Genomic DNA, 288358 nt, shown 5'->3' with positions numbered 1-288358 from the left:
AGAGAGAGACAGAACCTAGGCACAGAACCTACACAGAACGTTCTCTAGGGACAGAAGAACTTCGCTGGAGAGAACATGGCAAAAGATCCTGGACAGCCGAAACCGGTTTGGCTCAGTAGATAGAGCGTCGGCCTGCGGACTGAAAGGTCCCAGGTTCGATTCTGGTCAAGGGCATGTACCTGGGTTGCGGGCATATCCCCAGTAGGAGATGTGCAGGAGGCAGCTGATCGATGTTTCTCTCTCATCGATGTTTCTAACTCTCTATCTCTCTCCTTTCCTCTCTGTAAAAAATCAATAAAATATATATTTAAAAAAAAAAAAAAAAGATCCTGGACAGAAACTGGCCTCAGAACCTAGAGACAGAACCTAGCGAGAGAACATGGCAAAAGATCCTGGACTGAACCTGACTACAGAAATTGGCAAGAGGACCTGACTAGCACCTGGTGACTGAACCTGGCTGGAGAACCTGGACAGAACCTGGCTGGAGAACCTAGCGAGGGAACATGGCTACAGAACCTGGCTGGAGAACCTGGAGAACCTGGCTGGAGAACCTAGCAAGAGACCATGGACACAGAACCTCTCTGGAGATCCTGACCAGAACTTGGCTGGAGATCCTGGCTAGGCTGCTGATCAACTGAACGCTGTCTCCATGTCATTCCTTCTTCGCCGACTCCGTCTACGCCTTTGGGAACCCCTGGACCTGCTGGGGTTGGACCCCGGCACGGTCCTACTAAATTAGAATCAGCATTTTAACAAAGTTCCCCTGGAATTCATATGTACATTTAAACCATTTAAAATTGAGAAACCCTTCTCTACAAAACACCATACAAGATCATCTCAAATAATAATAGACATTTCTGCTAACATTTATATGGTCCTTACTATATGTCAGATTTTGTTTAGTCCTCACAACTCCAGTAGCGTTGACAGATAGTCAGCCTACAGAATTTAAATAACTCCAAGGTCACAAAGTTACTAAGTGGCTGAATTTAGATTTGAACTCAGATTGGTCTGATTCTAGAGCCTGGACCCATTACCCCATGTACCTCACTTCAAACATTGAGTCCAAACATTTTATTTACTCTAAATGATGCAAATTAGCTGTCTAGATCACTCAATTTTTCATTAATATTGTTTAATCTAGTACTTAGGTCTGATAGTGTGGACAGGGTCTCAAATGTCACATTCAATATAATAGTGCTGCTATTTAAAACACATTTCAAAACCATGAGATCATATAGCCAATATACTTCTTAGACGGGAGCCAGTGTATCCAAATATACATGGTGAAAATTCTAGTAGGTTTTCTGGCTATTCCGCATTTAACAAAGGGTGAAGTGAAATATAAGATGAGCTTGACTCCTCAAAACAACCCTGGGATTTACTGAGGAAGGATTAGAAAGGATGCTCTGCTTTTCTATTTCATTTTTACATTCCAAGGCAACTCTAACTTTTTGTTTCCTAGTAGTAAAATGTTTAAGATTATTAGAATCTACTCAAACACCTTCAAATAAACAACTCTTTTATTTTATATGGTGTAAAACAACTGATTCGTTTTGCTTATAATAAATTTCCCACTGGGCAACTCTTTTGTACTCTTTCCCATGTGAAGAAAAAAACAAAACATAATGTTTTTGTTGGTGCAGAATACAGTAGTTCATAATTTCCTGCAGTTCATAATTCTAGGCTTACTTTTAGTAAAAGCGGTAAGAAACTATAATTAACTCTAGACTAACAGTAGATTGAATTATTATAAATATGAAATCACCTGCAGCTACAAAAGAAAGCACATTTCTAAAAATACCAGGGAAGTTCATATTTTTTCTACTTTGCCTCATATAGGGCTGCCAAAGCAGAAAAACTGGATGACTTTTATGACCGAGTATTGGCATATCTCAATTTATAAAATCAATTATTAGATATTTTCTCCTTTAGGAAGTAAGGAGGTTGGCAGAGTATAACACTGGAAATCTAAGAAGTAAGCTGCATTAAAGTCACAGTTTTTTTTTTTAAAGGTAATGGATTTGAACTTCAGAGTATTTGATTACAAGGAAATGAGATCCTCCAAAAATACATACCCAGCTAACAATTCATTAATCAGCGAACCTTTATCTTTCTTCTTTTTAGTGGTAAAGAACAGATTAAAACAATGACACCAAGTATTCTAAAAATCCTATCTATTCTGTATTTTAAAATGTATAAGTAGATATTTAAAACACACTGATGAAGAATAAATATTCTTCTAGCCTATAAAATAGTCTCTTTGTTTTCCCTGTGCATTTTACTGGTTGTCTATTCAAGCTTCTGTGAATGTAAATTGATTTATAGGTTGTTATCCTTCCAATCATCACTTATTTCCTAGGAATGAATTATTTATAGTATGGTGGTAGGTTCAGCCTGAAATAAAAAGACAATTCAAAGTATTACTTTATCTAGAAAGTTAAAAAATATTCAGGGTGTATTTTTCAATGATGTATATTTAAGCAAATACAAATATTTTTCTTTGTAAAATGTAATCCTAAAGTATGCTTGCACACAAACACACACATATGCATACACAGGTATTGATTTTTTAAGAAGGAGGTGGGGGGTGAATTTCATCTTAGACCTACAAATAGAGGAGATTATCTTTTTAGGGTTTTCTATGAAGGGAAAACACTCCTTGGTTATGTCCTTTTCTTTTGGTTTTGGCTTGTCAGCTGGCATTTATATCCACTGTGATTGCCAGCATTTGGCACAGTGGGTGAAGCAAATCTTATCTGAAAATCTGCTGGAGGCAGCCTGTGGGAGCTGGTACAACAGGAAGCAGCTCGAGGGGTGGCTGCCTTGTCCTAGTTCTCAAACACAGAAGGAAACATCCCCAGTGGGAAGAGGAAGTGGTCTCTACCCCCATTTCACCCCTCCAGAAAGTTCCCCTCCCACGCCAGTTTTCTACAGAGCTCTGTGCCTGTCAAATGATCCCTTTTCTTGAGATAAAGAAATGGCTAAGTGTGGCCTTCAGGAAGCTGATGGGTAAGATGGGGATGATGGGGGGGGGGGGGGAGGGGGAGAGAGAGAGAGAGAGAGAGAGAGAGAGAGAGAGAGAGAGAGAGGTAACTCTCAGCAGATAGAAAGCTGCAGAGAGGAGGAGCTGTCTCTTTTCTGGCTAGCATTCCATGTCCCACTTCCAGGCCCTGAGGCTCAGCTAAATCAGACACAAAACTGAAAAAGACATCTGGGGTACACCGCTGGGCATCTCAGCAGGATCTAAGCACTTCTTTATGAAAGCAAGATACTATTATTAATTAACCTAAGGAAACCCAGAGCCTCCATTAAAAAAATCTGTGTTCATATCACCTGTTAACGTATCAAGAGAATGTATATTTTAGAAGGATTTATATTAAAAAATAGTTAAAATATTGTAAATGAGAGCTTTCAGGTGTTGGAGTGAAGAATTTTTTTGTACCCACTTTTAAAACACACACACACACACACACACACACACACACACACACAGAAGCACATGCATCATAATCATCATACTCATCATTATCATTATGAAATTTTAGAACCCTGCTGACAAGGAGTAAGTCTGTTCATTCATTCATTCATACCTTCGACAAAACATTACTAAATGCCTGCTTTTGTTCCAGGAACAAAGCGCTTGGGGTATATTAATGAAGCCCTCACAGAGCTTAAATTCTAATAAACAAGTAAATTCTATACCATGTTAGAAGGCAATAAATGTTATGGAAAACAAAAAGGCAAGATACGAAAAATCTGTAATTCCAGGGATAAAGGTTCAAGTTGGAGTGTTAAATAGAGTGGTCAGGTTAGACCTCATCAAGAAGCTGAGAATTGAGCAAAAACATTGCAGGAGGAGAGGGAGTTAGCTAAACAGATTTTCAGGTAAGACTTGCTTCACCAAATGCTGGCGATCGCAGTTTATATAAATGCCAACTGAAAAGCCAAAACCAAAAGAAAAGGAAATAAACTAGTGTTTCCCTTCATAGAAAATACTAGAAAGAAAATCTCTATTTGTATGTTTAAAGAACAACAGCGGGGCCAATATGGCTGGATAGGAGAAATTGAGGGAGAAAGTGGAGCAGAAAAATTCAGAGAGCCATTGGGTCCAGATCCTGTACAGCCTATGGGGCACTTTAGCTTTTATTCTGATTAAAATGAGGAGCCACTGTAGGTTCTGGATAGAGGAGTTACATGATCTGGATTATATTTTTAAAGATTCCTCTAGCTGCCATGTTGAAGAGCCTTTTACAGTAATATAGGCAAGAAATGATAGCTCAGACCAGGGTGGTATCAGTGGATGAATGATAAAAAATTGGACTGTGGGTATATTTTGAAGGTAGAGACTATAGGATTCCAAATGGATTCTATGTGGGAGGTGAGAGACATGCTCAGGCAACAAAGGGTTGCTACCTAGTGGGAAAGGCAGTGGGTAAAGGAGCTTTTGCGGGGATAAAAAGAAGTTCAGTTCGGAGCATGCCGAGTTTGAGACACTAATAGACATCCAAGTGGAGATGTGGAATAAGCAGCTGGATGTATTAATCTGGAGTTCCAGATGGAGCTCTGGGCTGGAGAGATAAATTTGGGAGTTTTGACGGAGACTTGACTTGGGGTGGTGAACATCCAATACAGTGTACAGATGATGTGTTGTAGAACTGTGCACATGAAATCTTATAGTTTTGTTAACTAGTGTCACCCCTATAAATTTAATAAAAAATAAAATAAATTTGGGAGTTTTATCACAGAGATGAAATTTAAAGTAATAAGACTAGATGAGCCCTAATCGGTTTGGCTCAGTGGATAGAGCATCGGCCTTCGGACTAAAGGGTCCCGGGTTCGATTCCGGTCAAGGGCATGTACCTTGGTTGCGGGCACATCCCCAGTGGGGGTTGTGCAGGAGGTAGCTGATCGATGTTTCTAACTCTCTATCCCTCTCCCTTCCTCTCTGTAAAAAAAAAAAAAAAATCAATAAAATATATTTTTAAAAAAAGACTAGATGAGGTCACCGAAGGATTAAATGTAGATACAGAAGAGGAACAAAGGCTGAGTGAGCCCTGGAGTCCTTTAACTTTAATTGATCAGGAAAATGAGGAAATGGTGAAGGAGACTGGGAAGGAGCAGCTAGTGAGGCAGGAAGAGAACTTCAAGAGAATATGGTGACCTGGAAGCCAAGTGAAGAAGGATACTCAGAAGGGGTGATCAACAGTATCTTGTGCTGCTGAGAGGCCAAGGAAGACAAGGATGGAGAATTTACCATTAGATTTAGCAACAAGGAGGTCACTGACAACAAGAATAAGGGCAGTTTCTGTGGCATCATAGGGTAAAAGTCTGATTGAAGAGGGTGATAAGGGCAAGGGGGGAGAAAATTGAAGATAGTCAATAAAGACAACTATTTTAAAAAGTTTTGCTGTTAAAGGGAGTGGGGAAAATGTAGCAGTAACTAGTCAAGGAGTAGGGTTAAGAGAAAAAAATTTTTTTAAGATGGGAGAATTAATAGCATATTTGTATGCTAATGGAAATGAGCCAGTGGAGATCAATAAATGATTATATAGAGAAAGAAGGGGAAGAATTGTTGGAGCAATGTCCTTGAGTTGAGGACAGAAGATGGAATTTAGTGCAAAAATGGAGGGATTGCTTTCAGTGTAAGAGTATGGATTATTCTTTTATTTATTATTATTTTGATTGATTTCAGAGAGGAAGAGAGAGAGAGAGAGAGAGAGAGAGAGAGAGAGAGAGAGAGAAACATCAATGATGAGAGAGAATCATTGATCAGCTGCTTCCTGCACGCCCCACACTGGGGATCGAGCCCATAACCCCGGTCATGTACCCGGGAATTGAACTGTGACCTCCTGGTTCATAGGTTGATGCTCAACCACTGAACCACGCTGGCTGGGCTCTTGCCAGCTATCTTAATGGAATAATGCTGGATAGGGATATTATAAAACCACAAGGAATACAACTTTGACCTCAATATAAGTAGGTAGCTGGGCATCTAGAAGTCATGGGGCATTAGCGGCCTGACACTGTTATAAAATTAATACTTCCCAGAATAAGTAAATATGATATGGAACTGACAACTCTGTATGTAAACAAAATTGAGGGGGAAATGGTTAGGAAAAAAGATGACTGAGGGAATAAAGTATACACAGTGCATGGACTCTGAGGGGCCAAGTGCAGTACACAGTTCTTTACAACAGTGACTTCAAGTCCCAGCTCCCCCCCCCCTGGGAGTCCCCATCCTGCTCGTCACCATAGAAAGCCTGGGATTCCAAGACAGGGTTCTGGTTCCTCTCCTAATCATACAAACAAACAAACAAACACACAAAAAATGAAGAGTTTTAGCTGCAGGAGTTCATTGGGCCCTTCAGTTCCAGGGTTTGGTCAGATATTACTGGTTTGAAAGGTAAACATCAGTTATTAATCATAAACATGTATTGAGCACTTAAAATGTGTCAGTCACTGGTCTGAGCCATTTTACCGGAATCATCTTCATCTTCCTAACAATTCTAGGTCCTTCTTATCCCCATCGTACAGCTAAGGAAACCGAGACTCAGCGAGGTTAAGGGACGTGTCTAAGGTTACATGGCCAGTAACTGACTGAGCTAAGACCGAACTCTGATTTGCCAGCTTCCAAAGCCTTTCAGGCTAACCGCAACGTTAATGTACAGCAAGCAGCCTCTAGCTGTGGATTTTCTCACTAGCCTAACGGAACTGATGAGGTCATATATTACCAGGTGATCTTCAAATGCAAGTTGACGGTGAAAATGCACAAAGGCCAGATTATTTTAAGCAACTGCTCTGACAAGGTGTCCTAGAATAGAGCCTTTGACCGACAACTCTTTCTGGACATGGGGCTCGACATTCAAATATTTTTAACCAGTAAAGTTTCGATCGAAAGGGGGTTATTTTACAGCTGTTTTAGGTTACTTTTTTTTTTTTTCCATCTGTGTATTCCCGGTACCAACTGCGCCTGCCATTGTTAAGTGTTGAATAAAACGTCTGTTGACTGGATGGATGGATGAATAACTCACCTAGTGGATCTTTTCGAATCTCATCAGGAGCGTCTCCTGCAAAAATCCTGGCCATTAAAACAAGTCTCGCCAACGCACTTTTTTTTTTTTTTTTTTTGTCATGCAGCTGCTTAGGAGCTGGGGGAATCTGCTCCTGATGGGGGAACAAAGGTTTGAGGAACACGTTGCCACCTGAGAAGGCGGAGAGCCCAGAAACCGGGGGCCAAAACAACACTGCAAACCCCGGGCTACACCACGGCGGCCTCTTTTGCAGCGGAGCGGCCCATTTCCCGGTAGGCGCCGGTGAAGCCCTGGTGTAGGCTGGGAACCAGGCGCTGAGCCTGAACGGTGGAACGGCAATGGCAGCGCAGGAATCCCACGCCGGCTGCGGGGTTGGTGGACCCAACTGAAGAATGGGAGGGAGCACTGTTCACCTGACACACCCCACTCCGCCCTGATGCAGCCCTGGGCTGCGAGCGGGGAGGCGCGAAGCAGTTCAACATGCTGAGTTCAGCGGAGCAGGGCTGCAGCACCGATCGGGCTCCTCGGCCGTACGCGGCGCACGCGCACGCGCGCACGCGCACGCACACCCCCCTCTGCGCCCGCCAGCCTGTGGCGCACGCGCAGTCCGTGCTCGCACCCTCCCTTCAGTCCCTGCAGAGCCCGGACTCCGCCCCCACAGGCCACGCCCCGCTCCCGTGCGCCGAACGCTCCATATCCGGGTTCCCGCCGCCGCTGCCGCCGCCGCGGCCGCCTCGCTCATTCAGCTTTGCCGGGAGTGGTGTGATTCCCGACCAAAATGGCGGCTGTGGGGCGAGTCAGCTCCTTCGGCTCTTCTCCACCGGGATTAGCCTCGACTTACACGGGCGGCTCCTTGGCCAACGAGCTAACCTCGGGCAACGGCGGCGCTGCAGCAGGCGACGACGAGGACGGGCAGAACCTTTGGTAACGACCCCACCCCTCCCGGGGTCCCCGCTAGCACTCCCGGCCCTGCGGGCGCCTGGGGATCCGTGCCCGCCCGAGCTCGGCGCCGGGCCCAGGCCACTGCGTCCTCCGCAGCCCCCGCCCAGGCGCGCCGAGGCCGTGTCCATCCCTCCCTCCCGGGCGGTGGCCTCAGCCCCCGGCCTCAGCGTGCGCCTTGCTCCCCGTTAGGTCCTGCATCCTCAGCGAGGTCTCCACCCGCTCGCGATCCAAGCTCCCCGCGGGGAAGAACGTCCTGCTGCTGGGTAAGTGTCCCCCTCCTGCACCTCCTCGCCTCGCTCCACCCCGCCCCACCGGCCCCCATCCCGCCGGGTCCGGTCCGCCCGCCGCCCGCCGCCCGCCAGCTCGCTTTGTGCGGACTGTGGACCCGGGCCCCGCCCCGCCCCGCCGCCGACCTGTGGCTGACAGCTGGGGGGGGAGCGAAGAACCCGGACCCCTGCCCCGGGACCTGCGGGGACCCGCCCTTCCCGAGCTCTTCCACCTCCCCTGCCTGTGGGAGGCCCGAGCAGCCACCTCTGGCAAGGACAGAAGCCGGCAGCCTATCGGAGCGGTTCCAGTGGCTTGGGGTTTATCTAGAAAATAAGGACCTTTTCCCTCTCGTCACAAAAATCGGTAGCAGGAGGCTCGTTCTGGAGAGAGCTCCAGTGCAAATGGCATGCATGCCATTAATCTTTAATAGCCGCCTCTTTGTATAATTGACAGAGAAGCTAGAAATGGGACCTGGGAGTCGGGATAAAATGTTCTCCTTCAGCTTTTTTCACGGACAATGTGGGCTCATGTTGCAGCCGCCTCTCTAACCGTCACAATTGTGAAATTTATAAACGGCAGTAGAGCACCTTTAGAGCGCAGCCCCTGGGGCCAAAGGGATGGACCGAGGAGCCTGGTCTCATGGCTCAATTCTCCTGCCTGTTCTGTGATCTCTTGTTTGTTCTCTGGAAGTTATGTATTTTGTTTCTTGATTGATTCTGGGGGTGGGGTAGAGGGCAGCGAGGGACAACAATTCACAGCTTCATGTTTTCACAGGCGTGGCTCCTGAGTCATTTACACATGCGGTATTTCTACCCTATTTTCACATGTGAGGTTCTGGCTTAGAAGATGATGGTTAAATTTTAAAAGTTTGGTTATTGATGTCTCCAGACATTTTTTTGCTGTGTACATCTAAAAATAGGAAACAGGTCAAACCTATTTGACAGGGTCTGCTTTTAATAGGTGTGTTTCGATAGAAGCAGATTACTTCTTTCGCATGAACTGCTGCCACGCTAGAATGTGCTTAGTGAAGTTCTGTTCTTTTAGAGGTTCCACGTAGCTAGTTGGAAAATGAGTTTTCACCTTACTAGCTGAGTGATCTTAAGCATGATTTTACATCTATAAACCTCAGTTTCTTCATCTTTAAAATGGATGTTGTAGAATTAAAAATGCCTACCTCCTAGGGTCAGGTCAAGTTATAACAGCACAGTGACTTTTTATGGTGGATTTGTTTTAACTGGATTAGAAAATATTTTCTCAGAACTCTTTTTTTAAAAAATTGAATTAGTGCCTGCATCAGTGATATTTATATGGCAAGGATAGATTAGGATCCAAAAGCAAAAATAAATAAAAAATCCAGAAAATATTTTGAAATTTACTAATTTAAATTACTGTTGATTAGTATATTAGAGTGGACTTAAGACAATGACTTCATTGAAGTGAATTATATTTAATTAAAGTTAAATAAGACTTCTTTTCAAATATTGCCATTGTAAAGATAAGATTCCTGAATTTTGTTTTTATTTTATAAGTTCCTCCCAGTTATTCCTGTGCATTAGATATTACTTGGATGGTTCTGTTTGTCATGAAACAAAAGTGACAGTTTCGTTCATTTCTTGATGTTTCTGATTTGCACTGAAGTTGCACCATTTTTTTTTTTTTTTTTTTTTAGCATGCTTTAAATAAAAACACCCTGCTTTTGACTCTGGGTCAGTGCATGGGACTGAGTGTATTTAGAGGCCCCAGACTCTTCCATTCCTCCATACTTAGGATAGATTAAATTTCCTTTTTTATGAGCTTACTAGTTTATAAAGCTCCATTTAATATCAAGTTATACGAGCTTGAAATGCAAAATTTTTATTTGAGTGCTATTGGGATTTTCATCAAAGTCTTTTTAGCTTTGGAAGAAGCTAATAGATTTTTATACTGATTGTAGAAATAGGATTAATTTCCTAAAATACCCCTAAAGATTTCTTAAAGACATTTTACTATGGCAGCATTCCGTCTGTGCTGGTTGAGGGAAAAAAGGATATCAATAGGGATTGTGGTTTTCTTTGTTAGGAGTTTGAAGCTGCTAGGCAGGAGGATGATTGACCCTAATATGCCTTTCATGAATTATGGGGATATCTGGAGTCCCACATTTAAAAAACAAATCTGAGACTATAACAAGGTTTTACATTTCCAGAAACAACCTAGAATAGGAATGATGATCAAAGCTTAATGTATCCTAGACACAAATTGCAGTTTAACCTTAGCTTGCTACTTGTCCTCCTCTCTCATTCATTGCCTATGGGAGAAAAGGGTCAGGATTGGCAATGTGTGAGCTGTTCTCGAAGCATTTTCATATAAATCTTAGTTTACCTCCTCATTCTCCTTGTTCCCCCTACATCCACTCCCCTCACCCCAAACCTGGAAGATAGATGTTAGCGCCAGTTTTTGGATGAGGTAATGAATTTTAGAGACCTTTTAAGTGAGTGTTCCCAGGTCACATAGCTATAGAGATCCTGTGTTCTGTGACTCTGGCATGACTTTCCAACTTGATAGAAGTTCCTGCAAGGGAGAGTGCTATGTACTCTTCCTACTGCATTAACTTTAAAAGGCTGTCTTCGGCTCTGGCTCAGTGATTAGAGCATTGTCCCTCGAACCAAAGGGTGTCGGGTTCGATTCTGGTCAAGGGTAGTACCTGGGTTACAGGTTTGATCCCAGGCCCCCAGTCAGGGTGTGTACGGAGACAACCAACTGATGTATCTCTCTAACATCGATGTTTCTCTCCCCCGCTTTCTCCCTCCCTTCCACTTTCTCTAAAAATCAGTGGAAAAAATATCCTCAGGTGAAGATTTAAAAAAAGGGCTATCTTTGAGTGAAATTGAAATTCAAATATTTGTGGAATTCTAGGATGTAGCTTAGTAAGAGACATCACTCTGGCTGTTGCACTTGTGGTTAAGCAGTCATTTAACTACCGAGGCCTGACCCCTATCGAAACCCCCAAACACTGTGACATTAGTGTTTAACCATTGAGAAAGAGCTTCAGCAAAGTTTGTTTTTTAACATCAAAGGCAAAACTTCTTCTGCATGTTTTGTGTGTGTTTGTGCATGTTTATTAAGTAGGATTTGACTCATAAATTGTCCTTTTAGGGACTATTTTTTCAATTTTACCCTTCATGTTTAATCAATATTTTACTACAGTGATCGTAATTACATATTAATAGCTGCTTTTAAGAGTACTTTCTTCATATCTTGGTTACTTTCCCATGTTTTGATAAGAAAACTCCCTAAGGGAAATAATAATTATAATAATAATGACTAATATTAATAGAATACTTACATGTACTACCCATGTAGGATTGTTTACATACTCTGATTATTCCTTTAAACATCAAGAAGTAGACACAGAGCTGTTAAGTAAATTGCCATAGGGTTACACAGCCAGAAAGAGGCAACGTAAGAATTCTAAATTGTGCAGCCTGGACCCAGAGTCAGCATTCTTTTTTTTTTTTTTTAATATATTTTATTGATTTTTTTACAGAAAGGAAGGGAGAGGGATAGAGAGTTAGAAACATAGATGAGAGAGAAACATCGATCAGCTGCCTCCTGCTCATCTCCTACTGGGGATGTGCCCGCAACCCAGGTACATGCCCTTGACCGGAATCGAACCTGGGACCCTTCAGTCCGCAGGCCGACGCTCTATCCACTGAGCCAAACCTGTTTCGGCAAGAGTCAGCATTCTTAACCTATATGCTGGACTAGCTCCCTAGAGGAAAAGAGAGCTTTCTTCGTAGGAAACGTAAGAAGGTGTTTAGCAGTTATTAAGGAATTTAATCTGATTCTTCTGTTGTATCAGTTTCATTGCAAAAAATCTCCTTGCTTTAGATTAATTGAATTCATTGTCTACTAAGATAACTTATGGAGACCTGGACCCCTGGCTTATAGATAGATCATCAATATCACTTTCTGATTTGAGGTAGCATGGATTAATGAAAACTAGCTGGCCCTTTGGTAAATCATGTGTGTTTTATCTTTATCATCTGTAAATTAAGATATTTGGATTTAGCCCTAACCAGTTTGGCTCAGTGGCTAGAGCGTCAGACTGCAGACTGAAGGGTACCAGGTTCGATTCCAGTCAAGGGCATGTACCTTGGTTGCAGGCACATCCCCAATAGGGAGTGTGCAGGAGGCAGCTGATCGATGTTTCTCGCATCGATGTTTCTAACTCTCTATCCCTCTTCCTTCCTCTCTGTAAAAAAAAAAAAATCAATAAAATATTAAAAAAAAAAGATATTTGGATTTAAATCTGTAAAACTTTCAACAATAAAGACTTTAAAAAGATATTTGGATTTAGTGATCGCTAATGTCTGATCTGACAGTCAAATATTTTTAAATTCTAAAGCTTTTGAGTTATTAAATATATTTAAAGAAACATTTTGAAGAATTAACATATTAATTAATAAAGTATGTCCTTGTAGTTGTGGGCTGTTTGATTCCACACCGGGAAGAAATCTAGAGTCTCTAGATTTTTCCCTGAAGGCACTAGTTCAGGATAGTGTGCAGCCAAAAAAACCCACATAATGCTGAACATCATCAGGAAGTATGTTTGTTTGGTGTTTTTTTTTAAATATGTTTTATTGACTTTTTACAGAGAGGAAGGGAGAGGGATAGAGAGTTAGAAACATCGATGAGAGAGAGAAACATCCATCAGCTGCCTCCTGGACACTCCCCACTGGGCATGTGCCCGCAACCAAGGTACATGCCCCTGGCCGGAATCGAACCCGGGACCCTTGAGTCCGCAGGCTGACGCTCTATCCACTGAGCCAAACCGGCCAGGGCAGGAAGTATGTTTGAAACTGTCTTCTTTCTTATTCAGGAATAAAACTAGCTTCTATTATGCTTGAAGTATTGCAAGTAGGAAACCTCAACATGTACATACATGGTGGAACTAGAGATCTGTTTCGAGAAGTGACTTGTGGAGAAGTGGATGTTTTTCTTTTTTTTTAATATATATTTTTTATTGATTTTAGAGAGTAAGGGAGAGGGAGAAATAGAAACAATGATGAGAGAGAAGCATTGATTGGCTGCCTCCTGCACGCCCACTACTGGGGACTGAGCCCACAACCCAGGCATATGCCCTTGACCATAATTGAACCCAGAACCCTTCAGTCCCAAGGCCCATGCTCTATCCACTGAGCCAGACAAGCTTGGAGAAGAAGTGGATGGTTTTCTATGTGAGGCCTGACTCTAAAGATGAGATTGTTCAGTCTGAAACTGTTAATCTTCTGAGAAGCTGGGATTAAAGACCATCAGGCTAGAGTGGTAATTCAGCTGGTGTGAAATCCACATGAGAAAATGTCAGCAAAAGAACTTTGAAAACGCAAAACTGAGAAGAGCTTTGAGTTAGGAAAAAGAAAGGACCCAAATTCAGCATGGGACTCTATCTTTTATTAATTAGTGAGTGACCATGAACTAACCTTTTTGGGCTTTATTTTATTTGTAAAACCAGAACAGTGGCTGTTAGACCTCACAGGTTACCTCTTTATTCATTTATTCATCAAACATTCATCAGAACGTGCTGTGCATAAAATACTTTGCTGAGTCATATGGGGAAAAGTAGGGCTAGGACTTGGTCCCTACCCTCCAGGAGCTTATAAACTCCTGTGGGAAAAGGTTCAAAATAGTAAAAATCAAATATATCAGCATGAAATAATTGGTAAAAGGGTCACATATTATTTTGATGAAATGGTGGTATCTGAATAAAATTTTGCTAAGTAGAGTAGGGAGGAGAAAACACTGGCGGCTGTGGACAAAGGAAGGTGATGCAGTAAAAACTTGGTGAAAAGGACCATGGCAGCTCAGGTTTGGTGGAGTCCTTACCTAGACTTACCAGGTCTGGTAGTCAGCCTTCCTACCATTTGAAGCTGGGGGATTGTGGGCAAATAATAACCTCTTTACATGCTCATTGAGGTTCTTCCAGACTTCGTGGGGTTAAAAGAAGGAAAAGAAAGTATGTCTAAAACATCTTCATCTCAAAATTAGGACTCATTATTTTAAATCATATAAGTGTTACATATTTTTTGCTAGAGAGAGAAAAATTTGACAAAGAAATCAAAATGTATGATCCCATCATCTAGAGATAATCACTTCATTTTTTCTATGTGTGTATTTAACCAAAACAGGCTCATTGATACCTTATATACTGTTTTGAAATCAGATTTTTAAAATTTGTTTTATGAATCAGGGTTGTTTTTAAATGGCAGTAGATATGGATTTCTCCCTTCCAGTGACTGAATAACATCTATGGCTATACCATAATAATAATTGATTGGTAGATTATTTATGGTTATACTTTATTTTCTATTTGCTCAGTATTCTTTGGGATAAATTCCTGTAAGTTGAATTGCTAGGTCAAAAGTATATATCTTTTAAGCCGTTATACTAGTATATATTACCAAACAGTCTTCTGGGAATATTGTACCATTTACATTCCCACCATCAGTATTTGAGAGTATTTGTTTGTCTAGCATAATTGGCAATGCTGAGCATTATTCATTTTAATCTTTGCCTATCTGGTCGGTAGGTTAAAAATTGCCAACTTAATTTAAAGTCAATTTAATTGTAGAATATGTATCAAATTTGTTGATAAAGCATTATTGCTTAAGTGTGACTTTGACCTTTGGGAGCATAGGAACTGTTAATAACCATTGGGATTAGCATTTATTGGCCTTTGTAAATGTTTGTTGAATTAAACAGTAGTTTCCAGTTCATGTCTAGTCAGTCTGTGAGCGTGAGGGAAATGAGAAAGTACAAGTTCTTATTTTTTTATGTAATGTGGCTTGCTGAATGATAGTATTCAAAGGTAGGGCCTTGGCCAGCCAATGGGATGGAAACATGTATTACTGGTATTCCTGTTACTTGGGTGTTCTGATAAGTGTTTTATTATATAGCATGTTCACTGTTTTACAGAAGACGATTTTGAGCCCTAGCTGAGCTAGGATTCAAAATTGGGTTTGTCTAACTCAGTGGTCAGCAAACTGTGGCTCGCGAGCCACATGCGGCTCTTTGGCCCCTTGAGTGTGGCTCTTCCACAAAATACTGACTTCTGCGCATGGGCCACGAAATTTCAATCGCACTGTACTTGCGCACCCGCACGTGGTATTTTGTGGAAGAGCCACACTCAAGTGGCCAAAGAGGCGCATGTGGCTCGCGAGCCGCGTTTTGCCAACCACTGGTCTAACTTTCCATTATATAGGCACTCCTTAACGTATTGGAAGGATGTAGTCTTGAACAGCCATGCATAAATGTTTATCTGCAACCACCGGGTACAGATGCTGCAGCTAGTTAACAACAGCCTCTCCCAGTCTTGCTGACTGAGACAAGGGAGGGGACACTCTGTGAAATGGGGAGCAGACCAAAGCCCCCATGTTGCCTGGGTCATCCAGATAACCTATGGGAGGCCATGTAGAAGGTCTGAGCTCAAAAGTAGTTCCAGTGAAGACCCCTCATAGCTTTTGTCATCAGAGCTTTCAGATAAAATAGGATAATTTACTTTACATCATGCAAGGCCAAATCAAAAATGTCAACTTTACAATGTTGATATCTCACTTGGATAAAGAAGGAATATGGCCGGCTAGAATTCTCTCTGTTCTGATTAAGATTGTCAAGATGCTATGAATCATAATGTGTCCAACAGAGGTAAGGAAATGTGAATCAAAGCTCTGTGTAGAATGCAGGCATCAGGCACACAAACCTGTGCAGAGCAAGAAGAGTATAGTACTTTAGCCTTCAGGACAACAGGGGAGGAAACGGAGAAAAGGAAGGCAGAGTACTGCTTAATTTTACCTTTTGTCATCCCTGCTAATCTTTTTTTTTTTTTTAATATATATTTTATTGATTTTTAACAGAGAGGAAGGGAGAGAGATAGAGAGTTAGAAACATCGATGAGAGAGAAACATCGATCAGCCGCCTCCTGCACATCTCCTACTGGGGATGTGCCCGCAACCCAGGTACATGCCCTTGACCGGAATCGAACCTGGGACCTTTCAGTCCGCAGGCCGACGCTCTATCCACTGAGCCAAACCCGTTTCGGCATCCCTGCTAATCTTGAGCTGGTCAAGACTAGAAGCTGCTCTAGGAACAATGGTAGTGTCATAGGGTTTAGGAGCATTACTGGATTCAGATCATAACCTTTCTTTAGCAAGTTGCTTAATCTTTCAGACTATAATATTTACCTTTTAGGATTATCATGAGGATTATATGAGATGTTTGTAAAACACTTCAAACAGTGGCATACATTGAAGTGTTCAAGATAACTATTATTAATGTATTGTATACTGAAGTGTTTTTGCTTTGACTGCTCATTTTTACATGGCTAATGTTTTTACGTCTTTTTAAAACACCATTGACTTATAAAGGAATTTTCTTTCTAATGTATCATTGATCAAGAAGTAATGAATAGTAATAGTTACATAGCTTTAAAGCCATCACCATAGTGCCTGGTCTTACCACCTCTATTTAGAAGAGGGGTGGGGGGAACAAATGGAAATACCTGACTTGTCCAGGTTCTTCAAATAATGGTACAATGCTGCAGTTAGAAATTATATCTTCTTAATCTTCTTGTTTTTAATCTGTTTGATAACTATCATTGTAAAGTTTATGGACATTACATCTTGTTGTTGAATTAGAGATCTGTTGGGGAGATAAAACAGTATTATGAGCACACCTTTACTCCTACACTGTTTTGGTGACTGTTTAAGGAGATTTTCTTTTGTAATCAATTTGGCTTTCAAATTTGAGCGAAGAAGTGAGACTTGATGGCTGTTATTGCTTTATGGTAAAACTGAAGTACTTGGATCTTATACTTGGCTCACAGAGAGTGACTAATTTGGACTTGGTTCAGACAGATAATTTGGAATACAGGTTTATTTGCTATGGAGAATTTCACTGTAATCTGATTAACAAGCCTTTCCTCCTTTGGTCTATCTACTGGGACAGGCTTTGGCCTGTATGCTATTTTTATGTGGCCAGCAAGCTAAGAATGGGGTTTGTTTATTCACATTTTTAAGAGTTGCGGGGGGGGGGGGGCGGGGGGAGGAAGAACACAAAGATGAATATGTGACAGAGACCTTATGTAACCTGCAAAGACTAAGATATTTGCTACCTAGTTCTTTATAGGAAGTTTCCCAATACTGGGATGAGGGCGTGAAAATGGCTTTATTAGAAAAGAATTTGATCTAATGAAATGTTTTGATTTTTTTTAAAGATATCCTTCTTTAAGAAAATTTAATATAAGTAAATTTAGATAAAAATATTTAGAGAATAATTTTAACATCATTACTAAAGGGTTATTTGCTTTATAGAAGTACTTTTGTATTAGCTTGTTTAAGTAGGAACTCTATTTGTGGAAGTGTATGTTTACAGATCATTAACTATTTGGCTGGCACATGCAAAGCTGGTATGTCTGTTTCACTGCCAGCTGAAGGCCAAGGAACTGAAGATAAAGCTTTCTTACAGTTGATTGACAATCGGCTGATGAATTCTTTCATCAGTGTTTGAAATCACTCAGGCTCCATTGCCCTACTTGCTACTTGAAAGGTATATTAATTGCATACAATGAAATACATATGTAGTTTTTGGTTTTTTTTAACTCCTCAAACTATTAGGCACTATGTGCTGTTTTATAAATAACTTGGAATTCAGTGATTTTTTTCTTAAATGGTTTGGCCACTAAAGCTGATTTAGTCACAGGCACTCTCTGGGCACTGGGGCTGCAGCAGCAAAGAAAACACAAAATACCTGTTCCTCTGGAGCTTTTGGGGGTAGGGGAAATACATAAGTAAAATATGTATTATGTTCGTAAGCTCAATGGAAAAAAAGTAAAACATATAGGAAGGCATATAGGAATGTTGGGCAGTTGTGATTTTAAATCAGGTGGTTAGGGACAGCCTGCCTGAGGAAATGATGGTTGGGGGAAGGTAGGAAAAAGGTTAAGCAACATATGGATTTCTGAAGAGAGCATGTTCTAGGTAGAGGAAACAGTGGCTATAAAGGCCTTGAGGTTGGAGTCTTATGTTAATAATTGTATAAGTGAGTGTGTTGGGGAAAGGTGACAAGATAATGATACTGCTTTTGTGCATGTTGAGATTTGAGGTATTTATGGGACACCCAAGTAGTTACATCTAGCAAGCAGTTCAGAAGAGGCTGGGCCTGGAAGGAAATCTGTGGGTCACTAGGTTATAGGTGGTATTGAAATCATGCATGGAGATCCTCCTGGAGTTCCATGTGCAGCGAGAAGAGTAGAGGACTGAAGAAGGAATGCTGGGGAACACAAATGTGGGGTGGGGATAAAAGAGCAATGTGCAGGGAAGAGTTAGGTCCGACCTCATCAGTGTAAGTGGTAGAATAGGAGAGGGCAGTGTTACTGAAGTTGTAACAATGGAGAGTCTTGTCTGACTTCTATGCCTTTCTCATCTCTGCTAACTCCCAATCAAGTCAGCCTTCCAGGGCAGCTGTCCCCACTCCCAGGCTAATACCTTAGTTCAGTCCTACCTCATTTTGTGGAGGACTCCAATAATAGTCTCTTATCTAGTCTCCTTACTACTAAACCTACCGTTGTCAGTTAGTTTTTCACACTTTTGCCATAGTGGTCTTTCCAAAATACCGAAACACTGCCAGTGGCTTCCCATTATCTTCAGGATAAAGTTTAACCATCTCAGCTTGGCATAACATGCCCTTCATGATCTGCATCCCCTATTTGTTCTCACTTTCTGGCTTCTTTTCCCCTTACATTTTAAATTTCGTGCATGCAAATTATTTGTCCTTTCTAGAAGGACACTTGTTTGCCTCCAGCCTCTGTATATGCTTTCCTTACTTTGACTAACTCTTCCATGGCTCATTAACACTTCAGTACAAGATTTGGCTAAAGTGTTACCTTCTCTTCAAAACCCTTTCTGAGTTCCAAGCAAAACCAGAATACTCCCTTAGGGCTGGCTTCCTAGTTTGTCACTAATCTCTAGTGTGGTCCTAATGACAGTATCTTGAAATCATATCCTGTTTGTTTTCTCTCTCAAATTTATGAGCTCCTAGAGGACAGTGACTTTGACATAAGGATATTTGTATTCCTATTGCTTGGCTTAGTGTAGTAAGTCTATTGCACTGGTTCTCGACACTGGGAAGTTGTTAGAAATGGAGATTCTCAGGCCGCACCCCTGGCTTACTGAATCAGAACCTCAGGAGGTGAGGTCCAGCAGTGTGTGTGCTTTAACCAGCCCCCCGGGTGAGTCTGATAGATTTTTGAGAACCATAAGTCCAGTAAAATGAATGATGAAAAATAAGCACTGTGGTCTCAAGAGTATCTTATATATTCAGTCCTTAGAAAAAGGAAATATCTATGCTCTAGTGCTGGTTGCAAGAACTTAAAATAGTGAGCATATGTGGTTAAGATTGACAATATTTTTGATGTCATGAATTTGGGCTCAGAATCTGTTCTGAGCCTATTAAACCTTTAAAATTGGAATTAGATCAACTAAAAGGAAGATGCAAACTTGTTATTTAAAGAATCACTCATGGTATCACCAATAGAGATAACCAAATTATCAGTGATTATTTCTAGCTGATATTATGGTTTTTATTCTTGTGTCAAATTAAATGAAGTTTCATGTAATTACTGCCTATTTTTACGGATCTATATATACTTTAGAAAATTCTTTTTGAACATTGTATTGTTGTAAGCTTCTATCATAAGTCTGGGCACTAAATTTTTGCTTACAGTACATAATATTATTTCTGTGGGATAATCATTTTTTCAGTTGGTGTCATTTTAACTCAGAGGATTCCTTTCAGGAAAGTAACCTGCCATAAGAAAAATCTTGATTCTTCTTTTTTTCTAGGACAGGCTCAGGTACTTTTTTAAGTTAATAAACTTTATTTTTTAGAGCAGGTTTAGGTTCACAGCAAAATTGAGTGGGAAGCACAGAGAGTTTCTGAATATTCCCTGTCCCCACATTTGCAAAACTTCCCCCATTATCGACATCCCACACAGTGTCACATTTATCACAATCAATGAACTGACATTGACTTGTTATTGTTAGACAGACCCTATCCAGTTTAACCTTTCAGTTATCACCTGCAGTCCATAGTTTACAAGAGGGTTCTCTCATGGTGGTGTACATTATATGGGTTTTCACAAATGTATAATGACATGTAGTTACCATTATAGTTTATACCAGTGATGGCGAACCTATGACACGCGTGTCAGAGGTGACACGCGAACTCATTTTTTTGGTTGATTTTTCTTTGTTAAATGGCATTTAAGTATATAAAATAAATATCAAAAATGAAAGTCTTTATTTTACTATGGTTGCAAATATCAAAAAATTTCTATATGTGACACGGCACCAGAGTTAAGTTAGGGTTTTTCAAAATGTTGACACGCCGAGCTCAAAAGGATCACCATCACTGGTTTATACAGAATAGTTTCACTGCCATAAGGAGCCTCTTCTCTGCCTAGTCAGACTCCCTGTAAAAGGTTTTCATAGACCTCCTTACCCAGTGACTTAAATTATTTTTGTCTAATTTTCATGCTATTGAGGTGAATAGGTATAAATTCTTTAAATTCTTTTTGTTTATAGTTCTTGAACAATTATAAAACTAAAATGAATTATAAATTAAATGCCATTAAAACTATAGAACTGTCCTGGCCGGTTTTGCAAAGTGGTTAGAGCGTCATCCTGCACACTGGATGGTCACAGGTTTGATTCTCAGTCAAGGGCATGTACCTGGGTTGCAGGTTCTATCTCTGCCCCTAGACCAGGAAGCAACCAATCCCATATCAATGTTTCTCTCTTGCCCTCCCTGTTCTCTTCCACTCTCTAAAAATCGACGGAAAAAATATCCTCACTTCTTGGGTGAGGATTAAAAAAAAGAAGAAATATATATATGTTTACTGAAATTAAATGCCATTTGGGTTTAATAGTAGACATAAATACTTACGTATTTTACTTTATTATTTTCATTTTTAAGTATTATGGATCATCATAGGAATCATTGTCATTATCATGCATATTACTGTTTTCCACCCAATCTGTTATTTTGATGGGCTGTTTTAATAGTACACTACAATAATAGTACTAAAAAAATAAGTACTCATCTAATGAAAAGTTCTTTATTGTCTATTTAAAGCTATTTATTGCTATGAAGTGTTGGAAAATGGTTCATAAAAAGAACCAGTCTGGCCAGTACAACTGAATATAGAACTGACAGCTCTATGACACTTTTTTTTAGTTTGGCATGCTTGTTCTGTCTCAGCTTGGCACAGTAGGGTTATAAATACCAATGCAGAGGTGGGTACTGCAGTCTTGTTGCAGCATTTAAATATAAAGATGGTCATTCAGAAGATCTAAGATATATATAATTTTTAAAAAACTTAACATGAACATGAAAACAATTTTTAAATTCTCAGAGAACTCATGAATCTCCAGGAATAAGTCCTTAGATCCAAGGAACTACTATTAACATAATATTGCTAATAGCTATATAAGTTTATGAAACAGTAACATGTAGTATTTAAATAAAGTCACAATTTTTAAAAAATCCTCACCAAAACATTGGATAGCTAGCCTAGTTTTAAACTTTTAAAACTTGTGCCAAGTTTAAATCATATGAGTGTTTTGTTATTAATATTTTTAATAGAAATGAGTATTTTTAAAAATATATTTTACTGATTTTTTTACAGAGAGGAAGGGAGAAGGATAGAGAGTTAGAAACATCGATGAGAGAGAAACTTCAATCAGCTGCCTCCTGCACCCCCCCTACTGGGGATGTGCCCGCAACCAACGTACATGTACATGCCCTTGACCTGAATTGAACCTGGGACCCTTCAGTCCACAGGCTGATGCTCTATCCTCTGAGCCAAACCGGTTAGGGCTGTTATTAATATTTTTAAGAGTGTTTACCTGATATTCTTCAAACTGAAAACTGAGAGTATTTTATTCCTTGTAGATTAAACTGTGATGACATGAGTTGAGCTTCCTGAAAAATACCCACAGAGGAAGCCATTTATAATAGGATAGAACCAGAGACTTAAAAAGAGGAACAGAGACACCGGGAGGGAAAATCCTGGAGGCAATGTCTGCCTCTTCAACTCTATGGTTTCCTGATTATTTTCCATCAAATTACCCTTTTGATTGAAGCTAGTTCCAATTAGGTTTTTCACTTTACACTAGAAAGCATATGTGTGTGTGTTCCATATTATAATTTAAAAGATTTGTTCTTTTTTTACAGGTGAAGATGGAGCTGGGAAAACAAGCTTAATAAGAAAAATTCAGGGAATAGAGGAGTACAAGAAAGGAAGAGGATTGGAATATTTGTACTTAAATGTTCATGATGAAGACAGGGATGGTGAATATCATCTATTTGTAACCTAAGTTTTCTGAAGTCTTTCCAAGGTGCACTGCTGCTCATATTAGTCTTGAGTGTGCCGTTTTTCACTAAGAGTCCTACTATGTCATGCCAATCGGTAAATAGTTATGTTTAGGCATATGTTTATTGGTTTGGGATTGGGATTCATATAGTGATACTTTTAAACATCCTAATGTATTCTGCTGTGCAGACCAGCTTTCTTGCTCTCATTGAAGGATATCAATTTTCAGTTCATTTTCTCTCAGATGATGAAATAATAGTATCCCATGATTGTTTGCTGACTCCCCTTTATCTCCTTTTCATTTTTTGACATAAAAATGTCATCTCCCCAGCTTTTCTTATCTGATCAACCATTTTTTTCTTCTATAGATCACTTGCCTTCTCATTTTTATATATAATATCTTGAATATGCATGGCTCTATCTGCTGCTGGTAAGAATAGCAACATGTTATTCAGTCTGTGGTTTGGGATTAAGAAATATGAAGTAGAGGATGCTGGTGTTCCATGTTGGCAGTTAAATCATTTCCCTGAATATTTGATAGGCCTTTACTAAATTGGTAGATATGACCTAAGTAGTTGAACTTTGTCAAAAGAGGCATCTCCTGTGGAGATGATCTGAACTACCAAGTATTGTTAGTTGGATGATGAAATAACTTAATCCTGTTGCCTTGGTAACTTTCCTGTGTCTGTTGTAGATCAAACAAGATGTAATGTGTGGATCTTAGATGGAGATCTGTATCACAAGGGCCTCCTGAAATTTTCACTGGATGCCATTTCTCTGAAGGACACTCTAATTATGCTGGTTGTTGATATGTCAAAGCCTTGGACTGCTTTGGATTCTTTACAGAAATGGGCAAGTGTTGTTAGAGAACATATTGACAAATTGAAAATTCCTCCTGAAGAAATGAAAGAAATGGAACAAAAGTGTGAGTAGTCTAGAAATATTAATATAGATTTCAAAAACAAATTTCCTAACTGGCAATCATAATTGTTGGGAATTTTTTACTTTGAATAAAGTTTAATGAAAGAAATACAATGTGAGTTCTGTTTTTGAAATTCAGTTTAAATGCTATGCTAGATTTTAATATAGTTTTAAATTGGAAACATCTACATAATGGCAGACTCTTTCATAGAGGTGCCTTAGCTCCTTTGCCAAAAGGCCATATGTGTTCATTTTTAAAAGTTGTTTTCAAGATTTAAAAAATTTGAATCTTCAGCTGCTCATTTTCAGCAGTTCACTTGTTGATAAGCAGAACAATCTTATCAACCTTGTCAAAATGAAATATGTCCAAAAAGATGTTAACCTAAATATAGGATGTCCCCCAAAAAGTATATACACAGTATCTGTAGATTCTATTACATCTTGAAAATGAAATGTATTTTAATAAACACTGCCTTTACAATTATTCAAAGTGAATATATATCTTTTTGGGGGGATACCCTGTATAAAGATATTAAGCTGGTTTTATTCACAAAGTACATAATATATTTTGTACATGCCGATGTAAATTGGAACTTTTCATGGAAATTATGAAAATGATGTGGGTCACTTCCAACTGTAAACCAGTTGCCACAGTTCTGAATTTCACCAATAGTGCTTCACTTGTCAGTGTTGTACTTTGCTTAAGAAAATATACAGATGGAATACTGCTTTTCTTTGTTATTGTTAGTTCATAATAACTTTTTGGGGAGAATTGACACTTACTGTAATTTATATGCAAGGAAACAGAAAACTCAAGAGAATATATGTCCTAAATCATTGAAAAAGATGTCTAGCTGTTCTTAATCTATACCTTTCTTTCCTGTTGGCCATTGCCTTGGGTTTTGGTCCCCCTCTCCAAATTTATACTACATCAGTGGTCCCAGGACTACCAGCATCAGTATCAGTACAGCCGGGAGCTAGTCAGAAAATACACATTCTTAGGCCCCACCCCAGACTACTAAATCAGAAACTCGAGTGCATGCTAAAAACTTGAGAAGCACTGTTAGATTTCAGCCTTTGATTTGAAGGGTAGTAGCTACCAAAGTTGCTAAGGGTAAATGCAATGTCCCTTTGTTCTTGGAGGAACTGCACTCAAGTGTTTAGGATTCCCTCTTCCTTGACACCATGTAAGTTTAAGATACTTTCTTCCTTTATATCTCTGTATAATATTCCCTCATATACTGTTTTAATCCTATGCTGTGGATAATTTGTTTCCAGATATTTAAACATGAGAAGCAGTCTTATATGGGAATCCCAGTCTTATATAGGAATCACTGGTTGTTTCTTTGAGAATTCCTCAAAGAATAATTACTGAGTCAAAGTATATATTGTTTAGGCTCTTGATACATTCACCTTGTTTTAAGTGAAGATTTTGACAACCTTGCAAATGAGTTGTAAAAATTTATCAGTGGTGATAATACCACATTAATTCTCACCAGGGTTAAAGAATGAATGTGGCCCAAGATTGCACCTATGTAAAAAGAAGATCTGAATAAGGGGTTTAGAGAAGGAAGCTAATATTTAGAAAATCATCTAGGATTGTCATTTAAATTGTGGAATTCCCCCTTCCTCACACATATATTTTTCTTTTATCCTTTTTCAGTACTCGTGAATTAGAGAAGATAGGCAAAGCTAGATTGTGACTTTCCTAAAGTAATTTGCACAAACTAAACCATGCCTATGTTGAATCCCACTCTTTGGAGCCATTCAGTCTTGTACTCTGCCTCCTAATAATTAACGTGGGATCAGTGTTTCTGTACTGTCCTTGAAATAGTTTCCACAAACCCTTTTTGTTTCTTTTACACAAGACCAAGTATAAACTCTAGTAAAATATATATTTAGATTATGGTAGAAAAAGCTACCTGCTGAAATAAAGCAATTTCTAAACTATGTATTAAATTATTTACTTTGATTTTCAGTGATTAGAGACTTTCAAGAATACGTAGAGCCAGGAGAAGATTTCCCAGCTTCTCCTCAGAGAAGAAATACCATGTCACAGGAAGACAAAGACGACAGTGTGGTTTTACCCCTGGGTGCGGATACACTTACACACAACTTGGGCATTCCAGTACTAGTAGTTTGCACAAAGGTTAGTTTGCTTCCTAGAGATTCTGTTACTGATATTAACCCAGGATGAACAACTGTTCTGTTTCCCAGACCCCTTTTGGAGTTGACACATTATTTTTCCTAGATAATTTTTCTTAAATATAAATAATAGTTTAAAATAATTGAATGATATTTACATGCTGGTTTTATGATCTTGATCATAGTTTCTTTGAAAGAAAACATTACTTTGGATATTCTCTTTGTGATTGAATATCATTTCCCAAATTCCAATTAGACTTTATTACACAATCAGTTTAAAGAAATAAACACAGGTAAGATGATAAGTTAATTATTAATTTTTATAAATTTGCACATTAAATATTGGAATACTAATATCCTAATATCAGAAGATTATATACTTAAAATAGACTTTTAAACATCTACTTTTAACACCTAAAATAAAATAGGCTTTTAAGCACTCATTATGTAAAGTTAATATGCAGTTATCAGGGGTTTTTTACTTATTTATTAAAGAGGTTCTGAGAGGATTGCTAAAATCAAAATTCTGTTCATTTAATCTGTCATTATATACACTTTATAATAAAGTCAAATTTCCTTTAAAAATTATTTATATATAAAGTTTATCTTCTTACCATTTGGTCCTAAGTAGTATGCCATTATTGTCTGTAAGTCATGGAATAGTTAAGAAAATGACAGAACAAATAAACCCTTTCGAGATCTAAAATTATTAATATTTTTTGTAATACATAAAATTTGCAAATATAATTGAAGGAGGGTATGAAATTTATTCATCTTTGGGATAAAAATGATAAAAAAAATTTTAATCTACCTTAAATTTTACTTTAAAAACTACAAAATTTATCAATAACAATTGGGGAAGGGTAGCATTTAAATCAAGTCTGTTATCTGCTTTTCAAATGATGATCCTGCTTTAGTTAATTGTTACTTATACCTTTTCTTTAAAACTATTTTTAAACTGTCACACTAGGATCCTCTTGTGTGTGGTTTGTTTTTGTTTTGTTTGGCAAAGAGTTGTTTATTGGCAGATATTTTCCTGCCAATTACACAACAACTTGCTTCATAAATTTCCAAAGGAGAAAACTGTTAAGCTTAAAGGAACCTAAATCATTAAATAATGTCATAGATGCATAGAACTTTCAAGCCAGAAGAGATCATCTACTATATTTCACAGAATCTAAAGCACCATCAGATGTTCTTCAGTTTAAGAGCTTTTAAAATATGTAGGGGGATGGGAGAATGTGTGTGCTGGAGTGGATGAAGAATGGTAGTTCCACTGGGCTTAAAAACTAGACATTGAGATTCAGAGAGACTAAGCTTCTTGCCTTAGGTCCAGATCCTCCTATTTCATTTAAAGATTTCTTTACATGTCAAATTTGACTCCAAACTAATATTAGGTATAATGAGCATTATTGAGTGTTTATTTTTAGATTTTATACCTTCAATTCAGAAAGGTTTTGGTGAAATATTTGAACATGCCTTTTTTTTCTGTAACATTTTTCTGTAGCAAGTAGAATTTAGAATTTGTTTCATTGATTGTACAGGTAACATTTAAAAAATAGCCTGTAATCCCCCTTTTTTTGCTATTGGTGAAATTGTAGTGAGAGTGAAAAGGCACCAGAGGAGAAATGAAGGTCAACAGAGTTATCAGATAAACAGAGGAACAAAGAGGAAATAGTGAGAGATGCAGACTCCCTGGGAACATAGTGTTTTATAGAACTAGAATAGATTTTAGATCTTAAAAACTTTGTTCTAGGACATAAGTAGTTGAATTAACAAGTATTATAAACTTGTCTTGTTCTGTACTAAAACTTTCTCTATAGTGTTTTCGCCACATTCAGTATAGCTTTGAATTCAGTGCTTTTTTTTCCCCCAGTGCTTTTTTTTAAAGGAATAAAATTATTTATTAGTCTTAAGATTCCAACTAAATGTCTCTAGACAAATAGGAGTAATTGCTATTCTAGGTCCTACTGTGCAAAGTGGTAGTTTTGTGATATTCCCCCACCCAAAATTGAACTGTTTAAATCATTATATTTAAACTTGATTATTTAAAGTTAATGTATTGTTTTTTTAAATTATTTTAACCCAACAGTGTGATGCCATTAGTGTATTGGAGAAAGAACATGACTACAAAGATGAACATTTTGATTTTATTCAGTCACATATCCGGAAGTTTTGTTTACAGTGTATCCTTTTAATACATTGATTAGTGCAATGTACCTTAATGTACCTTACCTGTTTGTTTGTTTGTTTTTAAGGAAAGGAATTAAATTGATGGGACTTTAGAAATTCCATAAGCTTTGTTCCTTCTGCCTCTGGCTGGAAATATCATTTTAGTTCTCAAATCATTTATATCTGGGTATTTTGAGATATAAAAGCAAATATTAAAGTATATAAATTTGATTTGCTGTGTTTAAAGTACTAAAGAAAAATAAATATTAGTCTTATTTGGAAAGTTTTAATGAGTATGCATTGTAATCATTCTGATTAAAAACTTGTATTTATACCACCAATGTGTTTATATCCTAAAATGCTGAGATGAAACTGTTATGAAACCTAGTATGTATTATTATCTTTTTTTAAAGTTCAATTCCCAGTTATAAATAGAATAATTCAATACTTTTAGTATAATTAATAATATTGACATTCGGTTTTAGAGTCTGAATAAATGAAACCAGTTGCTCTCCCCCCCCCCCCCCAAAGTGGTATTCATTTATTGGGTGGGTGGTGGGGCAAGATCAACATTTAGGTTCGTTTGTTCTTATTTTTAATATGTTTGGTATGTTATCTCCACATATAATCTAAAGTAGTGGTTTCAAAATCTGGCTGTGCCATCTAAGACTTACTAATTGGGAACATTACAAGGTCAGCTAGAGAATCTATACTTTTTTTTTTTTTTAAATATATTTTATTGATTTTTTACAGAGAGGAAGAGAGAGGGATAGAGAATTAGAAACATCGATGAGAGAGAAACATCGACCAGCTGCCTCCTGCACACCTCCTACTGGGGATGTGCCTGCAACCAAGGTACATGCCCTTGACCGGAATCGAACCTGGGACCCTTCAGTCCGTAGGCCAGCGCTCTGTCCACTGAGCCAAACCGGTTAGGGCGAGAATCTATACTTTTGAAAAGCTTTCTGGGTGATTTTGATGATCACAAGGTTAGAAAACCTATCATAAGGAATCTTGTCTAGTCTAGGTTACAAGGATTAGATGAGCCAATTAATAACATGTACAACTAAACGGAGGATAAAGTGAGGGTTAGTAGTGAATGTTTTTAAGAGAATTTACTGTCAAAAACTTCACCACAGCTTGAGTGCACCAAATGGAGAGAGTTGTGCACCAGATAGTTTGTGGTTTCATTCCGCAACCAAAGCTTTTGGGTCTGAAAAGTGAAGAAATGATATTAGGAGTAGGTAAGAATAATAAATAATATACATGTATGTATAGTATCAGTAGTTTTTCATTTTCATTAATGGACATTTAATTTAAGGACCACTTAATAGAAAGCCTAGCTGAATAATGAATAAGATCACTCAACACTGGTAGTTTCCCTTTCCTTTTTCCTTCAGTACTTTGTTCTCTCCGTGGCCCTTTCTCATGTCACATAAAGGCTGAGTCAGGTTGAATTAAAGGGCATTAGTCTATATAAAGAGTCTTCAAAAAGAGAACAAAAAGTGAAAGTAATTAAAGTAGGAATATAAAGCCCTTTTTATCTTTGAAGATTACAAAATTTGAGAACAGTCTCTTTTAAGATGTATTAATGCTCTATTTGAAAATGTACATACAGAAATGTAATCAGGAAGTAAGCTGTCCACCGAGATAATTACAGACCTTTTAGTAGATAGAGCTAGTTGACTTTAATAGTGAGGTGTGTGTGTGTGTGTCTGTGAGTGAGGGCAACAGTTCAAAATCATCTTTATTTTTAAAATTTTAATTGCAATGCAAAATTTTCAGCTGTAGACATCTTTCAAATTATAAATGGGTTCACATGAGGAAGATCATTAATGAAAAATTTACACAATTAAGCTTTTACTTAAGACTATGATATTTATTTCTACCAAGATTTATGTTAAGTAGTATTTAGCAATACCACTTTCAAGTTCATGTCCTAGCAAATATGAATGTCTCAGATCAGAAGTCAGCCCATTCCCAGCATTTCCTCAGGCATAAGTTACCATCTCTTTCAGGACATCATGGCCAGTGGTCATAGAATTTCTGATAGCCTCGCTGACCACATTGTCAGTAGTCACACTGACCCTTTTTTTCACAGGTCTCTTTTGATTTATGTTGTTTGGGTAAAAGTTATGATCTGCTTTTATTAATATATCATGTGAGATTATCTTAGCTCAAGTTTTAGCCATGAAATCTACTTTACCTTGGATCATTTCTGAAAGCTTCCTGGTAATACCTATTGGTTCATCTTCTCTTTTTTGTGGGTCTCTGGAGCTTTGTCCCCAAAGTCCTCATTCCTTGGAACTAGTAAAAATCGTAAGAGGTACTTCTGCAAACCATTTTTGTTGAAAAGGCAAACAAAACTGTTGTTGATAAATAATACCCCTCCATGAAGTTTTAAAAAGAAATTGCCTCTTCATGTGCTTTAAATATAGGTAGTAGTAGTGTCAGTATTACTAAATTTACCTTTTCTTTTTTGGCTTAATGAGACTTTTGGTTTTATTTTATTATAGCTTATTATAAAATGTTTTGTTTGCCTTTTAGCCTGCATTTAAGTATTTTATACTTTTGAAATCTTCGATGACCATATATAATACACCTTTAGAAATTATTTTTGAAACGAATAAATCATGTAGCTGTGAATGTTAGGCTGAGAACAAGAACTTTATGACCTGTTTGTGGAATTTGTCCAGAAATTTCTTTAATGGTTCTATTCAGATGGTGCAGCACTTATTTACACTTCAGTAAAAGAAAACAAAAATACAGATTTAGTATATAAATACATCGTTCAGAAACTATATGGATTTCCGTATAAGATTCCTGCTGTTGTGGTGGAAAAAGATGCAGTATTTATGTAAGTATGCTCTTAAATATATTATTTTATCACTTATTGTTGCTACAGTTTGATGGTGAGTCATCATTTTCAGTTTTGAGGTGAGACCAGTAGAGACCTTTCCATGATGAGTAGGTGAGAATCTGTCCCTAGACTGTTTTATTTATAACCTGCCCTGACCTATTTATCATTGTCTTTTAGATTTACTGCTGGCCTGAGCCCTCTTCGAAAGGCCATGTTATTGCTATCTATTGAGTGTATATATCAGTATATCTACTTACTCTTTAATTGGTTATGATATAACATAAAGCATCCAATATATAATTGAGACCTGATTTTAAAAAGTTATCTGAATAAAATTGGGAGGTGATTTAGTAAACTATAACTTGAGCTCTATAATTTAAAACCTGATTGGTTTTCCATAATTGGTCAAATTTATTTTCATAAAATGTTCCTTTTAATCTGATCATGGCTTAAATGAAAAGAATAACTATATAAATGCTTGAAAATTTCTCATGTGTGTTTCTTTCCAGTCCAGCGGGGTGGGATAATGATAAGAAAATAGGAATATTACACGAAAATTTTCAAACATTAAAAGCAGAAGATAATTTTGAAGACATTATAACTAAACCACCTGTTCGAAAGGTAACAGTTTTAGTATATACACACATAATCTCAATACTTTTGCATTTAAACTGAGGGGGAAGTTCATAATTTTAAGATTGTAAGGTAGAAAGATAAAAGTGTAATTTGGGTTTCCAAGTGTAATTTGGGTGTTGGTAATGTATCATTCAAAATAAAGGTCTGTTTTATCAGAACATAAATCAGCTATTCAGTTACTGAGTCATGACTTAGCCTTTGGCATGTTTATATTAGAAAATATTAGTTCAGAGTTCATATTTTAATGGAAATCACAGATTGGTATGAGTGAGTATGTAGATCTTGAATAGTTTGAATAGGTAGAAGCTGTGAACTTTCTAACCTAGAGCTCAGATTTAGTCTTGACTATTACATACCACTCTTATGACCGTTAAATTGGATTCCAGAAGGTACTTTTTCTTCATATATCTTAATTTCATGTTAAGCAGTTCATGGTGTTCTGTAGTTAGGTATTATAGACATTTCTGAAAAGTTGTATATAGTACTTCTCACTGGCTTTGAATTTGTATGTTTCAAGAAAAGTAATTTTGATCTAACATACATTAAGAGTCTTAAGAATCCATTTACATTCGGCAGCTGTCTTCTGTTTGTGGGTAATCAAAAAAAAGAAAAGTAATGTCAAATGAAAAATCAGTTGATGTGGTATTTGGTTTGGCTGTCTATTAAAGAAATGCACACATCAGAAAGCAATGGTTTTCCCCAGTTTTTCTTTTACCAACAAATTGGGCTTTGTTTTAGTTGTTTTTATCAAGCCATTGTTTAGGCACTAGGTGTTAACTAGGAGGGTGTGATGTAACAGTAAATCAATACATGGGCCATCTCTCAAGTGGTCAGAAGTGCTATGCAAGTTAAGCAGAGGGGAGAAACAGAGGACAGGGACCAGAGGCATGCTGTTGTTAAATGGTTAGGGAATGTCCATGATAAGAGGGGAGAGTGGTGAGGCAAAGGGAACTGAAAGTGCACATGCCTGAGGCAGGAATGCCCAAGGGGTTAGGAGATGAAAGGCAGAGTTAAGGTCTTTGGGGCCTCACTGGGGCTGCAGAAAGGACTTTGGATTTCATTCTTAGTGGGATGGAAAGTGCTTGGAGGGGGTGTTTGAGTAGAGGAGTGATGTAATCTGATCTAACCTTTTAAAAGGATCACTCTGGCAACTGGTGGAAAATAGACCATGTGTGCATGAAAAGCAACTTGCTCCTGGTTTCCCTGAAATAAGAATGTGATGGCTCTTCTGTCTGCTGTATAATTAGGAAAAATAAGTTGCAAATATCCCTGCTTCTACTGCTTCTAGACTTGCTCATTTATGCATTGCTCATTGCTCATTTCAGTTTGTGCATGAGAAGGAAATTATGGCAGAAGATGACCAAGTATTTCTTATGAAGCTACAGGTATGAAATTACATCATAAACAGACTGAGTGGGGTTACTGGGTAAACTGTTTTTTATGTAGTTTCTTTAAAAATACAATACAGCCCTAGCCGGTTTGGCTCAGTGGATTAGCGTTGGCCTGCAGACTGAAGGGTCCCGGGTTCGATTCTGGTCAAGGGCACGTACCTGGGTTGCAGGCTCCTCCCCAGCCCGGGCCCTGGTCAGGGGGTGTGCAGGAGGCAACCAATAGATGTGCTTCTCTCACATCAATGCTTCTCTGTCTTTCCCTCTCTCTTCCACTCTCTCTAAAATCAATGAAAAAATATCCTCGGGTGAGAATTAAAAAAAGAAGTAGAAGAAAATACAATCATAGTAGTACATGTTATATGAGTATCTAACCTAGAATTCTTTTGTGTTTTTCAGACCCTTTTAGCAAAGCAACCACCAACTGCAGCTGGGCGGCCTGTGGTCAGTATTACAGATTTTGACAAAACTATTAAAATGCAGTGCATACTGCTTTAGTTCTTTATTTTTTAAAGCAAATACATGTCTCATATGGGTGTGCTTTAATATAAACATGAATTAAGAATTCTTCTGGAATTTGTGAGATTTTTTAAAGATAAATTTGCTCCCTTTTAGATGACTTAAATGGTAAAGATCTATTTTGCAGTGTTTATCATGCATCAGTTTTGAACCATTTATATGTGTTATTTTATAAATCCTCACAACAGCCCTATGAGGCAGGAACTATTATTAGCCCCATTTTGTACTGGGGGAAATGGAAGCTTTGAAGGACATTGGCTTCCCTAACATTATGCAGCTGGTAGGATGTAAGTCTACATTGGAACCCAGATCTGACTCTCAAACTTATGCCAGTAACCACCCTTTAGTACTCAATACGTTTTCTTTTTCCATTGAAGGGAAAATTAGTATTCTAAAATGTGATGGGTCTCTGGTATTTTCTAATAATGAAGATGTTAGGGTTTGGCCAGTGAAGGAATTTACAACCAAAAGAAGAGATGAAGAGAGGAAATTTATTTTACTTTCCCAGAAGGGAAAGGCCTGGTGCATTGCTAATCAATACAGGGCAAGAAACAAAAAGCACCTTCCCCTTTTAAAGAGTAATGGCTGCTGTTGCTAGGTGTCAAGAAAGGGAGGAGGATTTTGGGTTGAAGTTGAGCAGACATCAAGGAGGTTGTCTTGAAAATATAGTTTGTTTTTTAGGAGATGGGGACAGATGTTTTAGGGAGGTGTCTTATCAGATTTTTCCCCAAAGCCTGTAAAACGGTGGTTCTCAACCTTTTTTTTTTTTTTTTGGCCATGCCCCACCTAAGCATCTCTAAACTCCTGCTGCCCCCCCCCCACTCCCGTGACATATAATTCTTATTATTCAAAAAGTGAACTCCTGTTCACGTGGAGGAAGCCTAAAAGGCCGTTAACTTGGTCTAAACAAGCTTCCAAAGAACATGGCACCCATGAAAGAAAAAAATAAAAGAATGAAAGGACAGTTGAAGTATTGAGGAAGAAATCACTAAGAAATTGTTTAAAAAAAAATAATATGAAGTGATATGAAAAAATAGCAAATAAAGTTTCAAAACAGAGAACTGAAATGCATAAATATGTCACAATATATATTTATATACTGTATATGAGGCCCCTAGAACCATAAGATATGCAAAAATTCACTGTTAATAATTCATTCTCAAATTGCCCCCCTTAACAATCAAATTGTCCCCCTGTAGAGCATGTGCCCCACGTTGGGAAATACTGTTGTAAAGCATGCTTAGAGCAAAAGTTATGAAGAGTTCAAAAGAGGCTTGTTTGAAGGGGAGGAGAGCGAGGGAACTCTCTACTAACTAGAAACTCCTTGATGTGAATTATACCTGAATTGTAAAAACAGCATGGAGAAGGGGGAATGCAAGAATGTAGCCTTGAGAGTAGCTTATCTTGTTTTGCAGTTTGAACAGAGGGGCTGTTTGAATCAGAGGAGCTAAAAACATTGGGATTTAATTACCAGGTGCTTTTATAAATTGTGGGAGGCCACAGCAAAGAAAAAGACAGGCCTTTTTTCTGTCCTTAACAGAGGACACGATTGCTAAACGTTTTTGTCAGTGGTTTGCAGTGTAAAAGAACAGATGGGGTACAGTTGCAAAATAATTTCTATCTTCTGTAATAATAAAAGCGTAATTTGCTAATTAGACCAGACGTCTTTCTGGATGTTCTTCCTTCTGGACAAAGCCACAGTGGGCAGGAGCCACGGGAGAGGCCCCCGGCTGCGGCAGCAGCGGTGGTGGGCGGGGACCGGGGCCAAGGCCCTTGCACGAATTTTGTGCATCGGGCCCCTAGTTTATAATAAGAACTTTTGTGAAGTTAAAAGTTTCTAGTTTTTATAATTATGGCTTTCCTATTACATAGGATGCTTCACCAAGAGTCCCAGGAGGCTCCCCTCGAACACCAAACAGATCAGTGTCATCCAATGTTGCCAGCGTGTCACCCATCCCTGCTGGGTCAAAAAAAATTGATCCAAACATGAAAGGTACATTTCTTTTTTTCTTGGAGAAAACAACACAGTATGTTTTCAGTAGAAAGAAATCTACTTAAAATCCCCTTTTACCATAGTGGTTTTTGTGCAATAGCTTCTAATCTTTGTCTCTATAGATATAATCTCATAGTTAGACTGAAAACCATTTTACAGTATAGTCTTAATATGTTATTTCTATGATGGAAGCTTTATGATAGCTTTGTGTTTATTTAATCATTCTCCTATGGTAGGTCATTGAAGAAATTCATATTTTTATAATAATAGGTTACTTGCAATTAACATGAAAAACTATATGGATAATCATATAGGAGAATTAGATAACTTTTTATAGTACTTGAGGCAGATATTTTTCAACATTATATTTTTAAAGAACCCCTTTCAAAGCAGAGATATATAGCAACTAATATCTGTTTAATATGCCTTTGGCCTTTTTAAAATAACATTCTAATTTTAAAATAATTATCTTGCATTTTTAAAGGTTATTTATATTTTGTTCTATATGAATAGATCAGAGAAGTTACCCAGCCTCTAATATCAAACTAGACTTGAATTTGGAACATACAGCTCTTAAATTTCAAGTCTATTATTCATTTTCTATGTGTGATTACTAAAATAATAATTTACAGAAAAACCTGATGTTTTGATTGAAAGTTTTTGTGTTTTGTTTTATAGCTGGAGCTACAAGTGAAGGTGTCCTGGCAAATTTCTTCAATAGTTTGCTGAGTAAAAAGACTGGTTCTCCGGGAGGCCCCAGTGTTGGTGGTGGCAGCCCTGGAACTGGGGCTGGAGGTGGAAGCAGTGGTTTACCACCATCTGCCAAAAAGTCAGGTATAGTTACCGGAGCTTTTTTTTTTTTTTATAAAACAGTCTTATGGAGATATAATTTACATACTGTGAAGTGAAGTTCACTCATTTAAAGTGTTCATATAGTTACAGAGTTATGCAAACCATCACTATAATCTGATTTTAGAATATTTTCATCTCCCCAGAAAGAAACCTCCAACCTATTAGCAGTTACTCTTTCCCTCCCCTGGAGCCCCAATTCCTAGGTAATACTAATCTGATTTCTGTTTCTGTGACTTGCTGATCAGGAGATTTCATATGAATATGGCTTCTTTAACATAATGTTTTCAAGGTTCTTTAATGTTTCAATATTTCAATTTTTTATTTCTTTTTTACTGCTGAATAAAATTCTATTGTATTGATATGTCACACTTTATCCATTCATCAGTTGATGGACATTTATATTATTTCCACTTTGGGGCTATCCTATCTAATAAAAGAGAAACATGGTAATTAGCCGTACCTCCGCTACCCTGGCTAATCAGGGTGATATGCAAATTAACTGCCAGCCAGGATGGCGGCCAGCAGCCAGGCAGCTTGAAGCAAACATGAGGCTTGCTTACTCCAGTGATGGAGGAAGCCAACGTTCCCCGCCTGCCGCTGCCGGCCTCTGAGCTTGCAGTTTGAAACATTGTTACAAATATAGAAGCTAAACAAAACCCCAGAAACCTGCTTTCAGCCAGCCGGGATCTCAGAGCTGGAGTTGAAACAGTGTTTCGATTATAGAACCCAAACAAACCAGATACCTGCTTTCAGCAGCCGAGGCCTCAGAGCTGGAGCCAAGCCTCAGAGCTAAAGCTGGCCCAGAATAAAAGAGAAAAAGAAAAAAAGGAGCAGTTGGGAGCTTCAGTCACCCGCCAGCCTGAAAACAGTCCTCAGCCCCTCACCCAGACTGGCCAGGCACCCCAGTGGGGACCCCCACCCTGAAGGGGGTGTGACCAGCTGCAAACAGCCATCAGCCCCTCACCCAGGCTGGCCAGGCACCCAAGCGAGACCCCCACCCTGATCCAGGACACCCTTCACGGCAAACCAGCTGGCACCCACCTGTGCACCAGGCCTCTACCCTATATAGTAAAAGGGTAATATGCCTCCCAGCACCAGGATCAGTGTGACAGGGGCAGCGCCCAAACCCCCTGATCAGCCCTGCTCTGTGCCTGATGGGGGGAGCTCCCCAACCCCCTGATCGCCCTGCGGCTCTGTGTGTGACAGGGCACGGTGCCCCGACCCCCTGATCGGCCCTGCTCTGTGTGTGACAGGGTGTGGCGCCCCAACCCCGCCCCCCTCCCCCCACCATGGGCCCTGCTCTGTGTGTGACGGGGTAGAGCCATAACCTCCCCATTGGCCCTTCCCTGAGTGTGAGAGTGGCGGCGCCCCAACCCCCTGATGGGCCCTGCTCTGAGGGTGATAGAGGGCGGTGCCCGAACCTCCCCCCCCCCCCCGCCACAGGCCCTGCTCTGTGTGTGATGGGGTAGAGCCATAACCTCCCCATCGGCCCTGCCTTGAGTGTGACGGGGTGCAGCACCCCAACCCCCTGATCCGCCCTGCTCTGTGTGTGACAGGGGGCGGTGCCCCAACTCCCCTATCGGCCCTACTCTGTGAGTGACGGGGGGAGCTCTTCAATCCCCTGATCGGCCCTGCTCTGTGCGTGACAGGGGGGAGCTCCCCAATCCCCTGATCGACCCTGCTCTGTGCGTGACAGGGTATGGAGCCCCAACCCCCCTGATGGGCCCTGCTCTGTGAGTGACAGGGGGCAGCGCCCCAACCCCCTGATTGGCCCTGCTCTGTGCGTGACAGGGGGTGGCGCTGCAACCTGCCCATGGACCCTGCCTTGAGTGTGACGGGGGCGGTGCCCAACCCCCCAATCGTCCCTACCCTGAGCGTGACTGAGGGTGGCATCGCAACCTCCCGATCCGCCCTGCTCTGTGCATGACGGGGCAGCGCCCCAACTCCCCAATCAGCCCTGCTCTGAGTCCGACCAGGGGCTGCACCTAGGGATTGGGCCTGCCCTCTGCCACCCGGGAGCAGGCCTAAGCCAGCAGGTCGTTATCTCCCGAGGGGTACCAGACTGCGAGAGGGCACAGGCCGAGCTGAGTGCACAAATTTTTGTGCACCTCCCCCCGGAGTGCACAAATTTTGTGCACCGGGCCTCTAGTCTATATAATAAAAGCCTAATATGCAAATCAACCAAACAGTGGAACGACCCGTCCCTATGACGCACACTGACCACCAGGGGGCAGACGCTCAACATAGGAGCTGTTCCCAGCCTGTAGGCCCCAGGGCAGCCAAGGCAGGTGCCAGTGCCCCCCCCCCCCCCAGCACCCTGCTGATCCCCCCACAAATCCGCCCTGATCATGACCAGGCCTAGGCACCCTACCCATGCATTAATTTTGTGCATTGGGCCTCTAGTTATGAATAATACTGCTATGAACATACATTCCCCAAAGCAAGGTATGAGGGTCCCAATTTCTCCACATTCTCTTCAATATTTGTTATTGTCCATCTTTTTTATTAGAACAGTCCCAGTGTTTCTGAAGATTCCAGGGTCTAGGATAGTGATGGTGAACCTTTTGAGCTCAGCGTGTCAGCATTTTGAAAAATCCTAACTTAACTCTGGTGCCATGTCACATATAGAAATTTTTTGATATTTGCAACCATAGTAAAACGAAGATTTATATTTTTGATATTTATTTTATATATTTAAATGCCATTTAACAAAGAAAAATCAACCAAAAATATGAGTGTGCGTGTCACCTCTGACACGCGTGTCATAGGTTCGCCATCACTGGTCTAGGAAGTCCTGTCTCCTTGTGATTTTGGTTTGCATTTCCTTGATAGCTAATGATGTTGAGAATCTTTTAATGTGTTTACTGACCATTTGTATACCTTCTTTGGAGAAATTTCTGTTTAAATCTTTTGCCCATTTTTAAATTGGGTTATGTGTCGTTTTACTGTTGAATTTTAAGTGTTCTTCAAATATCTGTGTACTAGACCCTTATCAGATAAAGGATATGCAAATGTTTTCCCTCACTGAATTGGTTGTCCTTTTACTTTCTTTTTTTTTTTTTAAATATATTTTATTGATTTTTTTACAGAGAGGAAGGGAGAGGGATAGAGAGTTAGAAACATCGATGAGAGAGAAACATCGATCAGCTGCCTTCTACACACCCCCTACTGGGGATGTGCCTGCAACCAAGGTACATGTCCTTGACCGGAATCAAACCTGGGACTCTTGAGTCCGCAGGCCGATGCTTTATCCACTGAGCCAAACCAGTCAGGGCCCTTTTACTTTCTTAGTAGTGTCCTTTGTAGCACAAAAGTTTTTAATTTTGATGAAGTTTAGTTTCTTTTTATTTTGTTGCTCTTTAAACAGACTTTTTAACCCATTCTCCTTTTTTAATCCCACCTCCTGTCACCCTTATCACAAATGCCTGCAACTACCATGTTTTTTAACCTTTTACAGGTTTCTGGGTACAAATTGAATTACTGTTTGGCTTTTCTTATGGACAGTGTAGTAGATTAAGTTTCTCAGTACTGCTAATTTAGTTACCATTAATCTATCTTCTTTCTGGATTCCAAAATTTTGTTATTTTCTTTTTTACTGTCCTTATTGTTCTATGCCTTTTTTGAAAATACCTTTATGAGATTAACTGATGGGTGCTAGTTTTTATTTCCATTCAGACTCTACAATTTAAAATGAGGGAATTTGCCCTAACCAGTTTGGCTCAGTGGATAGAGCATAGGCCTGCGGACTGAAGGGTCCCAGGTTCGATTCCAGTCAAGGGCATGTACCTTGGTTGCGGGCACATCCCCAGTGGGGAGTGTGCAGGAGGCAGCTGATAGATGTTTCTAACTCTTTATCCCTCTCCCCTCCTCTCTGTAAAAAATCAATAAAATAATTTAAAAAAATAAAATGAGGGAATTTATTTTTAAATTAGGATGTTTATGCCACTTAATGTTAACCTAAAAATAAAAGACCAAATGAGAGACAATAGCATTTATTTGAGGTCCAAAAGAATAGCTATTCAGGAAGCACTAATTCAGGCAGGAACCTAAATAATTTTAGGAGACAAAGACCAGGGGGATCAGGAATATTTATGAGAAAGGGAAGGGGAACAATTCCATCAACTGCTCAATTATGTCAGCTTCTAGAAGAAGGCAATTCTATAAGTACAGATAAGCTAACATAGGGATGCTAATTCTAAAGAATGTTTTTAATTTTCAGTCTGTGGCTATAACAATCTGATTTCTTGTTGTCTTTGCACACAGTTGTTTGGGATACAGTGCTGCTTTAGGCCCAGTCAAAGGTTATTTTGCCCTACTTTAACATTTCAAAGGTTGGAGGCATCCTCTGGGACCACAGCTCTGACTCCATTTTAAAGTGGCTTCGTTTATATATATTTTTTTTACTTTAGTATGCTAGATAAAATTAATGAAACCTTTGGCAGTTTCTTGAATGAAGAGACATTGCTATAAAAGATACTATTACTTATATCTAAATCTCATTTCTTTTTCTTCAATGTAGGCCAGAAGCCTGTCCTATCAGATGTTCATGCGGAACTGGACAGAATTACACGAAAACCAGTCACAGTTTCTCCTACATCACCAACATCTCCTACGGAAGGAGAAGCTTCTTGAAGATACCAAATAAAGCCATTTATTCAGTTTTCTGGGATAATGTAAACTTGCCTCTGCCTTTTCCTTCAAGAGTGGAATTAGGGAGCTGCAGTGCTTTGTCAGATGGACTAAACTTACCTTTTTTTTTTTTGTGGTTGCCCATTTTTATAAAAGGAAGCTATACAGAAGAAAATGATTCTTCACTATGTAGGATTGCTATTTGCATTGCCACTTTGCATAAGGAAGTCAGTTTGGATTTTGAAAACCTCAAAATTTATAGATCTGAAATTAAACCATGTGATCATATTCTAAAGGCTACTTAAAACATACAGGAAGGTCTAGGGAAGGGCAGAAAACAATATGCTTTGGGCATTTGACTGACGTGGAAGTCCAAGCTTATTTTAGTTAAGACTATCCAAAATCATTTTTTAAAATTATGTGTTAGTTTTACTGGAAAAAAGATGATTATCAAATTTTCCACACCAACATAAATATACCACCACAAATGGAATATGCTGAGAAAACTATCAGATAGCATTTGATACACTAGTCATTGTCTAAATCAATGATCCTATAAGTTGTTATCAAAATACAATTTAAAATATTGGTCAAGATTCATTTCTGTGAGAAGAAAAGAAAGCACACTGCCTAAATGTGTAAAAGAAAAATGCAGAGGTTATTAATGTAAAGCGGTAACAGTCTTTGGATTTGTCTATATATATATGTCATATATATGTATGTCATATATATATGTATATATATATGGCTCTGCCTTAATACACCCCTTTTTTGTTTGTGACTTTCAATTGTAATCAGTTAATAAAGTATTTATTCTCTGCATTCAGGTTCAAATACCTTGTTGCATTCTCTTATATTTAAATTTGTTTTTTAAAGTGTTTGACTAAATAGGATTATTAAGCATTCTGATTTTTCTACCTGTTTCTAAGAGACTTGAATACATGAGATTCAGTATCCTGGTAAGTTTGCTTAAATTGGGAGTTTACTTTGATCAACACATCTTCCCCACATGTCTTGATCTGCAGAACCCTGTGTCAGCATTCCTAGTAGATAAAAATACAGCCTTTTATCATTAATTAATGCACAGAAGCTGTTTTTAAAAGCTTGGCAAATGCACTGACACATAGCTACTCTCTTCGAGGTCAGAACACCTGTTAGTAGTTCTATTCAATATTTAGTTTTCAGTGCTTATTTTAGAACCTTCCTAAGAACAATTTCATTTTATTGTTCACCTAAAGAACACTTGTACATTAGACCTATTGAGTCATTTCAGATCATTGGAAAATGTGGTTACTATACTTTAAATTGGGCTTTGTTAATACTTTAAAATACATATTCCAAAGATTTTTTTTCCCAACAAAATGTTGAAAGATAAAACGTCTACCGGCTTACATAATACTTTTCATTAGAACCTTAAAATCTTTTTAGTTTTATAATAGTATTTGGCTCCTAATAGTTGAGTATAAATGCTAAAAATATATGAGGGTAATAATTTGTTTCAATGTGGAAAAAATTTAGTTTGTTCAGGACATGGGAAAACATATGCATGATAAGCATGAGATGAAAAATGCTATTGATAAAATCTTTAGTCCAGAAAGGGTTGTACAATCATGGTGTTGTAAAGACCAATATTTCTAAACTAGTACTTGATTAAGTGAAACTAATGAAGGAAAGAAAATTGTAGACTGTGTATCGAGCTCTGCTTTGCTATGGCTGCTGTGTTTGCATGTTTAGACCAACTCATTTTTTCTGTATGACATTGGAGTTGTATTAGAAAATCCTTGAAATTAATAATTGAGTTGTTACTTGAAATAACTGTAATTGTTCCTTATATGAGATTCCATTTTAACTAATGTAAAACCTTGTGTTTACCATATTTAAGCCTAAAACCTATGTCCCAATTTTGCAAGGAAATTTAAGCTTTTTTTTGAAGTATACATTGCAGAGAAGTAGAAGTTACAGGAGTATAGCTTGAAATACCACACAGTGATCACATATAACCAACACCATGATCAAGAAAAACAACATTACTGGCACCCCCGTTGTTCCCTGTGTGCCTCATCAGAACGCTCACCCCCCAACCAACCACTGTCCAAAGCCGTAGGTAAGGTAAGTTTTCTTTGTGTGTACCTCTTTGTATGTTTTTTCACTTTTGGAACCTTTGGCAATGTTTCACATTTCAAAAAATAATATTTAATCAACTGAGGGAAAATTGAAGACTGTTTTCTATATATAGAAGTGACAAGGCTTTGTGTTAGGGTTGCCTGGTGACAGGATTCCCTGTCATCCAGATACCAAACTGGGCCCCACCCTCACTTCCCCAAAAAATCAGAAGAGCCCACCTTTCTTCATTACATCTCTCACACATAATGAGACTGGACTAAAGGACAACTAACATAGAAGTAAGGAGACTAAGTGATTCATAGTCTTTCCCTACTCCCAACTACTACTCAGGAATGAACGCGCATCGAGTGCAGAAACCCTAGAACAAAAGGCGTTATGAACATTCCTTTGCCATTGTCGCCCTCTGGTGGTATAAATGAAATGAGAGTGATTAATTTTGTTTGCTTATCCTCAAGGCTAATTTAGTTAGGAGAGGAGCTTTGGTAAACTGTAACCCCTGGAAAAATTCTGAGCCAAAGTTCTCTTTGTTTCTCTGGCGCCCTTGTCCACTCTGAGTTGTTTGGAAATGTTGGTAAAGAAACCAAGACTTTTTCTTTGCCTTACATCACACATCCTGTGTTCTCCTTCAGCCCTCAAAGTTATAAGTGAACATAAATGAGATGGAGGATGTGGGGTGCTTTCTAAGCTGAAAAGTGTTACAAAATGTGTTTATTGCCTCCAGGGGAGGAATTTTAATTTACATACAGGTAATTTCAATACCAGTATTTAAATACTAGTCTCATGAGTAAATTATTGAGGCAGGCATACTGTCGATGTAAAAAATGTCCAAACCTGCCCTGGCTGGTGTGGCTCAGTTGTCAGTGGTTTGGTGTAGTCCCATGCACTTGAAAGATTGCTGGTTTGATTCCTGGTCAGGGCACATGCACAGGTTTTGGGCTTAATTCTCCCTGCCCCCATAAGGGGGCCTGTAAGAGGCAGCCCATTGATGTTTCTCTCCCTCTCCCTTCCTCTCTCTCAAAAATCAATTTTTAAAAAATCTTTAAAAAACAAAAAACAACATCCAAACCAGTGTGGAGAAAATGAGTTTATTTGGGCCAAATAGGCAGGAGCAAGATCTCAAATGCTTTGGAGAATAACAACTTTGCAGCTTCTGTTATGCATTTGAAATTGAGGGGACAACGAAGATGACATGAAAGTGGGAGAAAGTAAGGTGGGGATTGGATTACAGGTTAGTTAAGATGATATGCTCTCTTGAGGGTGATTGTTTCAAAGATGTGTTAACCCAGGTGCACAGATACAATGGGCATGGTTTGGGTAAGACAAAGATAAACCTTTTACTAAAAGGTTATATGCCTGTGGCATGACTACCCACCATGACCTGTCCAGTTAGGAATTCATGATCAGATCGATCTGTGAGATTACTTTCCATGGAACCCTCCCCCTGCCCCCGCCCCCCCCCCCTACTCTAAATGTATTAGTGTAATTACTGGTAGACTACTGAAAAGCCTACTACCTTGTGTGCTTCTTCTCCAGCCCTCGAAACACTCTTATTTCTCTGTCCCCTCTTCACCTTCTGTCACACACCCACAAAGTTCTAGCCTAAATCCTCTGTCTGTAAATTCATCCCTTTCACGTTTGTATGACCCACATGCTTCATCTCCTCCAATGCTCCGAGTGCATACTTGAAATTATTTACCGAGGACTCCCCTTGAAGCCCTCTGGCACTGCAACCTCAGTGAGTCCTAATCTTAGTTCTGCATCTTCCTTTTATTAAGACATATGATTCAAACCTGGGATTAAGGTGAAGGATTACTGAGTGCTGTTTCGATGTCCTATGTCATAGCAGAGCAGTGGTTCTCAAACCCAGCAGCACTTGGGAACTTGTTAGAAATGCAATTTTCCAGGTTCCATCAGAGATCTATTGAGTCAGAAACTCGGGGGGTGAGGTCCAGAAATCTATGGTTTCACAGGCCTGCCATGTGATTCAGATAAAACAAACTAGTCTAATCTCACTAATTTTATCACCCACAGCTTTTCTTGGAACCATCCCCTCTGTTTCCATGACTAAAGCCTGAATTTAAACCCCTATGCCCCCTTTCCTGAATATTTACAACCCTACCTGGCTCTTTGTAATCAGTCTACACAAGTCTGCTGGAAAATATCCCCAAGGAAGATCTTGGGCCATTTCACTTTCCTACGCAAAACCCTCCCTGTTCAACTGCAAAGGAAAGCCTTCCGAAGTTTGACTCTAAGCAGATCTTCCCTACTTGTCCTTAATAATAATCTCCATAATCTGTGCCTATATGCACTTTCAGTACCTTCCTTCATGTTGTCCCTCTGCCTGTAATACCCCTTCCTGTTTCTGCATGTCCAAACCATTCCTTAACTCCCAGTTTGAAGCTCTTCCCCCCTCATGCTGATCCTCTTATCCTAAGTCATTTCTCTCTGCAGTGAATTCCCAACACGTTTACTTGGTATCTCTCTTCGGTACATATCACTTTCTATTTTGAGACATAGTCCCTTATGGAAGTTTCTATGGTCTCATTGTATGACAGTCTTTAGGACCCAGTTTTGTATCCACATTGTTACCTATCTGTGCTGATATTGCTAAGAACCAGTGAAATTTTTGAGTATGAGCCATTGAAAAATTAAAATCTCAACTGAAAAAGTAGTACCAAATTATTTTTTGAATGTATAAAATCTCATTATATTTTCCTAAGCTTTTTGTGACATTTCTTTCTTGCATTTAGCAATATTAGTTATTTAATATTAAAGGAGAAAAATGAATGTTCTTCAAAATTTAAGTGAATCTTTCTTCTATTTGATACACCTTTTCTCCATAAACAAGATTTCTGATTTCACTGTGGCAAGTCCCAGCATTTAATTATTCATTGTTGCTTATTCATTAGTGAAGATGATAGTTTTCTGCATGGACACATCCATCAAAAGGGCTCCTTGATACAAGTGTTTGTTCATGAAGTCCTACATTCTTTATTTGGCCTTTTATTTTATTAAAAAAAATAAGTGATGCATACTTATTTTTTTTTTAACTGGGAGGGGTATTAGTGTCTAAATTTTGGGTACCCCAAATCAATCAAGGCAAAGGGAGTTATGGCACATCTGCTGTCTCCTACCTACTGGTTTTATTCTGATCACATTAAAATAGAGTGTTCCTCCATATGAATGGATTTCTCACGAATATCATCTGGAGAGCTTGTTACAAGAGTTTCAAGCCCTACCCAAATTCAGACCCTTTGGAATTGGGTTTCTTTCTATCTTTTTAAAAATATATTTTTACTGATTTCAGAGAGGGAGGAAGAGGGAGAGAGAGAGAGAGAGAAATGGATTGGCTGTCTCCTTTGCATCTCACACTGGGGAACGAGCCAGCAACCTGGGCATGTGCCCTGACCGGGTATCGAACTGTGACCTCCTGGTTCATAGGTCAACGCTCAACCACTGAACCACAATGGCCAGGCTGGATTTCTAAGAATCTTTTTAGTTAAACTCCCAGGTGATTCAAACAAAAGCAGAGACCCCTATAAGAATTGCCCTAGTGTACCTTAAACAAACCAAGAGGGTTGAGAGACTTTGCTTATCTTCTCTTCTGTCTCAAAGTGTTCTTTTTTTTATAACTTTCTTTCGATGTTTTATTTTGACAATGTTCAAACACACAGAAAAGCTATTGCTTTACCACAAGTCTATCCTTTTATCTATCTCTATTCATCAACCCATCTGATTTTGTTTTTTATAAATTTCAAAGTAAATTTCAGATATCAGTAGTGTTTCATTTGGGATGGTGATGACTTGAAGAACAACAGGACAGTGAATCCTTGTAGCCTTGGCGAAAACACAGTGGCCTCATTTTATTAGACAGAATCAGTGACTGCTTGGCCTCACAGCACATTCAGAATGCATATAATCAAAGACAGAAGGATAGTTTTGGCTGGCTGTAAACAATCCCTGCAAAGTAATGTCTACTTGTCTCTATTCCTTTGAGAGCTTTTTTGTTTTGTTTCTGGAAGAAGAAAGGGAGGTTTGGGAGAGAAGATAAATGTGGAGGCAGGTGGCAACAGTTACCCCTCCCCTCTTCCATGGATTTTGAGTCCCTAATGGAAGGATGGGTTAGAAGTTGAGGTTTGGTGGCTTAATTGTTAACCAAAGATTCCAAGTACCTAGGCTTTCATCCCCACTGCCCCTGGATGTTTGATCTGGGATGTGATCCTCAGACTTTTGGCTTCACTTTTTTCATCTGTAAAATGGAAGTAATGATAGTACCTACATTATATTAACGTGGAGAAAGTATGTGTGCCTCTCATGTAATTTAATCAGTTTCAGGTGCTAAAATATAATTACATTCCTTGATGAGTTTCCATAAGTTCACAAAAAATTAACATGTGACTGCAGCAGCTGAACAAGAAAAATTAAACTAAATGATGTTGATGAATAAACCTAAAATAAATTAAGAGATGCAGAAGGTAACATGCCTCAAAGTCCTTCCAGACAACCCATTTCACTTAAATTAAAATTCAATTTCTTCACTTGCCCTTTAGGGTCCCCGATAGGCCCCTACATTACCTGGCCTTTGCCCACATCTCCAATTTCATCTCCTCTCCTTCTCCCTGGCTTAGTCTTTGGTTTCAGAATGAGCCAAGCTCATTTGGTTCTTAGGACCTGTGTACCTGCTATTCCTGCGACAGCCTCCCAAGATCTTTTTATTTCTCTCCCCCGATCTTTTGTTTATTTGTATTTTTAAATTGATTTTAGAGAGAGACAGAAACATTGATTTGTTCCACTTATTTACGCAGTCATTGGTTGATTCTTGTACATTCCCAGCTGGTGATCGAACCCACAACCTTGGCCTGTGGAGCCGATGCTCTCAGCTGAGCAACCCAGCCGGGGATCCCCAGATCTTTACCGGGCGCTTGATGAGGTGGGAAAGGCCTAGCGGCGACAGAGGCGGGGCTCGGGAAAGGGGGCGGGGCCAGGGCGGGCGGGGCGGAGCCCGCCGGATGTGCGGAGGCCCAGGAAGTGACGGCTCCGCCCGGGGACGCCTGGAGTCGGTGAAGTCCGCACCGCCACCGCTGTGGTCGCTGTGTTCCCCGGCTTGGGCGATGGAGAACGGAGCCGTGTACCGCCCCACCACCGAGGAGGACCCGGGCCCGGCCAGGGGCGCCCGGAGCGGCCTCGCCGCCTGCTGCAACCTGGGCCGGCTCCGGCTGCCGCGGCGCGTGCTCAAGGGCTTGCAGCTGGTAAGTCCCGGCCGGGGCGGGCGAGCCGGGCGGGGAGGGGCTCGGTCCGGGGCCCTCGGCCTGTGGGCTGGGGAGGCCCGGCCGCCTCTCATCCTGGTGGTTCAGGAAGCGGCCGTTTCCACACCCGGGTTCCTTCGGCCGCCACTCCCCCTCCCCCGCTGGGCGGCCCCTGGTCCCTAGGTGGGCCCCGACGGCGATGCAGGGCCGCTGAACGAGTTAGGTGGGTCCGGGAAAGAATTAATATTAATCGGAAGCGTTCTTACTGCTTACAAGGCGTCATCGATATTCATCTGCTGCCCATTAAATCTATTTTCAGTTGCCTTTATTTTTTTTCTTCCTAATCAGAAATAGCACAGTTCAAGTAAAAATTTTCGTTACCTTGCTTATAGTTTAACAAACTATAGTTGTGTATGTTCAGAATAGAATAGAGCTAGAAATTTTGGTGATAGACGTAACTTGGACGTATCTCATTTACTCTGTAGCCACCTTCGTCTCTCCTCCCCGCTGTTGTGCCTCTGCGCTATCTCCCAAAGGACCTGTATTTAGACTACGAAGTTCTTTTTTTATCTTCCCCTGGTGCTTGCGGTTTTCCTGGGGCGAGCCCATGGGGTCAGTTTAATGTGGTGGCCACGCACTGGCGTTGAGTTGTGTGTGTTCCGTAAGCTGCCTGCCAAAAGTTTGGTATTGATTGGGAAAGAACGACTTCTGCATGGGCGACATGTGTGAACGAAGTACAAAGTCAAGGGGACAGCTTTTTGTGTTTGAGGGCGGCTAGCAGGACTAGGGCACGGTGTTTTCCATTTCATCGCATTTTAGTTTACTGTAGGCAGCGAAGGTACCTTAAACCTATTAGCGAAAATATCAAAACACCTTTGCGATTTAAATTTTAATTCCGCTTACATACTTTGAGCTCCTGTGTCTTGTTTTAACCAACGATGAGCAACATTTTCTGCAAGACAGAAAATCAGGCTGCTTAGAATGTTTACAGGTTGGTTTGTGTGTGGTTGTTTTTCCTAAAACCATCCCAAGTAAAAATAGCCATTAGTTTCTTTGGGAGGAACTTAAATTCTTAGAACGCAGATAACCAGAGCTTATGTTCTTAGAAGTCAGGTGACCTATTTTTATTGAATAGAATAGCAGGAAATGGGCACTACAGTAATTGGGAAGTCACTTAGACTTAGGCAAGTGGTAGCTTGGCCTGTGGATCCCTAGAGGTTCTGGGCTGTCTCTACAGCCTCCTTCGTAGGCCTTTTAGGTTCTTCAAGCCACAGGGCTCCCTATTTCTTGCATCAGCTATTCAGTCCTTCTACCCAGAAGTGCTTCCTTCTGCTTTCCTCTTGTCAGCTCTCACATGACTTTCAGATTTCAGCTGTTTCTGTGCAGTAGAGCTACTTGAGTAGAACTCTTTAGAGCAGAAAAGAATTAATATTAATCTGAAGCATTCTTCCTGGTTAAAAGACATCATTGATACTCATCTGTTGCCCATTATTAAATCTGTTTTCAGTTGCCTTTATTTTTTTTTCCTTCCTAATCAGAAATAATAAAGCTCAAGTAAAGTTTTTCATTACCGTATTTATAGTGTAACAAACTATAGTTGTGTATCTTCGGAATTGAATACAGCTAGAAATTTTGGTGATAGATTTAATCTGGATTTAACAGAAGAGGGGAAGATGAATTTGCCTTGCCAGGCTGTTAGACGATTCCTGCGTGTTCTCCATCATCCATAAGGAGAAAGAGGAAAAGAATAAAAACTAAGGTCTCTTTAGAACTCTATTTGTTTATGGGGAACTTGTAATATTGTAAAAATGCTTTCTTTAATATACATTTTAAATAATATTTCTTAATTTCATTCATTTTTTTAAAAATATATTTTATTGATTTTTCACAGAGAGGAAGGGAGAGAGATAGAGAGCCAGAAACATCGATGAGAGAGAAACATCGATCAGCTGCCTCCTGCACACCTCCCACTGGGGATGCACCCGCAACCAAGGTATATGCCCTTGACCGGAATCGAACCTGGGACCTTTCAGTCTGCAGGCCGACACTCTATCCACTGAGCCAAACCGGTTAGGGCTTAATTTCATTCTTATGGTTGTCTTTTTGTTCCTGCTTGTTTGTTTTAATAATGTCTTATCTCTTCCCAACAGTATATTATAGGAGTCACACAGAAAGTCCCAAGTAAATTAAAACTGTCATCCAGCCTGGGGCAGCAGGCAGAGTCTTATTTGCCTTAACTCAAATTCTGTGTTTAGATTGTTTTATTTTAGACTAGAGGTCCAGTGCATGGAATTCTTGCACAGGTAGGGTCCCTAGGCCTGGCCGGCAATCGGGGCCAATCTGTGGGACGACTGGCGGGGCGATCAGGGCCCCTGCTTGCACCTGCCTTGGCCTGGCGCTGCCCGCTCACCTGCTCCACCATCCCACTGTGGTCCTGCTCTCGTCGGTGCCCATCGGGGCTGGCAGCGCCTCCACTGCCACCCGCTGCCAAGGCTGCACCAACGCCCACCATGTTCCGTGCCGCCCCTGGTGGTCTAACTCCCAGTCGGTGGAACACCCGCCCGTGGGGACAATTTGCATATGAGCCTTTTATTATATAGGATGATTTACTTTAAAAAATTAAATAGAATTTCATGCCCTAGCCAGTTTGGCTCAGTGGATAGAGCATCCGCCTGCGGACCCAAGGGTCCCAGGTTCGATTCCAGTCAAGGGCATGTACCTCAGTTGCAGGCTCTTTCCCTGCTGGGGGTGGGGGTGGGGGGGGCACGTGCAGGAGGCAACCAATCTATGTGTTTCTCTCACATAGATGTTTCTCTCTGTCTCCCTCTCTCTTCCACTCTCTCTAAAAGTTAATGGAAAAATATCCTTGGGTGAGGATTAAAAAAAAAAAAAAATTGAAATAGAATTTCAGAGTTCCAATAACCAAACACTGTAATGGAGAAATTCATAATCAGAAGAGGAGGTACTTTCACAAGGGCCCTGCATGCCCTATGACTTTTTAGTTAAAATGTAGTGCATTTTTGTGTTTGGGCATGTGATTCTGAACCCATACTTCTTATCAGATTCTCAAAGACCTCAAAGAGAAAGGAACCTTGCTTAAAACTTAAAAGCCAGAGCCTGTTTACTTAGGAATCCTAGATTAGAGTCCTAGGAGATTGAAATGGATTTCCTTTGAGATTCTTTCCACTCCTTCAGATGTTTTTTACAAATTTCTGAGGCTCTGTGGGGCATGCTGGTACAGAACTGAACCCCAAAGGGGTAGAGAGTGGAGCCTGCAAACACAAAAGGGGAGTTTAGAGACAGAAGAGTGTGACCAGCTCTTGAGTTATATGCATGTAACTCTGAGTTGGAGTTGTACAGCTTTGTCTATCATTCAGGTATGACCTTAATTTTTTCAAAGCCTTGTTCAAAACATAAGCATCCTCCAGAGCTGAAGAAAGAATAAAGGTTCAGCTAGGAATTCAATATAAGGAGTCATTGCAGACATAAATTTATGCATTCAGTTTATTACCAGTTTATTCTACCCTTAGATTGATCCTTATGCCCATGTACTAGTATTTTTTGTGTGAGGTTTTGGTTGTTACTTTTGAAGGAGTTTGTTTTTGTTTTAAGGGGTGAATTGGCCTTTGACAACCTAATTCCTGTCTAGCTAGCTGGTGCAGTGATCTAAATATGTGTAATATTCTCTCTGCAACAAGCTGACATTGTGTTTATGGTACCAGTTGAATGTCCTGAGGGCTGCACAGTACTGTGATTATAATGACTCTTCAAGCAAGCAGTTTGATTGGGAATTCACCAGTGATTTAAATTTATTAAATAGAAGCAATTGATCTTATATTGGTGCTCTTTTCATTATTTAAATGTGAAAATGGTATGTACTCAATTAAAATGCTCCATTTTTACCTGAGGAAGATCCATAATGTCAACAAATTTTATCTTTGAACCTTTGTCAGAGTAAAAGTTTGCGTAAGGCAGGGGAGGGGAACCTTTTTTCTGCCAAGGGCCATTTGGATATTTCTTTTCTTTTTTTTTTTTTTAATATATTTTATTGATTTTTTACAGAGAGGAAGGGAGAGGGATAGAGAGTTAGAAACATTGATGAGAGAGAAACACCAATTCAGCTGCCTCCTGCACACTCCCTACTGGGGATGTGCCCGCAACCAAGGTATATGCCCTTGACCGGAATCGAACCTGGGACCTTGCAGTCTGCAGGCTGACGCTCTATCCACGGAGCCAAACCAGTTGGGACCCATTTGGATATTTCTAACATCATTCACTTAATATAATTCACGTAATATAAATTTATGTTGCTATGCATAAAACTCCTAGATTTATTGAATTTCGAGTCCCACTGTCGGTTGCCTTGGCAGGGCCAGACCTAATGATTTCAGAGCCTTATGTGGCCCTGGGCTGGGTGTCCCCCACCTGGCCGAAGGTGAGGGAAGCCTCGCTTACCTTCAGGCTGACAGATTTGTTTACTTGAACCTTGCATGTGACTACAAGTTCATTAATTCACAAATTAACATAATTTTGTACATGGAGTTTTATAATTAGTGGCAAACATTAAAAAGCTCTTTTTATAAGAAATTTTTTCGTAACCCACTTTAAACAAAGTGATGGAGAATTAATACTTAATGCAATGACTGTTAATTTTAAGGAAGACTTGAAGTTTCAGGAAAGGTAGTGAAATTGAAATGGAGAGAGGCACAGGGTAGTAATTATCTGAATGTTTAAATCACTAGACCTGTAAGGCCATATTTTAGTCACCAAGACTTCCCAGATGTGCTGACCTTGGGAAATTGGTTTTAATGTGTGATTCAACAGCAAAAGGGGAAATGCACAAGACTATGTAACCTCAAAAGCCCAACCTTACAGGGAAAACCCACACAAACATACTTAGTCGTTAAATGAACTTAATAGCGTTTTATGGGGGGAACAAGTACAGAGTAGGAGTCAGGAGACCTGGGTTCTCGTCTGTGCCTGGCCAACTTGGGACTTAACCTGTCAGAGATTAATTCCATCATTTGTAAACATGAGGGTGGGAAACTGCATGCTCTGCAAAGGCCTTCCCAACTCCCAAAGCTTGATAATTCCCTTAAATATATTTGGGTAAAATTTTATGTCATTAGAAGGAGCAGCATTAGTGTCCTGTCGTTAGGGGGTTAGCTTCCTATTTAGTAAGCAATACTTTGTTCAGAGCAAAACTATTCACCAGACGATACTAATTGAGCCTTTTAACTTATGGGTTGCATTCACCACTATTTCCTTGTCTAATTCAGTGACCTTATTTCTTTTTACTGTCCTTAACCACTTTGGTATTTAGTGTTGGTGATGACCCACTTTTAGAAATTCTTCCTTCCCTTCACTCTCACTTTTTAAAAAAAATTAAAATAATTGTCTGCTTACAAAAAACACCAACTAAAAATATGACTAAAATAAAACAAGCCACACTACACCCCTCACACTCTCACAACACCCGGCATCACGGCTTTTCAAAGGAGTTTTCCTAAGAAGTGCAAAATGTCCTGTTGACTTGCTTGTCTGGTGTTCCTTGCTTTCCCTCGGACTCTGGGACTGTGCTGTTCCTTCAGGCCCCCGCCCAGTCTCTGTTCCTTTTGTTTTCTATCCAGCTAAACCAGGCAGGCAGCTCCCTTTGTCTTTATCTAGAAGTCCATGCTCCCTGGTATGATTTTCACATAACCACACCCAACACCTTACCTTTTTTCTCAACACTCCCCATCCAGTTAGGTCAGTTGCCTTATTATCCTTTGGGGCTTGCCATGATAATTCTTTTTTTTTTTTTAATATATTTTTATTGATATCAGAGAGGAAGGGAGAGGGAGAGAGACACAGAAACATCCATGATGAGAGAGAATCATTGATTGACTGGCTGCCTCCTGCACTGCCCCTACTGGGAATGGAGCCCACAACCCAGGCATGTGCCCTGACTGGGAATCAGCCGTGACCTCCTGGTTCCTAGGTCGATGCTCAAGCACTGAGCCACACAGGCTGGGCAAATTCTTGCTTTCCTGAATCTGTTCTTGTTTATCCCCCTCCTGGACCCTGTGTGTCTCTTGGCTCTGGTCTGAGTCTTGCTTTTCTACCCATCCTTCTTGAACTACTCTTAGTCCAGGTGAACATTTTCCTGATATTTCCTGAACTTAGATATAATGAACACTCAGTTGTGAGATACAAAATATATCGTGTTCTTATTGTCTTGTACATTGGTCTGATTGCTCTGTCATCACATGTTCCTGTGCATATTATAGTGCTGCATACATAATACTCAAATATACTTTATTTTTTATATTTTTATTGAGCTATAATTGAAATGTAACATATTTGCTTCAGGTGTCCAACATAATGATTCATTATTTGTACATATTGTGAAATGATCATTTTATTTTGTACTACAGACTATATAGTGCTGTGGGGGATATCAAGGAAGCTTAATAGCATTAGAGATGGGGAGTCAGGAGTAAATTTCAAACTGAGTATAGCTCATAGTGCTAATTCCTTGGCCTTCACATGGGAACCGGCACTAGTCAACGCCCAAACTTGATGTTGTACCCCTTCAGTCTCTTAGGACACCCATGCAGAACCCGCCTCTTAATACTGCTCTGAGGCTTAAGGTTAGTAAGAAAGACTTCTGATGATAAGTTTGGAACAGGACTTGTAATTACTTGACACTGATTGCTTCTGGCCAAGCTGGATCCTGCCCTTTCCTTCCTAAGACTTAGATCAGCAGTCTGCATTGATACTACAGAAAAGATTTCTTTTTTGGTCAGCCTGCACAGATGAGTGTTCCTGATAATCTAGTTATTGTAATAAACATGCTTCAGCTAGTCTAAAACCCCAATTAGAGTTTTAGGCTATCTTCTCATAATTAATTGGCTTTTATACAACTGAGGTGTATTTTGCAAACTCCTCATAGAGAAACTCCTAAAACTCCTAAGATAGAGGCAAGAGTAGGGCATACGGAATATTAGTATTTTATTATACTCCAGACATGTAAAGACTCATCCTGTAACTAATTACAGGAGACTAAGGAAGTACCTTTACACAATGACCTTCTGGTGTTTGTCTTGGTGTGGCCTTTATATCCTGTGGTTTAGTGATTGGAAATACCTCACCTAACATTTGTGTGAAGGAAGTTGTTTGGGATATACTGGGTGGTTTTATGCTTCACAACAGGAAATACAGCAGTAGGATCTATTTTTGTCTTTCTATTGATCCTTTGAAGTTGTGGGGATAGATGAATTTTGTATTGCTCAGTAGAAGGGGGAAATCCCTTAGCCCAGTGGTTCTCAACCTTCTGGCCCTTTAATACAGTTCCTCATATTGTGACCCAACCATAAAATTATTTTTGTTGCTACTTCATAACTGTAATGTTGCTACTGTTATGAATCGTAATGTAAATATCTGATATGCAGGATGGTCTTAGGCGACCCCTGTGAAAGGGTCATTCGACTGCCAAAGGGGTCGCGACCCACAGGTTGAGAACCGCTGCCTTAGACGCTTAGATACCAATTTAGATTTGACCTTTTTAAAAAACCTTTTATTTTGAAGTAACTATAGATTCACAGGAACTTGCAAAAACTGTACAGGGAGTTCCTGTATGTGTGTGTGTGTGTGTGTGCGTGCGCGTTACTCTCATGCAGTTTTATCTTGTGTGTAGCTTCCTGTAAGCACTGCTGCAATCAAGATCCAGAACTGCCCATCACCACGGGGTTCCCTCATGCTTCTGCTTTAGCCACACCACCCTTCTCTCCCCTGGGCACCACTAATTTGTTCTCCATTTCTATAATCTTTGTTTTTTGAGGAATGCTATAAACAGAATCATGCAGTCTATAACCTTTTGAAATTGGATTTTTTTCACTTTGCATAATTCTCTGGAGATTCATCTAGGTCCATGGTCGGCAGACTGCGGCTCTTTGGCCCCTTGAGTGTGGCTCTTCCTAAACCTTAGGAGTACCCTAAATAAGTTAATAACAATGTACCTACCTATATAGTTTAATTTTAAAATATTTGGCTCTCAAAAGAAATTTCAATTGTTGTACTATTGATATTTGGCTCTGTTGATTAATGAGTTTACCGACCACTGATCTAGGTTGTGGCATATGTCAAACTTGTTCCTTTTTGTTGCTAAGTAGTATTCTGTAGTGTGGATGTACCTACCACAGTTTGCTTAACCATTGAAGAACATCTGGATTGTTTCCAGTTTGGGGCTATTGTGAATAAAATTGTTATGAACCTTAATGCATCAATTTTTGCACGAACATAAGTTTTCATTTCTCTTGGTTGGATGCAGAATGCAGAAATACAATTGGTGGGTTCATGGCAGTTGCATGCTTCGTTTTTTAAAGAAACTGCTAAACTGTTTTCCACAGTAGCTGTACCATTGACTTCTTTTGTGTAGAAATGTTTTATAGGGTAAAAGTTTTATTATACACTATGAAATGTGTCTGTTGACTTTGGTAGCAGTTTTGTTCCCTTAATACATCTGGTTGCTTCTATTGGCCTGACTTGGGTGAGATGGCATTTCCCGATAGGCATCTACTTGGGTCATCAGTTATTTTGATAGTTTTAAAGCTCAGGAGGAAACTCCCTCAGCTTCCTCAAAACCCACACAAACAGCCCAAGTAAAACTCCCTTCACTTTCTTCCCTCTTATTTCTGGAGAGGAGCTAGCTAGTCCCACACCTGAGCTCTGAATCCTACCTTTGAAGAACCTCTTTTCTTCTTGTCTTTAGACACACCAATCTTACTGATTTCTTCTGAAGAAGCATTTAAACACACCCCGTTCTTTCCCATCTTGTAATTCCCTTCCCTTTGACCTCATCTACTACTGCCCTATCTGGCCACTCTTGAAACCACGCATCTTGCCTGTGCTGTCTGTATTCCACTGCCTTGACTGTCCCTTACCTCCCACTATGCAGCACTGCAGTCTGAGCTTCCCGGTATGACTGCGCTGAAGTTGTCTTGCTGATGTCATCAGCAACCTTCTTGCAGCTCAGTCTAATGTAAGTGTTTTAGTTTTGTTCTTACCTGACTCCTAAGTAGCATTCAGCCCTCTGGATTCCTTTCTCTCCAAAGAAAGACTTTTTTCTTGGTCTATTACCTCTTGGACTCCTCCTCCTCTGTTGGTGTCTCCCCCTCTGCATAGCCCTTAAATCTTTGGGTTCTTCAGAGTTCTCCTAATTCTAGGTGATCTCACTGGCTGACTCCCACATCTTACTTTTTTTTTTGAGAGTGAGAAAAAGAGAGAGAGATCAATTTGTCGTTTCCCTTATTTATGTATTATTGGTTGCTTCTTGTGTGTACCCTGACCAGGGATGGAGCCCTTAGCATTGGCATATTGGGACGATACTCTAACCAACTCAGCTACCTGGCCAAGGCCCCACATCTTTATCTCCACCTCACACCTCTCCTCTGAGCTATATATCCTAGCTCTTGTACAGAGCCCTCATACACAGCATAATTAAAATGGAATTTATTCTCTTCCCAACAGCCTTGCCTCTTAAAAAGAAAAACAAAACTCTTCTTCCTGCAGTGAAAGCATCAGTATGTTAATACTAATGTACAACAGTGGGAGCACTGTTAAAACCCACTGCCATTTAATTGAGTTGCCAAATCAACCAGAGTTAACCATTCGTCATTCAGTGCAGGAAATCATTCTGACCCATGCCTGTCTATCCTGGGCAGCCATGGCCAGTAAGCCCATCTGGATCACTCTTCATTCTGTGTTGTTATTTTTTAAAAATTTTGTTTAGGGAGACGAAGAGAGAGGGAGAGAGAAACATTGATCACCTGCCTCCTGTATGCGCCCCAACTGAGTATGGAGCCCGCAACCCCGGCATGCGCCCTGATGGAATCAAACTGGCAACCTTTCAGTGCACGGACGATGCCCAACCAGCTGAGCCATGTTGGCTGGGGCTCTCTTTACTCTTAACCTCTGCCATCAGTTGACTTAATGCTATTCCCATAATGGTTCGTACTGCTTATGATTTTTATGGTCAGACTGAAGTGTCCTGGGTTCAATTCTGGTCAGGGGCACATGCCCAGGTTGCGGTCTCGATCCCCAGTAGGAGACAGCTGGTCAATGATTCTCTCTCATCATTGATGTTTCTATCTCTCTCTCTCTCTCCCTTTCTCTCTGAAATCAATAAAAGTATATTTTAAAGTATGCGTTGGAAAGACAAAAATAAGTTACTAAAATATTTGCTGTGGAATTAAGAGCAAGACGACTGTGAAAGGCTGGTCCAACTCTGGAAAGATTCTGTGCTCTGATTGTCAATGTCCAAGATCCTGCTCCACTTCAAATACCATCAGTCTGGGAGTGGTAGTCATAAATGATGAAAGGGATTAATGCAAAGAACATGATGTGGAATTCCAATTTTGTAGGCTCATGCTCAGAGAAGTTCAAATGTTTCAGTACATATGTTTCAGTATTATCTTGTTTCCTACTCTCTTGTTATTCATCCTGTTTAAAAAGGGCTTCTTACTGCATTTTTCAGCGATTAGCCATTCTTCTTCTCCATTACTACCGCTAGCTACCCTGGGTGCTCTCTTTTCCTGAATGTCACACATGAGTTTCCTGACTAGATGTCTGCCCAAGTTTTGTTGTGTCTCCAGTCCCATCTCCATATTGCAGCTAGTGAGAACTACTAAAAGCAAGAACCTGATCATGTTATTCGTTGCTTTAAATCCCTTAAACTAAAGAGGACATTTAGATCTGGCCTCTGCTTACCTCTTGTCTCATTTAATCATTTTTGTGCTGCTATCTTCTTCCTTCAAACTGGACACTTTAGTCATGGTGACTCAACTCACTTTCACAGTGGAGTTGTGGTTGAATATATGTGTGAGCATTGGGGAAGGAGGGTGCCATGCTCTCTCACCTCTTAAGTCTTTGTATGTCTTGCTTCTCTGCTATCTTTAACCCCTCAAATGAACTCTACTGCCCTTCAGGTCTCAGCTTTCCTTCAGGAAGCCTTTGCTGGCCTCCCAAGTTTAATGGCTCGTCTGTGTGTTTTAATTTTTTTTTTAAATCCTCACTGGAGGACATGGAAGGGAGAGAGAAACATCCATGTGAGAAAGAAAACATCGATCCATTGTCTTGCATAGGTGCCCTGACTAGGGATCCATCCCAGGTATGTGCCCTGATCTTCCCTTCAAAGCAACCAGATTAAGTTCTGTGTAGATCAGCCATTCAGTAAGCTTGTTTGCCATGGTCTCCACTTGATAAATATTTGAATGAACAGATGGTGTTTTCTGAACACTGAAGGTTTCTCTGAAAACACTAGCAGCGGTTCTCAACCTGTGGGTCGCGAACAATGAAAATACATCCTGCATATCAGATATTTACATGATGATTCATAACAGTAGCAAAATTACAGTTATGAAGTAGCAACGAAAATAATTTTATGGTTGGGGGTCACCACAACATGAAGAACTGTATTAAAGGGTCGCGGCATTAGGAAGGTTGAGAACCACTGCCTAAAGTGAAATGTTTCTTTTGCAGTTGCTGTCTTTGCTGGCCTTCATCTGTGAAGAAGTCGTATCACAGTGCACTTTGTGCGGAGGACTTTACTTTTTTGAATTTGTAAGCAGCAGTGCCTTTCTCCTTTGTCTCCTTATGCTGATAGTGTACTGCACTCCGGTTTATGACAGAGTCGATGCTGGAAAAGTCAAGTCCTCGGTAAGCATGAAATATATAATCTCTATACTAACAACATAGCTGTTTTGGAATCTTTGTATAGTTTTATTTTACAAAGTAGTAACGCTTCCAAAACTCAGTAACATGAGAACTCAGTTTTCCCTGCCAAATGGGATGATAGGAGGGGAAAGTGAAATTAGAATGAAAGTGACAAACACTACCCATAGTTTACAATGACTGGTGGTTTAACCTAATTCACATTATGTATATATATATATATATATATAATATTAATATTTTTATTGATTTCAGAGAGAGAGAAAGAGAAAGAGAAAGAGAAAAAGAAAGAGAAAGAAATAATAATGATGAAAGAGAATTGGAGAATTGATCAGCTGCCTCTTGCACGCTCCTTACTGGGGATCGAGCCTACAACCTGGGCATGTGCCTTGATTGAGAATCAAACTGTGACCTCCTGGTTCATGGGTCAACGCTCAACCACTGAGCCACACTCGCCAGGCTCTTTTGATTTTATTATGGGGAAAAGTCTATAAGTGAATTAAGAAGGTTTTTATTAGAGATGCAGAACTTTATCTAAAGACTTACTCTGCTGACCCTGTGTTTATTTTTGGTATAATATAAGGATTTGTGAGATGACAGATGAGCTAATTCTCATAGGTACTGCATTAAAGAAAGAAAGAATTGAGTAATTTACTTCTGCAATAGCATTTGAATCATCAGTAGTGGTTCATTAAGAATTAATTGTACATATGAAAGAATTCACATCTCTGAGAGAAATAAAAATTAGGATAAATTTGTAACTATTAAAGGTAAGAGATAACAGAATAAATACAAAGCAGTATGATTATGTTTTTGGTTAAATTAATGAGAAGCAAGCATTGGGTCTTACGTTGATTCTACACCTAAGATATTTATTTTTTTCTATATACCTTTTTGTATCTCATATTTTGTGCCGTAGGAGTCTATTACCTTCTTTTCAAATAATTATTTTAGATTTAATTTTTTTTAGAAAGTTGTACCAAACAGTTAAAAAATAACTTTGAAAAACTACAGGTAGAGTCTGAGTCAAATCCAGCAAGTCTTTGATGAGCTCCTACACACAGTTCTTGGTATGGCCAGTCTATGATTGTTTTGTCATCTTACCTGATAGTAGCTGCTGTCAGTGCCAGGCACTTTCTATGCTACGTGGTTTAGAGTCCTCACACCTTAATGCTCCATTTTACTTTGAGGAAACTTACTAATAGGTGCAGGTGGTTTAGCAACTTGACCAAAATTACATAGCTACAGTAGAAATAAATTGAGATTTGACCCCAGTAAGCTCTCACACTCTGCATTCCATTATGTAGCCTAAGCAGAATCTTACTAGAACCAAGGCCCTACCTAGCATAGCAACTTTTTTTTTTAATGAGACTTTTCTTTTGACTTTTTTTTTTTTTTTGAGAGAGAGAGAGAAATGTTGATTTGTTGCTCCACTTATTTATGAATTCATTGGTTAATTCTTGTATGTACTCTGACTAGGGATAGAACCCACACCTTGGTGGATTGGGAAGGTGCTTTAACCAACTGAACTATCCGTCCAGGGTGGCTGTAGGAACTTTAGATGCTTTCAGGGCAGATAACACCACAGGAGTTTCTATATAACAATGACAACGGCACCACTCATTTCATGAAATACATATTAAAAAGAGGATGCAGAGAATACCGTAGAATTTTTGTTTATGATATGTTTAGTGCAGATATGAGAGTTGGACAAGAGAAAAGTTCACTGATATCTGAGCTGATTGATTTGCTCTTTGTATAAATCTATATTTTAAACATTAAAGGTTAAAAACATCACCCGACCAGTGTAGCCCAGTGGTTGAGTGTCAACCTATGAACCAGGAGGTCACTGTTCAATTCTTGGTCAAGTGCCCTGACCCATTGCAAGCTCGATCGCCAGTAGGGGGCATGCAGGAGGCAGCTGATCAATGATTTTCTCATCATTGACTTTTCTATCTCTCTCCCTCTCCCTTTCTCTCTATAATCAATAAAAACATAAACATACCCCCCACATCTTTTTCATTTCTTATCTCTCAACAGCAAAACAGTATCACTATCCATAAGAATCTTTTTAGAAATGTCAGTTTTTACTTTAGTGCTGTATCAGTAGTATTTAAGAACATTAATCTTTTTGACAAGAAACAATAGTATGTTTTCCATTTAGTGTAATGATCTAAGTTAACGAAATGTAAACTATTTATTACATCAAACGTGATTATAAAAGTTATTTTCTAGTAAATACTGACTTAAAAATACTAGGGAATAAAAAATTCAATTGTTTTATCTTAAAACAGCTTTTGTAAATATTTTACTATCTCTTGGGTCTTTTGTTTCTTTTAATAGGTGATTTTTAAAATTTAAAATACGTTATTACAGAAAGTTTAAGTGGCTAAAAAACCTACTCTTGACATGATTATTTAGTTAATGATGGGTAGTTCTTTTGATTCTCTCTTTTCCAAAATTTAATAGGTAATCATTGAGTTATATACATTCTGATTTTTACCTAACTATGTAAGGATTTCATGTTTGCGTCAATGGTTTAAAAGTCACTTTTACTGTATGCATATTAATGTACTTAAATTTTAAATATATATTTTTTATTTTTAAAAATATGTTTTATTGATTTTTTTACAGAGAGGAAGGGAGAGGGATAGAGAGTTAGAAACATCCATGAAAGAGAAACATCCATCAGCTGTCCCCTGCACACCCCCCACTGGGGACATGCCCGCAACCAAGGCACATGCCCCCGACCGGAATCGAACCTGGGACCCTTCAGTCCACAGGCCGACGCTCTAGCCACTGAGCCAAACCGGTCAGGGCTTTAAATATATTTTTATGTAAGGGAGGTTTTCTGTTCTAGAGAAAACGTTTTGAGTGGGTGGTGGTGGTGTCTAGGGTGGAAGGGTAATCTTTTACAAGAAAGAATTTTTTGTATCCCATGCTATTGTGGGTCAGATTCTATGGAGAATAACAATAGCCAGCTTCTATGGGACATTCATTATGTGCCTGGCACTGATCTAAGCACTTCCAGTGAATTAAAACTAATCTTTAGAATCATCTACTGATGAAGATACTGTAACTTCCTCCATTTGCAGATGAAAAAACAAAGGCACACAGATGTTAAGTAACTAATTCAAAGCCATATAGCTGGGAAGCAGTATAACTGGGATTTGACCTTAGATAGTCTGGCTCTAGAACCCATGCTTATTGAATAGTTCATTATTCTGTCTCAAAATGACTGTCTTGTTTAAATACCTCCTTGAATGTAATCCAAATATTAGTGAATAGGGTTTTATATATGTTTGTAGATTTGAAATAATATTCAAGGGGATAGAAGTAACAAAGAACTGCAGAAAAACACCTCTTATTTTTAAAAGTATTTTAAAAGTACTTTATTGTTTAAAGTATTACATATGTCCCCCTTTTTCTCCCATTGACCCCTTAGTTCCCACCTCTACCCCCTGCCCCAGAAAAACACCTCTTTTAGAAGCAAAGAGAAAACCTCTTTAATTTTTTATAAATGTTAAGTGAACAAATTGACAGTGGTATCGGAATTCTCTGTTGGATAGTTTTATCGATATTAGGTTTAGTGGAGATTGCCCTTCCGAAAACTCAAAAGTATCAGACTTAAGCACTTTGGAGTGGTTATCATTTACGTTTCTCCTCTGAATCAAGTATGTATGTCAAGCAGTTTTCAGTTGGCATATGAGAGAGAGAGCGCCTTATGAGGTGATGCTGAGAGAGCACTTGGAAATCCCTGAAGAACCCATTGTTGTAAGCTTCATTGTGGTGAGATATGGAAGCTCTTATGGTAGTGGATAGTCCATCATACAAGCTCCTTTTGGATTGCCTACCCACTTGGAATAATGGAAAACAGTATGTTATTACAGAAAGTTTAAGTGGCTAAAAAACCTACGATTGACATGATTTTAGTTAACGATGGGTAGTTCTTTTGATTCTCTTTTTTCCAAAGTGCTTTCAAAGCACCAAAGTCCTCTCAGGCTGTCCTAGCACATAATACGTTGAAAGGAAAGAAAAATGCTTTCTTTTGCTGGAAGTAAGATATAGGATTTAATAAGTCCTTTGGCTTTGACAAATTTTTAAAATTGATTTTAAAGAGAGAGGAAGGGAAGGAAGAGAGAGAGAGAACCATGGATGAGAGAGAAACATCCATTGGCTGCCTCCTGCACGATCCCTACGAGGGGGTCAAGGTAAAACTCAGGGACACACGCACACACACACACCCCTCCATTGGGGAACTGTTTCATAAAAAGATTATTTTGTAACGTATTCTCTGAATACGCCCTGTCTAAAGCATTCATGATGTTCCTTTACAGGGTGTTTATTGAAAAGTTAGAAATCTCAAAGTATGTAAATTTGGGTTGTGTGAAAGAAAATAAATCTCTAAATTTTTTTGAGAGTAAAAAACTAAAATATTTGTTTCTCTCAACCTAACCTTACTGTATTCCTTATGTGTTTTATATATATGTATAGGATTTTTACATTACTTTGGGGATAGGATGTGTGTTTTTGTTGGCATCCATCATTTTCGTTTCCACGCATGACCAAACCTCAGCTGAAGTTGCTGCAATTGTAAGTACTTTGTATTTTTATCTTTGCTTATTTTCATTTCATTAGAAATATGGAATCTGGAAAGTACTTGACAGGTTATACAATATGGTAGAGTAGTTTGTCTTTTAACTTATTTTTTATTGTAATTTTGAATAGGAGACCTAACAGTAAATAATGATAGCTTTAAATATGACAGCCTGAAGAGCCTAGAACCTGTCTTTAGAACTTGAGTTTTGTTAATAAAAAACCCATTTACTCCACATATGAATGTTACTGCTAATGCAAGTGGTAGAATCAACTTTATTATCTTATTCTCCACTTTTTGGTTCAACAAAAACATCTGCATGCCACGTGTAGAGACTGCACAGGAGAAATCCAAAAGTTGAGTCTAATAAAAGAGATGAGATTTTTATATGAAATCCTTGGCAAAGGGAAGCAGATTATTTTTAGAATTCAGAATATTTTAGACTTTAGAAAGGGATTGCTGTACATAAAGTTTATTCCACAATACCTTCAGAGGGCCTGAGACATATCCTGTAATCCAGCATATTAGTATTTCTGAAGCATGTGAATATTCACAGTAAAAGGAACAGGTAAAGATTGTAAATAGTTCTACCCCATGTTAATCTTGAGCTGAGCAAATCATGAAAACGTTGAGCTTTGTTTTTGAATTTCAGAATTGCAGCTCAAGGATCATGGACCTGAATTGGTACCAGAGCTCTGAATGAGAACAGTTTCCAATTAATACTTTGTTCATGACAAAACTGAAATTGTAATTAAGTAGTCAGCTAATAGATAATTAAAACTACTTTTATGCTAGAACTTAAAAGGAGTTCAGGAATTGCGTGGCTATATCTACCTATTCACGGTTTCTTAGCACTTTACATGGGTAAAAACAAAACAAAATTATTGCAGCACTGTGACTCATTCTAGCAGTAATAATATTTATCCATGCCCTGACCGGTTTGGCTCAGTGGATGGAGCGTCGGCCTACAGACTCAAGGGTCCCAGTTTCGATTCCGGTCAAGGGCATGTATCTTGATTGTGGGCACATCCCCAGTAGGGGGTGTGCAGGAGGCAGCTGAATCGATGTTTCTCTCTCATCGATGTTTCTAACTCTCTATTCCTCTCCCTTCCTCTCTGTAAAAAATCAACAAAATATATTTTTAAAAAAATATTTATCCATGAAGACATGAGCCAACTAAAGAGAAAACCAAATGTTTTAATAGAGCCTTATGGCCAGTTTCAGTTTATATACATATTTTTGTAGTGGAGGAAGATGATAGGATGGTCAAGAAAATATTTTCAAGTATAGAAATATGTTACTATAAGTCCTGTGGAGGAAGTGAAATGGAAGTTGAGGAAAAGTTGAGTTTAGGGGGGGAAAAGCATGGCATAAAATTCCCAGCTATTAAAAATGAGCCTATTTATTTAAATTAGATGATATGTCAGATTGTTACATTATTTAGACTTCATTGGATAAAGAGTGACTGGCAGTTTAAAAACTCATTATTTATGATGTGCTGAAAATTACCTTTTGCACTATTTAAATTCTGAAACATTTTGTAGAATTAAATGAATGAGGGAATCCATTAAAAATTTTGTGCGTGTGAATTATGTCAGCAAAAGAGCTGGAAGGTCACCTACCTGGATGCTACGGCATAGAGGGCCCTGCATGGACGGGAGCTCTCCCGGATCAGGGATGGCCTCACAGACAAAGTGACATCTGTCTACCTTTAGTCCTGAATCAGCCAGTCCAGTGAGGGGGCAGATGCCATCAGGCGAGAAGAGCACGTGAAGATGGGGTGCTGGGGTTGGAAGGGACGTTAGCCATTACCTGTGCCAGTTTCCTCGTTCTTGTAGAGCACTCGGCTCCCCTTTTCCCTCGTGCTTTTGCTAGTAAAGAGCTAAATTTGAATTTTGTCTCTTGACAGAATTCTCGGAATGTTGCTCCGAGAAGTACAATAATGAGGAAGTGTTTTAAGGAAGAGGAAGTAAATAGTGGCATCATGTTGCTGTGTCATTGGAGTGTGACAAATAACTGGAAAATATATTTTTTAGATAATTCTATTTCTTCAAAATAGAATTTCTGGGTTTTTTTTTTTTTGTCATTAATAACTTTTTCCATTTTTACCTAGTCTCAGCTGCCTACTCACATATGTCCTTTATCTCATCTGTGGGTCCATTTAACTATTACTGATAATCCCGTGTTTTTATCATTTTATAGGATTTTTTTTCATCTATTACCCTTAGTTTCATAGATTGGCACCCCACAAGTGAACATGTACTTTGTAAGACAGGGCATTTGTGATTTTTTGACTAATAGCTATCATTCTGGAATTTTATTTTATTTTTTTGGTAACTTCTTTCCATTTTTTGGTGACCTTCAACATTTCTTTACCACTGAAGTTAAGATAAAATTGATGAAATCATCTTGCTCGTATGAAACTCTCTCAAAGCCAAGTAGGAAATGTGAGAGTATATTATAAAATTCCTCATCTAATTTTTGCCACTTTTTCCTCCTCAGGTGTTTGGATTTCTAGCAAGTTTTATGTTCCTGGCTGACTTTGCCATTATGGCGTATGAGAAACGACAGGAGTCCCAGAAGAGAAAACCTGAGACTACTGTTAAGACAGAGGCCCTCACCGAACCACTTAATGCTTAAAGACTCTAGGGAGCAGGCGTTACGGAAGGCAGCGACTGCGTGGTACCTGAGCCCAGAAGCACGTGTGCTATCTGTGTAATTACTAAACCACTTTTGAAGAGCAAGGGGAAGCGTCAGAAGGCAATGTTGTCAATATTGGACAGTATGTTAGTCACCACAAGTTAGGCCAGGGTTGTTGTTTTTTTTATATAACATTTAAAACCTGTATTATGCAGTCTATTATTTTTGGGGGGTGGGGTGGGGAGGGCAGTTTCTTTAAATCACAGCTCACTGATAAATTATTCTGTCATTGTTACTAGGCTTAGCTTTCAAATGATTCTTTATAGCTATATAAACAGCATGATTAAGTTAATCCATTTAGATATTATTTCATTTTTAAGTTAATTTGCTTCACTATGAGGTTGTTTTTTGATGATTAGATAAAATTTAATGTATATTTAAATTTTAAATATTGGTCTAGGTTTTTTCCTTCAAATATAATACTTAGGCTTTACTGTATCTTCCTTGGCCTTAAAATTATATTGTAACATTTTAAGACAATTGTTATAAGTTCTTTTGTTGCCTAATAGAAAGCGTATGGGAGATGTTGGTATTTTATATGTATAACCCAATATTTATACTGCACTTTGGTGGTTATTGGTATCAAGCGGGGAAAAAAAAGATTTTTATGTAACACATAGAAAAATGGAAGAAACTGATATCACACCTAAGGACCAAAGATGATAAAGGCATGCTTTTTGTGCAATACAGTGAAATTATAAGAGCAGGCTTCAGCCACTCACCAAGTGTCTGCAGAGGTGAGTTCATCCTGTGAGTGAGAGAGGGTTCGTTCTCCTGTTGGCACATGATTATTTCTACTGAGATCGAAGCGGCTCTGCGGATCCTCCGCGGTGTGTTCTGTGGAGCCAGATTCCGTTTTAAAACCCCAGCCTGTGATTTTCCATCTGTTTGAGATGCTCGCGTTTCTGTCTCTGGACCGGAATGGTCTGCACACCGCTTCCCCGTCAAGCAGAGGTGGGCCTCTGGCTCTTCCTTGTTGGCAGTGCCTTTCGGGGGCCCAGGACCTTGGGCTCTTCTATTGCCTAGCGTGTTAACACGGTCCTTAGGGTTTTGTTCCCACAGAGGCACTGCTCTAGTTTCCCTTTGGAGGAGACCTTAAAGTGAACATCTGGAGCAGGGGTGGGCAAACTTTTTGACTCGAGGGCCACAATGGGTTCTTAAACTGGACTCAGAAGAAGGAGCTGCGGCCGTGTTTCCCGACGTTGCCATGTTAACACTGCTGCTGGTGAAGGAGCGGAGGGGAGAGCAAGAGAACCCTCCGCTCTTTCGGCTCCGCGGGCCGGATAGAACAGCCGAACGGGCCGTAGTTTGCGCACGGCTGATCTAGAGAATCTTGCCCAGGTTAATACTGTTGATGGTGTAGGGAGTAGTCTTACTATTCTCAAGAGACACTTCATAACCAGTTCTGATCATCAGGAAGAATTGTCGGCTGTTGGGTCCCAGACTAGATCTTTCTTGTCCTCCTCTTAGATTTTTGACTCAAGACTTTGGTGTTAAGGTGCTGAGCTGTGCGTCAGGTCCTGAAGGACTTTGGTGGAGGTCCCCCCGGCTAGGCATCCTAGGTTTTCTGTCTGAAAAAGTGGAATCGTGTTTCCAATGAGGCAGTTTAATGATCCCATCCTTTCTTCTCATCTGCCTGTTGTAGACAGGTTTTAGCTACATAAACGTGGCTAATGTGGTTCTCAAAAATTAGTCCTGACGGCCAGGCACAGCTTCTGCTCTGGCTTAGTGACTCAGGACTTACCTATTTGAATCAGAGTTTGGATGCTAGTGCTAGTGGCGATGTCACCAATACCTGCTTGGGAGATAAGGAAACCAGTCATGGATGCTGATGTTACTGGGCGTGCCATCTAAGGGAGGAGAAATAGCCGGGGCTTGGGCTCAAGAATAAAGACTGGTTCAAAAATAGCCAGCTTATGGTAGGCAGGTTCTGGAATTTCACATCAAACTACTGTACCATTGCCATTGTAAATATCACCTCAATCCAGCTAGAGTTGACAGCAAACCATCTGCACTACCTCGGGGTCCCCACCCCTGCATTGGGTTTGGTGGCCTTGTCCTCAGCTGGCTTCACGCATAGAGCTGGCATGAGCTTAAGCCCTGGTTGTTCTGACGGTTCACTTCTCTATTTGTTTTCTTGGCATGGGACCACTTAATCTTTGCCTTTTCAGAAGGATAATATATTCGCTGGCATTTTTGGTCTCTCTGGAACCTTTCCTCACATTGATTTTTATGGGACTTATGACTGGTTAGCCTCCCTCTTCTATTGTAGAAGAAATTAGGAGTAAAAAGACCATTGTGGTAAATAAAAAAGTTCAAGGAGAACTTGAGACCAAAACCACGCTTACGTACAGGAAAAGGCAGACTCAGTAAACTCAAGGTTAAAATAATTAACACCTATGATAAAATTGTTATATTTTATACAAATAAACTGTTTAGAATGGTTTTTAAAAATCATAAGGGAAATGCTTACAACATAACAATTTTATAATTGCTGTACTTATATTCTGTTTTGGGACTGGGAAATGTATTTTTACATTGTTTATAGCCAATCATTTTTGTATTTATCAATTGAAATTCTGTCGGTCTTTTTTATCTCTCTTCATGTCAAATTTTGTAGTCTTCTTTTTAAATAAATCCATCTTATTGTCCCTAACTTTGTACTTGTTTAATTATTACAGAAGGGTGGCATTTAGAAGAAAGCTTTCTCCAGAGTTGTAGGAGTTGACACCTGTATACTCACTCATGGTACAAGTGAGTGGGTCTGCACAGGGGTGGGGCACAAGTAGAAAAGAAACACACCCAGTTCCTACCATGGGCTTGGCCTCTTTGTTGGAAAGTTGGAAAACACATTCACATTCAAAGAAGAGTTTTAGGGAGCTAAGGGTGAAGAGTTATAAAGGAATGTTACAGCCTTTAAATCCTACCAAAGAAGCAAATGCGGACTCATCACATTTCTCAGCATGGCTACCAATGCAAAAAAGCAAATCGGCACATTCTCTTTCGGACCGTTCGATGGTTAGGAAAGCGTGAAGCAGAACTAGGGTGCGCCCGTACAGCTACAACTATTTGTGTGGTTTGCAAAATCTCTGCCTCCAGTTTGAGAATAACAAGGTCTTTATAGTCATCAAGAACTCACTGGAATTTGTGCATTCTTCAGAGTTTTGTGTTTTGTTTTTTTAAAGAGCAATTAAATGGGTCTTAAACAGTAAGAAAAACAGATTTCACAAGAAGTCGGGGCAGGACAATTCTGAGACTGGTGAATTCGGCAGCTCAGCGGTGTGCACAGGGACCCAGGTTCGTTCTTTCCATGTTTTTCTGCCCACCCATCTGCTGCGAATTTTGGTCCTCAGGATGGACTTTTTTTTAAAATTTAAATTCTTTATTGTTTAAAGTGTTACATGTCCGCCCCCCCCTCCCCATTGACCTCTCCCCAGCCATTCCCACCCTCCAAGGATGGACCCTTTTTGGTGTAGCAAGGCTGTGGCAACATTTCCAGGCATCTATGTGCACAACAATGTCCAAAGACCAGAAGAGGAGAGATTGTGTATTATTCTGTGTCTCTCTAAGGTGTTCCTTATTTTTTTTTTTTTTTTAATTTTTAAAAAATACAGAGAGGGATAGAGAGTTAGAAACATCGATGAGAGAGAAACATCAATCAGCTGCCTCCTGCACACCCCCTACTGGGGATGTGCCCGCAACCAAGGTACATGCCCTTGACCAGAATCGAACCTGGGACCCTTCAGTCCACAGGCTGATGCTCTGTCCACTGAGCCAAACCGGGTAGGGCAAGGTGTTCCTTTTTCACAGAGGCACCTGGGTGCACTTTACCTACTTGCTTACTACAAGACATTAAATGCCCATTTCTAAATCACTTCTTGACACAGAAAATGGAATTCCTGCCCTGGCCGTTGTGGTTTGGTTGAGGGTTGTCCCATGCACAGAGAGAATGGAATTACTATAATTGCCTTAAAAGAATCAAGATTCCTCCCCTTAGGTTGTGGAAACCCTTTGAACCTGGACAAAATTGGTTCTGGAGGCAAGAGAAAGGGCCATTGGATTGGGGATCAAGAGTGTCTGTCATAGGGTATGTAAGGATTGTGCCCCAGCTAGGAGAAATAAAATTCCCAATTTAAGTCATTTTTTGTGGGCCTGACTATCCCCAAACATTTTAAAATAGAAAAACTCAGTTTTATTTTTTAAATATATTTTTATTGATTTCAGAGATGATTTCAGCGATGAAGGGAGAGAGAGAAAAAAATCAATGAGAGAGAATCATTGATTGGCTGCCTCCTGCATACCCCACACTGGGGATTGAGCCCACAACGCAGGCCCTGACCGGGAATCAAACCTCCTGGTTCATAGGCTGATGATCAACCACTGAACCACTCTGGGCCCAAGTTTTTTTTTTTTACTGAATTATAATTCTACAAATAATGTGTATCATAAAAAGTTGGTTTACTAAAAGGTGGGAAGCATTGTTTCCCCTCTGATATCTTTGCATTTGGCTACCTTTATTTTTATTATTTTATTTAAAAATATATTTTATTGATTTTTTACAGAGAGGAAGGAAGAGAGATAGAGAGTTAGAAACATCTATGAGAGAGAAACATCGATCAGCTGCCTCCTGCACATCCCCCACCGGGGAAGGGCCTGCAACCCAGGTACATGCCCTTGACCGGAATCGAACCTGGGACCTTTTCAGTCCGCAGGCCGACGCTCTATCCACTGAGCCAAACTGGCTTTGGCAACCTTTATTTTTAATTTTTAAAATAGGTCAGGCACTGCCCTGGCTGGTTTCTCAGTGGGTAGAGCGTTGGCCCACACACCAAAGGGTCTTGGGTTTGATTCCTGGACAAGGTCATGTACCTGAGTTACAGGTTTGATCCCTGGCCCTGCTGGGGGCATGTGCAGGAGGCAACCAATTGATGTGTCTCTTTCACATCAATGTGTCTCTCTCTCCTCCCACACCCCTCCCTGCATTCTCTCTCTAAACAGCTATGAAGAAAATACCCTCTGGTGAGGATTAACAAAAAATAGGTCAGGCACTGCAAGTACCTCAGAGGATAATTTCTGTTGTAAATACACCCAACTTTACTTTTTTAATTTAAAAAATACATACATATATATATATTTATTGATTTCATAGAGGAAGGGAGAGGAGAGAGAGAGAAACGTAATGAGAATCATTGATCAGCTGCTGCCTGTATGCCCCCTACTGGGGATCGAGCCCACAACCCAGGCATGTGCCCTGAACAGGAATCGAACCGTGACTCGACCACTGAGCCATGCCAGCTGGGCAACACCACCAGCTTCAGTAAATCATAACATTTGCTATATTTGCTTTAAGGTTCATGTACAGGTGTGTCTGTAAACAAATTACGTGGTAGTTGTGCTGTCTGTATCCTTTTACAGCTTGCTTTTTCCCTATTTTGAAATGTATCTGATGCATGTACATCTAATTCATTCCTTTTAAGTGCTGTTTGGTCTTCCGTTGTACGAATATGCCACAATTCTTGTTGCCCTGTCGACAGGAAAATTTTAATGTGGTTTTCTTTTTGACCATTTCAACCGACGTTACAGTGAACAAACATTTCAACATCTCGTGCTCATGTGCAAGGGTTTATGTGTTGAGTGTGTACTCAGAAATAAAGTTAGTGGGTCGGAGGGTATGTGCAATTTCAGCGTACCTCAATATTTCCAAACGGGTCTCCAAAGCGGTAGAACCAGTTCATCTTCTCATCAGCGGTGTAGCCGAGTGCCTGTTCCCCCACACTTCTCTTGTACTTAATATTCGTTCAGCTTTTGCCAATGTGAACTGGAGTGGTCTTTCCTTTTATTTTATATTTCCAGTGAGCCTGATCGCCTTTTCATTTGTATGTTGACCTTTTAGGCTTCCACACATCTGTGAGTTGTTTGTTTATATCCTTTGTCTTTTTTTTTTTTTTTTGGTATTGAGGTCTTCTGCATTTGAGAGTCCTCAACATATTATGGATATTATCCTTTGTTAGTAATATGCCTTGGGAATACTTCCTCGCAGTCTTGTGATTAATATTTTAACTTTGCTTCACTGGTTACCTCAAGGTCAGAGATGTTCTCTGTTTTCTAAAATGTTGAAAGATTTGCATCTTATATCTAAGTACTTGATTCTACCTTAAATTTTTCTGGGTAAGTTCCTCATACCACCTCATTTATTGCTTTAGCAAGTGACTCCTTGCTCTCCTGATAGACAGGGTTGCCTCTATCTTTTACCAAGTTTTTGTATGCATGGGTCTGGTGCTGGCTTTCTTGGGCTATTTTTCTATACTTGATTTTTAAAAATATCTATCTACTCGGGCAAGTTCAAAATTGCTTGTTCTATTCCTGGATTTTTTTTATTTTTTTTTACTTTAAATACTGTTTTTTAAGGCAGTTTTACATTTACAATGAAATCAAGAGGAAGCTGTACATTTTTAAGGTGGGGTTGGCAAGTTCCATAAAATGCCCTTACTGATTTTTTTTCTTCAAGTTGCATTGAATTTATAGATTAATTTGAGAAAACATGACTTATGACTGAACTTTACAGTCATTAACATAGGATCTCCACTGATTTAAGTCTTTATTGTTTTTCGGTAAAGTTTTATGGCTTTCTTTATAAAAATCCTGTACATCTTTTTGTCATATGTATCCCAGATACTTTATTTTTATAGCTACCCGGAATGGGATCCTTATTAAACATTTTCATCTTCTGATTAGAATAATCAAATGTGATAGATTTTTACTGATCTTGGATTCAGCAGTGTTGCTGGTATCTTTTGTTTACTGTTAACAGTTTGTCTATGGATTCCTGTAAGCCATCTCACGGGGTTTATCTGTTGTGTCCTCGTGTTATTTAACTTGTTCCTCTAGTGAAGTCCCATTATTCCCTCTAAAGCTCTAAAAGGCTTGATTAAATTCAGGTTCGTCTTTTTCTTCTTCTTAATATATTTCATTGATCGTTTACAGAGAGGAAGGGAATGGGATAGGGAGTTAGAAACATCGATGAGAGAGAAACATCTATCAGCTGCCTCCTGCACACTCCCCACTGGGGATGTGCCTGCAACCAAGGTACATGCCCTTGACCGGAATGGAACCTGGGACCCTTCAGTCTGCAGGCTGACGCTCTATCCACTGAGCCAAACCAGTTAGGGCTTGTCTTTTTTTTTTTTTCTTGAAGGTTTTCTTGCCGGTGATGCTGTGTACTTTATCAAGCCGTTCGTCCTCTTGAGAAGAACCACACTTCATGCGCACTTAGTCAGTAAGTTCAGGTCCTGCAGCCTGATCCCTCCTGCTGTAAAGTTTCCCATGAATGGTTTAGCAAAAAGGTCCCACTCATTGATTTTTGTCTAAATCTGTTATTTGATCAGAGGTCACAAAATGGTGACTTTATAATTCTGTAATCCCTGACACCTTTATTAGCTAAAATTCTTCAGTGATACTTGTTACATTTTTAGCATGCATACTCGACTTTATAAAAACTTATAAAGTTCTAAGATTTGGAAACAGCCCAGGTGCCCCTCAGCAGGTGAATGGATAAGAAAGCTGTGGGGCATTTACACTATGGAATACTATGCAACTGCAAAAAAGAGGGATCGCTTAGCCTTTGGGACACCATGGCTGGATCTGGGAAATAGTATGCTAAGTGAAATAAGCCAAACTGAGAAAGACGAATATCACATGATCTCACTTATTTGTGGAATCTAATGAACAAAATGAATTGACCAACAAAGTAAGACCCGAGGCATGGAACAGACTGACATACCTTGATGTGGGTTTGGGGGATGAGAAGAGATAAACCAAAGAACCTGTATACTTATATGCATAGCCTATGGATATGGGCGATAGGGTAGTGAAGACCTAGGGAGGAGGTAGGGGCTGGGAGGAGGGTAGGGAAGCAAGGGGGGGGGGAGTGGGAGAGACAGCTGTAATATTATCAACAATAAAAAAATATTTAAAAAATAGAAAAAAAAAAACAAAGTTAATCAGTACTCCTAACCCTTTACTGTGTTGTTATTGCCTAGTGATTTAAATTTATCTTGTGTTAACACCTCCCTCAAGTTAGCTATTATTGTTTGTGCAGTCATTGCTTTTTTAGATTTGCCAATATATTTTTTCTTCGCTTCCTTGCATTCTACTTATTTTTTCACTCCATTTTCTTCTGACTCAAGTATTAGTTGCCATTAGCCAGATGTAGAATTCTAGATCGGCAGTTATTTTTCTCTGTTACTTCAAAGATACTATTCCATTGTCATCTGGCCTCTGCCATTGCAAAAAGTCTCCATTCATAGTACATCATTTTGGGTTCTTTGAAGATTTTATTTTTGCATTTGATACTGAGATTTACTGGAAGATATGTAGGCGGATTTCTATTCATTTAACTTGCTGTGGAGGAAAGACTGATCCATACTCATACAACTCTTGAGTCTATAATTTAGTTCTACGTTTCCATGAGGGGTGTACCCAATCCTAGTATATGGTGTGTCTTTACTAGTTCAGTCCTGGGTGGCCCAAAGAGTATTGGGGTGTACTGCTTCCAACAGCCAATATATAAAGCAGCCGATTTTGGCGTGGGGTCACCTTTTGCAGTTGGTGGCGACTACCTTATTTGTCCTGACCATTACTACAGATAGGCCATTAGTGACAGCATGTAAGCCTCTGTACAGATATTATTCAGTAAATCTCGGGGTGGTGCACTCTGGCTAGAAGCCCCACGTGTTCAGTCCATTGCATGGAGTGGACCACTGCTGTGGGCCACCGGCCGTTGCCGTCACTGGATGGTGGTAGCTTGCAGGGGACCTGCTCACCTTGGAAGTGTGTGGGCTCTTTCATCGGTGATTCTTGTCAGCTGGTCTCCTGCAGGTGAGACCTTCATTAGACCAGCAGTTCATGAGGGAAGACACACCGTTTCTGTCTAATGCGCGGGCAGCCAGCAGTTGGTGAAGACGATTAAAGGCTGGTTCTGGTCCTTCATTTGAAGACTCATCTTCTCATGATCGGAGCTTGTCCCAGCCGTGGCGTTCAGTTCAGGCTTGCCCCGTGAGAATGGCAACCTGGAGACAGTTCCGAGTGGAGCTCTAGTTGCCTCTCACAGCCTGAGGAAGTCCTCAAACCAAAACACTCCGAGTCCCAGGAGAAGTGGAGGAGCTTTGGTTGGGAAAGGCCCCAGTCAGCTGTGCCATCAGTCATGGTCGCTTGCGGTTCCGGGAGACCTGAAGGAGACAGCTGTAGGGTAAGGCCTCTTCTACTGCCTGAACCGCTTCCAAGATGGTCACTGGGGTGCTCACTCAAGCGTGGCCACGTGACTGGGGTGGAGGCTGCAGGAACAGTCCCAGGCTTGGGGTGTACTGCCTCCAACAGCCAATATATAAAGCAGCCGATTTTGGCGCGGGGCCACTTTTTGCAGCTGGTGGCGACTACCATGTTTGTCCTTCATGGATGGTGAAATCTTTCTTTGAGCTGTGACATAGCTCCCAAGGTGGTTCCTGGGGAGGCAAGTCACTTGGATTTTGACCTCAGTCAGGGCCCATCTGTCTTGCCTCAGCGGCGCCTGGGGGCATGTCATGGGGCCACTGTAGAAATACCTGCATTTCACATTCTACCAGGTGTGTCTAAACCACTGATGCTCTATCACTAGAGACTTCAGGGCCATGAATGTGTACTGTATCCTGTGTCAGGTGAAGGCCGGCTGATCTCCTCCCCACCTCTCCTCACCGCCTCCCCCCCGGCCCCCCCAAGAGATCTCAAAAATAAAGTGTGAGCAATCCCCTACCTAGGCTGCAAACCAAGAACCAGGTATGATGGTGGCAGCACATTTGTGGAAACCCCCAAGGGTGGCCATGCTCTTTGCTTAAGCTTAATCGTCCACAGCAAAGCCCCCAGCTTCCCCTGGCCCAACAGCTGTGTTCAACGTACAGGAAGTTTTGGAGCTTTGCCTAGCACACCCCGCTGCCTGGCTACAGGAAATGCTGTGTGAGGAGAACGTGCACTTTTTCTTTCTCTCCCAGGAAGAGGAATTGTTTCAACTGTTACGCTTGGCAAGCTTTATGGGTAAATGCCCGTTCTTGTTTCTGCCTGTGGCTGACCCTTATGTGAGCTACCAACAGGGGTCGCAATGAATGTTGAGTAGGTTCTTGAAAAAGCAGTAAACACAGCCCAGGACAAAAATCCCCCAAACAAGCAAAAACAGGCCCCCCCCCCCCCCGCCCGCGACACACACACCACACACAAAACCACAGCCAGTATCTAGTAAGTGTAGGAAAATTTGGGGCTTTCTGGGGGACCAGGGGGTGAATCTGTAGACCCAGTCCCATCCCTAATTCTTTTTTTTAAATCATTTTTTAAATATATTTTATTGATTTTTTACAGAGAGGAAGGGAGAGAGATAGAAAGCTAGAAACATCAATGAGAGAGAAACATCAATCAGGTGCCTCCTGCACACCCTCTACTGGGGATGTGCCCGCAACCCAGGCACATGCCCTTGACCGGAATCGAACCTGGGACCTTTCAGTCTGCAGGCCGACGCTCTATCCACTGAGCCAAACCGGTTTTGGCCCATTCCTGATTCTTGTTCCTGCTGGTCCCATTGCTGGAATTTGTCCAGCCGAGTGGTATCATCTCAGACTTAGGTCTTTGCCTCTAGGGAGAGGTGACAAGTACTCCAGATTTTTGCTTCTGCTGTTCTGTGCACCCTCAGCCCCCAGCTAGTCCTTTAATTCTATCAGTCCCCTGGCTTTCAGTTGCAAATATCTGCATCTGGGCAGGGTTTTTTTCTGGGGTACATTTATTTATTTATTAAATATATTTTACTGATTTCAGAGAGGAAGGGAGAGGGACAAGAGATAGAAACATTAATGATGAGAGAGGATCATTGATCGCCCGCCTCTTGCATGCCCCCCCGCTGGGGATCGATTCCGCAACTTGGGCATGTGCCCTTGACCGGAATTGAACCTAGGACCCCCTCAGTCCTCAGGCTGACGTTCTATCCACTGAGACAAACCAGCCAGGGCATGGGGTACCTTAAAAAAAATTATATATATATTTCAGAGAGGAAGAAAAAAGGGAGAGAGATAGAAATATCAATAATGAAAGAGCATCACTGATGGCTGCCCCATGCATGCCCCACACTGGGGATTGAGCCTGCAACCTGGGCCTGTTCCCTGACCAGGAATCAAACCATGGCCTCCTATGGTTCATAGGTCAACACTCAACCACTGGGCCACAGTGGCCAGGTCTGGGGTACTTTTTTACCAGCATCCAGTGGTCTCGTTACCCAGGATTTTTATTTTGTAGGAAACGCACTTTTTTTTTCAAGTCACTTGCTCATTTGAGGACTTCGGTGGCTTTCTGCCCCAGCTACCCCAGGGAACCTACAGGTCTTTCTCTTTTCAGCCTCTGTCCATGCACCACTCCCCCAAGACTGTGCTTTTGCCCACTGGGGACATTTTCTTTCATTGCAGTCTTTTGAGGTCACCCAAGTGAGTGAGGCCATTCAGGCAGCTGCACATGTTTTTGGCATGTCCCTACAGCTATAGCTGGGAAGAAGAGAGAGCAGGGATGCAAGGATGACTCACTGAGAGATCATTTGCCTGGGCCCACAAGGCTGTCCTTGGAGAAGCTGTATGAAATCAGCCTTGGGACAGTCCTGGGAATGAAGGAGTACAAGTGAATCCACTGATTGCTGTGTCCCCTTGGCCAATATTACCCTGCAGGGCAGACACTGCAGGTGGCACATGTGTGGGTGCTGAGTGGGTTCCCTGGCAGTGTCCATAGGAAAGCTCCAGCATCAAGAGATAGGCCAAGGGCAAGAGGATGTAAAGTGTTGCATAAAGGGGGTGGGGGTGTCTGTTACAGCAGCGATTTTCAACAGCTGTGCAGCAATAAATTTTTAAGACACACAATACCTGACACAGTGCCCTCAGTGGTCCTGCAGCAGCTTTTCCATATGAATGGCCTGTCCTGGCTCAGCCTTCCGGCATTGCTAAAATCTCCCAAACAAGCAGCAACTGGTGTCAGCATGCCCCAAACCTATCAGTAAAAGGCCCAAGACCTGGCACTAGCACCAGCCTGCCTTGCTTCACAGCTGGGCTTCACCTGAGCACTCCCAAGCCCAATACAAGTAGCAGCTGCAGACCTCTCTGCAGCTCCTGTCGAGTGGCCCCAGGCAGTGGCTGACTTTGCCCCTCCTGGGAGGCCCCAGAGCCAGTGCACCCGGTGGACAGATTCAGACCATTCCAGATTACAACTCTGCACATCCATAGTGACACACTCATCGAGAGCCAAAGCCCCACCAAAGCAAGGCCTGCTCCACAGGGATGTCTCCTGCACCGCAGCTCTTCCACTGTACTTGCAGCTGGTCCTCACAGCCAACTGGCCTGGAAGTCAACTCCTCCCAGTGATGCCAACAACAATCAAGGCTTAACTACAAAAAGACTGTGCTCTCAGCCCACACAGGGATGCAACTAGAGTGCCCAGCTCAGGTGACTGGGGTGGTTGAGCCACTAGCACCCAAAGGGCCAAAAAGAGGAACCCAAAGAGGTCCACACCAAGACACATCATAATTAAAATGCCAAGTGTTAAAGACAAAGAGAGTATCTTAAAAGCAGCAAGAGAAAAGCAGTTAGTTACCTACAAGGAAGCACCCATTTGACTGTCAGCTGATTTCTCATCAGCAACTTTGCAGGCCAGAAGGGCGTGGCAAGAAATATTCAAAGTGATGAATCGTAAGGACCTACAACAAAGATTACTCTACCCAGCAAAGCTATCATTTAAATTGAAGGTTAGATAAAGAGCTTCACAGACAAGAAAAAGCTAGAGTTCATCACCACCAAACCAGTATTACATGAAATGTTAAAGGGAATTCTTTAAAAAGAGGAGGAAGAAGAGATAAAATATCTGAACAATAAAATGGCAACAAATACATATTAACAATTGAATCTAAAAACCAAAATAAACGAAAAAGAAATACAATGAACAAAATAGACTGCTGAATAAAACACAATCAGAGGCATGGAAGCATGGAGCAGACTGATGAATCTCAGAGGGAAGGGGGTGGGGTGGGAAGAAATTAACCAAAGACCTTACCTGTGGGCACAGACAATAGGGTGGTGAAGGCCTGGGGTGGGCGGGGAACCAGGTGGAGGGGGGCAATGGGAGAAAAAAAGGGGGACATCTGTAATACTCAACAATAAAGATTTAAAAAAGAAAAAAAAAACCACACAAAACAGTGTTTGGATAGAACAGACCCAGGACACCCCTTCTTCCAGCCTCTGACCGCTCTTCAGCGTCTTAGCCAGCCACCACCTTCGGAACCACCGCCGAGACCCACCAACACGCCGTTTTTCCTACCTTAACTCATTGCCCAACAACCATGAGCTCCCCAAATCGTCAGAATTTACTCCGCTGAGGTGGAGCTGCCGTCAACCGCCTGGCCAACCTGCATCTGCGGGCCTCCACACCTACCTCTCTCTGGGCTTCTAGTTCCACCGCTGGGATGTGCCTCTGGAGGGCGTGGGCCACTTCTGAGAGTTGGGGCGCTGAGCGTCTCTTAAAGTTGCAAAACCAGCGCGGGGGCCGCATTCTCTTCCAGGACGTGCTGAAGTCTCCCAAGAGGAGTGGGCAAAACTCAGGATGCCATGGAAGCCGCCCTGGCCTGGAGAGGAACTGAACCAGGCCCTTTGGGAGCTGCAGGCCCTGGGTCCTACCCGCGCAGACCCCCAACTCCGTGACTTCCTGGAGAACCACTTCCTGGGTGAGGAGGTGAAACTCATCAAAGAGATGGGCTACAGCTGACTCACCTCCGCAGGCTGGCCGGCCCCCACGCTGGGCTGGGCGAGTATCTCTTCAAGAGACTCACCCTCAATCACAACTAAGAGCCTTTGGAGCCCAGAGGCCTTTGAGAGGCCCCTCTGCATTCCCCTGGTGTCTGTCTGGCTTTTGCCTGAGCCTCTCCCGCAAACACTAGCCATTCTTTTAACCACCCTGAAGCCCTCTCCCAAGTATTGGGACCAAATGGAAACAATAAAGCTTTTTGCACCAAAGCAGCCAACAATAGCCGTCTGGTGTGAATAAATCAAAATTACACCTATTTTTTGTTGTCAGGCCAGCAAAAAAGTAATATTTTTTTTTTGGTGTGCCACAGAATTTTTTTAAAAAAATATATTTTATTGATTTTTTACAGAGAGGAAGGGAGAGGGATAGAGAGTTAGAAACATCGATGAGAGAGAAACATCGATCAGCTGCCTCTTGCACACCTCCTACTGGGGATGTGCCCGCAACCAAGGTACATGCCCTTGACCAGAATTGAACCTGGGACCCCACAGTCCACAGGCTGACGCTCTATCCACTGAGCCAAACCAGTTAGGGCGGTGTGCCACAGAATTGTAGGAATTAGTGTATGTGTGCCATGAGATGAAAAATGTTGGACATAGCTGTGTTACAGCAATATAATGCTAAGCAAAGTCCCAAAAGATTGCCTATAGGCGTGGCATCCTTTTCAATCAACTACAATTATCATCTGCCCTTTTTAGGCAGCACATGTCCCTACAATAGAACTATATAAAAAGAGGCAAAGAGGTGGCGATTCTGGAAGTTCCTTCTGGAGAGGAGAAATGGGCAGAGGGGACGGGGAAGCTTGTGGTTACAGTTAAATGGAGGTTACATCATGATAGGCTTCAAGGCGGCTGCATTATTAAAAACAGGAAGGGAGGAAGGAGGCCTTGCGTGGACCAACGATCACAGTGTGAGAGCGTCATGAACCGAGGATGATGACTCATCTGTGCACTTCAGGTCAAAGAGGATGCACAAGTTGGTGCATCAATTTTGAACCCCGGTTTTGGAAAAACACTTTTCCAAATCCTGCTCCTGCGCGGGGACCAAGGGCGGCGCTGCACCCCGCTGGCCACAAGAGGGCGCGCGCCGCTAGGGGAGGGCGCGGACGCCGGCACCGGCCGTGGCCACCTGTGCCTTAGGGTTTTGTTTTTGCAAAAGGAAAGCTGAGCCCAGCTGGGAGCCGTGGCAGCGCCCAAACAGGCGTGGCTGCTGGCAGGAGATCCCGGGGGCTCCCCAGGGAGGGCCCCCGGCCCTCGCGTCGCCCTGGGGTTTCGGGAGGAAGCAGCTGCCCGCCCAGCGAAGCCTCTGCGCGCTCCTGGCCTTGACCCCGACTTCCTGCTGCGCGACCCCACCTCCCCCGAGGCCGGCAGAGTTGCAAACGGAGGGCCCTCTGGCTGCATGTACTCCCCCTACAGGCTTGGTCTGGCCTGGAGGGAGTGTACCTTAAAAAGGTGTATTTGACCCCGCCGGGTGGCTCAGTGGTTGAGCGTGGACCTATGAACCAGGAGGTCTCGGTTCGTGTGCCCGAGTTGCAGGCTCAGTCCCCAGCGTGGGGCGTGCAGGAGGCAGCCAATGATTCTCTATCATCATTGATATTTCTATCACCCGCTCTGAAATAAATAAAAATATATTTTAAAAAAGTTTATTTGGCAGCATTTAAAAATCAGGAAATGTTTACCCTAAAAATCCAATTTTCCCTTCTCTCGGCAACAGTGCGCTGCCGTCCCCTCCCGGTGCACCCCTGCGTGGGAGCGAGGTTTCTTCATCGCGTTGGTCTGGCCAATATCCAGCGTGGCCCTATTCTGGCTGTCATCGCTGCCTAGACGTGAGCCACATGGCACACTTCATACCACAACATCCCTTTTCTGCACAACTCTACCTGGGGTTAATCGTGGTCTTTTTAAAAATGTGCATGAGTTTCTATGTACACTGAAAATTGTAATAAAACCCAAACGATACAAGTGGCTTCAACCTCCTTGCAAGGTGCGGAGGCACCAGGTATGCTCAGGGCAGTCGTCCTGAGGGTGCCCCTCCGTCCCGCCTGCTCTAACCTGGGCGGTGCCCTGGCCATGCCCCTGCCCAGCAGCCGCCTGCAGCTCCTTCCATCGAGTCAGGGGCTTCCTAGTGTGTGTCTTTCCCAAGCAGAGAAACCCCCCTTTTTAATCTGAATCATATGTGAAACTCCATGATATCAAACAGGAAATAGGATATCAATACAACTATCAATTTGCAACATTTACTTATTATAAACCCAGTTCATAAGAACAGTGGGTTAGTTGGAAAAGCCCAGTTTGGAGTAAGGAGCTAGTGGGGCTGTAGCTTCTTTGGATTCATCCTGCTGCTTTTTCTTAAAAAATATTTTCTTGATTTTTTACAGAGAGGAAGGGAGAGGCATAGAGAGTTAGAAACATCGATCAGCTGCCTCCTGTGCACCTCCTACTGTGGATGTTGCCGCAACCAAGGTACATGCCCTTGACCGAAATCAAACCTGGGACCCTTCAGTCCGCAGGCCGACGCTCTATCCACTGAGCCAAACCAGTTAGCCGCTGCTTTTTCTTAATTGTGTAGGACAGAGAGGTCCCGGCTGGCCTGGGAGGGGTTTTAGCAGCTGACAGGCCACAAGCAGGGTTCCCCCAGGGCTGCCCGAGGTGAGGACGCCTGTGCGGCTCCCAGTGTCAGCGTTTGCTGCTGATGACAGCAGTGCCCGCGTTTTAGGTGTTGCCGGATGTTGTGCACATAAGACCAGGTATCTGTGAGCCCCCCGAAGCACAAAGCACCGCGTTCACAGGATGCAGGTCAGAAACCACCACACAGAGGGAAGTGGCGGTTGCTGAGGGCCCCAAACCAGCTGCGTTTCCTTGGCGACACGAGTTTGCTTTTCATGCTGGGAAGAGGCTGGGCGGCTGCGCCCAGGGCATGGGCCACTCTGGGTCACTGAGCATCCTGGTCCCGGCTGGAGGCCCAGCCAGGGGTGCGTCAGGCCAGGGCCAACTGCCCACGGAGGAAGCCAGGCAGCGCCAGCCCTGCCCTAACATCCCAGTGGCCCCAGGTGGGGTGGGCACAGGCTGGGCCCAGGAGGCACCTGACCTGGACTCGCATTCCCGCTCTGTCACTTTCCTCATGCCCACTCGGCTTTCTCCTCGAGTCTCCAACTCCATTGCCGGTTCGCTCAGGGTGCAGGTGCTTTCCCCTCAGGCCCTCAAAGACAGGGCAGGCAGCCCTGGACAGCGTGCTCAGTGGTTAGTGTGTCAGCTTGTGCTAAGGGTTGCAGGTTCAATTCCTGATCAAGGGCATGTACCTGGGTTGCAGGTTGGATCCCACCCCAGTTGGGGTGCATGGGGGAGGCAACCAATCGATTTGTCTCTCTCACATCAGTGTTTCTACCTTCCCCTCTAAAAATCACTGGAGTCCAATGGTGTGGCTCAGTGGTTGAGCATCGATCTATGAACCAGGAGGTCACGGTTCGATTCCCGGTCAGGGCACATGCCCAGGTTGCGGGCTCTATCCCCAGCGTGGGGCATGCTGGAGGTAGCCGATCAATGATTCTCTCTCATCACTGATGTTTCTCTCTCTCTCTCCCCCATCCTCTTTGAAATCAATAAAAATATATATACACAACAGATTTACCATTTTAACATTTTTTAGCTATACAGTGCAGTAGCATTAATGACATTTACGTTATGGTGCCCCATCACACTGTCCATCTCCAGAATGTTTTCAGCTTCCCGAATGGAAACGGTACCATTAAACACTAAATCTCTATTCCCCTTGCCTCAGGCCTGGCAACCACCATCCTACGTTCTGTCTCTGAATCTTGACTATGCTAGGTCCCTCATGGGAGGGAATCAGACAGCATTTGTTGCTTTGTGTCTGAGCTATTTCACTTAGAGTGTCTCCTAGGATCATCCCGGGGTAATGTGTGTCAGAATGTCCTTTTTTTTTTTTTTTTGGTGCCGAAACCCGGGAACGAGAATGTCCTTTTTTAAGGCTGCCCGTGTTGCTTTGAGTCCTGCTTTATGTCTTTCGTGAACAGTACTGACTTTCACCCTTGAAATCAATTTACTTTGAAAATATGCAAATCTTGAGAGGCCACTGTGCACTGCATCCTTTACTGGTCCCACCCCCCTGCCCCACCCTGACCTGCGTGGTCCCTGGGGAGCATCTCTCCCTGAGCTTCGCGGGCCCCTTCACTTCACTCCTGGTTTTACAACTTTTCACATCGACGGATCCTACACTGTGTGGTCTTTAGAGACTGGTGGCCATCCTGATAGCGTATTCTTCTGGTTTAATAAGAATCCTTCTGCAATTGGTCAAGTCAATATTTTATTTTAAAAAAAACAACCCAGCCCTGACCGGTTTGGCTCAGTGGATAGAGCGTCGGCCTGCGGACTCAAGGGTCCTGGGTTCGATTCCGGTCAAGGGCATGTACCCTGGTTGCGGGCACATCCCCAGTGGGGGATGTGCAGGAGGCAGCTGATCGATCTCTCTCATCCATGTTTCTAACTCTCTATCCCTCTCCCTTCTTCTCTGTAAAAAATCAATAAAATATATTAAAAAAAAACACAAACTTACACACACACACACACACACACTTCTGGTTTAATAAGAATCCTGCAATTGGTCAAGTCAATATTTTATTTAAAAAAAAAACACCTACACACACACACACACACACACACACACACACACACATCCACACACACGCGCCTGCGCGCACGCACGCGCACACACACACACACACACAGCTCACGAAGGCAGAGCCGGGAAAGGAGACTGAGATCTCGCCTTTGGCGCCAGGCTGACCACAGAGTGCTTCTCTTCCACAGCCGGCCGCACGTGAAGAAAGAGAGCAGAAGCCCACGCTGATAAATTAGGAGAGGGCTTGGTTTTTACGGGGAGACTTAAGGCAGCGCCACTCCCGCGAGGAGTGGGATTTGTGCAGGAGCATCCAGAGACCTCTCCGTTGTGTCAGGTGCAGGCACCAGCCCCGGAGGCCGTTTGAAGAGCAGGAGGCAGAGACCAGATTTCCCTGGAGGCTGCTTTTCTTTCCCGGACGAGGAGAATGTTCTCCGAGGTGAATAGGCCGGAGAGAGAGAGGTCCGGGGCAGCCCGGGAGCCCAGGAGGGAGGAGAAGGCCCTCCGTGCCCGCCAGCCGGGCAGGGCTTTGGCACAGGAACACAGGTTCGGAAGTCTCTCCTGAGGTCACAGGCCGGCGGGTCCTTCTGCGGGCCTGGAGGCCGCGGTGTCCTCAGACGGCTGCATCTTGGGGAGGAAAAGGCAATGTGAGGCCGGCCGGCCAGGGCGGGGCCCGCCCAGAAGTCACACGCCAGCGGGGTGACCCACGTTCCGCTCGGTGCACTGCCTTCCTCCACCCCGCACCACCTTTCATTGGGATTATTTTATTGTTTAAATGCATCTCTAAAAAAAAAAAAATTTAAATAGTGCAGAGGGGATGCCCATCCCTATTCCTCCCACCCCAGGCCGCAACATTTTCTACGGTGTTTTCATCATTCATGTTTGCCCTTCCACAGCTTTATGGAGATATCATCCGTATCCCACAGAATTCACCATGGTCTGCACTGTAGCCGCAGAACTGCACGACCATTTTAGAACATTTTCATCACTTCAACAAGAAACCCCATGCCCGTTGGCGGGCAGCCCTGTGTCCCACCTCCCCCGAGCCGTGAGCAACCGCGGAGCTACTTTCTGTCTCTGGATTTGTCTATTCCGGCCGTGTCGCCTCAATGGCACCGTACACTGTGTGGTCTTTGGAGACTGGCACCCTTCCTGTGAGCTTTTTGCCAGTGGCCCTGGGAGGAAAGGGAAGCTCTTTCTGCAGGAAATGTAATGTAAATGCTGCCACGTTTTTCATGCATTTTTTAAAAAAAGAACAAAGAAAGGAAGTGCTAGATCAAAGAAAGAAGAGGATTAAATTAGTGTGTTCAAGCTTTCAGCGATTCTTAAGATAAAAAATATTAGGTATGGTATGGGGATATATTTATAAGGATGTTCATTACAGCGTTTTTTATTAGCAAAGAATTATATAACAACAACAAAAGATAATGCCCCTCACAGGAGACAAATAAACTGTAGCACAGACATGCAATAGGGTCAGTTTGACCCCATGGAGCCATTAAGGACAGAAGCTCTGGCCAGTGTTGTTCAGTGGGTAGAGTGTTGGCCCACTCACCAAAAGGTCCAGGGTTCGATTCCCATTCAAGGCATGTCCCTGGGTTGTAGGTTTGATCCCCAGCCCCAGTTGGGGCACATGCAGGAGGCAACCAATTGATGTGTCTCTCTCACATTGATGTTTCTCTCTCTTTCTCCCCCTCCTCTTCCCTCCCTCCCTTCCACTCTCTCTAAAAATCAATGGAAAAAAAAATATACTCAGGTGAGGATTAACAACAACAACAACAACAACAACAAAAAAGATGACAGAAAAGAGCACCTACCAACATGGGGAAAGTGTGTGGTAGATGGTCAAGTAGGAGATTAAGGTCAGGTTACAAAATAACCCACACCGTTCTGATCCTTTTAATCAAAGCGACATGTATACATATGTATCTCCAGCGCTCTCTCTCTCTCTCTCTCTCTCTCTCTCTCTCTCTCTCCATCATCTCCATCTCCATCATCTCCATCTCCATCTCCGTATATTACTCAGAGAGAGGGAATCCTGGAAGGAAGGACACCCACCACGTGCTATTTCGGGATAGTGTGAGGACAGATGGTTTTTATTAAAAACATTTTGTTCTTATTTGCATTTTCTAAATGTCCCATATTTTCTCTCTGTCATTAGGAAACATGTAAAGAAAATGCTTCTCCATCAGAGGCTGGCACGTCGGGGCATTCCTGGGCGCGGCGGGCACGGGGCCGAGCAGAGGTCCCGGGCGCCTGTGCCTCGCGGCCTCCTCTACAGCGGCCTGTGATCTGTTGTGAGGCCCGGAACAGGCTGTGCTCCGGCCCCTGAGCTCACGGAGATCACCTGTGTTCGGACAACCAGCACTCACCTGTGGACTGGGTCACACAAGAGATCTTGTAGGACAGCCACACGCTTGCCAGGCAGAGGAAGGTGGCCAGGAAGCCAAAGATCTGCACAGGAGAGAAGGGAGAGGAAGCTCAAGGGCCAGCCACCCATCCCGTGCCTGTCCCTGCACTGACTGTGGCGGGGAGGGAGCCTGGGGAATCACCTGACCCAAACACTGCGTCCTGGCTCAGGTGCAGAGACGAGGCCCAGTCCCCAGGGCTCCCGGCTGGGACCCAGGTCTCCACCCCTCCGTCCTCCTCACTCGGGGCAACTTCACGCCCATGTTCAGGTTTGTTTCAACCGAGCTGGGCCAAGCCACTGTACTTGAGTTATCCTGGGCTAATGAGAAAGAAAAGGGTGGAATCGTGCATTTTAACTTGGGTTTTAAAATGTATAATGTTCAAATGGATTCTATTGGGGTGATAGCACTGTTTGCATTTCATTCACGATGGTTTCTGTCTGGCTTCATAGCTGGGTGAGAGCCAGGAGCTGAGGCTTTGCTATCTAGCCTTACGTTTGCACATCCTATATAATAAAAGGCTAATATGCAAATTGTCCCCTCAACTGGGAGTTTGACCAGGGGGTGGGGCCGGCCAGCCAACTGCCCATGGCCCCTCCCCTCCACCAGCCTAGCCTGATGGCCCCCATAGCGCAAGCCGATCGGACCCCACCTGTGCACGAATTCATGCACTGGGGCCTCTAGTATGTAAATAACATTGGACTAAAATACGTTCAGGCAGTGAGCGCTCCTTTAGTTTCTGAGGGTCCACCCAGTGCTCAACTGTGGGGCCCTCACCCCGTCCAACCTCCTCATCTGTGGATGGCGGATGGGGCGCCCAGACAGGAACAGGGCCTCACCTGGGGCTCATCAAAGGGGCAAGTGAGAAGCAGGCACACACTCTGGTGTCTGGCATGGAACTGCGAAGCCTGAAGCTATTTTCCTTACTTGTGAACAAATCTGGCAGCTGCAGCTAGTTTATGGGGCACGTACTCTGCGCCCACCAGTCTTCTAACTCTGCCAGGTGGGTCCTGGAGTGACCCTCTCAGCCCCTCACTTTGCAGCTGAAGAAATGGAGGGTCAGGGGTTCAGTGAATTGCCCAGGGCCACAGAGACAGCAAGGGCCAGACCTGGGATGGGAGCCCAGGGAGCCTGGCTCCAGAGTCCACACTCTACTCTACCTGTGGCCCAGCTGACCTCAGGCTGGCAAAGAGCCCCGGGCTCACTATGTTGCCACCAGGTGCCCTCGGAAACCACTGCTGCCGTCCAGGAGGAGGGGCCCAGGGCGAAGGGCAGGATCTCAAGGCTGGGCTTTCTCTTCAAGCTTGGCTGCTGGTTTGCATAAGGGGCTGCCCGCCCCCCTCCTCCCCAAGCCTACACACCCTCTCCCCTCCCCCCAGCTCCGTTCCCTTGGCTCCTTTTGTACTGACTGTCTGCACCACATAATCAGCCTGTTCGAGCCTGTTCCGGCCTCTCATTGTCTGTTCTGCACAATTAGCACATTATACACCGTCCTGGTCTCCAACTGTCTGCGCTGCATAATGGAACAGCTTCTTCATTATGGCCACATAATGCCCTTCCGGATGGCAATGCCTGGTTTGTGAAATGTACCACGCGCCTTGGCCCTGACTCCTGAGCTGGATCACCACTCTCCCTAAGCAAGGACTCTATCTTTTTATTTCTTCCGGCTCCTCCACGGAACCAGGCCTGGTCCCAGGCACAGAGACGGTGTATGATAAATGGGATTCCAGGGCTCACACCGTTCTGTGCCACCTGAATCATAAAACCCAGTGGGCTTCTCCCCATGTGGGCCTGGAGCACAGTGGGCACAACTTTTCTTCGTGCCCCCTCCACCGGCCTGTCTGCAGGTGGAACCCTGTGGGTGGCAACCACACCTCTCCTGGGAGCCTGCAGGGAGGGGGTCCTCAGGGGTGCAAGGTGGTGGAGGGAGGGAGGGCTGTTGGTGGCATGAGTGTTTGGAGGAGTGACCTTCTGCCCCATGCCGACCTTTAGAGGGCAGGCTCCACCCTCGCTGGAATTCCAGGTGCGAACCCACTCTTGGCCCAAAGCCTCAGGGATTTTAGTAAAGCTTGCACATGAAAGAGTGGCGTCACACAGACAGCTTTGCCTAAAACTCATTTTAAAAGTCTTGCTCCTTAGTGAGGCAAATCGGTACTGGCCCACAGGCCACCAAATGGAAAAGAATTCGCTAAATCAGAAATCATACGACAGGCGTCTATAAATCTTTAAGATAATGGCATACACATATGTATCTATGCGTGTGTATTTGTGTGGTAGGTATAAATGGATCCCACAGCACTGCAGTTTTGTACATTTCCATGCTACCTCTGTTCAGGCTATCAGAGGGGCCAATTTCATCTTTGAAAGGAATAGGAGGATTCCTTCCTGGCCTGAATGTGGCTAAAAGTTAGGACTGATAAAGCTGGGACGGATGGCCGACGTCACCAGCAGATCACAGCGCTGTTCCCTTGGGGCCAAGAGGCTCCAGAATATTGGCCAAGGCAGCCACGAGCCAATGACCACAACGGACACGTGATTTCAAATCCACTTGCCGCCCGATGTAAGTGGCGGCTGCAAGAGAGAGGCCCGGGCTGCTGGGGCGATTTGTTTGCCAACAGCCCTGATGATTTACCTCCTGAGACCCTCCCTTTAAGCCTCTTTGGGGACCGGGCTGGCTGGATCAAGGTGGGTACCGATTCTGAGAAAGAAAGGCCCCAGAAAGCAATCCCTCCGCTGTCCCGTCAAGAAGAAAACGAGCCCGGAAAGCATGAACTCATTGCGAAGGCGCCCCGAGGAGATCCTCACCGAGGCGGCTACCAGCTCGCTCTGGCTGTAACTCTTGGAGGCGGCCACGATGGAGGCGATGAGGAGGAGCAGGGTGCCGATTAAATAGTGCAGAAGTTCCTGGGGGCAAAAACAAAGCAGAGCCGTGGGTCGGAGGTCCGCTCCTGGCGCCGAGAGGCAACCGGGGGTCAGGAGAGATGAACAGAAGAGGAGGGAGTGTAGCACCCCGACAGGAACAGCGCAGATCACAGCAAACAGAAGCGTAAGGTGGCCGGGATGATGCGTGAGGCTGGCCAGGATGGGGCCGAGCAAGAGAGAAAAGATGCCAGGCAGGCAGGGAGGAAGGAAGGGGACAGGAAGAAAGGATACTTCCCATGTGAGGACAGAAATCCACCAAAAGCTGCTCCACTCCTGAGATCAACCTGTAGACAGTACCTTGACCTCCGGCCCCCGAGCTTCTCCCAGCACCCAGGCTGGAGAGTTTAAGCAAAGCTCCAGCCCCGAGAAGCGAGACCCCTTAAAGAGATGGGTGCTCTGGCCTGGCCGGTGTTGCTCAGTGGATAGAGCACTGGCCTGCAGACTGAGGGGTCGGTTCCGGTCAGGGGCACATGCCCAGGTTGTGGGCTCGATCCCCAGTGGGGGGCGTGCAGGAGGCAACCGATCAATGGTTCTCTCTCATCATTGATGTTTCTATCTCTCCCTCTCCCTTCCTCTCTGAGATCAATGGGAATATATTTTTATTTTTATTTTTATTTTTTTTTAAAAATATATTTTATTGATTTTTTACAGAGAGGAAGGGAGAGAGATAGAGAGTTAGAAACATCGATGAGAGAGAAACATCGATCAGCTGCCTCCTGCACATCTCCTACTGGGGATGTGCCCGCAACCCAGGTACATGCCCTTGACCGGAATCGAACCTGGGACCTTTCAGTCCGCAAGCCGACGCTCTGTCCACTGAGCCAAACCGGTTTCGGCGGAATATATTTTTAAAAAAAGAGAGATGGGTGCCTTTCGCTTCTGCCTCAGAGAATTTTCTGGGCTCACTGAGCTGGCTCTGGTGGCTGCCTGCCCTGTGAGCTGTTTTTTAGTTGTGGACTTGACAGGTGCTCGGCCCCCTCCGGCCCGGAGTGAGAGCCTGGAGTATGGTCCCGGCCCTTCTGCCAAGTGCCTGGGCGTGTGGTGGGCGCGGGCATTCTCATTCCTCAGCCCGCCTGGTTTCGTCTGCATTTTGTCTTCCCTCCTCTCTTCTCTCCAGAAGTGCACCCGAGGCCAAACTCTGCGGGTAAGTCTCCTGATGGGACTGACTCCGCCTTTGCTCCGCCCCCTGGTGGGTCTGACTCCGCCTTTGCTCCGCCCCCTGGTGGGTCTGACTCCGCCTTTGCTCCACCCCCTGGTGGGTCTGGCTCTGCCTTTGCTCCGCCCCCGGGTGGGTCCGCAGGGCTGTCCGTTGCCGTCCACTCACTCTTCAGGATTAGGGTGTCATTCAGCAGCATGGACGCACTTCCACCTCCTCCTTCTTCCTCCCCAGTAAATACCAGGTCAGAGCAGGACTGGGGTTCAAGGCCATTCGTAATGCTCACTCTGAACCCAGAGCGTATGCATGTGCAGTCTCCATCAAGAGTTTGGAGATGATTCCTTTGTGAAGTTCTGGCCATCAGGGCAGGCGGCTGTTCAATGTTGGGCAAGCATCCCACTTTCAGGCTGCAACTCCTGTCAAAGCCGTGCAAAATCGAAGACCCTGACTTCTCCCCGAGCGACAAGAAAGGAGTATCGCAAGGTGGACCACAGAGATTTTGACCAAGAGCAGATCAGTAACTGGAGGTTCCCTACGCCAAGATTCTCTGGGGAAAATGACTTGAGAGAGAGAGTCTTAAGGGAAGGTGCCAACATGTTCTGGGCTAAAAAACTGTGTGGCTGAATGAATCCTTCCAACATTCAGTACCCTTTCAGCCCTCCCTCATTACCCCCCCCCTTTATTCTCTCCTTTGCTTGTTCCTTGTGAGTATCAGGGAAGCCCAGAGGAGCTTGCCCTCAAAAGCAGCAAAAAGGTGCCACAACTTTGAAAGGGGCCTTACAACTTAGCAACATAAAAGGAATTTCTCTTAAAATGTGAATGATTAAACAATTCAACCAAGAAGCAGAGGTTGTCAGACTAGATTTAAAAAAAAAATCCAACTACAATACATGCTTTCTATAGGAGACACACTTTATATTCAAAGACACAAATAAGTTGAAAGGAGAAGGATGGAAAAGACGTGTCATTCAAATAGCAACCAAAAGAAAGCTAGAGTGGCTGTAGTTGTATCAGACAAAGTAGATTTTAAAACAAAAAACGTTACCAGAGATTAAAAGGGACATTTTATAACGATGGACATGTCAATTCGTCAGGAGAATATAACAATTATAAACATGCATGCACCTAATAACAGAGCAACAAAATACATGAAACAAAAACTCAAATAAATGAAGGGAGAAATAGATAATTCAAAAATAATAGCTGGAGGCTCCAATACCACATAATGTTTAGAATAACTAGGGAGAAAATCAACAAGGAAACAGAAGGCTCAAACAATACTATCAAACAACTAGACGTAACAGGCACCTATGAAACACTCTACCCAACAACAATAGAACATACGTTCTTCTCAAACGCACATAAAACACTCTTCAGCACAGACCGTAGGCCAGCGGTTCTCAACCAGTGGGTCGCGATCCCTTTGGGGGTCGAACGACCCTTTCACAGGGGTCGCCTAAGACCATCGGAAAACACATATATAATTACACATTGTTTTTGTGATTAATCACTATGCTTTAATTATGTTCAATTTGTAACAATGAAATTGGGCGTCACCACAACATGAGGAACTGTATCAAAGGGTCGCGGCATTAGGAAGGTTGAGAACCACTACCGTAGACCATATGCCAAACCATAAAAACAACCCCAATAGATATAAAAGGACTGAAATAATGTGAGGTGTGTTCTCCAACTACTACAGAATAAAATTAGAAATCAATAGCAGATAGAAATTTGGAAAACTCACAAATTTGTAGAAATTAACACATTCCCTAACTAATTAATGGGTCAAAGAAGAAATCACAAGGGAAATTAGAAAAATAGTTGGAGATGAATGAAAATGAACACCCAATACACCCAAATTATTGGAAGCAATGAAAGCGGTGCTCAGAGAGGTGTCTAAAGCTGTAAATGAAAAAAGAAGAAAGGTTTCATATTCATAACCTAACCTTCACCTTAAGACACTGGAAAAGATGAGCACAGTAAACCTAAAGCAAGAAGAAAGTTGGAAAATAGCCAGTGCTGACAGGATGTAGAGAAACCTGGAACCCGAATACATTGCTGATGGGAATGTAAACCGATGTGCCACTTTGGAAAAACAGTCTGGCAGGTCCTCAGACAATTAAACATAGTGACCAGGTGACCCAGCAATTCCACTCTGAGTTATAGTCCCAAGTGAGTGAAATCATGTCCATACAAAAAACTTGCACAGGAATGCTCATAGCAGCAGTATTTGTAATAGCCACATGCCCATCAGGGATGAACAGATGTGGTATATCTGTTCAATGGAACACTACTTGGCTATTATGAAAAGGAAAAAAAGTACTGACACACAATACAACTTAGATAAACCACGAAGGCACTCTGCTAAGTGAAAGAAGCCAGTCACAGAAGACCATATATATGATTCCATTTACTTGAAATATCCAGAATAGGAAAATTTAGAGAGACAGAAAGTACATTAGTGGCTGGTCAGGGCTGGAGGGGATGAGGGGTTGATGATGACAGTGAAAGGGCATGGAGTTCCTTTCTGAGGTGAGGAAATGTTCTAAAATGGATTGTGGAGATGGTTGCACAGCTCTGGGAATATACTAAAACCCACTGAATTATACACTTTAAATGGGTAACTGTATGGCATGTGAACTATCTATCAATAAAGCTGTTTTAAAAAATAATACAGTGGGAAGAGAAAACCCTGGCCACTTTGAACTCTTTCCTCGGACTCTGCCGGTCCATTTTAGCTGACAAATGTTATCATCCAATACTCACCACGGTACAAATACCCATCACCTTTGTCAGCTTCTTCCTTCCATGTTCCTCCTCCCAACTCCCCCACACAGCCCATTATCTGTCGCTTGAGAGGATAAACATTGGGGTGAGAGGCAGAATTTTCCCGTGGCTGGAAGGTGAGTGTCAGAAGCAGCGGGACATCAGACAAGCAGAGATGTCCACCAAACAGTGGGAAATTCAGGGCTGAAGCAGCGAAGGACGGTGCAAGAGGTGGGGTGGGCAGACGAGAGGGCCCCAGGGGGTCTCAGTGCCCAGCTAACATCCTGACTTCTGGGCCGAGGGCAGGGCCAGGCCAACCTTACCGACAGGGGCCAGCTGATGCAGGTGAGCACGCGGTAGAGGCGGAAGAGGTGGACCAGGTAGAAGGCGAGGATCATGATCAAGTTGCAGATGGTGACCACTTCGAAGTATCTGTAGGCGCTCTGGCTGATCCACGGAGAGCTCCTCACGCAGATGAAGGCGATCAGCAGGCTGACCTGAGACATAAGCACGGACACCTCAGAGAAATGCCACCAGGACGGGCGCCCGGGACCAAACGGCAACAATGGAACAGAAACACGAACCACCGCCGAAAATCGAGGAACTGCTGCAATTCAGGATGTTTCCCTACAAATAGGCGGGATGGGTACAATTTCCTGCAGAGCAAGCCTTTAAACTCCCTTTTTGTTGTTGATGCTCACCGGAAGATATTTTTCCTTTTTTTTTTTTTTACTGAGAGTGGGAGAGGGAGAGACAGAGAGAGAAACATCGATGCGAGACACATTGATGTATTGCCTCCCGCATGTGCCCCAACCAGGACCGGGGATTGAGCCTGCAGCAGAGGTACATGCCCTTGACCGGAATCAAACCCGGGACCCTTCAGTCCGCAGGCTCCATCCACTGAGCCAAACCGGCTAGGGCAGGATCTGTTCTAAAAGGACAACTAATTTAGGACAAAACTTATTTTATGTTGCCCCTTCCCTACAGAAGGGTGATTCTCAGAGGGTGTGTGCATAGTGGGGAGCGGGGTGTGTCCTTTGGCGATGTCTGGAGACATTTTTGGCCGTCCCAGCCGTGGTGGGGGGTGCTATCGGCATCGCGTGGTACAGGCATGGGTGCTGCCAACCAGCCCACAATGCACAGCATGGTCCCCGGTCTCCTTTGTGGCCCAGACGGGTGTGCTGCTATGGAGAACTGGCTGGAGGACATGGGAGCCTGTAGAGAGAATCAAACCACAAAAACGGATCTAACGCCGGTAAAGCGGTCAAGGCTAAAAACGCTTGCTTCCAGAAGCCCCTCATTCTAGCACGCTCCCCAGGCTCTAGGGACAGGCACAGCGGCCAGAAGGGCCCCCTGGGCTTGCAGCCTACAGTGCACACGAAGAAGGCTCTGCTCAACAGATCAATGCAGAAGAGCGTGACCGACGAGAAGGGACCCTCCACACTGGCCTGGTCCCCTTTGCTAATGAGCAACGTATTTTCATGTTCTCAGTTCCTCTCCGGCCGGCCAGCCAGCCGTGGTAACACAATGATTCACGCCTTGAGGTTGTTCCACGGCCGAGGGGAGGCTTGCCTGCCTCAGGAGCGTGCGTGCTGGCCCGTGCTCGGCTGCGTGGGTCCCCACACCCAGATCTCCTCTACCTCTCAGTCTGACACCGACCCCCTTGGGGCCGGGGCAGTTTAGTTCAAGGCCCACCTTACATAATGCACACAACCCAGGAGGCAGGCAGTGCGTTCCCGGTGAAGAAGCAGTTCTGCACCGAATTTAACGCGAGGATTAGAATAATTCTTACAACCTTTCATCCGTGACAGTAGCTCTTCCTTGTGATCACACAGAGATGTGTGGGGTTTCCCAGTGACCAAAAGGGGCCCGGGCAGGTCTCCCCCGAGCTCCCAGGCTGAGAGCACATCGCTGCTCCACCACAGCCCCTCAACCCTCCCTGGGCAACTCGCCGTGAAACGAGACTTCCTGAACTCTGTCCACCCACTGGGCCTGAGTCCACCTACCACAACCTCTGCTTTAGGCAAGCCCAATGCTGGAAAGTCTCATTTAGACAGCAGAGGCTGTGCACGCAGGCAAGCTGCTGGAAGCTTCCTTTTTGCCCAAGGGTTCTCCCATTCCTAGTTTAGAGAGCCAACATCTCAGCTAGTGCACTTGACCAAAAAAAAAAAAAAAAAAAAAAAAAAAAAGAAGAGCTGATTGATAGCGATCTTTTCAGGAATTCTTCTAAGGCCAGTGGGTGGCCTCTGCAGAGGCTGGAGGCCCAGAATCGGTCAGATCCATGCCCAGGCGGCCACCAGGAAGGAGAAGCATAAGAAGCGACAAAGCAATGGCAGAGAAAAAGGCCCTGGGGTGTTGGTCCCCGACCCCCGGCTGACCCTCTCAGGACCTCCTCTTGTTCCCTGTTGGAAAAGCAAGTCCACAAACACATCCGAATTCAGGGATGAGTAGGAGTTCTGACCTCAGGATGGAGTGAAGGAGTGCCCCCGGCTCCTTTCGTACAGGTTTTGTTGGTAATCCTCACCCAAGAATATTTTTTCCATTGATTTTTTTTTTAAGAGAGAGTGGAAGGGAGGGGAGAGAGACAGAAACACCAAGGTGAGGGAGACACACAGATTGGTTGCCTCCCATACATGCCTGGCCGGGCAGGGGAACGAACGTGCAACCTGGTACATGCCCTTGACGGGGTATTGAACCCCAGACCCTGAGGTGCTCGGGCTGACACTCTAACCACTGAGCCACACAAGCCAGGGCTCATCAAGGTTTGTTCTTCTATGTTGAACTGTCATGGGCACTGGAAATAAAGTAACATAAATGTCCATTAAAAGCAATGTTGCAAGGACCCTCAGCTGAGGGTCTCACAAACCAGCCCAATCGCCTCAGATTAGAAACCAGCCCTTTTGCTCCAAACTGTGTCCCTTCTGACTCCACATGGTTGGAATTCTTACTGGAAAGAGATCATTTTTGTGAAAGTAGCCGTGGGTTTCAATTTCACAGGAGATGAAGCCGGCCGACACACCTGAGAGAGACAACTGTCCCCTGAGAACTGGGAACTCAGACAAGCTGGTCCTAACTCCGCAGCCAGGCGCCAGACAGCTTGGCCAGGTTCTCGGCCGGGTGGTGTCCCCAAAATACCCCGCAACGCCATACTGAAGACTTTGAATGAAGGTTACTTGACAGGCAGCCGGTGCCAGAGGGCACCTCGACCCTCCCTCGTGTCCCTGAGTGCAGGAACTACATCTTCCCCGTGACAGGTGCCTCCTGCCCCAGCGGGGCTGAGAGAGACCACCTTGGGACTGGAGCTGAGAGATCCTGAGCCAAAGCCTCACAGAACATTTCAGTTTTTGTTTTTTTTTTAAAACATATATTTTATTGATTTTTTACAGAGAGGAAGGGAGAGGGATAGAGAGTTAGAAACATCGATGAGAGAGAAGCATTGATCAGCTGCCTCCTGCACACCCCCCACTGGGGACATGCCCGCAACCAAGGTACATGCCCTTGACCGGAATCGAACCCGGGACCCTTCAGTCCGCAGGCCGACGCTCTATCCACTGAGCCAAACCGGTCAGGGCAGAACACTTCAGTTTTATAAAAAGGTTCCATCACTGAGCCTCAGTTCGCGATCCGCGCATCCTATTGTGATTCTCCCGTGTGCACGTTCTAAACTGGCGTTTCTCCTGTTAGTCTAATCTTGTGACAATTTTACTATTTTGTGACTGGCCCATCCATAAGGTCTAAATGAGGGCAGAGGGGGGTTCTCCCCCTCCCTGACAGCCTGAGGAAGAAATGGAATTTTGAAGGCTGGCCGGACAACTTTTGGAGGAGACTCAAGAGGTACGTTCTGGAGATGCCTTCTTCTGAGCTGGACAGCAGAGGCCTGGGGTGGGCTCGGGGCCCCTGCCGCCTGCAGCCTGAGCCTTCAGCAGGCCCGACCCCTCCATGCCCCTGCCTGGTATGGCCCACTGAGCATGCCTGTGTCTGGCTGAAGCTGGCACCAGACACCTTTTGTTTTAAGAGCTCTGGGCTGGATTCTGGCACGTCACTGACCCCAACGTCTCCCCGTTTTTCAGTCTGACCTTGGAATACTGTGTCAGTGAGAGAGACAGGCAGGAGGAGGGGAAGTAACGGATGAAAGGTAACATCAGAACGTCTCAGGCCGGCCCGGGCCTGGTCGCACCAAAGGGTCTCGGGTTCGATTCCCAGCCAACGGATGTACCTGGGTTGCAGGTTCAATCCCTGGCCCCGTCGGGTGTGTATGGGAGGCAACCAATCGATGTGTCTCTCTCACGTCAATGCCTCTCTCCTCTCTCTCTCTCTCTCTCTCTCTCTCTCTCTCTCTCTCTCTCCCCCCCCCCCCCCCCTCTCCTTCTCCCTCTCTCCCATTCTCAATGGAAAAATATCCTCAGGTGAGGATTAACAAACAAAAAAGTCTCAGGCCCAACTCCAAGAGGCTTTTCTGCAAAAGCCCGGGAGAGGAAAGCCAGGCGTGTTCACACGTCAGAGACGTGAATGATGAGACTTGGGGTAGCAAGGGCATGGAGATGGAAACAGGCCCACAGGTGACTCTGCCTGGCAGTGGGCAGGCAGGAAGAGGAATGCACACTGTCCCCACCTTTGGCTGAATTCTGCCCTGGGGAGTAGGCAAATTTACCCCTGCCTTCCTGGTAAAGCCCCCACGAGTCATCACCAGGAAACAGCCCTGGTGCCATCTCATGAACACCCACGGGGAGAGAACCTCACCCTGGCTTACTTCCTCTGGGCCCCCGTCTCACCAACATCAGACTTTTGCTACACAGGCTTCTTCCCACCCTCTCACGCCCAGCACACACTTCTGTTCTGTATTCAAATATAAAAATGCCATAGAAAACCCAAGGGAGGCCCTAGCTGGTTTGGCTCAGTGGATAGAGCATCAGCCTGCGGACTGAAGGGTGCCGGGTTCGATTCCAGTCAAGGGCACATGTCTGGGTTGTGGGCTCGATCCCCAGTGAGGGGCGTGCAGGAGGCAGCTGATCCACGATTCTCTCTCATCATTGATGTTTCTATCTCTCTCCCCCTCTCCCTTCCTCTCTGGAATCAATAAAAATACATTTATTTTTTTTAAAAAAAGAAAGAAAACCCAAAGGAAGGGGAATAACGGAGGGAACATTCTGTCGGGGGTCCTGAGGTCCAGGCCTCGAGCAGCCGGGTAATGTACTGGCTTCTGAACGGAACCAGAGTCACCTGCAGTAAAGGAAAACACCGGAGCCGGTGTGTGTCCTGCTGGGAACATTACCGGAAGGCCGCGGAAGAAGCTGCGGACAGTGGTTGCTTCTGGGGAGGAGAATGATTTAGTGGTTTAGAAAATACGCTTCTTTTGTTCTCCTGTGTTATAAAGATCACAGATTAAGTTGTAAAATAGCATTTTTTTAAGGACCTGTCTCGGGGATCTTTCATGGCCCCTATATGCAGATCTACCCTTTTCTTTTAATTGGCGGCAGTTTTATCTGACCCGGGGTTTCTCAGCCTTAGCACTGGTGACATTTGGGGCCGTCTTCTAGGACTTTTAGCAGCCAATAGCGACAACCAGAAATGTCTCCAGATCTTTTCAAAGGTCCTCTGGGTGAGAACCACTGCTTTAGACAGCCTCTTATTAACGAGCGTTTATCCCATCCCCAGTTTCTGACAAATTCAGACAATTTTGCAAATGGATTCTTGGACGTACTTCTTTGTATGAGCACTTCTAGAAGATTCCTGGAAGTGAAATTACTGGGTGAAAGCATTTTTACACTTAAGATTTTGATGTTTGCTGCCAAAAGGCTATCCAAAGAAGATATGAGTTTCCCTGCATAGGAAATCTTGCCAAAACAGATGATCACCAGTGTCATGGAGCTGTGGCAGAGGAGGGCACGATTCATTCACCCGATGTTGAACTGAGTACTTACTATGTGCAGGGCAGGCAGCGGGGAGCAGAGTAAGCGTGAAACCCACGGGGTCCCTGTACTCGCCGAGCTTGCATGCGAGTTGGGGAGAAGGGTAGTGAACAAGTTAACCAACAAACACGTTGCTAGGCACTGATTGCAAGACAGGGTTTTTGGCAGATGTTCACTGGCCAGGAGATAAGTCTGGGTCTTCTGTGAATTAGGCATTTTACGGGAAATCCGTCTCTCAGCGAAGTTTGTCCTAGATGATGTATTGTAGAACTGTATTCCTGAAACCTATGTAATTTTATTAACCAATGTCACCCCAATACATTCAATTTTTTAAAAAGTTTGTTTTTCTGAAGGCATGTGCCTGAGACTCTCCATTTCATATCCTCTAAAATATCCATTTTATTTATGTTTGCTTGCTTATTTATTTTAATCCTCACCCGAGGATATTTTTCCATTGCTGTTTTAGAGAGAGTAGAAGGGAGGGAGAGACAGAGAGAGAGAAACATCGATGTGAGACACATCGATTGGCTGCCTCCTGCACATGCCCCGGTCAGGACTAGGAATCGCGCCTGCAACCGAGGCACGCACCCTTGACCGAAATCAAACTGGGACCCATCAGTCTGCAGGCCAATGCTCTATCCACTGAGCCAAACCGGCTAGGGCTGTTTTGCGGTCATTTGATCAGCAACCATAGTGTCTGGAGCAGGCACCGAAACAAAAACAAAAAAAGGTCCCACTTGCTCTGTTTTGAAAGTAGCACATGAATTGTTCTGGGTTTCATGTTTTCATTCTTCGCAGAGAGAGGCTGAGTTCTGTCCAGAGGGCAGTGGTGAGCCCAGGTGAGAGAGAGGCAACATCTGGGACTGCACCTGGGACTCTGTCTTAAAAATGTCCCCTCAGCAGAGATGCACTTGGGGCAGGCTCAGCGGAAAGGCAGCTGTCGCCTCTGGGAACGCTGTGACTGAATATTCTGTAACGAAACCCGCTGTGGCGGAGATGACTTGAGAATCCCCGCGTCCATCCTGTATCACTGAGTGGATGCTCATCCGGACTCCTCGGCAGACCGGAGGCACTCGCTGATGGGGCGGAACCTGCTGAGCCTGGGGGCTCGAGCTTGCCTTACGTAGAGGGGTACGGAGGGCAAGAACTGCTGCCTTGGCATTCTCTCAGCCCCACACCCGAGCAGCTCAGCTTGGGAGGGCCATTTATGGATGCTTCCTGGTAAGACTTCATTTGAAAAGAAGATCCTACTACCAACGATATCTACATATTGGTTTTCTTTAAATTAAATGCGGCAACTCTCTCCACAGTGCTGCAGCACAGGTAGGCTCTTTCGCGTTTGGTGAGCTCTTACTGCCGAATGTGGTCATGAGCCTCCTGGTCCCAAAAGGATGAAAGACACGTAGCCAGTGCTGAGTGACTCCAGCTACCTCAGCTGGCTCCTGCCCAGCTCAGAAGAGAGAAGCCAACCCCCAGACATGGGAGCCAGCCTCGTTCATGATTACCAGAGCCTACCCCAGATGACTTCAGTCATGTGAGTAATAAACACTTGTTGTATGCCACCAAGGTTTGGTGACTATTTGTTATGCAGCAAAAGCTAACCGATACATCCGTTTTCAGAATTTTCTTGGTTTCCCAGTCAGGCAACCCTAGTTTTTAAAGTAGAAATAAGAGCCTAGCCAGCATGGCTCAGGGTCTGAGCATTGACCTATGAACCAGGAGGTCAACAGTTAGATTCCTGGTCAGGGCACATGCCCAGGTTGCAGGCTTGGTTCCCAGTGGAGGGCATGTAAGAGGCAGCCAATGAATGATTCTCTCTCATCATTGACATTTCTATCTCTCTCTCCCTTTCCCTACCTCTCTGAAATAAATTTTAAAAAATTAAAAAAAATAAAGTGGAAAGAAGAATAAAGTTATTTATTCAATGATTATTTATTGAGTACCAACCATGTTCTCAGTCCTGTGCTTAAAACTAGCGATATAAGGCAACATCGGTTTCCGTTTTTGCCAAAGACAATCCTAAGGAAACCTTGATGTGTGAAAAGTAGTGACGGTTGCTCAGGACTTTGGCCACTGTCCTGGGGAAATAAATCTAAGGAGAAGCTGTAGGGCCAGTCTCAGCAGGAGGCCTGGCATCCAGCCCTGGGCACTTGCCAGAAGTCAGCGCCTGTTGAATGTGAGAATGTGGGTGTGGGATGCCTTCATTGAAAACCCAGGCAGCATGATGCCAAATCAGTGCCAGGCTGGGGAAGAAGAAATTAGTCAGGGATAAAAAATGACAAAGCAAGTACACAAGAACCATTAAGGGCTTGTAAGCATGTGTCACTGATGAAAACCACAGTGGTGAAGGATGCGTGCTTGCCATACGGTGCCCAGTGAGGAGTCAGGAAGGAAGTCTGATCGCTGGCCAAAGGTTGGCCTCCAATCAGAATAAGTGAGGATGAACGGGAGCATAGGCATGGCTGGCAACCCCTGTAGGTCAAATAGTCATGTCACAAACACAACCTCTAGTGGGCCAGTTAGCCTCCCTGGGTCTCCGTTTCCTCACCTTTATAATGGGGATAATAATAGACCTACCACACGGAGTGGATATGAGGATTAAAGGAGCTGATTTGGGTACAACATTTAGGACAGCAGAGAGAACACTGCAAAAGAAGGCGCCGGGGTGGAAAAACACAGGGCATATGTGGGAACCGGGGAGCTATCCATTTTAGGCAAACCCTACGCGTGTGTGAAGGGGCACAATGGGATCAAAGATGGCAGGGAGCAGCGGGGCATCAGATTCCAGGCTGAGAAAGGAGGCATCACTGGTGGGCAATGGGGAGTGAGAGAAGGTTACTGAGCAGAAAAGAGCCTGAGGCAGAATTGCACTTTCAGAAAATTAATGTCCTGGTGGACGGGGATGGGGATGCGACTCAGAGGCCAGTCAGGGGGAGGTGGTGTCAGTCCCAGCGAGATAACGAGGATAAGAAGTCCTGGCCGGAGGGGTGGGAGAGGAGAGGAGTGGGCAGAGGACAGCAGGTGGCATGGATGTCTCAGGGCAGCCTCCGGGGATCCAGGCTGCATGGCGATGTGGGGACTAGACCCCCCGACACACACACACACACACACACACACACACACGGTCTCTGCGGCTGGTGGGGCCAACAGGAAACTCCCCTTGCTCAGCAGGGAAGCAGCTGCCTCATTCCCCAGACTGCCCACGGCTTGCTCAGGATGAGCTGGCAATTCCATGGGTCCCACATTTCCACAGACAAAAACCACTGACGGAAGAAAAATGCACCGCGCCTCACCCCTGCCACAGGCCACTGGGTCCTGCTCTAGGACCCAGTTCTGGAGCACAGATCCCAGGGAGGACCTATCCCCCTGCCCTCTGGCTGCCTGAGCCTCTGGGGAGCAGAAAGCCAGTGTGGTGAACTGACCCCCTCGGACAGACAAGACCTGGGGCTGTGGGGTGGACACCTCGCCCCATTCTTCCTCCCTCCTCCAGCTACCTTGTCCTCAGTTCACAGACACGATCACGCTCAACTGTTCATTTTACGAAAGTCCAGATTATCAAAATTTCAATCCATTAAATAGGTAAATCATGAATTGGGTACCTAGTATAATTACTTAATTGAAGGATTGTAAGCTCACACGGACCGCGTAGATAAAATAAATAAAGGAATTGAAATCTTTGGAATAAACACGAATTGTGAAGAAAGATGAAACAATTGTTACTTAATGCCTCCAAATCATTATGATCAGAGTAGGTGAGTCTGGTATTAACAAGTCTTATGATAGTTTTCCAAATAAATTTGCATTTATTTTGGCAAAAACAAAACAAAAACAAAGGCAAGATCACTCACTGTGACCTGACCTGTGACCCCAGGTTCGGGGAAGTCATTTCAGGAGGCAGGCAGGGACCAGGCCCTTCTCGGAGGCCGCACTCTCCTTCGCTGTCTCACCTGCGAGTCACCTGAGTGCCTGGTAAACACAAAGACCTTCCTTCAGAAAGTTCCCGCCCCCTTGGCCTTCGCTTGTTAAAAATAACCTGGTAAGGCTGGAGCAGGCGCTCCCTGCATTTCCCCTCACTGGCCTGCAACAGCCCCCTGGTGGTAAGACACAGAGGGCCTTTCAGTCCCCAAGAAGTAGCCCTGCTTCTGCCCTGGTCTGGGTGCCTTGGGAAGAGGCAGGGAAGACATGAACAAAAGGTTCGCCCTCAACAATGCCTCCTCTCCTGCACCTGCTCACCTGTGGGGAGCTAACTGGACCACTCAGGTAAATCCCACACAAACACACTGTCCTCCAGGGACAGCACGTACCAGGACCTCAGAAAGGCAAGACAGATCAGCCACTGGACTCACATGCTTCTTCTTTCATCTTGATTCTGAACTGAGTTTCATAACGTCCTGCTTTCCTAACATGTGAGCATTAGTGAGGAACAGGTCAAGCCCAAATGAACGGCCACCACAGGAAGAGGAAAGAGAGAGGAGAGAGGAGGATTCAGAATGACCCACACTGGACGCTTAGTATGTGACTGTCTTCGAGGGGAAGGACTGGAAGTGGGCTGGGTCCTTAGCCAGCTTATGGATAAACTCTTTCCAGGCTATCAAAAACCCTCAACAAAGTATCAGCATAGTGAACCCAACAACATATAAAAAATGCAAATGCACAACAAGTAACTCAATTTTATTCCAGGAACACGTTTCAACATCAATGAATGCACCACATTAACACACCAAAGGAGAAAAATCAAATATTCAATCGACGCAGAAAAAGTGTTTGATAAACTTCAACACCCATTCAGGATAAACACCTTCAGCACATTAGGAGAGCAGGGGACGTCCTTAACCTGGTAAAGGGCACCTACAAAACAAAACTCCAGCGAGCATCACGTTTGTGGCGAGCCTGCAAGCTTTCCTCCGAGACAGGACACAAGGAAAGGATGTCCTCTCTTACTCAACATATCCTCAGAAGTTGCAATAAGGTAAGAAAAAGAAATAAAAGGCATAGAGATTGAAAAGGAAGAAACAAAACTTTTTTTTAAAAAATATATTTTATTGATTTTTTACAGAGAGGAAAGGAGAGAGATAGAGAGTCAGAAACATCGACCAGCTGTCTCCTGCACACTCCCCACTGGGGACGCGCCCGCAACCAAGGCACATGCCCTTGACCGGAATCGAACCTGGGACCTTTCAGTCCACAGGCCAACGCTCTATCCACTGAGCCAAACCGGTTTCGGCCAAAACGTTTTTATTTGTAGACAACATGATGACCCATGAAGAAAACCCCAAAGAATCTACAGAAATAGATCCGAGGACTAATAAATGAGTTCAATAACTGCAAGATCAATACACAGAAATCAACTGCATTTCCATATGTTAGCATTACACTGAAATGAAATATTGGAAATAGGACTATTTCCAGTAACAGCCATAAAACGGGGAACTATTTATTAGGTTTACATCTAACTATTTATTAGTTTTAAATGCTGAAAACTACAAGATACTGGTGAAAGAAATCGAAGAAGACCTGAATCAAAGGAGAGGTATAACATGTTCATGGATTGGAAGATACAATATTGTCAACATGTCAATTCTCCCCAAATTGATATACAGATTCAACATAATCCCATTCAAATCCCAGCAGGCTTTTTGGGTAGATAAACTGATCCTAAAATTTATATGGAAAGGCAAAGGGGCTATGAGGTGAGGACAGGGGTTGACTACACAGTGAGAGCACAGGAGACTTTGGGGGTGAGAGGCTGTTCTGTTTGACACCGTGTTGATGGGGACGTGGTTCTATGCATTTGCCAAAATGTACACAACTGTCATCAACCACCTGATGACACCAGTTGGGACACTGATTGTGGTGATGGTGGCACATATTCTGTGAATATGTTCAAAAGCATTGAGCTGTATACTTTAAAGGGATGAACTGTATGGTATGTGACTTATATCACAACAAAGCTGTTATCAAGAAACACCTTTTTAAAACTCCCGAAAAACTAAAAAAAGAAAAGACATCTGCAGAGAGATGGTCTGATGACACTGTCAAACCACAGAGTGAGAGGTCATGGAGATAAGATGAAGAGCAGAGGTCCCAGCCCTCACGGCAGGATGTAAAAACCTCACGGTGGCATTTCCACAGGGTTTTTTCAGAGCTCAGACTTTCTCTGTCCTGAAATTTCTTGATACCAACAGGAAAACCTTCCAGAAAAGCCCCTGGTGTAGGAATGGCACAGCCCCCCACCCCCAAAACACACAGTTCATCTACATTAGCGCCCAGGCTTTGGGAACTTGCCAAGCAATTCATATTCTGATCCTGTATGTTCGAGCGTTTATAGGGTGGGGTAAAAGTTGTGAGTACGTGAAACACAAGAGTTTATTTTTGTATCACTACTTACTAATTATTGTATTATTTTTCCACACGAATAACTGTAAACCTACTTTTGCCCCACCCTGTAGATATATAACGATTAGAACAGTTAGTGATCTTGAAAATTTCCCTCCTACTTTACTGGAGATAAATTTGAGACCAAGAAAAGGGACATGATTTATCCAGGGTGACTCAGCTGATGGGCAGCAGAGGCAAGACACAACTCGACCCCTCGATACCTCTCTGCTTAGTCAAAAATATGAGCCGTGCTCTACACTTGATAGCGAAATGCAAAATAAAATGTCTGCAATCCCCTGGATGAAGGTGGGTTCTCTCCTCATTCAGACACTGACCTGTGCCAATCTAATATTCCGATCAAAAGGACCAGCGCAGACACATAGAAATAAGATGGGGACACGCGAAGGGGGAAAGAGGATGAACACCTAGTAGGCAATACAACTACCATAAATATTAAGGAGTTCAGTTGACGTCTGAGGAAAATATTAAAGATGAGAGCTCTCACTAGGACGCTGACTGGAGGTAACGGAGTAATAACGAATGTTTACTCAGAGCTCAAACACTTCACATAGGATCTGCCTGGTAACCCTCGGGACCAGGTGATAGCATCATCCCCATCTCACAGATGAGGAAACTGAGGCTCAGAGAGGTCTGGTGACTTCCCCTAGATCTCACTCAAGCAGTGGGAACCCCACTGCCTCTTACTAGCTATGTGACCTGGAAAAGCTAAACTGAGAGACACGCTACTAACAAAATTAATAAACTGAGAGGACACTGTGTAAAAATACATTAAAAAAAAAAAAAGGAATTTAGGAGGGCTCTGACTGTAAAAAGTTTTAAGAATATCTTAACAAATTTATTTTCCTTCACCAATTTTCCCATATATATTTACAAGAGTATATATATATATATATCTCCATTTAATTAAGTCTGAACGACCTCTTCAATAATCATAAAATAAAAACTCTAAATGGTAAAACAGATTTGTGATATCATTAAAAGCATTTCCTTTCCTTCCTTCCTTCCCTCCCTCCTCAGCAGTGCCTTAAACAATGGTGCCTTAGAGGTGATGAAACACCACACCTGTTTAGTGTCCAGATTTTCAGTCCACGGGGGAGTGTCCGGACCTGCCTTGTTCATTCACCGCTGTACCCCAGCAGCTGGCACAGGGCTGGGACAGAGTAGGCACTAAATAAATATCTGACAAAGTGACTTAAAAGCCTTGGCCAGGCAAAGAGACATGACGAAGACCCAACTGAAGGGTTAGTTCCTGAGCCGGAAACAGAAATCCGAAAGTGAGCTGGCACTGGGTTCTTTCAGCCTTTCATCCAATACAGCGATGCCACTATTCAGTATTCTCCGGTGTTGTTTGAAACGAGGAACCCCGTCCTGACAGCTTGACAACCTGACAGACGCTTCTCTCATCCCGCGGCCTGCCTGTTTACCTTGGCGCAGGAACCCATGTTTTGGCGGTGTGAGTCAATGGAAACCTGTTAGCTCAACTGGACAAAAAGGGAAGGTGCTCTCAGGCCTGCAGCCGGTGCAGAAACCGCATCTTTGTCAGAAACTCCGGTTGGGCATCCCACCTTCTCCTTGCTGGGGGGGCCACCTGCCCTGAGACTCCCCGCTTCCCGGCCCGGAGGTTTGAATTGATGCACCTCAGGCCCCATAGCACATTCTGGGGCCCTTCCGCAGCTGGGCCCACATGGCACCCCCCAGCAGGCACCTCCAACACAGTCTTCTGAGGAAGATCCAAGCTGGCCAAGCACTTCACCCAGATTGACTTTTTTGAAAGGAGTGCTGTTACCAAAGGCTTTGGCAAAGAAAGTATGCTTTCATTCATTCATAAAAAAAGATTGAGTGACTTTAAAAAAAGGTTTTTATTGATTTTATTTATTTATTTTTAAAATATATTCTTATTGCTTTCAGAGAGGAAGGGAGAGAGAGAGAGATAGAAACATCCAAGATGAGAGAGAATCATTGCTTGGCTGCCTCCTGCACACCCCCCACCAAGGATCGAGCCCACAACCCGGGCATGTGCCCTTGATCAGAATCAAACCTGGGACCGTTCAGTCCACAGGCCGAGGCTCTATCCGCTGAGCCAAACCAGCTAGGGCTATTTTATTGATTTTAGAGAGGACGGGAGAGGGAAAGAAACATCAATCGACTGCCTCCTGCACGCCCCCTACTGGGGATCGAGCCCACAACCTGGGCATGTGCTCCGACCAGGAATCGAACCAGTGACCTTTCGGTCCATGGGTCAACAACCAACTGAGCCACTCCAGCTGGGCTAGGAGGGCCTTCTGTGTCCCAGGTACCCCCTTAGGAACCAGGCACCCTGTGGTGACCAAGACAGAGAAAGGTCGCTGCCCTACCGCAATCCTGGTCCTTGTGGTGAAGACCACCACAAATGAGTAATAAAGTAGTGAACAGGAGGGCTTCCGCTGGAGAAGGGCTGTGAAGAAATCAGAGCTGCCCACAGGATGGGGTGTGGGGTGGTGTCAGGGTGGAGGGGTGTCGGGGAAGGCTCTCAGACCTGGGTTTGTTTGTTTCCTGATCTTTAAATATAAAAAATAAGATCTTGGAGTCCTCTGCCTACAGCTGACAGAAGAAGAGTAGAGAATCCTGCCTCGTAGAAGCCTTAGACAGGAAGCGGCAATATCACTTCCACAGTCGTTCCACTGGCGAGAGCTAGTCAGTCGCACGGCCTCACTTAAATACCGAGGCTGCAGGAAATGTCTGTCGGCGCCTCGGTCACCAGAAACAAGCCCACATTGTGAAAGAGGGAGCATGAGTTTTGGGGTAACAGCTAAATATCTCTGCCATCAAGTTGACCTCATATGGCAACATCTGGCTGCATAATTATTGTGAATTCTAAGGCTGGACAAAAAAGATGAAAAATAACAGTCCCTAAATGATAGGGGCTGCTTGCTGTGAGGATTCAATGAGGTAATTCAAGTCAAGCTCACAGAAGAGGACTTGGTAGGTGAAAAGGCCTCAAGAACTTTTAGCCATTGTCCCAAGACATGCTGTTAAGCTCAACTTGAGCTATTAACTAACTTCAGATAGGAAGTTAGCAAAAGGGACTTTTGTGATCACAAAAGCACTAACATTGAGATAAGGTGTGCCATGATCCAGACACGTCTCCTGTTGCCTCACTGTAGCTACAATAGGCTGAGAGTCAGAAGGGTCCTCAAAACTAACTCTAACGTCCAATATGGGGCTACTCTGTCCTGGACTCTTCTCAAACGTCAAGGTCATGAAGGACAAGAGAGACTGAGAGACTGTTCCAGATTGAAAGAGATTAAAGAGACAGGACGACTGAACATGCGGCCTCACGCAATCCTAGACCAGAGAAAGGACGTCAGTGGGTCAACCAGTGAAATCTGAATAAGGCTGGTAGGTTAGACAATAGCACCGGTGTCACTAATTTCCTGATTTAGCGACCTGTTCTGTGGGTGTGACCGAGAAGGTCCTTCTTAGGAAAGCACATTGAAGTGGTTCATTGAGAAAAAGAATGTGTATATAAGTGGAAAAGGAGTCAACAAATGCAGCAAATGTTAACAACTGAAGAAGCCGGGGGAAGGGCATATGGGAGTTCTTTGTACGGTTCCCGCAAGCAAATCTGAAATGATTTATAAATGAAAAGTCACAAAAGTGTGTGTGTGTATATACACACACATACATAAGTTAGCGACATCGGGCACTTCCACAAACATTTGAAAAATAGCAACAATATTTAATAAGCAGATTAAGCAGGGCTTCTTTGCAAAGCACTTTCATCTTTTGCTTTTAACCTGCTGTCTGAGAATGACTCTGATGTTCTCATGTTTTTATGCTTCTGTCTTTACATTTCTGCTTTTTTCAGCAGAAATCCAATATTGCCTCTCTCTTTGAATAAGCTATTAAAGCAAGAGATGTACTTAAGTAAGAAAGACTGAGATGTACTTGCCACCCACAGTGGCAGAGGGTGGCCGTCACCTCTCTGAAACTTCTTTCCTGGAAATGAAGAAGCCCTTCTAAAAAGAGAAAACATTCTACGCTGCTGGAGATTTTTAGAATCTGACCACAGTGGAAAGTCCTTCATTGGCTGTATTAGTTTCCTCTAGCTGCTGTGACCAATGATCACCAACACGGTGGCTTAGAATAAGAAAGCACTTATTCTTTCACAGTGATGGAGGCCAGAAATTAAAAATCAGTATCCCTGGGCTAAAATCAAAGCATTACCAGGATGGCACTTTCTCTGGAGATTCTAGGGAGAATCCAGTCGCTGCTTCTGCCAGCTTCTGATGGTGGCTGCCCTGGCATCCTGGGCTCGTGGTACAACCTCCGTCACATCTGCACATCACCATCGCCTTCTCCTCCTCTGTGTGTCACTTACAAAAACACTCGTCATTGGATTTGGGGCTCATCCAGATAATCCAGACACTATATGTTGAAGTAACGACCGCATGTGTAAACACGGGATTGATGTCACCATGAACTGTGACAGCAGACTTAACTGTCAGCAAGGAGACGCCCATCGGGCCCCGGGGGAGGCCTGTAACGCCGCAGTTTTTCTTCTGCCCAAAGTGATAGCCGGCAAACAGCACACACTGCTCAATCACGGTGACACGCAGGGAACCCTCGGAAAATCAACGTCGCTTTATAAACATAAGGGTCAGAGGTGTCTCTTTTTTTTCCCCCCACGTGAAATTCACAACACTATGTGTCAATGAGGGCCCTATCTCTGAAGTCAGATGCCTGTTCTCCAGGAAACGTTTCCCCTGGTTACGGCGTTAGGTCCTCCCAAGGAGTTAAAGCAAATACGGTCCAACTTAGCCCGCCATGACAAGGCTTGTAATTCTCCCACGAAAGGTTACAGAAGTAATTTTTCTCCCTCTTGCTTTTAGTTTGCATTCGGTAAACACTGATCTGTTTTCTTCTTGCCTCATTTCAAATAGGAGTTGGAAAAAAAAATAACACGACCGTTGAAGTGGACAGCAAAAAGTAACATCAAAAGCCAGTGCGGTCTGCCAGGCGGCTGCCTGCCATTGTAGGTCCACAGGGCGCCTGGACAAACATTCTGATAAACCGGTTCTGCAGGTAGAAGGAGGCTGTAGTCAGGTATGTGCCCAGAGTGCATCAGCTTAGAGCCCCAGCAGAGACCAGGCAGACGGGAAGCAATTCCGATGGCTCCCAAAGAACACAAGCAGGCACTCCATTCGTTGATGCAACCACAAGGGTGCAGCTCTGATGGGCGGTACATGGGCTTCTATGGGCCTATGAAGTATCTACTGCTATGCTGCTTGAGACAGCATACATTCATCATCTTACAATTTCCACTGGTTAGGAGCCTGGGCAGGCGTCCTCTGCTCAGGGTCTCTCAAGGCTGCAGTCAAGATGTTGGCCAGGCTGGGGTTTTGAATGAGGCTGGGGCCCTCCTCCAAGCTCACAGGGTTGTTGGTGGAATTCAGTTCCTTGCAGCTGTAGGACTGAGGTTCCCATTTTCTTACTGGCTGTCAGCGAGGGCTGCTCTTTAATAATAATAATTATAATAATAGCATCTATGATTCATTGAGTTAGGTGACAGCCACTGGGCTAGGTGTGTCACCTCATTTGATGAGTCTCTAGACATCACCCTTAGATGCTTAGCATGTGGCTCTCTCCCAACAAGGCAGTTACTTCTTCAGGCTCAGGAAGAGAATCTGTCCCTCCGGGAAGGGACCCAGTACCTTTTCTAAGGACTTTCACCTAAGTCAGGCCCACCTGGAGATAATCTCCTTTTGATGAACTCAGAACCAACACATTTGGGATCTCAATTACATCTGAAACATCCCCTCACCTTAGCATATCCTCCTTCCTATATAATAAAAGGATAATATGCAAATTTTCCCCTCAGGAGTTTGATGACCGGAAGTTCAATCGCTTGCTATGATGTGCAATGACCACCAGGGGACGGCGCGGAACAAAGGAAGGCCTCGGCCGGCAGCCAGAAGGCCCTGATTGGCCCTGATCGCGGGCTAGGTCTAGGGACCCTACCTGTGCACAAATTTTGTGCACCAGGCTTCTAGTAACTAACATAATAACCATGAGATGACATCCCATCACCATTGTCATATTTTGTTGGTCAGAAGCCCAGTCGCAGGTCCTACCCACACACAAGAGGATGGAATTACACAAGGTTGTGACTCAGTGGGAGTCACCCTAGGCTGTGTCTGCCACAGTGGGCTAGCCTGAGAACCTGCCCACCACACGTGGAGAGATGGCACACCACGGTGGGAAAAGGCTAGGCCTTGGCCTCAATGAGGTTCAAATGCTGGCTCCAGAATTTAATGGATATTTTGAAACTTGGGCAAGTTGTAAACCTCTCAGCTTCCGTTCTACCATAAGAAGGGGGAAACAAATAACACACAGAGTCTCTAGAAGCGTTAAACAAAGGGAAACTGCACGTAAAATCACCTGACAGTAGAGCAGACACTCAAACGTTAGTTCTATCTGGAGGAACTCATGACTTACCACCGAGGATGGAACAGGGGTGGGCAAAAGTAGTTTACAGTTGTGAGTATGGGAAACATAGTTTGTTCTTGTATTATTATTGATTATTATATTATATTCCATATGAACAACTGTAATCCTGCGTTTGCCCAGCCCTGCATCAATGGTTTCTTCTTAAGCTTCCCAGCAGCCCTGTGGATAACAAGTGAAAATGCTGTAGAAAACACTAGGCCACACTGTCTGTTCAATACCCAGTGAGGGGTTTTCCCCGCTCCAGCTGACTTCATCTCTGGGTGAAACTGTGACCAGCACCTGAAACCGTCACATCTCATAGCACCTCCTTTTAGATCTGCTACCGTGTGCCCACCAGGGAGCCAAATGGATAAATTGTGGTACAACCAAGTAATGGACTCATGTGCAGTCATCACAACATCATTTTCAAACATGATTTAATGACGTGGGAAAATACCCATGGCATACTGATCATGACAAAGAAATGACCCCAGATTGTCCTTCTATGAGCTCAAGAGCTGGACTCAAACTTCCTGGTTCAAAACCCAGCTACACTATTTCCTATGTCTTTGGACACGTTACCTAACCTCTCTGCACCTCAGTAAAATGCAGGTGGTGGTAGGACCTACCTATCATGAGGATCAAATGAGGTGACACATCTAGCCCAGTGGCTGTCACCGAACTCAATGAACCACAGATGTTATTATTATTAAAGTACTACTTTAATAATTTGAGAGGAAACGTTAAAAACAAAAAAGACTTCTTCATAAACTGGCATAGCCCTAGCCAGTTTGGCTCAGTGGATAGAGAGTCGGCCTGTGGACTCAAGGGTCCCAGGTTCGATTCTGGACAAGGGCACATGCCCGGGGTGCAGGCTCGATCCCCAGTGGGGGGCGTACAAGAGGCAGCCGATGAATGATTCTCTCTTATCATTGATGTTTCTATCTCTCCCTCTCCCTTCTTTTCTTTCTGAAATCAATAAAGAAATATATATTTTAAAAAAACAACCCAATATTGGCATTGCTGCTGCCTTCTTAGGGAGATAGAGAAAACCTAAGACAGCGGTTCTCAACCTGTGGGTCGCAACCCCTTTGGCGGTCGAACAACCCTTTCACAGGGGTTGCCTAAGACCATCCCGCATATCAGATATTTACATTACGATTCATAACAGTAGCAACATTACAGTTATGAAGTAGCAACGAACATAATTTTATGGTTGGGTCACAACATGAGGAACTGTATTTAAAGGGCCAGAAGGTTGAGAACCACTGATCTAAGAGGAAGACGTGAGTAAAACGACATTGAAGTCATACTGTCTTTAGCAATTCTCTCTGCTTCCAGAAGCTTCCGATTTACTTTGTACCTGAAAGCACTAAATTAATTTCTCCTTGCCATTCCTTCTGAAGGAACATCATTTTCTCCATCTTTAAAAATGAGGAGGACCTCTCAAGTTTCCCAGCAATGCTTTCTGTGGGTAAGCTATATAAACCACTCCATAGATGACTTTGCTCTTTCTCTATCTAAAATGTAAATTAATAAAGAAAGAAAGAAAAGAAATAAGAGTGTGGCTGCCCCAGGGAAAGGAAGAGCTATGTCACTGCCACTTGGGTTTAAACACAAACCAGGGGAACTGCTTTCTCTGCAGGAGGCTGAGAGCTTGTCTGTTCATGGTTTCCGCCAGCGGGAGTGGGATGGGCCGGGTGGGGAGAGATCCCATCCCATCCTCCTTTCCCTCCATCCTCCTTTCCCCTCAGCAAGAGCCAGCGCTGGGCTCTGAGCCAGGCTGCTGATGCCAGGGGTTGCTAAGGACCCCGGTGAGGAATGCCAGGGAGTGAGCAGCGGGCGCGGGAACCACTGAGCCAAACTGGTGACAAAGAAAGTGAGCATGTGGCAGGCGGCAGGTCAGAGGGAGGCTGTCCGGCGGCGGGCGGCACGCCTGGGCCAGCCCAGCCAGGCAGATGGCAGGGGGAGGAAACAGATGGATGTGCAGGGGCGCTGAGCAGGAAGTGCCAGTGCTGACAGCCAGGGACCAGGGCTGGGAGGAAGGGAGCAGGGGGGCGGCCTTCCCTGACACAGGAATTTAAATACACACACTGACTCCCATAGGGAGTGCCCCCCAGGGAGATCTAGGATGGCCCTGGAGGGTCTCCAGGACGCATGGTAATGCCAGAAAACTTGTGGGACCACACACACATACCTATACTCCACCCTAGTGGCCCCTTCAGCTGGTGTGTATTTCTCAGTACCATCTCCTCTGGGCAGTGGTTTCCAAGCTGGGGCAGGTGGTTATTTGGGGGGCTCTGGAGGGGAATTCTTGCTAGTGGTTAAGAAATCCACAGGCTGCCCCTAGCTGGTTTGGCTCAACAGATAGAGTGTCAGCCTGCAGATCAAAGGGTCCCGAGTTCGATTCCAGACAAGGGAAAGTACCTTGGTTGTAGGCTCCTCCCCGGCCTGGGGCATGTTGGAGGCAACTAATCAATGTGTTTCTCTCACATCGATGTTTCTCTCTGTCTCTCCCTCTCTCTTCCACTCTCCCTAAAAATCAAAGGAAAAATATCCTCAGGTGAGGATCAACAACAATGAAAACAACAAAAAAATAAATCCACAGGCTCTGGAATAAATAAGGCCTCACAGCTGTGTGCTACTCTCATCCTTCCAATGTATGCACAAGCTGTTGCCACCACTTAAAAACAAGTGCATTTGTAACAGTACCATGGAATTTTCTAGCCCATCAATGTCATTGTTCCTTTTCCAAGTCATCGGACATCAAACAGACTATTACGACTTAAAATATGATTACTATTCCATTAGGCTCCTTGAAATGTCTGGATGATAAAAGGACACCCATTAATTTCTAGGTGTTAAAGAGTCTAGACAATTGTTTAATGTCACCCTGCTCGGAAGTGTGAGAAGCCCTTCATTTCTCCCTCTGTGAAAGGTCACAGCCATTTACTCTGAGGAAGTATTTATGGATTTGTGCAGGAGGACTTCTCTGCAAGGAAGTTCATCACAGCCTTGTTTGTACGTGGGCAGAACTGGAAGCTCCTTGAGCCACAATAGGGGGGAAGGGACTGGTCACGCAGACCACGGTACATGCATGACTGGCTACAGTAGCGTTGTTAAAAACAAATTGCAGCCCTGCTGCGGTGGCTTAGTGGTTGAGTGTCAACCTGCGAATCAGGAGGTCATGGTTTGATTCCCGGTCAGGGCACATGCCTGGGTTGTGGGTTCGATCCGCAGTGGGAAGCATGCAGGAGGTAGCTGATCAATGATTCTCTCTCATGATTGATGTTTCTATCTCTCTCCCTCTCCCTTCCTCTCTGAAATCAATTAAAAACACACACACATAAAAAAAAATTGCACAAGGGTGGGGGGGGGGGGGAAAAGGAGACATATGTAATACTCTTTGTAATACTTTAAGCAATAAAAAAAAAAAAAACAAATTGCAGACAAACATTAAGTGACATAAGAAAACATCCTATCTAATAAAAGAGAACCATGGTAATTGGCGTACGACCACTACCCTTCCCATTGGCTAATCAGGGCAGTATGCAAATTAACTGCCGGCCAAGATGGTGGCCGGCAGCCAGGCAGCTTGAAACTAACATGAGGCTTGCTTGCTTCAGTGACGGAGGACTCCAACGTTCCCCGCCTGCCGCTGCAGGCTTCTGAGCTGCAACTCTAAGCAACTATGTAACAAATATAGAAGCTAAACAAAACCCCAGAAACCTGCTTTAGTCCCTGGGCTTCAGCCAGCAGAATCGCAACATTGTAAGCAAAGGCCAGAAACCTACTTTCAGCAGCGGAGGCCTAAGAGCTGGAGCCAAGCCTTAAAGCTAAAGCTGGCCCAGAATAAAAAAAGAAAAAAAGAAGCGGTTGGGAGCTTCAGTCACCCCCAGCCTGAAAACAGCCCTCAGCCCCTCACCCAGACTGGCCAGGCACCCCAGTGGGGACCCCCACCCTGAAGGGTGTGTGACCAGCTGCAAACAGCCATCATCCCCTCACCCAGGCTGGCCAGGCACCCCAGTGGGGACCCCCACCCTGATCCAGGACACCCTTCAGGGCAAACCAGCCGGCACCCACCCGTGCACCAGGCCTCTACCCTATATAGTAAAAGGGTAATATGCCTCCTAGCACCGGGATCAGCGGAGCCGAGAGGCCTCCTGGCACCGGGATCAGCGTGACCGGGGGCAGCGCCCAAACCCCCTGATCGCCCTGCGGCTCTGTGTGTGACAGGTTGCGGCGCCCCAACCCCCTGATTGGCCCTGCTCTGTGGGTGATAGAGGGCGGCGCCCCAACCCCCCGATGGGCCCTGCTCTGTGTGTGACAGGGGGCAGCGCCCCAACCCCCTGATTGGCCCTGCTCTGTGCCTGATAGGGGGGAGCTCCCCAACCCCCTGATCGCCCTGCAGCTCTGTATGTGACAGGATGCGGTGCCCCAAACCCCTGATCGCCCTGCAGCTCTGTATGTGACAGGATGCGGTGCCCCAAACCCCTGATGGGCCCTGCTGTGTGTGTGACAGGGTGCGGCACCCCAACCCCCCCACCCCCCACGGGCCCTGCTCTGTGACGGGGTAGAGCCATAACCTCCCCATCAGCCCTGCCCTGAGTGTGAGAGTGGCGGCGCCCCAACCCCCTGATGGGCCCTGCTCTGTGCGTGACAGGGGGCAGTGCCCCAACCCCCTGATTGGCCCTGCTCTGTGCGTGACAGGGTACAGAGCCTCAACCCCCCTGATGGGCCCTGCTCTGTGAGTGACAGGGGGCAGTGCCCCAACCCCCTGATTGGCCCTGCTCTGTGCGTGACAGGGGGTGGCGCTGCAACCTCCCCATCGACCCTGCCTTGAGTGTGACAGAGGACGGTGCCCCAACCCCCCAGTCGGCCCTACCCTGAGCGTGACTGAGGATGGCATCACAACCTCCTGATCGCCCTGTCTGTGCATGACAGGGGGCGGCGCCCCAACTCCCCAATCGGCCCTGCTCTGAGCCCGACCAGGGGCTGCACCTAGGGATTGGGCCTGCCCTCTGCCACCCGGAAGCAGGCCTAAGCCAGCAGGGCGTTATCTCCCGAGGGGTCCCAGACTGCGAGAGGGCACAGGCCGGGCTGAGGGACCCCCCCAAGTGCACAAATTTTTGTGCACTGGGCCTCTAGTCTATATATATAAAAGCCTAAGTGACCAGATGGTAGCTATGATGCGCACTGACCACCAGGGGGCAGATGCTCAATGCAGGAGCTGCCCCCTGGTGGTCAGTGCGCTCCCACAGCGGAAGGGCCACTCAGCTGACCAACGGGTGCCAGATGCCGAGCTCATGGCTGGCGAGCACAGCTGTGGCAGCTCGAGCCTCTCTCGCCTCCGCGGCAGCACTACCAAGCCACCTGCCACTTCATGCACTACTACATCCCCTGAGGGGTCCCAGATTGCGAGAGGGTGCAGGCCAGGCTGAGGGACCCCACCGGTGCACGAGTATGCGCACCAGGCCTCTAGTTCATTATATATTAAGTGAAAAAAGCATTTTACAAAATATATAGTATCCTAATTTTGTAATAAAAAACATAAAAAACCCAAAACATTCAAATTATATGTCTACCATGAAACAGTGTGAAATTTTACTTTAAAATATTAATCTAAGTGGAGTGAGTGGGAAAGTATTTTCTTTGTGTCTCAAAGTTTCTACAATGAACAGATATTACTTTTGTTATTAGGAATAAAGCCTATAACTTATTTTGTTTTAGTGTTTTTATTATTATTTGTTTGACCATTAATGGAAAGTAGTTTCTTGTTCTTAGATCAAGACAGGGCTGGACTGTCCTACCCAACTGGGCTCAGTGGATAGAGCATCGGTTTGTGGACCGAAAGGTCCCGGGCTTGATTCTGGTCAAGGGCAGGTACCTCGGTTGCAGGCTCTTCCTCGGCCCGGACCCTGGTTGGGGTTCTTGCAGGAGGCAACCAATTGCTGTGTTTCTCTCACATCGATGTTTCTCTCTGTCTCTCCTTCTCTCTAAAATCAATGGAAAAATGTCCTCAGGTGAGGATTAAAAAAAAAGAAAAGACTGGGTTGGAGTCAACAAATGTTGGCAGTGAGGTTCTTTGCTGCCCTTAACTCTCCAGCTTCCAAGAAATAGGATGGGGGTGTGCAGATTGCACTTGGGAAGCAAACTGGTGCTCCCCTGCTACACAGACCTCACACAGAACTTAGGCGAGTGGACCGTTCTGTGTTATGCTGGGTCATTCTCCACTCATAGGTCTACTCACAGCTAGACCAGAGGCTGACATCACCCACAGTCTAGTTCCATCTGGGAACTGGGCTGTAAATGCCAGAGGGTAGCCCATGATTTCCCATGATTACCCTGGCCTTCTCCCCAGACTCACACACCCACTCAGGTTCCGCCCAGCCCAGCTAGACTCCTTCAATCTCCTTTCAGACAGAACACCTCTGTAGGATAGTAAGTTTTTGCATGCCCTCATTACTATCCTGAAATGAATAAAATTTGTATTTCATATGATCCTAATCCCTGTGACAACCAAAAGAGACTTTCAAAGAAGTTCAAAAATGACCCGTAGGGGAGCAGTGAGGCCCAAGTGGTGGGTTGAGATTGACATCATGCTTCCCCAGTGTGATCTGGCATACCCTCACCATGATCTGGCAGGCCTTGGATGGTCTGGTCCCTGTATATTTCTCCAGTCCCACCCAGCCTCTCTTACCCTTGTTCCCTCCACTGCAATCACAGTAATACTTCTTCCTCCAGACTCAGATCCACTGTCTGTGGGACAAGGAGGCTTGTCTGTTAATGGCTTCTGCCAGTGAGAGTGGCTGGGCTGGTTGGGGAGAAATCCCATCCTATCTTCTTTTTCCTCAAATCAACTGGCAGCCACAGGGAGTTCCCCGAGGAAGAGGTATTTGAAAGATGAGGGAACAGCATTATCAGAAGGTTCACTCATGTTGTAGCATGTGTCAGTACTTCTCTCCATTTTCTGCTGAATAACATTCCATTGTATGAACAAACCACATTTAATTTAACCATTCATCAGTTTATAAACATTTGGGTTGTTTCTACCTTTTGGCTATTATGAATAACTAGAGGCCTGGTGCATAAAATCGTGCACAGGTAGGGTCCCTAGGCCTGGCCAGCAATCAGGGCCGATCGGGGCCTTCCTTCCCGCAGCCGCCGGTTGCTGGCCAGGGCCTTCCTTCATTCTGCGCAGCTCCCTGGTGATCAGCACGTATCATAGCGAGGGGTTGAACTCCCAGTTAGTCAAACTCCCGAGGGGACAATTTGCATATTAGCCTTTTATTATATAGGATGCTGTAATGAACCTTTCTGTATAATTTTTGTGTGGACATGCTTTCATTTCTCCTAAGTAGATTATACCTAGGAGTGAAATTATTGGATCATATGGCAACTTTCTGACTCAAAGTCGGAGGACCTAATTGCCAAGACGGTTTGCCACAGTGGCTATTGGCAGTGTAGGATTCTGACTTCTTCCCATTCTCCACATTCCTGCTGCTTGGTATTATGTCTTTTTTACTGTCACCACCCTATTCAGTGTGAAGTGAGTGGCATCTCACTGTGGTTCTGATTTCCCTAGATACGTTAATAAGCAATAACTCTGCAGTCTTCTGGGGATACGAATCAGTCAAGCTTGGATTGTCGCCCCCTCTGCTGCCAACAGCTGTGTGACTTCAGTACCTCAAACTTTCGGCCAGTTTCCTCATTTGTCAAACATGTCACTTTAGTGGATTCTCAAAAATATCCAATAACACACACGGTATAAGTATGTAATTCCTAGTACTTTATTGAGAACAGTAGGCTCAAAAAATATAGCTAAATACAACGACAACAACAAAGCAGTTGAGCCAACAACTGTGACTGCATCTCTAGTCTAAAGAGGAGACCACAAAGCACTAGTCCATCATGGGCACAGGATTATGAGGATTCACTGAAATGACATGTCAAGTACTAACATTCACACAGAAACTCATTACCTATTTTTTCTCACCTTCTCATTTTCTGGTAGTGGTGACCCAGGAGAGGCCCAACACAAAGAAAGGAAGCTGTTCTCCAAAGAGCCTTTTCAATGATTTAAAATATATATATATATATCATAGAGGAAGGGAGAAGAAGAAAGAGATAGAAACATCAATGTTGAGAATCACTGATTGGCTGCTCCTGCACATCCCACACTGGAGACCAAGCCCGCAACCCAGGCATGTGCCCTGACCAGGAATGGAACTGTGACTTCCTGGTTCTTAGGTCAACGCTCAACCACTGGAGCCATGCCAGCCTGGTGTCAATGATTTCTTAAGGTAATACGTTGACAGACCACGATGAAGACCCTTTAGAGGAAGTTTAGGAGAGAAGGTTCAGCCTCTTCAGGATACAAGTGAGATATCAATGGTCAAAATGAGAGACCCATAGCATGCCCAAAGGGTGGCAGCATTTTAGCTGCTTCTGCTCTCCCCCAATGTTAAACTGTGGTTATGCATTTTCCAACCAAGAAGACAAGAGAACATCCAACACCTAAGCAGGTACCCCAGAAAGATAGGAGGAGAATGGGGAGGAGTTAGACAAGAGGCCCAAGTAGACAGTCCTAAATAGTCTCTCTGTTGTAATATGACCATCCTGCAAGGGCCAATTCACTCCCAGGGGATCTAGATGCTCAAATCAACCTGCAGCCACAGGGAGTTCCCCAGGGAAGGAAGAGGCATGACAATCCCCTGGGCATGGTTTCGTGAGGGGCACACAGAGAAGCAATTCTCCAAGTCTTTGTTCTCCTCTTTGGAACAGGCCCCGTCAATGTCGCCTGCAACCTGGCACAAGGGCCACAGGCGAGAGCTACTGAGGAGCTTACAATGAAATGGAGGTTTCTCTTCTCCAGTTTTTGTCCACCAGGCTCATACCAACCAGAGCCTCTCCTCCCCATTACCTTTGTTCATCAAACTCATAGGCCAAGAGACCATGGAGGCCTCTGATCCCAACCTTTTTCCACCATCATTTGACTCATGCTTCCAGGACTCAGGTAGAGCCTGTCTCCCCCTCTCTCCCCCTATATTTTTTAAGGATGGGAGGTAAACTGGTCCCCTTTATTTGGCTGATCAGATCTCTCTTAATCTGAACAAAAAGCCATGCTCAAAATCAACACTACTTAGTACAAGTTTTTTGTTTGGTTTGGTTTTTGTTAGTAGTGGCTAACATGCCTCTACTTCCTAATTTTTGGTCCATTTCTTCTTAGAGAAAACGGAACTCAGTCCCCTTCCCTTCAGAGAGGGCCCAAGCAGGAAATGACAGCCCCCTCTACACATCCCAGAGTAAGTGCTATGAATGCAGGGCAGCTCTCACCCCGTGTCCAGCTCCCTGGGCTCGCCCACCTTAGCAGGCCCAGCGTCTTTCCCCACTCCCCTCTGCAAAACGCCCGCCCCCCCTTCACCGTTCTTGCTGCAAACCTTTCAATGACCGGAGTCACACACAGCCCAACCCAGTTTCAAACCACCGCGAACGGGAAAGGGGTTTAAGATGAAACTTTTTTAAAGAAGAAAAACATGGAAGGGAGAAAAGAATGGGGAACAAGAGTACAGGCCATCTGCCCCGGTGCAAGGCCCCTGCGCTGGCCACACTCCCAAGCGACCTTCGTCCGGCGAGGCTCCACAGGTGGCCCCCAATCAGGGACGCCGCTCCCCCCAAATAAGTCCGGACTCCTCAAAAAAGGCCTTCCTTGTTGATCATGTGCCTTCCACGGCCCCCTGAGATCTGGGCCCTCCCTCTGAACGTGCGTGGGCAGGGGACCAGGGTCCCAGTCCTTTCCCCACCCTGCCAGGGGCGGAGTGCGCACAGCGTGGGGAGGGAGCCCGGCGCGCTGGGTGGAAGGAAGGCGGAGGCCGCGGCGGTGGAGGTCGGGTTTCGCAGCCTCAGCGCCGCGGCCTGGGCGACTCTTCCGCCCCCGCGGCTCGGGTTCGAAGCGGCGGCCGGAGGAGAGGAAGACGCAAAGGAACTTCTGCCCGCAGTTTCCATCGGGAGGCGGGGGAGGCCGCGCACAGGGGCGGCTGGAAGAACTTGGGACCTGGAGATAGGTCCAAGGAAGCAAGGGCCTGGGGTGGCGCTGAGTTCCAGGGCGGGGGCTGCACGGCCAACTTTCCGGGAGGAAGGCTCCCTCCCACCTGACCGTGGCGCCCTGGCCCGCGGCGCGACGCTCCGGGGTGTCCCGCCCGGCTCCAGGCTCCGGCCACCGTCGCGCCCCCTCCCGGGACCCGGATCCCTCCCGGGGCCACTCCGGTGACCCCGGCCCCGCGGCCCCGCCTCTTACCATCTGCGCCACCTTCAGCAGGGCCCCGTGGGTGCGGGGGTAGACCGGGTCCACCAGCCCCTCCGAGGCGCTCGTGGTGCCTTGCGGCCCCGCGCCGGCCCTGGGTCCCAGCGCGCTGCCGCTGCTGCACGTGGTGCGGACCAGCCCGGCTCCGTGCGACATCGCGCGGCCCCTGCCCGCCGGCCGCCTCCCCCGGCCGCCGCCGAGGGGCCAGATAAGGCGGGGCGGGGCCGGGGCGGGGCCGGGGCGGGGCCTTTCCCGGGTGTGCGGTCCCGGGCGGTGGGAGGGCGGGGCGCACGCGTTCCCCGCCCGCACGGGAAGCGCTCGTCCAGCTGTGGCCGACTAAGCCGGGGAGGGGCTGGCCGGCGCTTTCCCGAAAGGCCTTGTAAGTCTTTCCTAAGTGGGCAAGGCCGGGCCACAGCTGGGCCTGAGCTTCCTGCGATGGTGTGTGGATGCAGATGTGGGTGCTGAGAGTACCTACTCTATTTAAGTATAACTTGCCAAACCTTTCGTGTGCAGCTCCGTTAACTTTTCTGTGTGTCTACCCCGGTGTAACTACCACCCAGATCAACAAATAGAACATGCCAATACCCCAAAAAGTACCCTGGTGCTCCTTCTCAGTCTGCCTTCCTTCACTGCACCCCCTTTTCGGCTAAGCCTCAGGTAACCAAGATAGCCTGCTTTTCTGCACTATAGTTTTGCCAATTCAATGCCAACAGCAATCCCCAATTTGGGGTGCAGTGAAAAAGGAAACTTTAATGGATGCTGGACTGTGAGAACAGAATGGCTGTGGAACGAAGCAGCAAAGCTGTGAACAGCAAGGTTGTCAACACATGGCTGTTTGGATGCCCTGAGGGGTGCTCTGGTCTGTCCCCCCAACCCCCAGGTGTTTCATCTTCAGTTCAGCTCCAGCCAAGTAAACACCATCTTTAGTGGAAAGGGAAAGTGCCCTTTCAGAGCCAGAAGGGAGATGACTTATATGGACAGAAGTCCTGGACCCAGGTCCCCAACTGGTCCATGCTCATGCAAATGAGGACTTCACAGCCTCACAGTTTGGTCCAAAATGTACTCACTGTCCTGACTGGTCAGAATGGAGCCTGATTGGTTGGTGAAGATGCTGATGAGGAAAACCTCAGACGTACTGGTTGAAAAACAAATCCAGGAACTCTTTTTTTTTCTTTAAAAAAAAAATTTATTGATTTTTAGAGAGAGAGAGAGAGGAAGGGAGAGGAACACATAGAGAAGCTGCCTCCTGCATGCCAAGTGACCTGGGCATATGCTCTGATCAGGAATCAAACCAGCAACCTCCTGGTGCACTGAAGGATGCTCAACCAATTGAGCCACACCGGCCGGGGTGCCAGGAACTTCTTTATAAGGGCTGGCACAGGTGGTGAGCACACAGTGCTGGTGTAGGAAGGCAGTTCAGTGCAGGAGACAGACAGCTAAGAGTAGCCTTCTCCCTGAGGTAGTCTGCATGAGAGGCCCCTGTGTAGTTGGTAAGCTCTGTGTTTTTGTTTCTTAAATTTGAGTCCAGTTAACTCCCAAGAACCCTTTCTCAGGGTCCACAATCCTACATAATAAAGAGGTAATATGCAAATTGACCCTCACTCCATCACACCACCACAAGATGGCTGCACCCACAGCAGAGGTGGGGTTCCTGTAACGAGCTGTAAGGAGTGATTAGCAGGGACCTGAGGCTGCAAGGTGGCAGGCCGGGGCTGGGGACCTGAGGCTGTGCCGCCCCCACCCCTCACCCCCAGTGGGGCTTGATGGGGACCTCAGGCCGTGCCCCCTGCCCTGGATGGGGAACCTGAGGCTGTGCTCCCCGACCCGGCGGGGCTTGATGGGGATGAGGCTGGCCAGGTCTGGGTCTCACATGATTTCGAGGTGCACGTGGGTGGGCGGGGACTTGACTCTGGGTCCTGCGGTGTGCCTCAGACTCTGACAGGAGGAAGATTTTCATATACATTTTACTAATTTTCTCTCATCTCTGACACTTCTATTATAGAGAAAGGGCAAATAGCAATATTAAAATATTTCCTCTAATTCCCTTTTAATGTGCATGAATCAATTATATATAATTGATTTCAGAGATGAAGGGAGAGGGAGAGAGAAATAGAAACATCCATGATGAGAAACACTGATTAGCTGCCTCCTGCATGCCCCACACTGAGTATCAAACCTGCAACCCCGGGCATGTGCCCTGACCAGGTATAGAACCATGACCTTCTGGTTCCTCAGTTGATGCTCAACCACTGAGTCATGCCAGTCGGGCAATATACTTGAAGTAATACATAATAATCTCATTTGTGCCTGGCTTCTTTCACTCAACACAGTGCATCTGAGATTCATCCTGTTGTACCCAATAAAGTTGTGATGAACCTCTGGTAAGATTTTTTGGTGGACATACACTCTCCTTTCTTTGGGGGTAAATACCGATGAGTAAATTTGCCTGGGTCACAAGTTGAGCATATGTTTACCTCCACTGGATGCTGTCAGTTATCCAAGGAGCATATTATGTTGCACTCCTTCTGGGTTATTTCTTAATAACCACACAAGATATGTTATCAGTGTTCTTTTTGAGCAGAGTGTCCCTGTGGCCAAACTTGTAACTTTATTTGGAGATAACATTAAAAAAAAAAATCTCCCTTATGAGATCATTAGATGCCAGAGCTATGCTGTCATCAGAAGACTGTCGTCAGCGTGGCCGTCTTGATAGTTCTAGAATGTGGAGCTACTCATGCAACCTCTGTCTCGACAAGTCTCCCAAAGGATTCTGGTGAATGCTCCAGTTTGAAAACCGGTCATTGACAGAGTTTGAGACATGGTTAATTTTCATGACAAAAAAAAAAAATGGTCTTAGATATCTGTCTTCTCTTTAGACAGCAGTCACAGTGCCTGGTACAATCATTTCTTTCTCTATAAAACAATGATAATTGCACCTAGGGGCTGCTGGGACCATGGAATAGACATGCAGGCATTCTGTAACATTCCCAGCCCTGTGCCCCCAGGCATGACGTTGGCATTGTGGATCATTTTTCATGTAGATTTACATTTTCATCGCATACTTGTCCCAAGCGTCAAAACCCCACAACGGAGATGACAGGGAGTCTTTGTTGCAGGGAAGGCTTCAGGGAAGTGGAAAAAACAAGCCCTGGATCATTTCTCCTCCGCCCAGTGGTCTTCATCCGATTCTCCAGTAAATCTTCTAAATCACTGATTTTCAATGTATGCTCCCCGGACCAGAAGCACCTGGGAACTTGTGGTTAATGCAAATCCTTGGGTCCCACCCAGACCCGCTGAATCAGAAACTCTGGGCGTTAGGCTCCGCAGAGTGTTTTGATAAGCTATCCCCTCACCTCCCCCGTGATTCAGACGCATGCTGGAGTCTAAGAACAACTGTCATTTCCTGAGCCCCCTGGAGTTGACTTTGCTGGGTTTCTCTGACTGCTGTTGGCCAAGGTGCCACCAGCCTTGATGGGAAATAATCACTGGCGATGGCCACTTGGTGTTAATCACTTCATCATGATCACTTAAACGCTTGAGCAAGACGCCTGGCAGTACAAGGGCCATGTACAAAGGCTCCACCGATCAGACCTCTAGATCAGACAGCAAGCACAGTCCCACCAGCAGTGTAGGGGAATGCCAGATGGCCCACACCCGGCCAGCTCTTGGGTATTGCAGTCTTTTCCATGTTAGCCATTTTAGTGGGTGTGACATAGCATCTCATTATAGTTTTAATTTGGAAAAAAAAAAGCACCACCTTTGATTTATTTCTAAGTCCTTTTTTTTTTTTAATATATTTTATTGGTTTTTTACAGAGAGGAAGGGAGAGAGATAGAGAGTTAGAAACATCGATGAGAGAGAAACATCGATCAGCTGCCTCCTGCACATCCCCCACTGGGGAAGTGCCCACAACCCAGGTACATGCCCTTGACCGGAATCGAACCCGGGACCTTTCAGTCCGCAGGCCAACGCTCTATCCACTGAGCCAAACCGGTTTCGGCTATTTCTAAGTCCTTTTATTCTGTTTGTAGTTTAGGTTTGATCCTCACTCTGATAGGGCCAATGTCTTTGGCCAACTCACTTCCAGAGAGGGAAGCCACTTTTCAAGAGGGACAACTGGTCTTTGAGACACAAGGTGGAGTTCTCGTTAAGTCCTAATCGTTGGAGGCCAGATTGTTTCCTGTTCCTTCTTCACACTCAGGTCAAGAAAACTCCTTTGAGAACTCATCCTTCTGGCTGCTTCTCTTTCTAGGGTCTTCCCAGGCTATCACCACCCTTAAACAAGAGCCTCAGGAGGGCTTGAGTCACCTTCTCAAGTGGCCTCTCAAACTTTCCCTTTCCTACCCTTCTACTGACAATGAGCCTGTTGCTACAGTTGATTTGTCCTGCCATCACTGCCATCTGCCTAAGGCCCTATGGTGGCTTACTATTGGAAAGAAAACCAGAACCAAGATCTTAGGCCTTTGCTTGAAAGCCATTTGCCAGAATGCCCTGGGTATTGGTTAGGATACATACTGTTGCAAGTAACAGAAATTCGTTTTACCAAAGTGCATACAATTACTTGCTCATGTAATTGCAAAGTCCAGAGTGTGCCTGCATTCAGGTCTGAATTAATTCAGTGGCTCAGTAACATAAGTAATCATGATGAAGTTTCATCTCTTTTCACCTTCATCCTGTGACTGGCTCCCCCTTGTGGTCACAACATAGTTTTTGCCAACAACTTCCTGCCTATATAACTGTAGGTCCTACAGAACTTCTTTTTCCAGAACTCCAGAGCAAGTCTTGGGTCACATCCCATCCCTGAACCAATCAGTATGGCCAGGGCATGGGATTACGTAGGCAGAGCCGCACGCTCCATTCCAGGAGTCACAGTGGCATTAGCTCCCCTAAGTAGCTGGGGCTTAAGTGGGTGGTGTGGATCCCGAATAAAAAGAGGGTAGTTAGATAACAAGAGGAGGGAGAAGAGATGTGGGGGAGACAGTGAGAAAGCCTGCTCCGTTCTGGGTGTTGTTATTCTGAGTGTTCTATTTTAAAAATCTGCTTGTGACATGGATGTTTACTCAAAACATACCTTCTAAATGAAATGTCTCCCCGGTAAACAACCTTCTTGCCACTCACTATTGCCTAAGTGTCTGAAAAGTCATCACCTCTGTGTTGCCAAGCACTTTCCCCCAATTACATGCCTGGGTTATTTTTTTTTTTCTGTGAAAAATCATCTTTCAACTAAAATAATAATTGTCTAGGGGACAGAAATATAAACTCTGAATGAATTTTTTCCTACCCAGGGCTGCATCTTTAGTTGGTGTTTTTAATTGTCTGTGTTCTTCGCTGACACTTTATGTATTTATTTTTTAAAAATATATATTTTTATTGATTTCAGAGAGGAAGGATAGAAACATCCATGATGAGAGAGAATCATGGATCGGCTGCCTCCTGCAAGTCCCCCACTGGGGATTGAGCCCACAACCCGGGCATGTGCCCTTGACCGGAATCAAACCTGGGACCTTTCAGTTTGCAGGCCGACGCTCTATCCACTGAGCCAAACCGGCCAGGGCTGTATTTAAAAATCTTTAGTGTGCTGATACCCTGAAGGGATTTCCCTAGGAAGGAAGCAATTAAAAAGTAGGCAAAAATAACTGATGTTGAACATGTTTTGTCTCTGGCTTCTCTTGTAGTTTTCAAATATTGGCTAAATATTTATCTTTGGGGGCTATGAGTTGGAAATAACAATGGAGAGGGATGAACTGCCTAAAGCATTTCATTGATCGGCCATGAGTAGGTAAGTAAGTCAAATTAAAAACCCACCCAACTCCATCAGATTGGTTTGGAAGGGCTGATTGGTGCACGCAGACAGCAATCACAGATGGCGGGGAAGAGTTTAAGCGCCCAGTATACTTACTACCCCCGTTACATTTTTTTAAAAAAACCCCAGAAACCTATTTCTGTCATTATGTTGGCTGTGCTGCATGTGGCTTGGCTTTTTTTTCTTCTTCTTTCTTAAGAGAAAAATTAATGCGAACCCAGTTAGAAACTGACAGCTTGGTCTGAACTATAGAGACCCAGTTTGCTGTCCAAAAACCCACACTTAAAAACTATTCTTTGAACAAAGTCAGTATTCAAAAGAGGAAATAATTTCCTTTCAGTTAAAAATAAATGCTGGTTTTTTTGTTTGTTTTGTTTTGTGTTGTGTTTTGGTGAACTTTCAGGACAACACAAAGGGCCATGATCCTTTAAAACCACAAATAAGGACAAGACAGCAAGTGACCCTGCCTGGACACAGGCGAGTCATTGTTCTTCTGAAACAGGTGTGTCTGGTGCTACCGGTTCAAGAAAGACCTACTGTTGTAGTCCATTTGGAAGATATTTCAAAGTGGTTTATGGAACTTTTTACCCCAGAAGTTGCAGGCATGATCATAGAAATCATGCACACGTGGGGAGAAGAAGGGGGGGGGGGAGAGAGAGAGAGAGAGAGAGAGAGAGAGAGAGAGAGAGAGAGAGAGAGAGAGAGAAGCAGGCTTCTTTCTTTATGACTGTTTTCCAGAAACAGATCTTTGTAGGTTACAGTTTTTCTGCCTTTTATGGAGATTTGATTGCAATGGTCCTATATACAGAGTTTGTAAATTAGTAATCCATACATGAACCCTATATGTTCAAGTTGACTAATGTCACCCCAATAAAAAATTTTTTTAAATTAAGTACTTCAAAAGCACAGGGAAGATGAATATGCCTCGGTGAGTGTGAGTGATGAACAGAGTAGAGCACACACACTCAGATGAGTTATTTCTGCTTTTCTTGCAGAATGAGTGAACCAGAGGCTGTCCCGGTGATGACTGGGGATACAGATCCAAAAAGATTGCAGCCCCGGTCACCTGTGGGTCTGCGTCGCTAAAGCTCAACCCTCACGGCTTGCTCGATGTTGCACTCCAAGTGGCCTCCTGTGCCCCCACCACCTCCCACTCCCACCTCTCATGTGTGGTGCCCCCTGCCCACTACCTCTTTGGACTCACAACTTAAGAACACTTTTCACTGTTTCCTCCAAAAGCCCAGGATGGGTGTTATTAGACACAGAAGAAATTCCATCTCTCCTCTATGGGGGTAAATGGAACCTGGATACGGAATTAGAATCAAGTAAGTAGGAAAACCAACACAAACAACAAACAACTGACAGCAGCCTGGCTGGTATAGCTCAGTGGTTGAGTATCGACCCAGGAAACAGGAGGTCACCGGTTCGATTCCTGGTCAGGGCACATGCCTGGGTTGTGGGCTTGATCCTCCGTGTGGGGTGTGCAGGAGGCAGTCGATGAATGATTCTCTCTCATCATTGATGTTTCCATCTCCCTCTCCCTTCCTCTCTGAAATCAATTAAAAAGAAACCATATAAAAATAACACAAACAGAAAGCAACAGCTCGGTTAACCGAGAGCAGAAGAGCAGAGTTCACAGCGTCTTGTGCCCAGAGCGAGAACATGGCTGAAACTCTCTCCACTGTCATCAACTCGACTAACGTTTCTGTGGTTTTTTGTTTTTCACAAGAAGCTCATGTTGAAAAATCACCCGAGATACACTGCAGCAGCAGGAACCGTGCCGCCGAAAAGCACTTCCTCTAAGCGCACATCTGCCTTGCTGGCGGATAATACCGAATATCCACGTGACAAATAGCCAGCTTGGCTCAGTGAGTAGAGTGTCACAACCTGTGGACTGAAGAGTCCAGGTTCGATTCCGGTCAAGGGCACATGCCCAAGTTGCAGGCTTGATCCCACTGTGGGGTGTGCAGGAGGCAGCCAATCAATGATTCTCTCTCATCATTGATGTTTCTCTCTCTCTCCCTCTCTCTTCCTCTCTGAAATCAATAAAAAAAAAAAAATGTATATTTTTAAAAAAGCAAAAAATAAAGCAGGAGTGCTGGAGATTGGAGATGAGAATTTCCAGTCTGGTTATTTCCCACAAAATATGGTCTGTATGTCACTGTGGTCAGCAAGAGGAGCTGAAGATACACGTGAGTATTTATCCTTTTAATGGTATGCACTGATTTTAATAGGTATCAGGAGAAAGAGTAGCACTCATACATGGCTCACTGGACTCAGCAGCACGCCTTAGGGCGGGCTCCTGACCAAGCGCCAAGTCCAGTGTCTCCTGAGATGCTCTCTGGGCCTGTGATGAACACGTGAGAATCACGGACACCGATGATCCCCAGAATTGGGGAGATGGCTCTCTGCTGCCACCCCAGCCTAGTGGCCATGGACAAGTGTCTCGTAGCAATATCGCACCTGGACAGCCCTGAGAGGATGAAGGAGAGCACCCCACCTGGGTCTCCTTCCTCAAATCAATACAACATTATCCAAGGTTTTGAAACATTTAATCGAAAAAAATCTGGCATTTTAAAAGTTCAAGGTTTACAAACTTGACACATTCTTCATATTAGCATGTTATCCATGTATACATCACCTAAGAAAATAATAATAATAATGATAATGTCTACGAAGACATCTGACAAGACCCTGAAGAGGTCATTACAACCTATCGCTCTTTGCAGATAGGGGTCCAGTTTCATTGTAACAAACCACCGTGAGCAAAATTTAGCTAAGTATATAAAAACATTAGTTAAATACAATTCTCTGGAAATATACAGTATACCTACAGCTGTTTTTACAGTGAGAGGCTTCCTTCCCCCCCCCCCCTCCCCCCATAATTCTCAAAATGGCTAATCACTGGATGGTCCTGGATCTCCAAGCTATAAAACTGAAATATGTGTTTCCAGCGTAGCAGATGGTGACCAGGAAGGCGAAGAACTGGAGAAAACAAAGCAGAATAGAAACGGGGTTTAGGGCACACTGTAGACAGCAAACGTTATCATGTCACCTCCACTGAATCATGTACCCACAGCATTCCTTGACTCCAGGCTTTCTTGGTTCAATGACCTTCCTTCTGAAGTGATTTCTGGATCTCTTTTATTTTTTGGGAGCATATCTGGAAAGTTTATAGTTTTGCTCCAACCAGCTTTAACAAGATCACTCTGGCCTGCCCCTGCTCCCTCCACCAACACTTCTTTTGCGGACGGGATATTTTACGGTCAATATTAGACAAACTTTCAACATGAAGCTTTTAAATTAGAAAAACAATACACACTTAATGGTTTAAACCTGCACACTGTACAGAAGGGCACTAATGAAAAAGCAGATGTTTAGTTATAGTATGATTCACATAGGGGCGAATATGGTGGTGTGGATCTGAGGAACGCACCCGTATTTCCAATTTAGTACAGTAGTTCCCCCTTCTCTGCAGGGGGTACATTCCAAGACCCCCAGGGGATGCCAGAAACCGTGGGTGGCATCAAACCGTATATAGGCTATGTTTTTCCCCACACATATATACCTAGAACAAAGTTTAATTTATAAATTAGGCCCAGTAAGAGGTTAATAATAACTGATCATAAAAAGGAACAATTACAACAGCATTCTGTAATAAAAGTTACGCAAATGTGATCTCTCTCTCCCCCTCTCTCTTTCTCTCTCTCTCTCATAACCTGATTAACCAAGAAGGCTGCTAAGGGGCAGGGAGCTCATATGAGGGGAGAAAGGGATGATACACATCCTGGGCAGGAGAGAGTGGGACGGTGTAATATTTCAGCGTGATACTCAGAATGGTGTGCAATTTAAAACATATGAATTGTTTATTTCTGGAATTTTCTATTTAAGATTTTTTTGGACCGTGGTTGACTGAGGGTATAACACACGGCAGAAAGCAAAACCATGTACAATGGGGACTACTGTATAGGCAATTTTAGACCAGGGCTTACTCCCAGATTGCCACAGGTTCAGCTACCGTAAATGAGTCAGGCAGCAGGAGGGAGTGATGAGCCCCCCCCCCCCCCCCCCGTGAGGTGTGTGGTGTGAATGGTGAGTCGGAAAACGCAGGCCCCTCTCACGGAGCAACCTCCACCCAGTTCAGTGGACTCATGCTGTGAGCCGAGGGCCGCCACAGCTCGGCGTTTAATCGCGTGTGCCCCCGCGTTTTCTACCTTTACATGGCAATTTTTAAATATAAGCAAAGAATATCATGAACACCCGTGAATCATCAATCAGCTTTAACATGACCACTCTGGCCTTCCCCTGCTCCCCCTACCAACACTTCTTTTGCGGATGGGATATTTTAAGATCAATATTAGACAAACTTTCAAAATGAAGTTTTTAAATTAGAAAAATATTACACACTTAATGGTTTAAAGCTGCACACTGTACAGAGCGCACTAATTAAAAAGCAGAAGCCCCTCATGCCACACTCATCACCCAATCACAGTTCCCGAAAGGAACCTCCTTGTTGGTGTATATTTATTTTTCTAAGCGTCCTCAATGCACCCACAGACATTTCTACTTAAAACCAAACACAGAGCATCACAGCGTGCTCATTTCCTGCAGCTCTCTCCCCACTTACTAGTAAACTGCAGTCAGTGGAATGATTCTTAGAATGCCTCAAGTACTTTTTTCTCCCTCAACTACTTACTTGGTTCCAGCCATTTGGCTTTCACGCAAGCACAGCCTCACCAATTTATGACGCTTGCAAACCAGTCAGCTAATTGCCAGTGTGTCCTACTGCAGGCGGGGCTTTTTCCGGCCCACAGCTCTGTCCTCCTGATTCCCAGAGGGATGAGGGGCTCACTCACCGAGGAGGCCGCCCAGCTATTGAAGTTGTGGCTGTCCCTCTCCGGGGCGACGGACGATGTATCCACAATAGCGGCCGAGAGGTACAGGAGGAAGGCACTGCCATTAAAGCACAGACCCTGGGGAGACAGACGCTGGAGTGTTTAAGGAGCTGGAGTGGGGAGGTGTGGGCACCTCCGAACCTCAGAACTGGGCGGAACTGCACCCTGGCTGTGGTCAGGTGCTCCTCTGGACACATGGGGATGAGGGCTCCAAGAGGGTAGCTCCCCCGTGTTTTGGGGAGGGGAGGGTTTGATACCATCTCATTCACAGCACACCCAGACACCCCTCCTTTTCCCCCCAACACACCCAGCCTCCTTCAACTTGCTCTTGACCCCCATTCCATTCAATTCAGCCCTGGCGACGTATTGGCTAGGAAGATGCCGCCAGCGAGAAGGGCCTCAGCCCGTGGCCCCAACAGGAGCCCCACCCTGCAGCACCTGCCCTGGGAGAGCACTGTCCCAAAGCAGGCCCCTCGCTCTAGGCAGGGAGGGGCATTTGAGTCAGTTCCTCAAGCCACTGCAAGTTCTTAAAAATGCAAAACCGACCAGAGGAGGACTACGTCCCATCCTACCTAGTGGGCAACGGACCCGAAGCACGCCGGGCTTCCTTACCACGGTTGTCCAGGGCACCTGGGGGATCCTGGTGTAGGTCATGGTTATGTAGACGATGAGGAAGAAGACGGTGAGGACCCAGTAAAATACAGCTACAAACATGACCCAGCCAAAGGCAGGGACCCGGAAGTACTCCGTCCCGGCGATAAGTGTCCATACCAGTAGTCCCAGAATCTGTGAAATGATGGAGGCAGTGGGAGAGGGAGGAGGAAGGAGAAAGTAAAGAAAAAGAGGAAGACAGAGAAAAAAAAACCATTACAGAGTGTCAGTTACACCTTTCACCCCCATACACACACATATGTGACTTTTACAAATATAACAGGGATTACAAACTTACATGCCTACAAAGACCAGGAAGGTAAAACAAATGAACATAGTAGGCTGGGCAGAGACCATGAGCCCAAGAAAAACTATGCCTTGTTTTAAGGGGCAATTTCTTCTCAGCCAATTGTTGTGAGCTGGTTTTGCTCCCTACCCCTAATCCCCACCCTGCCCCCAGGGGAAAAAAACAGAAACTCAAGTTTCTACATGTGCACCTTGATTTTTATTTTTATTTTTCAAAATATATTTTGATTGATTTCAGAGAGGAAGGGAGAGGGAAAGAGAGATAGAAACATCAATGAGGAGAGAGAATCACTGACTGGCTGCCTCCTGCATGCCCCACACTGGGGATGGAGACCGTAACCTGGGCATGTGCCCTGACTGAGAATCGAATTGTGACCTCCTGGTTCATAGGTCGACACTCAACCACTGAGCCACGCTGGTAGGGGGATCATCTTGATTTTTAAATGTTGGCACTAACAAGAGTTTTAAAACATCATGAGGGGCCCTAGCCGGTTTGGCTCAGTGAATAGAGCATTGGCCTGGAGACTGGAGAGTCACAGGTTCGATTTCGGTCAAGGGCACATGCCTGGATTGCGGGCTTGATCCCTTGTAGCGGGTGTGCAGGAGGCAGCCAATCAATGATTCTCTCTCATCATTGATGTTTCTATCTCTCTCTCCCTTTCCCTTCCTCTGTGAAATCAATAAAAATATATTTTAACAAAAACATCATGAGGGGCAAAACAACACTCATCTGTGGCTAACATTTGCTCACAGGCTGATACCCGTCCAGGGAACAAGACTGCAGGTTCCTGGACCAATCGTCTCTCAGGGGGTGAACCACTGAGGATTCGGCACCTGCTATGGCCGCCCTCCTCACAGGCCGCCCTCCTCACAGGCCGCCCTCCTCACAGGCGGCCTGAGAGCCTTCGGAAGGGAGGCTAAGGGAGGCCAGGCACGGCACTCAGCGTTTTAACATAAGCGGCAGGTCTATCCAGCGACAGTCGTCAACGCTTCACCACTGCTGAGGAGCAAGACCAAACCCAAAGCCAAATCCACGTCACCGCTGCCCACAGGGGACCTCACTGAGGGAAGGAGCCTGACCGAAATCCCAGGTGTGCTTAGTCCTGAACTCAGGAAGGCCAGAGCGAGGGACACCTCTCACAGCCCAGCGCCTCCCAAGGACCAGGAGGACTTTATTCCTAAGCCACGAAAAAGCTAGCAACCACCAAAATAAAAGACAGAACAGCCAAACCAGTTTGGCTCAGTGGATGGAGCGTCGGCCTGCGGACTGAAGGGTCCCAGGTTCGATTCCGGTCAAGGGCATGTACCTGGGTTGCGGCACATCCCCAGTGGGAGATGTGCAGGAGGCAGCTGATCGATGTTTCTAACTCTCTATCTCTCTCCCTTCCTCTCTGTAAAAAATCAATAAAATATATTAAAAAAAAAAAAGGACAGAACAAAAACAGCAAAATAATAAGAAAAAGAAAGGGAAATGTTAGTATCATTCTAAACCATATCCCCAGGAGACAGCCTCAGGGGCCCAGGGCGGGCTCTGGCTGCGAGAGCCAGCTTGCTGAGCGACTCGGGACAAATGGGACAAACGACTGCATTTCTGTTTTACAGGGAACAGGATACTGGAGTGCTTTTCATCACAACGCGAGGGGCGGAGCTTTCACTCATTTGTTCAGCAGCTGAGAGCACCTAATGTGCCTGGCTTCCCACTCTCAGGCCCCCGTGACAGAACGGGGCACAAACACTAGGTACAGTCGGTGGGGAGAAGTATTTGGGTAAATACAGATATGAAAGAAATGCTATCAAGGCAAAGGAGGCTGGTAAGGGACTGCAGCAGGAAGGCAGGACCTTGTAGCAGGCCTGGGAATCTCAGGGAAGGCCATGCTGCAGAGTAGCCCAAAGCTGGAGGGAAGGCAACATCCTAGCCCAGCGGTTCTCAACCTGTGGGTCGCAACCCCTTTGGCGGTTGAATGACCCTTTCACAGGGGTTGCCTAAGACCATCCTGCATATCAGATATTTACATTATGATTCATAACAGTAGCAACATCACAGTTATGAAGTAGCAACGAAAATAATTTTATGGCTGGGTCACAACATGAGGAACTGTATTTAAAGGGCCAGAAGGTTGAGAACCACTGTCCTAGGCAGACGGCACAGCACAGGCAAAGGTCTGGAGGGGGAAGGGCTTCTGCCTTCCAGGGCATGTAAGAAAGTGCAGTCAGGAAGGACATCAGTGCAAAACGCTAGGAAGGTTGGGGAGGGTCAGACCACGTGGACACCTAAGGATTCTGTATTTTATCAAAGGCGGAGGGAAGGTTTTGAGCAAGACAATGATGGTAAGATCAGGCGACGTTTTCATAAGGCCACTCTTATGAAATGGACACATGGAGGAGAAAGGGTAGGTGTGAGGGGACACGTTCAGAGACGGTCACGATAATCGGAGGGGCAGAAGATGATACACAGTCGGCCATCTGTGTCCGCGGTTCCACCGCCGTGGATTCAACCAAAGGTTATGTGGCTGCTGACGTCTGCCATGTAGTTAGACCTATGATGGTTGCATCTATACTGAACACTTATAGACTTTTTTCCTTGTCATTATTCCCTAAACAAGACAGTATAATAATTATTATTTTTTTAAATATTTTTTATTGATTAAGATATTACATATGTGTACCCTCTACCCCCCCTCCCCCTGCTCATCCCCTCACCTCCCCGTTGTCCGTGTCCATTGGTTAGGCCTATATGCTTGCATATAAGTCCTTTGGTTGATCTTTCCCCCTTGCCCCCACCCTCCCCTACCTTCCCTCCAAGGCCCGACAGTCCAATCAAAGCCTCTCCGTCTCTGGATCAGTCCTTGTTCATCAGTTTATGTTGTTCATTATATTCCACAAATGAGTGAGATCTTGTGGTATTTTTTTTTTTAAATATTTTTTATTGATTAAGATATTACATATGTGTACCCTCTACCCCCCCTCTCCCCACTCACCCCCTCACCCCCCCCATTGTCCGTGTCCATTGGTTAGGCCTATATGCTTACATATAAGTCCTTTGGTTGATCTTTCCCCCTTGCCCCCACCCTCCCCTACCTTCCCTCCAAGGCCCGACAGTCCAATCAATGCCTCTCCGTCTCTGGATCAGTCCTTGTTCATCAGTTTATGTTGTTCATTATATTCCACAAATAAGTGAGATCTTGTGGTATTTATCCACTCTCCAGTTCCATCCATGCTGTGGCAAATGGTAAGAGTTCCTTTTTCTTTTTCCTCTTCTTAAAGAATACCTTTCAGCATTTCATATAATGCTGGTTTGGTGGTGATGAACTCCTTTAGCTTTTTCTTATCCGTGAAGCTCTTTATCTGACCTTCCATTCTGAATGATAACTTTGCTGGATAAAGTAGTCTTGGTTGCAGGTTCTTGCTATTCATCTCTTTGAATATTTCTTGCCACTCTCTTCTGGCCTGCATGGTTTCTGTTGAGAAATCAGCTGACAGTCGGATGGGTACTCCCTTGTAGGTAACTGACTGTCTTTCTCTTGCTGCTTTTAAGATTCTCTCTTTATCTTTTGCTCTTGGCATTTTAATTATGATGTGTCTTGGTGTGGTCCTCTTTGGATTCCTTTTGTTTGGAGTTCTCTGCGCTTCCTGGACTTGTAAGTCCATTTCTTTCACCAGGTGGGGGAAGTTTTCTGTCATTATTTCTTCAAAAAGGTTTTCAATATCTTGCCCTCTCTCTCCTTCTGGTACCCCTATAATTCTGATGTTGGTACGCTTGAAGTTGTCCCAGAGGTTCCTTACACTATCTTCATATTTTTTGAATCTCTTTTCTTTTTTCTTTTTCGGTTGGGTATTTTTTGTTTCTTTGCATTTCAAATCTTTGACTTGATTCTTGGGATCCTCTTGTCTGCTGTTGGATCTCTGTAAAGTATTCTTTATTTCAGTCAGTGTATGCATAATTTCTAATTGGTCCTTTTTCATGACCTCCATGGTCTCACCATACTCCTTGAGGGATTCATTAAATTTATCGGCGGTTTCCATAAAATTCTTGACAAACCTTATAAACGTGGCCTTGAACTCTATATCCAGTCGTCTGGCCTCCTCCGTTTCTGCCAATTGTGACCTGATTCTTTGTCTCCGCATTTTGGCTGCTTCCCTGTGTTGATAGAGTGGCCTGCGCGCCGGGTGTCCTGTAGGGCCCAGTAGCTCAGCCTCCCCAGTTACCTGGGGTGGACACTCTTGGTGCACTCTTGGTGCCTCGATTGTTGTAGGATCACTGGGAGTAATTGACCTCCAGGCCAATTGGCTGTGGGAAGCAGCTGTGTCTGAAGTGGGAGAATGGTCCTCCTCTGACCACTGGGTACAGTGGCTCCTGGATCTAAGGAGGTGCTAATTCAGCCCCTGCCTGAGGCCACACAGCCGGAGCCGCCACTAAGAGGCTCAGCTGTGAAGCAATGCAAGCCGCTGCGGGGCCTTGGGCCTTCTCTTGGAAGTTCCAGGTCTGGCTGGCCCGGCTGCAGTTAGGTAATTATCAGGTTGCAAAGTTCTGGGGCATTCACATGCAAAAGCCTCTGCCGCAGCCCGGGTGGGGCGGGGCCTCAGGGAGTCAAAAGGCCGGAGAAAGAAGCTATGGCTGATTCTCCGCGCCCGCCCGGAGTCGCGCGTCTCAGTGTCCCAGCAATGGCTGCAAGCACCTCTGAGGGAAAGCGGCCCCCCAAGTTCGCCCGCTGCCGCCTGAGAGAGCAGCCTCTGCCCGTATGAGTCCTGGGTCCCCAGAGACTTCCCAGAACCGGAGATCAGAGCAGTCGGGAGCTTGTGATTCAAAAAGACAGCCGCGTCCTCAGGTGCCACCCCCTTTCCGCGCGCGCGAGCCGCCGCCGTACCTCTGCACTCAGCCTCCGCAGCTCCTCTGGCTCTCAGCGTGCTTTTCTTTTCTTCTAGTTGTAGAAATTACACTCAGCCAGCCTTCCTGTTGTTTTGGACGATGTTTGCTCCGTCCTTTGGGCTAATTTTCAATTGTTGTGGGAGGCGACTATTTCCCGGTGTTTATCTATGCCGCCATCTTAGTTTCTCAGATCTTGTGGTATTTATCCGCTCTCCAGTTCCATCCATGCTGTGGCAAATGGTAAGAGTTCCTTTTTCTTCTTCCTCTTCTTAAAGGATACCTTTCAGCATTTCATATAATGCTGGTTTGGTGGTGATGAACTCCTTTAGCTTTTTCTTATCCGTGAAGCTCTTTATCTGACCTTCCATTCTGAATGATAGCTTTGCTGGATAAAGTAATCTTGGTTGCAGGTTCTTGCTATTCATCACTTTGAATATTTCTTGCCACTCTCTTCTGGCCTGCATGGTTTCTGTTGAGAAATCAGCTGACAGTCGAATGGGTACTCCCTTGTAGGTAACTGACTGTCTGTCTCTTGCTGCTTTTAAGATTCTCTCTTTATCTTTTGCTCTTGGCATTTTAATTATGATGTGTCTTGGTGTGGTCCTCTTTGGATTCCTTTTGTTTGGGGTTCTCTGCGCTTCCTGGACTTGCAAGTCCATTTCTTTCACCAGGTGGGGGAAGTTTTCTGTCATTATTTCTTCAAAAAGGTTTTCAATATCTTGCTCTCTCTCTCCTTCTGGCACCCCTATAATTCTGATGTTGGTACGCTTGAAGTTGTCCCAGAGGTTCCTTACACTATCTTCGTATTTTTTGAATCTCTTTTCTTTTTTCTTTTTCGGTTGGGTATTTTTTGTTTCTTTGCATTTCAAATCTTTGACTTGATTCTTGGGATCCTCTTGTCTGCTGTTGGATCTCTGTAAATTATTCTTTATTTCAGTCCGTGTATGCTTAATTTCTAGTTGGTCCTTTTTCATGTCCTCCATGGTCTCACTATACTCCTTGAGGGATTCATTAAATTTATCGGCGGTTTCCATAAAATTCTTGAAAAACCTTATAAACGTGGCCTTGAACTCTATATCCAGTCGTCTGGCCTCCTCCGTTTCTGCTAATTGTGACCTGTTTCTTTGTCTCCGCATTTTGGCTGCTTCCCTGTGTTGATAGAGTGGCCTGCGCGCCAGGTGTCCTGTAGGGCCCAGTGGCTCAGCCTCCCCAGTTACCCGGGGTGGACACTCTTGGTGCACTCTTGGTGCCTTAGTTGTTGTAGGATCACTGGGAGGAATTGACCTCCAGTCCAATTGGCTGTGGGAAGCAGCTGTGTCTGAAGTGGGAGAATGGTCCCCCTCTGACCACTGGGTACAGTGGCTCCTGGATCTAAGGAGGTGCTAATTCAGCCCCTGCCTGAGGCCACACAGCCGGAGCCACGAAGAGGCTCAGCTGTGAAGCAATGCAAGCCGCTGCAGGGCCTTGGGCCTTCTCTTGGAAGTTCCGGGTCTGCTTGGCTGGGCTGTAGTTAGGTACATTCACATGCAAAAGCCTCTGCCGCAGCCTGGGTGGGGCGGAGTCTCAGGGAGTCAAAGGGGCGGAGAAAGACGCTATGGCTGATTCTCCGCACCCGGAGTCGCGCGTCTCAGTGTCCCGGTAACGGCTGCAAGCACCTCTGAGGGAAATCCGCCCTCAAGTTCGCCCGCTGCCGCCTGACAGAGTCACCTCTCCCCGTATGAGACCTGGGTCACCAGAGACTTCCCGGAACCGGAGTTCAGAGCAGTCGGGAGCTTGTGATTCAAAAAGACAGCCGCGTCCTCAGGTGCCACCCCCTTTCCGCGAGCGCGAGCCGCCGCCGTACCTCTGCACTCAGCCTCCGCAGCTCCTCTGGCTCTCAGCATGCTTTTCTTTTCTTCTAGTTGTAGAAATTACACTCAGCCAGCCTTCCTGTTGTTTTGGACGATGTTTGCTCCGTCCTTTGGGATAATTTACAATTGTTGTGTGGGGCGACTATTTCCCGGTGTTTATCTATGCCGCCATCTTGGTTTCTCCCAGTATAATAATTATTTACATACCATTTACATTGTATTAGACATTAGAAGTCATCTAGAGATGATTTAAAGTGTACAGGAGGATGTGCGTCGGTTGTATGCAAATACTGCCCGACTTTCTATAAGGGACTTGAGCATCCTTGGATTCTGGTATCGTCAGGGGTCCTGTAACCACTCCCCTGCAGGTATCCAAGGACGACTGTATCCAAGACCAACTCCATGGCAGTGGCTATTGGGAAGGGAGTGAATCCAAGACAAGTTTCAGAAGCAGACAGGACTTTAACAGATTAGATTAGGATAAAGTGGAATGGCCCCCAGGTCTCTAGAAAGATTTAGAAAGTGGATTCGCATGCCATCTCCTCAACGGGAAGAACAGCTTTATCCTCTTAAAACGAAGTCAGACAACCAAGGTCACCCGATCTGTTTTGAGGGCAAAGCCTGTACAACAGGGCGGAAAGCTGAGACCAAGACACAAACCAGAAGAAAGTAACTTTGAAGAGGGAGGCAAAAAAATCAGTGTCTGCAGGGAGAAAAGACATTACAATAGTGGAACACCAAAAGGAGGTTCCAGGAGGACACAACTAGTCCTTCCAAAAACAAAATCCGCTTTTGAAATGAAAAATAGGATGGCAGATACTAAAAACTCAATAGAAGTGTTACATGATAAGATTGAGAAAACCTTCTAGAAAAGACAGCAAAAAGATGAAAAACCCCACAAAAAACCAGGAGAGATAAAGTAAGAAGTTAAGAGTACAGGCTCAGGAGGTCTAATATCTGATTAATAAGTTTCAGGAAGAGAGACTGGAGTCCCCCTCCCTCCCTCCCTCCCTCCCTTTATTCCCACAAACACACAGCATGCACCAAGGAAAAGTCATGTGAGCACACAGCAAGAAGGCAGCTATCTGCAGCCCAAGGAAAAGGCCTCACCAGAAACCAACCCTGAAGGCACCTTGATCTTGGACTCCAGCCTCCAGAACTATGAGGAATAAATGCCTACTATTTAAGCCACCCAATCCATAATATCTTGCCATGGCAGCCCAGGCGAAGACAGCCAGTCACAGGAAGTTACTAGTTAACACGTGAAATTGAATGGGATGGCGGCAGCACACATATTACTCATTACTACGAATGGGAGTACAGCCAGAGGTGTCTCAGGCAGCTGCCTCTGGGGAGGGAGACCTCTGGCATAAGGAGGCCTGGGGGTGAGAACTGCTGTTGCTAAAAGCCTTTTCGTTCTACAGGTATCTGACCACCCTACTGATCTCAGCTGATTCCCTAGCATTATCTGGCTACGATACCTGTGATAATGAACGGTGCTTTGGACGCCTTCCAATATTTATACCTCTTGTTTCTTTTCTTGTGTGATTGCATTAACCAGAATCTCCAGAACCATCTTCCAGAGCACAGTGACAGAGAGCACCCTTATTTTATTCTGTGTCGTTGTTCACTCGGATGTTTTACGTTCGTATGATGTCTGTTATGAGTAGGTGGTGAACACCCTTTATCAAGCTAAAGATTTCTATTGTTTAGTGCGCTGCAAGGTCTCTCTACTCCAACCTCCTTCCTGAACAATAGGGTAATGAGCTCCGCTGAATGCGTTTTCTATATCTCCCTTTTACAATTAAGTACAGTGTTCCTGACACAGCTAACCCTTTTGACGACCCAGGGTCATCACAAACAGAGTATTTCCATTACTGCCTGGTACTATGAAATGAGATTGCTTACTCCGGAACAGTACCAAATATCTGTGTTTTTCTAAGAAGAAACATTTTTAAAATATATATATATTTATTGATTTCAGAGAGGAAGGGAGAGGGAGAAATAGAAACATCAATGATGAAAGAGAATCATCGATCAGCTGCCTCCCGCACGCCCCCCACTGGGGATTGAGCCTGCAACCTGGGCATGTGCCCTGACCGGGAATCGAACCATGACTTCTTGGTTCATAGGTTGACACTCAACTGAGCCACGCCAGCTGAACATAACAAGAAACATTTTTAATGGAAAATCATCAATGGTCCCCTCTGGAGACTCGGCGAGCTGATTCTGACAGCTCTCCTCTGCCCTTTGCATGCACAGGCCCACGGACATCCTAGGGACTAAAACACAGATGTCTTAGATTTTTAACAATCATACAGGAGACACAGTAAGTCTGTCTGTGAAGGCGCCTGTAAAGCCAGTCTGTGCAGCCTGTGAGCTGCGTGACAGCTATTCTGCTGCCGAGAGGACCCGCCTGATGGCGGTGCTGAAGGGTCTCATTTGTTTAAATTTCTTCCGAGCGTTTACCACGAGCCAGGGGCTTCTCTAGGCGCTGCTGGTGGGGCAGGAAGTGCAACACTGCTGTAGCACAGGGCAGGCTGATTTACCTGGCGTTAGCCTTGACTGGCACGAGCCCCACGACTGCATCTGTATTTCAGTCTTGAAAACAGATAGGTGACTCCTGACAATGAAGGAGGCTGCCCTAGGAGCACCGCTCCAGCTGTTGCCAGCTGGCATTGCCCAGGGCAGCTGCGCTGTACCAGGTGTGAGCTCAGCACACCTCTGAAATACTTCACTGGGCTTTTGATCACTTACCGCGTTAATTCCGTGCAATGAAGTGGCATTGGAAATCAGCTATTGTAGATTTACTCTTATGTGCTTGCGACGCAGGAACCCAACAGCATGACCATGCCTGGCTGCTGTTCTCCTGACAGGTGTGTCATATAGCACACCTGGGCAGCATTCATTCATTCATTCATTCATTCAAAAGCCTCACAGGTAGATAATCATGAGGGGAAATAGACATGGTCTCTGCCCCTGGAGAAAGTACATCAATGGGTATCTCACCACACACTGTGATAAGTCCCATGAAAGGAAATGGGGCTGATATGAGAATGTAAAGCATAAGGACCCATCCAATCTGTGGGGTCAGAGGAAGTTTGAGATTTAAATGAGTGACTGGGAATTAGCAAAATGTGTGTGGTGCAGGCAATGCTAAGACTCTGAGACAGAGACCCCATTGGGTAATGTGAGTCTCCCATGGTTAAATGGCTTGGGAGAAATATTCAAGCTCTGAATTCTTTTTTTTTTTTTTTTAATACATATTTATTTCAGAGAGGAAGGGAGAGGGAGAGAGAGTTAGAAACATCAATGATTAGAGAGAATCATCGATTGGCTGCCTCCTGCATGCCCCCTACTGGGGATCGAGCCCACAACCTGGGCATGTGCCCTGAGCAGGAATCGAACAGTGACCTCTTAATTCACAGGTCGACGGTCAACCCCTGAGCCATGCCGGCCGGGCGAAGCCAGACTATTAATACATCCAGCCAGAGAAGATGACAGGACAAAAGTGTGTCTCCCTTCCCCGCACCATTAGGGAGCCACAGCATGCTCAAGCAGAGGCTCCCCACACCTGCCGGGCACTTCCCTTCTGGAGGCAAGGGGAGTCCTCCACCGGATTCTGTTCAGCAAGCATACCTTCTCCATGTATCCACTAGAGGGTGGCCAAGCTCTGCTTATGAATGATTAAGGCGCTACAGTCCCTGTTCAGTGGAGATGAGAATTCACCCTCTGTCTGGATGAGCTCCTACATTCATAGCTCAGTCCACAGAGGTGGCAGGACGTGGAAGGATAAACCCGGTCTGGTACTCTCACCCGTTAGGACTAGACATTGCCTGGAAACAGATTTGACAGATCACACAGATCTGCTATCGGCTGACTGAGATAAGGATTCATTAACACAAAGACGGAAGGGCGAATTTAACCCACAAGTTCATGGTCTCCGTGTGCTCCTGCGAAGTGTCTACTGAAGACTGACCCTCCACAGGAGGGACTGTGGGGAGGATCGAACAGGGTGGCCGAGGAGGCTCGGGCTCTGCTGCTTTCTCTAATAAGGAGCTTAGCCTCTTTAGGCCTCACACCAACCTGGGAAAGGGCGGAGGATGGTGTTAGACAAGCAGCTCTCAGATAGGAGTGGGGGCCAGCATCTGGGAGGAGCATCCCTGAGCCACCAGGGGGATTTCAAACCACTTGGTCTGCTTCCCACTTGCATACAGGCCCTGAGGTAGGTGGCCCCTCTGGGCCTCCCTGACTCCCCAAGTGCCCTTGGGTGCTTCAGAGCAGAACAAAGCTCGAGGTGTGGGTCATGCTAGTAATTTGTGACTTAACCTTGCGCTTGCTTGGAACTCACATTCTATGACCAACCAGGCCTGCACTGGGACAATCCATCAGGACCCCAATATTCCCAGCAAGCCATGGAATGGAAGTCTGCGTACTGGGCTGGTTTTAAAATCTGGCTACACTTCTTTGACACACCACTCGGAATAAGGGCCTCTCTTGCACATAGGGGTTTGGTTCTGATGAACAGAGTTGGCAGAAATGACGCAGGTGACTAGGGAGGCTAGGTCATAAAAAGGAAACAGCTTCCCCCTGGCTATCTCGAGATCGGATCACGTGCTCTGGGGAAGTTGCAAGCAGTCTTGTGGGGAGGCCCACGTGGAGAGGAACTGAGGGCTCCATCCCGACAGCCAGCACCGACAGCCAGCCAGGTGGGTGATCTCCTTGGAAGTGGATCCTCCAGTCCCAGTCAAGCCTTAAGTGACTGCAGCCGCAGAGGACATCTGACTGATGGCCAGGAAAACACCTGAGCCAGAACTGCCCAGCCAGGTTGACTCTGAATTCCTGGCTCACAGACATTGTGAGTGATAATAAATATTTACTACTGTTTTAAGTTTTGGCGTATTTATTACACGGCAACTGATGACTAATACACCAAGTCCCATCCATTTGGTCTTGTATACAGAGGGCATTGTGATACATAGAAAGGACAGAAGACCTAGGTTTGTCAAGAACTTGCTTTTGGAGCACAGGTTAGGCGAGAGTCACCTTCTGGGCCTCAGTTTGTACCTCCCTAAGATGGGTACAACACCATCTAGGTTGCTGCAGGGTCTAAAAGGTAATTTGTGACCTGCAAAGAGTGACTTCAAGTCTCATGCTTTTTTTTCCTTTCAGGAAACATGATTTAGTGGGTGGGCATCTTGGCAGGGAGGGTCCTAGAGTACTTAGCCAGTGAAAGGAAGGGGGAGTCTGTGCCCATAATTAGAACCACTGAGCTCAGGGTACTGAGGAATCATCAGAGCAGAGTTGGTACGCTTTGTAAAAGGCCAACTTGTCAATACTTTCAGCTTTGAGGGCCATATGGCATGTGTCACAACTACTCAATTCTGCCATGGCAGCCTGAAAGCAGACAGAGACAATATGCAAATGGACAGGCATAGCTGCTCCACTGAAAAGCCGTATTTACAAAAAAAAAAAGGTGGCAGGCTGCATTGGGCCGGTGGGCTATCATTTGCCAACCTCTGCCCTCAAGTCTCGCTTCCCTAAGGGTGTGGTCCCCAGGGCAGTAGGGTCAGCATCCACAGGTGCCTGTTAGAAATGCAGACCCTCAGGCCCACCAGCTCTGCCGAACCTGCCTCCCTGGGAAGGGGCCCAGCTCCGTGCTTTCCTAAGCCCCCTGCAGCTGGAGTTAGAGAAACCCACCTCCTGACACTCTCTGCCACCCGAGGCCCCCTCCACCAGGGACTTAAGAGGGATCTTGAATGACAATGACAAGAGCAAAGATCTTCTCAGGCCTCACAAAGAACACACATTATCTCAATATTCTCCATGAATCGGTGAAACACCCAGAAGCAAAGCAGGAGCCAGTCCTAACCAAGTCGATTAGCCTCTTCAAGAAAATAGAACAAATTGTGTGGCAACAGCACACCTGGAGTGAAGAGCTGGATTCAGTGACAGCCCGAGGCCTCTGTATGGAGCCCTTTGAGGTCAGAGGCTAGCCTGGCTCTCAGCCCTACTTGCTTCTCTAAGCAAATTTATTTGAATGTTGGTTCCCTTCTGTTTTGGTGAGGGGTGGGAGTGTAAAAGGCAAAGATGGGAAGGAAAAAGGATACCTTCGAAGGAACAAAAGAGGGATGTACAGGCCAGAGAACAGCAGCCCAGTGAAGGCGTCTGGGAAAGAAGCAATAGGAAGGATGAGAAAGGAATGAGGGGGAGGCGAGAGTCACCATGAAAGTGTCTTCTGCTGCTACCTGGGACAGAGACACATGATCCCATAATGACAGTAACTGTCTTGCCTGTAAGCACCACCATTCGTGTTTGTCTAAGGTATGACCAGTCACATCACTCTCATCTCATTAGGCCACATGACAGCTGAATGATGTAGACATCCCCATTTAGACAGACAGATTGCGGCTCAGAGCAGTGAAAGGCCATGTCCAAAGCCATGGTCCATGAGGAGGGTGGAGCCACAGCTCACAGCAGATAGAGGTCTCCTATCTGCTACAGCACCTCCCAGCACTGCCCACAGGTCCACAGCTTTGTATGAGGTCAAAGAAAAAAAATCTTACATGCACAAGCCTTGGTGTGTGCCAACTCCATTTTATCGCAGGTCGCCTACGGGGACTGGTCCCAGGTGAACCTGCTTCTTTCTACCTGGGACAGCTCCACCTTTCTCTTCCTCCATCAGGGATGGAGGAGATCAGACCAAAAGGTCTGTTATAAACAATGTAACATCAGCCCGACTGGCATGGCTCAGTGGTTGAGCGTCGACCTATGAACCAGGAGGTCAGGGTTCAATTTCTGGTCAGGGCACATGCCCAGGTTGCAAGCTCGATCCCCAGTGGGGGGTGTGCAAAAGGCAGCCAATCAATGATTCTCTCTCATCATTGATGTTTCTATCTCTCTCCCCCCTCCCTTCCTCTCTGAAATCAATACAAATACTTTTTAAAAAATAATAAAATAAACAATGCAATATCGAAAGTCACAAACCACTGTTTAATGTCAATCTCAAAAGAACCAAAGTAAAAATCAAACAAGGAGGATTATGAAATGCTTCCCTCCGCCAAAGATGCTGAGCGCCTGCCCCACGCCTGTCAGGTGTGAAAAGCCAAACCCTCGGGTGGAGAATCATTGATCTCCAAGTGGGAGGCTCACCAGCTCTCCGTCTGGGCAGCTGTTTTCTGGCCTCTGTCCTCCTCTGGGTATTTAACTGCCTCTGGGTGCAGGAAATACGACTGTGATTCATCGTCAAGTGAGAGTTTTGACCTTGCAACTTGCAGGCCTCCTGGCTTCCACAGAACTGAAAGGGCCCTGGCAGACAGGCTTGCCTCTTAGGAATCTACACTCCTTTGTTGCATCCATTCTTAATTCTGTTTCCTGGGTTATCAGGTCTTTTGTTGGAAACAGAAGGAAATTTAGGGAGAGGGCATCAATCATGACAGTCAATCCAGGACACACCTGGAACAGGCAACCTTTAACACATCTGTTCCACCCAATTAGCCTTTGCTCTGGGGGCACCAGCTGGACCAGGCTCAGTGGGGTCCGATGGCCATGGTCAGTGAAGTCACAGCTGCAGATATGGAGAAAGGTAACCATCTGGCCCCTAAAAACAAGCTCAGGAGTCCCAAGCCTTAGAGTAAGGGGAGCCTGACCTCTACATTTTCAAGGAGACTTTCCCTTGGGCAAGCTGTCTGCTTCTGACGGGAGATGCGCACCTCACCAAAGAAACCTACCACTCGTCAGCTAGTACACCTGACCCCAACGTAACAGAATGGTCCTAAGGATTAGTGATGTTGAGCATCTTTTCATATGCTTTCTGGCCATCTATATACATAACAGCCAAGTGACTGGAACGCCAGAACGACTTGAATGACTGTTCGTTATGATGTGCACTGTGGCTGGCCGGCTGGCCAACTGGCCAGATCAGGGGTGACTCCCCCAGGATCCGCCAGCCCGATCAGTGCCCCCCCCCCCCCATCGGGGGCGAGGCTGGCTGGCCAACCTTCTGCGTTCCCCCCCGCCCCGCCCCCAGCACGGCTTGATCGACTTCCATCTGGGGGGCCGGCCAGACCCTACCCATGCAAGAATTCGTGCACCAGGCCTCTAGTAAGTATATATATATTTTTGAAATTTTCTTTTTTTTTTTTTTGTAGAATTTATTGGCGTGACATTGGTTAATAAAACTATATAGGTTTCAGGTGTACAATTCTATAATACATCACCTGTATATTGTATTTTTTAAAAAAATATATTTTATTGATTTCTTACAGAGAGGAAGGGAGAGGGATAGAGAGTCAGAAACATTGATCAGCGGCCTCCTGCACACTCCCTACTGGGTATGTGCCCACAACCAAGGTACATGCCCTTGACCAGAATCGAACCTGGGACCCTTGAGTCCGCAGGCCGATGCTCTATCCACTGAGCCAAACCGGTTAGGGCTGTATATTGTATTTTGTGTTCACCAGCCCAAGTCAAGTCTCCTTCCATCGTCATCTTAAGTATATCTTCTTTGGAGAAATGTCTATCCAGTCCTCTGCCCATTTTTAAACTGGATTTTGTTGTTGAGTTGTAAGAGTTCATGATAGTGTCTGGGTATTGACCTCTTTTCAGATATTTGATTTGTAAATACTTTCTCCCATTCTATAAGCTGCCTTTTCACCCTGCTGATTGTTTCCTCTGCTGTGAAGAAGTTTTAAAGTTTGATGTAGTCCCATTTGTCTATTTTTGGCCTTTGTTGCCTTTGCTTTGGGTATCCAAGACATCATTAGTGAATACAATGACATGCTTGACTGTATTCAGTGGAGAATAGTGTGATGTTTGACTGAGGCGTGCCAACCCCAGACGGAAGCTGAGATTTGCTGGCGCTTGAACCCATGTAGCCCTTTCCATGCGCTTCATATTCCAACCAGCATTCAGCAACTCGACAAGCCTTGGCTCTGCCAAGAGAAACTAACAGAGCCGCCATCATGGACTGCATGAAGGCTCTGATGGCATCTGTGACAGCTGAGTCCTTTGGCTGAAACATGGTCCCGGTGACATACTGGCCTGGCTTTTTATCGGCTTGGACTTGCCTCAAAGTGAGCCCCAATGATTTCGTCAGGGATTTTCTGGGTAGCAATTTGTCAGATTCAGCATGTGCATTCCAACAGCTTATGGAAGTTTGCTAATGTTGGTTTTAATTGTAAAAGCAGCATATTTGTGACAGAAAACTTGGAAAATCCAGAAAAGCATTAAGAAAACAAATCATTCATGCTCTTTTATCACTCAAGTGAATACGACTGCTAGTTAACACTTTGGTAAAAGTGCTTCAAATGTTTCCCTCTTGGGAATTATATATATATAATTTCAAAAGACATTTAAAAAATATATACAGCATCTTTGTATGTGCTTATTGGCCATTTGTACATCTTTGGAGAAATGTCAATTCAGACCCTTTGTCCATTTTTTAAATTGGTTAGTCTTTTTACTATTGAGCTTTATTTTAAAATGTGACAGTCATCAATGTTTTTCCTTCTAAAATATTTTTAAAATGCAGCGAAAGCTACATTTTCAAATAAAAGTGAGCCCCAACGTTTTAAGAGATTTTTTCTAAAAGATGTTATCAAGTTGCTAAACATCGAAATTTATTTTAAAAGCCTCAGAAAAGTACTATTCAAAAGAAGATGCATAAAACTATCTGGGGGCGGAAAAACAAAACAAAAAACTCTTTCTGGGAGGATAATCACTTTCTAAATGAGTTTCCATGTAAACTCGTTTTCCTGGAATGCGTTTATTATAGCACATCTGTGTAAAGCTCCATTTTCTCATTCTTCCAGCAGCCGCATGAGGCCCACGAAGGTCCCCGGACACCAGGACAACCAGACGGACGAGCATGGCACAAGGCCGATGCACACAAGGAAGATGACACAGAGCTTCCCCTTGACGGATGCTCAGTGTGGCCAGGGAGCTAAACAAACAGAAGAGAACACTGGAGCAGGGCCCATGTGAGGGCCAAGAATGTGCAATCATTTCAAGAAATGCCGAGGCTCATTCAGGAGAAGCAATAAGTGACCTGGGGGGCTCAGAGCGGCCTCATGTCCTCAGGGAGGCCAGGGCCTCCAGGTGAGCAGCCCCACTTCAGGGACAGGTGACACTGCGACCTGGCACCTTCCTGCTTTAAGGACGTGGGCAGAAAGACCAGGAGGTTGGCAACACTTGGGATGGCAGTGAGATTGGGGGTGGGGGTGGGGGTGGGGGTGGACAAGGGTAGTTGGAGCTGCATTGTGGGGCACTTGAAATGGCAAGTGAAAGAGTTCAGACAGGGTTTTATTCACTGGGCAGGTGTGATAGAAGCAGAGGCATTTTTTGAAACAGGTATTTCCAGCATCAGTGTTTCAGAGTTGGTACATCTTTAAAATCTCCTTTGGCAATGGTGGCCTGGGGGGAACCACCAGGCATCAGGAAGGCCCGTTTCAATGGGCTGTTGCCTCGGGGGCCGGCGGATGGGCAGAGTGCAGGTGGGGGGCCCTGCTAGGCGGGCCTTTGCACCTCTCCTGGCTGCCTGTGCATCGTGGGAGCAGACCTACGTTCCCGAGAGAAGGTTCTAAGCCACCTGTCCCCAGCCGGCTTATTTCTCGGGTGCTGCGAAGCCTCCATCGTGATGGATGCCATTAACCACCACTGCTCCTGGGAGAGTAACATCCCTCTGCTTAGTGGGTTGGAATGCTCGATCCAGAATAGCCTGCCACTTGGTCCCGTGGGACTTCCTTTGTGACTATCGACTGGTGAGAACGAATACTGTATAGTGTATGACTGGTCTTGGCAGGGGGACCCAGAAGCGTGTCGGGGTAAGGGAAGCCACATTATCTTAGCATCAATTTTACTAAAAGATTTAGGGGCGAGATAGGGAAGAAGTAATTAGTACTGCAGATAAAGTGCTTGCTATAGACTGAATGTTTGTGTCCCTCCAAAATTCACATGTTGAAACCTAATCCCCAATGCGATAGTATTTGCAGGAGGGTCCTTGGGAGGCGACTAGGTCATGAGGGTGGAACCATCATGGATGGGATTAGTGCTCTTCTATAAAAGAGACCACAGGAAGCTCCCTCTCCCCTCCTGCCGTGTGAGGACACGGGGACAGACGACTGTCTGTGAACCAGAAAGCGGGCTCTCACTAGAATCTGCTGGGTACCTTGACCTTGGAAATTCCAGCTTCAGAACTGTGAGAAATGAGTATCTGTGAATAAGCCACCCAGTAGGTGGTACTCTAAGCAGGCAGAGCAGACTAAGACAGTGTCTTTTCACTGAAAGTCAAAACCACAAATATTGTCAAGGAGAAGACAGCTTACAGGAATTTAAAAAATAAAGCATAACATGCCTCCTACCCCCGTGCCCCTCCGAAATATCACCTGGGCAGGTTCAGGATTCATCCTCAGATCCCTAAGTAAGTTCACCCTCAGAAGTTTGGGATACTTTGGTTGAAAAGCTGGATAAGCCCAGGTGTAAAGAAACCAGACTCATTAATGTAGACACCTACCGTGATATTTCCCTGCCACCGAGTGTTAAGAAAAGAGAAGTCCCCTCCCTGTCCTAGGAGCAGTCATAACGATGGTGGCTCAGTATGGCCTTTTCTCTGAAGAACGGGCCATCTGGAGGCTCTTTGAAGCCTGCCAATAGCAACGCATCTCTCTTCTTGGAACTCTCCCCCGCTGTAACTCAGTTACACCAAAGCACCCCTGGGTCTGTTTCACAATTTAAATAGGCATTGTAATGATCTGCTGGGGACAGTCATAGTTCAACACTCCCCCAAAAACTGGAATGAGACGCTGCTGCCCATTGAGCTGAGATTTTGAAGAGTTCACCAAGTCCCTTCTTGGGCAAGATGGCCCCAGGAGAGCCCAGCGTCCGTTTTCCTTAAATGAGTTTAACAGTAAAATCATCCCCTAAATGAGGAAAATGAGATTGTCTGCTACTTTCTTCACCCCGCTCCGAGAGGCTCGACAGGGTTTCACGTGAGAGGACATCCCACAACAAGCCTCTAATCCTGAGATGATTATGGTAGCCCTCCCTTATCCGCAGGACGTATGTTCCAAGACCTGCAGTGGAGGCCTGAAACCACGAACAATACTGAACCTTACATATTCTATGTTTTCTCCTATACAGACATACCTATGAGAAAATTTAATTTGTAAGTTAGGCCCAGTAAGAGATGAACAACAATAACTAGTAATAATGAAATAGAACAACTATAACAATAGACTGTAATAAAAGTCACATGAATGAGTTTGGGGCCATTATGAAGCAAAATAAGGATTACTTGAACACAGCATTGTGGTACCACAACAGTTGATTTGATGACCAACACAGCTACTAAATGACTAACAGGCGGGACTAAGGATGATTCACAACCCAGGTAGAATAGAGCCGGGTGACACGAGACTTCATCATGCTACGCGGATGGTGCACCATTTAAAACCTATGAATTGTGTATTTCTGGGCTATTCCATTTAATCACTGCAGAAAACAAAACCGTGGATAAGCTGGGGGCGGGGGAAGGGGCCTAAGGTAACTGGTGGCTTGCCCACTGGAGGCAGGAATTTTTAGCAAAGAGGTACATCAACCATTTATAACACGTCCATATCTTCTGTTGGAAGGAGGGACCCAGAGAACACTTTTTGCAGGGGATAGCTTGAAAGCGCTTGCGGGTGAAAGCAGGTTTTCAGAACTCACCAGGAACAACTCCCAGGCTGGAAAAATGTTTTCACATTATAAGCAAATGGCTTCACAACCAGAAGCCCGACAAAAGACTTCATTGTTCTTACTAGTAAGTAAATGGCGCAATAGGTCACGCTGCAAACTACTGCTGAAATTAAAAGTCTGATCGTTGTGAACTACATAAATATGAAGGCAAGGCTCCCAACGGAAGGTTACGATACGCCAACTCAACTGGTTGTAGGAACACCGGCTGGCGTAGCCACGTCGGTTTACCAGAAATCCCCCAAAGTCACTTCAGCAGTTTCAAAACCATTCACTGCAGCTTCCACCCGAATTTTTGCAGGGCTGTTAGCAACTAGCAGAACCCTTCTGTCTTGGCCTTGGCCTGCATCATTTTACAGGGGAGAAAAAGAAACTGCTAGCATTCCTGGAGCCCTAGCACACCGTGAAGGCTCCCTAAGTATCACCACCAATCTCCGAGAAAACTTGATAATGTTGGTCATTTTGTCCACATTTTAAAAATGGAAAACCAGAGGCAAAGCTGGCCATTTGCCCAAAGCCAGCAACAAGTGGAGGCGGGATCTGGACCTGGTTTTCAGTGCCAAGATCTCTGGTCACCTCTTCTGAGTGATGCTTAGAGAGCCAGAAAGGGATGTCGCACTGCAGACGCTCTGGGCACCAGGCCCCGCTCTGGGCCAGCTCGAGCAGGGCGCTTCATCACAAAGCCTCGGGAATCCTCCAAGGAAGGCCTTAGGATGACCTGTCCCTTGTTCAGGAACAACAGGGAACATTTCTGTGTAAAAATGATTAGGAGCAGAAGCTACAGAAATACATTTTGGGTCAAAGTTACCAAGTTTGAAGTCCCGGTCTGCTGTCTGTAACTTAAAAAAATATTTATTTTTTGCCCTAACCGGTTTGGCTGAGTGGATAGAGCGTCGGTCTGTGGACTGAAAGGTCCCAGGTTCGATTTTGGTCAAGGGCATGTACCTTGGTTGCAGGCACATCCCCAGTAGGGGGTGTGCAGGAGGCAGCTGATCGATGTTTCTCTCTCATCAATATTTCTGACTCTTTATCCCTCTCCCTTCCTCTCTGCTTGTTTCCGATCTCCTGCTATTGTAAACAAGAATCACCTGGTCCAAACACCCCTTTGTATGTGTTCGGATTCGCCGTAGGGCACATTTATACAGAAGTATAACCACTGGGTCCAAGAATATCTGCATTAGTCATTAGGATGGCTATTGCTAAACTGCCCCTCATAGAGGTTAGACCGCCATTTACTTTCATTTACTTTCCCACCAACAGGCTGCGAATTCAAAAAAGAAAAAAACCCGGACAAAGTTATGGGCATGTCTCACCTCCTTCCCTTCAGCAGTACAGTCTTTCATCCACTATTGACGTTTATCTTCCTACTAAGCGTCACTCTGAGTAAGATGGACTGAGTCAGACATGAAGAATTTACTTTAGAGAAGTAATCACCATTACAGCTTAATCTGTATTTTACGTGTTTACATAAAAAGTAAACTAACATTTACTGAGCCGCCCCTAAGGGCCAAGCAACACTCGGAGGCCTCTCTGTGTAGCAACACGCTTAATCCCGGCACAGCCTTGGGGTCAATTCTATTAGCAACATCAATTCAGATGAGAAAAGAAGCCCAGAGGCCAGTCACTATGCCAGGCCCCACAGCTTTCGAGTGACAAGCAGATAGCAGACGCGCTCCACCCTGTCCCTCCACTGCTGTTTGTACACAACCCCTGGAGGGTTAGAAAAGAGACACATTTAGGACCCAAGCCCCTTCCTAGGGGTCTCTTACAGTAATATGCAAGCCAGGTATTCAATTTTCACACACTAGTATGTCCTGCATCTTTATTTGTTTCATGTGTGTGTTTTTAATCTTCACCTGAGGATATTTTTCCATTGATTTTTAGAGAGAGTGGAAGAGAGAGGGAAAGACAGAGAACTATCGATGTGAGTGAAATACATCGATTGGTTGCCTCCTGCACACGCCCTGACCAGGGCCCAGGCTGGGGAGGAGCCTGCAACCGAAATACGTGTCCTTGATTGGAAATGAACCTGAGACCCTTCGGTCCGCAGGCTGACACTCTATCCACTGAGCCCAACCAGTTAGAACTGTCCTGCATTTTTAGAAATAAATTATATACACAAGCCTTCTCCTATCACAGGAAAATATCTACCATACTGGTAAACAGATTTTCAAATCTGGGCTCACGATTAGTCGGGGATTTGACCTGAGTGTTGAGCCTTGAAATATTTATAAATGGAAAATGTTTCACATTGAAAGAAGAAAAAATAACAACAGTCTATATATTGTATAACTGAGAAGAAAAAGAATTGAAGCTTAGCCCCGAAGAGTACTCTTGCCATATAACCCACTGGTTTCTAAAATCTTTACTGAAAAATTTACTTTCAAATCAAGTCATTCAACTCACCTTCCCACCTCACCCCAAGCATCATTCCCCTTGAATATACGCTTTAAATCTCAATGGAAACTGCTGCTGTGTTAGAAAAAAAACAACCCCCGAACAAGCAGGCAAGCACTTTTATATTCAGCTTTGATTTCATATTCAGGGAGTGTAGAGCTCAACAAATGATCTGACATCTCCATAAGGCCCTCCATACGGCCCTCCAGGTTTAGCCACAAACCTTCTAATAACGAAGGCCGCATTCTTGTCATGCCTTCTGTCAACCATCGTCTCAGCTGTTCTAAAAAAGTCATCCATCTGTTGAGGTTCAAGACCCAATGTGTAAACACTGGGCATCTGGAAAAGTCTCAGTTAATCTCAGAGGAATTAAAAAAAAAAAAAAAAAGAGGCAATGGTCAAAACTTCATGAAATCTGCTTACTCTGTGGATGGATGGGCAAGTGAAAAAGTAGTCAAACCAAGAACTGAGTAAAGTGTTGGATCTTGATGATTTCTTTCTGTAACTTACTGGAGGGCGTCTAGTTATTTCCAGGAATGTCAAGCTTCTCAACATAGAACTAAATCATTAAAAAAGAGAGTGAGAGGTAGTTTGCTTTCTTAAAAGGAATAAAGTATAGGCTGTCAACTCCAGATAATTTAGGAATTAATTTCTAAGACCACAACCCATCAAAAAATATGGCACCTGCTCCATAAGTCATATTTTTAAAATATATTTTTATTGATTTCAGAGAGGAAGGGTGAGGGAGAGATAGAAACATCCATGATGAGAGAGAATCATTGATGGGCTGCCTTCTGCACGTCCCCCACTGGGGATCAAGCCTGGAACCCCGGCATGTGCCCTGACCAGGAATCAAAACATGACCTCCTCATTCATGGATCAATGCTCAACCACTGAGCCAGGCCCGTTGGAAAAGTCATATTTCTTAAAACTTATTTTTTAGTTATAGTTGACCAGAAGTCATGTTTTTCAAAGTATGTTCTCAGAGGTACTCCATGAATATAGGATTTCAGGTCATAAATGTCTGGGAAAGGCTGGACTCTAGCCATCTCATGAAATGCATTACCTTAAGCCTCTGAAGGCCTCACAGTAATAAAAATACTTGCCTAACCTGGATTTTCCAAACTTTCTTGGCCATGGAACCCTCTTCACTTTGCATACAGTACCCAGGGGTTCCACTCTGGGGTCCTCTCAGAGCACCTGGCCAGATACCTCTGTTCTAGCACTTTCTTCACCTTGCCTTGTGCTTCACGGTCAGCATCCACATCTCTTCTTCCCTGAACTGTAAAGTTCAGAAAACAGAAGCTGTGGTTTAACTACATTTGTTTCCCACATAGCACTTAGCTCACCTACTGAGCAAATGACCAAAGGCTCGCTGTGGCCCTCAAAAGCCAGGAAGTTTGAACAGAGAAACCAGAGAGCTGTGGTGGGAATTTCTGACACTTTAGCTAAAGTGTTAGGCTACGTTCACTAGAACCCATAATTCAAGATCTGTGTAAAAGGCTGTCAATATCTCCATCAGTGAGTGGATAAAAAAGCTGCGGTACAGCCCAGCCAGTGTAGCTCAATGGCTGCGTGTCAACCTATGAACCGGGAGGTCACCATTCGATCCCGGTCAGGGCACATGCCTGGGTTGTGGGCTTGATCCCCAGTAGGGGGTGTGCAGGAGGCAGCCAAACAATGATTCTCTCTCATCATTGATGTTTCTATCTCTCTCTCCCTCTCCCTTCCTCTGTGAAATCAACTAAATATATATATATATATATACAGTTAATTAAATATATATATATTTAATTAACTGTATATATATATAATAATATAAAGTTAAATCATTGTTAGTTTATGGGTCATACAAAAACAGGCAGTGGGCTTGGTTTGGGCTGCAGACTGTGGTTAGCTGACCCCTGACACAGTATATACTGTTTTGTGTCTGGCTTCTCTTATTCAACATAATGCCTGTCATTCACCTGAATTGTTGCATGTATCATATGTGTATCACTCGCTCATATTTCTGTGCAGCACCCCACTGTATGGCTATGGCACCACTGTTTATTTGTTCAACTATTGAGAGACAGGCCCACCTGTTTACATTTCTCTATCACGATCTTCATGGATTGTTAAAGCATCACGCCCATGCTCTACAAAATGTCCAGTATGAAAAGCAGCAATCATAGTTCTATTAGCACAGATGTTTAAACATTTAAAAATTTTGTTCTGCATTTCCAAATTTCTATATATTTTTTTTCTAAAATTTTATAATTCTTTGTATTGGTATGCAAAACAATGCCATACAACAGGTGAGAGTATTTCCTAAACTGTTTGGCCGTTCAGAGGTACGCCGGGAACCTGGCACCACCCGCAGCCTGTGCCCACCGCTGGCGATGAAGGATTGCCAACAGATGACCCTGGCGGTGTAATTCTCGGGTCCCTAGGAGGAAATGCACTCACAATTGCAGTGCTGCCCCTAACAGTAGGATTCCTTCCTCGTGTTGCAGGAAAATAACCCCAGAAAAAAGCGGTGAAGGGCTGCTTTTAAGTCCAGCCTGCTTCCACTGCACTCATTTCTTCCTTTGGCAGCCCTGGCAGGCAAGGACAAGGCCTCCTAGGAAGATGTTATTTACTTGGTGGGAGATTTCTAAAGCGCCTGCAGACAGCGTATCCACAAGTCAGGTGTATTTTTTCTTGGAGGAAAAACACGGCTGGATTGTAAATGCAAACTGCAGCCTAACAGTGCCAGCAAAATCCCTCTGCTGGCCACCACCACGGCAGGATTCAGGGGCCTTCCTTCCAATGAAGCCATCTCCCAAGCCCTCCCCTGCAGATGAGTACAGATGTGGCTTCTTCAAAGCCACATATTAGCTCTGACATATTTGAGTTATTGAGAACACCCTCCCCACAAAATATTTTTAAGATATATTTTTATTGATTTCAGAGAGGAAGGGAGGAGAGAGAGAGAGAGAGAGTGAGAAACATTAATGATGGGAGAGAATTGATTGGCTGCCTCCTGCATGCCCCACATTGGGGATAGAGCCCACAACCCAGGCATGTGCCCTGACCAGGAATTGAACTGTGACCTCCTGGTTCATAGTGATGCTCAAACCACTGAGCCATGCTGGCTGGGCACCCCTCTCTCCCCAGAATGTAAAACACCATTTATATCTCCATTACTCCTTTGTAACATGTAACTGAAATGGTAAGAATTAGAGTGGATAAATTTCCTCTTCTGTTTTCCCTTAGTCCTATTTTGAAATGCCCTTTGCTTGCTTTCTTTTTCTCTTCTAAAGGCTGAGCTAAGGCCCGGCTGGCATGGCTCAGTGGTTGAGCGTCAAACTATGAATCAGGAGGTCAAGGTTCAATTCCCAGTCAAGGCACATGCCTGAGTTGCAGGATCAGTGGGGTGTGCAGGAGGCAGCCGATCAATGATTCTCTCTCATCATTGATGTTTCTCTCTCCCCCCACCCCCTTTCTCTCCAAAATCAATAAAAATATATTTTAAAAAAAGACTGAGCTAGGAAAAGAAAGACTGGCTGTGAGAATCTCAAATGATCCTGCAGAAAGCAGGGCTGACCAAGCATGGTCAAGGGTGACTAACCACGGTCATTAGATGCCCAGCAGAGCGAACAAACTCTCCCATCACAAACTCAAAGAGGCTCCCACGAGGCAGCCATTGCCTAGAAAGCTCCTATTCCCTGTTGGGACTTGAGAAATTACAAAGCCTGGAGACCAGAGACAAGGCTACCTCTGGCCTTCCTGATGGACCGAAGGCGTGGTTAGACTGGCTGCATTAGTGAAAACACAGCTGGGCTTCCACTGGGCTGGCCTTTGAGACAAAATGAGACACCAAGATGCTCTAAGTTTGGAACACTTTGTGGGCAGATGAGCCAGCCTGGGGGCAAAAGAAGAAACTGGTTTTCAGCTCAGGCATGCGTGAGCCCTTCCAGGTTTAAACTCACAGCACCTGGTCTGTCTATAGCCCCAGGAGAAGCTGAGGGAGGCCCAGGCAATGGTTTGCACCACTCGACATTTCTGTGAGCCAGGATTGGGTTAAAGATGATTGTCTAGAGCTAAGCAACTCAGTGCACATGACTAAGACACAAGGACTCCCCAGGACACCCAGCTACCTCTGTTTCTACCCATGAAACATGCAAACCTACTAATCCTCCCAACCCCCTAATGCCATAACCCACAGGCAGGGGCTGCCCCCAGATGGTGCCATTCGCATCTAGTCATTGCTGATTGAAGACTTCTGGGGACAACTTTCCAGCAGACAGCATACGGAGCAAGGAGCATCTCTAATTGTTAGGACTGCTGTGACCTAAACTGTGAAACAGCTAAAGGAGCTACCACTGTATTTTCATAAAAGGGTTACACCATGGGTTCTAACATAATACATTACAATTCACTAAGCTCCACTTTCTCTAGCTACCCATCTCTAATAATAAAAGTGTAATACGCTAATTAGACCCAACAGCTGGACGGCCTTCCAGACGAAGCCGGGGCTGCAAGGGCTAAGAGACCATGGCTGTGAGAGCTGAGCCCCTTGCACGAATTTCATGCATCGGGCCTCTAGTATTAAAATATAATCACAGCCCTGGCAGGTGTGGCTCCATTGGCAGGGTGTCATACCGGGCACCAAAGGTCACCAGTTCAATTCCTGGTCAGGGCACATACCTGGGCTTGATAACAGTGTGGGTAATGAAGAAGGCAGGGGATTAACGATCCTCGCTTATCATTGATGTTTCTCTTTCTCCCTCTCTGAAATCAATAAAAAAAAATATTTTAAAAAAGAAAAATCAAAGATTTACATTTACCCATAAATGTGGTTGCTAATGACGTGGAGGGAAAGGAGGGGTAAGTAGGGAAACAAGAAGAGGCCTCGGATGGGCCAGTGATAATGCTGTGTGAACTGAGGCGTGTGACTTCTCAACCTTCACACTTAGTAATGCCCACTGGTCCTGCAAGCTCCAGCCCAAACGGAGCTTATTTACAGCCTCCTGCACCCCCTTCTCTCACACAGATAAGGTGGCAAACAGGTCTGCTTTCCTAAGATGATGCGCTATGAGTGCAGTCTTCTTTTCTTTTCTTTTTAAAAAAATATATATATTATTGATTTTTTATAGAGATGAAGGGAGAGGAATAATTAGAAACATCGATGAGAGAGAAACACCTATCAGCTGCCTCCTGCACACCCCCGACTGGGGATGTGCCCGCAACCAAGGTACATGCCCTTGCCTGGAATCGAACCTGGGGCCCTGCAGTCCACAGGCCGCTGCTCTATCCACTGAGCTAAACTGGTGAGGGCCAGTCTTATTTTCTTGACATACCCAGTGCTTCATATACTTCTAACACAAGTTGATAAAAGAACTCTTACTATCTGTAAAAAAAGAGCTTTTCAACGTCAGCACCACTGACATTTTGGACCAGGTATTTCTTTGTTATTGGTGGTGGTGTGGGGGGAAGGTGGGATGGACAGGAGACAGTGCAGGATGTTTAGCAGCATCCCTGGCTTCTACTTACGAGATGCCAATACCACCCTACCACTGTGACAATCAAAAATGTTAACATATGTTTTCTGTGGGTCAAAATCACTCCCTGGTTAAGAACTATTGCCATAAAGCAGAGGTCGCCAACTGGTGGTCTGCAGGCCACTGGTGGTCCGTGAGGTCCGAAAGGTTGGCGACCGCTGCCATAAAGCATTGGGCTACACGACGCTACAACGCTAAAATGGCGTTGTAGGAACACTTAACGTGTTTGAAACAAATAATGTTTGAGGTTACTAAATTACATTATGCTCTATATAACACTTCTCAAGGAGGATTAAATTGCCAACATTTTTCCTTCTTAGATGGTTCTCACCCACTGGCCCAAAACTAATGTTTTAGTTCACTACCCTATGGGGAGAGATGAAATACAAAATTCACTTGAGTTTTCCCATCCATGCAGAAATATTTCTCCGCCTAAGTTTGAGTCAAGCCTTTTATTTACCCAGTTTAAAGCTGTCTCTGTAAGTCCACAGTACACGCGGCTGCCTTTTCTCTATGACACTGCAGAGGCTGTTTATCTAGCGGGGGCTGCTGAAGCAGGCGTTTGCTGCTCTGAACCATTAACTAAAACGTGAAGCACCAGCGTGTAACCAGGCTGAAAGAATTCGCCTCATTTGTCTTGTGGGGGCCGCCGGGGCAGACATCAGGCGTCTTAATAACCTCATCGAGACCTTCGGTAATCACTGTCGGCTACTGACCCCAGACAAACATTTGCCTTGAAGGTCTCTCTATGGAGAGACCGGGGGAAAAATGAAGCTTCTTTTGTTCATATAGACCGAGTGGACCAGTCGGGAAAATGCAGAGCGCTCACATCCTTCATTTCTTGCAATTATACAAATAAAGGAGCCATAGGGATGGTTCTACACCAGCCGTGGGCAAACTACGGCTCGAAATGAATAAAACTAAAAAAAAAAAGACCGTACCCTTTTATGTAATGATGTTTACTTTGAATTTATATTAGTTCACACAAACACTCCATCCATGCTTTTGTTCCGGCCCTCCGGTCCAGTTTAAGAACCCATTGTGGCCCTCGAGTCAAAAAGTTTGCCCACCCCTAGTCTACACAGACCTCACTGGATACCCCTCTTCTGTACATATGCTTTCCCCTGAGCCACCTCCAACAACAAATCAAAATGAAGCTAAAAAGAACATGAGTAAATGCTAAAATCATTTTGGGGAAAAAGAACATTCGCAGGGGTCTCCAAATAGGCCTCTGTAGACTTATTACAAAGGAAAGGGGTTTCTTTTCACAAGATCTGGCAGATACCAACTGCCCCAACTTAGCAACCTGATGTGGGAACCACTCGTTTTTCAAGTGCCTCCTGATGGGATAGGAGCAGACCCTACAGCGCCACCTAGGTGTTTTCCTGCAGAGTTGTTGAACCGGAAGCTCATCATGAGGAAATGGACAAATCAGGCTGTTGGCCTGGACTCCTAAAATGTCACAAGACAAGAAAAGGCTGGGGAATTTCTGGACTAAAGGTGACTAAAGAGATATGGCAACTGAATGCACTTCTTGATCCTGATTGGATCCTTAAACCAAAGGTGGAGGTAAAGGACATGGAGACATTTGGGGAAATCTGAATATGCACTGCATCACACAGTGTTGAAATGATGCTCACTTCCTTCGGTGTGATGAAGGTATTGCAATTACATAAGAGAGTGTCTTCGTTCTTGGGAGATACATACCGACTTATTTAGGGAGTAAGCGACATGTCTGCAACTTCATAGTGATGAGCAACAACAGAAAAGTTAAAATAATACACACACACACACACACACACACACACACACGGAAATAAAGCAAATATGGCAGAACGTTAACTAGCAAGTTTCAATGAAGGGGGTCTAAAAATGTAAGTGAAGAAGTCACAATAGTTCTTTCAATTTTCTTATAGATTCAAAATTTTTCAAAAATAAGATTGGGAGGGCCCTAGCTGGTTTGGTTCAGTGGATAGAGCATCGACCCACGGACTGAAAGGTCCTGGGTTCGATTTCGGTCAAGGGCACATACATTGGTTGCAGGCTCGATCCCTGGCCCTGGTCAGGGTGCAATGCAGAAGGCAACCAATGGATGTGTCTCTCTCACATTGATGTTTCTCTCGGTCTCTCCCTTTCCCTCCCACTCTCTCTAAAAATCAATGGAAAAATATCCTCAGATAAAGATGAATAACAAAATAAATAAATAAAAATAAATTTTGGGGAAAGAGAATGTTGGGTGTAAGTCTGTTGCTATCACTATGTAATCAAGCCAGAATGCTTCATAAATACATCACACAGGGGAGAAAAAAAGTATTAAGAACCAAATATTTTTTGCCTCAAATTTGAAGATAAGTAACCTTAGTTTATGTGTTTGGAAGCATAAGATTAAAAATTTTTTTTAAAAAATCCCCGAATCCAATCAAACATGTTTTGACTCTGTCACCAATTAAGAATGAGCTGAAATCAGTAGTTTTTGATGCATCAGAGCTCTCAAATTCTAAAAATTTATCATAGATATGATAATGAACATGAAGATTTATGCACACAATAAACGAATTCCAAGCAAAGATTACAGTAATCTCTATAACTTGTTAACACAAGTGCTCTTAAAAGAATTTGAAGAAGTCTTGTCAGAAAAGGCCTCCATTTCCCAGCAACCAGTGGCTATCAGCAACATAGAATAAGAAGGCAAAGATTTTGTTTAGAAAAACTTCACTTATTGACCACCTACATTTGTTTATTTTGGGTTCTGGAGTTGTGCAATTTGGGCATTCGTTTAAAGTTCATGTAACAGCGATCAAGAACAATTTGCTGGAAGAAGGAGAAAGCTGCACAATTAGGCAAGTGGTTGTTTGTAAAGGTTGGAGGTTAGAGAGACAAAATTAGTTGAGTAGTTCAATAGGGCCACTTGGGTATTAAAACTAGAGACGAGGTCCTTCTTCAAAGACAAGATTCTACACCAAATGCCCTGATTCCTTTGTTGAAACTCAGCGAGTCAATCTCTTAGTGATCTGGGGGTCTCAAAAGATTCTAAAATTATAGGCAAAACATGGTGTGTGTGTGTGTCTCTGTGTGTGTGTGTCTGTGTTTGTCTGTGTGTGTGTCTGTGTGTGTGTGTGTGTGTGTGTGAGAGAGAGAGAGAGAGAGAGAGAGAGAGAGAGAGAGAAGAGAGACCTTGGCTTTCCTCAGTTCTCAACAGATTCCTGACCTGCAAAAGAAGGTTAAGGGTCAATGCCTTTTGAGATTTGCTATAATCTCCTCTCTGGGCTTGAAATGCCCAGGGGATTTCAAGCACCCACAAGTGTACTTTTAAATTCAAAAGGGCTTCTGGTTCCTTATCTTATTTCCACCTCTCATCAATGCTATGGCTTGTCAGGGTGCCAGCCTGCTTTCCTGGGGCTTTGTTTCCTCTTATCCTCCCTCGACCAGGCTTAAAAACTATCTTTGAACAGAGAAGTGACGCTAAGGTATAGGGAACAGAAACATCCTGCGAGAGGCACTTGGCACCATCAACCGAACAGCAAACAAAGGCAGACGATTCCATTTTGTACTTTTCCAGCACCATTTTTTTCCAAGTAGAAAATTAACTTCAAAGTGTTATTTTTATCTTTAAAATATGATTATATTTTATCTTTTACGTAAGAAGTCAAACCTGGAAATCTAGACTCTGAACAGACTATGCTCTTCTTATTTAGGAAAAAAAATTAGGGATGAGTGACCACTCCATTTCACCATAAGGAATTTGAGTCTATTTTTGTTACAAAATGTTCAGCATCAGAAGGAATATTTATGACTATAGAGTGCAAGCCTTTCATTGTACATATGCGAAAACAGTAGTGCTATGATACCCACTGTCACACAGTTGGTCACAGTCTCAAAACTAGGAACTTCTTGACATTCAGTCCAGTGTTCTCTGGCACACCACCTGGCTTCTTCACATTAACGCCTTCTGAAAAGAAATGTTCTTTTCTTTTCTTCTTCTTTATAAAAATATTATCAATGATATACCCTGGCTGGCTTGGCTCCATTGGCGGGGTGTCGTCCCAGACACCTAAAGGTTACTGGTTCAATTCGAGGTCAGGGCTCGATCCCCAGTAGGGGGCATGCAGGGAGCGGCCAATCGATGATTCTCATCATTGATGTTTCTATCTCTCCTTCTCTCTTCCTCTCTGAAGTCAATAAAAATATATTTTAAAAAACAACAACAAATAAATAAAACTACCTTTCCACTGGTTTATGATGTTTTACCCATTGAGTCAATGACTCCTGTAGAAGGGAAATCTCCCTCCATTGTTGGGATAGCTGAGCTAGATAGAATCCTGGCGAGGTTAAGCCAAAGTCCTCCAACATGTTTACAAAATACAGGGTAAACTAAGCCAGTATTTGCATCGATTCAAACCAATATCCCTTCTGACGAAACAGTTACACTTGGAAACAGTGCCTTCACATTCTATCACCTCCCACTACATGTCTAGGCCCACGAATTGTTTGAGATGGAAATACATCAGGATCCTTTGAGGTGTGAGTCCAAGACGAATTTAAACTCCTCCCTTCCACTTCTCCCCTCCCTCCCTCCCTCCCTCCCTCCTTCCTTTCCTTCCACACTCTCTTAAAATCAATGGAAAAATATCCTCGGGTGAGGATTAAAAAAAAAAAAAAGAAAGTAGAGGGCAATTTTCCTAAAACCATCTTTTTACACTAACACACAGTAGGGGAATGTATTCTCTCTGTGCAATGACCAGACCACAAATCTTCCAGGAAAACAACCATCTTTTGGGAGCAAACACATGGGGTGAGAGTTGAAAAGGTAACCTCTTGATGGTTTATTAAAATAATTAAAACGTAGCCCTAGCTGGTCTGGCTCAGTGGATAGAGCGTTGGCCTGTGGAATGAAGGGTTCTGGGTTTGATTCTGATCAAGGGCACATGCCCGGGTTGTGGGTTCGATCCCCAGTAGGGGGGGTGCAGGAGGCAGCCGATCAATGATTCTCATCATTGATGTTTCTATCTCTCCCTTTCCCTTCCTCTCTGAAATCAATAAAATATATTTTTTTAAAAAAAATAATTAAAACGTGGACAATACAGAGGGCTGCTCTGCTGCCCTCTCCTGGCTAGGATCAACAGTTCACTAAAGCACCCATAAGGTGCACACGCCCTCCTGTGCCTCTGTGGTTGAATTAGGCACTCTTCTTTCTGAGAAAAACCTGGGTGAGTAAGGCAGGGGGCCTGACTATGGATCCTCAAATTTGGAGCAACACAGCACATTATGCAACCCTATGGGTTGTACTCTCATGGGATACAGTGTCAACAGAGCCCTCAGTTAAGCAACCCTGCAGCCCCACTAGGTCATTTAATAAATGCTCCTGAAGAAAGAGTAAGTGATCTCTCCAGGGCCACCTGGCCAGTCATGGGGCCAGGGGCAGGGAGGGGCAAAGAAATCCAGAGCCCTCCAAAGGGAAACAGGTTCCAACTGGGCTGGCTTGAATCAAGACAAATCAGAACAAGTGATGATGGCCTATCTTATGTTTCCATTATCCATCTGTCCATCCGTCCCCCCTCACTGTATCAGGCACTCATCACAGATGCACTATACTAGATGAGAAATATACCCCCTTTTCCCGGCAGGGGGCAGGGCGTGTGCTAAACAATTAGGGAGATTCAGGCAAGTAAACCAGCCATTGCAATGTAAGGCTGTGGAAGCCTGAAGAGAAGGAAGTCCTGATTGTTCCTCAAGCACAGAGGAAGGCACACGACCCAGACCAGGGGGTGGGAGATCAAGGATGGCTTCCTGAAGGAAGTGACATCTAGCAGAGGCCCAAAGGATACGGGCCAGGTGAGGTAGGCAAGGAAACGATTCCAGGCAAAAGGGACAGCACTTGTAAAAAAGCAGAGATGAGACAGCAAGGGGCGTTCTAGAACTTGGAGGTCCAGTGAAGCTGGGGGGATGCAGGATTCAGGGGCAGGCAAGCCACCAGACCGCAGCTGAGGCTGGAAAGGAAGGCACATAAGGCCTGTGAGGCCACGGAAGAGGTCTGGAACGCACCTGAAGGCCATGAGGATCCGTAGAGGGGGTTAAGCAGTGGGTGGACATTGATAAATATGGGTGTGGGCTTCCTCCATCATACCAGGCCCCAAAGAAGTTCCTTAAAGAGCAGTCAGCATTCCCGACCCCAATGAACCTGCAGTGTAAACGCCTGTCTGCTGTCCCCCGCTTTGTTCAGGGTCTCTCGTTACTCCTCTCTATAGTTTTGTGAGGGAAGCATTGTTCCCATTTCACAGGCGAGAAAACTGAGAAGCAGAGACGCTAAGAAGTTTGGCCAGAGACCTGCAGGTGGTTAATGGCAAAGCTGGAGTTCAAAGCCAGACCTGTCTGACTCTGGACTCCCACGTGACCCTGGGCAACCTGACAACTACGTGACTGGAGTCATCACAGAGCGGCTGTAGTAAGGCGGGTCTGCGGAGAAGGAAGTGACTGGACAGTGGGGGTGGGAAGCAGAATCAGGAAGTTTCTCGGAGGGGATGGCATTTGGAAGCTTCAAAGGACCGTGAAAATTCTGAAAGGGAGAAGGAAGCACATTCCTGGTGGAAGGCACAGCTGGAGCGAAGGCCTGGAAACAGCCGAGTCCAGCCCAGGACACTTGCACTCAGGAGAGAGCAGGCAAAGCCAAGTTTCACTGAGCTCCTTGTTCAAGATGAATCAGGCTATTAAAATAAGTGCGATGCTATCAGGAAAATGAGGCATTTCTCACCTACGGACCTGGCAAGAACCCAGAGGTTTCATAACATGGCTGGCGAAGCCGTGGAAAAACAGGCCTCCCCGTCATTGCTGATGGGAATGCCAAAGGGCATAGCCCGCGTGAGGGGGAATCTGGCAGCAACCATCAAAATGAGATGTATTTACCCTTGATCCAGCCACTCCACTTCTGGGGGTCTGTGCCGCAGATTTGCCTGCACCAGGGAGGAGGATCCAGAATTATGCTGACTGGCTGAGCACAGGGTAGCAGACCGGCAACACGGGGACTGGCTGAATCAATGGTGGTTCCTCCACACCAGGGGATGCTATGCAGCCGCCAAGGTGAGGACCACCTCCGTGCATGGATCCAGGGATCTACCCATGGAAAGTATAAAACATATACAGCGTGGGGCGAACAGAGCTTTACAATTGTTGAGTATGTGAAACACAAAGTTTAATCTTCGTATTCTTATTATTGTATTATTTATTTGTATTGCAGCTGTAAAGCTACTTTTACTCCACCCTGTATATATAATCAGTAAAAAAAAAATATATATATATATATATACATACACTTATATATATAAAATCAGGAGGAGGAGCTATGTGTATAGATTGCTACTTTTAAGTTAAAAAAATAGGTGGGGAGAAAAGATATATAGTCACATTTGCTTCTATTTGCCTAAAGCAGTGGTTCTCACCCGAGGACAATTTTGTCCCCCAGGAAGCATTTCTGATGGTCTTGCTGGGTTGGGGGTGCTGCTGGTGTCTGGTGCCTAGAAGTCAGGAATGCTGACAGTCTCCACAACAAAGCATTACCCAGCCCCCAATGTCAACAGGGCTGAGGTGGAGAAAGCCTGGCCTGAGAAACAACAGAATGGTCAACAAGAAACCTGTGAGAGATAATGGCTGGGGCAAGATAAGGAGAGGTGGAGTAGCAAGATTTCTGTGCACCGCTTTTTATAATTTTGCCTTTGACCACGCAGACATAGTAACTAGCACATGCCCGTTTGGTAATTAAGTTTACTTAAGAAAAGATGAAGGCCTGGGGTGGGCTAGAAGAGGCCAATGGGGGGTAAAAGGGGACATATATAATACTTCCAACAATAAAGATAGAAAATAGAATACAAATAAAAATTAAAAAAAAAAAAAAAGAGAGAGAGAGACAAATACCAGGTTGCAATGTGTGGGCAACAGGAGAGGCTCTAGACTGGGACTCAGGAGCCTGGGATTTGCACCCCAACTCTCAAAAACTCACGAGGTGTCCCCGTCTCTAGGCCCAAGCCTTCTTATCTGTAAAGGCATCTCTGTAAGAGAAGCTCAAGGCCTCTTGGAAATCTCCAATTTCAAGCTGCCCCACGGCAGGAGGGGGCCACTATCCAAGGTGACATGGGTTGAATGAGAGAGACAGGCATTTCTACCACACACAAACCCAATCTCAGGAACGCTCATGCTTTTCTGAATATGGTCTCCAATCATCACCTGAAAGACACGAAACATCCCGTTTCCAGATCATGGTTGTTAAAAATCAAACCCCAAGGTAAATCTAGATCGAAGAGAATGACAGCTATAGATCATTGGAGGGGTGATATAATCTCACCTAACATTTTTTTCTACTTCCAAGACATAGTTTATACTGCTGAACAAAACAGATCCAGAGACATAGAAGCACGGAACCGACTGCCGAATCTCAGAGGGAAGGCGGGGGTAGGTAGGTGGGAAGAGATCAACCAAAGAAGTTGTATGCATATATGCATAACCCATGGACACAGACAAGAGGGTGGTGAAGGCTAGAAAGGATCAATGGGGAGAAAAAGGAACACATGTAATATTTTCAACAAAAAAGATTTTTTAAAAAGACAGTTTACAACCTATGTTCAATCACCAAGTAATTTAAAACAACAGTAAAGGTCCCCTCCTCCTGTAAAAAAATAAATTCCCATGAGGGGAACTGGGTTTAAGGAGCCAAGGTTTGGGGCCCAGGCCTTATAGTGCCCAGGTCACTGCCTTAACTCACCGTTCACCAGGCAGGTGCTAGGTACCCTCAGACCTTCAGGAAAAGGAAAATTCAAGAAATAAGGCTTCCAGATTCATTCTTTTCTCTGGATCCAGTGGTGCCCATCCCCATGAGGTGACCATTTATCCCTTTATTGTAGTTTCATAGAAAGGGATACAGTCTGAACTGTCCCTGCTTTTTAAAAAAAACCATTTTATTTTGAATTAATTATAGACTGTAAGAAGTTGCAAAAAAATAGTACAGAGAGGCTTTCTGTACCCATCTTCACCCAATGGTGGCATCCATATATATATTTATATTTATTTATATTTATATTTATGTTTGTTTATGTTTATATATATTATATATATGACCCTAAGCAACCAAATAACCGAACGACCAGTTGACTGGTCGCTATGACACTCATTGACCACCAGGGGACAGATACTCAATGCACAGGATTGGGCTCCCTTCTGTCTGGATTGGGCCTGCAGGGATTGGGCCGAAAACAAGTATCCGACATCCCCCAAGGGGTCCTGGATTGCGAGAGGGTGCAGGCCAGGCCAAGGGACCCTAGTCTTATATAAAAAAAAAGAGAGAGTCAGAGCAGGCCCTGAATGTCCATGTGCTGCCCCACAGCTTGGGCCAAGGCTTTATTTCTCAACCTTTTTTTCATTATTGCCTCCCACATCCAAAGGACCCTTGTCAATGTTTTTCTCCTAACGCCACCTCCCACCCCACTCTTCCTCCCATGAAAATTTTTTTTCTTTTAACAAACATGTATTTCGTGCCCATTATGTACAAGGAGCTATTTTAATCCTGGGGATATGGTATGAACAATACAGTCTCTGCTCTCACATAGCACACATTATAGTGGGAGTATCAGACCGAAAAGAAAAGAATACATTTGTCAGACTGTCAGATGGAGATCGATGTTGTGGAGAAAAATAAGGCAGGTATGAGGAAGTCAGAGTGGCTGGAGTGGCCGACCCAGGAGGGGAGCAGGACATGGGGTTACGTAGACCGAACAGACGTTGGCTCTGACTCCAAATGAGATGGGGAAAGGCATATGTAACATCTGAGCAGGCTCTCTGGCTGCCCTGTTGAGAACAGACTGGGGACTGGGAGAATGGAAGGAGAAACAGGGATATCGGTTGAGAGGATGTTAGTTTGGCCGAGAGGATAATACTGGAGGTGGTGAGAATTAATAACACTGTGGGTAGAATGTTTTTTAAAAATATTTTGTATTGATTTCAGAGAGGAAGGGATGGGGGAGAGAGAGACAGAAACATCAATCATCAATGGTGAGAGAGAATAATTGATAGGCTGCCTCCTGCACATCCCCCACTGGGGATTGAGCCCACAACGGGAATCGAACCGTGACCTCCAGGTTCATAGGTCAATGTTCAACCACTGAGCCATGCCAGTAGGTCTGGATAGAATGTTTTTGAACTTTTTTTTCTACTATAACCAAATCACCATTATCACAGCTAAAAAAGCTATTTGATATCAATACTTAGCCAATATTGAAATACCTCTTGATTGTCTTATAATTTTTTTCAACATTAGAGTCTGCATCCAAATAAGACCCATATACAGGGTGGGGCAAAATGTAGGTTTTCAGTTGTGAGCATGAGAATCACAGACTGACAGGCTGGCTGGAGTGGGTTCAAAAATGAATAGGATGAGAGGAATTAGGAAATAATGACAAGTCTTTCAAGAAGTTTTGCTGCAGAGGAGAACAGCAAGTAGAGGTAAGAGTGAAAGGCAATGACTCTTGGCCTCACTCCTGAGAAGATGAGAGAGCCCAGGACTGTAGCAAACAGGTGAGTGCAAGGCCATTCACAGTAGAGAATACTAGCTGTTTATACTGCCCACTCTCACCTTCTCCCTTCAGTAAGAACTGGATGTTAGCTATCCACATGGCCATACAGAAGGGGACCACGCATCCCCAGCCTCATCTGCAGCCAAATGTGGTCACACCAGCACATTCTGGCCAATAGGATGTGAGACGAAATGATACCTGCAACTTCTAGGCTGGGTCCTGAATCGGTGCATCCTCCCCTTTCCCTTCCTATTATAGACTGGCGCAGACATGATGGTTGGAAACAAGGCACCATCTGGGACCAGGTGGAACCCAGCGTAGAGAGAGGACAGATGAAACAAGACAGAAGCGCCTAGACCTTCGGCACTATGGAGCCGTCATGTCTGTCCTCGGCAACTACTTCTTCGACTGTCAAATGAGAGAAAAATAAGTTTCCCTTGTTTAAAGCCACTTACTTTGGTCTTTGTCACAAGAGTCCACAACATGCATTTTGACCAACACTCTCACATGCTTATGGCAGCTATTTCTTGGCTCCCGTAAATTACTGCCACGAAGGACTGTGGGCCCAATGTTGTGCATTTGTCCAGTTTTACATGGAAACCTAGATTCCCTTAGAATATCTGACTTTTACATACTGACAACTAATGCTGGTTTTCAGCACTACACAGGCCAACAGAACTGGTCTGGGGACCAGTCTCATTTCCGTTTCACAGGCTTCACTGAAACGAAGACTTTTCACTGGGACAACTAACATAATTTAGGAGGACAGTGACTAGATAGTCAAAGTCCTATAAGTCTGGGCAACACAAGACAGTCCCCAAAACTCTCATCTCCCTCAAATACAGTGTCCAGGGCAGCTCCACTCCCCTGGAGAACTTTCTATCCAAGCTCCTAAGTCATCAGCAGCGACAACCCTGGTGTCTCACCTCGCCTGATGCCTCAGTATGTGAGCCTCCCTAGACACCAATGGCCTTTACCACCGCAAACACTGTCTCTTTCTTTCTTCCCTTCCCCCTTCTAAGATCAAACACCTTCTCATGAGACAGGGACGAACAACAGTATTGTGGAAGTGTCACCCATTTATGCAAAACACTGAAGGTGAAAAAGACATCCCTCAGTTTCATATGGAAGGTCTGGTAGCCTCACCAAACAAGTTCACCCAGACAAACCGCTCCTTGGAGAAGAGTGGGAGGTGGCATAAGACAGAAGATGCAACATCCAACGCTCATTTCATGGGACCCACCGAAGAGACAGGTTACAAAAACACAACCTATGTGGTATCGGCCCTGTGCAGGGCCCCAGCGGATACTCACATCTAAAAAATAAGATCCTGTGTGACGCAACTACAGCTAAGCCCTGGAATTTAGGTGAAAGGTCTGTATAAAAGCCCATGGTTAGCCAAAAGCAATACTCTAATTATCAGCAGGGCAGTAGCTCCGTCAAGATATTGCTCATACAGGTTCAAATTACGTGCTATCCTCACAAGATGATACAAAGATAAGAGAAATACCACGGCATCACTGTTGCACAAGTAGCACAATGAACAGAATCAAAACAATCGTTCTAGAAAAATACGTTTCTACTTATATCACACCATTTCCGCTCTAAGGAGTAGGTCCTTGGTTCAGCGTGGAGCCTTGGTGCTGTGGGACCCTCACTGGGTTACGATATCCAAGTTTGAAGAGAGAAGCTGGAGGGAGTTTCTCTGCATCATAGAGGGAGAAGGATTTGGAGGTGAGGAGGATGAGTAATCCAAGAAGGAAGGTGACAAAACAATACAAGAAGGGAAGGAGAATGGTGTGGGAAGTCTGGTTGCATCTGCCAAGAACTTCTACCCTCATTATTGGTCAACACTTAAAACTAACCCAACACTCAGGCAAATGGACTTGTAGACACCGGGGATGGGCAATAGCAAGGGTAGAGGAGGTGGGTGAGACCAAGAGAACACTGGCTCTTTGCAAATTAGTGGAAGTATATGGGAGGCCTTTAGGCTCCTCATACAGAGCTACTGAGGTTCTGAGCAATATCACCAATACCCTCAAGAGACAGGAGGCCCCTAGGACACTTGGGTAAGATCACCACCCCCTAAAACAAGAGCTATGAGTTCTGCTCTAGCCAGTTTGGCTCAGTGGATAGAGCATCGGCCTGCGGACAGAAGGGTCCCAGGTTCGATTCTGGTCAAGAGCACATGCATGGGTTGCGGGCTCGGTCCAACCTGCAGGAGGCAGCCTATCAAGGATTCCCTCTCATCCCTGATGTTTCTACCTTTCTCTTCCTCTCCCTTCTTCTCTGAAATCAATAAAAATATATTTTTTAAAAAAGTTATGAGTTCTTACTGTGCCACTGTGCTAAACAATTTACAGAAATTTGTATTTAATTTTTCAATAATCTCAAGATGTAGGTATTATTAGATATATTTTACAGACAGCTTAAAAATGTTAACTATTTTGTTTACAATCAGAGAGCTAGTAGTAGCCAGAGCAGGACTGAGAGTCAGATCTGTTTGATTATAAAGTCTGTCATTTCTGCTCAGACTTTAGTAGCCCATGTTTAGCTTTCAGAAAAGGGATTGGGTTAGATTCACGAATCACAAGACACGCCACCATCCTTACCTTCTAATATGCCACACTAAGAAGAACACCACATCAGTAGTATTCCTGACAACACCATAAGCTGAATCTACTCACGAGGGAACATCAGGCAAGCCCAACTTGAGGAGCATTCCACAAAATAACTCCCCTGGATTCTTCAAAATTGTCAAGATCTTGAAGGACAAAGAAAAACTGAGAACTATTCCAGCTTAAAGGACACTAAAGAGATGTGAAAACTAAATGCAATGCGTGACCCTGAACTACATCTTGGGCAGGAAAAAGTGAATAGAAAGGATGTTATTGGGACTACTGGTAAAGTCTAAGTATGACCTGTATTAGTATAAAGGATAAATTTGCTGAACTTGATGGTTATACTGTGGTTATATAGGAGAATATTCTCGTCCTTGGGAGATGTATGCTAAAATACCTGGGGTGTTTGGGGTTCATGGTGTTTGTAACCTACTCCTGAATGGCTCCACAAAAATATTAAGTAGACAGATTGGGAGAGCGGAAGGATGAAGCAGGATATTTACATTTGAGAAATCACAGTGAATGAAGAGGAAGTTCATGATACCATTCTTTCCATTTTCCTTTGCAACTTAAACATTTTTAAATTTAAAAACTTGAAAGGATTCTGCTGTCAATTTCTGGCGATGTGACAGGCTGGGTATTCTCCCAAATGAAATAAGTATGGATAAAATAGAAAACATTTTAAAACAGTTTGCTGAGCTGGCATGAAAAGAAGGAATCCTAAGAGGCCAAAAATGAAATAAAATAGGAATCCTGGGGAGTAGCTGAACACCAAAGCCAGTTTTCAAGCTGAGGGTTTGTTAAACCTCTTGAGGATATAGAGATCCCATCATTTTCAAAAAGCTTTTTTGAGATCTAACTCATATGTCATAAGCTTCACCCTTTTAAAGTGCACAATTCAGTGATTTTCAGTATATTCACAGAGCCATGCAACCATGACCATTATCTAATTTCAGAACATTTCACTGCCTCCAAAGGAAACCCCTCTGCCCATTAGCAGTCACTTCCTATTCCTCTCCTCCCCCCCCCCGCCCCCCAAGCCCCTGGCAAGCATTAATCTACATTCTGTTTCTAGGGAGTTGCCTATTCTAGACACTTCATATAAATGGAATCCGATAACATATGGCTTCTTTCTCTTAGCATACTGCTTTCAACTGTCATCCATGCTATAGGACACATTAGTACTTTATTCCTTTTTATTGCCAAATAGCAATTTATTGCATGGATATACCGTGTTTTGTCTACCCATTCATCAATTGATGGGTATTTGAGTTGTTTCCACCTTTTGGCTGTTATGAATAATGCTGCTATAAACATTCATGTACAGTTTGTGTGTGTATGTGTGTGTGTGTAACATTTGTTTTATTAAATGGGGGGGGGGGGAGATACCTAGGAATGAAATTGGTGGGTTATATGCTAACTTTGTTTTTCCTTCTGAGGAACTGCCAAATTGTTTTCCAAAGTGGCTGCACCATTTTACAATCCTAACAGCAATACATGAGGGTTCCAATTTCTACATCCTCACCGAGACTTGTTATTGTCCATCTTTTTAATTATAGCCATCCTACTGGGTGTGAAATGGTATTTCATTGTGCTTTTGATTTGCATTTCCCAAAAGACAATGATATAGAGCATCTCTATCAAGTCCTTATTGGCTCTTCATATATTTTCTTTGAGAAATTGCTATTCCTATTCCTTGCCAAGCTTCCATTAATGTGCTGGATGGTGGAAGATAATTAAAGCTAGGTGCCCATCCAAGGTGAAAAGTCTAAAAGGAACCTCCTTCCCTCCCCCATATAAAACTGAGATCAGAACAGGCCATCCCTTCAAAGTGAGGGCAGATAAGAAATTAACTCCCTGTCCAGAGGGAACAAGAAGAGAACAACTATCTCAATTTAGAGACACAATTAGCCTCTCATTTGGTTGGGCCCGAGTCTATGTAGGCTAAGAAGGGCACATTAGATCAGAAAAAGTTAAAGAATTTGTAGAAGTGTAAGAGAACTGAAGTTAAAAATTGAAGGTATGGCTTAAACAGCTAGTGAAATAATTATTAAAATGAAAAATATACTAGCAATAAATAAATAATTTATTATAACTATCAATTTAAAAGACATGGACAATATAGCCTAAAGACCTAATAGAGATTTAATTAGAGTTTCAGAACAAGATGAAATACAATGAGAAAGACAATATTTCCAACATTTTCAGAGATAATGTCTGATAATTTTCCAATATTGCTGAAAGATCAATAATTGAGTCCAAGAATCCCAACTAAACCCAAGGATAAATAAAAAGAAATCCTCCAACATATCATAATGAGACTGCTGTATACAAAGAAAAGACCTTTTTAACAGCAAAAGCAGCTAAATTAAAAAGGAATGACAAATTGCAATTTGACTGCCAACTTCCCACTGCAGCCATGGAAACCAGTGAGACAAAAGAATGACACCTTCAATGAATGGGGACAAAAATAGCTGTCAACTTAGAATTCTATAGCCTGTGTAATTACCTTTCAAGAATGAGGAGAAAAAGATCTTCAAAAAACAAAAACAGATGGTGGGCCCGAGATAGAAGAAGGAACAATGAGCAAACTATGTGGGCTGTAGATAAAACGAAATTGTTGACTGTGTACAACAATTATAATGCCTAGCTTGCAGGGGGGTGGAAAAGAGGACAGAACTAAACAACTAGAGGATATTATAAATAGTGAGGGATGTCATCAAAGTCAGGGTTCTTTGTTTTTGTTTCAGAATAGGATAAAAATATTGACTAATTTTAACTTGTATCAACAGATTAAGTATGCATGTTAAATTAAGATAGCCAGAGAATCCACTAAAAGAATAGACAGAGCATAACTTCTAAACTAATAAGAGAAGGCAAGAAGGATGAGAAATACAAAAAGGAAAACTTAATCATTCTAAAACATGGCAAAACGAGGCCATCAACATAGAAGGGTCAAATTATGGCACATTCATGTAACAGAATGCAATACAACTTTAAAAGTTAATGAGCCCCAGCCAGGTGTGGCTCAGTTGGTTGGAGAGCCGTCCAGTATACCAAAAGGTTGTGGGTTCAATTCCCAGTCAGACACATAACTAAGTTGTGGGTTCAATCCCTGGGTGGGGTGCATAGGGAAGCCAACTGATTGATGTTTCTCTCTCTCTCTCTCTCTCTCTCTCTCTCTCTCTCTCTCTCTCTAAAATATATTCTTCGGTGAGGATTAAAAAAATTTTTTAAAGAATATTTAAAAATAAATGAGCAACTCGTACTAGGCAACATGGAAAACACTCCATGATGAATGAAAGTAGCAAGTCATAGATGAAAATATGTGATTCTATATTCTGTGAAGTTCAAAATGAGTCAAGGCTAACAATGGCCAGAAAACATTGAACATTACATCTTAGTTCTGGGGGCGTGGCACACGTCTGCAGAAGGCAACTCCTACTCCTTAGTTATGCAGGTCAGCAACTCAACTGCTGTGGCTCAACCTTTTCAAGTATCTTGAGAGATAGGAAACACAAGTGCCAACTCCCATCTGAGCTCCCGTTCTGCTGGCGAGTAGCTAAGCCAGCCTGGTATTAACCAGTGAACTAGTTAACTGAGCTTTGGTCTTTCGCTGAATCAACCTACCCGCAGAAAGGAAGTTAAAAAATCCTACATTAGCTTCCCAGGGCAGTGAGCATAAGCTTGGGATTTGAAGTGTGAACAGAAGAGGAAAACCACTCAAGATTCTTGTCACAGTTAAAGGAACCACAGACATGATTTCTGAAGTATGAGCTAGTAGAATATTAAATATAGCTATTATAGATCTCCTCAAATATCTCCAATTCTAAGAAAATTTCTGGGCCTGTGAAACCAGAAGAAGGTCAGAGCCTCAAAGCGCACAGACTCTTCCTAAGTAAACCTATAAAGCTGAAGGGAGATGAGCACAAGTCCCACTATTTTCTCCTCTTGACTGCCGTGCGCAGGGTCAGGCAACCCAGCCGGCTTTCTGTCTGTAAAGAATCTTAGTCAAAAGAGCTTCTTCAAGTCTGCTCATGGTTTAGTGTTTCAGATCGAGTTTTTCTTTTCAAAAGTGATCTTTGATGCCTGTCAATCCTTGATTAATATAGGTTTCTTAAAACCTTAATTTAAAGATTTCTGTCCTGCCTCAAGTCCTTGCTGGAAACAAGACAGGTTATAAATCAACAATAAAGACATCTCTCACCTCTGAATTATTTTCCCTCTGGAAAGTGCCGCCTCCTATAATTAGATTTTGGATAGATGAAGGCAAGGGAAGGCAAGATGAGAAGCAAGGTCAGAACTTAGTATGTTTTCCAAAACAGACCATTAAACTCAAACCTCTGGAAAACTGACCCACCCTCTGGCTTTGTAGACCTTCTCTGGATAAAGTCTACACAGGAACATAAATCCAATGAAATCTTTCCACTGCACCTGCAAAGCCAGCATCATTCGTAAGTGTGGTAGGGTCAGGCAACTAATCTTCCACAGTCTAAATGAACTACTCATGTTAAAAGTTAAAATAAGAAGGTCTTGGAGTTCTCAGTGGAGCCTTTAAACTTTCGTTAGTTGTAAGTATGGTCCTAACCCTAACCCCAGTACATATAATAGAGGCTAAATTCTACTCATGCTTGTTGCTGATGCATAAAAACTCAGCAGAGCTAAGATATGGCCATTCATTCTAAGTGCAGCCCTGTCCCAACGGGAATAATCTACAAAGTCTGGACCTACCGAGAGAAGAAGGGAAGACTAAATCCACATTCGCCCAAGAAATAAACTACTATTTACCCCCTTGACAGGGTTTGCATGTGTTTTCGCTCATTTGATCGTCAGCTAACCTGCGACATCGTCATCACCCTCCTCATTATTACAAATGGGAGTTCAGGAAACAGGACATCAGCTGCGCAAAGCCACATAGCTAAAAATCCAATGCACGTCTAGACTGGAAAAGGGCCAATCCTTAGAATGTCATAGAAGTATGACACATCACAGGAGGTCTTCCACTTTCGACACAGTGATTCTAGGAAAATCTGATGAACGTGACGGTGGTAAGTGCTACGTGTGGACACCCCCCCCCCCCCCCAATTCTGCTCTGTTCTCCTTGCAGGAAGCCTTACTGCACACTAGAGGCTGTAAGTCAAGACTACAGCTCAGGTGCCACACATGATGTAGTGCTGGCAGACACACCCACCCAAGACTCAGAAGGCAAAAGACAACATCATGGAGCTAGAAGATATGTGTAAGCTGCCTCCCACGGGCTCAGCCAAAAAGTCAGTGTGTGTGTGTGTGTGTGTGTGTGTGTGTGTGTGTGTGTGAGAGAGAGAGAGAGAGAGAGGAAAAAGCTATAATTGAAATCCCACTATCCCATCCCTAGCTTCATAGTCTTGTGAGACAAGTCAGGGGGGCAGCTGTTTGGAGCCTTGTGTCACACAATGGAGGCAATGGAGATCCAGGACCCAGCAGTTGTGAGAATAAATCTTGTGTCCTTGCTTTCTTGCCTGTGACAGGCCAGTTCCATGGTGTGATTCTGGGAGATTTTGCAAGAAGCTCACCCTCCAGCCCTACCAACATTTTTGGAAGCCATCCGATGATGTACAATAAGACCCTTGCTGATTAAACTAGCTGGAGTGTACGCTGCATTTGCAACTGAACCTTGACTAAGACAATGGATAGATATCCTGCTTTCCCACAGAAGGGAGATTCTACTGGGGTGGTTACCATGAATCTCATGTGTGGGCATGGAAGAGGGAGAAGCAATCAGATGGGATTTGTTTCACCTCGCACTCCACAAGGGTGTGGTTGACCCATTCATATATAATTCAGAAACTGTATCCTCAGATCACAGCTCAACTAGAAATGGAAATGAAAGGGATTCCCTCAAACCTGAGCTGGCTTAATATCAAGTGAAATAATAAATTAAAATTCATTTAGTTTTAAATGAAAATTAATGGTAACACACTCCTCTAAGGAAAAGTACTGCCACCTTCCTGGGAATAGCTTGTAGTCATAAATCTTAGCAAAAAGGAGGAAGAAGAGGAGGAGAAGAAGGAGGAGGGAGAGGGGGGAGGAGACATCATCAAGTGAATTTTTAAAAATACTGATAAATGAATGACAAAACAGCTAAACATCTATTCAAGGTAGCTGATGAGGCCTATATGTTCATTTCCTCACACTCCCAAATTCTCACCCCAAAACACCCACAAATAATTTAAAAATATATAGAATCTGGCCCAACCAGGATGGCTAGGTAGTTGAACATTGACCTATGAACCAGGAGGTCATGGTTGGATTCCCAGTCAGGGCACATGCCCGGGTTACAGGCTTGATCCCCAGTGTGGGGCGTGCAGGAGGCAGCCAATTAATGATTCTCTCTCATCACTGATGTTTCTCTCTCTCTATCTCTATCTCTTTCTCTCCCTTCCTCTCTGAAATTAATAAAAACACATATAATATATATATATATACACACACACATACACACACACACACACACACACAGACACTGGAAAGAGCAGCAGCAGCAGCCTAGAGCAGTGAGGGATTCCTGGGAGCTATGCAAGAACAAACTAATGATTAAATAAGCAATGGGATTTCCAGTCTTTAGGAAAATAGCCAATCTACCAGAAAAGTGCATTTCCAAGCAGACCCTAAGAAAACTCCACAGATTAGAGATAACAGAAGTGAGAGAAGGAATGGACCAAGGGTCATCTGCTAAGGAACAAATTTAAAAGCTTAGAAGCTGTCCAGTTAATCATTCTCTCCCCATTCCTCCAGCAGTTACTTTTGGAAATAGCCCTGACTATTCAAGACTGCCAGGCGTTTCAACGAGCTGTGTGCACACCTCAGAGGAAAGTCCATGCAGCTCCACTATCCCCATTGTCTCCCCGCAAAAGATAAACCACAAATTAATACTTCCCGTCCTCAGAAAAGAAACCACTAGATGCACCTGGTTCAGTGGTTAAGCGTCGACCTATGAACCAGAAGGTCACAGTTCAATTCCTGGTCAAGGCACATGCCCAGGTTACGGGCTCAATCCCCAGTGGCAGGTGTGCAGGAGGCAGCCGATCAAGGATTCTCTCCCATTATTGATGTTTCTATCTCCCTCTCCAGCTCCCTTCCTCTCTGAAATAAAAATACATTTTTAAAATATAAGGCGAAATCCTAACAACAAATATGGGCTTGATCCCCAGTGTGGGGCATGCAGGAGGGAGCCAATCAATGATTCCCTTTCATCATTGATATTTCTCTCTCTCTCCCCATTCCTCTCTGAAATCAATAAAAAATAAAAGAACACCCAGAAATATTTTGTTTAAAGGATGTTTATTACAACATTGTTAAAGGAAAGAAAGAAACACAAAGGGAACAGTAGGAGCCTGGCTAGTTATGGAATACTATGTGGCTATCCTATATAAGAAAGAGCTAATATGCTAATTATACCCAACAGCTGAACAACCTTCTGGACAAAGCAGGGGCTGAGAGGGCTGCGAGGGCGGAACCTCTTGCACGAATTTCGTGCATCAGGCCTCTAGTTAAGTATATTATAAGAAATTAATCATTGATGAGGAAAGGCAATTTATCAGGTCTCAACAGGAAACTGGGCACGTTCAGATTGGGTAAGTTGAGTGGAGTTTAATAAAGGCGTTACTTATAAAGCAGGGTGCTAGCAAACCACAAGTGATAGTGCAGTACCTAAGCACCTGGGAATGTAGTTATCAGAGGGCTGCCAGACAGCCGGCCTTCCATGGAGGGACACAGCCAGCCTGCTGCACCCAGTAGGGGGGACTCAGGGAATGAATACCCAGGACCTGCTCTCCCTCACCCTACAGCCTCCTTTGGGGGGGACATCAGAGGGAAGTTCTTGCGACAGCACATGCATGTGTGCCTTTGGGGTGGAGAGCAAGGTGGAGAGCAGACTGAGGGACAAATGGAAGGCATCTATCACAGATGGCCACAGCAGTAAACAAAACGTCGTTTACAGGTGACTGCATTTAAAAAATTACAGATAAAGCCTGACTGGCTGGCTCAGTGGTCGGGCGTCGACTTACGAACCAGGAGGTCACGGTTTGATTCCTGGTCAGGGCACATGCCCAGGTTGCAGGCTCAATCCCTAGTGTGGGGCATGCAGGAGGCAGCTGATCAGTGATTCTCTCTCATCATTGATTTTTCCAACTCTCTCTCCTTCTCCCTTCTTCTCTGAAATCAAAAAATATATATATTTTAAAAATTACAGATAAATAGCCGAAACCGGTGTGGCTCAGTGGATAGAGCGTCGGCCTGCGGACTGAAGGGTCCCGGGTTCGATTCCGGTCAAGGGCATGTACTTGGGTTGCGGGCACATCCCCAGTAGGAGATGTGCAAGAGGCAGCTGATCGATGTTTCTCTCTCATCGATGTTTCTAACTCTCTATCTCTCTCCCTTCCTCTCTGTAAAAAATCAATAAAATATATTTTAAAAAAAATTACAGATAAATAACATATAACCACTTGAGAAATTCTAGAATGGTTTACTCCAAGAGGTAAACAGTGGTTCACCCAAGAGTTCCTTAGCTATGGTGCTGTTGTCAACCGGTGAAGCAATTCTTCATTGTTGGGGACTGTCCCAGGTACTTCAGGACATTTAGCATACCTGGCTCCCAGGGCACTAAACTCCGTAAAATGGCATTACAATAACCATTAAATAAACAAATAAAAAAACCACCCTCTCCCAGACAAAGAGTTGTACCACGCCCATGAGGAACCACTAGGAAGGCTAGAATTACATCTTTTTTTCTTACCTGCATTTTTCTAATTTTTCTGCAAAGACTAGGTATTGTTTTTGTGAAATGGGAACTGTGGCCCCCCCCCCCTTTTTTAAAGGAGCTCAACAGGATAGAGTACTTCAGATTCCAGCTGTCAGAAAGCCCTGTTCTGTCTCCTCAACTAAGTTTGCTCGTGACAATAATGAAAGGTGACCTTACATTACTACACAGATGCTATAATTCATTTTAAAGTCATCAATAACAAGAAGGGTGCGACTAACTCAGCTTCTGACAAATCACTTTTAGTCTCAGGTACTGGAGATTGTTATGAGATCACAGCATCCTCCAAATCACAGGTCAAGTACTGGATTGCTTTTAGTTTGTTATAAAATTTTGAAAAAGGAACAAATACAATTTGGTTTCAACACAATGTCATATTGGCACAGCCTAGAGTGTTTTAGTAGGTTAGCTGCTACCATTCACCCCTGTGAGAAAGCCAGGGCAAGCGTTTTTACAACAAATTTGGGGAAACATTGTGTTTTGTTCTCTATTATTTCATTTCCCCTGGGATGAGGTGGGGGAAGTGAGGTTCTTAGTAGTTCTTTGTCTCAGTATTTTGTTTTTTTTCAAGGCAGAAAAGTTAACATTCCTCTGGGTTTATCTTAATCTCTGGGCTGGGACAGCAATAGTTTGAAACCTGCCCCCCATTGGACAAATGTAAAAAGAGGGACAAACAAGGAAGATTTCTACAGCACTGGCTATCCTAGTAAAACCTAGAAACACGCCAGTTTTACAATGGAAAATGGAGGAAATCAAAACAGTACTTCCTTATGACAGGAAACTATAATAGCGGGAGAGATCTCGGGCCCTGAAAAATGCTCATGGTATATGGTAAGTGAACACAGCAGGTCTTTAATCCATAAAAAAATATAAAACACACACACATATATAGAAAAAAAGTTTCAGAAAAAACAACAAAACACTGAAAAAATGCAAAGATAAAAATTAAAACTTTAAGGGAAGGCAGGGGAGGATAGGGGCAGATGTTGAGGGGGTAAGAGATCAACCAAAAAACTTGTATGTATATAAGTATAACCAATGGACACAGACATGGGGGGGGGGGGATGAAGGACGGCCTTGGGGGAGGGGGAGATGGGGCAGGCTAGGTGAAGACAATGAGGGGGAGGGGAAAGGGGACATATGTAATACTTTCAACAATAAAGAATTAAAAATAAAATAGAGCTTCCATATAACCTAGACAAAAAGAAAAAAATTTTAAATTTTAAAGTTCTCCTTAAAGATACGTAAGTTTTCCTGATTGAGAGAACACACCAGCTCCCCAGTATAATGGAAGAAAACGAACTCACATGAAGGCCCACGACTGTGATATTACAGAAGAAAGAAGATTCTACAGGTTTCCAGAAGAAAAAAGGGATCACGAACTGGAATAAACAGGGCATTCGAGATCTTTCCCGGCAATGGTTGTCAGTTTTAGCTCAAACAAACACCTTATAAAATACATTTTTTAAAGAATTGAAATAAATACTTTTAAAAAATAAATAGAATAACTAGAAGACAACAGAGAAATACTTTAAAAATTCTGGAGGAAAAAAAAACAATTTCTAATCTAACATTCTTTACCCAAACTATTCATTATGTTACAGTTGGATCAAGCCATTTTGAAAGACGCACATCTCAATTTACAGATGCATCCCTTCTTAGGAAACTACTAGAGCAGTCATGGGCAAACTACGGCCCGCGGGCCGGATCCGGCCAGTTTAAAATGAATAAAACTAAAAAAAAAAAAAAAAAAAGACCGTACCCTTTTATGTAATGATGTTTACTTTGAATTTATATTAGTTCACACAAACACTCCATCCATGCTTTTGTTCCGGCCCTCCGGTCCAGTTTAAGAACCCATTGTGGCCCTCGAGTCAAAAAGTTTGCCCACCCCTGTACTCGAGGCTGTGTGTCCCCACAAAGGGAAGGTAAGACAGGGAGGACACTGCTCCTGGGAAGCAGGGGATCCAGCCCAGGGTGGTGCAGGAGACCCCAGCCATCAGCTGTGCCCAGGTGAGCTGGGAGCCGCTCAGAGGCTCTCTCCATTGTGAGGACGACCCTGACAGAACACCTCTCAGCTCTGTCTCAGAACATGTGTCAGTTTTTCTAAGAGGAGATTTAGACAACTAAGGCAAAACTAGTGACTAAATATCCAGAGAACTAAAAACAAATGGGAAGAAAGAATGACTAACTCCAGGGAAAACAAGAAATTGGGCAGGCAAGGAAAAGTGCCCATAGACTATTCAGTGGCTCAGTGTCCTCAGGTCAACACTTGTTATTGATCTAACCCAAAATGCAGGGGAAGAGCGGAGGGTCTATGTACAATGGGGTGGTAAAGAGGGGGCTGTATAAGGCCCGAGAAATCACTGGCCCTGCCAAGGCATTAGCGGTGAGTTAATGAAATGTCTGACCAAATACAGAAGGCCGATTTTTAAGTTGGTACTTCTGTATGGCCCTTGAATGATGTTATAAATATCTCAATAGCCTTTGGCAGAAAAAAGGTTCCCCACCACTGATCTAGAGCTCTAAGAGAGTTGAATGTTCGTACCTCTAGTATGGAGACGGGTGGGGAAACATGTCTGCCTATAGGACTATTTGGCTCTGTAAACATGTGCATATATAGTTCTGGCCAGAATTAAAACTCAACTGTAGCAGTCATAAGAGTAACTTTTCTTACGCTTTTTTGACTTTTTCGAAAAATGTATTGAAATCTAAAAGGATACATGCCAATATATCAACGGTGATTACTTGTAGGGATGGGATAGTGGGCCATTTACATGGTTTCCTTCACTTTTCTATTTTCTGAAAAAGTGTGGAACATAGAGCTTATTGATCATTAATCAGAAAACAAGAAGCATTTTACTTTATGCCAGGTCGAAATCCACCCCACAGTAAAAGCCCCATCTCTATCATTTTAGCTTCTGTTTGCTTTGAAAGAGCAGGGGAGCCTGCCAACTCCTTCATTCACACAGCAAATATTTGTTGAATTCCTATAAGCCAGGCCCTCCTACAAGGTGATTCCAATCCCTTAGCTTTTTATTGGGTCTTCTGAAGTCCTTCCACACCAGCTGGGGGGATGGGGGATCCAGTAACCCGGGGAGGGGTCTGAGACAATGGAGGAGCAAGTAAGCTATTTGATGTACACAGCTTTTGCTGAAGGTTTCTCAGAGTCATCAGTCACTTCTGCACCATCCTGACTCCCATTCTCCACCCCCACGTAGGCTAGATTTTCATTCCACAAGTGTTCACAGGAAAGGACACCTGGCGGAAGGGGCACTGGTTAGGCAGCTGGATGGGATGCCCATTACCAGTGAAGGGCAGGCCCCTGGCAAGTCAGGCCCGGGTTTGAATTCCAGCTCCTCCACCTGGGAGGGGCGGGGGGGGGGGTGACTTACTTCCCCTCTCTATGCCTCAGTTTCTTCACCTGTAAAATGGGATAATAGCTGAAGCCACCTTCGCAGGGTAGGGTTGTTGTGCGGATTACATAAGGGCAGAAGGCACCTAAAGAGCTTGAGGAGACCCTGGCACACGGCGAAGACTCAATGGAAAGGCAGTGAAGGACTGGCTGGGACTTCGCAGGAAATCACTTACCCTCTCAGCCTCCCTGTCCTCCTGGGAAGGGGAGAATGCACATGCCCAGCCTCCTCCCCAGGAATGTTCTCAGCCCGAACCAAGATGTGCCACGGCACCAAGCGGGAGACCCTTGGGTCCTCAGCGGCTGAGGCCCTCAGCTTGTATTCAGTGAACCTTTCCTGGCTCGCCGCAACTTTATTACCAGGGAAATAATTAGGGAAAGGGATGAATCCGTTCCTCTCCCCCCATCTTTGGAAAGCTTTGCTTTAGGGAGGAGGCCACCCACGTGGAGAGCAGGTAAGGGCGGCACCAGGTGTCTGGGACTCTCATTAACATAAACTCCCGGCTCACCAACCATCCAGCTCCCAGGACGAGCCTCCATCACCCACAGGGCCCCCCGCAAGCTGGGTTTCTCCCCCGACTGACATCCTGAGGGTCACGAGCCTCTTCCCCAAGATGACGGGACCTCGCTCAGAGAGGTGGTCTCTGAGTTTCACACTTTGGGAAGAAGGCGAGACGGAGCGAAAAGGCCGGTCCGCGGACCTGCGCTGGCTCCCGGCCGAGGCGCGCGCGCCGGTCCCTCTGCCGCCCCCCCCCACTCCCGCCCCGGCCGCCCCCCCCTCTCCCCCCTCCACCCCGGGGCCCCGGACTCACGATCTCCGCCACGATGAGCAGCCCGGGCGCGGTGCGGAGGAATTCCCGGTCGTAAGCGAAGCTGCTGCTGCTGGTGGAGAAGTTCTCGGCGAAGGAGCTGGCGGTGGTGGTGACGGTGTGCGGGCGGGTGCGCGGCTGCTCCTCCATCGTCTCGCCTCTGCCGGGCTGGCCCCTCCGCCGGGACCCCCAGCGCGTCGGGGGCTGGACGCGCGGCCGGGAGCCCAGGGGACCCGGGCGCGGGGGAGGGGCGCGCGGCGGGCGCGGGGAAGGGGGCGCGCAGGGGCGCCAACCGGGGCTGGTCCCGCGGCGGCGCGTGTCCAGCGGGTGCGCGGCGCCCCCGGCTCCTCGGCGTGCGGGCTCTCGGGCGGCGAGGGGGCGCGAGCGGAGAAGGACGGGCCGGAGCTGGGGGAGGCCGCCGGGCGGCCCAGGCTGGCGGCGGAGGCCGGGAGGAGGGGAGGGGGCGTGGAGAGGGGCGGGCGCCGGGCGTGCGGGGAGGGACCGCCCCGCCGGGGCGCCGCGGGCCGGGGCGTCTTCACCTGTTGCCCGGGACGGTGCGGCTCGGAGGGCGCGGAGTCGTGCCCAGGGTCGCGGGGCGGGCCGCGCGCAGGACGGGGTGCGGGGTCCCGGCCGCCCGCTGCCCCCCGGCCCGGCGCTGGCCTCCGACAGGCTCCGCCCCCCTCGGGCGGGCAGCCACCGATGACCTGTCTCCTTCCACCTGACGGCGGCCGGGGCTGCAGGAGCCCCGCGGGGACACCGAGGCCTCCAGACTGAGCCCGCGGGGCGGGGGGGACCGAGGGGGTGTGACTCGCACGCCGACCGAGCGGCGGGAACTCTGACCCGGCCGGACCTTAGACCCGGGATCGATGCGAGGCCACCGGGACGGCCCAGGCGACGGCGGGGGTTCTCCCCCGCCCGCCGCGGTCGCCGCCGCCACCACCGGCGGTATTTCCTGCCCCTCCTGCCGGGAACAATGTGAGGAACCGACCTAATCGGAGGGCGAGACACCTCCGGGCGCACGCAGTGGCCCCGTCGCGGGGATCCGTGGAGCCGAGGGGACGGCTCCTGGCGCGGAGATGGGGGAGGAGGCGTACTTGGGTCCCCGTCACTCTCGGAAGGAAATGTTTGGGGGGGGGGGGGGAGCTCAAACAGTGTGGGTGTGCAAAGGGAATGTTATGACACACGGGCTGTGCTTTTCGTATTCAGTATCAGAATATGCGCCTCTGCACGCCAAGGTGCAAAGGGCCGCCAAGCCATTTCTTCTTCTTCTTCTTTTTTTTTTTAATATATATTTTTATTGACTTACGAGAGGAGGGAAGAGAGAAACATCAATGATGAGAGAGAATCATTGCATGCTCACATGGGGACTGAGTCGGAAACCAGGGCATGTGCCCTGACCAGGAATCCAACAGTGACCTCTTGGTTCAAAGGTCAGTGCTCAACCCCTGAGCCATGCGGGCTGGGCTGCCAAACCATTTCATTCAACGAATCAGTTTCCTCCTCAAGGAGCTGCTGTGGGGTAGGTGCATTACGGATCAGGGTTTCAGAAAGCACTTAGTGGCTGTGCCGGGGACCATGGAGCTGAGGCGAGGGAGATGCCAGAGTCCTATTTAGTGAGCGCCTGGTTATAGGGTCAGTTCGACCTGAGCTCCAGCGCTGAGGCCCTGGCCTTCCTCAGCTGTGCGACCATGAGGAAGTGGCTGCACCTCTCTGGGCCTCAATGGTACCACCTGTAAAATGCAGCTTTGACAGATGGACTTCTCATCAAAAAGAGCGTGTTCTGGGGGGCCCCTCCTTCTGTTTCGTGAAAGGATGACAAGGAACAAATGTTATTTGGAAACCACCGAAAGGAAAGGACACAATCCTTGGTCACGAATAGAGAATAGGTTTGGGTTCACAGGAAGGCATTTGCTCTGATCTGTTCCAACACAGGCTAAAAAAAGAGGTCAGAAGTAGCATTTTATCCACAATGTCCTAGCAGCTGAACTAAGAAGAGCAAAAACTGCCATCTGAGAAAACAAGGAATTTGTTTCTTTTCAGTCTAGGGCCAACCTGGAGGACCTCAGGAATAAAAGTTAAGGCTGCAAACACAGTGCAAAGATAAAGGTTTGGGGAAATTCTGTCCATGAGCATTTGTTAAGCACCTTGCACTGGTGGGCAAATGCAACAAAAATTAAAACATGGCACTCTCCCCAGGCGGAGTGGTTCTCCAAGTATGGTCCCTGGACCATCGGCAGCAGCATCACCTAGGAAACTGTCAGAAATGCAAGTTCTCAAGCCTCACTTCAGACCCATTGAGTCAGAAGCTGGGGGGGGGGGGGGGGGGGGAGTCCAGGAAGCTGTATTTGAACCAGTCCTCCCAAGTGACTGTGATACACACTGAAGTGTGAGAGTTATTGATTTCGAGAAAGCGATAATGTCACTGGGGAAATATGAGATACACGTGTGAAATGCCTGGAGGAGTCTATGGCATCACTCGTGACATTTTGTGAATGCAGGAAGACAGGAAGGAAGTCTAGACAACTCTATTTCTGTAATACAAAGGACAATTCCTCCTCAAAAAACCCTTGCAGCCAGATGGATTTCAAAATTCAGATTTTTTTTTTTTTTTTTTTTAGAAAGGTAAACTGTACATACACCATGTGCCCCACAACACCCTCGGTAAGGGCTGGAGTGGCCTTTTCATCAAATACACTGATTTTGTGCAATGAAAATATATGAATGACGTTAAGTGTGTGTTTATCTGTTGCAATTTCATAAACACGCCTCAAACATTAGTGGTGTAAAATGACAGTGGTGTTTATCTGTTCATGAGTCTGTGGCTCAGGAATTTGGGCAGAGTTTGGCTGGCGGCTCTTCTGCTCCATGTGGTGTTGGTTGGAGTCATTCACGCAGCTGCTTCCCAGTGGGCAGGCCCAGAAAACTCCAAAAGGCTTCACTCATTCTGTTCACTCGCATGCCGGCACCTCAGCGCTCCTCCACCTGGACCTCTCTCCACGAAGCGTAGGCTTCCTCCCAGCATGGTGGGCTCAGGGTTTCCTCCTGGATAAATTGTCTGCAAACTTAAGAGGAAATTCAAAAATTTTCAACTTTTTATTTTTTAAAATACATTTTTATTGATTTCAGAGAGGAAGGGAGAGGGAGAGTTAGAAACATCAGTGATGAGAGAGAATCATTGATCGGTTGTCTCCTGTAGGCCCCCTACTGGGGATGGAGCCCACAACCCGGGCATGTGCCCTGACTGGGAACTGAACGTGACCTCCTGGTTCATAGGTAGATGCTCAACCACTGAGCTACACCAGCCGGGTGGTTTTCAACTTTTTAGATTTCAGAATCACAAAGAAGCAGTGGAACACTGGTTGTTGACCAGGTGGCTGCACCTTTCTAACAGCTACCTAAACTCAGGTGCTCATATTCTGTCCAGAACACTCCTGATTGGCATCCCTTCCTCCAATGACATATTCATCCAATCCACCTTCCCCACCCCACCCCGCACCCCCATCTTCCTGCAAGAATTATTGTCCTAAAACCCCAGGCTCAAATCTGGGCTAACATCCCACACTAGCAGTGTGAAAGCCTCTATAAAGTGGTTGAATCTCTTCCCAGCCCTTTACTCAACCAGCCTAGAAGGCTTGCCAGGCCTGCCCAGCCCCCAGTACATTGTCACATGTTTGTGCAGGTAGGACCATTTTATGCCCACAATCACCTCTTCTCAATCTAGAACGCCTCCTACCTTCAGCCACAGCTCAAATTCTGCGCCCTTCAAGTCCCATTTCAAAAGCCACTTTCTCTATGATTTCCTCTGGATTTCCACAAAGCTTGTTCTTTTCTTTAGAATCCATTAATTTTCATGCACTTCTCTTTACTATTTCTTGGGGAACTATGAATCACCTTTCTTTGTTTCCTACCACCGCCATGGAGGAATGCTGAGACCCGAATGTTATTGTTAAGTGCAGAAAAATATCAAAGGAAATAAGGGTAGACCCTGCCCTCCCATAAAAGACTTTATGCAGAACAGAGCTTTGAGCTGAGACTTGTGGGAAGTATATGGCTTGTAAAAATGGATGAGAAGGTGGGCAGGCGGGGACATCACCACCTGGAATCCAGGCCATTCAGTGGGGACCCGGGCTCATAAATAATTCACTGAAAAAAGTGGACACCCTGTGACTTCCACCTGCTATCTGAGGAAGAGAACATTAAGGGGCATTCTCATTTATGAAGTACTTTTCATAGACTAGCCGATCATGTTTCTCTTCATTATTATTCTAGTTTAAAATTATCTCTGGTTGTTTCAGGCAAGAATCATCAATGGATATTAGAATTAGTGGGTGACAGTATGATGGGGGGAAAAAAGGGGATCTTTATCTCATCTCGAAGTATTTCCCTAGAAAATATTATTCTCCCTTCCTAATTCATAAGTAATTTTGCAATGGAGAAACTTGTGAGCCACCCGCAGATTTCGAAATTAATATCACCAGACAGCATGTACCTCCTGCTATGATGCACTGAGGAAGATACAACATCATTCTGTAGTATTCTTAACAAAATAAATATCCTGAATTTAATCATGATGAGAGAACAGATAGGCTAAAATGAAGGGGCATTTTATTAAGAGCTGTTAAAAATAAACAACAGACCCAAAATGGAATCACTCTTGCTAAGCCCCATCAAGACTTAATTCCTAACTTAATTGCAGTTAGAGCCTCTCCCAGGAGTGGAATTTTAAACCAATTAGTCTGGAATTTCCTGGTCAGTCCTAGTGAGATAATTTGCCTGATAACTCCCCCTACCCCTTCTTCTCCTAAGGGAGGGTGGCTTTGCCTAAAATAATCCACTCTTTTAACTTGCTTATCCCACTCTTTCTGCCTATAAGACCCTTCCATTTTGTACAACTCCTCCAAGCACCCTTCTAATTGCTAGATGAGACACTGCCCAATTCATTAATCACTTAAAAAGGCCAACTAGAACTTTACGTGTACTCAGTTGAATTTTTATTTTTCAATATTATTTTGGCCCAGCAGGTGTGGCTCAGTGGTTGAGTGAACCAGGAGGTCACGGTTCGATTCCCCGTCAGGGCACATGCCCAGGGTTGTGGGCTCGATCCCCAGTAGGGGTCATGCAGGAGACAGCCAATCAATGATTCTCTCTTATCACTGATGTTTCTATCTCTCTCTCCCTTCTATTCTTCTTTGAGATTAATAAAAATATATTTTAAAATATTATTGTGTTTTAGTTTCAGGTGTACAGCATAGTGGTTAGACTATCACATACTTTATAAAGTGTGTCCCCCCGATATTTCCAGTACCCACCTGGCACCAGGCATAGTTATTACAATATTATTGACTATATTCCCTATGCTATACATCCTCATGACTATTTTGTAACTACCAATTTGTATTTCTGAATCCCTTCACCTTTTTCACCCAGTCCCCCAAACCCCCTACCCTCTGGCAACCATGAGTCCACTCTCTGTGTCTATGAGTCTTTCAATTTTGTTTGTTTATTTTGTTCTTTACATTCCACATATAAGTGAAATCATATGGTATTTGTCTTCCTCGAATTGACTTATTTCACTTAGCATAATACCTTCTAGGTCCATCCATACTGTCACAGATGGTAAGATTTCATTCTTTTTTATGGCCAAGTAATATTCCATTGTGTATATCACCACAACTTTTTTATCCACTCATCTAGTAATGGGCACTTGGATTGCTTCCATATCTTGGCTATTGTAAATAATATTTCAGTGAACATAGGGGTGCATATATTCTTTTGAATTAGTGTGTTGGGTCTCTTCAGATATATACCCTGAAGTAGAATCAATGAATCATCTCATTGTTACAGTGTGAGAATTTGGGCCTAGCATTGCCAGGGATACGGATTTTTAAATATTGGTAACTAATGTCCATTCTTTTAAAACACTGAATGTGCCACCTTTGTGGGCTGAACAAAATGTATCTGAGAACTGTCAGTTGGCACCCTTAGATTCAAGCAAAGGCATAGGCCCTCTTCTCCCTCCCAGCCCCCTCGGACCCCGACTTCCCCTTGGAGGCCCTCTAGCTGCCTGGGAGGACAGAGTTTAGGTAGAGAGGATGACTCCAAGAGCAGAGTAGCTGGAGGAAATACTGAGGAGGGGGTGAGTAAAATGTGAAATAAATGAAATGGTACTGAGGGCAGAAGAGGATTTTCTGAAGCCAAGGAAGGGTAAGGCTGGGAAAATATAGAATCAGCTTATTTAGAAACTAGAGGCCCAGTGCACGAAATTCGTGCACCAGTAGGGTCCCTAGTGGCTGCCAGATGCCAGCTGCTGGCTGGGGCCTTCCTTCATTCCATGCTGCACCCTGGTGGTCAGCGCACATCATAGCAAGCTATCAAATTCCAGGTCGGTCGAATTCCCAAGGGGACACTTTGCATATTAGGCTTTTATATATATAGATAGGGGTTCTTGGAAGATGTAATAATAATCACAACTAAGTAGTAACGTATTTATTATTAGCCTATTTTGTGTGAAGCACTGCCTTAACTCTAAATAGTTCCATTAAGTCGCTGATTTTTTTAAAAAAACCTTAGGGATCTCAAAGATGGACTCCCCAAAGTTTTTAGCTGTGTTCATTGGCTCAAAAAACATTTAATACCTACAATGTACCATGCACTGCTGCAGCCCACAGCTCAGTAAGATACTGCCCCTTCCCTTAATGAATATGTCATTAAGAAGGTGGGGGAGTGACCAGTAAATTACTGATGGGTGGGATCCCTGCCAGGCCAGCCCACACAGGGGGAGGGTGGCAAGGAGGTCCAGGGCCAGTTTCCTCTAAGAGAAGACATTTAAACTGATTTCAAGGGCCAAAGTTAACAAAGCAAAGAATACGGGGATAGAGGATAAAATTCCAGGAGGAAGGTCACCACCCCTCTGATCAGGAACCACCGGCCCAGTGTGTTTGCTGAGAGATGTGGCTAGAGGGAGTTTCAGCCTTCCTTGCCATCTCGCATAGAAAGCAGTGGGCCCTCGCTGCTCCTCCATGTGGTTATTAAACTGTGCTTGGCAAAGGGGAAGATGTGGAGAAATTCCATCAGTGAGCATTTATGAAGGTGGAGGTTATACCATGCCTTCCCCCGTTTGCGACATGGGAGAGGTGTGGGAATGTGTGTGTGTGTGTGTGTGTGTGTGTGTCTTTTACGTATATGTAATTTTTGTTCAAGGGATGAGTAAAGTAGGGTCATATACTTGAGACTCTTGGTCTGCATACATTTTTCCCCCTAGCAATTACTTTTTTTTAAAAGCCTGTAGAAAATTAAATTAATAATATATATGATAGCCTACAAAACCAAAGGTCAATAAGAGGACTGGGAGGTGGGGAAGGAAGGTAGCCATGAACTTTCTCCTGCAGGGCGGCTTAGTGGACCCCCCCACACAGGTTGCAGAGTGGAAAGTCACTGAGGTTTGTTGAAGGATGGGCAGCTTTTCCGGCAACACGTCTTGCAGGGACCCATGTATCACATTCAAACCAGGAAGCAGATGACAGAAATCACAAGCAGATGGAAACCCATGAATGGACTGTATCTGAGGGTGAGGCCCAAGTGACATGGACACTGGTTTCAGGGAGGATATCCGCTGAGTTTGGAGGAGGACCCCCGCCCCCAACGCCGCCCCCTCCGGGGCAGAGTGATGGGAAATGGGAAGGCAGCGCTGCCAAAAATACCTTGTGCTTATTATTGGTGCCTTGCCGGAGTTCCATGGGCCAAAACCTACAGGCTTTATTTGTAGGACAGAAAATTCCAGGCTCGCAAAACAATTTGAAACAGAGGTGAAGTTGAAGACCCTAACGCCAACACCTTCTATTCATTAGTGTTAATTACACACCCACTCGTGAATTCCTCTGCCCGTGGCACTGGATGAGCAAAGACCTGTCCTTCCGAGGAAGTGCCAAGAATGTTCTGAAATGAAATCAGAAGCGCACAAGAAAAAATGGGCAGCAGAGATGAAACAGAGTAATTATATTCATCATGTGCCTCCCCAGAAGATTCTCGGAGAGGGACATAGTAGGCCAGCAATTTAAGGAGTGGATATTTGCTTACCAAGTACTTTGGCCTTAGAAAGGATTAATTGGAGAGTTTTGTTTATAGATGAGTCTGATTGAGGAGAGATGATGGAGCTGAGAAATTTAAAGGTGGCAGGTATCTTTATCCAAAGAGTCATCACCAAGAAGCACCAATAAAACACCAAATGTGTACAAAAGGATACATTTAAGGATGCATTCTTGAAGAGTTGCTGGCAAAAAGTCAAAAGGTAAAACTCAGTGTAGGGTTGCTTGAGAAATTCTATGGCCTATTTATAATGCTCCAAGTCACCTCCTCATTTATTAGTTTTTTTAATTTCTGTGGTCAGCTCCACTTTGCTCAAAGGTAAGTACCTGTTCCTTTGGTCACAGCTTGTACTTGTTTTGGGTGTTGGGAGACAGGTTTTGAGCTTGGGTAGCACAGCCTCCTTTGCATAAGCTGAAGTCATATTAGCATCAGGTTTATGACTGGATGGTAGATTGCACTCCAGTTCCTTCCCTTCCTTGTGGTGGGGAATCTGTAACCAGAAAAGCCAGTTGGATCTCCTGGCTCACTCATCGGTGGGGGCTGATGGAGAAGGAGCAGGTGGACTGTCTTCATGGGATCTACACCTTTCAGAGTCAGGAAACCTGGAGGCTTGTCTGGGAGAGCCTCATATGTATCATAAACTTTTTTTCAAATTTTTTTATATAAATATATTTTATTGATTTTTTACAGAGAGGAAGGGAGAGAGACAGAGAGCCAGAAACATCGATGAGAGAGAAACATCGATCAGCCGCCTCCCGCACACCCCCCACCGGGGATGTGCCCACAACCCAGGTACATGCCCTTGACCGGAATCGAACCTGGGACCCTTCAGTCCACAGGCGGACACTCTATCCACTGAGCCAAACTGGTTTCAACATATGTATCATAAACTTGAGAGAATTGTGGCACTGCCAGCAACGATGGCATTCACCATGGACACCTCGCTTGGCAGATGAGCCCTCAGTAAGATCAGGGGAGAGAATGGGGTAAAAAAAAAAAAAGTGGTACTTTTCATAAAACTAGAGTTTTGTGGGACCTTGAAACAGGTCTGGGGACAATTGAGACAGAGCCTCCCACATTTTCATTATTTCTATGACTGTCTCCATCTCTAGGGATGGACCACACCCACCCCATCACACAAGGAGGACTTTGCATAGGTTTTTTTAGACCCAAATTAGAGATCAAAATCCTCTCCAGCAGTCTTTTTAGCGATTTTAGCAAGTCTTACATGACAGAGACATGTCTTTGAAGGTCCCCTGTCCCCTCCTTCCTTGAGCAATGGAACTCTAAGCTTTTAGGTGGACACACAGCCAGCTGGTTAAGGACCTTTGCCAGCCTCCCTCACAGTTAAGTGTGGCCATGTGGCTAAACAAATGAAAATAATAATAATAGCTTTCACTCCTATGTGCCAGGTAACTATCCTGGGTGCTTTGGGTATGTTAACCCATTTAATTTTCACATTCACTTCAGGAAATAATAAGAAACGGAGGCACAAAGACATTGAGTGACTTGGCCAAGACCACACAGAAAGTCAATGGTGGAGCTGGGCTTTCAACCCCAAACGCAGGCCCCGGCGTTACATTCCAGCTCACATTCAGCCCCACGGGATGTGAGTAGAACTTCCAGATCATGCCCTCGAAGGGAAGAGGTTTGCTCTCTGTCACCCCACTCTCCTTCCTAGAAATCACCATTTTCAACTACAGGATGGGAGCCGCGTGTGGAGGAACCTGAGAGCCCAACACCGTAGGACTAGCCTTTCAGTCTGGACTCCTGATGCTCAGCTTGTCACACACGAGAGAAGGAAACCTTTATCTGACTTTCATCTCTGGCATTTGGGGAAGGAAGGGAAGTTACATCCTAACTAACTTACCTTAGGTAAAGAGAGAGGTTGTGGAGGAAGAGACACAATGTCTTTGAGCACCTACTGTCTACAGGCATACCTCAGAGATATTGCGGGCTCGGTCCCAGGCCACTGCAATAAAGTGAGTATCGCATTGAAGTGAGTTGAGATCTTCTTTTGCTGGTGGAGGGTCTTGCCTTCAATTTTTTTGCAAAAAAAAAATCAACATCTGTGAAGTGCAGTAAAGCCAGGTGTGCCTGTATCCAGTGTCTTCAGGCATTATTTTCTTCGCCCCACACAGAAGTTCTGCAAATGGGCAGCCTTAGCTGGGATCTGCAATGAGGAATCTGAGGGTCAGGGGGGTTCAGTCACTTGCTTGAAATCACATAGTTTGGTTGAGAGTTTGGCTAAAATTTCAACAAACCTTTCCCAAAGGTCTCTTTCTCACCATTCTATAGTGACTCATTCATACGAGGCATGTCTACGTCTCTGTCATGGTTCACAGCCTTTTCATTAGTTACTCCTCAAAGCAATCTGATCACATTGGTACTGTGAGTTCCATTTTGTGGATAAGAAAACAAGACAAACAATTATATCCCCAAAGTCAACAGAAGGCCAAGGTTTTAAAAGCCACAGCTGCAGAAATTCAAGGCTGTTGACTGTTCTACACTTAGAACCAATCTGGGAACCCAGAAGTCCTCATTCTTGAAATCTGTGAAGTATCTTCTCGTTTGTATGAATTCAACGGTGGAGGATGGGAGTGGAGGCAGGTCAGTTGCTGGTGACACAGAAGTGCTGTGTTTAACCTGAGTTTTAGAGGTTTTTCCTAAAAGGTTTAACTATAGTCAAGGATTATTGGTCACATCAGACCTTCCAGGCTGCAGGGGACAGTCGCATAAAACTCCAACCTGAAAGCTGACCCTCTTCCGGAGACAAAGGCAATGGTTCCTGAGGCTCTCCCTCACTGTGCCCATGTATGGTCTCAAGATGGGAGACCTGAGACCCCCCAAGTCCCAAGTCCTGTGGCGCCCCCTCTCTTCCTTTCTGCAGGAGACCAGCTGTCTCTGTTCCTGGTCTACTGGGGGCAAGTGTTGGCCAAAAGTTCCCCACTACATAACCTCCTGGGATAACAAGGGCAGCCAGACTGAGATGGCATTTGCATCTATGACCCAAATTCCCAGGTAGGGGGCCCAATAGTGTAGCTTAAACTTACTGACTGCCTCCTCGCCCCATTGACAATGGCAGGTGCACTTGCATCCTTGTGGGGTTGGGGAGGGTCACTCCCCTAGAATCAGTAAGGACCAGATGACAGTTCAGGGGTCCTCACTCCACTCTAGCTGCACGTTAAGATCACCCAGGGAACGTAAAAAACAATCAAAGTCCAAGCCCCACTCCCAGAGACTATGATTTAGTTGGTCTGGAGGGGGTGGCGTCCTGCCATTGGTGTTTTGGGGAAAGTTCCCCAGGTGATTCTTTGTAGGCCACAGTAGGTTTCCTGCAATGTATCTTAGCAAAGACCACTTTCAAAATGAAGGAATCAGTGCTGAACATTCTATCTCTATTAGGATGGCAAGTTCCAAGAAAGCTGTTATCCTATTTGTGCTATTGGACTTAGGCTTACGGATGGTAAATAGCTCCAGGCAAGAATGCAGCCCTAACCGTTCCTCTTGTATCTTTACAAGAATCGTTTCTGGGACTGCCTGCCTGCCTAATTCTCTACCCCTGCCCAGTCCAGAGCCGCACCCCTAGGGGTCAGCCTGGAGCTCGCTCTCTCCAGGCTGCTGTCTGAAGGCAGGGGAAGGTGGAATAAAGATGAGGCCTCCTGGAGCTCCCCTCCGTGTCCACAGCACAGAACGCCATGTTTTCTTCATCCAGTGTCTGAACCCAGGGCAAGTTTCCACTTTACTTACGATCTCCGCCTCTGGACTGCGCCCATCAAGCAGGCTCCTGTTTTCTCTCGGCCAGATAGCATCAGAGGGAAACAACTGAAAGCAACTGCGAAACAATTGTCCTTTTATACAAGGTGACCCTCACAAAGGGGGGGGGGCATTGCTTTATTATCCTCCAAATTAGCTTCACGGGAAAGGATCTGGGCCCCTCCCTCCCCCAATGCCCGTCATCACCCCGATCCTGGGCTTTTCCTGGTCACCTTTCAATCTCCCCAACTCCCTCCTTTTTCTTTTCTTGGGAAAGAGTCAGGTTACCTAAGATGGGTTGAGGCAGATGTTGAAACTCAAAACCAGAGAACTTAAATCTGTGGGAGGTAGGCGGCCTGCAGCAATCAGTGACGGGTGGAATATGGCAGAGATGACATAGAAAGACTGAATGAACCAGGAACTTCGTCATCTCCCCAAGTCTGGCTTAGATGAGCGGCCAATGGAAACTATGAAAATAGGCCACAGTTCCTTAGGTCTTCCTTTAGCAGGGCTTAAAGTTGACAGATGAGTTTCTGTGTGACAGGTTGGGTATGGTGGGCAGTGAGGTTGCCTCCCCCACATCTATCATACCCTCCATCACTGGGGGTGTCTGCAAAACTGTTCATGTATCTTAAGAGAAGATCTTTGCTGTCATCAGAGCTTCAAGAATCTGTGACTCAATTCATTCAACAGTGTTAGATAACTCTTGGGTGCTGATGACACAGACACTGCGCTAGGCACTGAAAATAAAGCCGTGAACAAAACAGGCAAAATCTCTGTCCTCATAGAACGTTCATTCCAGACGGGGAGACAGAAAATGGATTGTAAATGGGGAGAAGAGCCATGTGGAAAGATAAAGGAGGAAAGAGGGAAGGAGGTGTGCGCTGCTTATCTAGCCAGGGAAGACCTCTCAGGAACGGTGGCATCTTCCCGAAGACCCGACAGGAACAATGGAGCGCATTCGCCTGGGAAGATCTGGGAGAGAGCCGTCTGGGCAGAGGGAACAGCGAGAGCAAGGACCTCAAGGAGAGGCACCGCGGGCCAAAAAGGGTACCGTGTGGCGGGAGGGGAATGAGCAGGAGGGGGGCAGTGGGAGTGGAGGTAAGAGAGGCGTTGGGGACAGATGCTGCGGGGTCTTCTAGATGGTGGCAAGGACCTTGGAATTTCTTCTGAGTGAGGGAAGGAAGCCATTGGAGGGTTTCGAGCAGAGGAGGGGCCCATTCAGACCTGGGTTTTGGAAGGGTTGCTGTGACACTACGGAGCTGAGACAGCAGGGAGACCGGTGAGGAGAAAACTGCAAAAACCTAGATAAGCAATAATGGTGGCTCGATCCCACTGGTCCCGAAACTGTGGAGGAGGCGGGAAGTGGTGGGTTATGGGTATATTTTCAAAATAGAGCCAACAGGATTTTCTGAGGGACTGGGGAGAAAGAAGAACCGATGATGACTACCAGGGTTTTGGCCTGAAGATCAGGAAGGATGGGATTGCCATTAACTGAGATGGGAAGTCAGTCAAGACTGCCCCAGGGTGACATCACCACTGGTGACAATTAACCTCTTGCTCTCTCCAGCTGCTTCCTGTCTGTCCTGGCACCCAGAAAGGTATAAATAACAAACAAAAAAACAAGACTTTTCTGAAGACAACGATGACTACTGGAGGCTAGCCCTAGAAACTTGGGGGAGAGCTATTGGTTTTTATAATTAACTAGAGGCCTGGTGCATGGATTTGAGCACCTACTGTCTATAGGCATACCTCAGAGATATTGCTGGCTTGGTCCCAGGCCACTACAATAAAGTGAGTATCTTAGTGAAGTGAGCTGTGATCTTCTTTTGCTGGTGGAGGGTCTTGCCTTCAATTTTTTTTTGCAAAAATGTCAACATCTGTGAAGTGAAGTGCAATAAAGCCAGGTGTGCCTGTATCCTAGTTGGTGGTGCGTGCGGGAGGCAACCAATCGATGTGCCTCTCTCACATCGATGTTTCTATCTCTCCCCCTCCCCCTTCCACTCTCTTTAAAAATCAATGGAAAAATACCCTCAGGTGAGGATTAACAACAACAACTATATATATATATATATATATATATATATATATATATATATACTCTTTATATATATTTTTTTTAAAGGAAAAAAGAAATATGTCTTTGCATCTAAGTTCCTTGATGGTATCAGAGCAAGAGTTTCTATTTTTTATTCTTTGGTGGTGGAGGAGACAGTGGGACATAATCTAAATATATTTGAATCTTCTATTAAATTATCTTATGCCAGATCCCACATTGGGAGAAAGTGTCTCTGCCTAGACTGGGACTGGGGCTGGGCTAACAGCAGGGGATGGTGAGGGGAGTCAGTGATAAGGTAACTCTCCTGAGCCCTGGAAATTACCATCTTTTAAATGGAAACATGCCCAGCTTTTTTTTTCTTTTTCTTTTTCAAACAGGTTTACCATGTGACTTCAACTCCATTCTCTCTTTTCTCTTATGTTCCAACCACATCTGGGTTCTAATAAAGACCACGCTGAGACTCATTTGCTAGTGAATAGTCAATATTTTTGTATCTAAGGACTGTACGCTGTAGGCAAATGCAAGAGGCTTGGGCTGATTTTAGGCACGAACAAAAGCTGGCCTATTTTAAATAGTGCTGGTCACTGGATCTCTCTAATCCTGACCTGGGAGGCAGTAGTGTAGCCAGAAGCACAGATTCTGAAGCCAGAAGACCTGGCTTTGAATCCCAGCTCTGCCGTTTCTCCCTGTGTGACTGTTAACTGATTTTACCTGTAATATTTCAACTGTTAGCCAGGGATCCTCATAAGAGCACCCACCTTCTAGTGCTAGTGTCAGAATTACGTTAATTAATACTGTAAAGCAGTGAGAACAGCTACCACCTGCAACCAGATAACAGTAACCTTGGCAGTTATGATCTCATCATTACATTGCAAGTATCAAATGAGTTCATACATGTGAGGTACTCAGCATAGTTCCTGGACATGGGATGTTAGGTATCACTCTCACCCTTTGTTCATTTGTGCAACACGTTTTTAGTGAACAGCTACTGTATGCCAAGCCCTGGTCTGGGTTCTGGGGCGGGGGCGGGGGGCGGGAAGCAGTGAAGAAAATAGACTAAACCCCTGCCCTTTTGGAGCTTACATTTTAATGCTGTTATAGTAGACATCAGGGTTAACCTTACCATGAAAAGAATGGAGCTTGAGCCATAAGCTCCTCAATTGTACAGGTCCTTCCACAGGCTCAAGGAGGGTCCCTAACCAATGTCTTTGATTTCTCACCTGATTTTGTATTCATACTTGTGTATACTCTTTCTTAAGTGGGCCCTCAAAACTGCAAAAGCTTCTGACCCTACAAAGCCTGGGTCTGCCTTCAAGATCATTATTATTTAGGTAACAATAGCATATTATTATTATTATTATTATTATTATTATTATTATTATTATTTTTATTTTTTTGGAAAATGAGGCAATGCAGTAGGTGACTTCCGAGGTGTTATATTATTACCCTGAATCTTTGTGCTTTTAAGTATCTCAAAGAAGGTGGACTCGCAGCCTGGGGAGAGAGCCTTATGTATACAAATCAGGGTTACAGCATCTCCTCCTTTGTCACCTCCCACGTCCCTGTTGGCACATTGCACCATCTAGTTAATAGCCTGAAATCTCTTCTGGAAAGAAAATTGCTTGCAATGAAGAGTTGTCTCAAGGCTGTGGACTGGGCTAGGATTCTTTTAGTAGGAAGGGGGTTCTGAGACCATGGATCCCCAAACCCTCAATTTATAGATACAAAGGGAACCTGGCTGGGTGGGTGCTCGGATCTAGGGCGTGAACTTCCTTTCTATCCTTATAGCAGCCTGGACCCAGCATCCGGACTGGGACAACCCACATTTGTCAAAATGTCATGGAGTGTGTGTTCAGGTATTTTCTCACAGTGCACCTTCTGCTCAGGCACCTGCAACGCACATGCAAATATAATTTCCAACCTGCCCGATGGAGTGGCCTGTTCGGATGGCAAACAAGACTTTGCTCCTTCTGAGTGCCTCTGTACACCTCACCTCACCCCATGCAGCTGACTTGGGAAAACAAATGTATTTGTTGATAGGCACAGCCATTAGAGACGCATGCAGAACATTTACTTGATAGGGTTCTAACTAAGTCCCTCTAGGAAAAAATAAAATAAAATAAAATAAACTTTTGGTTTTTGGATTGGAAATATCTAAGCAAATAGGTGTTTTAAATAGTTTGACATTTTTTTAAATATATTTTATTGATTTTTTACGGAGAGGAAGGGAGAGAGAGAGTTAGAAACATCGATCAGCTGCCTCCTGCACATCTCCCACTGGGGATGTGCCCGCAACCCAGGTACATGCCCTTGACCGGAATCGAACCTGGGACCTCTCAGTCCGCAGGCCGACGCTCTATCCACTGAGCCAAACTGGTTTCGGCAAATAGTTTGACATTTTAACCTTAGCAAGGTGTGGTCTCATATCAGTATCTTGTGCTGTTTTTGCCATTCTGAAAAAAAAAAAGTATAAAATAGAATTGCCTGTCATATAGATCTTTGGGAGGAATTACATGCAAAATTAATTTACTCCTTAAGCCAGACAAGCATATATAATGATCTGCTGTAGCTAGGATTGCAGTTGGTTTTTTTGTTGTTGGTTTTTTTTTAAGTGCTGGGGATAGCAATGGTGTGCAAAAAGAAAGATTTGGATGAGGGCTTTCAAATAATTACTCTATTAGAGCTGGTTTATTAACTTTTGATATTAAATGAATATATTTATGGAATACTTATTCTAAGAACAAATTATCTTTAACCTTCATGTATCCAAAATGCTCACACAACTTTCAAAAATTACACTGGGCAACCTTTTAAAAATGCCTTTCAGCCCTGGCCAGTGTGGCTCAGCTGGTTGGAACATTGTCCCATACACCAAAAGGTGGTGGGTTGGATTCCCAGTCAAGGCACATGCCCAGGTTGTGGGTTTGGTCCCCAGTTGGGGTGCATGCGGGAGACAGCCAATTGAGTTTCTCTCTCACATAGATGTTTCTCTTTCTCTAAAAAAAAAAATCAATTAAAAATCAATTTAAAAATGCCTTTCATACAATGGCTGTTTAAATAAACATCCTTCACAAGTTAAATAACTTAATTGCTCATGATTTTTAAAAGAATAGCTTTAAAGTACGAGGGGACCTGAAATGGACTATAATTTTGATTTCAGTTGTTTTGTTTCCCCAGCCAGTTCCTTCCTTTTTGTTACCCTCACACATTGTATAAACTCCCATCAGAACCAGGGACTGTCTGAATTTACACGTCATGCCTGGGTATCATATTAATAGCGTCTCCTGTGACCCTCAAAACTGTCCCACCTGCAGGATGAATTACCTGGTCGCCCTGATAGTGCAGGCCACACCCGGTTCTGGTGTCTCCCTGCGGAGACTCTGAGTTCCTTGGGGAGGGGAGCCTGTCTTTGTTCCTTTTACCCTTCTGTCCTCAGTGCCTAGAGCAGGATCTGACACACGAGAGCTACTCAGGCCGTGTTTACTGAAGATTAACAGCCAGCCAGTCACCAGAGGACTGATATTTCCTAGTGAGATATATCGAGTAAGGGCAGCCGTAATGATTTCATTCTATTTGCTGAATTGGGCTTGAGCCTATTAGCGAATCGGCAGTTGGCCATTAGTCTGGTCGACAAAGAAACAGTGACAAAAGAAAAAAATACCAGGCAAAGGAAAACAGGAGGAGGAGAACATGACCCAAAGCCAGGCAGTGTTCCAAATACAGAAATGACCCCAGCACCTTTTTAATTAACAGGATCTGCTACTGCAGAACCAAAGTCTGGAAAATGCAATCTGCCCTGCAGTCAAAAATCATAAAGATCTTCCAATATTGACTGTCATTTACCTGGAAAGGTAAAATTGTTTCTAGTATACGACGTGCTTATAGCTGTAGAAATATATATAATATATATAATATATATATATAATATATATAATATATAAAAATATATATAATATATAATATATATAATATATAAAAATATATAATATATAATATATAATATATAATATATAAAAATATATAATATATATAATATATAATATATATAATATATAAAAATATATAATATATATAATATATAATATATATAATATATAAAAATATATAATATATATAATATATAATATATATAATATATAAAAATATATAATATATATAATATATATTTTATTGATTTTTTACAGAGAGGAAGGGAGAGGGATAGAGAGTTAGAAACATCGATGAGAGAGAAACATAGATCAGCTGCCTCTTGCACCCCCCCCACTGGGGATGTGCCCGCAACCAAGGTACATGCCCTTGACTGGAATTGAACCTGGGACCCTTCAGTCTGCAGGCCGACGCTCTATCCACTGAGCCAAACCGGTCAGGGCAAGAATGATATATTTTGATCTTGAAAACAAAAATGATACTTTATAGAAAGAATTATAATAGTTGTCTGATCCCTTAGGAAAAGACCCAGAACCCTTGGGGAAATGTATGCTAAGATGCAGTTTTAATATTATGTAGTTTACTTTTATTTAGCAGGATAGTAGAAATAGTCATTTTGATGCATACATTTATTCTCTTATTGAACTTATTTCCACTAGGAGGGTATTTGGAGGTAGGTTAGGTCATGAGGGTGGACTCCTCCTGAGTAGGATTAGTGGCCTTATAAGAGGAGGTCAGAGAATCTCTTTCTTTCTTTCTTTCTTTCTTTCTTTCTTTCTTTCTTTCTTTCTTTCTTTCTTTCTTTCTCTCTCTATCTCTTTCTTTCTTCCTTCCTTTCTTTCATATATTTTTATTGATTTCAGAGAGGAAGGGAAAGGGAGAAAGAGATAGAAACATCAATGAAAAGAGAGAGTCATCAATAAGATGTGTCCTACACGCTCACTACTGGGAATCAAGCCCACAACCTGGGCATGTGCCCTGACTGGGAATTGAACTGTGACCTCCTGGTTCATAGGCCGACGCTCAACCACTGAGCCATGCTGGCTGGCCTAGCTTTCTTTCTTTCTACCTTGTGAAGATACAACCCAGAGAATGGATTTCACCAGAACCCAGTACTGGCACCCTGACCTCAGATCTCCAGGCTTCCAGAAACGTTAGAAATAAATTTGTGTTGTTTATAAGCCACCTCATTGATGATATTTTGGCATAGCAACCTAAACTAAGACAAGTCAAAAAGAAGTTGCAAAAATAGTTCAGAGAGGTTCCAGGGACCCTTCACCCTAATGGCCACATCTGAATAGTATACTGGCCAAACCAGAAAATTGACAAGATCATCTCTTTTTGAAATACCAAGCATTTGGGGGATATCCTGACATAAATATGACAAGAGGCTCCTTGGACTCTTTATACCCAAATAAAATTATTCTACAAGGTATCTATGTAGTAGCAGGACTGAAGAGCAAGTTTTATTATTATATGTAACCTGACATCAAATCACAGGCCTGGACAGATGCCAAAATCCAGAAGCCTAGCCCTGGCTGGAGTACTCAGTGGTTAGAGCGTCAGCCCACATACCCAAGAGTTTCGGGTTTGATTCCTAGTCAAGGGCACCTGCCTGGGTTGCAGGCTCGATCCCCTGTCCCAGTTGGGGTGCAAGGGAGAGGCAACCAATAGATGTGCCTGTCTCACATCTCTCTCTCTCTTCTCTCTCTCTCTCTCTCTCTCTCTCCCCTCCCCCTCCCTCCCTCCTTCAAAATCAATGGGAAAAAAATAACCTCTGGTGAAGATTAACAACAACAAGAATCCAGAAACCTTACAAAACATTGAATGGGCTTTGATGGACTATGTGTTGGTTTAAATTCTGGGCCATCCTACTTTAAATAAGCTGAATTTAGAGTAACAAATGACATCGATGGACCAAACACGGTATACTTAGTGGTAATGAGATTGAGAATAAATTTTTCTTTAAAGTACTATTTAAATTCATTATGTACCCTGTGTAGCATTGCTTCAAAGAGTAATCAGCAGCATCTGTAAACAATAATAGAATTAAGACACCAATATTTTAGCTGTAATATAAATGCCTGCCCCCAGGGCCACACATTAGTTCCTCAAGAGCAGTGTATTTTAATTTATTTTGGAAACACCTTTATTTAGTACATCAACTCCTTCTCTCTTGAAGTTGCATTAAGCAAAATCCAAGAAAACCAATAATATGGAAATTATTCCCACCACACAGTTTGTTGTTAATAAGCAGGTGGTTTGGGGGCTTGGAAAACATAATAACAGTATATTTGTATAGGCCCGAACTACTGGACAGAGGAAAATAGCAAGGCAAAGAAATCTTGAAGATGAAAACATAAATGTATTTATTTAAGAAAGACTTACTGAAGATCACCTGGTGGGCAGTCACAGGCCTGGGCACTGGGTACACAATGCTGGATTAAACATTTCTTCACAAATCATTTAAGAAGCATTTGAAGAAGGAATTTGAGTCCTAGCTGTTGTCTGAGATCTTTCATTGACACCTTGGGTAATACCTAGAAGTACCAACATTTAAACTTACAAAAAGGGTGTCATGGCATTGAAGGAAATCCTGGAGATAATAGTGGAGTACTATTGTCCTAAGAGATCCTGAATACATGACATTCTTGATGTCTTAGGGGACAAATAATATGGAAAAGCGTTAGACAAGGCCAGGTGGCTCGATTCCTGGTCAGGGCACATGCCCAGGTTGTAGGCTTGATCACCAGAGTGGGGCCTACTGCTAATTCTCTCTCATCATTGATGTTTCTCTCTCTCTCTCTCTCTCTCTCTCTCTCTCTCTCTCTCTCCCTCTTCCTTCCTCTCTGAAATCAATTTTGAAAATATATTTAACAATATACATGGAAAAACGTTTATATAAAAACTCTGGATTGAAAAGTGATTCAGAAGAATAAGACTAAAAATGTGAATTTTATTACATATTATATTTACACACATAACATATGTATAACATATATACACAATAATATAAAGTACACACGTTATGTATATATTAACAAATATATTTTCCTTTTACCTACATGCAGCCAAGGTTGTGGTGGTGTGAGCAGGGAGTGAGAGTCCATTCAGGGCAGGATGCTTCGGAGCACGCAGGCTACACGGGGGCTTTGGTTTCCATGTCGAGAAGGTCATGGAAGGTTATTGCCAGGCCGAAGCCGTAACGTCACAGAGGGACTGCGTTCTGGGCCCGTGGCGGGGGCAGGCTCTATGGGAGGTCCTCCAAGCGAATACACCTACAGGTTGACTCCAGAAAAGGCAAGAGGGCCTCTTCCTCCTCCGTGTTCCTCCTGCGCCCTCTACAGAGAAAGCCTGGTTCACATCATGCTCAACTCGACAGAATGCTTACAAGAATTCTGTTGTTGATCACAGAGCATATATCGAAGAGTGTATTTGGAGCTGAGAAGTGGTAAGTTGATAACCAACACCGTTTTTTCAAAGAGTACAGCTTTGTCCAACTCATCAGGTGCTATTGGGGGCGGGGGTGGGCGGGAAAGACAGAAGTGGACTGATCTCATTCACCCAAACTCAGAGTTGGGTTAAGGGTTTCCTGAAAGGGTTGAGCCTTGCCTAGGAGGTCTCTCCTAGAGCGTGTTCTATTGTCCTCGTATGAAATGCAAAAACCTGTCAATATGTTTCTCTTTGGAGCTCAACCCTTGTGTGTCTTCATTACCAACTTGCACGGGACTTTTGCATTCTCTGGACATCATCATTTTTAGCTTTGTAAAGCCATTCTTTACAGCATTAAAGAAAATGGTTCCATCATCTTAAAAAAAAACAAAAACAAAACATGACTGGAGAGGAAAGGAGGCCTAGCTCCCCAAGCTGTTTCGCCTTCTGCTTTGGTCACGAAGATTGAAGAAATGAGTCTGAGCCTCCCAGTCCTGCCTCTTCCCTTTAGGAGTGACAGCCACACGGGGTGTTAGACTCCCAAGCAGACCTTCTACCTGTGCTCCCCTTCCTCCTTCCCTTCCTCCTTTTCCTTCTCCTCCTCCACCTCCTCCTCTTCTCTTCTTTTTAAATCAAGTAGTGGCCAAGAGCCAGGCACAGTGACAAAATGAGGTGGTAAGTACTGTCACTACCCCCTATTTGGTGCTATCTGTGCCCTACATCCCCGTGGCTTTCCTTACTCCTCCCCTGCACACCAGCTCCCAGCCAGCACCGGAGTCTCTTTGGTTACCTTGTCCCAGAAAGTCCCTCAGGCTCCTGGGGGCCTCTGTAAATGCCCGGTGACCTTGGCCCTTTGGACGTGAGCCAGAATGGCCCGGGGATTTGGCTGCATATTGCTCTTCCCTTCCCTGTCTCACCATCTGACTCCCCCACGGGCTTCTCCCGGGAACACTTCCCGATACATACTTTCACCTGAATCCTGGCCTCAGGGCCTATTTCTGGGAAAGTCGATCTAAGACGTTTCTGTTTAGCAATCAGGGAAACTGAGAAGTCCATTGCCCAAGCTTAAAAATATAAAAAAAAGTGAGTGACACTGAAATTTAAACCTGACTTCTGATTCTCAAATCTGCAAACTTGCCTATTATACCCAGTACTGCTTTGTGAAACAAGGCCATCAGTTAACTAGGTCTCTCCAGAGAAGGACAGCTCTGGACAAAACACTGCTAGGAAGGGCAGCCACCCTAACTCAGTTGCCTTTTATCCACCACCCTAGGGTTTTTTTTTTTTAAGTTAGTTCTTTGAGGGCAGACTGTGCTATATTCGACTTTACTCCCCTCCCCATAGTACCCAGCAACTTCCCAATATCCAAGCTTTGGGAACCAGTACCTGGCTATGATGAACTTTTCACTACGCCACAGTGGCAAGGGGAAAAAAAGTCAATGTGGTAAATTTTTCATAAAACCAAATGTGTTCAATATAAAGGATTCTTCTTCACTCTGAGATAATGTCCTTCCTACATTTTTAATGTTTAAATATCTTTTCTTATGTAAGATTGTAGTAAGAGTAGAGAGCAGTTGACATATTTTTAAATGGTCTAATCCAGCCGAAACCGGTTTGGCTCAGTGGATAGAGCGTCGGCCTGCGGACTGAAAGGTCCCAGGTTCGATTCCGGTCAAGGGCATGTACCTGGGTTGCGGGCACATCCCCAATAGGAGATGTGCAGGGGGCAGCTGATCGATGTTTCTCTCTCATCAATGTTTCTAACTCTCTCTATCTCTCTCCCTTCCTCTCTGTAAAAAATCAATAAAATATATTAAAAAAAAATAAATGGTCTAATCCAGTGATGGCGAACCTATGACATGCGTATCAGAGGTGACATGTGAACTCATTTTTTTGGTTGATTTTTCTATGTTAAATGGCATTTAAATATATAAAATAAATATCAAAAATATAAGTCTTTGTTTTACTATGGTTGCAAATATCAAAAAATTTCTATATGTGACACGGCACCAGAGTTAAGTTAGGGTTTTTCAAAATGCTGACAACGCTGAGCTCAAAAGGTTTGCCATCACTGGTCTAATCTGACAAAATTAAATTTGGCAATTCTGTTGTTATAGTGTTGTGTGTGTGTGTGTGTGTGTGTGTATGTTTTAAGACGAGGGGCTGCGGGAAGATGGGCAATTTTATTCATCTTGAAATTCAGTAATCTAGAATTAGTGTCTTAGGGAATGTACCAGGCCCCATGGGTGTCAGGCGACATTCTTATTTGAGCAGAATCCTTCCTTAATCATGACCACTAGTGTTAATCAGGATTCTTTTGATGGCAAGTGACAGAAATCCAATGATCTTAGACAAAAGGGGGATTTGCAAGGCTCTCATTATCTCAAGAAGGTCATCACAGACAATGGAACTATGCACTGGAAAGCCACTGTGTCTCCATCTGCCAATGCATACCCATTAGGTATTGCTGCATGATAAACCAACCTAAAGCTTAGTAGCTTAAAGCAACTACAGCCATTTATTATGCTCATGAATCTGCAAATTTGACGAGGTTTAGCAGAGAATGGAAGGCTCCTCTCTGCTCCATGTGGTATTAGCTGGAGTCCTCAACGAGGGGCTGGAGGATCTGCTTCTAGGGTGGCTCCATCAAGCTGGCAAGTGGTGCTCTAAGCTGGGAGATCAGCTGGGCTGAGGGCTCGATTCCAAGGACAAGCATATGAGAGAGAGCCAGGAGGAAGCTGTCTTTCCTCCTATGAGCTAGCCTCAGACGTCAGATAGTATAACATTCTGTCCTTCCCTCTCAGTGAAGGCAGTCACAAAGGCCCGCCCAGTTTAAGGAATGGGGACAGTCATAAACTCCACCTCTTGATGGGGAGTGGCCTGGTTCTGGAAAAGCATGTGGGATGAGAAATAATACTGTGGCCATTTTTTTAGAAACACAGAATGTCATACCACGTATTGTCTTCATTCCCTTTGTGTGTTTCTGCTAGGCATGGATGATATGGCCAACCATGACTCTCAGGCTCCCACCTTCAGCTCCATCATCTGAGAGGGATGCCCTCCTTGCCTTTGGCCCAGTTTGGGGTGGACCTTTGTACCAATTACAGTGGTAACAGATTGAATAATGTGATTGGCTTATTTGGGGCCAGGGGCCTACCACTCTACCAATCACTGGCCTAGGGGGTGAGATCTGAAGGAAGATGGCATCCCGAAGAAGGGAGGGATGCCATGCTGAGCTGACAGACCAATAGCCATGCACCTCAGGCACCAAGTCCTGACTTGAAGGCATGTTGTCTTCGTGGACTTGCTCATAAAAACTGTTCTTCCCTCCTCCACCAAGTGACAAGGAAGGCAGCCAGGGCCTGATAAACGGGCTCCCTGGCTGCAACCCCAAGAGAGGACTTGTATTACTTTATAGACTCAATTCTGACAATTTAATGCCGGTTTGGGTGGATGTTGTGGAGATTTATGTTTAAAGAAACAAACCCAGCAGGCTTAGCAATAAATGCGATTCATTTCTTTCCGGAAGTCTCTGCTCTGAGAAGGTGTGAAGTTTCAAGTTATATGATCCTTGATGGCTGCAAGCTACCCACAGATGTTTCTCAGAACAACTTGTTTGGTTGAACATTTCAGCTTTTGAAAGCCAGCGTTGGCCCCAAAGACAAGAAGGTACTTGAGAACATTGAATAAAAACTAGATTTGGGGGCCAGATAAGTCAATACCTTCCATAATCTGGCTCCAGCTAAAAATTACAGCATCCATTTCCACCAGCAATTTAAACTTCAATGGGTAGAATTTAAAATAATGTTTTAAATACTTTTTCCTTTCTTTCTTTCTTTCTTTCTTTCTTTCTTTCTTTCTTTCTTTCTTTCTTTCTTTCTTTCTCTCTCTCTCTCTCTCTCTCTCTCTCTCTCTCTCTCTCTCTCTCTCTTTCTTTCTTTCCCTTCCTCCCTTCCTCCCTTCCTCCCTTCCTCCCTTCCTCCCTTCCTCCCTTCCTTCCTTCCTTCCTTCCTTCCTTCCTTCCTTCCTTCCTTTTTTTCTTATTAATTTTTACAGAGAGAGGAAGGGAGAGGGAGAGAGAAACATTGATGTGACAGTGAAATATCCATTGGCTGCCTCCTGCACGTCCCCTACTGGGGATTGAACCCAGGCATGTGCTCTGACTGGGAATTGAACCAGCAACCTTTCAGTGCACAGGACCACACCCAACCAACTAAGCCACACCGATCAGGGTTTAAATACTTTCCAAAACGTTTCTTTTTCACCTTTGGTAGTTTCCTCGGTGGGTTATGGATCATTTTTGTTTACTTCATACTTTTCTGTGTTTGAGGAAACCTAATAAACATTACATGGGGGGGAAATAAAATTCTTTCCTCGGTAGAGGGAGCCTCTCAAACCTGTCTAGTGCTGCCGGAACTCTTCAGTGGGAGAGGATGTACTGCCATGTGTGGCTGTCCGTCTTGCATCGCAGATGGTTCTCGCCGTGAGAAGGTCCTTACATGGAGCCTGAACCTGCCTCTCTAACCCAGAAGTGCAGTTCTGGGCTCTGGACCAAGATGCACAGTCCTTCTCCTTCCCGTGACTTCCCTCTGGATATTTTCAGGTCACAATGAGGTTCATCCCACACATTCAGCCCGAGCTTTCTGTGGCCCCGTTAATCATACCCAGAATCCCCCACCTGAGGACATTTTTTTGCATTGATTTTGAGAGGGGGGAGAGAGAGAAACATCAATGTGAGAGAGACACACTGATTGGTTGCCTCCTGCATGCACCCTGACCAGGGCCAGGGATTGAACCCACAACCCAGGTACGTGCCCTTGACTGGGAATACAACCTGCAGCCCTTTGGTACGCGGGCCAATGCTCTAACCACTGGAAAACACTGGCCAGAGCAAGATGGACACTTAATTTTAAATGTTCCCTCTGACAGTGGGGTGCCTGCATTCAGTTCAGTATTTCTTCATTCTCTCATCAACTATGCGTGGAGCACCTATGTGGGCCAGGCACTGGGACCAGAGAGTCAGGCGGACAGATCTATGCCTCGAGGATCTTACAGCGACTCAAAGGAGATAAAGACAGAGTACCACGGGCTGCTATTATCTCTCAAGGTCATGACTACCTTTTTTTCCGATTGTACAGCAAAAACCTGTATTTTCTTACCTGATTTCTGCAGCAAACCTTTTTCACACGAACTGGGACAATGCCATGCACCTTTCATCCTGAATCTTCAGGTTCACGTATTTTGTACTTAAGTACAGCAATAGTTTCCATTTCGTCTTGTCAGTTACAGCTCAGCTTTCTGATCTGTCAAAATCATTTAAATCTTGATCACACCATCTTTTTATTTGACATTTTCCAAGTTTAGGGTCATCTGCAAAATGGATAAGCATGACTTTTAAGGGTTTTGTTTTTAAATTAATGGTTGATTTTACAAAATGTGGACAATAGACAGTACCTGCCCTAGCTGATTTGGCTCAGTGGCTATAGTGTCAGCCTGTAGACTGAAAGGTTCCGGGTCTGATTCTGGTCAAGGGCACATGCCCAGGTCTCGGGCTTGGTCCCCAGTGGGAAGCGGGGGGGGGGGGGGGGGCGGGCGGGCGGGAGATGGCCCATCGATGAATCTCTCTCATCATTGGTGTTTCTGTCTCTCCCCCTCCCTTCCTCTCTGAAATCAATAAAAATATATTTAAATAAATAAAATAAACAGTACCCTACGAAATGCCACACCAATTCAAAGGCCCTCCAGAAAATCTTGACTGAATGTGTACTTCTCTCTGACATTTTAAAAAAGTCCCTTCATTTGCTATTTTCCAAATCAATTGACCACTTTTTCCAGAGTTATGGCACTTCAGTGTAACTAGACTGATTGTAGCATATCGGACATAATTCATGACATAAATGCGTTACAAAGAACTATAGTAATGTATGTACATCAACCCAAATATCTGTTGCCCAAATTACCACCCCTCCACTAATCCCTGCCTCACCACTTTAGAAAGGAAAATTGGGTCATTTGAATGTAATGTCCAGTTTCTTTCATTGTAAGTGTCAAAAAGAATAACCTTTAAAAAATGTCTAAGGTTGTCCGGGCCAGTTTTCTCAGTGGTTAGAGCATCGGCCCTCGGACCGAAGCGTCTCTAGTTCGATTCCCAGTCAGAGGCACGTACCTTGGTTGCAGAGTTGGTCCCTGCCCCAGGAGGCAGTCAACCGATGTGTCTCTGTCTCTCTTTCCCTCCCACTGTCTCTCTGGAAAAAAAAAAAATCAATTGAAAAAACATCCTTGAGTGAGGATTAACAAAACAAAACAAAAATGAGTGTCTAAGTTCAACCAAGGCATCTGCTAAGCCATTTTGTTGGCCATGTTAAAGCCCTGGACTACTCAGGAAAATTCTATTTTTATGCTCATTGTTGAGGGCATCAGGTATCAACAGGAAAGCGATCCTACTGAGAGAGATCAGATAATCCCAGACAATGGGTTGTCCGGCCACTGCCACAAAGTTCTGGTTGAGTTTGCAGGGAGCTGGGGGCCTCCTCCCAGGCCTCGAGCAACTTCTGGTGCTTCCAGGTGCTTCATAGAGTGGAGATCAGAGGCAGAGCAGGGGCACTGGGTCATCTATCAGCATATGGGGAGCTAACATTCATTGACAAGAGACAGGGAAATAAAAATGGTTTTTGGAAGGTCATGCCCTGGGGTTGGGGTGTGTGTACCTGGGCTCTCACTGGGTTCTGGAGAGGGAGCTCTCATTATTTACCATCCTCTCTAAGCCCAATGACAGTCTACCATGATGACAGTACGACTGTCTAATCCAGGGCTGGGCAAACTACGGCCCGCGGGCCGGATCCGGCCCTTTTGAAATGAATAAAACTAAAAAAAAAAAAGACTGCACCCTTTTATGTAATGATGTTCACTTTGAATTTATATTAGTTCACCCAAACACTCCATCCATGCTTTTGTTCCGGCCCTCCGGTCCAGTTTAAGAACCCACTGTGGCCCTCGAGTCAAAAAGTTTGCCCACCCCTGGTCTAATCCACCGACTTTATTCAGATTTCACTACGTGGTTCACGAATGTTTTTTTCCTTTTCCTTGCTCAAGGTCTAATCCCATACTATGTGTTATATTTAGTTGTCATTTTGTAAGTCTCCTTTAATCTAGAATAGGCCCTTTGTCTTTCTCATCTTTCAGTACCTTGGCATTTCTCAAGAGTATAGACCAGTTATTTTGCAGAATGTCCCTCAATTTGGGGTTGTCTGCTGTTTCTTGGTGAATAGGTTCAGATGATGTATTTTTGTATCCAGAGGTACTGCTGTGTCCTCAGCACATCATATCAGGAGGCATGATGCTTATTCGTCCCATTAGTGACGATGTTAACCTTGGTCACTGGGTTAAGTGTTCGCCAGATTTCTCCACTATAAACTTACTGTTTTTCCCCCTTTATAATTATGATAATCTTTTAGGAAAATACTTTGAAACTATGTAAATAGCAAACGGATGTTTTGAGAGTAACGGGGGGTAACACAAAGAAACCAGGATTATTCTGGAAACACTGGGATATACGATTGCCCTAGTTCTGAAAGACTTTTATGACTTCCTGTTATAATGGCCGGGGTGTTCCCAGCCACAGCTCATGGGCCACATTTGCAGTGGGACCTTGTCGGGGCCACATTTGCAGTGGGACCTTGTCGGAGCCTCCCACTACTCTGCCAGCATTTCACACCCTGTAGAGATGTCCATTAAAGACTTGTAACACTTAAGAGTACCTCTGATTCCTTGTTGCTCTCAGACTGAGAGCTCCTTGAAGGCAAGGATCTCACCATTTCATCTTTTTCTTGTTAATCCTCACCTGAGGATATTTTTTCATTGATTTTTACAGAGAATAGAAGGGAGGGAGACAGAGAGAGAGACATATTGATTGGTTGCCTCCTACATGCGACCCAACCAGGGCCGGGATGGAGCCTGCAACTGAGGTATGTGCCCTTGACTGGAATCGAACCCAGGACCCTTCAGTCCATGGGCTGATGCTCTATCCACTGAGCCTAACTGGCTGGGGCTCACAATTTCATCTTTATCTCCTAGTACCTTACTTGCAGCTGGTACAGGAGAGGCACTGCCGAAATGTCTGAATTCATACTGGCCTTCTCTGTACCTTGGTTTCCTTAATCTTTGGAAAGAGGGATAATGAACTTGGCCAAGTTGTCCTTATGGATCTATTGTAATGAGATTTTATAAGAGAGAGTGTTTGGTAACTGGGAACATGCCAGAGGACTCCACGACATTGCTGTGTGGAGCACACCTGAGTCTCCTGTCACTCACGGGAGGGGCAGCCCAAACTCAGGTCTAAAATCAACTTGTCGCCCAGCCAGAGTGGCTCAGTGGTTGAGCTTCGACGTATGAACCAGGAGGTCACGGTTTGATTCCCAGTCAGGGCACATGCCCGGGTTGTAGGGAGCCTGCAGAAGGCAGCCGATTAATGATTCTCTCTCGTCATTGATGTTTCTATCTTTCTCTCTCTCTCCCTTCCTCTCCAAAATCAATAAAAATATATATTAAAAAAAATAAAATCAACTCGTCTACTTTGTGTTCCTCGGGGTCATTCCTCTGACTGTTTTGTTTGTCTCAGTAGCTGCAGGGCCTTGTACAGAACCAACCAGGGGTGCCCTAGAAGTCTTTTGAAAGAACACCTGCATAAGTGTGAATCCAGCCACTCTCCCTCTTCTTCGTGTTTGATTCTCCCAAAAGAAATCTAAGAACTGGCACTCCATCTGACACAGTATTGTGTAACCACTAAAAAAAAAAAAAAAAAAGCTCATGAAGAGACCAATAACAAGTAAAGAGATTGAATGAGGAATAAGAGAAACTACCCACATGCAGATGGCTTCACTGGTCAAGGCTGCCAAACATTTGAAGAACTGTGAATACCAATTCTTCACAAACTTTTCCCAAATGTAGACGAGGAGGGAACACTGCCCAATTTATTGTATGATGCCAGTGTTACCTTCATATCAAAACCAAACAGAGACATCATAAGGAAACTACAGACCAATATCTCTTATAAATATAGATGTTTAAATCCTCAGCAAAACACTAGGTGCACACAATCCAGCAAAGTATAAACAGAATGACACACCATGGCCAAGTGGGAGTTATCCCAGGAATGCAAGGTGGCAATCTATGAAAATCAATCAATGCAATGGAAAAAGGAAAACAGCCACATGATTATATCAACAGACAGAGAAAAGGCATTTGGTCAAATCCAACAACCTTTCATGAAAGAGACACACAATAATCTAGGACCAGGAGGGAGGCTCCTAAACCTGATTGAAACAAAACAAAGCCCCAGCTAACATCACACGTATTGGGGCATGACATAGGTTTTCTTCCTAAGATCAGGAACAAGGTAAGAAGGCCTGTTCTCACTCCTTCTCTTCAACCTTCAGCTAATTGACAAGGCAGTTAGTTACCCAAGCAGGTGAAATAACAGGCATTCAGATAGGAAAGAAAGATACAAACTGTAGAGTGGGGCAAAAGTGGGTTTGCAGTTGTGCATATGGAAAATGATACAATAATTAATAGAAAATAACACAAGAATGAATTCGGTGTTTCGCGTACTCACAAATGTAAACCTACTTTTGCCCCACACTGTATGTATTTCCAAATGAAAGATGTGATCCTTCCTATACACACAAAACCTTGTGGAAGCACAACTCACATCTTGGCTCCATTTAGTGCCATGGTGAGGGGACAGTTAACACTTTTCAGGTGTCTAACTCCAGCCTACTGCCCCCACCCCCAGTGAATGGACTCCTGAGCCTTGGCCCCGTTGCTGACAACAGCTTTATCCCTGACGTTTGCAATGCTGCTGTCTGAAGCCTGGCCACAGCTTTTGCAGAAATGATAACCCTGTAAGGAAATTGCTGGTTTTGGGCAATGAACGTACCAATTATGAGTTCAGTTACCTTGGTGATTTGTCAGCGTTTGGCTTTAATGACCTGCTGTGCTTTTATTTGATGAGCAGGTCCTTCCAAGTCTTGCATTTCTTGCAAGTAAACTCCTTTCCTTTTCTAAATGTTGTTATCTCTGAGTTTTCCGATTCATTGGTAGTTGATGAGATGCAAATTAAAATAGCTATGTTTACCTAGTAAGTGGGCAAAGTTGTATTTTTCAAGCTACTGCTCCATGCCAGCTAGAAGGGCAGCAAGCTGAGCCCACCTACATGACTAGCAGGCCACTTGGTTATATTTATTGACATCTTTAAAAATATGCCTTTTAAGTCCTGTAATTTTACTACCTGTAATTCAACCAATGGATATAATTTTAGGTTGCATAGCCTAATATTAAAAAAACAAACACAGAAATGCCATTGACTCAAAAAAATACATTTTCTAAGAATATTTAGTACTGTGGAAAATTCTCTTGATTTAAGGTAAAATGAAAAGAGTGGAATCATACAGGGTGACCAAAATTTTTGCAATAAAACCACATATGTGGCATTGAACAAAAAAATGAGAGGAAAAAGAAGCATTTTAATTACCACCCTGACCCTTTCTTTAAGAAAAAAAAAAAAGAGAGAAAAGAGGGATCTCTTACCCTTTGGATTATGCTAAGCGAAATAAGCCAAACTGAGAAAGACAAATGTCACAGGATCTCACTTATTTGTGGAATCTAATGAACAAAACGAATGGACCAACAAAATAAGATCTGAAGCATGGAGGCATGGAACAGACTGTGGGGGGACAAGGAGAGATAAACCAAAGAACTTATATACTTATGTGCATAGCACATGGACACGAACGATAGGGTGGAGAAGACCTGGGGTGTTGGGTAGGGGCTGAGAGGAGAGGGGGTCCAGAAGGGGGGGGGGGAATTGGGAAACATCTGTAATACTGTCAACAATAAAATAAAAGAAAAAGAAAAAACGAGAAATCATTCTATTCTGTTGCCATTTAATAACAGAGAACACTAAAAATTATTAAGTTCTATTACATAGAATGCTCTGTATGAAGATCAGTTAAAACGAGTGGCTAGAAATGAAGGAAAGAAACAAGAGGGGTAAAGAAAGAGGGGGAAAGGGGGGACATCTGTAATACTTTCCACAATAAAGATAGATAGATAAATAAATAAATAAATAAATAAGCAGTGGCGTAGTGTAGGGGAGAGGCAGACAGACAGACAGAGGAAAGACCTAGAGACTTGACAGAATGATCCAATGAAATCAATCCACGCACACTGCTTTGTGTCCTCTCTCTCTCTCTCTCTCTCTCTCTCTCTTTCACTGCCCCCCCCCCCCCCCCCCGCAGCTGTGGTTCAAGAAGGCTCTATACAAGAAACAAACTAAGAACGCGGCTCTCAGAACCAACAAGAACACAGGCTCTTGTGCAGATACAAGCATTAAAGTGAAAGAAATGATATTCACATCAAATCCTTGTCAGGGAGCGTGGGCCAGAGCATGCAGGCTGGAGTCTGCCAAGGACATCAGAGACAGGGCGAGCTGCGGTGGGCTGTTCTGGAGGGAGAACAAAATCTCCCTGCAAAATGGCTCAGCGCCCTGGCGTGGGAATCTCCGGTGCACACCGTGCGCGCGCTCCCACCCCCCGGAGGCAGGGACCTCGGGCTCAGGTTACTGAATTATTTATTGGAGTTCCAATTTAGAAGAACGAAACTAGTTTTAGAAAAATTTGGAAGGGCAGGGTCCGCGAGTAGGCAAGGACTGGCTGCAAGGAAAGAACAGGCTGTTATTTACAAAGGACACACACACGCAGGTGCAGGCCTGGGATGGGATCAGAGAGGCAGTGTAGCAGCAAATTAAGCAAAAGTCTTGAACGAAGATCAAAACCAGGAGTAATTGCCGGCGGCAGGCCCCAGGTTCCACACCCCCGAGCCAGCCAGCGTGGCTGGCTCCTGTGGGTACGGAGCTGGCCCCGGAAAGACAGCTTTGAAACGGTGGGTCCGATGAGTCCTGTCCTCTCTCCGACTGAGACTCAGACCTTGAATTGCCCAGGGTTGCGACCCCTTTCCTGGATGAAAGCCCTCTGGGGTGTCGGCTTTAGCCACAGGGAAATGTCCCGGAGGTGGAATTAGGAGAGTGTTAGAAACACAGGAAATTTAGCACTCGGTGGCTGGGAAATAAAGCAGGGCTCTTTGGCCCAGCCTGAGAGAAGCAGATCAGGTTAACAGCTTAGCAACTCAGCTCCCCGCAGAGAGAACCTAAGAAGCTACCCGACACCTGTAAGCGCCCGCCCTGCGTGGTGTGGATTTCACGAACCTCAGGGCCTTTGATTCTTGTGATTCTTGCACGGTCATGCCTTTCAATAAGTCCAGGCGGACCAGGTTCTCAGGGGGCTGAACATAATGTAGACGGGACGGTTCGGAGGACTTTGCACACATATCTGTGAGTCGGTTAATGGCCGGATGCGCAGAACAAAATAGCTTCCTTCCCCTCCCTCCTGTTTCATTTAACTCCCAACAGCGGCCTCAGCCAGAGGGCCAGGGCATTGCTGTGACACTATCCAAGGCAGATGTAGGGCAGGATTATAAACTACAAGGAGGCCCTGGTGGGTTTGGCTCCTTGGACAGAGCGTCGGCCTGTGGACTGAAGAGTCCTGGGTTCAATTCCGGTCAAGGGCACATGCCCGGGTCGGACTCGATCCCCAGTAGGGGGGGCGTGCAGGAGGCAGCCGATCAATGATTCTCATCCTTGATGTTTCTCTCTCTCTCCCCCTCTCCCTTCCTCTCTGAAATCAATAAAAATATATTTTTAAAAAATGACAAGGAGGCGTAGACAAAACCCTGGTAAAGCGGTAACACCTTTTGTGGGTATGAAAGGTGGAGGCCGTCTAGCCCACCTGGCCCATGAGATGTGACTGTAGCTGCTGCCCTGAGATCCCATGACATTCAGGCACAGGAGGAAGCCAGTGCGCGGGAGGAAACTCGCAGAGCCAGGAGAAGAAGGGAGGGAAACAGACTTGACAGCCTGTTGTTGCCACAGCTTCCTCAGCAAAGATAAGATCGAGGCTGGGTTTGTTTAAAGAGAGACAGATCCTGGTGTCTACCCAAGATGTTTGCTCTTACCGTATTTAATCTGTCGGCAGGAGCAAGGAAGAAGCCGTATTTGGGTAAACACTGCTTAAAGCGGTAGCCGTTCCTGGCAGAGCCAGTTTGCAAACTGGATACTGAGAATGAACCGTGACAAACCAGCCCAGCCTTGGCAGGGGCTTCCGCTGTGTTTTCTTAAAAACACAGACCATCTTTGTCAGCAGAGCTTTGAACAGGGACTCGGAGCGGGAGGGCAGAGGGCAGACGGTGTCACTGGCTGTCACACTCCAATTCCTGAGGAAAGGGACACAGGGACCCTTCCCGGGAAGCTGCTCAACCAGGTTTGCGAAACAGAACGGCAAACTGGGCTTCCAACCCGGAGCATGAATATCGCCCGATGAGAGAGGTCTGCAGCAAAAAGGTGGGACTGCTCCTCCAGGCCGTTCGGCCGCTCAGCGGGATCACCTGGGGAGCCTGACCCACTCTGGCCTAGACCAGTGAGACCTGAATCGCTGATCGCAAGTGGGCAGGTCCCTGGCGCTGCTTCAAAAGCCTCCCACGTGTTTCGGTTTGGAGGCAGGGGAAGAAGTAGCGGTCAGAGCAGCGCTTTTCAAACTTTAATGGGCACGCGAATCACCTGGGGATCCCCTGCCCAGCGTGTGATACAGGCAGGTCTGGGAGGGCTGGAGAGCCGCGTCAGGGATGCTGAAGCTGACCACCCCGGGCCACGCTTGGGATGACAGGGGTCGCTGGGGCTAGTCAGGGGTGGGCAAACTTTTTGACTCGAGGGCCACAATGGGTTCTTAAACTGGACCCAAGGGCCGGAACAAAAGCATGGATGGAGTGTTTGTGTGAACTAATATAAATTCAAAGTAAACATCATTACATAAAAGGGTACGGTCTTTTTTTTTTTTTTTTTTTTTTTTCAGTTTTATTCATTTCGAACGGGCCGGATCCGGCCCGCGGGCCGTAGTTTGCCCACGGCTGGTAGCTCTTTGGTAATGGGATCAGTGCTAAGACTTCTCAGCAGTAAAGTACAATTCAAAGCCAATGGTGAGCCTTTTCATCCTTTTGGTAAAAAAAGGCTTTCCTATGTGTGGGAAGAGTAAGCAAGCAGGCCAGATGAGCAGAAATGAGAAAAGCAATGTTTAATTACAGTTTAGTTACTTCAACTGATGAATCAGTAAACAAAAGGTGGTATATCCCTGCCATGGACAATTATTCAGCCATAAAAAGGAATAAAGTTCTGATGCATATTACAACATGGATGAACCTTGAAAATATTATGCTAAATAAAAGTCACCAAAGAGCACATGTAATACAGTTTCATTTATATAAAATATCCAGAATAGGCATGTTTTTAGAGGCAAAAAAGTAGATTAGTGGTTGCTTAGGAGGGATGGCGGAATAGAGGGGTGATGGCTAGTGGGTACAGGGATTCTTTTTGAGATTGTGAATAAGTTCTAGTAAAATAACTGTACACATTTTTAAATGGGCAAATTGTATGATATGTGAACTGTATCTCAATAAAGCTGTTAAAAATTAATGGAAGAGTTCTGGCCAGCGGGTTCAGTGGTTAGAGCGCCAGCCTGCACACCAAAGGGTTGTGGGTTCGATTCCCAGTCAAGGGCATGCACCTGGGTTGCAGGTGTGATCCCAGCCCTAGTTGGGACATGTGCAGGAGGCAACCAACAGATGTGTCTCTCTCACATCAATGTTTCTCTCTCCCTCTCCCCACTCCCTTCCACTCTCTCTGAAAATCAATGGATTTGATCAATGAGGATTAACAAAACAAAACAAAACAAAACAAAACAAAATTACTGGAAGAAGGTTTTTGCAACCAAACAAACATATTAAAGAAAATATACTATTCTTTTTTTTTTCCAAGAGAAACATCAAAAGTGCTTTAGAAAATATACTATTCTTTATGTGTTGTATATAAATATACAATATATTCTTTATATACTATCTTCATGTATGATATATATTATGTATAGAATATATAATATGAAATATAAAGATTACCTAAAGATTTGTACGAGCAAGTCTTTTTTTTTTTTTTTAAGGCAAACAATTCAGCAGAAAAATAAACAGAGGATATGCACAGACAATAAACTACAGAGGAAACCAGAAGGGCCGATGTACACATGGGAAGAGGCCAAACCTCTTTGGAAATCAGCAAAATAAACATTAAGATATCAACCAACTACCATTTTAGACCCATCAGGTTGGGGGGGAAAAGCTATAAAAATTAATATGATGATACTAAGTGATGGCAAATATGGAGAAATGAGAAATTTCCTATATTGTTGGTGGGAGAGCAGATTGGTCCAAAATCCTTGGGAAGCAATTTAGCAATATTTCAATAAATGTGAAGTATGTATATCCCATGACTTGCTAGTAAGTTCATGAAAGGAAGTCTCATCCATGTATATAGGAGGCATGCATAGGACTATCTTGCCATTTTCCGTATTAGTAAAAGTCTTCAACCTATATGCCATCAATAGGGAGATGGGTAACTATATTAAGGTTTATCCATATAATGGAAAATTAGACAGCAGTTAAAAATAAATGAATTTGAGCTACTGAATGTAATAGAAATATTTAAACATGATTCATATTATTTCCTAGAAATGAGACTAAAGAGAACAAGAGTTCTTGGACCTGTCGCACCATCACTTCTGCTAGATTGCACTGGCAAAGCAAGTCACAGGCCAAGCCCTGATCCCAGGGGCTGGTAAACAGACTGTGAAGCCTCGTGTCTAAGGACATGCATTTGGGAAGGGGTGAAGAATTGGAGTATGCCCTAGCCAGTTTGGCTGAGTGGATAGAGTGTCAGGCTGTGAACTAAAGAGTCCCAGGTTTGATTCTGGTCAAGGGCATGTACCTCGGTTGCAGACTTGATGCCCGGACCTGGTTGGGCGTGTACAGGAGGCAACCAATTGATGTGTCTCTCTCACATTGATGTTTCTCTCTTTCTGTCTCTCCCCCTCCCTTCCACTCTCTCTAAAAATGATTCTCTCTCATCATCATCATCTCCCTTCCTCTCTGAAATCAATAAAATTATATATATTTTTTACAAATCAGTGGAAAAATATCCTTGGGTGAGTCTTAACAACAACAAAAGAATAAAAGAATAAAAAAGAGTTGGGCATGATGGAACTCTCCCACATGCCATGTCTTTGTGCCATCTCATCAACGTGACTGCTTCAGGAACCACCTGGGATGGAGCACGCCCTCGATGCCAGCTCTGGGCTGGACACAGGGAGATAGTCTAGTTGGGAAGACAAGACACGTGCACAAAAAGGTCAGTAACATTCACCTTGAAGAGAGAAAGGTAGGGATTAGTGGCCAGTAGAGAAAAGGATACTCTGATAAGAGGCAGCTTAAAGAAAGGTGTGTGGTAGCTATGCCTCTGTGCCTGTAAAATGGGACTAATGCCAGCTGCCTTAAAAATGAAATGTCATGGGAAAGTGTCTGGTGCCTAGTAGCCTCTCAATAAATGGTAACAGAACCTAGAAATTTAGCTTTAACCCTGACCTGCCTCTATATCGCACTCTCTCTCAGCTCCCACCACCCATCCTTTTGTCCCTCACTCACTAGGCCTGTGGCCATTGTATGGCCTTGGCATGTGCTGTGCCCTTTACTGGGAAAATGTCTATCTCCCCTACTTAGTTCTACTGCATCCTAGTTCAAGGGTGACTTCCTCAGGCTAGGTCAATGCTGTGGTTACAAACTCACTTAGCACATTATATGCCCTCAATACCTATCTGTTGAATCAATGATGTTGGTTGCATTACCCTTGTGCAGTGCTGCCCTCAAGTGGTTGCTCTGAGCATTGCAATGATTGATTTTTTTTTTTTTAAATATATTTTATTGATTTTTTTACAGAGAGGAAGGGAGAGGGATAGAGAGTTAGAAACATCGATGAGAGAGAAACATCGATCAGCTGCCTCCTGCACATCTCCTACTGGGGATATGCCCACAACCCAGGTACATGCCCTTGACCGGAATCGAACCCGGGACCTTTCAGTCCGCAGGCCGATGCTCTATCCACTGAGCCAAACCGGTTTCGGCTGCAATGATTGATTTTAAACTGCCTGTCAATGGCTTTGTTGAGTGGAGAATCATATGAATATGGAGCCCAATAGGTGCATGAAAAGGTGCCCAATATCACTAACCATTGAGAAAAGATGATCAAAACCACAGTGAACTATCACTTCACAGCTGTTAGGATGGCTATTATCAAAATGACAATAGATAACAAGTATTGGCAAGGATCTGGAGAAAAGGGAACCCTTCCATACTGCTAGTGGGAATGTAAGTACAAATACAAACCAGCATGGAATTTCCTCAAAAAATTAAAACTAGAACTACCGTATGAACCAGCAATCCCACTTCTGGGTATATCTCCAAAGGAAATGAAATCACTATCTTTTTTTTTTTTTTTAAATATATTTTTATTGATTTTTTACAGAGAGGAAGGGAGAGAGATAGTTAGAAACATCGATGAGAGAGAAACATCGATCAGCTGCCCCCTGCACATCTCCTACTGGGGATGTGCCCACAACCCAGGTACATGCCCTTGACCGGAATCGAACCCGGGACCTTTCAGTCCGCAGGCCGACGCTCTATCCACTGAGCCAAACCGGTTTCGGCGAAATCACTATCTTGAAGAGATATCTGCACTCCCATGTTCACTGCAGCATTGTTCACAATAGCCAAGGTATGGAAACCTATGTGTCTGTCAATGAATGGATGCATAAATAAATGCAGTATATTTATACACAAGAATATTACTCGGCTACAAAAAAGGAAATTCTGCCATTTGTGAAAACATGGGTGAACCTGGAAGACAAATGCTAAGTGAAATAAGCCAGACAGAGAAAGACAGATACTGTGTGATCTCACTTTTATGTGGAACCTCAACAAGTTGAACTGATAGAATCAGAGAGGAGAGTGGGGATTGCCAGGAGCCTGGGGGAGAGATGGAAATACGTTGGCCAAAGGATACAGATTCTCATGTAGAAGATAAATAAGTCCTGGTGACTAATGTACATAGTGGTGACTCTAGTTAACAATACTGTATTTTATACCTGAAATTTGCTAAGAGAATAGATCCTAAGGGTTCCTACCACCACTACCACAACAGAAAGGTAAACACGGGTGATGAATATGTCAATTAGCTTGTGGCAACCATTTCACAATGTATACGTCCATCAAATCATCACGGTCAATTCTGCCTCAATAAAGCTGAAACGAACATGAGAACAGGGCCTTGAGGAATGGGTGTAATGAAAAGTGAGCTTCTGTCCAGACCTTACCTGGACACTCCCGTCTTAGCTCACGAAGCTGTTACTGGGCCCTGACCCCCCTCTTCCCTCCTGGCTCACAGACACCTCCTCCACTCTGCTCTGGCCTCATAACTGCCTCACCCAGACAACTCCTTAGCACCTCATTCCCTTCTGATCTGTAGACCAGAATGTTCTCTTGCCTCCAGGACATCTGAGGAGCTTTGAGGGCCCCCGAGCAATTCAAACCAAATATGGATGTCCTTTTCTCCCTGGGTACTTTCCATCTTGAAGTCCCCTGGTGTGCTCAGGGAACTGTGAAAAGCAAATGACTTGTTTTCTGACTTCTCATGAAGCCTGACACTGCTCATAGGTCAGGAAATTGAAGCCCAGGGAGGTTAAGTAACTCACCCAAATTCACAGAGATTCAAAGTTTGAATCCCCATCTGACTCCAAAATCCTGAAACGAAGTGTGAACTCATTTTAATGGGCCAGAACCTTTTGCAATTGGAGGGCAAAGAACTCTAAGAAAAGGTATATGAGTGGAAGAAAACAAAAGTAGGTACAGGGCCTTAGAAGGGACTTGACAGAATGGCCTCAAAGTGAAAATTCAGAGATAGACATAGCTATCTCCAAAGATAGCTGGAGAGGGAAACCAGAGGGAAGGATTTTTACTTTAAATAAATAAATAAATAAATATATAGATAGATAGATTTCAGAGAGGAAGAGAGAGAGAAACATCGATGAAAGAGTATCATCGATCGGCTGCCTCCTGCTGGGAGGAGCCCACAACCCGGGCATGTGCCCTGACCTGGACTCGAACCATGACCTCCTGGTTCATAGGTCATCGCTCACCACTGAGCCATGCCGGCTGGGCAGGATTTTTCTTTTCAATGTCAACCACTCTATTTGCTAAAACTTCTTTAAAGCACAAAAGGTCCACCCTTTAAAAGTATTTCCCGGGTCTTTCTTGAGCAAAAAGCAAGCAGCAGGTTGTTTCTGCTTTTGTTAGAATGGCAGTGTCAGAATGAGGGGGAGAAGACGGATATTTAGCCAAATCAGACATAAGTGGGTGTCCAACATCAGGGAAGGGAAAAAGATACAGAAACAACAAAAAATCCAACCAGATGTGTAAGTGGATAGAGGGCAGAGTGAAAGTAAAATTGCTGTACCTCAAAATGTGCGGTCGGTGTTGAGTTAAAAAGTCCAAGTGAAACCCAGACACTTGACAACTGCCAAGCAAAAACTTGGCTTTGTTCATAAGAAATGTATTCTGAAAACTTGACCAGAAAGTCACAGGGACAATAATACAACTTTTTTTCAGATTGCCAACCGCCTCAGGAAAAGTCATTCCCAAAGAGTGACCCCTAGTGGACAGGAAGGGTCATGGTTCACTGGAAATGAATTTCCTCAGACAGCATCTTACCCCATGGTCAGCTTGTTTTTCATAGGAGTCTTCTGGGCTTTTGTCTAAAAGGTCAATTTGTAGGGTTTTCTTGTTTGTTTTTAATATTAATTTTTCTTGCTTATAAACATTTCACTTACATGTCCCATTTTGTGCCTCTATAAACTTTCAGCACCACCAACTTATTAGTCAGTTGGCTGCTTTAACAAAATTGTAGTTTTGAATAACAAAGTTTTACTTTTTACAGTGGGACTGATAGAGTAGTCTTCTAAATTCTTTGTTGTTAATCTTCATTCAAGGATATTTTTTCCATTGATTTTTAGAGAGTGGAAGAGAGGGAAGGAGGTGGGGAGGGAGGGAGGGAGGGAGAGAGAGAGAGAGAGAGAGAGAGAGAGAGAGAGAGAGGGAGAGATTGGTTGCCTTCCCTAAGTGCCCTGACCAGGGCTGTGTTTGAAGACTGGAATTAGAAATGAAGCCTTTCTTGGCCCTCGAAAAGACTGGTGAGACCGCCAATAAATGTAGTGAGATCCTCAAGAAATCTAATGAGACCCTCGATATTGTGATAAAGAACCAACTAGAAATTAAGCATACACTGACTGAAATAAAGAATATTGTACAGACACCCAACAGCAGACCAGAGGAGCGCAAGAATCAAGTCAAAGATTCGAAATGCGAAGAAGCAAAAAACACCCAACTGGAAAAGCAAAATGAAAAAAGAATCCGAAAATACGAAGATAGTGTAAGGAGCCTCTGGGACAGCTTCAAGCGTACCAACATCAGAATTATAGGGGTACCAGAAGATGAGAGAGAGCAAGATATTGAAAACCTATTTGAAGAAATAATGACAGAAAACTTCCCCCACCTGGTGAAAGAAACAGACTTACAGGTCCAGGAAGCGCAGAGAACCCCAAACAAAAGGAATCCAAAGAGGACCACACCAAGACACATCATAATTAAAATGCCAAGAGCAAAAGACAAAGAGAGAATCTTAAAAACAGCAAGACAAAGAAACTCAGTTACCTACAAGGGAGTACCCATACGACTGTCAGCTGATTTCTCAACAGAAACTTTGCAGGCCAGAAGAGAATGGCAAGAAATATTCAAAGTGATGAATACCAAGAACCTACAACCAAGATTACTTTATCCAGCAAAGCTATCATTCAGAACTGAAGGTCAGATAAAGAGCTTCACAGATAAGGAAAAGCTAAAGGAGTTCATCACCACCAAACCAGTATTATATGAAATGCTGAAAGGTATCCTTTAAGAAGAGGAAGAAGAAGAAAAAGGTAAAGATACAAATTATGAACAACAAACATGCATCTATCAACAAGTGAATCTAAGAATCAAGTGAACAAATAATCTGGTGATCATAATAGAATCAGGGACATAGAAAGGGAATGGACTGACTATTCTTGGGGGGGAAAGGGGGGTGGGAGATGCGGGAAGAGACCGGACAAAAATCGTGCACCTATGGATGAGGACAGTGGGTGGGGAGTGAGGGCGGAGGGTGGGGCGGGAACTGGGAGGAGGGGAGTTATGGGGGGAAAAAAGAGGAACAAATGTAATAATCTGAACAATAAAGATTTAATTAATAAAATAAAATAAAATAAAGAAATGAAGCCTTTCTTTTAAAAATTGCCTTTTTATTATTGTTAATGCAGTACAATTTAGGGGGGAAAAAAGAGCTTCCCTAAATAGATAAAGCTATTAACTGATTTTTAAAAAGGATAAGATCAGTAGCACAGGTTTTGGGGTTAAATGTTTATTAAACCAAGCTTTTAAATTATATCAATTATATCCACCTATATAGTCTGTAAACAAATACAGTACACATGTAAGTAAAAGGCTCTTTGATTAGAATTAATGGAAAAACTACAGAACCCTTTGCATGCTGGCGCCCCAACACTCCTTGGGCCGATGCCACGGCGCCTTGTTACAGTTAAAACAGTTTAATGAAAAACCAGGAGGAGTTTAGCTCCACTCTACCAGCTAGGCTGGATTTCAAGACAGACCACTGTTCCGCCTTACAGTAGGTTGGGATACAACAAGGCAATAGTGCAGTTTTTACATTCACAGATTGGCTGAAATAGTACAAATTAAGCTTCTCTTCTAGATGTCTCCCTCTTTGTTACCACAATTAGTGAGAGATGGTAGACAACAGGTGATTACAAAAAATACTAGTCGATAACTCATAGAGTAATAAATATTGACAGCAGAGCACAAACTTACAATAAAATTTGCATTTTTCCATGATGCGCGGCATACTATAAGTATGTTCAAGAGGTACAGTCAGCAGCCTTCTGAGCGGTAAGAGAGCATTTGTAAAGAAAAAACACTCACGTACAAAACCCAGAGCAGGAAGGGTGAATGCAGATGAGGACACACGAAAGACAGAATTCCTCAGCTCTGATTATCCTACTTAATAGACACCACAATTAGCTCACAGCCCTTTTATGTATCTTAAAAAGTAACACTTTGTTACCTATGTACAAACTTTTAAAAAACATGAATCATGTGACAAGCAAAAATTGATCAACTTAATAGTGGCACTAAAATCAATAAAACTTGGAGCATTTTGTGTGCTTTCACATACTTCTGTGGATGGGGCTTTATAACACCCCAAAATGATTCGGATAGAGTTTTTAAAATTCCCACAGAAATATAAAAGGTCAAAAATCTCACACAGTGACTGAAAAATCCATAAATATGTAAGTGACATTCATATGTTCCCTTAATAGTTTTTCAAGTGCTATCTAAGGTCATTGTAATGCTATCCTGAAACCAATCTCATTTAAGATACAGTGATTCCCATTCTAATTCTAGAATTAAAAGCACTTATTCCCCATAATGTGCGTTTCAGCAGAGCTGACACCTATGTACTTGGTTGTACTTGCCAGTGTCACCTTAAAGCTTCATCAGAGCTTCATGGCAGGCCTGAGCTGGAAGAGGTGAGAACAAACACAACCACAGGTCGTTATTCATCCTAATTTTGTGCAGGGAGAGATGGGTAAACTTGAGTTATCGAAGGTGACCTTAGCCTAGAACAGTGTTCCTTAGAAACTTTCGCAGGTTTCCTTGCCAAAATAAAATCTCCGTAATCGAATGTGCTTGGGCCTGGCTAGGTTACATAAACAGGTTCCACTGACATGCTAACATACCTTCTCCACCTTTTAAGATTCAGCTTTCCCCAAACTCACCTGACCTTGCCAGGGAACACCCAGAAGCCCCCACTGCTGGGTCCCAGGGCACGAGTTGCCTATGGAACACGGGTTGAGAAATGCTATTGTAAAGTAACATTTCTACAGTAGTGCTTCTAAAATTGTAGTGAACGTCAGAAACACGTGGGATGGGTGTTAAAGCACAGATACCGTTTCCCACTTCCGAGGTCTGTGGTGGGACCTGGGAGCCTGCATTTCTAAGAGACTCCAAGTGAAGCTGATGGAGCGAGGGCCACACTTTGAGTGGCATCAACAATGCCCCACACAAATCTCAGCTGCAGGAAGCCCTCCCATGGGCTCCGGAAAGGCTGCCTGGGGCCTCTGACACAACCGATTGGCTGGAGGTCAAATCAGCCCAGGGACATCTGCGAAGGTCCCAGGGCACCTTGGGGGGGTGGGGGGTGGGAGGAGCACTAGACTTGACTCCTGGTTCTGCCCCCTCCTTATCAGGTGACCAGGCACAGTGACAGCATCTTCAAAAGGAATAACAGCAGCCCCTCTCAGAGGATCTGTGAAGCTTAAAGGAAATGTTTGCACAAAACAAAAACCATTGCACTAGTGTGGTTAATCAGAAAGACGTGGACGTGTCAGTCACAGCAGGAAAATCCCAGATGAGTTTTCTGTGTTCTGCACATCCTGGCAGCTCATGAAGAGAAAAGAGGCTAGAAACACAGAAAACTGCAGTGAGAGGGAGTTACAGAGTGGATTACCTAATTAAAAACATCTAGTTGTTAAAAAAAGAGATCAACTCACAAAGTCATTAATTACGCTGGCTTTGAGATAGTGTTTAAAAGTTACAGTCTGTTGATCTTTGAACGCATTCGCTCTTCCATTCTACCATGTTATCATTGCTGGTTAAATTTCAATATCAAGAGAATGAGAAAAAAAAAATTCCTTCACTCAAAGATATAAATTAGATCTAAAAAAAACTCAGCTGAGATAGTTCCAATCTTAAAAGCTACCACAGTGGGAAAGTTTCAAAAGTAATCTTTAAAAAGGACTTTTAATTTTGGTTCATGCATGCAAACATCCACAGAATGAGAAATGAACACACACACTCATGCGCTCACATATGTGCGTCTAGTTGTTGCCCAGTGCATCTTAGCCAATGATCTCCTTCTTGAAATTCAAAAGCGAGCCTGTAAAATTCATACACATCCATGATGGGATTACAGTCAAGCCAACATCTTGTTGCCACGTCCCAGTTTCCACGTGAACCCCAAACATGATTTACGCTGCCTGACATGCTGCATGGTCCACTTTACAAATGCTCTGGATGGCTCTGGAGACAAGACAGCATCTCTTGCACGGGCTTGCCTTCATAGCAGATCTGATAGACGGCAGTAAACAACGGAAACCTAGTTGGGGTGGAGGGGGGAAATAGGAAAAGACAAGTTAAGCCATCTGGTTTACCTCAGACAACGGATTAGTTTTTTTGACCTAACAGATGGCAGATTAGTGTGCTACCTGTGACCATCTCCTACATTCTTTAAAAAAAAATCTATATCTATATATATCTATATAGATATATATACACACACACATATATATACACACACACACTGTATATATATATGTACATATATATATATTATTGATTTTAGAGAAGAAGGGAGAGGGAGAGAGGGAAGGAAATGTCAGTGATAAGAGAGAATCATTGATTGGCTACCTCCTGTACACCCCCTACTGGGGATCGAGCCTGCAACCTGGGTATTGTCCTGACCGGGAATCAAACCGTGACCTCCTGGTTCATAGGTCAATGCTCAACCACTGGGCCACACCGGCCGGGCCCACATTCCTTTATTATTTGGCCTGTAGAGGGCCTCTGCACTGTTGGCCATGCGATCCTGGTACAACCTAAACCATCCTCTGCCTTAAGGGAGTGCACTGTCTACAAACATGTGGTAAACCCTACGGGGTAATCTGTGGTCATTCCCGTAAACACCTGTGCTCAGGCTCTTGGTCAAATCTGGAACGAGTCCAAGTTTCTGTCACTATTTTAACAGACTGGAGAATATATTTTAAAAAAATTTTTATTGATTGATTGATTTTTTAAATATATATTTTATTGATTTTTCACAGAGAGGAAGGGAGACGGATAGAGAGTTAGAAACATTGATGAGAGAGAAACATCAATCAGCTGCCTCCTGTACACCCCCAACTGGGGATGTGCCTGCAACCAAGGTACATGCCCTTGGCTGGAATCGAACCCGGGACCCTTCAGTCCACAGGCCGTCACTCTATCCACTGAGCCAACCGGTTAGGGAGAGAATATATTTTTAAATGGCAAGGCATGGCATTGCTCTCTCTTCTCCAGAAAGGATGAAGACGAGCAGCCCACACATCACCACGAATAACCCAGCCTGGACTGCTCCTGCGAGAACCAACGTGGGGACCCACAATTAGCAGAGCACTGATCTCATGTCGGAAGCTGGATTTATTTTGCCTTTTCTTCCAAGATGGGAAAACATGTAAGTGAAAGCTTGAAATGGATGAGGGTGTGAAGGTGTGGGTTAATAATCCACGGTAAGGAAAGATAACATCCTGGGTACAAGTGGCTCAGCCAGTACTATGGCAGATTATCACTAAGGACATAACGTTAATGGCAGTCAGCTTTTAAACACGCAGGCCTACACACACAGCCCAACGAGAGCTTGAAGCATCAGCAGTCTTAAAGGCCATTCTGAAAATGATCCAGTTAGAACTCTATAATGACAGTCTATCATTGTGGGTTTTTTAAGGTTCAGAATATTTTGTTATTTTTTTGGAGTCAGGTAGACTTAATCAGATCTGACTCCATATAGCCTATTAACTCTGGGAAAGTTTCACAACCTCTCTGGCCCGGTTTGCTCATCTGTAAAATGAGCTGGACACTCGGGCTTATTGTATGTAATGGCTTACATGGAAAGCATACAACACTTGGTGCATGGGGGATGTGCAATAAATAACAGCTTATGAATGTATGCACGGATAAACTCCAGGAGGTAAGCTGGTACAGGCACACCTTAGAGCAGTGGTTCTCAACCTTGGCTGCACATTAGAATCACCTGGGAATCTTTTTAAAATCCTGATTTCTGGGCCTCATCCTCCGGAAATTCTGTTTCTTTGTTACTAATGTTGTGGCCCCACCCCGTAACAAAGGAACAGAATTTCTGGAGGATGAGGCCCAGAAATCAGGATTTTAAAAAGATTCCCAGGTGATTCTAATGTGCAGCCAAGGTTGAGAACCACTGCCTTAGAGTATTGGGGGTTCCGTTCCAGACCACTACAACAAAGCAAGTATCACAATAAAACAGGTATATCTTTTTTTACTGGCGGGGGCGGGGGTGGGGGGGGGCGTGAGTCTTGACTTATGAAAAAAGCAACATCGATGAAGTACAACAAAATGAGGTATGCCTGACCTGGACCGAGAGGGGCAGCCTCAAATGTCAGCCCAAGGACTGCAGACCTCATTCTGTCAGAGCAGGAGGCCTCTGAATCTGAATACTCTAGGGACAAGGGACCACGGTGATCATCTGGTCTACCAGTTCGGTTCTGTGGATAAAGAGCCTGGAGCATAGAACAGCTAAAATGCTGACCTGTCTGAGACTCCGTGGCTAGTAAGATGCAGATGGCCTTAAATGCTGCCCTCCTGCTTGGGGCTCTTTTCGTAGCAACGGAGGAGGGAGGAAAGAAGGACATAAGAGGGAGACCAGTCGTGAGGGCCGGAATGAAAAAAGAAAAAAAATCAAGGCCAAGAGGTGGCACACAGGAGAAGGTTAGAGCTCGACTCCGCCTGTGCAGGTTGGGGAAGCAGGTGCAGGGGAGGGGAGCCCCACATGCTCTACACTCCAGCCCGGGAGAAGGGGGCGCCCCCTCCAGAGACCTCATTAGGCACAGGCACAGCCTGTTCGGTTTCTAGTCAGAAGGGAGAAAATGGGACATGACTGAGGAGAGGCGTCTGCTCCGAGCCGAGCTGCGCCTGCTTGATTACATCTGCTTTTTAAAGCAGGCAGGGCCCGATCCCAGAATGCCCGTTCCAGGCTGGGTCCTCCCGGGTGAAGAGATGAATGCAGACGGCCAGCCAACTCGTGAATTTATAAACGCGTCACGCGGATCCCTCTTTAAAATGGTGATTGGGAGGTACTAACCATCACCAAACACCCTGGTATTTTTTAAGGCTTTAAACACATCCCTGACAAAGACCGAATGGCCACCGAGGAGGCCAGCCACGCACACCAGCGCGTCACTGTCTGCGGTTAAGTATGTGAGGAGAGCCATGCGTGTCAGAGGTGTTTTCCTGGAAGTCACGGTTTAAAGGCAATTCTCCTCCTCTGAGGGCTTGTTTATGACTTCCATCTCTGCCTGGCTGATTTTGAAAGCCGTTTCGGAAATATAAAATGCAAATTAAAGAAGGAAGACAAATGCCCTGTCATCCCTCATTTTCCACTTTCCTTAGGGAATTCTATGGGTAGAAAGAGGAGAGCAGGGTAAGGTAAGGATGCCAGGTTGGGACCTGCAGACACCTGGGCTGACCTGAGAGGATGAAGGAGACGCAACTAGAGAGATGCTGCCCGTAACCCACCTCCTGGCAGCATCCACAGAGCTGCCTAGCTCCCTACTCTGCCGGGCAATCAGACATCCCCTCTCCCACAGAGCATTACGGAGAGTTAAGGATACACAGATACACTGCATAAGCATTGCAGTGGTTCTCAACCTTCTGGCCTTTTAAATACAGTTCCTCATGTTGTGACCCAACCATAAAACCATTTTTGTTGTTACTTCATAACTGTAATGTTGCTACTGTTATGAATCGTAATGTAAATATCTGATATGCAGGATGGTCTTAGGTGACCCCTGTGAAAGGGTCGTTCGATCGCCAAAGGGGTCGCGACCCACAGGTTGAAAACCGCTGCATTAGAGAGTAAGGGAGAGGGAGAGAGAGATGGAAACATCAATGTAAAGCATTGTGATTATGGAGGAAGGCTCAACAAATCAGCAAGGGGCAGCCTCAGGGTGGCCGGGTAGCTTTGGTGGTGCTGTGGGGCTTCCTCCCTCGATCGGGTGGCAAATCCAGCTGGCCTGAGCCCACCTTTACCATGTGACCAGCCTGAAAGGTGCAGCGGAGACTGGATGCATGCATGCACCTGTCCGTCCAAACATCCATCCATCCATCCACATGAGGGCAGGCTGCAAGGCTGCTCACCAATCCTTCACACAGGTCCCTTCACCGCCTGCAGTTGAATTCTGGGGTGACGTGTCTTCCCTTCACTTCTGAATTGCTTGGCAGTTTATTAACAAGATTCTATCTTTTTACAAAGCCAACAAAGCATTCATTTTTTTTTTTTAATTTAAAACTGATAACATGTAGCTCTTACCAAACAACCCAGAGTCCTAAACTTCCTGTTTTATAATACCAAGAATGAAGCTCTTCTTCCTGAAGCTAAGCTGGGTCTGTGTTTTGTGTCAACACCCATTTTCAGGGCAGGTGGGTGTTTCCTGCCACAGACGTTCACGTCACACAAAGGACGGCGCTAACCTCAGAAAGTCCTGGCACACTCGTGACACAGCTGTGCGCGTGTGCACGGACCAGGTCACGAGGGGAGAGGGATGATGAGCGTTTCTCCAGTCTCGGGGAGACACGGGACTTACTTGTCCAGCAGCCCCTTCTGCTTGAGGATGCGGTACACTTCCGCCGAAGTCAGAGGTCCTTGTAGCTTCTGCCCATTCAGCATCTCCTTCTCCAGTTCTTCAATGGTCTTAAAAACAAAGGATGAAAAACAATCTCCGGTAAGGACTAGAGAGTCACTCATTTCCGGGGGAGAGTGGGGAAGCGGAGCTGCACTCCTCTGCTACAAGCCCAAGAAAGATGAAGACGTACAAGATAGCCTGGCCAGCATGGCTCAGTGGTTGAGCACTGACTAGGAACCAGGAGGTCACGGTTCGATTCCCAGTCAGGGCACATGCCCAGGTTGCAGGCTGGATCCCCAGTGTGGGGCGTGTAGGTGGCAGCCAATCAGTGATTCTCTCTCATCATTGATGTTTTTTTCTCTCTCTCTCCCTTCCTCTCTGAAATCAATATAAATATATGTTAAAAAACAGATGTAGAAGATAACGGACGTAAGACTGAAGCTCTTTAAGTGAAAGCAGACAGGTAAACAGGACAAAACAACACCCATCAAACCCTGGCCTCCACCTCCGCTGCACTATGCTCACCCCACCCAGCCCAGGGGTCACAAGTGGGAGACGGGGGTGGGGAGGGCAGGCCAGGGGCTACCTTTCCAGTCCGGGCAAAGGCCTCGGCCACCCTGCGGTTCCGGCCCCCATAGCAGGTGGTGATCAGGTCGGCCACGCCGCAGCTCTCCAGGAAGGTGGCTGTGGACACCTGGCCCTTGCAGAAGATCTTGGCGAAGGCGATCATTTCCATGAGTCCCAGGCGGATGACGGCAGCTTTGGTGTTGTCTCCACACTGGAGGCCGTCGCAGAAGCCCGCTCCCACCGCGACGATGTTCTGCGAGGGAGACAAGGAGACCAGGAAGCTGTCACACATCCCTGCGGGTGAGGATGCGGGGCAGGGTGGGGGAGGCCGCGGCAGGACCACGGGTTCCTGCACAGCCCTCGGTTCTGCTCTGGGACCGCGAGCAAGAGAGATGAAAGAAGGGGCCCATTTTCAGGACAGGAGCCCAGATCTGGGGTCACCAGGAGGCAGCAATTGACGAGCATCAGCCAGAAAACTAGATCGCTGATAGTGGTCTCCAGTGAAGTACTGTTTGGATCAACTGCCTTACCTTTTGGGTTTGTTTTCAAGTCAAATACTTTATTTAAATATAACATTTATATAGAAAAGCACAAATCGTAATTTTCACAAATTGAACACGCTCTGATTAAAAAATACAGAACATAACCAGGGCCCCAGAGTCACCCTTCAGGTGCCCTCCTGGCCATCCCCTCCCACCAAAGGTAACCACTCTCCTGACTTATAACAGCAGATTCGCTGTATCTGTCTTTAAACTTCATACAAATAGAATCATACAGCATGTAATCTTTTCTGTCTAGCTTTGTCTCAAATTTGAAATGTTTGTGAGATTCAGCCCTGTTTTTACACACAGAACAATTATTTTCATTGCTGTATTGTATTCCACTGTGTGAACACAGTGCAATCTATTTATCCATTCTTTTATTAGTTGGCATTGGGGTAGCTTTCACAGGGTGCTGTAAGGACACCCAGGCACATATCCTTCGGCGACCACACACAGGCATTTCTCTTGGGTACACACCTAGGAGCGGAATTGCTGAGTCATTGCCTGTGCTAGACCTGCCTCTGCAGAAGGTGATAATCCAGTGAAGGGGTCAGCGCTAAGGGTCGACTACCTGGTTCCACAGCCCCACTCTTCCCTGTGCCTGCCGGCTTCCACGCTGTGGCCAACTTGGCCTGGCCACCCCCTCCTGCCTGGGTCAGAGACCTGCCTGAATCCTCCGGTTAGTGTCAGGGGGGAGGAGTGACCACCCACCTGCCTGCCTGCATGGAAGCTTAGGAGGAGAAGAGATTTATGAGAGCAAATAATAAAAGTAACAACACAAGTTAACCTTAGCAAACTGTTCTCAATGCTTCATATATAATTAACGCATTCAATCTTCACAACATTCCTACGAGGCAGGTCCTGGTAGATGCGGGGTGGGAAGTAGGAAACTCAAGGGCACAGGATAAGTAGCCTGCAGGGCCACATAGCCAGGACCTGCAGAGCTGGGTCTCCAACCCAGGAGCCGGCTCCCCAGTCCTCTCCAGGGAGCAGGTCACAGCTCGCTACTCCAGGGCACAGAGGGGCCACTGCAGAGTCAAGATGAGAACTTTCTAACAGGAAGAGCTGACTCCACCCAACCGAAGGGACTCAGACAAAGGGGCGAGCTGTCAGCCACTGGAAGCATCCCAGCCCTGAGCTCCAAAGTACTGCCTCTGACCTTTCATGTCACTGCACCCAGAGAAAAGGCAGATGAAGGTGCCCGTGGCCTGGGGGCTCCGGCCACTCTGTCGGCCCCTTCACTGCAGGACACATAGGTCAGGACCACTGCCGGAAGCCAATTCCAGCATGACAGCAGGGCTGAATCATCTGGAGTGGCAAGGGCATTTTCCCAAACCTGAAAAGGGATGATTGCTTGGCTGCCAGACAGCTCAGGGCATCTTAATCTACATGTTACTGCCTCCTACTGGCCGAACACCTGAACAGCCGTAGGCAAATTCTTCCAATCTGACAATGGACTCTATAAATGAAACCTGACCCTTTGATGTGTATATCTCTGCCTTGCCTCAGGACAATGTGTGTTAATAAAAAGCATGGGGTCCTGAGACGAGGAGATCTTAGTTTCTTTAGCTAGGCTCCTCTGACCCCCAATATGCCTTTCAAAACTATGCTTCGTCTCTGGACTCTTTATTAAGTTACACACAGCCCTTCTCCAGATGGCTGAACCCTTCTAGACGCTGAAACAAGAACCCGGGCAGACCACCTCACTGTCTCCACTAGACATCCCATCTCCCCATGGGGACTGGGGTGGGGGGGACAGGGGACTACTGCAGCGTAAACTCTTCCTTCCGAGGGGACCTTGGGCCCCAACCCAGTTTACTCTATGATGGATCTTGAAATCCTCGCTCCCTCCCTCTCGCACTTACCACTGTCAAAAGAAAAATAAACACACGAGCCAGTCAGATCGTGTTTGCATAGCATCCGAGCAGATGTCCTCCGAGGCCGCTCAGCTGTGCAAGTTATCACTATCCACTGTGCATTTAAATCTGCTTTCAACTGCCGTGGAGCTAAACACACCACGGTTTTCAGAAGACAGACGTGCTTAAGCCCTCCTCCATTTCCTGGGTGATGGCATTCATCCACCCCGCAGTGCCACCTTTGCAATTCTGAATCGGGGCGGTTAGGCGGGACTCAATTCCTCCCGCTCCCATCCTATCCTCCCACAAAAGGAATATAAAACTGGTGAGGCGGCCCAGGCTACCCACAGGCCATGCCGGCCGACTCTCTCACCACCTAGGAAGAGTGGCTCCACAGAAACCAAGTCAGTGCTTGCTGTTTTCTGTAAGTCCACAACCCACCCCACTCGTCCGGAGGCCAGCTCCCAGGGTACGTGACCTAAGACGAAGCTCTGTCTGCAGAGGGTGGGCCGACCATAAGGGGAAAGAGCATGTGTGGTTTGCAGGCTGGGCCCTGGAGAAGGCAGCCTGGCTGAGATGATGTCAAGGGGGCTGAGTAAGCCCACCCTTGGTCCGCCAGGCCCGGCACCCTGAAAGATATCTTAGCTGGAGCAGTGTTGTCCGGTACACGTTTCTGCAACGACGTAAATATTTTATACCTGCTTATCTATTACAGCAGCCAGAAGCTACTGGCTACTGACACTCACATGGCTACTGAGTCTTTGAAATGGGGCTACTATGAATCAGAAACTGAATTGAATTTCTTTTTTTTTTAATATATTTTATTGATTTTTTACAGAGAGGAAGGGAGAGAGATAGAGAGTTAGAAAGATCGATCAGCTGACTCCTGCACATCTCCCACTGGGGATGTGCCTGCAACCCAGGTACATGCCCTTGACTGGAATCGAACCTGGGACCTTTCAGTCCGCAGGCCGACGCTCTATCCACTGAGCCAAACCGGTTTCGGCCTGAATTGAATTTTTAAGTGTTAATTAGCTTGAATGTAAATGTGAATAGCCACATATGGCCAAAAGGCCCGGCTAGAGACAGGCGCAAGGCTGTCATCACAGCAAGGTTTGTCAAAGCCAAAACCCTGGAGGAAACCTTCATCCCCAGCAAGGAGGAGCGGTTAACCTCCCTACAGACAGCCCTACGAAGGAACGTCCCGAGTCTGCGGCACAGGCTACGGGTTTATCCCCCAACCTATTCACCCCGTCTTCTAGAGTAACAGAGTCCCTGATTTTCATGCAAGTATATGGCTACTGGGGGAGGGGGAGTGACCAATTCCCAACGTCCCTTGAAGCGAGGTGTGGTCACACAATTAAGTACTGTCCATTGTGATGAAGGCAAAGGACCCCATTGCAACTTCCAGAACCTGCCTTAAAAGACAGTTGCACATTGCCCTAGCTGGTTTTGCTCAATGGATAGAGCGTCAGCCTGCGGACTGAAGGGTCCCGGGTTTGATTCCGGCCAAGGGCACATGCCTGGGTTGCAGGCTCGATCCCCGGTAGGGGGCGAGCAGGAGGCAGCCAATCAATGACCCTCTCTCATCATTGATGTTTCTATCTCTCTCTCCCTCTCCCTTCCTCTCTAAAATCAATAAAATATATTTTTTTAAAAAGAAATGAATATTTAAAAAAAAAAAAGACAGTTGCACATGGTCTTTGTCCTTTGTTTCTATTTTTTCCCTGCCTGGAAGGCAGATGTGAAGGCTGGAGCTCTGGTCACCATCTTAGAAGGTAAGGATGATGAAGGGGTTCAGCACAGGCCTCCCCAACATGTGCCACTTCGGCATGTGAATCCAGAAACCCCAGGAGCCTCACCTCCTTCCTTAGCCCAGGAAGTCACGTATACTTCTGTCTTGGAACCTCTCATGTATGTGGGGTCTCTGACTCGGTCAGGTATATGGGGTTCCCGTACATAGGTATGTAATTAAATTTTGTTATTTTCTCTTGCTAATCTGGCTCATAGTCAATTTAATGATTAGGCCCGACAGCAGGACCTAGAATGGGTAGAGGAACGTCTCTTCCTGCCCCACAAGGACAAGGGCCACACCCTTGGGAGCTGGAAGGAGCCTGGGTTCCTAAGAATTCTGTGCAACTGAGTTGTCATAGGGATTCAGGATTTTTACCTAAGAAATACACTTTAACCTGTTCACAGCCACTATTATGTTGGGTCTCCATTAAAGAAACTTAATCCTGATAAAGCATTTTTCAAAATGATAACATAGGTTGAGCTCTACACTTTAAGATTTTTCTACTTTTCTGTATGAAGTACCTCTTAAAATTTACATGAAAGCACAAATACCTCCCCAGTGAAAGAAGCCAGACACCGAAGGAGATAACCTGTATAACTTCATTATAAATCTTCTAGAAAATGCAAGTATCTCGTGTACAAAAGCAGATCAGTCCTAGCTGGTCTGACTCAGTGGATAGAGCGTTGGCCTGTGGACTGAAGGGCCTCAGGTTCAATTCTGGCCAAGGGCACATGCCAGTTAGGGGATATGCTGGAGGCAGCCGATCAATGATTTTCATCATTGATGTTTCTCTCTCTCCCTCTCTCCCTCTCCCTTTCTCTCTGAAATCAATAAAGAAATACATTAAAAAAAAAAAAAAAAAAAAAGCAGATCAGTGGCTGCCTGACTGGGGCGGGGAATGGGCCCAGTGCATTACATCCTTTAAATAGATGCAGTTTAACGTACATGAATTGTGCTTAAAGAAAGCTGACATTTTAAAAAGAACATTCCGTTACTGCTTCAGAGATGAACACAGGTAGGAGGTGCAGGACATTCTGAAGGCACTGGTACAAAATGATTTTGCATAATCCTTTTGCATTTTCTTTTTATTGTTATCCTTGTAAGGAGCTGTTTTCCTCCCCCCGCCCCCCCGCCCCCGCACCAGTCACATGACCTCGTGTTTTTGAGCACAAAAAAGAGTGTACATTTTTTAAATTTGCGAGTATGGAGAAGATTACTAAAGGTTAATGAGAAAAGGAGTAAAATATGCCAAACTATTTGAACAGTAAGATCCAGTCTTTGTTTTAAAAGGGGACATAGTACCTGGCTGGTATGGCTCAGTGGTTGAGCATCCATCCATGAGCCAGGAGGTCATGGTTCAATTCCCAGTTAGAGCACATACCGGGGTTGCAGGCTCCATCCCCAGTAGGGGACGTGCAGGAGGCAGCCGATCGATGATTCTCTTTCATCACTGATGTTTCTATCTCTCTCTCCCTCTCCTTCCCTTTCCCTGAGATAAAAAGGGGACATACACTCACTTGCTGAAAGATTAGAAGGGGATACAGCGAACACTGACAGTGGTTATCTCAGGATGTAAGGATTACTGGTGATTTTCTTCTTTACACCTCTCTGCTGTTGTGTAAAATGTGCACGACTTTATAATCAGGAAAACACAATGATTAATTTTGTAATAAAACCAACATATGTCCATTTGTCCTTGCTTTGGAAGGCTCTGACAAGGGAGGGCTTCATTTTATTCAACTGCCCAGACACAAACCAGAAAAGTCAGGCTGGACATAGTAACCAAGGACCCAGACCAAGACTCTTGAAACCTGCATTGGTGCCAATATTTGCTGTTTGAGTCACTTACGGTCTGTGGATCTCTATCTCCCTATCTGTGTGACGGCATGGTTAGGCTCAATTACTGCCAAAATGCCTGTTTGTCAGTCTGCAAAAATCCCAGCTTCGATGCAAGCTGACAAAAATGAGGGTAACTGATCCTGTTTCAGAGGATGGCCGAGGGGAAGGAAGATAGACGGTTCTCACCCCACCCGCCTTCACCCCAATGAACCACTTTGCAGTGGTAGCAGGTACCAACACAAATGAAAAGCCATTCTAAGCTCAGACACAAGACCAGCATGGGTCCCGTTCATTTGCAGAGCTTTGCCAGAGCTGTCCATCTTTCTAGAGTCTTCTCCCCAGCACAGGATCTCACTGCTTCCCCATCCACCACCCAAAATATCCAGTCACCTAAAAACAGCTCTGGAGCCACACAGACCAGCGCTGAGCAATTAGGCATTCACGGTGCTCCTGCTGCCATGTGGTCATTAAACTAACGAAGGATCATTAAAAACACATAAAAATCCCAACCAACAAACATAAACAGAGCAGCCGAAGCCAGCATCTCAAATATATAACAGGACCTGCCTAGAATGAGAAGAATGCCCCACGCAAGCATTTAAAAATATGGGTGTGTGCTGCCTGGGAGCCCAGGCCTTTGATTGGCTTTAATTTTTTAAAATTCTCATTGTACAGGGGCATGTGACCACACATACACACACATGATTAATTCTAGAAAGCCAGGAAGTGGTTTTAAATTCTGACGAGAAAACAAGATGTACAATTTAGAGAAAGAGTTGGAAGGCATTCTTTGGATTTTGGTCTCCTTGACGTTCTTTTCATCAATCTTTTCATCGTTGCAAGTCTTACCTAACAAAGTGAGGTGAATGCCAGATCACCCAATTTCCTTCCCTAGGTGCTCAAATTCCTGGAAAGCAGTTTTTGCTGACAAAAGAAATGACTCAGCAACCCAGCTGCAGGCCACTTCCCAGAGCCAGGATAGTGAGAGGGACCTTGACCTAGTCTTTAAAAAGTAGAGGCGGCTTGAGCGTTGACCCATGAACCTGGAGGTCACAGTTCAAATCCCAGTTAGGGTACATGCCCAGGTTGCAGGCTTGATCCCCAGTGAGGGGTGTGCAGGAGGCAGCTGATCAATGATTCTCTCTCATCATTGATGTTTCTATCTCTCTCCCTCTCTGAAATCAATTATATATCCTATATAATAAAAGCCTAATATGCTAAGTGTCCAGTCGACTGGTTGGCTGTTCAACCAATCAAAGCATAATACGCTAATGATATGCTAAGGATGCTCAACTGCTCGCTATGACGGGCACTGACCACCAGGGGGCAGACGCTCCAACTGGTAGGTTAGCTTGCTGCTGGGGGTCCTGCTGGGTAGGGACTGAGCAAGATGGGCCGAACACACCCTGGAACCCTCCCACTGTCCCTCCCCGACTGGCCAACCTCCTGCATCCTTCCCCGGCCCTGATCATGCACTGGTGGGGTCCCTCAGCCTGGCCTACACCCTCTCACAATCTGGGACTCCTCGGGGGATGTCGGAGAGCTGGTTTCATCAGGACCCACAGGCTTAGCTGAGGGACCCCACTGGTGCACAAATTTGTGCACCAGGCCTCTAGTATATATATAATTATTATTAAAGTGGAGGCAAGTAAGGAGTCCAAGTGTGAAAACTTCCCTTTATTTTACCCTCCCAAGCCCCTGGCCAATAGGAACTGCTTCTTGAAGTTGATCTTTTCCCTGAGATAAAACGATTCTTGAAAAAAGAAACCTAAGTAGTAGACTCCTTTCCCTTAACAAGAACAACCAACTGAACCATCACACCAACAGAGTGTGTAATTCAGAGGCAACAGTTCCCTTTCCTGGGGGACTCTGCCCCCGGGTAGACCTCTGCAATCGAGGTGCTCGCCATGCTTCCCAAATATTAATGCTGCCAACTGCCCAAAGAACAAAACACCACAATCCTCCCAGATTTAGAAAAGCAAACCAGAAGTGAGAGAGGAACTGGGCCCACCCAGGAAAGGCGAGGGCAGAGCAGGAAGTGATAAACAAGGCTCGCCATTCACTATTCTTTGCCGTAGTTAAGTGCACAGAACACAGGGCCCATTCTTCCGGATTAGATTCAGCAACGCTAACAGTGGCCATGCATGGTGGACTCCTCCCCCTGGGCAGGAATAAGAGGCTGACTTTACCTTCAGAGCGCCACAGAGCTCAACAGTATCTGCGTCCTGAACCACCGTGATGCGGAAATTTGGAGTCTGCAGAAGTTCTTTGAAGAGAAGGCCGTTCTCCATTACTTTGCTGCCTGTTGAAAAGTTAGGAAAAAAGGAAACTCATACCATCTCTAATCTTAACTGTTCACACCTAACACGGTTTTAAATACGTGTTCCCCTTATTATAACAGTAACATATGGTCATTACAGAGCATTTACAAAATTCCTAAGAGTAGAAGTAGAAGATAAAAATATTCCAGAATTTCACCACAGATGATCACTCATGATTTGGCATACATCTTCCACTGACTGAAGTATGAATATACATAGCTGTTCTCAAACTTGGGAACATAATGTACATGTGGTTCTCATCTTATGGCATAACTAATTTTCTTTGTTTTTATTTACTGACTGATTGATTTTAGAGAAAGAGGGGAAGGGAGAGAGACAGAAACATCAATCTGTTGGTCTACTTATTTACTCATTCATTGGTTGACTCCTCTATGTGCCCTGATCAGGGATCAAACCCAAACCCTGGTGCATCGGGATGATGCTCTAACCAACTGAGCTACCCGGCCAGGGCCTCAGCATGACTAATTTTTAACGACAGCATATTTTTTCTGCATCATTTTCTTTCTCTCTTTCTTTCTTTTTTAAAAGTTTTCTTTTATTTCTTCTTCTTTATTTTTAAAAAATATTTTTATTGATTTTAGAGAGGAACGGAGAGGGAGAAAGAGATAGAAACATCAATGATGAGAGAGAATCAGTGATCGGCTGCCACCTGCACCCCCCCCCCCCCCCCCACTGGGGATCGAGCCCGAAACCTGGGCATGTGCCCTTGACCAGAATCGAACCTGGGACCCTTCAGTCCACAGGCCAATGCTCTATCCACTGAGCCAAACCAACCAGGGCTTGCACACCATTTTCAATGGCTGCTTTGTATTTTGCTGTGTCCATATGTTATGTCTAAGTATCTTTTTAGTGTTTGAAATCTAAAACTGTTGCCAACTTTTTGCTCCCATGAACACTTACACTTACAAGCTGGGTTTCTGTGTTTGTATCTATTACATCTATTACAGTTATTGTTAAAAATCATCCACCCTGTTTCCGAGGGAGCAGAGTGCATCCCTTTCTATGATGTTAGGCTTGACTATCCACCATGCTTAGACTCACAGCGAGTGGGCATACGTCCCCGCCTGCCGCCTTTGGGCTCAGCCGTGGGATTTGCTTTGGTCAAGGGGACATTAACAGACAGGATGCAGCAGAAGCGTGATGCCCTCTATGCAGTAGGGTCGTTCCCTTGTGCCTCTGCCGTTGCTGTGAGAAGATGCCCTGGCTCACTGTAGCCAGTTTGGCTCAATGGATAGAGCGTCAGCCTGTGGACTGAAGGGTCCCGGCTTAATTCCAAACCAGAGTACATGCTGGGTTGCAGGCTTGATACCCACAAGGGGGCGTGCAGGGGGCAGCTGATCAATGATTCTCTCTCATCATTGATGTTTCTATCTCTCCCTCTCCCTTCCTCTCTGAAGTCAATAAAAATATATATTAAACAATAAAAAAAAAGATGCCCTGGTTCGCCCACAAAGCCCAGCAGGAAGACGACAGACACATGGACCAGAGCCAACTGGCTGTCCCGGCCAAGATCTGTGGACTCCCAGAGGCCCACGGAAGTGTTAGCTGTGCTTATTTTGTACGCCACTGAGATTCTGTGATTATTACTTGGCATCACTATGACAATAGAGAATGGATGCAACACCGACAAATATTTTCACACAGAACAGCATTCAGAGTCCCTGTTTTTGCTACCACTAGATCCCCTCCCTCAGGACAGTTCCTAGAATGAGACGGATGCTCAGTAGTTTTTGGACTTTTTGTTGCTGTGGTTTAGGGACTTCAGGTTAAAAACAAACAAAAGTAAAATGTTACACATAAAACCTGATGTGAAGTGTGCTCTCATTGTTGGGGGCCCAGAGGGGAGGGCTTAGCTCTAGAAATCAGATGATAAACCCACCAGCCAAGCCCTGGCTCCCAAGTCAACATCTCCACCAGATGGCAGGAAGCTCACCGAAGGCTACAGTACTAGGCCTCTAGGCCAGCGGTCGCCAACCGGTGGTCCGCGGACCACTGGTGGTCCGTGAGGTCCGAAAGGTTGGCGACCGCTGCTCTAGGCTCCTGCGCTTGTTCCCGAGCCTGTCTGCACATGACAGTCACCTGGGGATCTTTAAGAACACCAAAGCCCAGGTCACATCCCAGACCCATGAAATTGGTCTCTGGGGTAGAGCAGGCATCAGTCATTAGTGAAGCTCCCCAGGCGATTCCAATGGGCAGACAAGTTTGCAAACCTCTGATTTAACTTCCTCTAGCCTCAGTTTCTTCCTGAGTAAAGCACGAGGGCACTCTTAGGCCTACTGTGAGGTTACTGTGAGAATCGGGTGTGGAACAGGCTATCTGTCGTAACGAGCACTCAAGGTCTCATGTAATAACGGTGAGCGAGGCGACAATCCTCATGCTTGTGACTATGATTTTCCACATTTACAGAGAGGAGGCCCAGAGAGGCTCACCAACTTGTCCAGAGTCACAAAGCCAGTAGGAGGCAGAGCCCAAATTCTAACCCAGGGGCCCTGGCTCCAGAGTGCTGACTCTCTATGCTGTGCTACCTCTCAGGGGTAAGAAAAAAGAGAAGATAAACCAGCAAAAAACAATACTAGTAGAGCTCTATTTTCCCAATGCAGAAAAAACGATGATTGTCAACATTAAAATTACACTCACAAGTGACATAATTTCAAAACAATCCAGGGGTGAGTGAAGAGAGGGTAGGGATACAGATGAAATAAGAATGGCTATAGCAGGTTTGGTCCCTGGTCAGGGCACATACAAGAAAAAAAACAATGAATGCATAAATAAGTGGAACAACAAATTAATGTTTCTCACTCATCAATTAAAAAAAAAAAAGAATGGCCCAGAAGTTAATCATTACTAAAGATGGGCAAGGGGCGCATGGGGTTCATGATATTGTTCTACCTACTTTTGTTTTCAAGGAAATTTTCCATAATAAAATGTCTAAAATATCTACACCCAATACCTAGAAACACATTTTCTATTCTACATGCATTGCTATTACCATTTAGCAGAGTTCTCCTTTTTCCAAATATAACTGTGTCCGTTTGAGTAAACCGTCCTCTTCCTTTTTTTAAACAGTCCCCAGACCACCTGGGTGATTCTGTGCAATCCTGTTTCATCACCCGGTTGGGTCAACTAGCCCCTGGCCTCCACACCACGACATCGTTGCTGTCTCTCTCCTCTGTCCCTCACCATGGCCACTGCTCAGTGCCTCCAACGTGAAGGATGCTTCTGAGCACCACGTGACTGACGCTCACCCAGCTGTCTGCTGTGAGCCACCTGAGAAACAGGCCGGGAGAAGTGCGCTCTCCATTTACCGCAGACACAAAGTGGGATCTGTCAGTTCTTCTGCGGCAGCAAATCACTCACAGTGTCGACGAGAGAGGTGAGCTTGATTTACAGCAATCAACGCTGTTTCTCAAGTGTACTCTGAGAAGATTGTTTTAAATCATGGCTAAGAAAGCCCTAACCGTATTATGACTATTACCAGTCATAAGCAGTAAAGTGGCAAGCAGGGCCCCAGACCATCTGGTACGGAGCAGGTAACGCCCAACAGGCAGGTGGAAGGGCCGCTCCAAACTCAGTATGAACCAAAGGACAGGAAAATCCCCTTCTCTTTCAGGCCAAGTCAGGGAGAGAGTCGACCTCTTTAATGACTCCTTCGAAATCCTCGACACAATCCGGGGGGTGAGTGGAGAGAGTGTGCGGACACAGATGAAATAAAAAATGGTCAGTCCTGGCCGGGTAGCTCACTTGGTTAGGGCGTGCCTGATACATAATAAGCTTTGAAAAATATTTGGGGGACAACTGAGTAAAAGTACTGGATTCTGTGAGATCAGTCCCAAGGATGAAGGGAACTCTTACCACAAGGGGGCACCATCGTTCACCATGACAGTTAATATTTTTAGAAGATACTAAAAACAATGCCATTTTCTCTTCTCCTATGGAAGACTCAAGTGGGCTGAAATCTCTGCATCTACCATAATTAAAAATGTGTTGGTTGTTAATGTCATCAAGAAAGGGGATCCGGGGAAGCACAGTGCGATTATCAAATACAGGGAATTTAATGTCAATGCAATGATCTGGCATACAACCATATTCCAATCTGAACAACGATGGCGATGCTGTCTTTCAGGGTTGTCCTTCACTCCCTGACCTTCTTTAGCCTGTGACACTCCCTTAAGCCTTTCATTGTCATTTATGATCCAAACCACAGCGAAGGCAGTGGATGCACTGGGTCAACAGAAGCCAGAGGGAAAGGGGTGGTGTTCTGTGCGTTTGTCTTTACAAACCAGCAGAGCCCATTGCACCCCACTGGAAACCTTCCTACAGCAAACAGAGCTTCGAGGCAGGTAAAAATCCTCACCAAAACCTATAGGTAGACACAAGGTTTAAATCAGGGACTGGCGAGCAAGGCTCAGCCTTATGGAATGCTTGGGATAACCAGTCGATTCTAACCAACTAATTGGCAAAACTGATTGCCAATCGATTATTGGCAAATAGGACTGTGTTGGAAAAACTGGTTAATAATTTTTTGGGAAAAACTGAATTGCATAATTTCACAGGCTATATTAATCACAGATGGATAAAAGAATTAACTGAAAAAATAAAACCTTATATACAGTGGTATATATGCATATGTAAATTTTTTTTCTGGAAGGATACTTAGAAACTGCTAATAGTGATTCCCTTTGGGAAGAGAGAGTAGGTGGGAAATTACCATCTTAATCCTAATTTTGTACCTTCTCATATTGTTTGAAACGCTTTATCGGAGGCTGTATCACTTTTGAAAATGTCAACCTGGGAAATGATATTCTAGGTCACTTTGTTTTGTTCTTTATATTATTTGTGATACCTCTCCTCTCCAAAAATATTATTTCTCAAAAAAAGAGTTTTAAGTGCCCACACATACGGAATTGTCAGTGGAATACTATGCAGCTATGAAGATGTATGTTGATGGGACTTTGAAAGTTGTTATATATTAATAAAGCAACTATAAAATAATATGGATTTAAACTACAAACCATAAACTTTGTGGACAAATAGAAAAAATAATGGAAATCAAATGAAATAATAAAAATGGTTTTCTTTTGATTACCTCTACTTTCCACACTAATGACATAATATTTGTGCAATTAAAAATAAAGCGAAAAATGCAAAAAAACAAGAAGTATACATACCCTATGAGAATCAGGCATGTATGAGAATCAGGAGCTACATCTCCCCATGCATCCCATCTTAGTGAGGAGAGCCTGACCTCCCTCAGAGCTTCCGGTTACAAATCTGCCAGGGCGAGATGACTCACACTGCCCGAGTGTTTGACAAGGGTGGAAGTAAGTTCTCAAGTGGCAGAGACATTTAAATAAACTCTTGCAAAACAACTGCAAATACAAACATATTACTCTTCTACGAGCCCTTTACTATGATACACAAGCACTTGAGAATTCCAAAGCCCTAAAGAAACAAAACTTTTTTACGTCAAGGTTGTATGTAAGACTACAAAGGACTTTCTCTTTCAGGAAACAGGAGATCCTAGTTCATGCCTGGGTTCTGTATGAGCTGTGTGACCTTGGGGCAGGTAACTTATTCCCTGAGCCTCAGCTTATTCACCTGAAAACAGGTCATTCCCACCCACTTTCAGACCTCAATGGAACCCAATGATGATCCAGATACTGGCATCTGTGAGTAAAGAAAAGTTGGTTTCCTACGGCGAGGGGAGCCCCACCATGGACGTAATCACCTGCGCGTTGGCACAAGCAACCGTTATTTCTGTGTTTAACCTCGATAATGTTATCGGGTCGAAATGGGCCCCGTGGCTTTCCCTTCATTCTGGAAGTTGCTGAAACACTTCAGTTCCTCAGAAGGGCCTCTTTGCATAAAATCCCAACCCCCTAAAGGTCCACCGCAGGAATGTGAAGGGGCAGGGCAGAGTCCACTCCAGGAAATCTCAGACAGGGGAAATGTACATGTAACAACACCAGAGGCCCAGGCCCCGTGCCCCGCAGCTCACCGATGGTGGTCTCACAGAACTTCTCCGCCGCCACCTCGTTGGCAATGTTGGCTCCCATCAGCACACTGATGTCAATGCCCATCTTCTCTCGGATGATGTCGGAGATGAGTTTCAGGCCCTCGGGGCCCTCGTCTATGCCCTATAAGGAGGTCAAGAAGTTAGGGAAAAGCAAACCACCCGTAGAGAAGAGGTACGGGATCATTGCTTGGTAAGTTATCTAGGTTCAGACATCCAATAGCATGTACATCTTGAAAAATATCTCTTGCGAGAGAAAACACATATGCTGAGAATGTACTGCGTAAAGAATAACAAGAAAATGAACATGTGGAACCACCCAGGTGAAGCTACAGAACATGAACAACACCATTGACATCCCCTGCGTCTCTCCCCAAGTCCATCCATCCTCCAGGGTGAACCACTATCCTGAATTCTATATGCACCCCTTCCTTGCTTTTCTTTCTTTCTTCTTTTTTTTTTTTTAAATTATTTTTTTAAAAATTTATTGATCTTAGAGCGAGGAAGGGAGAAAAAACACCGATTTGTTGTTCCACTTATTTATATTCATTGGTTGATTCTTTTCTTTAAATATGATTTTATTGATTTCAGAGAGGAAGGGAGAGGGAGAGAGATAGAAAACATCAATGATGAGAGAGAATCATTGAGTGGCTGCTTCCTGTATGCCCCCCACTGGGGATCCAGCCCGCAACCTGGGCACGTGCCCTTGATCGGAATAGAATCCAGGACCCTTCAATCTGCAAGCCGACACTCTACCCACTGAGCCAAACCGACTAGCTGTCTGTCTTTCCCTCTCTCTTCCACTCTCTCTAAAAATATCCTTGGGAGAGAATTAAAAAATTTTTTTTATAAAAGTAATAGATGTGCCGTTTTATTAATGCAATTAGAAAGAGATGTCATGGCAGGTCTAACAATTTCTGTAATTTCAAAGTAGTGATGAGCATAAATGACACTTGAGCTATCTGACATGAACATATCCGCGATTTCTATTGACAAGAGGGTCCGAGGTCCTGCTAATAACCTGTACTGTTATTGAAACTCTGCCTTGTCGTTTTCCTCTGCAAATGAAGAAAATGCTCATTTTAGTTAGAGGTAAAAACTCATAAAAATGCAATTTCTCCCCCACAGTTAAAACAATGGACCTCCTGAATTCTGTCCATGGATCTGTGGGGGTGGTTCGTGGACTGCTGGTTAAAAACTCCCTCTTTAGCCCTGACCGATTTGGCTCAGTGGACAGAGCGTCAGCCTGCGGACTGAAGGGTCCCGGGTTCGATTCCATTGGCCTGCGGACTGAAGGGTCCCGGGTTCGATTCCGGCCAAGGGCATGTATCTTGGTTGTGGGCACATCCCCAGTAGGAGGTGTGCAGGAGGCAGCGGATCGATGTTTCTCTCCCATCGATGTTTCTAACTCTCTATCCCTCTCCCTTCCTCTCTGTAAAAAATCAATAAAATATATATAAAAAAATAAAATAAAATAAATTCCCTCTTTAGGGAAAATACCAGGCATGGGCACTAATACAAACCACTGGTGATTTCCAGAATGTGGGTGAGACCCAGGATCTTTCTGACAGCGAGGCCCACCAGGAGGAGCCACCCCCTTCCACGCATCTTTACAAAAACAAAACCCCTAAAACCTGCCATATCCTTCCCTTCACTTCCTTGTCTCCAACAGATGAAAGTGAGAGGAAGCAACACTTCCCAGGAACTAATGTCTAGCGATGTTCTCCTGCCCCAGCCACCATCTCGGGCGCGTCACCTTGATGAGCGTGATTCCCCGCGCTTTCTTGGGCACTTTCCCGGTGATCTCGTCGCAGATTCTGTGGATGAACTGGTGGGGAATGACGAACACCAGCATGTCTGCATCCTGCACGGCCTCTTGGAGGTTTGGGACGGCAACCTGCGATGGCGAGGAGGAGGAAACGGTTACACCTCTACCCAAACATGCTGGGCCAAGCGATTTCATTCTCGGACCCTTTATCAGATGCCTACGATGTGCAGAGCAAGCACTGTGCGGACAGACAGTCCAGGCAAGAGGGGGCTGTGCTCTGCCTTCCTCATTCCCGACTTGCTCCTGAACCCAGGAGGGTCCTGCCTCTCCATGCCTCAGTTTCCTTACCCGTAAAAGGAGTCATCATGATACTGCGTGGGCTGTTCCCTGTTGCTCACCCAGCCCCCCAACCCATTTTTCTGCCTATCGTTGCCCCACTCTGTTCCCTGGGGGGCTGCTTATTACGGGCTGTTTCCTCTGGGCCCCTTGCTCTCTGCCCTCCAGTTGCTTTAGCCAAAGGGGGGCACGGTCAGGAGACCCGAGCTGGGACAACAGACAGGCCACGGTGTCCCTGGGCCACTCCTGCCTGGGCTTGCAGGTGTGCTGGTATGGCGTCATTCTACAGTTATATCTCCTGACGGGCAGCCCCTCTTCCAGGTCTCTAAGCTCTTGTCAGGCCTGTGTGGTGACACCAGTCTGTCCCCTTGTCCTTTCAGGGGTGGCATGGCTTCCTGCTGTGGCTAATCTCTGGGCGCTGCACCAACGCCTTTTGGTTCCCTCGATTCTCCCCACATTCGGTGAACAGTCTCACAGTAAACTCTCCCTGGTTAAGTACTTTGAGAGTGCTGTTGTGAAGAATAAATGATTCAGCCCAGACAGCGTGGCTCAGTGGTTGAGCGCAGATCTATGAACCAGGAGGTCATGGTTCAATTCCCGGTCTGGGCACATGCCCGTGTTGCTGGCTCGGTCCCCAGTGTGGCGCGTGCAAGAGGCAGCTGATCAATGATTCTCTCTCATCATTGATGTTTCCATCTCTCTCTTCCTCTCCCTTCCTCTCTGAAATCCATAAAAAAATATTTTTAAAATAAAAGAATAAATGATTCAGAAAAATTCCCGACACCTGGCATGCACTTAATACATGTCAGCTTTTAGGATGATTTGTTTCCTTCAGTTAAATACAGAAATGGGTTTTAAATTTTAACATGGGCAGAGAGACACAGACTCACAGACACTAGGACAGAGGTGAGGGCATCTAGTGAGGACGAGGGAGCGTGTGGTCTCCGGCAGAGGCTGTCTGCTGGTGCCCGATGACTGTTCTACCTTCTTCCTTAGCAAGAAAACCCCCAGTTTGGGGCTAGGCTCATAAATGCCAGGAAAGGCTTCCCCACTTTAACCTTGCAATTTAGGTGGAATTGGCCCCTCCCCTGCTCCACGGGTAACCTCCCCTGCTCCAGCTGCTTCAACTTGTTCAGGCCAATAGGCACATAGAAGGTCTTGCACTGCCGTGGGAATAGCTAGCTTCCCCCCTAATCCTTTCCATCAGATACTTGGATAAACTTAACTTCCCAAGTCAGAACCCTAGGGATCCTTTCTCTCCCCACCACCAGCGTCAAGAATAACCGTGGGCCTGAAACTAGTAAAAAATAATGTTAAATGTCAACTGTCGGTAAAAATTTAAAAAAAAAAAAGCATAACCGTGGGAAATGCTGCCTGGCCTTAGTTCCGTGACACAGAATAGAGAATCATCATCGTTAGACGGCAACAGGTTCAGCAGGCACAGGACTGAGTCCACCAGGAATCAAATTCCAACCCGAGGTCTAACTACGCGGCCTCGGACACGTTCACTAACCTCGCTGAGCCTTGGTTTCTTCCCTTATGAAATCAGAATCATCAGCAGAATAGGAAAACTCACTGTTACAACCCGTTAGGATAAAAAGGAAGGAAGGAAGGAACAACAGGCCACAATAGAGTCGCTTTTGCTAAGCCAAGTCACCAAAACAAAACCTAATAACTAACCTGACTGCAGCTTCAGTCTCTCTGGGGAGTGTACTTTTTAAACCAATCACTCTGAATTTCCTGATCAACACCAGTGAGGTCATCTGCCCTAAAATCCCCCGCTTTCCCCTACAGGATGGTGACTGTGCTTGAAATAATGATAACATCAGTTATTGATGATGTCTGTCAGTTTTCTCCCATCAACCATTTCTTTTCTTTTCTTTTTTAAAATATATTTTTATTGATTTCAGAGAGGAAGGGAGAGAGAGGTATAGAAACATCAACGATGAAAGAGAATCATTGATCGGCTGCCTCCTGCACACCCCCTATTGAGCCCAAAACCCAGGCATGTGCTCTGAACAGAGAATCGAACGATGACCTCCTGGTTCATAGGTTGACGTTCAACCACGGAGCCATGCCCGCTGGGTTAACCCACTCGTTTAACTTTCTTGTTCAACTCTCTTTCTGCCCAGAAAAAACCTCCATTTTGTACAACTCCTCTGAGCACCTCTCTCCTTGCTGGGTGGAATGCTAGATGGAATTCATGAATAGCTTAATCAAAGCCAACTGGGTCCTCAAGTTTACTTGGTTGAATTTTGTTCTTTTTTTTTTCAAAATATATTTTATTGATTTTTTTTTTTTTTTTTTTTTTTTTTTTACAGAGAGGAAAGGAGAGGGATGGAGAGTTAGAAACATGGATGAGAGAGAAACATCAATCAGCTGCCTCCTGCACACTCCCTACTGGGAATGTGCCCACAACCAAGGTACATGCCCTTGACCGGAATCGAACCCGGGACCCTTGAGTCCGCAGGTTGACGCTCTATCCACTGAGCTAAACCAGTTAGGGCTGAATTTTGTTCTTTACCAAACCTAAGAGGGTTATTGAGAGCATGGGACAATATCCATGAACTAAGCATAGTGCTTAACACTAACGAGCACTGTAATCAAAAGCCAAGCTACAGTCTTCAGTGAGCCAGGTCTGTCGCTTCCAACTCCCGGCACTTGTCAGGTTACAAACCTGCCCCACCCCTGCCAGACTCATGAGGGAAGCAGGGTCATCTTACTCCTCTGTTTCCAGCACCCAACGCTGGGCTTTGCGTGCACAGTGCCCGCTCAGCAAGGTTTGGTGAGTGAATACGTGCAGGGATGGGTATTTCTTTAACAAAGGAGAGCTTTTCTGGTTAACCACAGGAATGAGGCAGCCTCGGTGATCTGGTTTTCAAACAATTACAGAAAGCTACCAAGGGGTGACACTGGCAACAGAAGTTCATACACTCCACTCAGACAAGCAGCGGGGTACCCTCTTTCTGCGTCACATGCTCATTTCTTCCTTCCCCCGCAAGTCACTGGAATGAGGCCAGACAGTAACCTATATTGTCCCCTCCCAGACCTAATAAGCTTGAATTTTAAACGGTCAGTCTTACAATTTTCTATTTTTTTCTGGATCTCCTGTAATTTAGCCCTTGACCCTGATTGTAATTACAGACCAAGGTCAAGTGTCCTAGGGAGTGGATCAAAGTCCACGTACCCAGAAAGGGTATATTGGGAGTTACCAGGGAACATGAGCGGCCAAAGGCAAGGTTGTTAGTCCAGCTTTGATAGGACCTGCACTTTGAATGCTAAGACAGTAACCTGTCAGGAGCCAAACTGCGTCTCCGCAAGATTCCTATGTCATAACCCTAGTATCTCGGAATGTGACTGTTTGGAGACAGGGTCTTTGTAGAGGTAATTAAGTTAAAACAAGGTCCTTAGGAGATGCCCTAATACAACACGATTAGGACACAGACAACACAGAGGGAAGACCATGTGGAGACACAGGAAGAGGGTGGCCACCTACAGGTCAAGGAGAGAACTTCAGGAGAAACCAACCCTACTGACATCTTGATCTTAGTAGACCTGAAGCCTCTGGCATTGTGAACAAATAAAATTCTGTGGTTTAAGCCATCTGGTCTATTGTCCTTCGTTATGGCAGCCCTAGCAAACTAAACCAAAGTCCATTTCAGAGTCTAGAAAACCAAAACTGACCAAGCCAAGAACTTGGTAGGCGGAAGGAACAGGGGAAGAGGGAAATAGTTTTTGTATTTTCTCAAGTCCCAGGTGTTGACTCAGGTAAACGTAGCTTTCCAACCTAACCAGATGTACTTTTCATTCCTACAGCCTTACCACATTGTCAGGCAGCTTGTGTCCAGGGAGATATTTCACATTCTCGTGGTCATTATTTATGATGTCTGTCAGTTTTCTCCCATCAACCATTTCTTCAAAGACCCACATATTGACCGTGGAGGCGAACTTCTGAAGCTTCTTGACATTATTACCAATTATTTTTGCAACAGCGGAACCCCTACAAGAAACAGTGGAGAACAAAATTAAACTCACTTGGGCAGAAGAGAAAATGCATTAGATTTTAATTCAGAGGCCTCGCATTCTGGTTCTGATTCAAGCGCTGAACTTGTAACTCAAGATGTGAAGCCATGAGCCATGCGAAACAGTGGCTTTTCACCTGCAAATACCACCTCTGTGATCAAGAAAGCCCCAGAATTAGGTACAAGGTCAAAAAGCACCACCCCTTAAAATTAAGAAACGTCAACCTATCTTGGAAGAGAGGATCACAGGCAGAAGAGAAATCCACCTAAAAGATGGAATAAAAATAACAAATGTAGCTACTGTGAGGTGCCCTTTGTCTCCTTTTTCTTGTTTTTTTTTTTTAAATATATTTTATTGATTTTTTTACAGAGAGGAAGAGAGAGGGATAGAGAGTTAGAAACATTGATGAGAGAGAGAGACATCGATCAGCGGCCTCCTGCACACCTCCTACTGGGGATGTGCCCGCAACCAAGGTACATGCCCTTCACTGGAATTGAACCTGGGACCCTTCAGTCCGCAGGCCAACGTTCTATCCACTGAGCAAAACCAGTCAGGGCATGTCTCCTTTTTCTTTATCCCCTCCTTCTTTCTGTGGCTAGAAGACAGAACGTGATTGTTGGGGCTCCAGCAGCCCTCTTGGGCTGTGAGGAGATCTTATAGTAGGAGTAAAGATTACACACAGCAAAGTAACAAGAGAAGGGGCCTGGATACCGATGCCATTGAGTAGAGATGCCATGACAGCTCTGGACGGCCAACCCCCAGATTATAAACTATGTTCTGGGGGAACTGCAGTCATAATGGAAAGATAAGAACCAGAGTGGATTCCAGAAAAAAAGCAGAGTGAGAGCCCATGTTCGGGGGGGCCTGAGTGTTTGGTTCCCCCCAGCAGACACCTAGCCGGCCTCCAGCCCAGCAAGCTCCCATCTTCTGCATCTCTACTGACCAAACATTCTGGTAACGAACCAGTTGCCCCTTAGGCTTTCCAATAAGGGAAGAGAAGGCACTCCGACTAGTTAGGGCCAGTCCTCCAGACAAGGGCCAAGGGTCTGTGGCTAGTGACCATGACAGAGGAGGTCATGGTTGGTCCAGGCACCTGTGCCCACCTCACAAATGTGCTCATTGCACAGTGGGCCAAGGCTCTGCTGATTGGGCCACTGATTGGTCCAGGGGTGGGCACCTGATCCCAGCTGGGCCAATAAGCTTCTACTGTAGGACTTTGAACCAGAGAAAGTTTGTTTCTTAGACAAGTTTCCTGGTGTGAGGAGCAAATGAAAGAAAGGTAAACAGCGCTTTGCAAATTCATGTGTTAGGGTGGTCATTGCCTTTTCTAATAAGAAACTGAGATGAATTCTATATTTGGTGAAATGCAGCAGCTTAAGAGTATAAAATTACAGTTTAATTCTCTAGTTTTCTCAAGAAAACTTTTTTGTTGCTTTCATATCCCACAGATGAGTGAAATCATGGTTCTTGTTAGGCAGAGAATTCTATGCTAAATTAATTCACAAGTATTTTCTGAAGACAGAGGGCTGCTTTTACATCACAGATACATTAAAAAATGTATTAACAAAATTCCTTCACCGACGACAATACACTGTGTAATGAGCCCATTTAATAACAACAGAGAATATCTGCGATGAATCCAATCGGAGGAACTCAGAAGAAATTTGAAAACTGGGAAATGTTGCATTCCTATTTTGCAATCTTAAATGACAGTCAATTCTGGAGACAATTTGGTGGGATGAAGGAATGGGTGATATCGAAGACGGCGGGGCCTAAGCTGACAAGAGGCACATACTGGAGATCTTTATCCTTACTCTCCGATAAATCTCAGTTATTCTAACCCAACTCTAATTCATCCCAGCATATGAACCTTTGTGCTTTAACAACCAGAGAAAAATCAAATAATTGTCTCTATATTAGAATTATTTTCCCATGCCTGAGATAGAATGGATAAGCTAAGCCAGTGTTCTCAACTTTGGCTGCCCCTTGGAATTACCTGGGACATCCTCAGAGTCCCAGGCCACACCCCAGGCCAACAAAATCGGTTCTTCTGGAGTGGGATCAGGCATTGGCAGTTTTTAGAGCTCCCCAGGGACTGATGTGAGCAGCCAGGGACTGAGAACAGCAGCTCTGCTGAATGATCTAGAACGTTGGTGCCTCCTACCGCACAAGAGAAGAGCTGTCAATAGCAAAGCTCTGAGGCTTTACCTGTAAGATCCTTATTCTATGCCAGCAGGACAGTTTATTAGCTAAATACCCATCGATGCAATTCTCCTCCTGACACTTTGTAAAAAAAGAGGCCAGGAATCTCTCCACCATCACTCTCACCTTTATTCTCATCTTGGAAATAGCTGCTCATGTCCTCACGGCAAGATAGCAGCTCAGCCCTGACATTAAGTAACTCACACAAGGTCAACAAGAGAGCAAGCATGATTCTGGGGAATTGAGCAAATTGAGGGGGGGGGGGGGCGCGTCTCTAAGACACTAGGAATCCAAGTCAAATAAATCAAGTGGGAAAATAAACCAAACCATAAGACCCTTCCCCATGATCTTACTGGAGTACACTCCCTTTTCAGCCCCCTGGTGGGGAAGCCAAGCATTTATTTACAACCAGAAGCAAACCTGTAGCATCCGCTGAAATGACTGTTGGAAAAATTTAAGTGAACATTAGAACTGTTTAAGAACTAAGCCCACCAGACCATGTCTGTGCATCCTTTGGGGGGTGATGGGACATAAAACGTCAGGACGAAAATAAGTCAGGGAAACTCCAGTTATATTATTCACTCACGTGAGGTCACTGGGACCTCATGCGGCCTCCTCAATAACCTCCCTCACTCACTTATCTCAGTTATCGAATATTTCCTGAGTAGCCTCTGTCTAAGGCACTGGTGCCACAACAGAGGAAAGGCAATGCTTTTGCTCTCAAAGGCTTACAACTCACTCAGAGATAAATAAGGTAGAAGGAATTCACAGTTCTGTGCGGGACAAGAGGTGAAGGGAAATGCAGGGACATGTGGTTAGAAGGGTAAACCCTGGGATGGACTTCAGCTCAAAGGACGCCATCAACTGCAACTCATGTTAACCCACGAGAGGTCTCCTGTGCTGGGCCTTCTGCTGGGGGAACCCTGACGGACAGATCCCAGCTGGGGCACAGGGGGAAGGCACGGGGATTGTGCTGAGGAAGACCATGCCTCTGCTGGGAAACAGAAAAGGCTTCATGAATTAGGGATGGGCCGAGTAGGCAACACAGAGCTCCCAGCCCACACTCCCTAACCGCGGACGCATGAGTGAGCCCGGCCAAGCCAAGAACCACAACTGTGCTGATGGTTTCCCATCTCCAAACCCATCAAATGATACACATTAAACATGCCCAGTGTTTTGATTTATGCATTATACCTCCATCAGGCTATTTATACAAAAGTATATTCCACACCCAAGACTCCTTTTTGGCTCTGAAATGGCACTAAGTGTTAGTACTTCTGACCAACATGAAGACACAGGAGCAAACACAGCAAAGGGAGTGTTCTGGAGGAACCTGAGTATGTTGGAGGGACTGAGGTCTATTTCTAAGTGACATGTCCTGTTCTAAAGAAAGTGCACACATGTATTAGAACTCAGCTTAAAATGAAAGTGCTGACTGCAGCCTCTGAAGGCAGTGTGTGTGGCTTGGTCATGGTTGGGGTCCCATAGCCACAGTGAAGGGTTTCTCCATGTTTCAGGCGTTGTCCTGCCATTGCACAAGCAGGGTCAGGCAAGGATCCTCACGCTGCTGGGGCAAGGGCATGAGCAGCCACTTCCACACCTGACCCAACTCGTCCATCTACCACGTGACAGGTGGGGCGGATGACCTGTGAAGTCCCCTGCAGGTCTATGATGAGTCCAAGGTTGTCCAAAGTGAGGAATGGGTGCCCACACACAGCACCAAAGGACACCGACTTGCTCGTGTCCTTTCCAACTCCTGTGGCCTTCTGAGAGAGTGTAGAATGTCTCATTTGCATGCGACTCTGTGGTTACCATCTCTCCATGTGCTAATTTCCCTTCTTCACAAAGTATGAGGAGGCCTCAGACTCTGGGCCGTGTCCTTGTCCGGGAGTGGTGCCGGGCAAGAATCCCATCGTACTGCTTTGTTTTCATTGTACTGGCTGTTGTTATCTTGTACATATGACATTTACAGTGGTGGCATAAAGTTGTCTTTGAAGGTCAACCTCAAACATTTTTTTATTTTTTGTTAATCCTCAACCTGAGGATATTTTTCCATCGATTTTTAAGAGAGTGGAAGGGAGGGGGAGAGACAGAGAGAGAGAAACATCGATGTGAGAGAGACACATCAATTGGTTGCCTCCCATACATGCTCCAACCAGGGCCTGGGATCAAGCCTGCAACTGAGGTACATGCCCTTGACCGGAATCGATTCTGGGATCCTTCAGTCCGCAGGCCTGAGCTAAACTGGCTAGAGCTAAACACATTTTTATTGATTAATTTTGAGAGAGAGAGAGAGAGAGAGAGAGAGAGAGAGAGAGAGAGAGAATTTGTTGTTCCACTTGCATTCATGGGTTGATTCTTGTATGTGCCCTGACCGGAGATGGAACCCACAATCTTGACGAATTGGGACAACACTCTAACCAAAAGTTGGTCTAAAGTAAACTTTTAAAGAAAGTATAATAAGCAAATAATAGTACAAAGTGAAGCAGACAACCGAAGCTCTAAGAGCCTGCAGGATGGAGGCTTAATCCTATTCAGACTCTTCACCTTGCAGATTAGCACACACGAGGCCTCAGGGTCACTCTGACCTTCTGTCACACAGCCAGGTCGTCGCAGAACTGGGAGGGGGACTCTGGTCTGCTGAAGGCCAGCCCTGGGTCTTTACACAGATGTATAAAACCACATTGCTCATGAAATGATGGATTATCTAAGTCTTGGGCCTCAAAATATAGACTAATTCACAAGTTCTACAATGTTGTGCAGATGCAATTCAAAAGGGACATGGGGGAAATAACGATCCAATACCAGCCATGTACGGTCTTAAATACCTCACCCTTGTTATCTGTCGGAAGCCCCAGCAACGCTCTGAGGCCGGTGCTATTATTATCCCCATTTTTACACGAACAAACTGAAACCTGGAGAACACAGGTGGTTAGTGAAAGAACAGAGAGTTGCACCCCAGACCCTGTCTTCAATACTCTGCTCTCGCCCTAACCGGTTTGGCTCAGTGGATAGAGTGTCAGCCTGCGGACTCAAGGGTCCCGGGTTCGATTCTGCTCAAGGGCATGTACCTTGGTTGAGGGCACATCCCCAGTGGGGGGTGTGCAGAGGGCAGCTGATCAATGTTTCTTTCTCATCTATGTCTCTGGCTCTCTGTGCCTCTCCCTTCCTCTCTGTAAAAAAATCAATAAAATAATATATTTTTTAAAAAAATACTCTGCTCTCCCTCCCTGGGTCCTGGCTGGGTGGACACCTACCTGCTGGAGGTCCTAACCTCCCCCTGGCAACGCCCCCACCCTTCCTTGGCATTCACTCTGTGCACAGCCTTCTCACCCCCACCCCTCTAGAAAGGTGTAATATTTTAGCCTGGCTGGCGTGGCTCAGTGGTGGCTGGGCATTGACCTATGGAACCAGGAGGTCACAGTTCAATTCCCGGTCAGGGCACATGTGCAGGTTGCGGGCTCAAACCCCTGTGTGGGGTGTGCAGGAGGCAGCCGATCAATGATTCTGTCTCATTGTTGCTGTTTCTCTCTCTCCCTCTCCCTTCTTCTCTGAAATCAATAAAAACATAAATAAAAAGTATAATATTTTAATCAGGATGGGGGAGGTGCTGCATCACCCAAGGAATGGCTACCTGTCAAGTCAGGCCCAAACCCGGCAGAACTCGGGTGGCCCACGCCCCTTCACAGGGTGCAGACTCTTTCTGGACCAGAAAAGACTCAACAGTCCAGCCCTCTTTTTAGCAAGGAGGAAACAGACGCAAGGAGAATGAACAAGGGTTCCGCCAGATGTTCCCCACTCCATGCCAGGTCTCCCCAAGAGCTGATCCCAACCGTGGAGCTAAGGACACAGAGGGTTCAGATCTGGCTTAAATAACATTACGTGTTTTTGCTCATAAAAGCAATACATGAAAGAAGAAGCAGCAATTATGAATAATCGCACCGCCTGGGGAAGAACCACTGCTAACATTCTGTGTAATTCTTGGCAGTTAAAGGACTTTTCCAGTACAATCAAATGCCCGAGAGTTCGATACAAATGTGGAAAATGGAGCGTTTTTTTCAAACAGATTCATCTTGGTGCATGTCTATTTGATCTCTGGATAGGGAAGCTTCCTAAGCTTAAAATCAAAGGGAGAAACCACGGAGGAAAAAGGACCCATGTGGACAGCCTGGCATAAAGAAGGGGAGCAGGAGATGCAGAGAGCCTTTCTGTCCATCAGAATTCAAACTGGTGATCCTGTATCAGTTTGCTGTTGTTTTCTAATTGTACAAACTTTCTCACCCTGATCAGAGGGGACTCTGGGTCTTTGCCAAGTGCAGCTGCAACCCATCCTATCCTTAAACTCCAGCTTCCAAAGCATTAGTGGGTCAGTGCTACCTGTCCACAGGGAAGGGATCATTTCTGACCTTAGAGGAGCTCATGTACAGCCGCTCAGACGGTTTCTGGGTTCTCCATGTGGAAGTGTAGCGAGAATCAGGACAGAAACAGTAATTCAGGCAAGAAGGTGACAAAGGAAATTAAAAAAAGGTGACAAAGGTGGACAAAGAGCACGACAGGGCACTCAGAAGGTTCCAGCAAACCACAAAAGGTGAGTCACACACAGCGCCCTTGAGTCACCAATGCAAAGTAGGCCAGAACTCTCCCTGACCTTCAGTCTCAGGCCTCAGGCTATTGGTTGATCGGGAAGACAACAGCCGCAAGAGATAAACAACTCCAGCTGCATACCAGGGTGTTCTGTCTTCTCTCCCTTCTCTGCCTCTGCTCGTTGGCCAAACCCCAACTGGGTGCATTTTATGACCCAAGATGGTGCTGGCCAAACGATGATGAAATCAATAATTATAACGATAATGCTAGCTGACATTTATTGAGTGCTACGCACCTTGTACTCTCCCTATCAGTGATGGCGAACCTTTTGAGCTTGGCGTGTCAGCATTTTGAAAAACCCTAACTTAACTGGTGCCGTGTCACATATAGAAATTTTTTGATATTTGCAACCATAGTAAAACAAAGATGTATATTTTTGATACTTATTTTATATATTTAAATGCCATTTAACAAAGAAAAATCAACCAAAAAAATGAGTTCGCATGTCACCTCTGACACGCGTGTCATAGGTTCGCCATCACAGCCCTAGATCATCTCATTTAATCCTAACCATAATCTTAGACAGCAGGTAGTACCAACCTTATAAGCAATGATTCCTGGAGAGAAGCAGTTTGCTCCAGGCCTCAGAGCTGCCAAGACAGAAATCTAGGGCCATTCTTCTCTCCTGCCTCCAAAGCAGGCCTGGGACATGCACTCCCTAGCACAGAGGTTTGGCTGTAAATATAGCCCTGACATTTCAGTTCTAGAGCTGGATCTTGCACTGTGTCTGGGTGATCTTCCCAAGGTTCTAATGAAGAAACTTTGTTTCATCTTTGGAGTTACTTAAGAAGCTTTTTTGGCTTACATGTATGTTCTTTCTGTTGTTTTTTTTCTGAGTCACTGTGTGTGTTTTGTTGTTTTTCTTCTGAGTCACCGGAACCATAAAGGGCCACACAGGTTAAGGAAGCAGCTTCCAGCATTCCCTGTAGCATGCAGCATGGCAGGGCTGGGCTGGGCTGGGGTGGGTGCCTGAGGGCCAACCTCCAGCCTCCTCCCTGGCTTAGAGGAAAGGAGGTGCCAAAGGGCAGGACAAGGGCATGTTACACAACCCGGCTACTTCCCCTCACATGTCCTTTCTGGCTGAAGCGTCCTGGCAAGTCAGCTAGATTCAGTCTTCTGGTATCTGTATTGCCACTGATCACTTACACTCCATGTGAGGGTTATAGCCACCTTGCAGGTAGGAGCTTAGGTGTGACAACGCTTGTACTGACATAAGCATTCTCAGCTACTTCAAAGGCCCAAGTGGAAAATTTGCTCAATCACCTTCACTTTCCTGAGAAGCCCACATCTGGAAAGGTAGAGCTCTGTTAAATTAGCAAAAAAAGCGCCCTAGCTGGTTTGGCTCGGTGGCTAGAGCATTGGCCTGTGGACTGAAGGGTCCCAGGTTTGATTCGGGCCAAGGGCACTTGCCTGGGTTTCAGGCTCCATCCCCAGTGGGGGGCGTGCAGGAGGCAGCCAATCAATGATTCTCTCTCATCATTGATGTTTCTCTCTCTCTCCCTCTTCCTTCCTCTCTGAAATCAATAAAAATAAAAATTTAAAAATACAATAAAATAAGCAAAAAGCTGAAGTCTCTCAGGGAAGTAATCTGTCCCAACCTCTGGGACAAGACTAGTTTCAGTTGGCAATTCTGATGCAAGTGGCTTTTTTTCAGTAACACTATTTAAATTGTAACACCTAATCTTGTGGCAGGTATTTCATTCCACTTACTATTTCTTTTTAATTTATCTTCCAAGTTTCTATCTATCTCAGAGCTGAAGCTAAGTTCTTAATGGCAAGGACCGTGTCTAGCTGAGTCTGTATCCCTGGAAAGGCCACACTACCTACTACACAAGCCAAACACTCCAATGTCTATGGACGAGGGCTGAATGTGCAACGAGCTCCTAAGCTCTTGCATCTCTGGCGAGGCTGCGATCCTCTCTCTAGGACTGGAGTGGCTCTGAACCCAGAGCGGGTGCAAGGAAGCCAACCACTGTTCCCATCTGATCCCATAGTTACGGGGGCCAGGCAGCCAGCCCAAACCATCGGCATGGCACATTTCTCAACTGCTCTGCGCCAGTGTCACAGGCCAAGCTTTACTCCATTTCCTTGGGCTGGCGCGGGCCGAGAAAAGTCAAGTACAGAGTGCAACTGGGGGAAGGCAGCCAAATCCCCAGCAGAGGGGGTAGGAGGTTCACTTCACTGCTCCCGATGCAGGCCCAAATCCAGCAGGGCAAAGCGGTGCCACTTCCACTGCACCTTGCAAATTAGGAAAAGGTGCTGTCACCTGTGGCTCTGGGTCCTCTTACAGAAGAGGATCCTAATGTTAAAAGAACACTCGCTAAGTGGGTGCTTTTCCAGTCCCATGGCCAACAGGGCAGCTGACATCTCACTCTAGTGACCTTGGGATCCAAAACTGGCAAAGCCGAGCTGAAAGACCAAATGAAGCTCTGCAGTGGCTAGGCACCAACTCCATTCAATGTTGTGCGGAACACTATTATTTACAGGACAGTGCATTACTATCCTAGTGTTTGCAGGGCAGAGAGGGAAAGGAATATACGTAAACATTCATTTGCATGTGATGGAATTCCTCCAGAAAGGACAGAAGAAATTGACAACACCAGTTTTCCTCCATTAGGTCCTTGGGGCACAAGGGTGGGTGGGAGATGGTTCATGGTGTTGGTTTGTTTTTGAGTTTTTGGGGGGGATATCTTTTGGGTTTTAAACACGTGACTCTATTACCTAATCAAGTATAATTACATTTTAAAAATTAGTTTTAAAAACATGTATTTTAAAAAATTAGTTTTCAGACACTCAGTATCTACTTAGCATATGCCAGACAGTAGGGTAGATGCTGTTCTGAAGTGCTGGATGGGGAGGAGTAGAAACAGATAAACAATCACTTCCTTGTAGTCATAGGTCAGAGAGGCCCCTGGACTTGAAGGAATGGAAAGGTAAAGAACCAGGTCAGGTTTCCTCCAAGAAGTAGATAGTAATACGAATTGCTGCCACGCTCCTAGAAGCCTGGACTGTGATGAGTGTCGGGCCAGAGGAACACAAAAACACTGAATGAACGTCACTGTGAAGATTCTATACCCGTCCCTCAAATGTGGGAAAAATAGTGCACGGCAATAGAAGAGAGATCGAAAAGATCAGATTTTATACTATACTCTGCCCCCACCCCCAACTCACCAGAGAATCCCATTGTGTAAGTTTGATGAAGGGAACTAAAAGAGCAGACATTCGTAGAATGCTTAGAAGAGTGTTTGGCAGAAAGTGCTGCATAAATGTTAAACCAAATAAAGCCTAGCAGAGACGCAAAGCTTCGCAAACATCTCCCCAGAGAAGAATTCTCTACGCCCCTGGATTATTCTGGGAGCCAGGCCTGTTGGAAGTTGGGTTTTCTTCCTGACACAACGTTACTAAGATACGAGACGCAACAGCGACGGAGGCTAGACTCGCACTTTGAAGGGCAGGGCGGTCCCGCCAGAGACCAGGGTAGCAAGCGCCCGTTAGCCCTCGGTGCCTTCTTCCCCGATTACCGAAGCTACAGTAAGATGATTCGAGCCTCCTTCAGCTCCTCCACCTGGGCGATCCGCCGAGAATGGAGAACGCCCTTATCAGGCTGTTGCGCATAACACCCAGGCGTGGAGAGCAGGTGGCCTCTTTGCGCCCACCGCGCGGTGACAAGAGCGCAGACAGGTGCCCGCGGGCGCGCAGTCCCCGCTCTCCGCGCTGCTCCCTGCGGACACGCGAGCCCAGAGCCTCCGGAGCGAGTGCCTCGTCTCGGCCTCCCCGGGTGCGCGGTGCCCAGCCCGGTCCCGAGGCCGCCCGCCCCGCCTGCCTGCGCGCGGTGCGCGGTGCCCACGCCGCGGCGAGAACGCGCGGCCCTCGCACGCCCCGGAGAGGGGCTTCCTGAAGGCGGATCCCGTGTCGTCAGCCCACCGCCGCTCACCAGTTCCCCGAGCCCACGATGCACACTTTCAGGGGCGACGTTGCCATGACCGGCCAGAAACGCAGCAGCCCAACGCGTGCCTCTCCGGTCTGCCGCCGGCCTCCGCCCGTTCAGCCTGACCTGCGGCAGCTCCTGAGGACCACGCCCCTCCCGCCTCTCCGCCAATGGCCGTGGCCATCCCCACCCGGGAGCCCCGAGCTACAGCGGGCAGCCCGGGTGGACCCGCCCCGCCCCGCCACTCCCGAGAACCACTGCGCACGCCTGGGCCGGGCTATCCTCTCCGCCCCGCCCCATCCATGCCCGAGGCATGCCGGGACTTGTAGTCCACACCGCCGTCTGCGGCGAGCTCCGCGGGGCGGCCCCGCCCACCGCACCACGTGCCGCCCGGCGTAGTTGCGCAAGGACTTGAGCTTTCGGCCACGGAGGCGGCGCTCCACCGGGCAGAGCAGGTCCGGTTCGGTTCGCCGCGTGACCCGCTACCGTAGCGCCGTCTGCCCAAGCGGGAAGAGACACCACACCTGTCTTTTCAGCCTCTGCGCTTGGCACCCCTGAACTTCTTAATGAATTTAAAACTTCTGAGGCCTCCGGGACTTGGCTGGACGGTACCTGCGCTTCAGTGTAGCCACTGGAGCCCAGAGAGAGACCCACTTGCTCTGCAGGACTTGCCTTCTCGTTATGCGGTTGTGAGACTACCCTCCCCCTTCCTTCCTACAAAACTGTATTCATTCCGAGCGTCACTCTCCACCAGGCGCCGTGCTAGACCCAGTGGGAGGAGGACAAAGTGGTTTAAACCGATGGTTCTCAAACTCTGCTGCTTATGAGTCTTTGGAGCTTTTAAACACGCCCCAGGCCGAGTGCGTCAGAATCTCTCAGAATGAGTTCCAAGCATCAGGATTTTTTAAAAATCCAAGAGCTAATTGCAAAAAGCTGTCAAAATTGAGAACCAGAGAATTAAAATACCGGTAGAGACTGGCTGAAGAAACAAATACTCCAGTTACCTAGAAAAAGACGAGGCCTATTCACTTGATGCCCAGAGGACTAGCTCGTTTTTTGTTTTCATTTCTACATCGTTTGGAAGATTTATCTAGGTTACGATATGTACCCAAAGAAACACGTAGAGTGGATGAGAGAGATCGTCCTGTCCACTCTCTCGGGTGATTTGCTCTCAATTATTTGCGCTAATGGGAAGATACCTAAGCAGGGATGGTGGGGAAAATGGGCTGTTCAAGCTTTATTCGTTTTTTTCCTTGCATGCGTGTTACGAAATGGGATTGTCACATTGAATAGTGAACTTACGTACTTGAGGAGTAGACATGGCGTTGTGAAGATGTCCCGCAAGTGGTTGATTCATTTTTTTAGCCTTTGCCTAGAAGATTTATATCCCTCACGTGGAGAGTCCTGTTCCCCAATGTTGCAACTGCACATGCATGATAATGCGCCACGCGACTATTCCTCGGACATACATCTACAACATCATTGTATGGGGTTTCCCGACCACCTGGTACCGTCACCTGCTATACACAACACATTATATACAGAGTAAGTAGTCATTTATTGTACACACTGGTTACAGAGATTAATACAGCCCTAGCTGGGTTGTGCAGTGGTTAGAGTGTCAGCCTACAGACCGAAGGGTCGTGAGTTTGATGCCTGGCCCTGGTTGGGGCTCACTCAGAGGCAACCAGCTGATGTGTCCTATGTAGATATTTCTCTCTCTCTGCCCCTCTTCTCCCTCTGGCCCACTCTCTCTAAAAAATCATTGGAAAAAATATCCTCAGGTGAGGGTTCAAACAAAGAAAGAAAGAAAACAACAACGAAGATTAATACAAAAACCAAATAGGTGAAGAGAGGGGAGAATTTCAGTCAGAGGTGCAGGTAGACCAGATGAAATTGTAGGGGCCGGTGAGAGAAGGAATGATGGTGCTATACAATCAATGGTTGCTCAAAATAGTGATGGAAGTTTGATAAGGATATTTACCTAGCCTCAAACTCTCCACACAAAGGCTAAAACAGTAACAAAGAGAGTTTTTTAGAGAAAACTGGCTAACATCACCTTAACTAAGTGGTCAAAATCAACATCACCAGTGATGGGTCAAACCAACACATGGGCCTTCTTTCGCAGGAGTGAGAAGACATTTAGTTAATATTGGCTTGTTGAAAAAAATCTTTTGAAGTAGTTCCCAGACCTTGGGATTTTATAGATTAAAAATATTTGTACTTGTTTTCAAGTCTGACATAGAATTGCCAATTTTTTTTTTTCTTGTTAGGACATAAACGATTGCCATATACAATTCCTATTTCATTTCAACTTGTTTTTTTTCTTTTAATTCATGTCATTCATTTTAATTTAATTAATTTGTTTTTTGACTAATTAATACAGTCACATGATTTAAAATCCAAAAGGATCAAAAGGGTGCGTAGTGAAATTCTTCCTCCCTTTCCCAGTAGCTCTCTAGTTTCTTGAGGAACTCGTTACTAATTTCTTATGCACACACATTGTTTTGTTACTTTCTCCCACTCAACATTATTTCACGTTAAAAATGTTAGCCAATGCCAAAAAAAAAAATGAATGCACGTAATGAAAACTCAAAGTTAAAAAAGTAAAAAGAATACATTTAGCGTTCAGAAAACTCTCCCACAAACTGTATTTCTCGTTTCTCTGTGGCACTGGAACCTTTTTCACAGGCTGGTGTTGGGTAAATGCATTCCTCTAACTCCAGGTGAGACGTGTACTTCGTCCACCCTAGAGAAGCATTTTAGCTTCTCTGTCCTCATGGTACAGATGTCACCACTTTGCTTCCTAATTATACCCTCACCGTACAATCCCCAGTGGTGACATTTGTTCTTGGTACAACTGGCTTCAAATGAAATTGCCCATCTTCAATATTGCTATTGACAGTCTCATGAGAAATTACAGATTTTTGGCTGAAGAAAACAATGCCTCATTCTGGAAACATATATGGGATTTCATCTCACTTCCTTGGGGATTAGAGACATAATGGATGAAAGGCAGCTTTGGCTGCTTGCAAGAACCAAGTAGAGTCCCAGACACTTAGCAGAGGCAGGTGTCAATTGTAACCTGTTCATATCAAAGCTTATTAAATGATAAAAGGGGTTTGTGTACCAGGCTTGATCCACCAGCTGTTCCTTTTCACCAGTCCCTTATATTGGGATGGTGTGAGGATCAGTTTGTTTTTTTTCTTTTAAAGATCATACTACTATATGCTACCTTTAGTCTAGCAGCCAGCTCTTAGCCAAGCACTTGGGCCAGTTGGAGACCTTGGAAGTTTTAAAGATGAAGTTGTCAGCCCTGGCTGGTTTTGCTCAGTGGGTAGAGCGTTAGTCTGCAGTCTGAAGGGTCCCAGATTCGATTCCAGTGAAGGGCACACGCCTGGGTTGCGGGCTCGATCCAACGTGCCGGAGGCAGCCAATCAATGATTCCCTCTCATCATTGATGTTTCTATCTCTCTCTTCCTCTCTGAAATCAATAAAAATATATTTAATAAATAAATAAATATGAAGTTACCAGACTTAGTATTGTTCCTGACCAGAGAAAGGCAGAGATCTTTATTCGGTTTCTACTTGATTAAAAATCAAATGTCAACCTGGACTTGGTTCTAGACTTGTGTCTTGTTCATGTGCTTATTCAGCAGGCATTCACTGAACTCCTGCGGTGAGCCCAGAGCTGGCGATACAATGTTGAAGAAAAGAGACACAGTTTATAGCCGAGAAAGGAGGTCAGATAAAGAAACAAGTATCTTCCATAGAGCCCAGACTGGTGTCGCTCTGATAAGAGACAGGCTACTCCAGGAACAGATAGAGGAGGGCTACCCACCTGGACCCAGGCTGTCAGGTAAGACCTTCTGGAAGAAAAATGTCTGAACTGAAGGATGAGTGGGAAGCAAATGGAGGAAGAGTGCTTGAGGCGGAGAGAACACCATGCACGAAGGCTTGGAGGCAAAAGAAAAAGAGCCATTGGCCCCTCTGGGAACCTGAAAGTTCAGGACGTTGGAGGATAGCGCAAGAGGTAAAGATAGATGAGGCAGACAGGTGGACGGGGACCAGACGATGGAGGTTCTGTTATAGCAGTTTGGATTTTATTTACATGGCAGGGGGGGAATCTTGATGTGTTTAAAGTGATAAATGATGTGGTCATATTTGTCTTTTACAAGATCACTCGAGTTGCAGCAAAGGGAGTGTCCTGGGAGGTACAAACCTGGAAGCAACAAGAACAGTTAGAGAAGCTGTTGGTTGCAGTGATCCCGGCAACAAGGATGCGGGGAAGGGGACCACTGGAACCTATGGGATCTGACATTTGAAGGGGTCAGGGAGAGGGAAGCGTTAAGGATGACTTCCAGATTTCTGACTTGGACAGTGGGTAGGTAGGTGATGGTGGTGGTAGTGGTGGTGGTGGTGGACAGAGGGTGTTTTAAAGCAGAACTTGCCTTTCTTGGCAAAAACAAAAATATCTGTGGCTTTTCTGGTTTTCCTCTTGGTTAGACTGTGAAATCAGATACCAACCCTTGGGTTGAATTTAATGCTAACCCATATTCAAGACTGGTTGCAGTTTTCCATAACTTTAAAAATCCGATTCAATTTATGAAAGATTGGCAGGTTGGAGGAATTTAAAAAGCATGTCACTTCCTAATACAAGACAGAGTTGGATAAAGCTTAGCCCTCATGAAATGTCTTCATAGGAAGGCCACTGTCTATGGTGTTTTCTCTTAATTAAAAAAAAAAATCAAAAGAGTTTTAAAATTGTATAGTAGTGAATAATATTAAATGGAAAGCAACAATCCCCTTTCCTAGGTTTCACTTCCTGGAAATAGCTGCTTTAGTTATTTCATCTGGTATTTTCTTCCCTATTTCTACATAATCTTCTTATGCTACTATTTCTTCTTGAATTAACATTTTTGAATAAGTAATACATTCATATGGCTCTACAATAAAACTACAAAAAGACAAACAGTAAAGAGCATCTTTTCTATTCCTGTTGCCACCTTTTTCAGGTAACCATTGTTATTAGGTTTCTGTGTATACCTATATGCAAGAAAATAGCATTATATATTTACTTCTTCTGCCTTTTTCTTTATATATATGTATATAAAATATGGTATAATCCCTGACCGAGTAGCTCAATTAGTTACAGCATTATCCTGATACATCAAGGTTGTTGGTTTAATGCTTGATCAGAATACATAAAAGAATCAACCAATGAATGCATCAATAAGTGGAACAACAAATCAATGTTTCTCTCTTTCTCTCTTTCTTCCTCTCTTTCTTTCTCTCTTCCCTCGCTCCGTGCTCCCTGGAGGGAGAGTCTCTCTCTTTCTCTCTCTCTCTCTCTCTCAAAAAAATTAATAATATAAAAAAGATGGTATCATATCCTGTATCAACCGTGATAAATTGCCATAACGATCCAAACATCTGTGAGGGAAGGAAAATTTCCCCCCCTGTTCCTCTTTGGTCTCCTGGCTAATCTAATAATCAAATTGTCATGAGCCAGATCCACAGGAGAAAATAACTAAATTTAATTATGTATGTACATACAGGGCTTCTTGAAGAACCTGGGGCCCCAGGACAAAGGGGCAGTTGAGGCTTACATGCTAAGGAGAAAAGTGGTGGGGATTGTGGTCTGGAACTTCAAAGGGGAGGAAGGCAATTTAGAGGAAGATGAAGGGTGCCAATATTTGGTAAAACAAATGTTTGCTGCGCCCGCTGAAACAATGGGACACAGAGAGGACTTTGATAAAATAAGCCTTGCTGGGTTCCTCCCTGTCTATATCACACCTGGTTTGGATTAAACTATAGTGTCTGTGATGATAGCTCCCTTCCTGGGGTAGGTCCTCTGTGGAAATCCTTTTAGGCAGTTAGGAAGTTCAAAGGTTCCTCCCGAGTCTTTTGTTTTGTTTTGTTTTTTAACAGAATGGAAGGAGAGGGAGAGACAGAAACATCAGTGTTGAGAGAGAATCATTAATTGACTGCACGCCTCCTACTGGGGATCAAGCCCACAATCTGGAAATACCATACCCTGACCAGGAGTGGAACCATAACCCCGATTCATAGGTCAGCGCTCAACCACATCAGCCGTGCTCTTTTGATTTTTAAAAACAACCAGCTTAAAATAATCAGTATCCCCCCACAAAAGGCATATTTTGTGGTGGCAAACTCTGTCCGCCCTTCCCTCCCGGGTCCCCCCCCACCCCCCCCAATCTTAGTGGCTTCTTTCTCATTCATGCTTCATGTCCGTCCCTGGTTGTTCCACATTCTCCTCACACAGGTTGCAAAACTGCAGAGTCTCTACCACCTGGAGAGTCATGCTAACAATGGCTAGGGGCAGGGAATATGACAGACCACTCACCAGCCCCTACTCACTGGCTTTTTCCCAGAGGTGACATACGTCACTTCTGTCCCATTCGGTGACCAAAGCATACCAGGTGGACCCTTTACAGGGGGCAGGGAAGTGCAAACTCGCCATGCGCCCAGGGCTTGGAGAGCCAGATGTGGTGAACAGCACTGATGATTACCCCAGATGTGCACCCTTCTGCACCTTGCTTTTTTTTTTTTTTTTAGCTCAGAAAGCATTTAATTAATCATGCCATTTCAGTAAATAGAGCATCCTTATTATTTTTTTTATTTTTTAAAATCTCCACCATTTTATTACTTTTTTTTTTTTTTTAAAGCAGATGGACATTTGCATTCTTTTCAATATTTCCTTTACCAAAAGCACTGCAGTGGATACTCACCTGTTATTTTGCAAACATGGGCATTACATCTCTAGGATAGATTGCCCTTGAGTGGCATTGCTGGTCCACAGGGTGCACCCGTTTGTAACTTTGATAGGTACAGCCAAATGGTCCTCCACAGGGGTTAGGCCAGTTTCCTCCCTTCCCAGCAATGTACGGCAGGGTCTGCTTCCACACAACCTTGCCAAGGGAGTCTATCACCAAACTTTTGGGGTTTCACCAATCTGATGGTTGAAAATATTCTCATTTTAATTTCACATTGCATTTCTCTTAGTATGAATACAGTTTCTGGCTACGCCTTGATTTTCTTAATAAATAGTAAATGAGGATGGATTTACTTCTTCAACATGACCCCTCCACCCCTACATGCACTCCCCTCCACCCCCCGCCCACCCACACACATCCTCTCTGCTCTGTTCTTGCATCACAGTTTCTGGTGAATTCCACACTTACTTTGCCTTATTATGATGTGTAAATATATTTAGCTATAGCTCCAAGGAGTGTATTATAATAAGATTTCCTCTCATGTACTCTTTCTCCCTCCACCCCTGGACTTAACAATTGCCTTGGGTTTTTTTGTGTGTGTGTGTTTTTTTTTACACCCAGAATTGTTTAAAAGATTCCTGAGCTTCCCCTTCAGCCCTGGATTCTACCTCTGAGCCATGAAACGAGTTAGGATTAAATTTCTATTTTGAGTATGCCACTCCATTTTTTATATCTCTGTGTTAAAGTGACTTAGATTCTTCCCTAATACACTGTTCCTTTCTATCTGACCTCTTTTTCTCCCTCATCCCCACTGGAAGTTTTAGAACCCGCCTTTTATCCCCCCGCCCCCCCATCCTGAAATTTCATGATTATAGCCCTGTCTTGGGCATTTATCTCCTTCCCTGACATCTTTTCTTTCCTCACCTCCAAATGTTTGCCTGCCCCTGCCTCCACTTTCTATATTTTATCTTTCAACTCTTTTGGTTCTTTATTTTAAGACCCTGCTGGTTTCTGCTTCCAAAAGTTCTTACTGCCCGGCTGGTGTCGCTCAGTGGTAGAGCATCGACTATGAACCAGGAGGTCATGGTTCGATTCCTGGTCAGGGCCCCAGCCCGTTCCCCGCCTCCGACCCTCCTACCGGTCTCAATGTGCTTTCTTCTTTAATTCTCTAGTTGTAGGACTTCCATTCAGGTGGTCTGAGTGACGGTTGTTCTGTATTTTAGTTGTAATTTTGATGTGGTTGTGAAACGCAGCGAGTACCGTGTTTACCTATGCCACCGTCTTGGTTCCTTTTAAAACTCTCTAATAAAAGCTTTGACATGCCAGTACTCCCAGTCATTCATACCTTAGTATCAATTACATTAACCAGGTCACCACTTAAATGTAACTAAGCTATGGGGTGTTAAATAGTAAGAAACAAAGATCACTAAATGCCAATTGAAGAAAGCGCTAACTGCATTTGCTTGCCTGGGAAGGGAGAGCCACGTCATTCAGTCTGAGTTCTGCGTGTCTCAGAGACAAATCGAAAGGGCTAAAGGTCTAGATGTGGAGCAAGAAGGGAGGGAACAAGCAAATATAAGGCAATTCTCTGAGTGCAGGTCTCTGGGTGGTGGACGAGGAGGACTCTGAACTCTTCTTTGGGACCTCCCAGGTGTCACATCACTGATTCCGAGATGCTTGGATTCAAACAGATCCAGGAGGGGTTCTGTAAGGTGTTCTGGTGGGCCCAGGACCGGATTCAGCAGGCAGGAGTGTCAGGAGATGGTCGAGCCCAGCCGGTGTTCCTCAGTGGTTGAGCGGCAACCTATGAGCCAGGAGGTCACAGTTCAATTCCCGGTCAGGGCACATGCCCGGGTTGTGGGCTCCATCCCCAGTGGACCGTGTACAGGAGGCAGCTGATCAATGATTCTCTCTCATCATTGATTTTTCTCTCTCTCCCTCTCCCTTCCTCTCTCTGAAATCAATAAAAACATAGTTTAAAAAAGTATTTGCATTTGGCCGAAACCGGTTTGGCTCAGTGGATAGAGCGTCAGCCTGCGGACTGAAAGGTCCCAGGTTCGATTCCGGTCAAGGGCATGTACCTTGGTTGCGGGCGCATCCCCGGTGGGGAGTGTGCAGGAGGCAGCTGGTCAATGTTTCTCTCTCATTGATGTTTCTGACTCTCTATCTCTCTCCCTTCCTCTCTGTAAAAACTCAATAAAATATGTTTAAAAAAAAAAAAAAGTATTTGCATTTGAAGAGGAGTACCCAGACCTTAGGACGAAGAGGACACAAATACATCATCTTTTTTTCTGGTTTTATTAGAAATAGTTTCACTACTCCCAAAGGGCAGAAGATACGGAATCACCCTAACACGAAGGAGGAAACAAACATATCTTTTCTTTTCATAAGCTACAGTATCACTGTTCCCACAGGGGCCGAAGATGCAGAATCACTGCTCCCAAAGAGTGGAGTTTGGAGTTCATGGTGGCAATTCCTGAGTCTTTTTGAAGGAGGAGATAAAGAGATTTCCCAGCAGGCCCCTGCCTTTTTAGATCATGCTGTGTGGGCAGCTGCTTTCAGAGAGAGCTGTGAAATACACAGGGCTGGTGGTTTCTTTGTCAGCTGATCTCTAGAAGAGAAACCAGTCCTTGGGTGCACTTTTAGAGGTGGGACCATGATTTGTGGGTAAGTCACAAGGAGATTGCTGGGCAGAGATATGATGGTCCCGCAGGAAGTGGGGGGTGGGGGGTGGTTACACAAAAGGGACCTGGCCCTGATGGGGTCAGCCTAAGGCCGCTGGTAGTGAAGGGCAGCTGGTCGTGTTCTTGACTTTGTGCAGTAAAAATTTCACAACACCAAGACCAGGTGGTTTTTAGAGGATGTTTATTAAAGTTGGAGACAGGGAAACAAGGCCATCCACAAAAGTGTACTCTGTATCCCCCCCACCCCCCCCCCCCATAAGCCAGCTGCTTATATAGGGTAGGACAGTGGTCAGCAAACCGCAGCTCGCGAGCCACATGCGGCTCTTTGGCCCCTTGAGTGTGGCTCTTCCACAAAATACCACGTGCGGGCATGCACGTACAGTGCGATTGAAACTTCGTGGCCCATGCGCAGATGTCGGTTTTCAGCCTGGGCGAGTCTGTTTTGAAGAAGTGGCGTTAGAAGAAGTGGGGGTACGTTCGCTGAGGTCGCCCCTCAGATTTGAGGACATTTTTAGCAAAGGCCAGCTTAGGAATACCCTAATTAAGTTTGTGGACGAAAGGGGCCACATGCTGACCTGACAAGCTCAGGAGAGCCTGCATGGCAGTTTTGCAGACTCGGAGACCTAAAGTCACCACAAAGGATGGTCTGAAATTAAACCTTAACTAAAAGCAGTTATGGTGGGCAGTTACGTCCTAAGCCGATATCTTCACTGATAAGGTCCACCTTTACCGTCATTGAGCCTATCTGTCTTTTTGCATCTATGATAACATGTCCTTGGGATGCCTGGGTCACTTGTGACTTCCCTGTGTCTGGAGCCCCTGGGGCACAGCCAGGTGTGCTGGGCCCAGGACAGATGCCGCAGATTCTTTCATGTATCATGTTAATTGTTCCTGCACCCACCTAAGAATGTGTCCATCATTTTACTTTTTATCCTATCACAGAGGTTCCCCTCCCCCCTCCCTTAATCCCACCTCCTTAAATCTGTCACGAATGAATTCCATGTATAAATATGGAGCCTGCCATTCTCTGGAGCACTATCTCAATTCGTTGAGGTTCTGCTTCCCGGCATATGTCGACAGTTTGGCTCAAATAAACTCACAAAAATTCTTTACAGGTTTCAGTGGTTTTTTACGTTAACAAGTTAATAACAATGTACCTACCTATATAGTTTAAGTTTAAAAAATTTGGCTCTCAAAAGAAATTTCAATCATTGTACTGTTGATATTTGGCTCTGTTGACTAATGAGTTTGCCGACCACTGGGGTAGGACAAAGATTACATGGGGAGGTAGGGATTACAGGCATGGGGACATAGGCCATGCAGGCTGGAGTGAGACTCCATTGTTTGGGCAACAGGGTTAATCTTTCCATGATAATAGGCAGTTCTTGAATGAGAATAGACTGCATTCCAAGCTTAACTCCCAGGTCCCAGGTTGACTACCAGGTCCAGGAGTGGGGCGGAGGGGGCTGGGGTGGGGGGGTGGGAGGCGGCATACAACTCCCACCAGGTTAGAATGTCCTTTCTTTAACCAGAACAAGGCAATCACGATTAACAGAGCATGATTAATATTTCCCATAACCACAGCTAGTCCCCAGTATTTTATTTTTGCCCCTAACAATGTCTATTTGATTGTTAGACCAGCCAAAAGAACCTTGAGGGAAGAGGAACGGTGGTTCATCCCCCATATTGAGGCGCAGGAACCCTCCTTAATCAGATGGAAGGCCCCGCCCTCAACCTCTGGCCTTGGTCTGTTTACCCTGGGCCTTTTACTCTTCCTGCTGTTAAGGTCCAGAGTTCCTGAGCTGTGGAGCTTGCTGAGAGCTGAACTTCTGCCTAGCGGCCTTCCTGGTCTTCAGCACTTGGCTCTAAGCCCCATGCTCCCGCATCTGCCTCCCGGCTCACGGCAGTTTTACACTGGAAAGTGGTCATTCTTTCCTGGGGCTCAAAATAGTCTGCAGCCACCTCTTTTCTTGAGAAATAACTCAGTATCACTTCTAGCTTCCTCCAGAGGGAATGCAGTGTTCTGTTCTACTCTTGAAACACGCCAGAATGGATTCAGCAACCAAGAGGCAGAGTTGAAACTGGAAATGAGTCAGGGATATAAGTCAACTTTTCTTCGATCCCACGGCATCCATCTTTTTGAAAGATCTCTATTGCACTCATCAAGTCAAGCAATGTATAAATATTTTTAGCACATAAACTACTGGGAATTGAGGTTATCCAAGACCCATGACTAATATCAGGAATTGTGCTCTGGCCGTACACTCAAGGTAAAAATAAATGCTGGAAATAGGAAGCCTTTCATCTGAAAGGATGGATATTCTCACATGCTTCTGAATCAGCTTGCCAAAATATTACGGATGATCTTTATTTTTAAATTTCATATATGTGCAACACACGTTGTGGAATAAAAATAGGAAGTTAAGGATCTGAGAATTGACAAATGCTACTGTCCTGTCTGTCTGGAATCCCATAATACATCCACAAGTCTTTTGCTGGAAGGGAGGTATGGAAGCCATAATGCCAAGCCCTTGGCCACCGTGGCACCAAGTTCAGATTTGTGCAAGAAGCTCACACCCCAACCTTTGGTCTCCCCTTCTGAGCTCTGTGTTCCTGGGCAAGTTTCCATATCTGCACTCAGAGTTTTTTGTCTGGAACAGTGTGAAAGAACCTTCTAAATCCTAAAGACAATTTATATTATACAAACATTAGCTATTGTGAATGAAAACAGAACTGAAACTTATAGGGAAATTGGTACTAGGTAAAAAACAAACAAACAAAAAACCTAAATCCTGGCCATGTGGCTCAGTGGTTGAGTGTCAACCTATGAACCAGGAGATTACAATTCGATTCTTGGTCTGGACACATGCCTGGGTTTTGGGCTTGATCGACGATTCTTTCTCATCATCGATGTTTCTATCTCTTTCTCCCTCTCCCTACCTCTCTGAAACCAATACAAATATATATTTAAAAAATACCTAAGGTTAGAGAGCCTTATAAGAAGGAAACTGTTTACCCAAGTGTTCTTTCATTTTTGTCTTTTGAGAAAAGTGTTGTCATTGAGGGATGGCATTTGTGAAAGTTCTGGACTAATAGGACTAATAGGAAACCTGTCTACATTTAACTCTTCATTTCAAGGTGGAAACTGAGACTTGGGGAGACTAAGTGATTTTGTTGTAATGTACCCCACAAATCACAGAAGGACGCCTCAAGAAGTCGAATTAAAGAGTCACATTTATTGCAGTCCGGGACTATGAGGTGGCATCTTGCTTTCCCAAATCTCATAGTAGTAAGATGGTGGCAAAGCCAGACTTCTATAGGCAAAGATCACAAAGGTATTGATTACATCTCAAGGTTTGGAATGAGGAACCTGGTTTGCAAAAAAGCAGTTTGCAGAAGCAGAAGCAGCATGTTATCTAAATTACAGTTTTGGGTCTCTGGATCACTGAATTGACAGAAACACATTATCTAGAGCCCTCGGGTCTGGAATGAGGAACCTGGTTTGATCTAAATTACAGTTTTGGGTCTCCAGATCACTGATTGACAGAAACACATGATCTAGAGCCCTCGGGTCTGGAAGGAGGAACCTGGTTTGATCTAAATTACAGTTTTGGGTCTCCAGATCACTGAGTCAACAGGGACACGTTAACTGGAGCCCTCTGACCTTGGGATAACTGTGCTGTCCTTCCCAGGTAAAGGAAAATGTGCTTTCTAAGACCAGTATGACCATAACCAATGGGATATTCACATTACAATCAATAGGGTATTCAATCGAATGGGGTGATTTATATAATTCAGAAAATAAAAATAACTTTTCTATTGTTAAACAAAGCAAATAAGTGCAGAAGCCAAACAGCAGGGTTAAAGGTAAACTATAGTTTCTACCTGAGATGATTGCTAACATACTTCAATTTGACTGAAGCCACACAGCAAGTTCGTGTCAGGGCTGAGCCAACAATCCAGGCCAGTGTTCTCTGTATATAGCTCATTTGGTCTTCATTTGCATTGCCTTTCTCCATGTTTCCAATTCGGAGCACCCTATATTTCTGCCCTGGTTTCCCTTAGATGATAAATCCAGCTCACTTCCCATTTTTCTCCTCCCAATTCTATCTTTGCTCTTCCCTTTGCCATCCCAAATTGCCATCCAGCCAGCCTTGTATTAGGCACACAATTGATTTGCATTCCTTCTTTTCCTCTACTTTTTCCTAGTCTCTTCTGACCAGAAATCATCAATCTTTTTTTCTCAAAAAACAAGCTCGACCAGCGCAGCTCAGTGGTTGAGCGTCGGCCTATGAACCAGGGTTTCAGGGTTTGATTCCAGTCAGGATACATGCCCTGGTTGTGGGCTCGATCTCCAGTGGGAGGCATGCAGGAGGCAGCTGATTAATGATTCTCTCTCGTCATTAATGTTTCTATCTCTCTCCCTCTCCCTTCCTCTCTGAAATCAATAAAAATATACTTAAAAAGCAAAACTAGCCACCTGCCCTCTAAGTAGGCTAAGTAGCTGTCTAGGTTGCTAAATCCAGCAACTTGTGTAAAACCTACACCCTCCTTTTGGGTGGAGAGGCAACATTGGACAATGCATTCCTTTAAAGCAGCGGTTCTCAACCTGTGGGTCACGACCCCTTTGGGGGTCGAACGACCCTTTCACAGGGGTCACCTAAGACCATCGGAAAACACATATATAATTACATATTGTTTTTGTGATTAATCACTATGCTTTAATGATGTTCAATTTGTAACAATGAAATTGGGGGTCACCACAACATGAGGAACTGTATTAAAGGGTCGCGGCATTAGGAAGAGTGAGAACCGCTGCTTTAAAGGGTTTTAAGCCGTACAGGACTTCAAGGTTTTTCTCCAAGGACTTCGCCTTGGATGCTGTCCAGTAAGCGCCGGATCATGATAGATAAGTAACTTTAATTTTACTGTGGATAATTTTAAAAGCATGTGTTCATCCCATCACTCATTTATGATTCATGTATGTAATAAATACTTACTGAACTCCTACTATGTGCCAGGCCTGGGACTGGATACTGGAGACATAGTTTAAGGCAGATGTCATCTTGCACAGAACTTACAGTTTGTCTGGAAGGGAGACGTGAACGATTACACTAAGGTGTGGTGACTGTTCTGAGAGGGGCAGATGGGTGCTCTAGCTCAATCTAGGCCTCAGGAAAGGCCTTCTTGAGGAAGCACCTGGAGGGGGCGCAGGAGTGGGTAAGATGCGGAGAAGGGTGCCACGTGAGGTCAGAGAGGGGAGAACCAGGGGGGCTCATATGAGGACCTGAAGAAAGTCTGTGAGTCTGAAGGACAGAGTGGGTGCAGGAGAAGACTCCCAGGTGAGGGGGAGAGGCAAGCAGGATCGGATCAAGGAGGGCCTTGGGGCCCATGCCACAAAGTCTGGGCTGGGGAAGCCCCTAAAAGTGTTTTTTAAGCTGGAAAGAGACATGGTCAGCTTTGCCTTTTTGAACATTAATTCTGGCTACAATTGAGGGGAAAGGTTGGAGACAAGAAGTGGGGCTGGAGTTCACCCAGAAGAATATTGATGCCCGAGGCTGGGGTGGTAAAACCAACATGAGGGGGTGTGTGTGTCTGTGCAGGTAAGAAAGGGGAGGAACTGGGAATGCTGGTGTCTGGCACGGGCATCTGATGGATTGTGAGACAGAGATGATGTGCTCATTGAATTAACCTGCAAATGTGTGGGAGGTGGGAGCAGCAAGGGCCAAGTCTCGCCTGCAGAAGAATTTGGCCAGGCTTTACTCAGTTTTTTTTAATTAACCTATCAATGTACCATTTATATATATATATATATATATACATATATATATTTATATAAATATATATGTATATAAATATATATGTATATTTATATAAATATAAATATATATATTTATATATATAAACATATATATATAAATATATACACACACACACACACATATATACATATATATGTATATATATATATATCTAGTTGTCTTAGTAAAAACTAAGAATTATTGTAGGACATACATATTTTAGCTATCATCCCTTGTTAGTACATATAAAGCTCTCTCATTCTTTTTTTTTTTAAAGTTGTATAGATTGTGTAAGCAGGCACATACAGAAAAGTGTACATAATGTACTATACAGCTTATTGGATTTTCACCAAGATAATTTTTCATCTGCATAACCATCACCCAGATCACAGAACACTACCAGAACCCCACAAATCTCCCTCAGGCATCTTTTAGTCACTACCTCCACTATCCTGACTTCTAGATCCTTAGATTAATTTTGCCTGTGCTTAAAATTTATATAAATGGGATCATGCAGTGTGTATGATTGTGTTGCTTCATTCTTTTAAATGACTATGTGTTATTCCATTGTATGGACATATGATTTATTTAGCCAGTCTCCTCCAGATGGTATTTAGAAATGTTGTATTCCATCATTTGCTATCACCAACAATGCTGCAATAAATTCTGCATAAATAACTCAAAATAGTACCAATATATCAAGGATGGGTTTTTTTAGCTGCAAGTAACATAAAAACCAAATTAAAAAAGCTGCCGAAACAGTAAAGACGTTTGTTATCTGACTTAGAAGTCTGGAAGTAAACAGCCCTAGAGCTGGTTAAGGTAATGGCTCGATGTCCCCGCCCCTCATTTTTTCCTCTGGCTTTATCCTCAAGGTTGGACCCCTCATGTTCCTTGTCCTGTGAGATTTCGGTTCATATATATTTTACCCATTTTTCTATTGGGCTCAGACTGCTGACGTTCATGTCCCTGTGCCTGCATTTATTAGCTGTGCATTTGTTGTACCTCAACTCTCCGCCTCAATTTCCTCACCTATAAAATGAGGGTAATAATAGTACCTACCCCATTAGATCTCATGGAAGAAACACGTAAAATCATGTAAATGGGAGTAAATACTCCTTTTACTGTTTGCTGGGTGGTAAGTGTTTGCTGACTGCATGGACGGATTGTTGGTTGGGTTAGCCTTGGGGCCAGTCTTAGACATTTACAGTTTAGAAAAAGAAAGGCCTTTCCTTTCCCTCTGCTGCCCACATCTTCATCCCTTTCCCATCTGCCTGCTGTAGCAGAAACATTATTTTAATAGGAGATAGGACCACTCATTTTGCAAAAGAGGCTTTAAATTGCAGGTGGCTGGGAGAGTTATTATTATTAGTGCAAGTGGATTTCATTTAAAACGCAGATACTGATCTCTGATTTTTTGTTTGATTTTGTAAGGAAAGGGTAGAACTGAGGCTAATGGTGAGAGAATGAGAGCCACTGGGGTGTGGGATAAGCAAAAGGAATAGATGGGTCCAACCAAAACAGATTTTGCTGAGTGTCCATTTTTTTAAAGCAAGCAGTGTTTTTATTTATGGAGGACCTCAGTTTTGCAATGCAATAATATAGTCTGTGCTATAAATAAGAAATAAGAAACCACAGGAAAGTGGGTTCAGGACAAATAGTAAGGCTGAAATTCTGTGTGTGCCTTTTACATGTTGACTAATCACATAACTTCATTCTTAGGTTGCATCTGTTCACACCTGGTACACACCCATATAAATAAATCCCTTCCTGTGTTTTTGTTAATGCTGCTGTCCGCCCCATGGCGTGAGAGGGAAGGGTAGGAAGCTTGGCTTCACTGTCAGCCAACGCCACACGTCTCACTTTTAGGACGATTTTGTGTGAAAATTTGAGAGGCTGACATAGTTTTCAAGTTGGAGGGGCTGGTACCACCTTTTAAAATGCCTGTGAATTCTGACCACAGGCTAAATGCTATCGGTTTGGAACTCCCTCAGGTGGGAAGGACAGGCTCATAGTCATTCCATTATCGATCTCGGCTTTATTTCCAGGTGGCTATCGCTGTGTACACAAAAGCTCACCTTTCACACCCTCTCTCAGGCTCTTTCCCAATGGTCTTTGCTTTTTTATTTTTGCAGATCGATTTGTTAGCCTGAACTCAGTTATCAGTTTGCTCTTATCAAAATCACCCCAACAGCTGCTATTAAAATGCACTTTTACAATAGACATTGGTGTA

General features: G+C 44.7%; 5 protein-coding genes across 10 annotated transcripts; 2 read left to right on the top strand and 3 right to left on the bottom strand.

The window, feature by feature from the left end:
- The first annotated feature begins 7693 nt into the window (after positions 1-7693).
- DYNC1LI1 (dynein cytoplasmic 1 light intermediate chain 1) lies at positions 7694-41584 on the top strand. Its single transcript, XM_081105845.1, has 13 exons — positions 7694-7958; positions 8166-8239; positions 22509-22625; positions 23342-23572; positions 25548-25717; positions 27806-27899; positions 30607-30742; positions 31255-31366; positions 32707-32766; positions 33169-33213; positions 35161-35281; positions 35960-36115; positions 40653-41584. Exons 1-13 carry the CDS (start codon positions 7813-7815, stop codon positions 40763-40765), a joined length of 1575 nt encoding a protein of 524 aa, XP_080961971.1. The 5' UTR covers positions 7694-7812; the 3' UTR covers positions 40766-41584.
- A 6326-nt stretch (positions 41585-47910) lies between these two features.
- Positions 47911-67761, top strand: CMTM6 (CKLF like MARVEL transmembrane domain containing 6). The gene is made up of 4 exons (XM_081106446.1): positions 47911-48135; positions 59653-59829; positions 64339-64437; positions 66944-67761. The coding sequence occupies exons 1-4, from the start codon at positions 47998-48000 to the stop codon at positions 67079-67081; spliced, it is 552 nt and encodes a 183-aa protein (XP_080962572.1). The 5' UTR covers positions 47911-47997; the 3' UTR covers positions 67082-67761.
- A 17500-nt stretch (positions 67762-85261) lies between these two features.
- CMTM7 (CKLF like MARVEL transmembrane domain containing 7) lies at positions 85262-124147 on the bottom strand. Of its 6 annotated transcripts, none has more exons than XR_013996815.1 (6): positions 123950-124134; positions 95200-95373; positions 90662-90933; positions 87994-88075; positions 85664-86248; positions 85262-85334 (listed from the first exon to the last, which is right to left on the bottom strand). XR_013996815.1 is itself a non-coding variant. In XM_081106441.1 (5 exons), exons 1-5 carry the CDS (start codon positions 124109-124111, stop codon positions 86235-86237), a joined length of 531 nt encoding a protein of 176 aa, XP_080962567.1. In that variant the 5' UTR covers positions 124112-124147; the 3' UTR covers positions 85603-86234. The 6 variants fall into 6 exon arrangements, 3 of the variants coding, with proteins under 3 accessions (XP_080962567.1, XP_080962568.1, XP_080962569.1); XR_013996816.1 differs by having other exon boundaries at positions 90835-90933; XR_013996817.1 differs by lacking the exon at positions 85262-85334 and having other exon boundaries at positions 85603-86248.
- An 8146-nt stretch (positions 124148-132293) lies between these two features.
- Positions 132294-189904, bottom strand: CMTM8 (CKLF like MARVEL transmembrane domain containing 8). Its single transcript, XM_081106444.1, has 4 exons — positions 189180-189904; positions 135266-135439; positions 134615-134731; positions 132294-132743 (listed from the first exon to the last, which is right to left on the bottom strand). Exons 1-4 carry the CDS (start codon positions 189324-189326, stop codon positions 132660-132662), a joined length of 522 nt encoding a protein of 173 aa, XP_080962570.1. The 5' UTR covers positions 189327-189904; the 3' UTR covers positions 132294-132659.
- Positions 189905-231782: 41878 nt separating this feature from the next.
- GPD1L (glycerol-3-phosphate dehydrogenase 1 like) lies at positions 231783-271146 on the bottom strand. The gene is made up of 8 exons (XM_081105934.1): positions 270910-271146; positions 259929-260106; positions 255759-255899; positions 253988-254126; positions 247837-247949; positions 239635-239868; positions 239010-239116; positions 231783-234736 (listed from the first exon to the last, which is right to left on the bottom strand). The coding sequence occupies exons 1-8, from the start codon at positions 270954-270956 to the stop codon at positions 234640-234642; spliced, it is 1056 nt and encodes a 351-aa protein (XP_080962060.1). The 5' UTR covers positions 270957-271146; the 3' UTR covers positions 231783-234639.
- Positions 271147-288358: the final 17212 nt, after the last annotated feature.

This window comes from Myotis nattereri (genome assembly GCF_964212035.1).
Source record: "Myotis nattereri genome assembly, chromosome: 14".
Taxonomy (NCBI): Eukaryota; Metazoa; Chordata; class Mammalia; order Chiroptera; family Vespertilionidae; genus Myotis; species Myotis nattereri.
This window is presented reverse-complemented; position numbering and strand designations above follow the sequence as displayed.

What these genes read in the sequence shown, in the direction of transcription:
- CMTM6 (XM_081106446.1), top strand. Translation starts at nt 47,998, where the DNA reads ATGGAGAACGGAGCCGTGTACCGCCCCACCACCGAGGAGGACCCGGGC. An exon ending in TGCTCAAGGGCTTGCAGCTG is followed by an intron (nt 48,136 to 59,652) that starts GTAAGTCCCGGC and finishes TTTCTTTTGCAG; the next exon opens with TTGCTGTCTTTGCTGGCCTT. An exon ending in CTGGAAAAGTCAAGTCCTCG is followed by an intron (nt 59,830 to 64,338) that starts GTAAGCATGAAA and finishes ATATATGTATAG; the next exon opens with GATTTTTACATTACTTTGGG.
- DYNC1LI1 (XM_081105845.1), top strand. Translation starts at nt 7,813, where the DNA reads ATGGCGGCTGTGGGGCGAGTCAGCTCCTTCGGCTCTTCTCCACCGGGA. An exon ending in GAGGACGGGCAGAACCTTTG is followed by an intron (nt 7,959 to 8,165) that starts GTAACGACCCCA and finishes GCTCCCCGTTAG; the next exon opens with GTCCTGCATCCTCAGCGAGG. An exon ending in AATTGATCCAAACATGAAAG is followed by an intron (nt 35,282 to 35,959) that starts GTACATTTCTTT and finishes TTTGTTTTATAG; the next exon opens with CTGGAGCTACAAGTGAAGGT.
- CMTM7 (XM_081106441.1), bottom strand. Translation starts at nt 124,111, where the DNA reads ATGTCGCACGGAGCCGGGCTGGTCCGCACCACGTGCAGCAGCGGCAGC. An exon ending in TGCTGAAGGTGGCGCAGATG is followed by an intron (nt 95,374 to 123,949) that starts GTAAGAGGCGGG and finishes CTTATGTCTCAG; the next exon opens with GTCAGCCTGCTGATCGCCTT. An exon ending in GCATCAGCTGGCCCCTGTCG is followed by an intron (nt 90,934 to 95,199) that starts GTAAGGTTGGCC and finishes TTTTGCCCCCAG; the next exon opens with GAACTTCTGCACTATTTAAT.
- GPD1L (XM_081105934.1), bottom strand. Translation starts at nt 270,956, where the DNA reads ATGGCAACGTCGCCCCTGAAAGTGTGCATCGTGGGCTCGGGGAACTG. An exon ending in GGGGAATCACGCTCATCAAG is followed by an intron (nt 254,127 to 255,758) that starts GTGACGCGCCCG and finishes ACCTCCTTATAG; the next exon opens with GGCATAGACGAGGGCCCCGA. An exon ending in CAGAAGGGGCTGCTGGACAA is followed by an intron (nt 234,737 to 239,009) that starts GTAAGTCCCGTG and finishes CACCCCAACTAG; the next exon opens with GTTTCCGTTGTTTACTGCCG.
- CMTM8 (XM_081106444.1), bottom strand. Translation starts at nt 189,326, where the DNA reads ATGGAGGAGCAGCCGCGCACCCGCCCGCACACCGTCACCACCACCGCC. An exon ending in AGGTGCCCTGGACAACCGTG is followed by an intron (nt 134,732 to 135,265) that starts GTAAGGAAGCCC and finishes CTGTCTCCCCAG; the next exon opens with GGTCTGTGCTTTAATGGCAG. An exon ending in ATAGCTGGGCGGCCTCCTCG is followed by an intron (nt 132,744 to 134,614) that starts GTGAGTGAGCCC and finishes TGTTTTCTCCAG; the next exon opens with TTCTTCGCCTTCCTGGTCAC.